The 239245-nt window shown below is 42.7% G+C and overlaps 17 protein-coding genes and 3 long non-coding RNA genes across 30 annotated transcripts in view; 9 read left to right on the top strand and 11 right to left on the bottom strand.

Moving 5' to 3' along the window:
• The first annotated feature begins 4573 nt into the window (after window positions 1-4573).
• LOC115576712 (uncharacterized) lies at window positions 4574-5860 on the top strand. Its single transcript, XR_003982920.1, has 3 exons — window positions 4574-4845; window positions 4952-5452; window positions 5719-5860. It is a non-coding gene; the product is annotated as an uncharacterized LOC115576712 (long non-coding RNA).
• Window positions 5861-39101: 33241 nt separating this feature from the next.
• On the bottom strand, window positions 39102-42795 carry LOC115576703 (uncharacterized). 3 transcript variants are annotated; one of them, XR_003982911.1, is made up of 3 exons: window positions 41545-42795; window positions 41391-41461; window positions 39102-40094 (listed from the first exon to the last, which is right to left on the bottom strand). It is a non-coding gene; the product is annotated as an uncharacterized LOC115576703 (long non-coding RNA). The 3 variants fall into 3 exon arrangements; XR_003982912.1 differs by having other exon boundaries at window positions 39102-40085; XR_003982910.1 differs by having other exon boundaries at window positions 41391-42795.
• Window positions 42796-42976: 181 nt separating this feature from the next.
• LOC115576965 (NACHT, LRR and PYD domains-containing protein 3-like) lies at window positions 42977-104560 on the top strand. The gene is made up of 21 exons (XM_030409688.1): window positions 42977-43006; window positions 45327-45418; window positions 45590-45878; window positions 47666-47712; window positions 48302-49620; window positions 49699-50172; window positions 52295-52460; window positions 62815-62981; window positions 66476-66563; window positions 66726-66837; window positions 66996-68793; window positions 68891-69064; window positions 69469-69532; window positions 69741-69747; window positions 69835-69985; window positions 75545-75718; window positions 95935-96108; window positions 96489-96662; window positions 97274-97447; window positions 102796-102842; window positions 104547-104560. The coding sequence occupies exons 2-21, from the start codon at window positions 45374-45376 to the stop codon at window positions 104558-104560; spliced, it is 5658 nt and encodes a 1885-aa protein (XP_030265548.1). The 5' UTR covers window positions 42977-43006; window positions 45327-45373.
• Window positions 104561-107556: 2996 nt separating this feature from the next.
• On the top strand, window positions 107557-117990 carry LOC115576607 (NACHT, LRR and PYD domains-containing protein 3-like). Its single transcript, XM_030409139.1, has 10 exons — window positions 107557-107691; window positions 107810-107896; window positions 108727-108805; window positions 108960-109188; window positions 112786-114571; window positions 114685-114858; window positions 115373-115546; window positions 115698-115871; window positions 116305-116351; window positions 116489-117990. Exons 1-10 carry the CDS (start codon window positions 107687-107689, stop codon window positions 117025-117027), a joined length of 3294 nt encoding a protein of 1097 aa, XP_030264999.1. The 5' UTR covers window positions 107557-107686; the 3' UTR covers window positions 117028-117990.
• A 297-nt stretch (window positions 117991-118287) lies between these two features.
• Window positions 118288-121976, bottom strand: LOC115576717 (uncharacterized). The gene is made up of 3 exons (XR_003982925.1): window positions 121729-121976; window positions 119150-119228; window positions 118288-118516 (listed from the first exon to the last, which is right to left on the bottom strand). It is a non-coding gene; the product is annotated as an uncharacterized LOC115576717 (long non-coding RNA).
• Window positions 121977-122924: 948 nt separating this feature from the next.
• On the bottom strand, window positions 122925-129386 carry LOC115576646 (gastrula zinc finger protein XlCGF57.1-like). Of its 2 annotated transcripts, XR_003982902.1 has the most exons (3): window positions 128761-129386; window positions 123359-125632; window positions 122925-123259 (listed from the first exon to the last, which is right to left on the bottom strand). XR_003982902.1 is itself a non-coding variant. In XM_030409213.1 (2 exons), the coding sequence occupies exons 1-2, from the start codon at window positions 128930-128932 to the stop codon at window positions 124296-124298; spliced, it is 1509 nt and encodes a 502-aa protein (XP_030265073.1). In that variant the 5' UTR covers window positions 128933-129386; the 3' UTR covers window positions 122925-124295. The 2 variants fall into 2 exon arrangements, 1 of the variants encoding a protein (XP_030265073.1); XM_030409213.1 differs by having other exon boundaries at window positions 122925-125632.
• A 614-nt stretch (window positions 129387-130000) lies between these two features.
• Window positions 130001-132550, bottom strand: LOC115576650 (zinc finger protein OZF-like). Its single transcript, XM_030409217.1, has 2 exons — window positions 131974-132550; window positions 130001-131592 (listed from the first exon to the last, which is right to left on the bottom strand). The coding sequence occupies exons 1-2, from the start codon at window positions 132143-132145 to the stop codon at window positions 130379-130381; spliced, it is 1386 nt and encodes a 461-aa protein (XP_030265077.1). The 5' UTR covers window positions 132146-132550; the 3' UTR covers window positions 130001-130378.
• A 231-nt stretch (window positions 132551-132781) lies between these two features.
• LOC115576636 (gastrula zinc finger protein XlCGF57.1-like) lies at window positions 132782-138695 on the bottom strand. The gene is made up of 2 exons (XM_030409202.1): window positions 138276-138695; window positions 132782-136375 (listed from the first exon to the last, which is right to left on the bottom strand). Exons 1-2 carry the CDS (start codon window positions 138445-138447, stop codon window positions 134880-134882), a joined length of 1668 nt encoding a protein of 555 aa, XP_030265062.1. The 5' UTR covers window positions 138448-138695; the 3' UTR covers window positions 132782-134879.
• A 633-nt stretch (window positions 138696-139328) lies between these two features.
• Window positions 139329-141824, bottom strand: LOC115576663 (oocyte zinc finger protein XlCOF26-like). The gene is made up of 2 exons (XM_030409237.1): window positions 141325-141824; window positions 139329-140924 (listed from the first exon to the last, which is right to left on the bottom strand). Exons 1-2 carry the CDS (start codon window positions 141380-141382, stop codon window positions 139819-139821), a joined length of 1164 nt encoding a protein of 387 aa, XP_030265097.1. The 5' UTR covers window positions 141383-141824; the 3' UTR covers window positions 139329-139818.
• Window positions 141825-165563: 23739 nt separating this feature from the next.
• LOC115576681 (pro-opiomelanocortin) lies at window positions 165564-168193 on the top strand. The gene is made up of 3 exons (XM_030409269.1): window positions 165564-165687; window positions 166753-166873; window positions 167429-168193. Exons 2-3 carry the CDS (start codon window positions 166757-166759, stop codon window positions 168008-168010), a joined length of 699 nt encoding a protein of 232 aa, XP_030265129.1. The 5' UTR covers window positions 165564-165687; window positions 166753-166756; the 3' UTR covers window positions 168011-168193.
• Window positions 168194-168448: 255 nt separating this feature from the next.
• On the bottom strand, window positions 168449-180370 carry LOC115576616 (protein EFR3 homolog B-like). 2 transcript variants are annotated; one of them, XM_030409155.1, is made up of 22 exons: window positions 179751-180370; window positions 175611-175687; window positions 174763-174890; window positions 174535-174685; window positions 173697-173818; window positions 173171-173320; window positions 172836-172931; window positions 172669-172747; window positions 172370-172505; window positions 172142-172294; window positions 171953-172064; window positions 171807-171858; window positions 171237-171409; window positions 171011-171086; window positions 170679-170840; window positions 170183-170314; window positions 170009-170076; window positions 169748-169881; window positions 169546-169637; window positions 169396-169444; window positions 169119-169225; window positions 168449-168808 (listed from the first exon to the last, which is right to left on the bottom strand). In XM_030409155.1, exons 1-22 carry the CDS (start codon window positions 180100-180102, stop codon window positions 168674-168676), a joined length of 2736 nt encoding a protein of 911 aa, XP_030265015.1. In that variant the 5' UTR covers window positions 180103-180370; the 3' UTR covers window positions 168449-168673. The 2 variants fall into 2 exon arrangements, with proteins under 2 accessions (XP_030265015.1, XP_030265016.1); XM_030409156.1 differs by lacking the exon at window positions 179751-180370 and adding an exon at window positions 175825-175839.
• A 5031-nt stretch (window positions 180371-185401) lies between these two features.
• On the bottom strand, window positions 185402-189801 carry creg1 (cellular repressor of E1A-stimulated genes 1). The gene is made up of 4 exons (XM_030409274.1): window positions 189411-189801; window positions 187121-187240; window positions 186904-187017; window positions 185402-186740 (listed from the first exon to the last, which is right to left on the bottom strand). The coding sequence occupies exons 1-4, from the start codon at window positions 189705-189707 to the stop codon at window positions 186654-186656; spliced, it is 618 nt and encodes a 205-aa protein (XP_030265134.1). The 5' UTR covers window positions 189708-189801; the 3' UTR covers window positions 185402-186653.
• Window positions 189802-190363: 562 nt separating this feature from the next.
• On the bottom strand, window positions 190364-194937 carry setdb2 (SET domain bifurcated histone lysine methyltransferase 2). The gene is made up of 11 exons (XM_030409192.1): window positions 194319-194937; window positions 193878-193991; window positions 193692-193787; window positions 193292-193440; window positions 192946-193209; window positions 192491-192819; window positions 192199-192368; window positions 191889-192118; window positions 191393-191626; window positions 190739-190827; window positions 190364-190656 (listed from the first exon to the last, which is right to left on the bottom strand). Exons 1-11 carry the CDS (start codon window positions 194359-194361, stop codon window positions 190497-190499), a joined length of 1878 nt encoding a protein of 625 aa, XP_030265052.1. The 5' UTR covers window positions 194362-194937; the 3' UTR covers window positions 190364-190496.
• Window positions 194938-195005: 68 nt separating this feature from the next.
• LOC115576659 (uncharacterized) lies at window positions 195006-198286 on the top strand. 6 transcript variants are annotated; one of them, XM_030409227.1, is made up of 9 exons: window positions 195006-195327; window positions 195892-196104; window positions 196193-196315; window positions 196407-196639; window positions 196718-196855; window positions 196974-197161; window positions 197278-197357; window positions 197452-197535; window positions 197790-198286. In XM_030409227.1, the coding sequence occupies exons 1-9, from the start codon at window positions 195321-195323 to the stop codon at window positions 197933-197935; spliced, it is 1212 nt and encodes a 403-aa protein (XP_030265087.1). In that variant the 5' UTR covers window positions 195006-195320; the 3' UTR covers window positions 197936-198286. The 6 variants fall into 6 exon arrangements, with proteins under 6 accessions (XP_030265087.1, XP_030265092.1, XP_030265091.1 ...); XM_030409232.1 differs by having other exon boundaries at window positions 195023-195215; window positions 195916-196104; XM_030409231.1 differs by having other exon boundaries at window positions 195023-195215; window positions 195913-196104.
• Window positions 198287-198318: 32 nt separating this feature from the next.
• Window positions 198319-201424, top strand: f7l (coagulation factor VII, like). The gene is made up of 8 exons (XM_030409224.1): window positions 198319-198469; window positions 199200-199363; window positions 199444-199468; window positions 199603-199716; window positions 199791-199931; window positions 200107-200195; window positions 200268-200385; window positions 200559-201424. Exons 1-8 carry the CDS (start codon window positions 198382-198384, stop codon window positions 201104-201106), a joined length of 1287 nt encoding a protein of 428 aa, XP_030265084.1. The 5' UTR covers window positions 198319-198381; the 3' UTR covers window positions 201107-201424.
• A 374-nt stretch (window positions 201425-201798) lies between these two features.
• f7 (coagulation factor VII) lies at window positions 201799-206450 on the top strand. The gene is made up of 8 exons (XM_030409221.1): window positions 201799-201917; window positions 202761-202924; window positions 203023-203047; window positions 203506-203619; window positions 204313-204453; window positions 204845-204963; window positions 205270-205390; window positions 205473-206450. Exons 1-8 carry the CDS (start codon window positions 201857-201859, stop codon window positions 206063-206065), a joined length of 1338 nt encoding a protein of 445 aa, XP_030265081.1. The 5' UTR covers window positions 201799-201856; the 3' UTR covers window positions 206066-206450.
• Window positions 206451-206765: 315 nt separating this feature from the next.
• On the top strand, window positions 206766-218418 carry LOC115576963 (uncharacterized). The gene is made up of 18 exons (XM_030409687.1): window positions 206766-206834; window positions 207029-207192; window positions 207740-207764; window positions 208658-208768; window positions 208872-209009; window positions 209133-209245; window positions 209445-209562; window positions 209669-210294; window positions 210388-210394; window positions 213294-213542; window positions 214096-214256; window positions 214619-214643; window positions 215076-215189; window positions 215654-215785; window positions 215877-216151; window positions 216396-216513; window positions 217134-217321; window positions 217866-218418. Exons 1-18 carry the CDS (start codon window positions 206774-206776, stop codon window positions 218283-218285), a joined length of 3045 nt encoding a protein of 1014 aa, XP_030265547.1. The 5' UTR covers window positions 206766-206773; the 3' UTR covers window positions 218286-218418.
• On the top strand, window positions 218369-225641 carry prozb (protein Z, vitamin K-dependent plasma glycoprotein b). 2 transcript variants are annotated; one of them, XM_030409204.1, is made up of 9 exons: window positions 218369-220264; window positions 220555-220663; window positions 222673-222833; window positions 222967-222991; window positions 223176-223349; window positions 223517-223639; window positions 223724-223803; window positions 223978-224116; window positions 224203-225641. In XM_030409204.1, the coding sequence occupies exons 2-9, from the start codon at window positions 220570-220572 to the stop codon at window positions 224964-224966; spliced, it is 1560 nt and encodes a 519-aa protein (XP_030265064.1). In that variant the 5' UTR covers window positions 218369-220264; window positions 220555-220569; the 3' UTR covers window positions 224967-225641. The 2 variants fall into 2 exon arrangements, with proteins under 2 accessions (XP_030265064.1, XP_030265063.1); XM_030409203.1 differs by having other exon boundaries at window positions 218369-220663.
• A 221-nt stretch (window positions 225642-225862) lies between these two features.
• pcid2 (PCI domain containing 2) lies at window positions 225863-229806 on the bottom strand. The gene is made up of 15 exons (XM_030409233.1): window positions 229679-229806; window positions 228836-228901; window positions 228640-228729; window positions 228449-228522; window positions 228288-228353; window positions 228165-228206; window positions 227899-227953; window positions 227707-227810; window positions 227536-227611; window positions 227309-227450; window positions 226758-226858; window positions 226587-226660; window positions 226379-226504; window positions 226172-226295; window positions 225863-226084 (listed from the first exon to the last, which is right to left on the bottom strand). The coding sequence occupies exons 2-15, from the start codon at window positions 228869-228871 to the stop codon at window positions 225995-225997; spliced, it is 1200 nt and encodes a 399-aa protein (XP_030265093.1). The 5' UTR covers window positions 228872-228901; window positions 229679-229806; the 3' UTR covers window positions 225863-225994.
• Window positions 229807-230241: 435 nt separating this feature from the next.
• tbx19 (T-box transcription factor 19) overlaps window positions 230242-239245 on the bottom strand; it is a 9407-nt gene continuing 403 nt past the window's right edge. Inside the window, exons 2-9 of the mRNA XM_030409686.1 lie at window positions 239110-239240; window positions 235587-235863; window positions 233414-233548; window positions 233244-233305; window positions 232677-232735; window positions 231877-232035; window positions 231406-231556; window positions 230242-231301 (exon numbers count right to left, since the gene is read on the bottom strand). Of these exons, the coding sequence (XP_030265546.1) occupies window positions 231136-231301; window positions 231406-231556; window positions 231877-232035; window positions 232677-232735; window positions 233244-233305; window positions 233414-233548; window positions 235587-235863; window positions 239110-239240 (1140 nt within the window). The 3' untranslated portion in view covers window positions 230242-231135. The remainder of the gene's footprint in view (window positions 231302-231405; window positions 231557-231876; window positions 232036-232676; window positions 232736-233243; window positions 233306-233413; window positions 233549-235586; window positions 235864-239109; window positions 239241-239245) is intronic.

The following is a 239245-nucleotide window of genomic DNA, read 5'->3' as shown; positions in this document are numbered from 1 at the left end:
GGGGGGGGGGTGGAGGACCTCGGACCCGGACCTCGGTATTTCAAAAATCCTGGCTACGGCCCTGATTCTAAGGGTTGTCTGTTGTCCTCTGCAGTGTGTTTGAGTTTAGAAAGCTTCAAATCAAAGAGTGAAAGCTGCTGAGTGTTTATAAACCTGCAGTTACTGAGACTATCCTCACATTAAAACGCTTTGTGTGAAAATAACCTGCTCAACACGCTGCCTGTCTGTCAATGCTTGTTTAGTCAATAAAGCTCCTTTGAATCGAGTCGAGCCCGTTTGCCCAATCAGAGGTCGAGACGTCACACTTCCGGTCTGCTCAGCTAGCAGCTCTGTGTGTGTCCGCCAACATTCTGACGGTTAAACGCTTCATGTGAGCAGCAGATAAATAAAGTCAGTGCTTCATGTTTTCACCGGCTGTCTGGATCCAGCGACAGTAACCAGCTAACACTGCTGTCCGGGAGCTAACTGACAGCTAGCTAGCATTAGCTTGTTAGCTCAGCTGTCTTGTGCCGTCAACAAACCGTTTCAGTGAAGAATGATGCACTCGGAGTGAAATGAAGCTTTTACTGCACATTTGGACTCACATCATGTTAAACTGAGCGGCAAGAACGCTTCAAATCAAGACATCTGACGAGCCTGTTCCCTGCTAGCTTAGCAACGCTAGCTAATGAGCACTGATTGAAAGTAAGTGAGTGCAGCTGTGCAGCCAGTCTGCATTTACTCAGGGACAAATTAAACTCTTTGTGTCAGAATCTCAAACAGCCAGTGAGGAAATAAAGCAGGTTTGATTGACTCCAGGACTTTGTTAGGAACCATATTCTGCTGCTTTATAGTTCCACTCTGCTGTTTGAAATGAAAAGTGTTAACATGTGCTCGACCCTAACAACACTCTGCTGCTACATCTGATTTAAACACAAAGAACTAAACTAACACACACATCAGTAGAGAAGAGACGACTGGAAGCTTCTGATTGGACAGTTGATTTCATCACTACGTGCTTTGTGAGGATGGAGTTTGTGCTGCTGTTAGAAATAATTATTCTGATCCCAGAAATCTACATTTCACTGACATGTTGAACCTCTTCAGTTATTTCTCTGTAAACTGAATCAACCAGCTGTTTGTCTGAACTCGTGTTCCTGCTGCTGCTGCTTTATGACTGGTGGCGGTTCTAGACCAGTTTTAATAGGGGGGCCAGGTTGGGGCCGGCTTTTTTGTTAGGGGGCACATACAACCCGGAAAAAAGAAATAAAAAGATAAATTCCTCATTCTGACAAAACAGTGTTTACAATTTCAACATTTTTGATTGGGTAGTAAACTGCTGAGACACTTTCCCCTCAAAACAAAATCATTGCAAGAAATCTGTCATTGTATTATTGATGCAGACTCCCTGTCGGGGGGGCCACAGGGGGGTCCAGACTCAGAGGTACGGGGGCACTGGCCCCTGTTGGCCCCCCCCCTAGAACCACCCCTGCTGGACATGTAACAGTTTTAGTCATTGTTAGTTAACCAGCTGATTATAATTGTGTGTAAATGCTCATTTTGTACCTTTTGTAAGAAAAAAATCATCACCTTCCTTGTTGATTTGCCTCAAACATGAATGGAATTTCAACGAGCTCAGCCATGTTTGGTCACGTCTACGGGTAGTACAGAGGGTCAAACTTCACAGCAGCGCCCTGCAGTCCAGCAGAGCTCAGCTGGATTCAACCTGAAGCCTCCTGGCTGCAGCACGCAGATCGGGGAGTGGCTCGCTGTGCTAACTGTTTGACTCCGCCCACTGCGCAGGCGCCCTCTGGTGGCGGACACCAGGCAGCACATCAGACGTCACTGCAGCGCCTCCCTCCGGACAGAGTGACGTATTGATGGCATGTAGAATAAGGATCCAAGTCCAACTTGAGCTGTTAGCTGGAGTTGATCACAACACACAGAGAGCTGATGATCAGTTCAATGTTTCAGGTGTTTGATCATCTGTGTGCTGATATGTTACGTCTCTGCTTCAGCTTCTAGTTCAATAAACAGCTTTTATATGGAGCTGCTTTCATCATCATTTCTATCAGCATCAGGTCTGCTGCAACATGTTTCTGTTGGTCAACACCAGCCCACATGATAACAGTGAGAATACATCATATGGAAATACATTCTGCTCTCATCTTGTGAATAAAATAATGATGTTTCCATGTTGATGAGCCCTCACAGCTGCACACACACCTTCTGTCTGAGGTTCAGTGTGTAACTGGAACAGTGACGTCAGCTCAACACTTCATACTGTATTAAACACACGCAGCTATGAAAAAGCTTCATGCATTTGATAGACTTTCCTGTTTTGAACTCTTTCTGACTGTGAGTCCATGATTGTGTCATGCTGCCACACACACACACACACACACACACACACACACACACACTGTGGTCCACTCAGTTCTATCAGCTGCAGGAAGCAGATCAGAGACTGAAGTGATGTCTGAGCCACTGACACCAGAACACTTTATTCCTTTCTGTCACTTCTGTCAGAAGCAGAAAACAGCTGCATCTGCCTCGTGTCCATCATTTCTTTACTGAATGCTTCATAATCTTCCTGCAGACTAAAAAGGAACATGAAGGCTTCCCTCAGTTCCTCCGTCTGCTCTTCATCCAGGCCATCAGACACACGCAGCATCTTCCTCGTCCGTGGTGATGATGACTCGGGGACGGGAAGTTTCCCTCAATGTTTCTGTGCCACTAAGCAGAGCGTCCTCCTGATGAAACATACAGACAACAATGATGGAAATAAAGGCTGGAGAAAGAAGGCAGAAAACAGTGGAAGAAGAAGAAGAAAAGCCCTCAGCAGCAGCAGCAGCAACATGCTCCACTTCTTCCTCCACAAAGGAACCAGATTGTGCTTCTTAAAGGCACAATAACAATGCAGGATGTGAAAAAGATCAGCAGCTGCTTTAATGAAACAGCAACATCCCTCCTCTAGCAGCTTGATGGATGTGAGGACAATAATACTGCTGTGAACACCAGCTGATGCTTCAGAGACACATTGTGAAGGCCTGGACTGTTCTGGAGCCACTTCAGATCCTGAATCAGTGGAGGGATGAAGCTTCAGTCTGCAGGACCAATGAACCACACCACCTCTCACCTGTCCTCACCTTTTTCTCTCCTGCAGTCTGTCTTCTTCACACCTTGGTGATTTCATGACAGCAGACATGAAGTCAGTATGAAAACATGCATGTTGTCTGTTGACAGAGTGAAACAGCTTATTTAAAGGATCTGATTCAACAGGGTGATGTTGAGGGCATGAAGTTCTGCAGGAGAACCAGACAAAAGCAGCTCCTGATCTGCAGCATGTTTCCCTCTGAAGAAGGAAATGCAGGAAGATTCAAATATGTTCAGAAAAATAATACCTCCTATATTAAATGTGTCACAATGCACACATTACAATGTACAGAGCGGACTGTGAGTCCAGAGGTTCATGTCATGCAGATTCCCCCAGGATACAATTTCTCAACACAAATCATGTGATTTGAAAGCAGCAGAAACAGAAACTGAACTGCTGCACTCAAATAAGATCCAGACTTCTGTTTCCATCTGTCTGATGAATGTAAATAGTTCACGTATGGAATATTTGAGCTCCAATAAAAACAGATATAGCATTGATTCAAACAAACAGGAAAGGACACGTGGTTTAAAAGAGAACTACTGTCCAGACAGAACGATGCAAGCTGCCTCCAAACCTGAACAGACGGTTCTACTGTCACCTCTGCAGCCGCTGCACACACGGATCTGTTCAAGGTCCACATTCAGTCAGAACCAGAGACACTGAGCTCCATCATTCCTTCAAGTTCCTTCATGTTCTCATCCTCATCCAGGTTCCTCCTTTCATTTACACACTCGCTAATCATGGCTGTTTAAGGGATCCAGCTCTGTGTGTGTGTGTGTGTGTGTGTGTGTGAATCCTGACTGAACAAACTCACCTGCACAGGTACAGTAGTTGAGTAAAAGTACTCAGTTCCTCTCCAGGTTCCAAACAGTGATCAGTGATGATGATGTAATGTTCCTCTTTTCTCTTCCTTCGTACTTCCTCTCTTCATTAACGACTTCAGTTACTGTGCAGACGACAGGAGAGACGTGACGTCACAGCTGCTTCTGACTGTTTCACTGCTGCAGAACCTGCTGCTGACTTCCTGTTCTGCTGCTGCTGGACTCAGACTCCCATCATGCACCTCTCCTGTTCTGCTCCTCATTTCTGAGCGGCTCAAACAAAGAAAGAGAAGCTTGAAGTCAACACAGTACAAACATCCAGCTGTGAAATAAAACTACTTCATGTGACGGCCAGTGAAAAGTATGAAAGGTGTTATTTTCAGAACATCAGTGAAGGAAGAGTTTGGACCTGCAGCACAGATTTCTATGGAAGAAGTAGATAGCAGAAGCAAAGATGGCCCCATTAAACCCAGTGAGAGTGGAGCTGCAGCAGCTGAGTTCAGACAGTGAGAGCAGACAATGGTCAGTCATATACACACTGTATACCTGAACTCTCATATGAATGACATGTGGAGGACTCTTCCTGTCAGCTCACCTTGTAGGAGCACCAGCAGGTGAAGTCCACCCCCCAGTCGTGCAGCTTCAGCTGGGCGTTTCCTGCAGCGTGGGCGCAGTGGAACCCCACGTAACAACCCTGACCCTGCACAACAAGGAAAACATTCTATCTTTATCTGCCTTCTTCAATAATGTCACTGACTGCAAGTTTAAAGGAGCACAACGTGGAAATGTTCCAGTACAAGAACCTCAACGTTGTTGGACTTTAGTGGAGTTAATGACAGTTAAGACATGAAATATATTGTAGGAATGAAAAGAGTTGATATTTCTGTAAGTCTGAGCGATGGATGGATCAAATAAATGCTTTAAATAGTTTCTATTCTTCCTGAAAAACACATCAGATTCACAGTTTTGTATCTTTGCCTTTGATATTCAGGTTTCTGAAGAACTTTCCAGAACCGACTCCATAAAAGACCCGACACAGCAAAGTTTGAGATGTGGACAAAGTGAAAGACTTTTTACAACACTGAGACTTTCATAATGTCAACCAGCAAGCTTTAAGCACAGGGTTGAGCACTAGGACCCAGCAGGCATCAGGGCGTGTACACAGAGGCTGTGCCCAAATTCAGGGGCAGCATCCTTCGCCGCCAGCAAAGGCAGGGTCCTTCAGAGAGACCTGCAGGCCTCGTCAGCCTGCTGTGAAATTGGACAGTCTACCCTTCGCAGCATTTCCTGGTTGCGTCACCAGATGTTCCCGCCCCGACCCGCACGTCACTATTTCTGCAGCTCAGGTCCGCGAAAGTAACAAGAAGAGTAAAGTTTGACTGTCAGATCTGTTTGAGCTTCAGGAATTCCTGATTCTTTTTTAATCCTCGTGCTTGTGGAGGAAGAGTAGAAGCGGCTCTGGTTTATCTCCTGCTGAGAGGACCGTGGAGAGGTAAACCTGTTATTGATCCCACATAATGTTATCAATATTATCATTATTAGCTAACTAACAGTTTGGGCTCATTAACATACAGATACATGACGTTAATGCTCACATATAAACTGCTGATCGCCACATATGGTTTTATTTAGATTTTAAAGGCGTTGTATTTAAAATGTTTGGTAGATAGCTTAGTTTGCTGTAATTTATTACGATTATTATTATTATAATTAGAGTATGAAATTATAATTCTTGCCTCTTTCTTAAAACATTCTCAGTGACCAGTGACCAACCGTGGATGGAGTCAGAACTGCAGACCCAGTAGATGGAGGATGTGGTGGACAGAGGAGACTGGACCCCCAAACACCCTGAGTACCGACCCAGATGATGTCCCACTGACACCATCCAGCCCAGCAGCACATCAGCCTGTTACTGTACATCATCTCTAACTGTTTTAATATTGTTTTTAATCATAATTGTTTTTGTTAATAGTGAATAATAAATTGTAATTAGTTATTTATGCTGTAATTTTGTAAATAGTTGTAAATGTTAAGACCTTAATAATAAAAGAAAACATTCAATCCCTTGTTGTCCCTGAAAAGTAGCACTTGATGCCGTTTGCTGTTATAAATTGTACTTATGCTGTGAATACTGAATGGAATAGACAACGTGTAACAATAGAACAATATTTTATTTCATGAATTATATAAAATGAACAATTATGAACAAATAATTTAAAAAATAACTCATAAATTAACTAAATTACCGAAATAATGTCAGGATTGTTGTCTGGAGCAGAGAAGAGCCTCTCCATCCTCTCTGCAGCCTCGTGTCCTTCTTCATCCTCCTCCTCCTCCTCGAAGCAAGAGAAAAGATAAACTCAAGATCACATTAACACAGGGATGCAAAGATTTACAAAAAGTGACATCAGGACTGACAAATCGGCTATTTATTATTTATTATTTATTATTATATATTATAGCCATACTCCCAAATGTTGTTCTGACCTCGGAGAGTGACAAAGCTTCTCTGTTTGCTCCCTAAAACACGATGAAATGTGAAACACACCAAAGAGTTCTAATACAGCAAAAAATATAATCATCATAAGGATAATAATCATAAACTAGCTCTTTATTCAAACGTTTAACTAGACTTTACACGGATCACAGCCTGATCTGAATCTGTTCATCTTGGTCCATTTATGTACATGAAGTAAAACGAGTCTATAACATCTCCACAGTCACAATAAGATATAAGATATGAGAGATATGTGAGAGCTCACCTGGGCTCCTCCTCCTGTGATGAAGCTCACCTGAGAGACCGTCAGCAGCTGAGGACGGACTGTGTTTACTCTCAGCTGCTGCTGTCAGTCCTTTAAAGGTAAGATATGATTTAACTTTACAATAACATTCAGCTAACCAGCTAACATTCAGCTAACCAGCTAACATTCAGCTAACCAGCTAACATCCAGCTAACAGGCTAACATCCAGCTAACCAGCTAACATCCAGCTAACAGGCTAACATCCAGCTAACAGGCTAACATCCAGCTAACCAGCTAACATCCAGCTAACAGGCTAACATCCAGCTAACCAGCTAACATTCAGCTAACAGGCTAACATCCAACTAACCAGCTAACATCCAGCTAACAGGCTAACATCCAGCTAACCAGCTAACATTCAGCTAACAGGCTAACATCCAGCTAACCAGCTAACATTCAGCTAACAGGCTAACATTCAGCTAACAGGCTAACATCCAGCTAACCAGCTAACATCCAGCTAACAGGCTAACATCCAGCTAACAGGCTAACATCCAGCTAACCAGCTAACATCCAGCTAACAGGCTAACATCCAGCTAACCAGCTAACATTCAGCTAACAGGCTAACATCCAGCTAACCAGCTAACATTCAGTTAACAGGCTAACATTCTGAGCAGAGTGAAAGAACAACAGTCCTGTCTTTGAGATAAGGGGAGTGAAATTAGCAGATACAAGGCTCGATAAAGAACGAGTCACGTTAATACCTCAGTATTTAAACCCAGATGGAATAAATTGAAAAGGTGAATCTGACTGTTGAAGATGACGTGCTGCAGTATTAATGGGAAAACACTCACTTTTCCCCAAATTTAATTTTTAACCTGAAAAGGTGCCGAAGTTCTGCAGAATACTTAAAAGAAATACTTAAAGCTGAGGCTTCACACAAATATATGATTTTTACTACAATAAACTTTATTTATACAGCAGCTTTAAACACAGAGTTTACAAAGTGCTCTGACAATCAAGCAGAATCAAGAACATTACAGAATAAACACTGAACAGAAAAAGGTAATGCAAATAAAGAGATGAATAAAAGAATGAAATCAATAAAGGACGATAAGACGACGACATCACATCACAGAAATGAAGAGCAGATTCAAAGATTCAGAGCAGTGTTGGGACCAGCAGATGAAGTCGTTCATTGTGGATTTCAAAATGGACTCTAATACACACATAAAGGAGTTGTTAAGGCTTTGGGTCAGAACGTCTTTCCCCACCACAGTCGTTGAGCCGATGTGATTCTGGTTCCTCTGGTTCACACTCCTCCCTTGATGGAAGGTTAACTCCCTCTCCACTCAGACCATGTGAACACTTCCTGACTGACCTCCTTAGTCCTTGGGAATGAAGTCAGCTCCTCAACCTCCATCCAGACACAGAGATAAGTTACATGACTTCCATCTTTCTGAAACACACAGTGAGGTCACAGGTAGTTTTTCCCCAGAAGATATTCTAGCCACTGTTCCCAGTCTCTGATGCATGACACCTTCATCAGTGCCCATCCCTCTGAAAGGGAGACCAGATCAGTCCAGGAGTGCCCCGCCTCCTCTCTGCACCTCCATGACAGTGATAACAGCTGTCCTGCCCCTGACACATTTGTGACGCCCTTCAGCAGCAAAACCTGCCTGAAGGACCAAATTTAAAATCTGCCAAAATAAGTCTGACTACCACTTAATGAGCATTGTAATCCAAGGAGTGAACACAAACACTGTTGGACACTCCAGAAATGACTCTATCATTGTAGGTGCCACTCTCTGCATCTCACCCTAACAAACTGATATCACTAACTTTCCTGTTCTCACTAACCCAGAGATTAACTGAGAAACAGGTATTTAGTGAGTTCAGTGTCATAATTATAGTGTTTATCTGGGTTTTCCTTTTCTTTGTGTAACTTCTGATCTTGATGTTCTGTTCATGATTCTTGCTGAGCCAAGATGGAGACTAAGCCGATGCCCAGCTGGTTACTGAACTGCCCAGATGTTACCAATATTAATGAACTGACAGATGAACTCCTTAAAACTCTGGATTATACAAGTAGATGTGTGCTCTCAGGATCACATGTGAAGCAACATCCTGACACCTAAGGGGGGATTTGTGGATTTAAAAAATGTGACTGACCAGGTCGTCAAAACTCAGAGAACTTCTCCTCACAGCAGCGATGCGAGATCCTGCTAGTATTCCAGATCAGTCAGCGGCAGAGCTGCGACGCAGAGCTGACCAGCTAACTACACAATCCAAAGAACAAGTTAGCACCGAGCTGCTATCCCTGCAAAGGAAAGGACGGCCAGTTTCCTCCACCTGTTGATTTTCATCAGACTGCTGCTTTATCTTCACTGTTTCACTTCAGTTTCAGCACAAATGAACAATACATGATAAATATTATATATATGACAACATGAAGTTACTTTAAGGCCTGTACTGCTTTCACACACAAACATCAGCTGGGAAACTGCCTGGTCTTTGAGCCAAGATGGCTGCCTGTATGAGCAGGCAGAGAGAAGCTGTGGTTTGTCCTGGTGCTTTGAATGATGACACTGATAAGAAGGTGAGTTCAGTCTGATCTGAGGTCTGATGTGTTTCACAACAGTCAGGACTGTTATTGATGTGGAGGGGAAGGCAGCACAGGGTTGAGCACTAGGAACCAGCAGGCATCAGGGCGTGTACACAGAGTGTGAGAGCTCACCTGGGCTCCTCCTCCTGTGATGAAGCTCACCTTAGAGACCGTCAGCAGCTGAGGACGGACTGTGTTTACTCTCAGCTGCTGCTTTCAGTCCTTTAAAGGTAAGATATGATTTAACTTTACAGTAACATTCAGCTAACCAGCTAACATTCAGCTAACAAGCTAACATTCAGCTAACCAGCTAACATTCAGCTAACCGGCTAACATTCAGCTAACCAGCTAACATTCAGCTAACCAGCTAACATTCTGAGCAGAGTGAAGAACAGCAGTGTTGACGTCCTGTCAAAGACGTCTCTGTGTGTCCGTCCTGTCTCCTAACAGCACTCTGTAGCTCAGAGGTGACAGTCTGACAGCCTGTAGCTTCAGCTGGAGATGGAAAAGCAGCCAGTTCACTACTGAGTCTAATAAGTCAACAACATAAACTCATAATTGTCAGGAAAATAAGTATTTTTACTCCTGTTTTCATTATAAACAGAAAAATCCAACCCTCTGAACTCAAGTTTGTGTCTCTGACTGAACAAATGTACAAATATTTTTATTAGATACCTTCAAAATGTTAAAAGAACATTCATTCTGGTAGATTTCTAGTTAAAAACTTCCTGACTCACAAAGTATTTACAGTGCAGCTGAAGGCTTTTACACGGTCCATCAGTTTAATACTAGTTTTAGTTGTATTTTCTTTTCCTGAAAATCCGAGAAACAAATGAAGAAAGGACAGTGTTGTTTTTGAGTCTTTGAGTCGACCGTCACTGTGAAAACAACTAAAGTGAGAAGTGAATTTGTGCCAACAAACCAAGTCGACCTGTTTGTTATCTTGTCATCAGATGTGGAGGGCAGAGAACATGAAACTATTCCAGCCTCTCTTTGTTTAAACACTTCCTGAAACTGTCACTCAAACACTAACTGAGAACAGGTCGCCATTTTGTTTGAACTCCACAAAAGTTCTTTCTCATGAAAACTGATTCTTTCCATCAAACTTTCCACACAGCTGTCATATAAATATGTGACAGCATCATTTAGACTCTGATGTGATGGATTTAAACAGCAACATCTAAATACTTGTGTCTTCATGAGGTCATCATGTCACATATTCACCTGTATAAAACCTGAGCTGCTGTTTTATTGTCACAGTCACTGTAGGTTTGTTGTGTCTCTGAATAGGTTTAACTGTGATGGTACGTACAGTATAAAGACTGTTGTCATGTTGTTGTACAGTAACACAACACTGTGAATAGATCAGAGATGATCACTGCACTGACACAATCATTGAACCAGAGCAGGATTGATGCACATCTGTTTGTCCAGTTAGACTCCAGCTCACTCCGCCTGTCTGCTGTCACCTGGTTCTGACCCGTCTCCATTTGGACCTAAAGAACTGGTGCCAACAAACCAAGTGGACCTGTTTGTTCACATGAAGGTTTGTTATCTTGTCCTCAGTAGGATAGACTGATGATCTGAGATTAGTTGGTCGGTGTGTGAACACAGAGTGGTTGTCACTGTGTAGCTCCACTTACTGATGACTGAAGGCAGCTTCTCCTGCCTGAATCAGCCTGTGGAGGAGGCCGAGACGAGCCGCCGCTCTCCCGCTGTCTGACGCACTAAACGCGGCTGCAGAGCAGCTGTTGGTGTCGGTGAATAATCTGTGGTTGTATTTACAGTCCAGGACTGATGAGGAGGCAGTAAGAGGACATCCAGGAGTCTGAAGCTTTATTTAATGAATACAAATATAACTTCATCACTGAGCAGCAGTCAGCAGGAACACGTCGGCTCTCAGTGTCAGTACTTAAAGTGCCCGTTACGTTACTTGAGTACTTCTGCTCCTGATTACTTCTCAGAGGAAGAGATTCTCATTTTGACTTTGCAGATAAATGTTTTAAATAAACAACAGATGACCAGATTGACTCTTTTAGATTAAAAGATATCAGAGAAACGTGTGTGTTGACTCCACCACAGCGTCATGACGTCATCTAGTGGACTGATCCAAGTCCAGCAGCTGATGTTCTGACAGGAGACGTGACGTCAGTGAGAGACGTCATAACCTCTACAGACAAAACCCACCTGAACACACCTGAGACTTTCATATTTTATAATAACACAACAGGTTATTAGAACAATTTCTGCCTCTTGGTTAAATCAACTTGTCAGTATTTGTGTTTAATCAGTTATTTAACACTCCAAGCTCCACAGAAAGTCTCCACAGTCATGTACAGAAGGACAGGGACTGTTTTTATACCCTTTAAAATGTCATAATGTTCACTTAGAAATAAATATTATAAAACATATGATGAGAGATCGTCCTCTGGAGTCACTGGTGTTACTGTGTGACAGAAGTCTTTTATTTTGAAATAAACCTCAGACTGATGACATCACTGTCCTTCCTGCAGATCAGTGAAGACAGGTCCTGGATCAGTCCACTGTCTCTTTTCTGTCAGAAGACATTTTCACATTTGTCTCCAGATTTCACGTCACTGCTGTGAGCGACTTTATTAGTAGAGAACAGTAAAAAACAGAATACAAATGATTTAATGACATGATTTGGTTTTGGTTTGATGTCCTGCAGCAGCCATTTAGTGAAATATGTATTAATAGAGTCAGTGAGTTGTGGAATAATGTGCTCTGAGTTTAAATGTTAGAAGAGGAAGTCGACTTTCAGACATTTTGTCCTTCAAGAGTGTTTCTGACCCAAAGGCTGATTTCAGTTGATGTGCAGATGAATGATTTGTGTTTCCTCTCCAGATGAAAGTGTGTGTGAGATGAGCAGCATGAATCAGTGTGAGGACAGAGAGGAGGGAGGCCCTCCCTCTAAAACCACTGGACCTGGACCTGGACCTGGACCTGAACATGGACCTGGACCTGGACCTGGACCTGGACCTGGACCAGGACCAGGACCAGGACCTGAGCCTGGACCAGGACCTGGACTTGCACCTGAGCCCAGCTGTGTGTCCTTCAAGAGTGACGACTCAATGGGTCGTGGCATTGTTTTTAAAGATCAACCAGCTCCTGCTGTAAAGAGGTGAGCTGTTAATAACATTAATATGTGACTGATTCATGTTTTAACTGTGGAGAAAGATGTTTTTTGGAACCTGATGTTTATTTTCAGCTTCGTTCTTCTTCACTTAAATGTATCTTCTCACTTTAGAAAGCTGCCCAATAGAACCAGTCTTCAACTCTTCATTTCACTTTATTGAATTAGTTTGGTCCAATATTCTCTGAAGGTTTATTCCTGATGTTGTTACCTATATTATCAAGAGTGATCAGTCAAAGGATGAGATCATTAGTTTCAAACAAGCACATGTGTCAGCAGTGTTGTGGAGTAACGAATTACATGTAACAACGTTACGTAATTTAATTACAACATTAACGTAATTGTAATCTGTTACATTACTGGGAGAAAATATGTAATTAAATTATAGTTGCTTTTGGAAATTTCAATGATTACAACTTAAGTTACATTTGAAAAAGCTCAGATTTATCAAATAGTTTTTCGCCCCCCTGGATTCATGTTTGTTTTTAGTTTTTTTCATATCAACATCCTCCTTCCAAAACTGACGCTTGTGATTGGCTCTGTCTGGTCATGTGCCATTCGACTCAACCAACAAACCGTACGGTGGCAGTCAGACTCAGCAGCAACAATGTCGGCGGCACACAAGATGTTCCTGGGCTGGAAATACAAAAAACACTTCATACAGACAGAAGCCAGGCTCCCCTGTATGACCAGGTTCTGTTCAGAGTTTAATCATAAAATCAACTGTTTCACTATTTAACTCATTTACAGCTGGCGTCACCTTTACTTTGAAAGTCCAGTGGAGCTGGATCAGAACATTTGTACGGAGGGAGAGATCGCGCTGATCCGCTGCTGGTTACTTTCTCTCTGAGCGTCTCTACAGATGTTCAGCTGAGGGGAAACGCTGCTCAGCTGATGATCCGACTCGCGTCAGGAGGTCATTTATTAGGCTATAGCCTGTTTACTTTATATACAGTCAGTCACCACTGAAAGAAGTTGTGCGCTCGCAGCAGGACAGATAATTTAACTTAATGTGGCCATGAATAAATTAATTGTTTCGCCTGTTATGTGTTGCCCAAACGCAAATCTTGAGTAGGTCTTCTCTGTTTTCTCACATTTAAAAAGGTCTTTGTACAGAGACAACATGAGATTTGCTTGTAGCTACAGCACCTAAAAAACCCACTGTAACCTATTTTCATACGCACACCAGCCTCGCTTTCAATAAAACACACACTGGCATTTTATAATTGCGATCAGTGAAATATATGAAAACAATATAAAACACAGTTTAAAACAACAGTTGTTGTTACTCTAAAGCTTCATATTTAAAAGCAGCTCAATGTAGAGCTGTCAGAAATTAAAATCAGCCTCCTCTTGTCATATTTGCAGCAACACTGTTGCTTCAGGCTGTGATCAGGCTTTTTTGTATCGCTCATACTCTCTCCATTAAAACAACCTGCTCCTCTTGGCTGAAATCAGCCCGTTGTCGCTCCATTTAGTGAGGAAGTGATCCTCCTTCAGTACAGGCCGAAGGTCAGACTCATAATATATGGTTAAACCTTTGAACTGAAAGGCTTATCACACTATAGGTCTTAAAATGTGAAAATGGTTAACAGTTGAGAGATTTCATTCAAAATTAAGAAAAGTAATCATAATGTAATCAAATGTAATTAGTTACATTACTTTGAGAAAGTAATTGAAATAGTTACTCTACTATTACATATTCAACAGGGTAACTTGTAATTGTCACCAACTACATTTCCAAAGTAATCTTCCCAACAACATGTGTCAGACAGACAGTAAGTTGTTGTCCTGTCTCTCTCTGTTGATGTCTGTCCTCATTAAATCCAGTCTGACCAGTTGTCCTGATGGTCTTCATGTTCTCAGAGTGATGATGGAGGTCAGAGCAGGATTAGTATTAAAGGACAGGTTCACATTTCTTCATGTCCGTCCCTAAACAACTCTGACAGGACAGTGTTCCTCCTGTGGACAAACAGCAGTGACTCACCTCCTGCTGAAATCTGACCCTGCTGCTGAGGAGAGGAAGGGCTGTGTGTTATATCTGACGTTACAAGGGCCCGACCCATCCGGACCTCATGGGGCCGGTACCCAAACCCATATGAAGAGTAAAAACTCTGATAACTGATATATCGGCTGATTAGATATAAAATATATAAAAATAAAGAATTTATTTTCTGGTCTCTTAAATATATTTCAAACACTTGAGACAAAGATATGAACTGAAGGCAGAACATTTTACTGTTTTACAATATTTATTAAATATGCAACAAATAATAAAGTGTTACAAATACGTCTAAAGTTACGTGGAGCATTTTGAGACTCAGACTTTCAGTATTTCAAGTCATGTCTACATGAATATTATGGAAGCGATTTTGTACCATAATTCAAATTAAAATGCATTTACATAAATGCTTTTTCATTTTAAGAATGTAGCTGCATTTTTTGACTCATAAATAAAATTTGTAATAAATCATCCAAATTGCATTTTCATTTTCTTCTTCAAGACTGCTTGTTATGTAACTTAATTCAAATGTTACGGAAAAGGACATTTAAGATATAATTTTCAAAAGATGGCCCAGCAAATAGGTACCAAAATTCAATTGAAATGTCAAACTTGAAAATTAAAATGCATTAGCCGAAATGCTTTCTCATTTCAAAGTCAGAGCTGCATTTTTGACTCATAAATAAAATTAGTAATAAATCATCCAGATTGCATTTTCATTTTCTTCTTCAAAACTGCTCATTTTGTTACACAAAGACAAAGAAAACCGCTTTTTCGTTTTAAAGCCCTCCCCCCGCAAAAAAAGGTCCAAAATTCAATTTGAATTCGCAATCCCAAGCGTCGCAGGAGAGTGACGTCAGCGGCCTCTCTTCTTCTTCAGCCCCCAGTCTGACCGACCGTGCTACGCATCTACGTTAGGGGGCAGCGGTGTGCTTATTCGACACTGGAGCAAGAGAAGGGACAAGAGGAGAGTGTGAAGGCTGTGTTGGTAGCATAGACTGTGGTACATGTTTTCAGAAACAGTGGGGAAATCACCACCATGTCCAGTTCTGTACTGCGGTCAAGCCAGCCATGGTTCGCGTTTGCTTGGTTAAATCAGCCGCACATTTTTTTTCCAGTGCGAAATTCTCTAACATTTACGGTGATCTTAATGAAGCTGCTCTGAAGAGCTGCTGGCAGTGACGGTGGGTCAGACTGCAGACTCACAGTCAGACCCGTGAAACACACACGGTACTTTACAGTCAGTATTCCCGGTAATAAACTGAAGGTATCAGCTGGACCGTACGTCGACGTCGCCCCCATATTGGATGTGGCAGCTCAGCCCCGTGAACTAATACAAGTCAATGGAGTGAACTTTATAAAGCTTCTTCTACAAAGTGCTATAGGCTAATGTCTCTCTCTCTCCCACACCCACTCACCTGCAGCGGGTCACAAAATCACCGGCCGCTTTATAGCCTGGAGCCCCGCCTTTCCGAAACCCTGCTGTTCCGAACATAGACTTCAATTCATCGTAATGGCGGGGTTTCTCTTTTTTTCAAAGACCCCGCTATTCCGAAAAGTCTATTGGGGAAACCCTCCATTCCGAAACCCCCCACTCTGAACGGACTCAATCAGAAAGGAAACGGAGGCTGCACATTTATCCTTTTTTATTTTGTGGGTTAAAACGGATCATGTGGCTGATTACCCGCAAAACAAGCCTACTTCATCTTATTGACATAACGCTCATTAGGCTTCAGCTGGACAAATGACTATGTTGAATTGAAATTATTTTATCATGCTAAATATCCGAAATTGTATGAAAATTGCTCCAATGCGTTATACCAATCTTCGTGCATATTCAGACACAGCCTGATATGGGTTCTGAGCAAAGGAATGTCTGTTTTCTCCCCCGGTCTGTTGTCAGCAGGAGCGGGGGCTGCAGGCTCGCACCTGGGTGAAGTGGGTTCAGGCCAGAGTTCAGCCGAGAGAGAAAATTTGTGTATTTCTTTTGCTCTGTGGGAGATCTCCCACAACAGAGTGGATGAGAAAGCAAGGGGGACAGATCTGCCCAGCAAACATCAGAATGCAGAGTGCAGCCTTTGTCTGTCACCTGGTTCAGCACCCTGGACAGCTGCCTGCGTAACTGGATATGGGAATTTGATGCATTTGAAGCCGCGACATTTGGTCAGAAACGTCATATATAATAACATTGTTTCGAGTCGTAAACAGTTCTGTAAGTGGAAGAAATAAGAATCAATTAGGCTATTAGTGTTAGTCCTTCTTCATATAAAGTTGTGTTACAGTCGCACAGCTGGAGACCGCTAACAAAGTTAGAGACAAGAGACAATGAATGAGCGGTCAATATGACCGCTCATGGCTGAAATAGGTAAAACAAATCACATTTTCTTTTCCTTTTGTGTAATTTATATAAAAAACTATTCTCAATTAAAATACAGACACTTTTAGAAAATGGTTAGAAGTCTGTAATGTTTGCATTTTCTTCACATCGCAGATTGATAACTTAATTGTGATAATGTTCAAAGTTATTATTATTATTATTATTATTATTTCACATAAACACACACACAGCAAGTATAATGGTACTGTGCTAGGTATTCTTTTCGTGGTTCTTGGTGCTTGGAGCAATGTTGTTGTTGTGGCATTCATGCCAATAAAGCGAATTTGAAATGAATTGAATTAATAAACCTTTAGATTCTTGCCTATAGACTGATAAGTGTTGTGTTTACAAATGAGCAATACATCCAGATTTCTTGAGATTTGTATTGTCAATGGGAATTTAAATTTAAATGTCAGGCGATGTTTTCTTCATGGAAATTATTTTTCGGGCAAACAATTATAAGAGAGAGAGGGAGCGCGGACGGGGGCTCCGTTGTGTGACAGCGGAGCGGAGGGTCAGCAACTGGATTTTGCACGCACGGTCAGTATTATTAGTAGGTGTTTGAGGTTTATGACGTTTGCGGACATTATTACATTCAATATGATAAAAAATGCAGCCACATTCTTAAAATGAAAAAGCATTTATGTAAATGCATTTTAATTTGAATTATGGTACAAAATCGCTTCCATAGAATATAGCTTATATTTACAAATGATGAATTCATTATCATCTTTATATTTAGGCCATTGTGTCGTTAATCACACGAAAGCAAAACACAAAAAAGTCAATAAAAACTTTCAGATCACAAATCAGACAAATTAAATATCAAAATCAAGTTTATACGAAAAACAAACCAGTAATTCAATCGTTTGGTGTCAGATTCGAATTTATTGTAGAAATAATATAAACAAAAAGACATAATTAATAATGTTTTCATTCTCCAATGTTGCAATCTGATTTGAATACAAGTTTATTGAGACTCTTCACCAGTTTGCACTGGACAGTTAGCATCCAGCTAGCTTGTGTTAGCTGTGTGTTGCTGTCCACAGTATTAAACGGGTCAATAAGAGCTGGAGGGACTAAACCAGACAAGCTGCTGAACCAACCCAGTAAACTGACTGACTGTTGATTCACAGTGGGATCAGCAGTACGACCAACACTGTGATGTCAGAGGAAACCATCTGATTCAATGATGTCATCAACACTTTAACTCAAAGGACCTTCAGCTTGTGTTTGTCTCTGAGTGGACAGACACAATGTGACTGATTCTTCATGATTCCTCCACAGAGTCGACCAGGAGAGCTCAGAGGTTCCCAGAGGTCCGTCTGTCCAGCAACACCAGACACACCTGGACTCCATATTTATGGTCTGTACATGAACAACAACTACTTTTACATTCAGTCTGTTCACAATAATCTCCATGCTGCACTTTACAGACCAGTGGTGAATCTGTCCAACATGGATCTGATGTTTGGCTCCATGATGTTAAATGTTGTCATTCACATAATATTCTGTTTCAGCTGCTGGAGGAGAACATTGTGACTTTTGTGAAGAACGAGCTGAAGAAGGTCCAGAAGGTTCTGAGTTCAGATTACCCAGAATGCTCAGACAGTCAGAGGGAGGATGAGGAGGTTGTGGACAGTGAGGATGAAGAGCAGAGGAGGACCAGCAGAGAGGCATTTCTGAAGATCACACTTCACTTCCTGAAGAGAATGAAGCAGGAGGAGCTGGCTGACTGTCTGCAGAGCAGTAAGAGGATTTCTCTAAAGATTTAACATGTTGGATCAATGAGACGTTTACTGAAGCCTGATGATGATGAATCTGTTTATATATACAATCTTTAGGGGAAGGAAATTGTGTTATTGTCTTTAAAAATAACTTGATGATCTTTTTTGTTGTGTGTTTATTTAGAAAGTCATTCTGCAGTTTCACAGCGTAAACTCAAATCTAACCTTCAGAAGAAGTTCCAGTGTGTGTTTGAGGGGATCGCTAAAGCAGGAAACCCAACCCTTCTGAATCAGATCTACACAGAGCTCTACATCACAGAGGGAGCGACTGCAGAGGTCAATGATGAACATGAGGTCAGACAGATTGAAACAGCATCCAGGGAACCACACAGTCCAGAAAAAACAGTCAGACAAGAAGACATCTTTAAAGCCTCACCTGGAAGAGACATACCAATCAGAACAGTGATGACAAAAGGAGTGGCTGGCATCGGGAAAACAGTCTTAACACAGAAGTTCACTCTGGACTGGGCTGAAGACAAAGCCAACCAGGAAATACAGTTCACATTTCCATTCACTTTCAGAGAGCTGAATATGCTGAAAGAGAAAAAGTTCAGCTTGGTGGAACTTGTTCATCACTTCTTCACTGAAACCAAAGAAATCTGCAGCTTTGAAGAGTTCCAGGTTGTGTTCATCTTTGATGGTCTGGATGAGTGTCGACTTCCTCTGGACTTCCACAACACTAAAATCCTGACTGATGTTAGAGAGTCCACCTCAGTGGATGTGCTGCTGACAAACCTCATCAGGGGGACACTGCTTCCCTCTGCTCGCCTCTGGATAACCACACGACCTGCAGCAGCCAATCAGATCCCTCCTGGGTGTGTTGACATGGTGACAGAGGTCAGAGGGTTCACTGACCCACAGAAGGAGGAGTACTTCTGGAAGAGATTCAGAGATGAGGAGCAGGCCAGCAGCATCATCTCCCACATCAAGACATCACGAAGCCTCCACATCATGTGTCACATCCCAGTCTTCTGCTGGATCACTGCTACAGTCCTGGAGGATGTGTTGAAGACCAGAGAGGGAGGAGAGCTGCCCAAGACCCTGACTGAGATGTACATCCAATTCTTGGTGGTTCAGTCCAAAGTGAAGAATGTCAAGTATGATGGAGGAGCTGAGACAGATCCACACTGGACTCCAGAGAGCAGGAAGATGATTGAGTCTCTGGAAAAACTGGCTTTTGATCAGCTGCAGAAAGGAAACCTGATCTTCTATGAATCAGACCTGACAGAGTGTGACATCGATATCAGAGCAGCCTCAGTGTACTCAGGAGTTTTCACACAGATCTTTAAAGAGGAGAGTGGACTGTACCAGGACAAGGTGTTCTGTTTCATTCATCTGAGTGTTCAGGAGTTTCTGGCTGCTCTTCATGTTCATCTGACATTCATCAACTCTGGTGTCAATCTGCTGGTAGAAGAAAAAACAGCAGACTGTCAATCTGCAGAGAAACGTCTCTACCTAGAAGAAAAGCAGTCAACATCCTGGTGGTCTAAACTATTCAGAGACAAACCAACACATCTCATCAACTCCCAGGAGTCTGTAGCAAGTAAAATTGAAGTTGCAATGACACAGTACCTCCAGAGTGCTGTGGACCAGGCCTTACAGAGTCCAAATGGACATCTGGACTTGTTCCTGCGCTTCCTGCTGGGACTTTCACTGCAGACCAATCAGACTCTCCTGCAAGGTCTGCAGACACAGACAGGAAGTATCTCACAGACAAATCAGGCAACAGTCCAGTACATCAAGAAACAGATCAGTGAGACTCTGTGTGCAGAGAGAAGCATCAATCTGTTCCACTGTCTGAATGAACTGAACGATCATTCTCTAGTGGAGGAGATCCAACAGTCCCTGAGTTCAGGAAGTCTCTCCACAGATAAACTGTCTCCTGCTCAGTGGTCAGCTCTGGTCTTCATCTTACTGTCATCAGAAAAAGATCTGGATGTGTTTGACCTGAAGAAATACTCTGCTTCAGAGGAGGGTCTTCTGAGGCTGCTGCCAGTGGTCAAAGCTTCTAACAAAGCTCTGTAAGTGTGGAGAAGTGTCTTCAGGATGCACTAAATGTGCTGTTATTGACCCTAAGAAAAATATTATTCTCTTGTTCTGCTCATTATTCTTTATCCAGACTGAGTGGCTGTAACCTCTCAGAGAGAAGCTGTGAAGCTCTGTCCTCAGTTCTCAGCTCCCAGTCCTCCAGTCTGAGAGAGCTGGACCTGAGTAACAACAACCTGCAGGATTCAGGAGTGAAGAAACTTTCCGTTGAACTGAAGAGTCCACACTGTGTCCTTGAAACTCTCAGGTCAGGATTCATTATTTATTTCAAACTAAGATGATGAATATAATAAATGTTAAACCCTTAAAAACAGATATGCACTTGTGGCGGGCGGTTAGGAGATTTTGACCAGGAAACTGGTATAAGTACGGAGCCAACAACGCCACCTTGGGAGGACACCAAGGAATAATACACCTCAGACTAAACACATGTTCAAAGACACACAGGTTCGTGATACTTATGAGGCTAGAGACGTGGTTCCATTTCACAGTAAGTCATTATTTTATTTTACACAAACACCACAATAATAAAAGGCCAAAAACGAAACAGCACTTATGGAGGGGGGAGGAATAGCCGAAGCTGAGGCTTACCAGTGGGAGGATGGGTCACCAGGAGTGAGGTATCCAAGGGAGAGTCACCCCAATCACACGTGCACACACCTCCACGCACACACACACGGGGAGGATTACACCAGGGGTCGACACACAGCACACAAGAATGGACACCACCACCGAGGGGCACCAACCACCGCAACCTTTAGGCTCCCAGCTTCTGCATAGAAAGGGGACAAAAACAATTAGCGGGACATCACTTGGACAAATAAACAAAACACTGGGTCACGCCAGCCAAAATACTGCAAGACAATGGAATACAATTTATATAACAGCACAAACTAAACAGATTATTGCTCAATTCTACGCAGCCAGGTGGAGTAAATAAGAAATCAACAACAAAACAAAATAGGATAAAGAAAATAAGCAGAAACAACTCCAACGATAATGGCAGCAAGCCGGGTAAGAGAGAATAAGAGATTAACAAAAAAAACAGAATAGGCTAAAGAAATAAACAGAATCAACTCTACTGGCAGCAAGCCAGCTGGGAATTTGACAGTCAAAAATGAAGAGTTAAGTCACCAGTCATCATCAGTTAAGTCTGATCGCACCCAGGCACTAAAATGGCCAACACTGAAATAGATGGCAAAGCCACAGTGGACAAAGACAATAGGCGAAACAAGGGTAGGCAAAGCAGCAGCGTAGGGACGGATGGGCCAGACAGGTGTAGCTGTTAGGGCACTAGCTGCCGAATGCTAGAGGCACAGATGCACAGACACGCAGTCCCGATCCGGCCGTGCCTATGAGCTCGCAGAGGGGAACAGACGAGTGTCTAGGAAGCTTAGTTTGTCAGGTGAGCCAATTCCAGCATTGACTGAGGCGATCGTCAGGTCTGAGGAGACGAGGGTCCAAGACAGGCATCTGCTGTAGCGGACGTTGGCGCACCGGAAATGACGTGCGGTCTCGGCAACAGAGAGAGGGAGAGCATAGGACCCCTACCTGTCTTTATAGGTTGCCTGTCTGCAATGATTGGCTGTCAATCACCGAGTCAACATACGGGACCACAGAACTGGAGCAGAATATACTGCAGCCCCATTCTGCTACACACTGAATCATCAGGACCCTCAGCTGATGTGTGTTGTTTTGTGTGTCTGCAGGCTGTCAGGCTGTCTGATCACAGAGGAAGGCTGTACTTCTCTGGCCTCAGCTCTGGACTCCAACCCCTCCCATCTGAGAGAGCTGGACCTGAGTAACAACAACCTGCAGGATTCAGGAGTGAAGCGACTTTCTGCTGAACTGAAGAGTCCACACTGTGCCCTTGAAACTCTCAGGTCAGGATTCATTATTTATTTCAAACTAAGATGATGAATATAATAAATGTTAAACCCTTAAAAACAGATATGCACTGAGTCATCAGGACCCTCAGCTGATGTGTGTTGTTTTGTGTGTCTTCAGGCTGTCAGGTTGTCTGATCACAGAGGAGGGCTGTAATTCTCTGGCCTCAGCTCTGGACTTCAACCCCTCCCATCTGAGAGAGCTGGACCTGAGCTACAATCGTCCAGGAGACTCAGGAGTGAAGCACCTGTCTGCTCAGTTGAAGGATTCAGGTTGGAGACTGGACACTCTCAGGTATGAAGAGTCCTGCTGCAGCCACAGTCAGTCAGTGTGAGACTCTGTATCTGGATTGTAGATGGTTCAGTGTTGGGAGGTCTACTTCGTTTACTCCACCTCCAGTTGTTCAGTTCAGTTCAGTTCAGTTAAGGAGTAAATGCAGCATGGCACTAAGCCAAGAGTTACGAGTGAAGAGAGGAAGATAAGAAGAAGAGATGAAGATCAGCAACCAGGCACAAACACTAAAGTTACACCTCTTTTTTTCAGACTAGATTAATGCCTTTTCAAAATGTGCCTGTCTGATTTCTTGGCTTCTGGTTTTGCTGCTTCATAAACAGCTCGTCCAAAACTTCACACTCCACACTGACTGCAGAGGGTTATCAAAACATTAACATTAAATCTAATTTCCACCACGTTACTGCTGTGTTATGATATTAATAATAACAATCGACCCTCTGTGTCAGATGTCTCATCAGAAAATACTGAACCTCAAATTCAAAAGATTTCTGTGACACATAGAATAGACAGCAAGAATCAGTTTACCTTCAAATATCTTTCAAATCAAATCAGTTTTATTTATATAGCCCAAAATCACAATCACATTGCCTCAATGGGCTTTACAATCTGTACAATGAACAACATTCTCTGTCTTTAGATCCTCGATTCAAGTGAGGAAAAACTTCACATGTTGATGAAAAAAAAAAACTTTTAACAGGGTATAAAAAATGATGGAAGAAACCTCAGGAAGAGCCACAGAGGAGGATCCCTCTTCCAGGACGGACAGACATGCAATAGATGTTGCGTGTACAGAAAAGAGCAACAAATCACAGTTTACAAGTTACATTAACAGAAAGTCTGATACAAGTTATATGTAGAGTGAGTGGATCCAGGAGACGACTGAGCAGGACGAGGCATCACCAAGTGGTGCCCGAGCCAGATGACCTCCTGTCCACCATGATGACCTGGAAGAGGGCAGGCCACACAAGATCATTAGTAATAGACAGATAGAGGCATCAAGATTAACAGAACATCTTTGAACATGGACGGATACGCTGGCTTTACCATTAATTACAAAGGGGACTACATATAAGTCAAAAACATTAAAAGTATTTATTTATAATTGTTTAAAGTAGGTTTTTTTAATTTCCCACTTCTCATAGTATCGTTGCTTTGAGCTTTTTGAGTATTTATTTAATCTATTTCTTTTTTAAATTTTATAATCTTATTTATTTTGTCATCGTTGAGAAACTTTGTGTGTTCTTTCTGTGTTCTCCTCAAGTCCTCTTCTAATTTGTTGAATTTTTGTTCTCTAATTTTCTGATCATATGAGGAGATGGCTATTATTTTGTCCCTAATCACCGCTTTTAATGCATCCCAGAGAATGGATGGGGTCAATTCTTCATTATCGTTATTTTCCAAATTCAATTTAATTAAATTTTTCAATTTATCTTTAATAACTGGGTTGTTCAGGATGTTTGAGTTCAGTCACCAGAGAGTGGACTTCTTATATTATTCAGATGGACTGACATATAGATGGGACCATGATCTGAAATAGTACTGGGTCCTATTTCACGGTTATCCACTGTGAGGGACCGAGTAAAAGCCGTTTCACACCAAGTGCGAATTTCCGTGTGGATTATTCGCACGGAAATGTATAAAAAATGATTTCATGGGTTATAATGGGAGCTTGCACACCAGGGCTGGACTTTCGTGCGGCAAAAAAAAAAAAATGGAACCACTTTGTCGTCTGCGGAATTCCGTCTGCGAAACTACACACTTGACCAATGAAATCGTTTGCGTTGTAGACCGGAAGTGACATCATACAAAGCAAACGATTTATCTGATAAAATGAGCGAAAGTTTAATCATTCTGGTGTCCCAGCTAGAGCTTAGATCGGGCTCAAAAAATCAAGCCTGACCCGACTAGAGCCTGTGCACATTGTATCCGAGCCCGGCCGACACATTAACTGTACTTATGAGCCCGAGCCCGATTTAAACCCAACATTATTTTAATACATGGGCTGTTATAACTGATGTTCTCAACTTTAATTCCATGTTGTTTGAACTGCAGAAATCTGTTTAGAACTATCTTAATGAATAACGCAACAAGTGCCGCACGTAATGCACTCGACAAAGACGCATATATTATCACTGCCCACGATTTGTTTAAAATGGTTCCATACTTCTTTCCTCTAAACTTGCTCAAAGTTAATTCTCCTGTTTTTATTTTTTTTTCTTAACATTTTCAAGCTCCATGTTGCACTTAAGCCACACAATCAGTGATGCCGATAACGCGTCACTCTAATCTGACCACTTTTTGCAGTAACAAGTAATCTAACACGTTAATATTTCCAAACCAGTAATCGGATTAAAGTTATTTATTCAAGTCACTGTGCGTGACTATTATTTTTTGTCATTTTCCTTAGTAAAAATATATATTTTCGCTTTCTTCTTGCGTCTCGGGGAGTATTGTCACGTGCGACAAGTCAGCTTTTCAGCATGAGGAAAACTCCAGTGTACACCATGCAGCCACACAAACACAAACAACAATGGAGGGAGGAGAGATGCACGTTTTGTAGCTGGAAATACAGTCATTATTTTGAGTTATTAAAAAAAACACACAAATGCTTGATCAAGGGCCCAGCCAATTGCAGGTGCTGAAGAGCTTGAGTACTCCTGCCAGATAATGAACCGTGACTTTTTTCCGCAAATCCATGCCTCATTTTTGTTTCGCACCGGTGTGAAACTGCTTTAAGTCGGCAATGAGGACAACAGGTAGTTTTTACCCAAAGCACAAGGTAACAGAATCTATCCAATGAAAATAATAAAGGACGGGGCCCATAAAAGAGGTCAAATTAACAGAACAGTACAAAAGTCAACTGAACAAACTAACAGAAGACAAAACAGACTTAAACAGACCTTCTAATAAACATAAGAGGAAAACTTATATACTGGGTGATCAACCCATATTAACACAAGAGATGTTAACTCAAACACTGAACACAAAAGACAACAGCTAACTTACAAACAAAGCTGATCAGGAAAATTAACTCCTTAGAATAAACAATCTATACCTAACAAAACTAAATGAAATTACTAATTGTCCAAGGAAATTAATAAACATAACTAAAGCATTAAATCTCCCCCCCATGGTGCACCGGCCTTTGGGTTGGCCCAATTAGCAATGCCTGCTATAGAATGAGCATCACCAACAGCACCGGTAACTCTAACAAAAAAAAGAAATTCGAAAACAATACTGGGGACTTCCGGTATGAGGTGTGCGTAGTAGACGTGCCGCAGCTTGCTCCCATGACTGAACTTTTACTTTACCTTTTAAACTTCTCCTTTCATTTTTTTTTTTGTTTTGTGTGCAATAGACTAAGTGTTAGTGCTGACTATTTTTTACATGCATTTAAGTCTAAAACAAAGGGCAAGCAAGATAAAGCCGGATCTTCTTCGTCATCTGCTGGCATCACCATGCCAGAGCTTAGCGCTCTATTGGAGGAGCATAGGATCTGCTCATCCGTGAGGCTCGCAGACGGGGTGACCTGTTCTACAAGGAGCACAAGATCCGACTCTACGACGATTACAGTCCCGACGTGCTGAAGCGGCGAGCAGAGTATAAAAACTCCATGTACTGTACAAGCGCGACTACAAGCTGGCTCTGCTGTATCCATCCAAGCTCCGTATCACCCTCCCCAACGGCGAGAAGACGTGGATCCAGGCTGCTTCAGAGGCTGAGAAGTTTGTCCAGGACTTGAACAAAGACACGTAAGCCAGTATCGTTAATGCACTTGATGTGTGCCCGAAGGCGAAGTGTGCTCTTCCAGTTGAGTGTTGTTTTCTCATAATGTGCGCTAGCGCTTGTGCTGGGTGCAGCTAAATGTTATGTTAGCTGTCAGGAGTTGTTTGCACTGCAGACACCTTTCCAAACGTGATCTCTATATTGTTAATGGGCTTTCTACAGTAGCCTTTTGTTAAGTTGTTCATGTTCCACTGTTTAATGATATTTTCAACAGGTATAGCAGACCGTGCGTTCAAAATAATATCTGAAAATGCCTATTGCACTTAAGTTGGTGTTCCTCTTGAGGTTTTTTAAGATGCAATGTTTTTCTTGAAATGTATTGAGCTGTGGGATCAGTGCGATAGATTTGAGGATTTATCAGGTTATGCTGATCAGTGAATCAGTGAGTTTCATGCTGCTGCTGTTTCTTGCAGCAACAACAGGGTTTAGGGTGGGGGGGTAGGTTGTGTTGGGGGAAGGTGGTGTGTTTTTGTCACTGTTTTCTAAGTTTTGCTTTATTGTGCATCTTGTCAGTGTATTTTTATATTATCAGTTATGTGCTACTGCTATAAGTTACAGTATTAAACCCAGACAGATGCTTCATTCCCTCTCTCTGATGCTGAGTAACAGTGGGGGTTGGGCAGGGGCGTTCATGGAGGCGACATTTCCACTCACACCATCAGTCCCATTGTATAATGGCTAGCACAGTCTCACTACCTGCACCAATGGTGCTGTGAGGTTCACTAGTTGGAATGTTAAAGGCCTGAACTCTCTTGTTCAGCGCAACAAAGTGTTTAACCATCTTAAATCCTTCAACACTAAAATAGCCTTTTTACAAGAGACTCACCTGAAGCCATTAGATCACGTTAAACTTCGCAGAGGTTGGGTGGGCCAACTATTCCACTCCTCATTCTCAAGTAAGGCTCGTGGGGCGACAATTCTTATTCACAAATCTGTCCCTTCAGTGTCCACTGTCATCTCAGACCCTAATGGAAATTTTATAATTATTACAGGTAAAATTGGAGGCAATAATCTGGTGTTGGCAAATGTGTATGGCCCAAATTGGGATAATGAGAACTTTTTTAAGAATTTTTTTTCTCTCTCTCTGACCTAAATTCTCACCAGCTCATCCTTGGTGGTGACTTCAACTGCTGTCTTGATCCCTCCCTTGATCGCTCATCTCACAGGCCTTGTGTTCCCTCTAAATTAGGGCTGGGACAACGCTAAATTACATTATTACATAATTGCCATCAGTAAATAGGTCGCTGCGTGACTCTGTCACTTGCGGGGACGGAGGCTGTTTTCTGGGGAAAAGTTCACTTAAGTCTCGGTCGGGAGGGCTGACCATCGCAGTGATTTATATCAACACAACCACTTGAGTGAGTTCAGGGTTTTTGCCGGTGACAGACGCTGTTTTTCGGGCAGAAATGTGAGGAAGAGTCGGTAGGACAGGTGGGAGGACAGACGCTGCTCCGCCTACAACTGCGGTATTTTTTCCTCATATAATTTACCCAGGACAGTTACAGTTACTAGTTACTTTTGTTTGGTCATGTGACGTTAAATTAATCATGAGTCAACTAATCGAAAAAATTATCGCTAGATTAATCATTAGAAAAATAAATAATCGTTCTGGACAGCTCTAATCTAAATCATCAAAAGTCATCCAGCTCTTCATGGAACAATACGCAGTCTCAGACGCCTGGCGCTTTTTTAATCCTAGCACCAAGCAGTTCTCATTCTTTGCCCCACCCTTGCTCCCTTCTGGACGTGCGTTTTTGATTTCCTGTCAGCCATCACATCTGCCAACATCCAACCCTCACCATTACTTGCCCTGTTTGGTGTTCAACCCATTGGCGTCTCACTGCTGTCCTATTTTATTGAGCTTGTTGCCTTTCTCACACTACTAGCAAGACGCGCCATTCTGTTGCGATGGAGGAGCCCCTCCCCCCCTCTCACTCTCAATGGATAAAGGACGCTCTTCACTTTATGAGATTGGAAAAAATTAAATACTCCCTTCGTTTCTCAGAACAAAAATTCCGTAAAATCTGGCAACCCGTCCTCGATCATGTCAGATCTCTCTAGATAGACATTGACCTCAACAGGTCACCACCTCTTCACATAACTATGTTCCTCCCATGAGCAATAGCTTGTAGCACACTAGCTGTTTTTTTTTCCTTATGTTTTAATTGTTTTATTTAATTTTTCTTTAGTGTTGTCAGTATTGTTTTATTATTCTTTTGTTTGTGTGTTTGTAAGCGTGTGAGCATGCATGACATGTATGTAGGAATGTCTATGTATATGCCTGGGCATGCATGCTCAGTATGACTACCATTGCCAGCGCTATTTGTATCAAAACCTTTTGTACCCTGTTTCATTGCTACCTCTCTGTAAGGGGAGGAAGTGGGTGGGGTAAACTGTCTCTTTCTTAGTGCCGTGTTCACAGACTGAATCTTTGTATTAATCACACTTCATGTATGAGGTTTATTATACAGGTGATATGCTCAAAATCCCATAAATAAATCATACAAAAAAATAAATAATAAAGTGTGTTGTATGAAATCAAAAACCTGTGTGTGATTTATTTCAATACTCAATGTTAAACTAATATAAACCAACTTAATTGAATATATAATGTGCATAAACAAAATACAGCTAACTTAGTTATAGAAACAAATAGTGTGATAGTGTGGGTGCAGAGGGTTACCACTGTGTCATGGCTGTGTGGCCATCACATCCACCCTAAAAAGATCTCCTCTAAGCATAAAAAAGTAATCGATGCGCGAGTAGACATTGTGAGTGGACGAGTAATGTGAGTATCCTCAGCTTGATGGGTTTATCTCCCCACACGTCTACAATCCCAACTTCACGCATCCACGTATTTAATCTTCTGCCAATGTTTTTAAAATCTCCTTGTCCTTATGTTCTGATATATGTTAGTAATTTACAGCACTGGATATCAGAGTTGCCACTCCTCTCCGCCTCCCCGACCCATGGGAAGAAAAGTAAACATGGTTAAATCCTGATATATTCAATTTAGCATGTTCAGAGTGGTTGAGGTGTGACTCCTGTAGGAAAGCTACTTGGATTTTATCTTTCTTTAAATTTGATAGGATTTTCCCCCTCTTAACTGGATTGAGTATTCCATTTATATTAAATGATGCTATTTTTAAAGACATGTTTTGTGATATGTGATTCCCCCTCCATCCACTCAAAGACATGGTGTGCTTCCCCCTCCCCGCGAGAACTGGCAGGGAATGAACAACTTACATGTTAATAAACATCAAACTGAACACAGTTTGTCCGTTTGACTTCCTATGTAGGGTTCTGTTAGCCTGACCCTGTTGAGCCTCCCAAGGCGGCTCGATGGGAAAAGTCTTCCTCAGTCTGGAGGGAGAGGCCCTTAACTGCAACAGTCGCATGGCAGAAAACAAAATCAAAAGTGAAAAACGAACCAATAGTGGATCTCCACCACTAATTGCAGTCATAGTACAGTACAAGAGATTTCACAATTAGCTCTGCCGTCCTCGAGCTGTGGGTTCGGTCCTTTAGGTCCCGGAGGGGGCCGGCGATGATCTCCTGAAGGCTCGGAGCTTCTCCTTGTACCTTGAATCCCGCCCTGTTGTGCCCTTCGTTGCTCGTCTGTCCACTCTCCTCCAGGACAGCCGCTGCACCTGCTCCATGAGCGTCTCTTAAAGTCTGATGGATGTCACGGTGTAGCCTCTTCTCAGCAGGTCCTCTCATGCCTCCTCTATAGTATCAGAGGTTTTAGTTCCATCGTCATGTCTCACGCGCAGCCTGGCAGGGAAGAGGGTCTGAAACTGAACTTTATTTTCCTTCAGCACTTTGTGGATCTCTGTGTATTCTCTTTGTTTTTTGAGGATAAGAGGTGGATAGTCGTGGTCCAGGTTTATGTGGTTTTCTTGCCAGGTAAACGTCTTCCTCTGCCATGCCCTGCAGAGTAATGTCTCTTTTGTTTTAAAACTTAAAAACTTAATTATAATCCACCGGCGACTGCAGTCCCACTGAATGGTGTGCTCTTTCAATCTGCAGGTCGGGCATGTCCTCAGTTAGCTCGAGTCCCTCGCGGAGTAAATTTTCCACAAATGAGACCATGGTTGTTGATGGATCCTCTCTTCTGCTTTCTCCATTCGCTGTTAGAATTTCTTCTTTTATTGTTTCTAATTGTTCTTTTATTTTCTTGGCGAAAGCGTGTTAGTTCTCACAAAATCAATTCCATGTCGGCCATTTCAATGCACTGCACTGCGTTAGATGCTAATTGTTGCTGCGCCCCGTCTTTCTCACCAACCTGTCTTCGGACAACATTTACTGCTCAGAGTGGTGATATGGCTCTTATCCCCTTTCTCTTCACTTGTTGCAGAATGATTTACTTGGTTTGTTTGGGGGAATTTCTCTAATTGCTCTGGTTCAACCGGGAGTTCTCTCGCTATGCGGCCATCTTAACAGTGTTCCAACCGGAAGTCCCCGATTAAGTGATTCAAAATAAAAATAATTTGGCTGTAAGGGAAAAGCTTGTTTTGTTTGTACAGTTGTCTAACAGTCTGAGTGGGTTTTTACAGACAGCAACTGTGATGATGAAACCAAAGACAGTTACGGTTACTATGTTACTTTTGTTTTGTCATGTAACATTAAATTAATCGTTAGATTAGTCGACTAATCGAAAAAATAATCGCGAGATTAATCGTTTGGGACAGCTCTATTTTGATGAAGTGATTTGAAATAAAAATAATTTGGCTGTAATAGAAAAGCTTGTTTTGTCCTCACAGTGCAGTTGTGTAACAGTTTGAGTACCTGTGATTATGAAACCCTGCACTCTGAGACAAAGAGTGATGAGGAGGAGTTAGAGTCACAGACAGCTGCTGCATCACTCATGATGTGTGTGTTTATGTGGAGCAGCAGTTTCACACATAAATAAATGTGATTAAATGTTATCTAGCAAGTGTTGGTCGGTTAATGTACCAGTTACAATTCTGTCCCTCCAGTCTTGACATGATGTCGTGTTGCATTTGCTCATCAGCGGTGAAGTGAGATCCAAGTGTTCTGTCAGACACATTTTACTGTGAACAGACGAGCTGAGAGCTTCCACTGGTCATCTGATCACAAAGTAATCAATAAGGTGATAATAGCAGCTGACAGAGCCTCTGAGACACATGTTGCAGACCGCAGACCGCCCCGACAACACTTAAAGATACAACATGTTTTTAACAGGCGCCCACTCACGGATAGTCGCGGGGCGGTCCCAGACTATCTGCTGCTCTAGGAGAGCTTTCCTCATAGCGCCCCATCCCCACGAGAAGAGACCACAGACCATGTCCAGTAAACAATGATAATCCAAACAATATAACAGGATGTGCAAATGAACAAACCTGTCCAATAATAAATACAAAAAAAGGACAAATGAAATCAGCCGGTCCATGATACGGACCTCTCAGAACCAACTCTGTCCTCATGAGGTCAGTCAGCAGCATCAGCTGGAGCTGAAGAGCCAGAGTTTGCTGCATGTAGAGGGAACATGAAGCACACTTTCTCACCTTGTGTTCAAGACAACTGACCACACACACACACACACACACACACACACACAGATATAGAATAAATATAATGTTCATGTTATTGTGTGACTGCAGCATAAAGCAGAACCTGATATGTTTTAACATCCTTAAGCCAACTTAGATGAATAAAACAGGACAGTTAAGTTATTGCTGAACTTCTTTACATTCATCAGACACACAAACACCTGAGACACACCAAGTGTGGAATCAGAGGTGGAGTCAAGGTGAGCAGCTTGCACTCACCTGAACATCCAGGCTCAGTGGTTAGAGGCAGGTGAGGTTGCTCCTGTAGTGTCTCCTCTGGAGAACAGACAACATCAATGTATTAGAGGTGATGAAATGTCTCCATTATAAGATGCATCAGGATGCAGAGACAGAGCAGAATCAAGAGTCTGCAGCTCATGTTGATGGTTGATTGTTCGTCCTCAGCTGGACGATAGAGTTTCATCAGGACGTTGCTCCCATGCTTTGAACTGTGGGAGGACTTCTGACTGATGTTACTGATGTAGGAGGATGTTGGAGGGAGGCAGAGATCATCTGAGAGGGATTAAAACACAGTGTTTCTTTAAACAGACATCTGGAGACACATGTCAGATGTTAGGAACTTGCTGTGAAGCTCCAACTGGACGAGACTTCTGCCTCACAACAATCACTGATCACGTTGGTCATTTTCTCCTGAAGCTAACGTCTGCAGCCATCAATAATAACTGTTACAGCAGCTAATCAGCCCAGATCTGAGGAGCTGCTGTCCAACTCTGAGAGAGGTGTGTGCAGCAGAGTCAGTAAATGTTGGATCTTAAAGCTGCCATGTGAAAACTACATTATTGTAGACAAACGTGAAAGACGCTGCAGATGGAGACAGCTTTTATTTTGTAGCCTGCTGCAGTGTGATTATTGGAAGGACTTTCAGAATAAAAGGGGAATGTAAATGATGAACAGTAGCCGTGTGCAGTGATATAGATCACTGAGGATGACAAACACTGAGATGCATCGAGAATCGTCGACAGCTGAATCGTAATGGAATCGTGAGGCCGCTGAAGATTCACACCTCTAAAATGTTTGTTACATGAAGAATGCAAAAGTCAAATGTAGTTTGTTTTCTAAAGTGCACATAGCACTCCTTCATCCTCCACCATTGATAGTGGCCTCATGTGTGTTAGCAGCATACTGAGGATGCCATCAGTCAGAACAGCTGCTGGCTGTGGTGTCATGGGGCGTCCTTCCTCACAACGTAGTCACCATGTTGACTTGTTTCTGTGTCAGGTGACACACACAATATTATATCATATCAGTTTGCATAGTAGCACAATTGACATGAAGCTCAGTGAACTCAGTACACGCCTTGTTGTTTTAGTTCATATCTGCTGATGTAAAGAGCAAATACAGATCAGGCCTGTACAATAAAACACAACAACAACAGAGCAGCACTTCCTCACAACATGTGAACAGTAGAAACATATCAGAGAAACACATGTTCAACATGGAATAGATTACATGTTCAACATGTAATAGATTACAAAGGCTTTGTTGAGCCAGTAGATGCAGAAACATGAACAGTCCTACTAGGGGAGAACCCAAAGAGCTGTGATCCAGCAGCAGTCTATGTTCTGCTGCCACAAACTGAGGGACAGTGAGTGACAGTCAGCTGACAGTTGTTCATCTTATATGTGATGACACTTATTATTTAGTGTTGTGCTGTTATTGTCAGCTTTGGTTACACTTATATCTATGTTGTGTTTTCATCTACTGCACTAGTCTTTACACTACAATCTTCTTCTTCTTTTCTTGCTTTGGCCACATGTTTGTGTCACATCGTGCCAATAAAGACATTTTGAATTTAGAAAGTAAATAAAAAGATAAATGTACATTGTGAATGCAGCCTGAGCCATGCACTGAGAACAAAAAGGACATGTAATATATATTTTAACACAACAGATGTGCTCAAGTTTCTCTGTGAAGAAATAAAGACTTGACTTCAGACGATCTCTGACTACGACATGAAATATTGTAAAACCTCCTCTGATGTCCTCCAGTGTCTCTGAGCGTACTTCAGCTAATTACCCACCAGGGGGCGACACTGATCCATCACAGACCTGAGAGCGTTGTCTTAAACGTTGGTTGTTACATTGAAACCTGTAATGTAGCCGGGCCCTAATCTTGTGTTTGCAGGAACAACAGGTTTACTAATGGATGAAGTGGATCAGGTCCAAAAGTTCATCCTGTCCAAGTCAGAAGTTATGCTTGGCAAGGAAGTGCCAAGCTAGCTAACGCTAACGAACATTAGCTGATGCTATCGCTAACTTGAATCATATTCTAAGCATAGTTCCTGCTAGCTAATGCAAGCTAGCGTTAGCCAACGTTAGCTAACGCTAGCTAACATTAGCTAGTGTTGGCTATCTGTCAGTCCTTTGCCAAAAAAACCTAATGCTAGCTAACATCAGCTAACGCAAGCTAACAAAAGCTATATTCTAAGTCTAGTTACTTCAAGCTAACGCAAGCTAACGTTAGCTAGGATTAGCTAACATCACCTACATCATTTACAACTTGCTTTGAATTACGTCCTAAGATGAGTTTCTGCTAGCTTATGTTAGATAACGCTAGCAGTAACCAGTCCTAGGATATCATTCAAATCAAGTTGGAAATGATGTTTGGCAAGGAAATGCCAAGCTAGCTGAAATTAGCTAACGCTAGCTAGCAAGAGGAGCTAATGTTAGCTAACGCAAGCTAACACCAACTAATGGTAGCTAACGCTAATGCTAACTTCTATCATATTCAAAGACTAGTAACTGCTAGCTAACGCAAGTTAACATTAGCTAACGCTGGCTTACGTTAGCTAGTGTTAGCTATCTTTCATTCCTCTGCCAAAAATAGCTAATGCTAGCTAACATAGTAAATCACTTCCTTGCCAAACATCATTTCCAACTTGATTCGAATCATATCCTATGCTAGTTGTCTGTATTGGCACGATGTGACACATTAAGTAAGGTTAGCTAGCAGAAACAAGTCGTAGAATATGAGCGTTAGCTAACGTTGGCTAGCAGTAACTCATCTTTGAATATGATTCAAATCAAGTTTGAAATGATGTTTGGCAAGGAAATGATTGCTATTTTAGCTTGCGTTAGCCAGTGTTAGCTAGCATTAGCTATTTTTTGCACAGGAATGACAGATAGCTTACACTAGCTAGCGTTAGCTAGCGTTTTATAACGTTAGCTTGGCACTAGCTTGGCACTTCCTTGCCAAACATAACTTCGTACTTGGTACATTAGTAAACGCAAGCAGTAACTGACTTACGCTAAGCGTTAGCTTGCATTAGCTAGCAGTAACTACTATAGAATATTATAGAATAATATTCGAATCAAGTTGGAAATGAATTTGGCAAGGAATTGTCATCTAGCTAATGTTAGCTAACGCTAGCGAGCGAGAGGAGCTAATGTTGGCTAACGTGAGCTAACACCAACTAATGTTAGCTAACGATAACTTGTGTTAGCTTGTGTTAGCTAGCTGCCAAAAATAACTAATGCTAGTTAACATTAGCTAATGCAAGCTAACATACTAAATTATTTCCTTGCCAAACATCATTTCCAACTTGATTTGAATCATATTCTATACTAGTTACTGCTAGCTAACGCAAGCTAACACTAACCCTTATTTGTATCATATCCTAAGTCGAGCTACTGCTAGCTAACGCAAATTAATGTTAACTAACCCTGGCTAACGTTTGCTAGTGTTAGCTAATGGTAACTTGTATCCTATTCAAAGTCTAGTTACTGCTAGCTAACGCAATTTAATGTTAGCTAACCCTGGCTAACGTTTTCTAGTGTTAGCTAACGCTAACGGTAACTTGTATCCTATTCTAAGTCTAGTTACTGCCTGCTAACGCAAGTTAATGTTAGCTAACCCTGCCTAACGTTTGCTAGTGTTAGCTAGCTGTCATTCCTGTGCCAAAAATAACTAATGCTAGCTAACGCAAGTTCATGTTAACTAACCCTGGCTAACGTTTGCTAGTGTTAGCTAATGGTAACTTGTATCCTATTCTAAGTCTACTTACTGCTAGCTAACAGAAGTTAATGTTAGCTAATCCTGGCCAACGTTTGCTAGTGTTAGCTAGCTGTCATTCCTGTGCCAAAAATAACTAATGCTAGCAAACATTAGCTGATGCAAGCTAACATAGTAAATTATTTCTAGAGTTACTGCTAGCTAATGCAAGTTAATGTTAGCTAACCCTGGCTAACATTTGCTAGTGTTAGCAAGCTGTCATTCCTGTGGTTCCACTTGGTTCTGTGGCAGAGGTCGGGAACCAACGTCCAATGTTTTCTGATTGATTTATTAGGTATAAATTGTATTTGTTTCTTTGCACAGTAAAACAAAGCAGCAGAAACACAGCAAGAACAAAAAGCAGACTGTGCAGCTGAGATTCAGAAAAGCCCTCCAAGCTTCAAACAGGAATCGGACCTCAAAAGTTCTGACGTCCAAATCCAAAAGTCCTCTAATATAGAAACCTGGTCACAAGTTGACATTGGATCAAACAGCAAGCGTAAGGTGGCCCACAGGAAACAGCAACAACATCCAATAAAATAAAGATGAAGTGATAAATCCAACAAGAGGTTTGTGTGTGTTCTCAGATGTTGTGGTCCTCTTTCACACACACCAACATCCTGTGGCTCACTCTCAGTGTGTGAGGAGAGTGGCAGAGGTGAAGAGGTTCAGGGAGAACAGGGAGAAGCAGCCTGATGGACAGATTGTGTTTCTGTGTATGAGAGTCATGTCATGTCCATGTTTGCATGCTGAAAGAGGATGTGCTGCTCTGACCCCCCTCCTCCTTTCAGGGTGGAGCCTGCTGGAGTCCGATGGTTGACACCAGGTCTGAGGAAGTGTGAGTGTCTTTTTACTGTCATTCATCAAAACACTGTGACATCACTCATTCACATCTGTGATGTCATCATCACACTGATGACACATTAATAACTGCAGCTGTGTTGTGTCTTTTTCTCTCCATCAGATTCCTGTGAGCTCACAGTCGACACAAACACAGTCGACAGATTCATCAAACTGTCTGACAACAACAGGAAGATGACACATGTGGAGGAGTATCAGTCATATCCTGATCATCCAGAGAGGTTTGAGTGGTTGTATCCTCAGCTGCTGTGTAGAACTGGTCTGACTGGTCGCTGTTACTGGGAGGTCGAGTGGAGAGGAAGAGTTTCTATATCAGTGAGTTACAGAAGAATCAGAAGGAGAGGAGGCAGTAAAGACTGTGGGTTTGGAGAGAATGATCAGTCCTGGAGTCTGTGGTGCTTTGATGATGGTCGTTACTTTGTCTGTCACAATAACAGACACACAAACATCTCCTCCTCCTCCTCCCCCTCCTCCTCCTCCTCCTCCTCCTCCTCCTCTGGTAGAGTAGCAGTGTATGTGGACTGTCCTGCTGGCACTCTGTCCTTCTACAGAGTCTCCTCTGACTCACTGATCCACCTCCACACCTTCAACACCACATTCACTGAACCTCTTTATCCTGGATTTGGGTTCTTCAGGTCCAGTTCTGGTTCCTCAGTGCGTCTGTGTGGTGTTTAGTGTGCAGAGTCTCCTCCTGTCACAGAAACATTGTCAGTGCTGAACAGTTGAGTCTGTACAGGATCACAGTCACATCAATCTTTCAGCTTCTAGGAATAAATTCATCAGTCAACTTTGTACAAAATGATTCAAAGTGATTGAAAAGATTCTTCATTTCCATTTGAAACTTCTTCTTCCATTAAATTGTGGATTAAATTGCGTTGACTTGTACTTTCTGTCATGTGTTGTTTTGAATTCTGGCTCTTGTTCCAATAAAATCCACAACTATTAGTGAAATGTAAGAAAGAGAAAACATTGAGTCGTCTGCAGCTTTAATTGTAAAGAATCATTGTGAACAAAGTTGTAAATGGACAGTAAAATCTGATCAAATGTACTCGACACTCCACCTGAAACACTCTGACTTGTTTCATGTGTTTCTAATGATGAAACTAAAAGTTTGATGGTGTTGGTTAACACATGTAATTCTGTCCGTAGTGACAGAGTCAGAAACTGCACAACATCTCTTCATTTCTGTCTGATTATTCTATGAGAAGAAAACACATTTGAATGACAATCATTGTGTTTCTCTCAGTGTTTTGTGGCTGTTGAAGTCCGGCTGTATTTTCAGGACGTTTGTTGGATTTGAATCTGGTCCGTCAAACTAAACAGCTGTGAGAAAAGTCTTTCTCTGTCTGAGCCGGTTGGCTGAAGATGTTTGGAAGTCTGAGAGCCGGATGAAATACTGAAACACTTTCACACATCACAAACTAAACTAACAAACTTTCTAACGTAGTGAAACTGTGTGTGTGACAGATTGTAAGTCATTGTGTCCTTGTTGTAAATTCAGCATTAAATCTTTCAGCTGAAGTTGTTTGTCTCCTTGTAAAAAGTGTCAGTTTGTGGCAGCATGTCTGTACCAGCCTGTCTGCTTCTGTGTCTAAAGTGCTAAAGTCTTACCTGCCAACATTGATCAGCTGTTTGAACACACTGTTTACACTGATGTCACCATTTACACTCCATTTATGAAAGAAGAAACATGTTATTGATCTAAACATGTCACATGTTACAAAGACACTAAACAGGAACAATATAGGCTCCTTCTTTGTCCCCGTGGAGAAAGTCCCCAGACTCCCTTAACAAATGTGTCAGTTTAGTGAGTTGTTGAGTTAGAGACACTTTCTAAAGTGTGTGAAACTCTGTCTCTGACTCATTCTGCATTATTTGGACCTTGTTGATAATTCAGCAGATGTTCTACATGAAGAATGTTTTCCTGTGTGTCCGAGTGATGTTGGTGTTCAGCAGGAGGTGACAGATGTTGACACCGGGTCTGAGCCGCCTCTCGCTCCTTTCATTACAAACCAAGCCGCCATTTCTACAAACTCTCCACTTTTATTCACGTCTTCCTTTAATTCATCTCAACACTTCTATTCAATACTTCACTTTCTCACAAGATCCCAGAAACACACACCAAGATTTTTCTCCTTGATGCAGTTTAAACAGAACAAATGTGTGATAACACAACTGTGACGTCAACACACACACACACACACACGTGAACACATTCCAGTGTGTCCTCTTCCTCCATCTTCTTCTTCTTCGTTGGTGTCCATGCTGTCTCTCTGCAGAGCACCAACAGACCCAACACATATCTGCAGGGGCAGAGCGCCCTCTGGTGGCTGCACACACACACTGCATCTCTGTGTGGAGAGTCACAAAGCCCTCTGGTTTCTATCACAGCAGCTAAATCACACAGACAAATATATTGTGTCTACAAGCACAATGTGACTGACAGCTTGACACACCTGCAGCAGGTAGCTCAGTGTGCTGGAGGACTGGCAGGAAGTTGTGACACTGTGACTTCAGTCCTGGAGTCAGTCTGAGCTTTGAACACAGCTCTTCAAATAAAAGAGGCAGAAGCTCAAAGCAGGACGTTCAGCTCTCTGATGAGCTGCTCTGGAGGTTGTGGGTTTGAATCCTGACTCTTTATAAAGCTGCTGCTCAGAAGAAGGAGTGAAAACCTCCGAGAGACTCTTTGCTCTCGTCCTCCTGTTAGCTCAGCAGGAGAAACCAGCGCTGGAAGAAGCAAAAAGCATCTGTCAGATCCAGTAGTTCAGGCTGATAGAGGCCCGGTCAGCAGTCCTGAGGTTGTGGGTTCAAGTCATGTTTGGGTTTGATTCTTATAAAACTCAGTGAAGTTTGAGGTACGGAATGAAAAGTGCCCAGAGAAAAGCTTCCTGTGCCCGGGGGCTCGACAGTGCAGTGGGTTGTTGTGCTGGTTGCAAAGGTGCTGCCAAAGGTTTGACACCGGCCGGCCCGTCCAGATCCAGAGCCAACAGAGGGGCCGTGTCCCCTCCTGAGGTTTCTCAGAGATGGAAGCAGGGGAAAAAAGTTTTGAAGATGTACTCATTAATTTAGATTCATTTTCATCTTTAAAGTCCGTCTCAACATCTTTCAACTAATCAATCACAGTACTCTTTACTTTTTCTAAACACCTGAAAAGAAACTACGAAAAAAACTCAGACATTTCAATGAATCGATCTTCATTTGTTCATTTCATGATCAACAAACACCTCATGACACTTTTCAGACCGAGCAGAGGTCCGTTTCACAAAGCAGGTTTAGTGAAAACTCTGAGTCTGTTAACCCTGAAATGAGGGAAACTCTGAGTTTTCCGTTTCACAAAGGGAGGTAACTCAAACCAGAGAAAGAGGGGTAACTCCAGCCTGTTTCACAGAGAGGTAACTTAAGCTCTCGGTCAGTTACCATGGTAACATACTCTCTGAACCTAACCTGGTCGGGACCAGGTTTTTCTAAACAAACCTGGAGTTTCTCTCTGTCTCCGCCCTCTTTCAGCCACACACGGTATTTGATTTCCTCATTCATTCAGTCAGCAGGCGAGTTTTGGCGTAGTCTAGTTCTCATTGATCAATGCAAAAATCAATCAGTGGGCCTACATTAAAAGTTATATTAGGTGGCGACTATTTTCACTACCATGGCATGTCCTTTTGATAATGATCCCGTGGATGAAGGTGCAGCATTACTGCACAGAGAATTAAATATTTGTCGGGAGATGATTATAAGACCGCGCATAGATGTTCTTGCATTTCCAATTATCTTTTTGAGCGGTACCATTTCACGTCACAGTCCATCATTTACATACACAACCTAATCCGTCCTTACATTTCCAACATTACCAACCAAAGTCATGCTCTCACATCCCAGCAGATATTGTGTGTTGCGCTGCGTTTTTTTTTTTTTTGCAAATGGGAGTTTTTTATACAACGGTGGAGATGCAGAGCACTTGAGCAAGACAACTGTATGCAGAGCGGTCAGAAAAGTGTGCCTCGCCCTGAAACGGCTATTACCCATTTTTATCATTTTCAGCTCCTCTGCCTCCGTTAGAGGTGGCGGTGCTGGGCCACCACCCGTTTTACGGGCATCTGCTTTCTTTCTGTTGGCTGAGTAGAAGTCTGTGTTAGTTTTAATAGGCTTAATTATTTAACAGCATATGATATAAATGAGAAGACATTTGTGTGTGAAAACAGCATTATGTTGGGGATAAAACAACTGCACAGTCAAACAGGCACTTAATATTTACCTTACAATGTAAAACATGATCAAAATGAGGTACCCCCATGAGATTATGCCGAGGTCTTACCTGTTTGAACAATGTTTTTATGTTTCATCTTCAGCTGCTGCCAAGTACGCTTCTCCCCAGCAGGATTGCACCTAAATGAAATAAATTAATAAACTACCACTCAAGTTTCCCTCGTAATATTATTGTGATTGCAAAGGACTGCATTTAAACTTACGCATTGACCCGAGCAGCAATGTTCTCCCACGCCGTCTCCCTCTCTTTTGCTGTTGCAGCGGTTTTACACTTCCTTCTTAAAAACGTGTGCAAAAACTCACCGTATGACCGCATTAATATTTCTAATTCCAGTGGATTGAAAAATGTAACCCACCTCTTCCCCGTTGCCATGGTGACTTGTCGAATCGGGGCTCCATTGATGCTGTCTTTTTATACTTGTGGTGCACGTGCTTAACTCCAGGTCAAACTACTCCGAGTTGATCAAACTAACTCAAATCAGCTGTTCTGGAACTGAAAACTCAGAGTTTCCTATCTGAGAGTAGATCAACTCAGAGTTCAGGGTTAGACTCAGAGTTTGTTGAACCTGCTTTGTGAAACGGACCCCAGGACTAAACCAAACTGCTTGATTTCATCTCCAGAGAGCAACATTTCCCTCCTGAGCAGAAGCTGGTGGCAGAGGAGAGAAGAAACAACGAGCACGCTGTCGTTAGTTCAGGTGACTAGGTGATGATGTGGACTGTGGTCTGGGTCTCCACGTCCCTCTGAATCCAGAAGGAGAAGAACAGGACAAGAACATTTCTGTAAAGTGTTTCACAGTCAAACAAACCACTAACAACAATTATTATCAATTTAATCTGACTTCATCTGGCGGTCCTGACCCCCAGTTGTAATTCCCAGATTTATAAATGAACACATAAAGAAGTTCAGCAGCTATCAAAACTATGTAGAGAGTGAGTTATTACGCTGGAGGAAATTTGTTCTCCTTTTCTAACATGTCGTCTGTATATTCAGACAAGGGGGCAAGAATATCAGCAACTTATTATATAAACACACACACACAAACACAAACCTAGATCACTTTTACAGCCATGATCAGTGAGTGTGTAGAAGATTGTGTGGGTAAAAATTAACCCTCTTGCAACATTCATGTTTACAAAACTTGAAATTATCGAGTCAGTGTTTTTAATGAGAAAATTGTATTCACGTTCGGCCCCGTCTACTTCCTGCTGAGTTAGCTTGATTAGCCTCGCGGGACAGCAGGAGATGATTCAGATGTTAAACAGGATGAATAAAGTCAACAGCAGCACAGAGTCCACTCGGACAGGACGTGTCTGTATCCGAGTGAAGCACAAGAAACTTTACTTCCAGCGTAGTTTACATCTTTACCAACACCAGTGACAGTTTGGCGTTAGCATTGTGGCTTCAGTTCAGATAAACAGGCGCACTGTACTATTATCAGCTTATTCCGGGTACCGCGACGTCACGCAACGTCAGTACGTTAGTTTGCTGGCTACCGTAGTAACTGGAGTTTGAGTCTGCGCACAACTTTTTTCTCTCCTATTCAAATCGAGGACCTTTGCGGAGACAGTTTTAACCGGAGACAGGGCGGCTGAATCGGGGACTGTTCCGGGAGATCGGGGACGTCTGGTCACCTAAACTTTACATTCTCCTTAAACACACAAGTCATCAGATTCCACACATGATTCATGCTTAACAGTCATCCCACTCTTTCACTTCCTGACTTTAACTTCCTGTTTAAAGTTTAGTGTCAGCTCCTCTGATGGTTGTGGAGCAGACAGTCGTATCCGTGTGAACCTCCAGATGAAGGTAATTAACACATTTAAAATGACTGACTCGTTAACACAAGCTGTCGTTAGAAACAGCAACAGTCTGCCGCTCCATCGTTCATTTCTACAAACTCACAGCTGTGAGTTCAAACAGCCGCCCGCCGGTACAAACATCATCCTCCATGTTGAGAGGAGCAGAGGTGGAGTTAGTCGTTTACATTTACATTTACATTCAGGACATTTAGCAGACGCTTTTGTAAAAAGCAACTTACAATAAGTAGGCTACATTTGTCATAAGAGAGAAACCACAACATCACCGTCCATGGAGAAGAAAGAAAAATAGAGTCAGTTATCAAGGACCAAGGTTCGTTTTAACCGTTTATTTTATTGGTATAATTGACACATTCAGAAACCAGAAAGGTCCGTTGGTCCGTGTATCTTTTGGTCATTCGATTTTCCTTTCAGAAACAGGTATTAAAAAACAAAAAACTGCTGGTTATTTGCTTTTCGTTTTGAAATACAAAAACTAGAGTTTTTGGTCAAAAAGGAGAGCGAAAGAGGGAGACGTCTAGTTTACTTTCGGTTTTCAAAATAAAGGTATCATGAAACGTAAGCTATAATTTGAACCTACATTTAAAATAAAATATGTTACATTAAATTATATTTGAGCTACTGCGAAAGCACTGTGCTCAATAATTCCTGGCCACTGATGGTATATTTGACTTTTACACATCTAAGACTACACCTGTACTTGATAGCACGCATTTTTACTGCACCAGTGTGGAGAAATTAAACAATAAAAGTCCCATATTGGTACCTGAAGATTGCATATTTGAGCTACTGTAAGAACACTTGTGTAGAAGTCAGATATATCACCCATAGCCAGGAATTATGTAGCAAAACGTTTCTACATTACGTAAAATATATGAAAATATGAATCTGCAGGTATAAATACAGGATTTTTTTATCGTTGAATTTCTCCACATTAGACATAATTCACACGATGGGAAGACATGTTGCCTCATTTCTGGGGCCCATCACAACTAGAATAGGCAGAATGCAGCACGGTTATAGGATCCAAGATGTTTTCAACACAGAACTTACTTGTGTCCTCCTCCCTGGTCCATCAGGCCAGTCAATCTAGCCCAATACCAAAGGAAAAATGAATTGCAAGTTTTTGAGATTTTACGTTCATATATGCAAATGAGGCATTTCTTCATAAAATGTACCATAATTTGCATATATAACAAAACACAAAATCTGAAAATTGGATGAAGCCAGATTAAAAATGCATTGTTCATTGTTGACACATCAGCAAAAAGACAAAATTAAAGAAAGGACTGTGGCTATGTTTCTCTAATATTCCATTAGAAAATAGTATTTAGATTCATCAAAAAATCTCTTATGATTTATAGATTTGACTCTGTGGCAACAACAAAAGAAATTAAATCCATGCTCTCATCCAAGTTTGCCGACATATTTGCACGTACGCCTCTGCACTCTGTGCAAGCTAGGGAGCCGTCAAGGCCTTGACTACGGCAGTTGCAGCACATGCAGTATCCTTCTGTTACACTACTATCGGCAAGAAGAGCTGTACTTCATAGCCGAAGTCATCACCTTTACAAAGTCAACAAAAGCAGCAACATTTTATTCGGACGTCATACTTGGTTGTAATACAACATCCAGAGTGTTTGGAGTTGAGAAAGGGGTATCTCTGCGTCTGGTTCAAGAAAGCAACACATTGAGAGCTGACAGGAAAAAAGAACGGCATTAAACATTTCTAATTGCACTCGGTAATCAACGCTTCTGGGTGGAACAGGAAGCTGTTGTAGGAGAGTGGTGAGTTGTGTTCGCTTTACAATTGCAATCCAGCTAAGCCAGCGGGTGTTTGATGCCCCGGACTATGTGCTGAGACCCTATTTGTACTGTTGCTGAAGTTTGGTGCTGTTCTTAGCATTATTTGTAGCTTTTTGATGGAGGTTTCTTGTTGGAGGCGTCTACTGCAATGTATTGTTGTCATGTGGACATTTCAGAGGTTGCTAAAACTGCGTAAGCTAGCCATCTGCAAACTTGATCTCTTGAGGGGGTCTCACTCGATGTCACGGTGTGTTAGACCATGGATTAAACTTACACCGGAATATCCCTTTAGCTATCTTCACTTTTATTTGTGTTGATGTTAAAGTTGTGGTTTCATGTTTTCATCTTTCTTGTACAGTGTTCATTTCAGGAAGTAACAGCTGGTGGAACAGAAGCTGATGGAAAATGGAACAGACTGTCAGCTGTTCACATCTGGAGACAGAAGGACGTGTAAGCAGAGCATCACTTCAGTTACTTTCAGTCCGGCCCACGCAGCAGCAGCAGGAGCTCTAACTGGCCAGACTCTACTGCTGTGTCGACCAATCAGAGCTCCTGTTGATGCTCTGATATGTTCCTGTCACAGTTTTCTGTCAGGTTGATAATACTGACTTTTATTAACAGGGAGCCAAACGGAAGAAGGTGGACCTCTTGGATATTCTTGATGATTTAAAAATCAAAGAATTTAAGAAGTTCAAATGGTATCTGATGGATCGTGACTTCATGAAAAACTACAATTACAAATCCATCAAAGAGTCAAAACTGGAGGATGCAGACACGTTGAAAACAGTGGACCTGATGGTGAAAAACTATGAACTTCATGGAGCTGTGAAGGTGACCAAGGAGGTTCTGAAGGAGATACCCAGGATGGACCTGCTGCAGAACCTGTCAGACAGCAGCTCAGAATCAGAAGGTCAGTCAGTTTAATATCTCTATATTTCCTGAGAAAAGACAGCCGGTGGAAGCTGGTGACACAATACTTGTGATGGAGCAGAGTCTCAGTAGAGAAGCTCAGTGAATTCAACTGATCCCTGATTTATTCTCTGTACGTTACTCTTTGGTTTAAGACTCTTCTGTCACCGACTCATGTGGATGGTTTTATTATTAGTGTGGTATTTTATCAATTCCTTAAATAACCAATAAGATATTGTGATGTTAGTCTGTTTGTTCAGGAGCAGTTAAACCAGTATGATATGCTTCATGGACACAAAATCAAACAAGAATCATCACTGTGATAATCTAGAACATTAATAATTACTGAATTTTAGGACTCCCAGCATGTGAGCTGGAGATGCTGTTTGACTGCAGTAACAACAGGACTGCTCTCTGCAGGGACATCAGGAGTCTTTCCTTCTTTAAATATCTTACATTTTCTTCATTAACATGACATAATGTAGATTTTTCAAACAAATCTATGTTCAACAACCAAATTTAAGACCACCTCCAGTTGTTAGAAGCCCGTCTCAGAGGCTCTAAAAAAGTTTACTATAAGATCTTATGATTATATATTTAGTCTGAAACACAAAATCAGTTTCAGACAGTTTGTGAAACTACTGTAATAACCCCTTCAGTAAGCATCATGTTCACAGGGTGCATAAAGTTAATGTATGTATTGGGAACATTATTAGTAGAGTCTGTTTCAAAGTAACACAACGTGCTTCACACAATGAGAATAATTAAAACAATATCACAATTCCCTCATCAAGAGCCGATGTGATGCCACAGAACGCTCGGCCCCATAGCCTCAAAGCTCTCCTGCAAAGGTCCCAAATGTCTTTCAAGGTGGCAGCAACAACTTCCTGGTGGATGCTGCAGTGGCGTCAAGATAATAATATCTTGACGCCACTGCATAATCTGTCGACCTCTAATCAAAGGTATCTTTACTGTTCAGAGGGCATCTCTCTGTACTCCAGCTGTTTTATAATCACACAGCTGATCTTTACAAAAGTCTTCTTCGATAAACAGGTTGTTGCTTTTTCTTCAACGATGAGGTTAAAAAGTCCACAGACTTGTGTGATGATTAACAAGGAGGAGCTTTTCTGCTTCCTGTGTGTCTGTGTCTGCTCATCTGAGGAATAAATGCGTAAAAACACAATTACAAGCAGCAGTGAAAGTCCACTGACGACTCTATTAGATGATCATGTGTTTACTGGACAGATTCGCTTACAACATGCAGGACAAATAGAGGAGACATAAACTATCGCTGCAGATTGCAGCTGGCTGTGCCCTGTGCCTGGTACAACACTTGCTCTCTGAACAGACAAAACATGGAACTATAGTAGATCATTAGCAGACTGATGCCTACACATGACGACCAACTGTGAGGAGTAACTGTATGTCAGTAAACTTAACTCTATGTTAAAGTGCAGTAGATGTTCTTTTCTGATTGGTCACATTTCAGTGATTTATCAATAGGAGTTGAAATTTTACTGTGCTACAGATCTACTCACTTGTCTTTATAGTTTATCTCAGTCTTTTTAGTTTCATAGTTTGAATGATTTTATTCACAGACTTTTTTAACAACCACAGTCCAAAATAATTGTATCCAAAAATGAAGATTAATTGGTGGAGATCACACTCTAACTTATCATCTGTCCAAGAATAAACTATGTAATCTACAGTATGTAACACAGGCACATTTGAGAAACAAATATGAAGTCAAATTGAAACAATAACACATGGTGTCTCTTTCCCTCTCAGTGTCAGTGGATGTTGAAGATGCTGGAGGAGCTCCAGAGAACAGAGGAGCATCCTCCTCTCAGACTGAAGGTAAAGCTGCTGTTGTTGAGGGGGTGCTAGTCTAGAGACTCACGGTGCATTCAGGTGCACGTCTTAAACTCTCAATTCTACAGCACTTTGTGAGGCAAAGGTAATGTCCGTGGACTGGGACTTCAGGGTGCGTTCAAGTGCACCTCATAAAAATATAAATGACAGCTGTCAGGGCATCAAAGTCTGAGTCTGACAATATCACAGCTGTGAGTGCTGATAAAATGTTTAATTTGGATTTCCAGTCAGGACAGGATCAAGAAAACAGAGTTCATTGACAAATGATTGAATACCATTTTTATTTACCCTTCTATCAGCATCCCAACCTTTAAGAATCAAGCACATAATACATTATCTGATATTCTACAGGTCTGAATTTGTTTTTCGTAATGAATGCTGCAGATACTTTGAGTATGTGAAGGATCAGAGGCAGCAGCCTTCTTTGCTGGCACAAGTCTGTTCAGATAAAACAAACATAAATACAAAACTGGATCATCCCGACACATGAACTGCCAACCCTGATGATCTTTGTTGTGTGTTCATTCAGGAAGTCATTCTGCAGTTTGTCAGCGTAAACTTAAATCTAACCTTCAGAAGAAGTTCCAGTGTGTGTTTGAGGGGATCGCTAAAGCAGGAAACCCAACCCTTCTGAATCAGATCTACACAGAGCTCTACATCACAGAGGGAGGGACTGCAGAGGTCAATAAAGAACATGAGGTCAGACAGATTGAAACAGCAACCTGGAAACCAAACAGACCAGAAAAAACAATCAGACAAGAAGACATCTTTAAAGCCTCACCTGGAAGAGATGAACCAATCAGAACATTGATGACACAGGGAGTGGCTGGCATCGGGAAAACAGTCTTAACACAGAAGTTCACTCTGGACTGGGCTGAAGACAAAGCCAACCAGGACATACAGTTCACATTTCCATTCACTTTCAGAGAGCTGAATGTGCTGAAAGAGAAAAAGTTCAGCTTGGTGGAACTTGTTCATTACTTCTTCACTGAAACCAAAGAAATCTGCAGCTTTGAAGAGTTCCAAGTTGTGTTAATCTTTGACGGTCTGGATGAGTGTCGACTTCCTCTGGACTTCCACAACACTGAGATCCTGACTGATGTTACAGAGTCCACCTCAGTGGATGTGCTGCTGACAAACCTCATCAGGGGGAAACTGCTTCCCTCTGCTCGCCTCTGGATAACCACAAGACCTGCAGCAGCTAATCAGATCCCTCCTGAGTGTGTTGACTTGGTGACAGAGATCAGAGGGTTCACTGACCCACAGAAGGAGGAGTACTTCAGGAAGAGATTCAGAGAGGAGGAGCAGGCCAGTAGAATCATCTCCCACATCAATACATCACGAAGCCTCCACATCATGTGCCACATCCCAGTCTTCTGCTGGATCACTGCTACAGTTCTGGAGGATGTGTTGAAGACCATAGAGGGAGGAGAACTGCCCAAGACCCTGACTGAGATGTACATCCACTTCCTGGTGGTTCAGGCCAAACGGAAGAATGTCAAGTATGATGGAGGAGCTGAGACAGATCCACACTGGACTCCAAAGAGCAGGAAGATGATTGAGTCTCTGGGAAAACTGGCTTTTGAGCAGCTGCAGAAAGGAAACCTGATCTTCTATCAATCAGACCTGACAGAATGTGGCATTGATATCAGAGATGCTTCAGTGTACTCGGGAGTGTTCACACAGATCTTTAAAGTGGAGAGAGGACTGTACCAGGACAAGGTGTTCTGCTTCATCCATCTGAGTGTTCAGGAGTTTCTGGCTGCTCTTCATGTCCATCTGACTTTCATCAACTCTGCAGTCAATCTGCTGGCAGAAAAGCAAACAGACCGTCAATCTGCAGAGACACATCTCTACCTAGAAGAAAAACAGTCAATATCCTGGTGGTCTAAACTATTCAGAGACAACCCAGCACATCTCATCAACTCTCAGGAGTCTGTAGCAAGAAGAAACAAAGTTGCATTGACACAGTACGTCCAGAGTGCTGTGGACGAGGCCATACAGAGTCCAAATGGACACCTGGACTTGTTCCTCCGCTTCCTCCTGGGTCTTTCACTTCAGACTAATCAGACTCTCCTGCGAGGTCTGCAGATACAGACAGGAAGTGGCCGATCAGCCAATCGGGAGGCAGTCGAGTACATCAGGATGAAGCTTGAAGAGACTCTGTCTCCAGAGAGAAGCATCAATTTGTTCCACTGTCTGAATGAGCTGAATGATCGTTCTCTAGTGAGGGAGATCCAACAGTACTTGAGATCAGGACGTCTCTCCACATATAAACTGTCTCCTGCTCAGTGGTCAGCTCTGGTCTTCATCTTACTGACATCAGAAAAAGATCTGGATGTGTTTGACCTGAAGAAATACCTTGACTCAGAGGAGGCTCTTCTGAGGCTGCTGCCAGTGGTCAAAGCCTCCAACAAAGCTCTGTAAGTGTGGAGAAGTTTCTTCAGAATGCATTGAATGTGCTGTTGACTGTGTTGCTGTGACCCAAATAGAAATAATGTTCTTGTTCTGCTCATTTTTCTGTATCTAGACTGAGTGGCTGTAACCTCTCAGAGAGAAGCTGTGAAGCTCTGTCCTCAGTTCTCAGCTCCCAGTCCTCTAGTCTGAGAGAGCTGGACCTGAGTAACAACAACCTGCGGGATCCAGGAGTGAAGCTACTTTCTGCTGAACTGAAGAGTCCACACTGTGCCCTTGAAACTCTCAGGTAAGGATTCATTATTTTATTTTATTATTTCATGTAACTTCAACATTGGAGCAGGTCTTGATTATATTCTTAATATAATTCAATTTATTTAAGAGACCCAACATTTCCTGCATGAGCAATCACTTGTCACAGGGGCAAAAAGGGAGAAACCTCGAGCAGAACCAGACTTAGTGGTGGGCCAACATCTGTCTCCACTGGTTGGGTTAAGACGGAGAGACACAGACGCCCTATTCACGCTGCCCTTTCAAGGCAGGAATTTTGGGTTGATATACCTCCTCAATGTAGGTGTGAAATTTAAAAAGGCGGAATGTTGGGACTGTTTCATTCCTCTCATCCTCCAACAGAGGTAGTAACAGAGCCACAACAGAGGTGAGACAAGATCTGTGTGGACAGAAGTGTGATGTTCTGATAGTGTTCCCAGTCTGACAACTTAACAGATCCTTCACTCATCAAAGTAACAATATAAAACAAATGACACCATGGATCTATTGCACCTGCGTCTGACTGGGAATTTGTTTGCATGATGCAGAGAGTGGAGAGGCAGGGTGCTCATATTTCTGTTGACCGCTGAAACTTGTTACCAACGTATAGTCCATCCTCAAACTGTATGTACAAAAGTACTTTTCATTGAAAGGATAAATAAACACCCACAAACTGCAGTGACGGCTTCACGTTTCCTTTTTGGATAAAGCGCGTTGGACAGAACCCTGTGTTCCCCTCTCAGTGACTTATTTGGTTTTTGATAGTCACGATATAGTCAGTCTGTTCTGACTTGCATATCTCAACAACCATTGGATGGGTTGTCATGCGGATTTTGACATCCATGCCTCCCTCAGGATGAACTGTCATTACTTTGGTGATCCTTTGACTTTTCATCTGATGCCATCATCAGGTAATTGTTTTAATCTGTACAATATGTTGATTCATGCACAAATATTTGCAAAGCAAATGGCATTTCCATCAGCTTTGCTTATATTCTGTGTTTAGTGAGTAGTAAATTAGTGAAAATTAAGATGATGAATATAATAGATGTTAAACCCTTGAACACAGATGTAGGGCTGGGACAACGCGTCGACATAGTCGACGTAATCGACGACATAAATTCGTCGACATGTTTAATTTGCGTTGGCGCGTCGTCCCAAACAGGAAGTGGTAGTACCTGCGGAGGCTGAGAATAGCCTCTCTCACACAGAGACGCTGCATTAACGTTGCAGCGGCGGTTCGTCAATTCTCCGCCGTTGGTAATTCACACAGTGCGAAGCACCGCTGGAATAAAGACGAACCGCCATGTAATTCACACAGAAAGCTGCGCTGCCGCTCCTAAAGAGACGTGACGGTACACGTCATGATGATGACGTCGGGGTGTTTCCCAGGTGTCTCCCCTGTCACTCCAAACCCGCGGACCGTTTATAATGTGTAGTGATTGAGAACCCAGCCCCCTAAACATCCTGGAAGGTTAAGAGTTACGTTGTTCGCGCTAAATTATATTATGTGAATTATATCAACACAACCATTTGAGTGAGTTAAGGGTTTTTGCCAGTGAAAGACACTGTTTTTCGAGCAGAAATGTGAAGAAGAGTTGGTAGGACAGGCTGGAGGACAGGCGCTGCTCCGCCTACAACTGCGGTATTTTTTCCTCATATAAGTTACCATTACAGTTACTACGTTACTTTTGTTTGATCATCATGTAACATAAAATTAATCGTTAGATTAGTCGACTAATCGAAAAAATAATCGCTAGATTAATCGTTTGAAAAATAATCGTTTTGGACAGCTCTACACAGATGTGAACTGAATCATCAGGACCCTCAGCTGATGTGTGTTGTTTTGTGTGTCTGCAGGCTGTCAGGCTGTCTGATCACAGAGGAAGGCTGTACTTCTCTGGCCTCAGCTCTGGACTCTAACCCCTCAAATCTGAGAGAGCTGGACCTGAGCTACAATCATCCAGGAGACTCAGGAGTGAAGCAGCTGTCTGATCGACTGGAGGATCCAGGCTGCAGACTGGACACTCTCAGGTAGGAAGAGTCCTGCTGCAGCCACAGACAGTCATGGCCAATTTCTACAGGATACGTGTCTGCTGCGTTACGTCTCTGCCATGCCAGCAGAGCAGATACGTTTCACTTTGCTCTATGCGTTAATCCCCACCAGGTCCGCTGTGCTGCATATCTGCTTCGTCCCAGCTTCGGCAGCCCGGAGCCCTCCGGCAAACTTATATTTCAGGCGGATGCCGGAGCACGATGCAACAATTTAGCTGAATTTAGCACAGAGCAGACAGGGAGTCAAGCGCCGAAATAACAAACAACATCCGGTTACTTTTCAAAATAAAACACTCTGCGTTGACACCAGCACACAAATCTCAAAAAAGAGACAAAGCTCTTATGCTAATCCTTCGGTCGGGAACATTTTGTGTTGTTTTTTTTTAATAACACAGACCTATAATGGCGGTTGTGTGATCTTGTGATTATCGCGGGAACTCCTCAGCCTCGCAACGCCAGCTGTCCACCGTACTGCGCAGTAGCGGACTCAAACCGCAACTGGTTGGGATTGCCGGACGGTGGTTGGTGGAGTAAAACCGGATCGGAGCCGCAACACAGCGGACACGTATCCAGTGGAAATTGGGGGTCAGTGTGAGACTCTGTATCTCGATTGTAGATGGTTCAGTGCAGTGACGGACTGGGAACAAAAAACAGCCCTGGCATTATCACCCACCAGCGGCCCACGGAAGAGGGGTGCGCATGTGTGTCGGCGCGCACAATTTTTGACGCATGTAAAGAACAGGCGCTTTTGATAGTCCCGGTGATGGTAAACGTAAAATTCCAAGCTATAAACAACTACACCCCAATACATAAAACACATTAATAAATCATCAGAGCTAGCCGCTCCATCATACAAACGTGTCTTACCGTCACGCAGTTATCCATGTCTACCTCTTCATCCTCCTCTTGCTCATATTCCTCACTGTCCTGTCTTTCTCCCTGGCGTGCTGGCTCAGCTGTGTTGCTAACATTAGTGCTAGCAGTATTAGTGCTAGTGCTAGCTGAAGCTGCACTTGATTTTAAAAACAAATCAGTCGGTTTGCAGCATTTTTCACCGTCAACCAACAGTCCTCTCTGAGATTTCTCTCTGCTCTCCGCTCCCCCCTTGTGTTGCTTGATACGTCGATTTATTTTTTGCTAGCTTAAACTCAGACAGCTTCCAACTTCCAACAACCACACTCAGACGGTCCAGTCAATTTAACCTCAAAATTCCCAGAAGGCATTGCTTCATTTTAACTTTTGCAAACAACTATTCAAATAAAAAAATGCAGGTAGATTTGTTTTATTTCAAACCATGTAGGTTTTTGAACATCTGAATAGGACATTTTGCTACAAAACAATGCAGAGTGATATAAAAGTTTGTGACTGTAGAGGGTAGCCATGACTGTGATATAGAGACTCGTATGTGGCATATAGATAGTGAATAGATCGTGACACTATTTAGTGCATAGGTTTAGGTGAAATTTTGCTTCCCGTTGGCTTAAAAACTTTATTGACGCTTGAAACGGCCAGAAGAAACAAGCTTGGGGCCGCTCTGTGATTGGTCGGCCGGCCCGAATGGCCCACAAGGGCCGCTGGCCCCTCTGGCATCTGCCCAAAATCATCTGTTTCCAAACAAAAGTGTGGAGAGGATGAACTATGCTGCCTTTTCTCCTGAACTGAACTGAACAACTGGAGGTGGGGTAATGGAAGCAGACCTCCTGACACTGAATCAGTGACGGACTGATTAAAAAACCCTCCAAGCTTCAAACAGGAATCGGACCTCAAAGTTCTAAAGTCCAAATCCAAAAGTCCTATAATATAGAAACATGGTCACAAGTTGACATTGCATCAAACAGCAAACGTAAGGTCGCCCACAGAAAACAGCAACAACATCCAATAAAATAAAGATGAAGTGATAAATCCAACAAGAGGTTTGTGTGTGTTCTCAGATGTTGTGGTCCTCTTTCACACACACCAACATCCTGTGGCTCACTCTCAGTGTGTGAGGAGAGTGGCAGAGGTGAAGAAATTCAGGGAGAACAGGGAGAAGCAGCCTGATGGACAGATTGTGTTTCTGTGTATGAGAGTCATGTCATGTCCATGTTTGCATGCTGAAAGAGGATGTGCTGCTCTGACCCCCCTCCTCCTTTCAGGGTGGAGCCTGCTGGAGTCCGATGGTTGACACCAGGTCTGAGGAAGTGTGAGTGTCTTTTTACTGTCATTCATCAAAACACTGTGACATCACTCATTCACATCTGTGATATCATCATCACACTGATGACACATTAATAACTGCAGCTGTGTTGTGTCTTTTTCTCTCCATCAGATTCCTGTGAGCTCACAGTCGACACAAACACAGTCAGCAGAAACATTAAACTGTCTGACAACAACAGGAAGTTGACATATGTGAAGGAGGAGGATCAGTCATATCCTGATCATCCAGAGAGGTTTAACTGGTGGCCTCAGCTGCTGTGTAGAACTGGTCTGACTGGTTGCTGTTACTGGGAGGTCGAGTGGAGAGGATGGGTTTCTATATCAGTGAGTTACAGAAGAATCAGAAGGAAAGGAGACAGTAATGACTGTATGTTTGGAGGGAATGATCAGTCCTGGAGTCTGGACTGCTATAATGATGGTCATTACTCTGTCTGTCACAATAACAGACAAACACCCATCCCCTCCTCCTCCTCCTCCTCCTCCCCCTCCTCCTCCTCCTCTGGTAGAGTAGCAGTGTATGTGGACTGTCCTGCTGGCACTCTGTCCTTCTACAGAGTCTCCTCTGACTCACTGATCCACCTCCACACCTTCAACACTACATTCACTGAACCTCTTTATGCTGGATTTGGAATCTACAGGTCCACGTCTGGTTCCTCCTCAGTGAGTCTGTGTGGTGTTTAGTGTGCAGAGTCTCCTCCTGTCACAGAAACATTGTCAGTGCTGAACAGTTGAGTCTGTACAGGATCACAGTCACAACAATCTTTCATCAGTCAACTTTGTACAAAATGATTCAAACTGATTGTAAAGCTTAATTATTTACATGGTAAACTGGAAGACCACTTACCCTTTAAAGATGGAAGTTTTCATGGCAGACCTTCCTAACATTTAACTTCTCTTAACTTAATCCGTCTCCCATTAAGTTTACAGATATATATTTTTGGCCTGTTGTTAATACATTGTGAAGTAATTTTGTCTGGTCAAAAGAACAGTTAGAGATATTTAATGAATCACAGTTGCCGTTCTGCTGTCTGACTTCCTGTCTAGCTCATTCTGGTTTGCACATTAATGGCAAAAGTCACGTCATTAGGCCGAGAAAAGAATGCCTTGGATATCTGAAATGTACTTTTCGACTAGGAATATTTAAATTGTGGATATCTGTAATACATATCCGGTCTTTTAAAAAGGCTTGCCATAAAGCTTTTGTCTCTTGTTAAATTATAATCAAGAAATATTTGTAAAATGTGTTGATTTATCATTTGGAAAAGAGTGTAGATAAAACATTTATGTGTGTGGATCATCTGTAGTTTTAATTGTAAATAATCAATAACCCTTGTGAACAAAGTTGTAAATGGACAGTAAAATCTGATCAAATGTACTCGACACTCCACCTGAAACACTCTGACTTGTTTCATGTGTTTCTAATGATGAAACTAAAAGTTTGATGGTGTTGGTTAACACATGTAATTCTGTCCGTAGTGACAGAGTCAGAAACTGCACAACATCTCTTCATTTCTGTCTGATTATTCTATGAGAAGAAAACACATTTGAATGACAATCATTGTGTTTCTCTCAGTGTTTTGTGGCTGTTGAAGTCCGGCTGTATTTTCAGGACGTTTGTTGGATTTGAATCTGGTCCGTCAAACTAAACAGCTGTGAGAAAAGTCTTTCTCTGTCTGAGCCGGTTGGCTGAAGATGTTTGGAAGTCTGAGAGCCGGATGAAATACTGAAACACTTTCACACATCACAAACTAAACTGTCCTCATGAAGTTTTGAAACAAGTGCTGAAGTGATTTGAGAATGGGAATGGAACAAGCACATGTCAAAAGGTTCCATTGGAATCACTCCCATTTGTGACTGAAAAGATATGGAAGGAATCTCAGATTGGCAATCACTGGATAAGGGGAACAATGAAGACCCAGACTGTTTACCATCTAATATGGACGCAGGGTTTAATACGTGGACAAATAAAGGGTTCATATACATAGCACAAGTGTTTAATGGTCCAATCATGATGTTTGTTGAACAATTGGCACAGGAATTCAATCTACCAACCCATGACTTGTATAAATGTTTACATTTCAGATACTGCCTTCAGAGACATAAGGAATGGGAACATATCTGTAAAGAACCAACTAAACAGGAGGAATTGTTAATGTCTTGAACAGTCAAGAAAAAAGAGGAGATCTAAAATCTATAAAGCACGATAACATGAATTCAACAGTCCATCGTGGAGGGAGTTTGATTGGAAGGTAAAATGCAGAACTTTGTCACTCCATGTATCAGCGCTAAACACAGCAACAGCACTGAGATGTGTTGGAAGGGCTGTGGACTGGTGGGGGAGTTAATGCTGATATTTTGAAGCGTGCAAAGATCCAAGATTCAACAGAAATCAAACAGGTTCTGGGTATTGATTCTGGTTTCGATCCGGCCCGCTGTATACTGGGTATACTTCCTAACAAAAGGATGGGTGGAGATGTGACCTACTTATTGAGAATTATGCCTTTAATAGCAAAAAAAATCATTACAGTTTTTTTGGTTGAGGCCTCAGCCCCCTAACATGATGCAATGGAGGGATGGAGTAAAACAGTTCTTTACCATGGAGACAATTACAGCTAGATTACAGCTGAATGTACAGAGGTTTACTAAAACATGGTGGCCATTAATACAAGCATAACATGGAAATGTTCAAGTACAAGAACACAGGGGCGCTAATTTATGTTTCTGCTGGTGGAGCACACAGTGCTTGCTTGACTTGTTGCTATTTTGACATGTGCGCACATTCATCTCACAGTAAAACACACATTAAATCAACAGCAGCGGCCGCAATGAACATAAATACGCTCTTTGCGCACGCACGCTCTCTTTCACAAACACACCGTCTACACACTGGTGATGCATATGAGGAGTTAATATCAAAACAACCTAACGCAAAAGGCTCCGATGAAGAAAAAGGAAAAACAAAATCCACAATCTAACACCACAGCCTGGATTGAATAGCATACCGTTACCGTTTAGGCCTGTAAGTGTGAATGGAACTGTCCACTGAGCTGAAAGTCAGTATGGGTAAACCACAACAACCTAGGCTACTTCACTCATTCATCACAATCTGATATTAATTATACTGTCAATGATCACAACTGGCTTTTAATGAGACAAATATAGTTGTAGATTAAATCAAAACAACACACACCAGGAAAGACATCATCATGACCACCAAAACTCTTGCAAAAAGGCTCAAATAAAAGCAGATCATAGACCAAATCCACAATTCAAAACCATTCCAACACATCCTTTAAAACACAGTACCACGGTAGGCTATAACAAATATTTAATTTGTTGTTTTGTCACTCACCATTCTTGTTAATTCTTTTTTTGGCCTTTTATGGCTTTATTGACAGTGAAATAGCTTTATGACAGGAAACAGGGAGAGAGAGAGGGGGTGACACGCAGGAAAGGGAACCGGGCCGGGAGTCAAACCCAGGTCAGGGTTATTAATTCACGAATGAGAGTCATAAAGTTGCGACATGCAGGGATGTTTTGGGCAACATCACGCACAACCAAATTCACCAGATGTGCTGTGCAGTGCACATTCTGTGCTCGGGGCTCATGTTCCAGCACGCGCGCTTGCAAACCAGCTTTAATGCCCGACATATTTGACGCACCGTCATAGCATTGGCCTCTGCATTTCTGAAGTGGCAGCGAGAATCTCATAAAACATCATTCAGCAGCTGAAACAGCGCATTTGCTGTGGTTGTTGATGTCTCATAAAATCCAACAAAATGTTCCTCTGGCTCCAGATTTTCAGCCACCACACGAAAACTAATTGACACCTGCTCTCTGACTGAAATGTCGGCGGTGACTTGATTTCTTTAACCAGTGTTCTCAGTACGTTATGGGCCATGATTTCTGTCATCTTGTTTAAAATATCATGTGAGAGCCACTTGTTCAACTTATGTGCAAGCCATGACTGTAATCCCGGGATGTCTTGAGCACGTAAATGCAGTAACTGGGTCAAGCTGGACTCCTCATCCGTGCTTCCTCGGATGGCCAAACCCTGACATGAAAGATATTGGATTGAGGATAGAATAGCCAACAAAGCTGTTCTTACATCTGACATCTGCTTGTATTTACCAGCAGAAATTGATGCGGCAACATTTACACCCGCATTAGTAGCAGCAACAGTGCTAACTGCAGCTCTATGCAGGTTTGACTTTTCATGAGTTCGAAATCTCTCCAGTGCTTTGGCCCAGCTGAAAAACCATCCCGTACAAAAGCTCTCAAAGACTCTTGGTCATGTGTTGTGGATGGGAGAGGGGCGCCCATGTGTTTGGCCGCAGTGCAAACCTCACCAAATACCTTGTTTTCTGCAGCATCGTCGTCTGTAGGCCTACTGCTACTGTCCTCAGTCGTTGACACGGTGGAGTCCTCACTGGAAGACAGTGTCGGGTCGGTAGACATTTTTGGTGTTTTTACCACAATTTTGTCCATTTTGTTGGCTAAATGAACCACTGTTTCATCAACAAGTTGCCGTCCAGCCTTTTCGGCAGTTTATCTGACATCCCAGTAATGCAATGCGTTGCTAGGTTGCAGGGGAGTCAGCAAATGAATGACAAGTGTAGGTTGGCACACGTAGGTGCTGGCAATCTCTGTGGGTGCTCGGACCCCGAAGCACCCACAGAATCTGCGCCTATGCAAGAACCCCAACATTGGACTTTAGTGGAGTTAATGACAGTTAAGACATGAAATATATTGTAGGAATGAAAAGAGTTGATATTTCTGTAAGTCTGAGCGATGGATGGATCAAATAAATGCTTTAAATAGTTTACAAAGCTGCTGTTGAACAAAAGGAATATAGAGGTTTAGAAACAGCTGCTGGTGACGATCCAGAACCAGGAAGTGAAACACTGACGGCTTATTTCATCATTTGTTTCTCAACACAAAAACACAAAGAAGTCTGTTTTCCTTCCTTCTGATTGGACGCTCACATCACAAAGAGGGAGTTCCAGAACCGGGCCACGGGCTGAACCTGATGTGGACTTTGAGTGTGTGTGACTGATTGTGTGTGTGTTGAGTCACACAGTAGGTGTGGATCATAAACTGCTCTGTTTGCTGCAGTTTGTCACTTTAACACAGAACTTCCATCCACATTAATATGAAGCATGAAGGTTTGTATTGAACTCATCACTGTTGGGATCAATGTGCTGAACAACACTCATCAATACACTTTAAATAACTAGATTTACGTCTTTGCGTCATCAAGCCCCGCCCCCTGCTGTTTCCGGTTTACAGTTAACTTTCACTTTCACTGATCCTCTGACGCAGCAGCTTCTTCTCTCCGTTTAAAGGTAATTTAACGGACATTTGAAATGTTTTACACTTTAATGACTCGGTGTAATGAGAGTAGAAGTGGAGTGAGTTGGTCAGTGTGTGAACACAGAGTGGTTGTCACTGTGTAGCTCCACTTACTGATGACTGAAGGCAGCTTCTCCTGCCTGAATCAGCCTGTGGAGGAGGCCGAGACGAGCCGCCGCTCTCCCGCTGTCTGACGCACTAAACGCGGCTGGAGAGCAGCTGTTCGCCTGGATGCGGGAGCTGGAGGTGCTGAGGGGGCTGCAGCACCCCCTAAAACGAGGCTGTAACATAGGCCGAATTTACAAGAAGGCCCGAATCATTAAGAATGTGTCATTAACAGCGTTTCACACAGTTTATAAAGGTTCTCTTAACTCAACAACTCACTAAATGGAGAGATTTCTGAAGGGAGTCTGGGAACGTCCTGTCCATCCTCCTCTCCCTGCTGCTGTTGACTATAGCAGATGTGACTTATAACATGTTGGTTTTCAGGTTTTTGTTCATAATCATCAGACAGATGTTCTCCTGGAAATTCAAATGAGTCCAAACACATGAATGTGGCCCACCATTTACTATGACGTCATCATTTAGACTAAGCCCTCTGCACCAACTGCATAAAGTAGAAAAATGTATTTTGTCTTGATCATCTGAATGTTTAAATAAACAAAAGATACATGTCAAGTAAAGTTATAATGTTGCACGAAGTTGGAATACATGACTGTAGTACCTTAAAATTGTAGTTCCTTATAGTACTTGAGTAAATGTACTTTCCTCTACTGTTACTGGTGTTTCTAGAACAGTGATCCCAGTCGTGTCTCGCTGGATAAGCAGTTTTACCAACATCCTGTCCTCAGCCATCCTGGGGGAGGTGGCTGAGGACAGGATGCTGGCAAAACTGCTGGTGATCATGGACAGTGTCTCTCATCCCCTCCACAAAACCCTGGACAAGCTTAAGAGCAGCTTCAGCAACAGACTCATTCAACCTCGCTGGTTTAAAGAACGGCACAGGAAATCTTTCCTGCATGGTGCCATCAGACTTTACAACGCTTCACAACAACGCCCAGGAAATACACTCACCCAATTTAAAGCCCCTGTACAGACTTTTCATTTAGTGTTGATTTTGGCGGCCCCGCTGGACGAAAGCGGTGGTGTTTTGCCGGAATGAAGACTGCATTTCCCATGAGCCCTAGCGCCTACTGTCGTGAAGACGTTTGTCTGGCCGGCGCATGTAGATTTGTTTTGGAAACGTCGGAGAGAAGACTGGACTTGCTTTGAAAACTTTTTTTTTTAGCAGCTATCTGCAGCGTGCATATGGATGAGGTAATGTGTCTATTTGTATTTCTATGTAATATAATATGCCGCCGGTGAAACAAAGTAATGTTAAAACTTGTATCTAAGTTCTGTCTATGTAATTGGATCATGCCTTTGACCTGGACAAATGAGAATTTACACAGACATACATCTAAGTTCGTAACAGTAAGCCTACAAAAACTGCAGTAGCATTGCCAACATAATACGTTACGTTGTAAGCTAACTGTATTACCGTGATGTCTGTGACATAGGCTAAACATGCAAAGACACAGACACTATTGTCACTGTGTGTAATGCTGCTGTTGCACTGCAATTTCCCCACTATATATATTACCCACAGTGCTACAGAGCTAGCGTTACAGCAAAGTCACAGTGATTGTGATGGATGTTTTGTTCTAAGTAAGAAACTGAATCATTTATAATGACAGAGAATATTACCGATGCATCGTTGCAGGTCGGCTGGGCTGATACACACAGCTGAAATGGATGCGTGATCTAAGACGTTTGTTGTCGTTTTTACGAGTGTAGTATCAAGAGCTAATCTAGTGGTAACGTTAGCCAGCTTTGTTGTGACAACATAAATTCATGTATTGCTGTAAACTACGTCCCGCAATACATTTCTTAAATGAAATACTATTTACATACCTGTCTAGGAGGAATCGGGCAAATTCTGGATGTGACTTGAATCCCTTCAAGCCCCGCAACTCTCTCCATCTCTGGAAGGAATCGCCAATGTTTATCCATGTTTAGCCCTAGCTCGACCGGATTCCCTCTCGGCCTTTCGTTGGTCTTCGGTTCGAATTATTTTTATTTTAATTGTCTCATTATCAGCCATGACAAAAGTTTTAGCTCAGTTAGCACTGGCTAGCGTAGCAACAAAACAGATATGCTGAATGTCGTCAGTTCCGGTCTGACTGCCGTAAATCGTTTCGTCAGTGGTCCGACCCGACCAAGGCCTTTCAGAGGTATAGAATTAGACTACTTAGAAAAAGCGTATCTTCACACTGATGGGCTCATTTGCTGTTGTAGGTAACAGAGACACATCAGCAGAAACCAGAGACTTTTATATATCCAGTTAAAAACTCCGTACAGGGGCTTTAAGTGACTTATTACTTAAATCTTACCACTGTAATTAAAAATGCACCTTTCTCTCTTTATCTTGCACCTTCAAATCCACTAAGTTTCATTTTGCTCAGTATTTAATATTATTTAATATTTATCTGGAACTGCGAATCTGGTGTTTAGAGCAGATGACTAACTTCCAGTCTGATGCTCCATGACACCATCTAGTGGACTGACAGTAGAAGTGCAGCATTCATTTGACACTGATATGAAGCAGCCAATCAGAGGAGGAGCAGCTGATGTTCTGACAGGAGACATGATGGAAAGGCTGATTTCAGTTGATGTGCAGATGAATGATTTGTGTTTCCTCTCCAGATGAAAGTGTGTGTGAGTTGAGCAGCATGAATCAGTGTGAGGACAGAGAAGAGGGAGGCCCTCCCTCTAAAACCACTGGACCCGGACCTGGACCTGCACCTGGACCTGGACCTGAGCCCAGCTGTGTGTCCTTCAAGAGTGACGAGTCAAAGGATCCTCCTATTAATTTTAAAGGACAACAACCTCCTAATGTAAAGAGGTGAGCTGTTAATAACATTAAAATATCATTGATTTATGATTTTTACACCAAATCCTGCTTGTCCCAGTCAAAGGACATTGTTACTGATTTTAAACAACAGCACTTGTCAGAGAGACAGTAAGTTGTTGTCCTGTTGCTCTCTGTTGATGTATGTCCTCATTAAATCCAGTCTGACCAGTTGTCCTGATGGTCTTCATGTTCTCAGAGTGATGATGGAGGTCAGAGCAGGATTAGTATTAAAGGACAGGTTCACATTTCTTCATGTCCATCCCTAAACAACTCTGACAGGACAGTGTTCCTCCTGTGGACAAACAGCAGTGACTCACCTCCTGCTGAAATCTGACCCTGCTGCTGAGGAGAGGAAGGGCTGTGTGTTATATCTGACGTTACAAGGGCCCGACCCATCCGGACTTCATGGGGCTGGTACCGAAACACATATGAAGAGTAAAAAACTCTGATAACTGATATACGTATATGCAGATTAGATATAATATATATAAAACAAATAATTTATTTTCTGAGTTCTTAAAGGAGTCATCACCTGGTGTTTTACGTATCCAGTCCCCCTTGGATTGCTTTGGATCAATTCTTAAAACTTATTAGAAAATAATAAATAAATAAAAAAATCAAACAGAGCAGTTTCTTACGCGAGATTATGCACGAGGTTTTGACCGGTCCGGATGTGCATTGTATTAATATGAAATGAGGCGTGCGTTGATTGGCTGCAGGAAGGACAGAGCTGGAATGGGGGGCTAGCCTGCATGCACACAGACTCCAAAACATAAAGAGCCCCCTGTCATGGCCAGTGTTGTGGGTAACACATTACAAAGTAACGCGTTAGAGTACTCTAATTACTTTTTCGTGTAACGTAACGCGTTAGTTTCGTGCGTCAAGCAATCAGTAACTTCGTTATTTTTTTTTTAAAAGTAATCCGTTTTAATCCCCGACTGCAGCCTGGGTGCATTTTAAGGAGGCTGTGTGTGTGTGTCAGTTAAGTTGCAGCATGTGCGAGGTGCTGCACACGGCTTTTAATCTTTGGTAACGTATGAGTACTCTGACGCGTTTTATTCATAGGTAACGCTGTAACGTAACTGATTACTTTTAATTGATGGTCACGTTGTAACCTAATTAACTACTTTCCAAATTAACTATACCCAACACTGGTCATGGCGCACACACTAAATGACGAACCTTACAGAATTCAGGCATTTATGTACAAGCCGGAGTTGGAACCTGAACGGGAGAATGAAGAGGCAGAGACGGTGAAGAGACACGATTACAGCAGGATGTCTCTGAATGGTAAATTCTTTGTTTTTTCCTTCTTAGTTTTCACACTCCAGCTTTTCAGGCAAGTATCAACTGAGGTCCAACACCAATATTCATGTTTTAACAAGAGAAATTGCGATTTCCGGGTGATGACTCCTTTAAATATAGTCGAAAACAAAAAGACATAATGAATAATTTTTTCATTCTCCAATGTTGCAATCTCAATTGAATACAAGTTTATTGAGACTCTTCACCAATTTGCACTGGCCATTTAACATCCAGCTAGCTTGTGTTAGCTGTGTGTTGCTGTCCACAGTATTAAACTGGTCAATAACAGCTGGAGGGACTAAACCAGACAAGCTGCTGAACCAACCAGTAAACTGACTGACTGTTGATTCACAGTGGGATCAGCAGTACGACCAACACTTTGATGTCAGAGGAAACATCTGATTCAATTATAGCTGCTGCGCAGTGATGGGTTGTGTCCGGGCTATTTTTTGCCAAATTTAGGCAATTCTGAGCAACAACCAGGTGAATAGGAAGACAAGACAATTGACAACAATATTCATTTTGGACAACTTGGGGCTTGAACTCACATTTTTGGGAACCAAAGACTGTCATCTATCGCTCTGAGCTAATTGGCAAGTGGCAATACAACAGTGGCTTCACAAATTGAGTAAGCCATTCACTGTTGTGCAGGCAGATTTGAAACCACTGTAAAAAATTCAGTTATCAAGACAAAAATATGAAAATACACATATTGCAGCATGGAGATGTTGGTAATTTGTTTTTAAAAATGATTGATTTGCTCCATAAGTGAATAACTGATGTTTTAAAATGCTGCTTGCATTGAGTGCAATTATTCACATGAGAGCAGAATTCAAAATGTTCTCTAAATATTGTTCAATTTTTTCATGAACATTGAAGTTTTATTTATCAGTTTGCAGGTATATGTTTACAGTAGTGTTCACCGTCAAACATTTTCATGCACTGTAGGCAAAAATTGTGGGAGGAGATAGTTTTTTATAAGTTTTACAAAAAAAAACAGAGTGATGGACTTCATAATTTTTAATAGGTTTAAATGTACAAAAGTGTCTTTAGTATTAGGGCTAGAGTTTGATGAAAGTGTGAAGTTCTAGCAGGTTGATTTGTTAAGAATTTTCAAAGTTTTTAATTTGGCACTTGCTGTAGAGTAACCATCTGGACTATTTGCTTGGGTTTACAGTTGAGGTAATCTGGCATGAGACTGGACCTTTGTGCAAAATTTGGTTAGCTTTCACCCATGGTCCGGTCCAAGCTATTTGTTTTTATTTAATTTAGAGGCTTGCTGTGATGCCACAATCATCAGGAAAATTGTCTTGTGTTTCATGTTGAGGACATCTGACATTTTGATCTGTCATCATCATTATCATCCTTGCTAGGTCTCAAACCCACAAACCCTGACACGAAGAACCAGCTCCTAACTCACTTAGCTAATTGGCTGAAAGCGAGACCTGCTGTGTAGCTTCATTTGTCGACTCAGGGAGTCACTGTCTGGGCAGCTGTTGTCAAGGCAGATTTCAAAAATGGTCAAAATGTCAGAAATTCTGTTACCTGAACAAATAAATAAATTGCATCTTGACAGCATGGAAATGTTGGTGATTTGTTTTTATTCTAAGTGTTTTGCTTCATAAGAGAAAATCTGCTGTTTAAAAAATATCACTCTTACATTGACTCCAGTTGTTCTCATGAGAGCAGAATTCAAAATGTTCTCAAAAATTCAGTTTTTGAGATAAAATTTTGATATTTGCCATGACTCCAAAATATTCTCATTTTTTTCAGGAAGATTGAAATTGTGTTTAGCAAGAATTTGATAGTATATGTGTACAGTACTGTTTACAGTCAAACATTTTTATAGTATATGTTTACAGTACTGTTTACAGTCAAACATTTTTATGCACTGTAGGCTTAATTTTTCATAAATCAAAAATCCGAGAAACAAGTTTTGTGGAGGACGGTCTGAAGATGCTCTTCAGCAAGTTTGGTGGCAATTGAGCAAAAATTGTGGGAGGAGAGGAAGTTTTGGGTTTTACAAGTGATGGACTTCATAATTTGTGATGAGTTTAAGTGGACTAAAGTTTCAGCAGTATTGGGGCGACAGTATGGTGAAAGTTTCAAAACTGTAGCATGTACTGTTGATTTTGTAGGTATTTTTAAAGTTTTTAAATGTACGCTTATTGTGCCCTCAGAGTCCACAGAGTCAACCAGGAGAGCTCAGAGGTTCCCAGAGGTCCATCTGTCCAGCAGCATGAGACACACCTGGACTCCATTTTTATGGTCTGTACATGAACAACAACTACTTTTACATCCAGTCTGTTCACAATAATCTCCATGCTGCACTTTACAGACCAGTGGTGAATCTGTCCAACATGGACCTGATGTTTGTGTCCATGATGTCAAATGTTGTTATTTAAATAACATTCTGTTCTCTTCTGTGAGGATGGTGAGGATGAAGAGCAGAGGAGGAGCAGCAGAGAGGCATCTCTGAGGATCACACTTGACTTCAAGAAGAGAATGAAGCAGGAGGAACTGGCTGACTGTTGGCAGAGCAGTAAGAGGATTTCTCTCAAGATTTGACATGTTGGATAAATGAAACATTTCCTGATGTCTGATGATGATAAATCTGTTTATATATACAATCGTTAGGGGAAATTGTCATATTTTCTTTATGAATAACTTGCTGAACTTTTTTGTTGTGTGTTATTTCAGGAAGTAATTCTGAAGTTTGTCTGCATAAACTTAAATCTAACCTTCAGAAGAAGTTCCAGTGTGTGTTTGAGGGGATAACTAAAGCAGGAAACCCAACACTTCTGAATCAGATCTACACAGAGCTCTACATCACAGAGGGAGGGACTGAAGAGGTCAATGATGAACATGAGGTCAGACAAATTGAAACAGCATCCAGGAAACCACACAGACCAGAAACAACAATAAAACAAGATGACATCTTTAAAGCCTCACCTGAAAGAGATGAACCAATCAGAACAGTGATGACAAAGGGAGTGGCTGGCATCGGGAAAACAGTATTAACACAGAAGTTCACTCTGGACTGGGCGGAAGACAAAGTCAACCAGGACATACAGTTCATATTTCCATTCACTTTCAGAGAGCTGAATGTGCTGAAAGAGAAAAAGTTCAGCTTGCTGGAACTTGTTCATTACTTCTTCACTGAAACCAAAGAAATCTGCAGCTTTGAAGAGTTCCAGGTTGTGTTCATCTTTGACGGCCTGGACGAGTGTCGACTTTCTCTGGACTTCCACAACACTGGGTTTCTGACTAATGTTACAGAGTCCACCTCAGTGGATGTGCTGCTGATAAACCTCATCAGGGGGAAACTGCTTCCCTCTGCTCATCTCTGGATAACCACACGACCTGCAGCAGCCAATCAGATCCCTCCTGGGTGTGTTAACATGGTGACAGAGGTCAGAGGGTTCACTGACCCACAGAAGGAGGAGTACTTCAGGAAGAGATTCAGAGACAAGAAGCAGGCCGACAGAATCATCTCTCACATCAAGACATCCCGAAGCCTCCACATCATGTGCCACATCCCAGTCTTCTGCTGGATCACTGCTACAGTTCTAGAGGAAATGTTTAAGACCAGAAGGGGAGGAGAGTTGCCCAAGACCCTGACTGAGATGTACATCCACTTCCTTGTGGTTCAGGCCAAACTGAAAAACGTCAAGTATGATGGAGGAGCTGAGACGGATTCACACTGGACTCCAGGAAGCAGGAAGATGATTGAGTCTCTGGGAAAACTGGCTTTGCAGCAGCTGCAGAGTGGCAACCTGATCTTCTATGAATCCGACCTGACAGAGTGTGGCATCGATATCAGAGCAGCCTCAGTGTACTCAGGAGTGTTCACACAGATCTTTAAAGTGGAGAGAGGACTGTACCAGGACAAGGTGTTCTGCTTCATCCACCTGAGTGTTCAGGAGTTTCTGGCTGCTCTTCATGTCCATCTGACATTCATCAACTCTGGAGTCAATCTGCTGGCAGAAGGAAAACACACCTTCCGTCGGTCAAAACTATTCAGAGACAATCCTGAACAAACATATCTCTACCAGAGTGCTGTGGATGAGGCGTTACAGAGTCCAAATGGACACCTGGACTTGTTCCTCCGCTTCCTTCTGGGTCTTTCACTGCAGACCAATCAGATTCACCTACAAGGTCTGCAGACACAGACAGGAAGTAACTCCCCAACCAATCAGGAAACAGTCAAGTACATGAAGAAGAAGATCAGTGAGAATCTGTCTCCAGAAAGAAGCATCAATCTGTTCCACTGTCTGAATGAACTGAATGATGGTTCTCTAGTGGAGGAGATCCAACAGTACCTGAGTTCAGGAAGACTTGCCACAGATAAACTGTCTCCTGCTCAGTGGTCAGCTCTGGTTTTCATCTTACTGTCATCAGAAAAAGATCTGGAAGTGTTTGACCTAAAGAAATACTCTGCTTCTGAGGAGGCTCTTCTGAGGCTGCTGCCAGTGGTCAAAGCCTCCAAGAAAGCTCTGTAAGTGTGGAGAAGTTTTTTCAGAATACAGTAAATGTGCTGTTATTGACCCCAAATGACAACATTTAACTTGTTCTGCTCATTTTTCTTTATCCAGACTAAGTGGCTGCGACCTCTCAGAGAGAAGCTGTGAAGCTCTGTCCTCAGTCTTAAGCTCCCAATCCTCTAGTCTGAGAGAGCTGGACTTGAGTAACAACAACCTACAGGATTCAGGAGTGAAGCAGCTGTCAACTGGACTGGAGAGTCCACACTGCAGTCTGGAAAGTTTGAGGTCAGATCAACGTTTGTTGTAAAATCTTTTATATATTTCTTTAAACTCATCCATACATTTTAAACAGCTTTTCTACTATGAGTTTTGCTGTCAAAAATATTTTCTTTCAATGTACATTTCATTATTTCAGATCCTGCACAACATGAACAATGAGGAAGGAGAGGATTTTATTTGGGTGGCCAAATTAATTAACAGATTTTCTTTGATGTATTTGACACATACATGCTTTTGGTAAACACAGTAGTTATTTAATAAGTTATTTCTTTGAAATGGCTGGTGTATTCAATACAATATAAGAGGATGTGGAAATAACAGTTAAACTAGTCGGAATCTTAATTTATGCACAGATTTGCTCTTGCTCTTTTCAAATTTTACCATGTTCCTATTTATTATTTCCTGTTCAGAATGAGTGGCTGTGACCTCTCAGAGAGAAGCTGTGAAGCTCTGTCCTCAGTTCTCAGCTCCCAGTCCTCTAGTCTGAGAGAGCTGGACCTGAGTAACAACAACCTGCAGGATTCAGGAGTGAAGCATCTGTCTGATGATCTGAAGAGTCCACACTGTGCCCTTGAAACACTCAGGTCAGATAGTTTATAGTTTGTCTCAAATTATTTTGGTTATTTCTTTAACTTTTGAATTCAGTTCTCTCTCTCTTATGTCAGAACTCTTTTGTTTTCAGGAAGCAAGTTCACATGTGCCACAATGATATTATAAATAATGTAAATGTCTTTTTTATTGTTCACGCTCCAGCCTGAGTGTCTGTGACCTCTCAGAGAGAAGCTGTGAAGCGCTGTCCTCAATTCTCAGCTCCCAGTCCTCTAGTCTAAGAGAGGTGGACCTGAGTAACAACAACCTGCAGGATTCAGGAGTGAAGCATCTGTCTGCTGAACTGAAGTGTCCACACTGTGCCCTTGAAACGCTCAGGTCAGGATTCATCATTTTATTTCATAATTTCATGTAACTTTACAATTGGAGCCGGGCCTGATTGTATTCCTAATATAATTCAATTTATTTAAGAGACCCAACATTTCCCCCATGAGCAAGCACTTGACACAGTGGCGAGAAAAAAACTGCCTTTTAAGAGGCAGAAACCTCCAGCAGAACCAGACTGTGGTGGGCTGCCATCTTTCTCAAGTGGTTGGGTTGAGAAAGAGAGAGACGGAGACAGAAGCCTCATTCACACTGCCTATTCAAGGCAGAAATCTTGCGTCGATATGCCACTTTACTGTAGGTGTAAAAGTTACAAAGGTGGAATCGGGGGACAGCTTCATTCCACCTCTGATCCTCCAACAGAGGTAGTAACAGAGCAACAACAGAGGTGAGACAACATCTGTGTGGACAGGAGTGTGATGTTCTGATAGTGTTCACAGTCTGATCCTTCACTCATCTAAGTTAAAATACAAAACCAATGACACCCCTAATCTATACATATATATATATATATATATATATATATATATATATATATATATATATATATATATATATATATATAAAGAGAGAGAGAGAGAGAGAGAGAGAGAGAGAGAGAGGGCTGCTATATTCCCCTTCAGGCTGGACTGCAACCTAGCATAATGGCCACAGCACACACTACGCTTCGCAGCAGGCCTCACTCCTCTGACAGGTGTATGTGTTTAGGCCACCTGATTAAGGGAGAGGGAAGGAGAACAAAGGGGAAAAGAGGGTAGAGAGCAGCTGTGCTTGCAGATGGAATTGCGACAGCGGCAAGGAAGGTGCTTTCAGGGAAATGCATATATATATATATATATATATATAGTTTGAGGGTTCTGCGCAGTATCTTGGCTGTTCCTAGGACTGCACTCTTCTGGAATGAGGCTTCAGATGTTGTTCCTGGCATCTGTTGGAGCCACTCTCCCAGTTTGGGGGTTACTGCCCCGAGTGCCCCCACTACCACGGGGACCACCCTAGCCTTGACCTTCCACATCCGTTCCAGCTGCTCTTTCAGCCCTTGGTACTAAGTTGGTACTAACTAAGTTTCTCGTGTTCCTTCTTCCTGATGTTGGTGTCAGCTGGGATTGCCACATCTATCACCACCACCCTCTTCTGCTCTTTGTCCACCACCACTATGTCCGGTTGGTTAGCCAGGAGCTGTTTGTCAGTCTGGAAGCTGAAGTCCCACAGAACCTTGGCCCTGTTGTTCTCAGCCACCTTCTGTGGTATGGCCCATTGGGATTTGGATACTTCTATTCCATACTGGTTGCAGATGTTCCTGTATACTATCCCAGCCACTTGGTTGTGCCTCTCCATGTACGCTGATCCAGCTAGCATCTTATACCCTGCTACTATGTGCTGGACTGTCTCAGGGGCTTCTTTGCACAGTCTGGCTCTTGGGTCTGATCTACTCTGGTAGATCCTGGCCTCTATGGCTCTTGTGCTTATGGCCTGTTCTTGTGCTGCCACAATTAGTGCCTCTGTGCTGTCTGTCAGTCCTGCATTTTCCAGCCATTGGTAGGATTTCTTGATATCAGCCACTTCCTCTATCTGACAGTGGTACATGCCATGTAGGGGCTTGTCCCTCCAGGTTGTCTGCTCCTCCTCTTCCTCTGCACTCTCATCAGGGCTCTGCTGCCTGAGACATTCACTTAGCAGTTCATCTTTCAGGGCCATTTTTTCGGTGTATTCTCAGATTTTCAATGTTTCATCCTGGACTGTGGCCTTGACGCTCACTAGCCCTCGGCCTCCCTCTTTCCGCTTAGTGTACAGCCTCAAGGCTGGAACCCTCCGTGCATGGTGAGGAGCTTTCTAGTCTTGATATCTGTGGCTTCTATCTCCTCCTTTGGCCAGCTTATGATACCAGCTGGGTATCTGATGACTGGTAGTGCGTACATGTTGATGGCCCGGATCTTGTTCTTACCATTCAGCTGACTTTTCAGTACCTGCCTTACTCTCTGGAGGTATTTGGCTGTGGTTGACTTCCTTGAGGCCTCTTCATGGTTTCCATTAGCCTGTGGGATGCCCAGGTACTTGTAGCTGTCTTGGATATCACCTATGTTGCCCTCTGGTAGGTCAATCCCCTCAGTCCTGATCATCTTGCCTCTCTTTGAGACCATCTGGCCACACTTGTCCAATCAGAATGACATCCCTATGTCATCGCTGTAGATCCTGGTGGTGTGGATCAGTGAGTCTATTTCTCGCTCGCTCCTGGCATACAGCTTGATGTCATCCATGTAGAGCAGGTGGCTGATTGTTGCCCCACTGCGGAATCGGTACCCATAGCCGCTCTTCGTGATGATCTGGCTGAGGGGGTTGAGGCCTATGCAGAACAGCAGTGGTGATAGTGCATCCCCTTGGTATATGCCACATTTGATGTTGACTTGAGCAATCGGCTTTGAATTGGCCTCTAGAGTTGTCTCCCACATTTCCATCGAGTTCTGGATGAAGGTCCTTAGGTTCCTGTTGATCTTATACAGTTCTAGACATTCCATTATCCATGTGTGCGGCATTGAGTTGTAGGCTTTCTTGTAGTCAATCCAGGCAGTGCACAGGTTGGTCTGTCTCTTCTTACAGTCTCGGGGACTGTTCTATCAACCAGTAGCTGGTGCTTGGCTCCTCTGGTGTTACTGCCAATTCCTTTCTGTGCCTCGCTCATGTATTGAGCCACATGCTTACTCATTTTTGCCGCAATGATGCCTGACAGGGCCTTCCATGTTGTGCAGAGGCAGGTAATTGGCCGGTAGTTGGATGGGATGGGTCCCTTCTGGGGGTCCTTCGTGATTAGGACTGTCCTCCCTGGGTTAGCCACTCTGGGTGGGTTCCATCCCTCAGCAGCTTGGATGTCTGCCATTGAGATGGTTACTGGTTCTTGTTCTGGGATGTTGTTGTGGTCAGCTCTCAGGTCCACTAACCATTGGGCATCGGTGTTGTGTGATGCCTTTCTTTCCCATATGTCTTTCCAGTATTTTTCCATCTCAGCTCTTGGTGGGTCTGGCTGATTGTTGTTTCCCTGCCACTGAGAGTACACCTTGGCTGGTTCAGTGGAGAACAACTTTTTTATTCTCCTGGCCTCTCCCTCCTTGGTGTATCTCCTCAACCGGGTGGCCAGAGCTGTTAGTCGTTGTTTGGCAGTTTCGAGTGCCTCTGGTATGGAGACTGAGTTGCACTTCCTGGGTGCCCCTTTTTTTTCCCATGTTTCCTTTCTGTAGTTCAGCTAGCTGGCTAACTTCTCTCCGTGTTGCCTTTATCTTGGCCTCTAACCGTCTCTTCCATGGTGGACTGTTTGTTATGTCCCGACCCCACCTTATACCCAAGCATCTCCATGATTACTGTTGCTGTACTGTGTATCAGCTTGTTGGTCTCAGTGATGGTTCCTGTGGGGATTGTCTTCATATATATATATATATATCAGAGGTGGATATATATATATATACATATATATATATATATATATATGTATATATATATATATATATATGTATATATATATATATATATATATATATATATATATATATAATATATATATATATATATATAATATATAGGCACACATGATATCATCAAAGACGTGAATGAATTTATTGGGGTAAGGAAAATGCCAGGAAGGTGCTGTTTATTCAAAGAAAGAGCTTTATTAACACTAACACACCATAACTATGTACAAAGCATAATCTGCCCACACAACAACAGGAAGCTCACTAGAAGCCCAAAATCCTACAGCACCATGAAGTGTGTGTTTGCCGCCTCGGAGCTGTAGGTAACTGGCGACATTCTTTTTGAATTCGGGCCATATTGCAAACGTCTTTGGTGTACTGCCCTGTACTTCGGAATCACCTCTAATCACGACTGCAGCGTGGCACAGAGCTTGGTGAGCTCCTGGCTGTGAAAGGACAGAGGTTGCACAATCCATCCAGACACCCCGCCGTTCTCCTCCTCAGACATCAGGTCCATGGTGGCGCACTTCCGAAGGTCCACCTCATCCTCAGCTAGCACTCTGTCTCACTTCCAGCAGCTGTAAAAACAATCAATAAAGACGATCAGTGCTGCACGATGCACTGTATATGGACACAACACATCTATTAATGGACCCGAATAATAGTCACATTAGCCAAGCCAAGCTAGGCTAGCTCCTGCTAGCCTAGCTTAACTCCGGCTAACTAGCTTAGTCGAACTCGCTTTGCTTCCAATAAAACACTTCGACTGCGATGAAGAGCACACACAGTCCACTGTTAGCTGCTCGACGGCAATAACTCTCTCTTCTTCCTCGTCAACCCGGAACTGGTCAACCCGGAAGTGTAAAAACTCTTACAGGTTATGAACTCTCACACGTATAAGAATTACTTTTCAACTTCTTTTAAAACATTCAGAACCCATGAAATTATATTTTAATGTCACACATTTTAAACAGAAATTATTTACAATATCTTATTTGTCTCAATATATGTCATGCAAATTTTTATTTCTTAGCTGGCATTTTATCTTTAACTTGTTCCCAGGAGAGAGAAAAAAAGAATAAAAAATCCTTTTTACATAACATTGCTAAGGACATACACAGGAATTAATCTAGCAAACTTTCATTAAACAAAACAATTCAAGCTAAAATTTACGGGTTTATAATTAGGCTATACTGAGCCTCATCTATTTATACCAGAGATTTTCTTAAAATGAGGTTAATACCTTTTAGAAAAAGGTCAAAACTCCCCCTGCTACCCTGATTTGCATTTGTATAGCTCACAACATTTTCATTTACATGTTAAAGCCTCCCCTAGAATCAGGGGGAGGGGGGTCATGGGGGGACAACTGCCAAGCAAGGCCCATGTAAACACAATTTACTGCAGTTTTCGGTGTTGCCTGCAAATTGCAGTGAATTGTCGCAAACCTGAAATTCCACCACAATCTACAGTGCCACATACTGACAAAAATCCCACTTTTCATGCAGTGACGGACACTTTTTGTTGGAAACTTGTTGGGGTGAAGGAGGAGTTGAAGGGCCCTCCCCCTCCTTTGGGAGGTGTTTTCAGTTGGACCTTCTATGTGGAAGAATAAACCGTCTGCATTGATTCTTCTGGCTTTGGCTTGTTTTTTCAGTTTTTACACTGCTCCAGCCTTACCTGTCTGGATTACCTCTCATGACCTCACAATATTTAAAATGTGGGTCAGTCAGTCTGTTCTGTTTAGTCCTGACTTACATATCTCAACAACCATTGGATGAATAGTCATGTGGGTTTTTGACATTCATGGTCCCCTCAGGATGAACTGTCATCACTTGTGATCCTCTGACTTTTCATTTGGTGCCATCAACAGGTCAACATTTTAATCCATATAATATGTTGGTTCTTGACCAAATATTTGCAAAACTAATGGCATTTGCATTAGCTTCTGCTATACTCTGTGTTTAGTGCTGATTAGTAAATAAGTAAAACTAAGACGATGAATATAATAAACATTATACCCTTGAACACAGATGTGCACTGAATTATCAGGACCCTCAGCTGATGCGATGTGTGTTGTTTTGTGTGTCTGTAGGTTGTCAGGCTGTCTGATCACAGAAGAAGGCTGTACTTCTCTGGTCTCAACTCTAGACTCCAACCCCTCCCATCTGAGAGAGCTGGACCTAAGCTACAATCATCCAGGAGACTCAGTAGTGAAGCAGCTGTCAGCTCAACTGAAGGATCCAGGCTGGAGACTTGAGACTCTCAGGTATGAAGAGTCCTGCTGCAGCCACACACAGTCAGTAGCTTTTTTCACAGTGCCATTTGCATGCATGGATCCTGCGCCAAATCTCCGCACCCTCCTTTGTGTGAAAGTTTCAGATGCAGAGAGAGGGGTAAATTTTGCTCCGGCGCTGATCCGCCTCTGGAGGTAGTATCAGGGCTGCATTATTGGTGAGCCTTCCCAATGTGAACAGATAATCCAGAGGCGCGGAGCAAGGGCGTGCCGGTCTGACAGTCTGATAACTACACAGGTCCTTCACTCAACTAAATACAGCGAAATGTACCACAAAGCAACGATACAGGACCAAACAAAAGTAACGTAGTAACTAGTGCTGTCAGGCGATTAAAAAAATGTATCTAATTATTACTGGATTTGTAATTAATTAATCTAATTATTCACATTTTAATCTCATATCTGCTAAAGGTACCCCAATAAAGAATTCGAATTCTAGGACATTGTATTACATGACTTATCAATTGAATACACTAAGAAGAGAAAATCTGAAATCCACATTTTTATTCGTGAAGTGCGTATCATAAATGAAAATTAAAAGAAAATGGTCAAGCACATCCCAGCAAACCAATTAGGCCAGGTGCATTTTTCAAAATGCAATACAAATACACTTATCTAAATAAAATTCAGAAATAAATTAAGGCTGAATCTCAAATAGGCACTTAAGCAGCCTCTTAATCCTGACGTGTTTAGTGTTTAACAAGTTCCTCGGTGCTACCATCGTCGACATATGAGAGTTTAGATTCCCTGTAGATCCCCGCGCACGAGACTTCACTCCTCGAGACGCAAGAAGAAAGCAAAATGTATATTTTTACTAAGGATAATGACAAAAACTGATAGTAATGCACAGTGACTTGAATTAGTAACTTTAATCTGATTACTGGTTTGGAAATATTCCTGCATTAGGAAAAAGTGGTCAAATTAGAGTAATGCATTACCGGTGTCACTGATTGTAAGTGCAACAAGGAGCTTGAGAACGTCAGTTATAACAACCCACGTATTAAAAAAATGTCGGGTTTAAATCGGGCTCGGGCTCATCATTACAGTTAATATGTCGGGCTGGGCCGGGTTTGGACACAACGTGCATGGGCTCGTGTCGGGTCGGGCTTGATATTTTGGGCCCGATCTAAGCTCTAAGACATATATGGCTACCGTAACGTGCCACTGCCAAGTAGCCTACAGATCATTCAATGGGCCAAATTTAAAATGCTTGTGCATTGAATTGCCACTTAGAATCTCAGAATTAATTGCGTTAATTTTCATAACGCGTTAATTTGCTGTGTAATTGATTAATCTAATTAACGTGTTAAACTGACAGCCCTAGTAGTAACTCTAACTGTCTTTGGCAACTTATATGAGGAAAACAAATATTACATCTGTACTTAGAGAAGCGCCTGTCCTCCCGCCTGTCCTCCCGACTCTTCCTCACATTTCTGCTCAAAAAACAGCATCTGTCACCTGCAAAAAGTTTAACTCCCTGAGTGTTTGTAATGAAAATAAACCACCCCACCGAGACTTTCCCCCAGAAACAGCCTCCGTCTCCGCGAGTGAGGGAGTCAGACAGCATCCTGTGTACTTATGGTGATTATGTATAATTATGTAATTTAGCGCGTAAATCTTAACTCCGTCACTTTCCAGGATGTTTGGTGGATCAGGATCTCAATCACTACACATTATAACAGAGTCCATATGACAATAAACTGTCCGCTGGTTTGGATTAACAAGGGGAACACCTGGGGAAACACTGACGTCATCAACCTGACATGACGTTTAGGAGCTGCATTTCTGTGTGAATTACACACGTGAAGGCGGAGATGCTTCGCTCTGTGTGAATTGCCATCGGCGGAGAATTGGCAAACCACCACTCCGGAGATAATGCGGAGAGGCTGTATAAAAAGGGCTAGTGTGAGACTCTGTATCTCAATTGTAGATGGGTCAGTGTCGGAAGGTCTGCTTTGTTTAATCCACCTCCAGTTGTTCAGTTCAGTTCAGGAGAAAAGGCAGCATGGTAGGGCTGGGCCAAAAATCTGTAAAATCGATTAATTCGAGTTTTTGGTTTGGTTCATTTTTTTTTATTTAACTTGCTCCGCCGCTGCTCCTCGTTGGCTCCCATAGTTCATAGTGGGTTCCGCCCTCCCTGCATTGACTTTCCACAGAGAAACAAACACAGCATGCAGCGAGCAAAGAGTTTGTCAATAAAAAGGCACTGTCTCGGGCACGCAGGTGGTTGAGTGGTTAGAGCACATGCCATGTACACAGCCGACCCCGATTCAATTCCGGCCGGAGGTCCTTTGCTTCATGTCACATCCCCCTCTCTCTTCCATATTTCCTATCTGTCTACTGCTTGATAAAGGTGTCTATGCCGAAAAAAGGCACTGTCTTGTTAGTAGCTTGGTTCTGTAGCGTCAGACCTCGAACAAACCACCGTCTGATGCAAAGTTTGTTCAAAGGCTGTTGCAACTAAAGGCAGCCGACCCAACCATTTATTTCAGCATGTCAAACAGACGCCTGGATCACAGTGGGACACTTGTTCACTACAAGATGTACAGACCGCGGCAGCCCACACGTATCCGCTATAAAGCAGCCAACATTAGCGGAATCATTTAATCATTGTGTCCTGTATGAGAAGAAAGGGTCCCGGTGGACAGCTGTTACAGATGCAGTCATGTTGCATATTGCTAAAGATATGCTTCTCATATTTACAGTCATCCACATGCAGAAAATGTTCGACCCCAGACTTGTGTTACGAAGCCATAACGGGGCATCGATGTCTCAAGCCAGAGGAAGCAGACAGGCTCGTCTTCCTATCTTCCCGATTTTTAATTTAGATTACATATCTTCAGGGATATAAAATTGTACGGAAGAGGATTAGGGCCACATGTGAATTTTTTTAGTTCTGAGAAAAAAGTCAGAATTCTGAGATTAAAGTCAAAATTCTGAGAAAAAAGTCAGAATTCTGAGATTAAAGTCAGAATTCTGACTTTTTTCTCAGAATTCTGACTTTTTTCTCAGAATTCTGAGAATAAAGTTAGAAGTCTGCACATGTAAATTTTTTTTGAGTTCTGACTTTAATCTCAGAATTCTGACTTTAATCTCAGAATTCTGAGAAAAAAGTCAGAATTCTGAGAAAAAAGTCAGAATTCTGAGATTAAAGTCAGAATTCTGACTTTTTTCTCAGAATTCTGACTTTAAAGTCAGAACAAAAAAAAAAATTCACATGTGGCCCTAATCCTCTTCCGTAAAATTGTAAACAAAGGCACCAAAATAAAGGATTTAATGAAAGCTATCTTAACACTTTATCAATACCAATATGGAAACGTATCTGTTTTTATAATAGCAAGCAATCTGACATGTTAAATTTATGTTTACAAAAGCATTTTATCAAAAAGTTACACAGTCTTTTCAAAAGGATGCACTTTTTATGTGAGTTTGAAGCTGCACTGTTTACAATGGCAGGGCAAATTTGTTGTAAAACATAGCATTAAAATAAAAGCAATGCTTTTAATCATTTCTTTGTAATTTGAAGTTTGTTCTTGAGAAGAGAAAAAGAAATCGATTAAAATCATAAATAGAGTTTGGTGTGAAAAAAAGCGTAGATTCAATTTTTAAGCCATATCGCCAAGCGCTACAGGATGGCACTAAGCCAAGAGTTACCAAGCAGAAGATAAGAAGAAGAGATGAAGATCAGCGACCAAGAGAGTTTTGTCACAAACACTTAGGTAACACCCCTCTTCTCAGACTAGTTTAGTTCCTGTTCAAAACGTGCCTGTCTGATTTCTTGGCTTCTGGTTTTGTTGCTTGATGAACCGCTCATCCTAACTACTTACCACTCCACACTGATTGCAGAGGGTTATCAAAACATTAACATTCAATCTAATTTCCACCACATCACTGCTGTTATATTGATAATACCAATAGACACTCTCTGTCAGATGTCTGATCAGAAAATACTGAACCTCAAATTAAAAAGATTTCTGTGACACATAAATTAATTTAATCATACAAACATATAAACTCTTTGCCTGACCTGGAGAATCAGTGATTTTGCCAAAGTGCTTGACTTTGAACTTAAAATGGTTCTGACATGGATCTTTATCAAGACTGGAGTAATTACATTCTAGATCATCACTGACAGTGTCTTTGTGCCTCAGTGTGAAACCTTTTACAGACTGTAACCACTGTCTGTGGCATCAGTTTAAAGTGAACAGAAGATATAAAACAGTCCAGTAACAACGTTAGATGACATGAGGTGGAACCTTCCTGTCACATTACCATAACAGCAGCAGTGCATAGATTTATTTAAGATCAGTGGTGACTCCTGTCATGAGGAAACTGCTGCTCCAGCTGAGTTTGGGCTGTTTTGGGTAGTTATCATCATAACAGTCTGCAGTGGCAGGAACGTTTCAGTGTTTTGCACAACCAACAAATATAATGACAAAAGAAAAGAAAATATTCAATGATCCATCACCTGTTCCATTGATTAACATGATATGTGACCTGTGCAGAGCTGCAGCTCTCTACATTAGTTGGTTGACCTCTGGTTTAATGCTTTTGTAATTAAAACAACGTCATATTCATCTTTAGACATGTCCTTTAACAGAGTGAACCACTTTTCAGTTTTTGAACACAAAACAAAACAGACAGAATATGGCGTGTCTTGAGTTTTTCCAAAGATTCCTGTGAGCTCACAGATGTGCTGCTCTGACCCCCCTCCTCCTTTCAGGGTGGAGCCTGCTGGAGTCCGATGGTTGACACCAGGTCTGAGGAAGTGTGAGTGTCTTTTTACTGTCATTCATCAAAACACTGTGACATCACTCATTCACATCTGTGATGTCATCATCACACTGATGACACATTAATAACTGCAGCTGTGTTGTGTCTTTTTCTCTCCATCAGATTCCTGTGAGCTCACAGTCGACACAAACACAGTCAGCAGAAGGATCAAACTGTCTGACAACAACAGGAAGATGACATATGTGTTAAAGGATCAGTCATATCCTGATCATCCAGACAGGTTTGACCCATGGACTCAGCTGCTGTGTAGAACTGGTCTTACTGGTCGCTGTTACTGGGAGGTCGAGTGGAGAGGAAAAGTTTATGTATCGGTGAGTTACAGAAGAATCAGAAGGAAAGGAGACAAAGAAAACTGTTTGTTTGGACTGAATGATCAGTCCTGGAGTCTGAGGTGCTTTGACGGTTACTCTGTCTGGCACAATAAGAGACTAACAGTCCTCTCCTCCTCCTCCTCCTCCTCCTCTGGTAGAGTAGCAGTGTATGTGGACTGTCCTGCTGGCACTCTGTCCTTCTACAGAGTCTCCTCTGGCTCACTGATCCACCTCCACACCTTCAACACTACATTCACTGAACCTCTTTATCCTGGATTTGGGTTCTTCTGGTCTAGGGTTCTTTACCTGACAAGTGTAGGTTCCTCAGTGCGTCTGTGTGGTGTTTAGTGTGCAGAGTCTCCTCCTGTCACAGAAACATTGTCAGTGCTGAACAGTTGAGTCTGTACAGGATCACAGTCACATCAATCTTTCAGCTTCTTGGAATAAATTCATCAGTCAACTTTGTACAAAATGATTCAAACTGATTGAAAAGATTCTTCATTTCCATTTGAAACTTCTTCTTCCATTAAATTGTGGATTAAATTGCGTTGACTTGTACTTTCTGTTATGTGTTGTATTGAATTCTGGCTCTTGTTCCAATAAAATCCACAACTATTAGTGAAATGTAAGAAAGAGAAAACATTGAGTCGTCTGCAGCTTTAATTGTAAAGAATCATTGTGAACAAAGTTGTAAATGGACAGTAAAATCTGATCAAATGTACTCGACACTCCACCTGAAACACTCTGACTTGTTTCATGTGTTTCTAATGATGAAACTAAAAGTTTGATGGTGTTGGTTAACACATGTAATTCTGTCCGTAGTGACAGAGTCAGAAACTGCACAACATCTCTTCATTTCTGTCTGATTATTCTATGAGAAGAAAACACATTTGAATGACAATCATTGTGTTTCTCTCAGTGTTTTGTGGCTGTTGAAGTCCGGCTGTATTTTCAGGATGTTTGTTGGATTTGAATCTGGTCCATCAAACTAAACAGCTGTGAGAAAAGTCTTTCTCTGTCTGACCTGGTGGCTCCACTTGTCACAGACTAGTTTTAAAGTCCAACTGCAGGTGACCGAAAGAGCCGGAGACCAAATAGTCCACAGCGAAATAACAAGATGCCGACTCGCCGATTCAGTGAGCTGAAGAAGTTCTGTGAAATTCTGAGGCCGTGGGTTCAAGCCTGAGGACGTCGCTTCCGCTGTTAAAGTTTCGAGTTCAAATCCTCAAGGTTTTATTATTTATTTGTTATCATTTTTTCCTCAAAAGAAGTGAAATGCTCAAAGAAAGTGATTCATTTAAGACTGATTCATCAGCTCAGGATGGTGAAGTGATGCTGTGAAGTCTGGAGGTTGTGGGTTCAATCCCTGGGTAGTTCAGGTGATTTTGAACCTGATGTCCACAGAAATAAAAGGGGGACAAACTTATTCAGGCCCACATCTGTTTGTTAAGAATAAACAGTGGTAGAAATACCCACAATCCTTTGTTGCAGTAAATAAAGAGCTGCCACACAGTTAAAGTAGTCAGTACAACAGCACAACTTCAGCAAACCTGTTTCTTCAACACATGAATGTATTGATTTGTTATTGGATCAGCACACACATGAGATCAGATCAGATGATTAAAACATAACAGATGTGTCAGGAGAGGTTGTGGCAGGAAGTGCATCATTGCATTTCCTCCCCAGAGGTAAGGGGAGGGGTTACAGAAAATTAACAACACCTGGGAGATGGGGGAAGGGTAATGCCATTTTACACCAAGACAGCATGGAGGAGATCAGGAGGAAGCGAGGCGGAATAGGAGAAAACACCACACAGAGTCTGTAAAGGAGTATACAAGCTGGAAAGGACCAAAGCAACCCCGGAGTGTGTGCAAAGGCAGGCGGATGTCTCGAGGCGCGGCACTTGGAAGCAAAAACTGGTCTGGGCTGAAAACTTCTACAGATAAGTGGTCGCTGCCTGTGGCTCTCCAGGCTTCTTCCTCCCTCTCAAGTCACTGTCTTCACCTTCTCTCAGGGAAAGGGCAAAGCTACCAAACCCCTCACCCTGTTCCCTGTCTCCATCGGCCCCATCAACTCCGACCCCCCCATCCATATACACTTGCATACATATCACACACACGCTTACATACTTCTGGATGACCAGAATGAACTGAACTTAATTGAACTCCACCTATAACCATTCACTCGGTTATGGTGAATGCGATTTTTGTTCTTTTATATGAACTGTGGACTTTGGGACTTATATTTTGCTCTCATGTGGATATTGGCATTTAAGATATGTTGATTTATTGCTTGATGGACCTTCTCATTTCCTGAATTGATTTAAGTGTTTGGATTCTTGGTTTGTTTGTGCCTGATCATTAATTGATTAACACTTCATTTCAGACGCTATGGTGATAAGTGTTTTATTTGATGTACCTGTCTTTTGTAGCTAGGGCAGTAGGCTAGCGGGATTCTGACGTTGTTAATTAACAGATACTTTCAGATTTATATAATTGTTTCTTTTCACGTTTAAAGAAAAGACCGACAGGTAGAATTTTCCCCTGTCTGGCGCCCAACTTAGGACTTACGAGTATCTGTTTCCAGCCCCTACGCTACAAGGTGAAGAACCACAGACCTCCCCTCCATCACACACACACACACACACTCAAACTATTCACATCATATAATTTGGGGAAATGCAACAAACCACAAATAAAAACAGAAACACACAATAAACAGAACAACTAATGAATCAATAGACAATAATCCAATAAAAACATGGACGACATCAAAACATCACAGTAACATATTAATGTGTGGAAATATGAATCATCACTGACGTCCATTTGTTTGAGACGGTTAATTGCATCATTAGTTGAAGCTCACTGGTGTAATAATAATAATTACAAACTTTATTCATACAGCAGTTTTCACAGTTAAAAGGGCTTTACGAGGTTGAAACTTGATTAAAACATGGCAGAGTTGGGGCCAATAACTGCATATATATATAAATAATACAATAAAGAGCAATGTGGATGATAATAAAACAGACGAGACATGTTGAAATAAAACAGCGTGGTGGCCGCATTAATAAAAGACTTCCTGCTGATTTAAAAGATGTCGGTGATTGTGAACACCACTGAACATTTCCCTCATTTGATTCCAGGACGACAAACAGTGAAGTCTGTGCAGTGAGATGTAACAGACTGAGATATATACAGACTGAACAGTGATTGCTGTTAGTTAGTGATGAACTGTGATATGAGCTCACTGGAGACACAACAGCTGTGGCTTCTTTTCACCAGCAGAGGGCGGCAACGTCCTCCAATTCCAGCAGAATAATGCTGAACAGAAAAGAGCCAGAGAAAACTCAGAAAGTGCTGAGAAATACTTAAAGCTGAGGCTTCACACTAATATATGATTTTGAAGGTGAAGGTGAGTTCAGTCTGATCTGAGGTCTGATGTGTTTCACAACAGTCAAGACTGTTATTGATGTGGAGGGGAAGGCAGCACAGGGTTGAGCACTAGGACCCAGCAGGCATCAGGGCGTGTACACAGAGTGTGAGAGCTCACCTGGGCTCCTCCTCCTGTGATGAAGCTCACCTGAGAGACCGTCAGCAGCTGAGGACGGACTGTGTTCACTCTCACCTGCTGCTTTCAGTCCTTTAAAGGTAAGATATGATTTAACTTTACAATAACATTCAGCTAACCAGCTAAATGTCAAGAAAGGAAATATTTTCATCATGAACAGAAAAATACAACCATCCACAGTCTGAACTGAAGTTTGTGTCTCTGACTGAACTGAGATCAGTTTAATCTGCTCGTTAACTCATCGTCGAACTCACTTCATTCAAACTGGACCTGAACTGAATCACAGTCACAAACACTAACATGTAACTTTACTGTGTGTTTGACGAGGTTCTAGTTAAAAACTCACAAAGTATCTGCAGCACAGCTGAAGGATTTTATAACACAAGTTGTTACCTGAATGTTTCTTCATGACAACTTGTGAGTTGTGTGTGAGTTGTTGTGTAGTGACCTCATAGAATCTAACAGTCAGTTCAAGTGATGTTGCTCTGTAAAAGTCACTAAAGCTGCTTTGTTGAACCAAAGTAACAACAACTAAACATGTATTTGACCTTTACACTCTCATTAAACACACAAGTCATCTGATTTCACTGACAAACACATATAATTCATATGATGTGATTAATGTGTAACTCTAACAGCCTCTTCAGCAGCGCCGGTCCAAAGTCTCATTCACTGTGATGGTTGTGGTGCAGACAGTCGTGTCCGTGTGAACCTCCAGCTGAAGGTAATGTAACACATTTAAAATGTCTGACTCGTTAACACAAGCTGTTGTTTGCTTAGCGACACTAGAAACAGCAACAATCTGCCGCTCCATTGTTCATTTCTACAGACTCACAGCTGTGAGTTCAAACAGCCGCCATTAAAAACCTCATCCTCCATGTTGAGAGGAGAACGGTGGAGGAAGAGCAGAGGTGGAGTTAGTTGGTGGTCAGTAGTTGATGTGGAGACAGCAGGAAGCAGCATTCAGAGGACGGTGAGCTGATGAAAGCTTTTATTTTGTAATGAAAGAATCAAAATGTAAGTGTGTCACTAAATGAGCTGTCAGAGCTGTGAACACTCCTCCAACAGGAAGTGTCGCCTCTTTCTGTCTCTGTCCACTGAAATGTGATCAATAATCAGATCAAACACATTTACTCTACATCGTCTGTTTTACATTAACTGAAAAAGTATTTGCAGTGCAACTATAGGATTTTACACCGTCCATCAGTTTAATATTAGTTTTAACTTGTATAAGTTGAGAAAAAGCTGAATATTTGCCTTCAAAATGTGGAAGAATAAAGTTGCAGTGCAGGACAGACGGATCAGGAGCTGCAGTGTCCGGCTCAGCAGGATAGACTGACGAGAGAGAAGCTGCAGGCTGGAACATGAACTAATGTTTACTGCTCACTGTCATGGTGCTTCTTCCTCTTCTGGTGACCAGATGTTCCTGATGAGATCAGAGGACGAAGCAAAACCTCCATCAGAGTTTGAAACAGTCACACCTGCATTCACACGAGGGGAAGACGTGGTACATCATTTCTGGGCCCAACACAACTTAGAATAGTCAGAATGCAGCAACGTTATAGGATCGCTGTGGGAATGTAGCCAGAGAAATGAGAGTAGATGTGGAGTGAGTTGGTCAGTGTGTGAACACAGAGTGGTTGTCACTGTGTAGCTCCACTTACTGATGACTGAAGGCAGCTTCTCCTGCCTGAATCAGCCTGTGGAGGAGGCCGAGACGAGCCGCCGCTCTCCCGCTGTCTGACGCACTAAACGCGGCTGGAGGGCAGCTGTTCGCCTGGATGCGGGAGCTGGAGGTGCTGAGGGGGCTGCAGCACCCCCTAAAACGAGGCTGTAACATAGGCCGAATTTACAAGAAGGCCCGAATCATTAAGAATCTGTCATTAACAGCGTTTCACACAGTTAATAAAGGTTCTCTTAACTCAACAGCTCACTAAATGGAGAGATTTCTGAAGGGAGTCTGGGGACTTCCTGTCCCTCCTCCTCTCCCTGCTGCTGTTGACTGTAGCTGATGTGACTTATAATATGTTGGTGTTCAGGTTCTTGTTCAGAATCATCAGAGACATGTCATCCTGGAAAGTCAAATGGTCCAAACACCTGAATGTGGCCCATCATTTACTATGATGTCATCATATAGACTGAGCCCTCAGCTCCAACTGTGACTGACTTCCTGGTGTGGAGACGCTCCACCAACAGTCTCTTCTTTATGTCACTTTGACCCGAAATGTGATCAATAGTCAAACTCATTGCCCTTGAATTCGTTTTTTTTGTGTTTTCTGGAAGCTTTATCCAGAGGAGCCTTCTTATTTTGGAAGGATCTGACGCTCTTTGAAAGTAACTGAGTATAATTATCCCAGTACTGCGCAGAAATACAACCTGGAAGTACTTGTAAGTAGAGTCAGTAGAGTTACTTGAGTGTTTGTGCTCTTTCACACTTATACTGAGCTAAATCTCAGCCCTCTGAGGTACTGTACTTTTAATTTCTTTACATGTTGTTGTGAATATGAAAGAGAATCCTGTGTGACAGCGCCCCCATGAAGTAACAGTCGCTTGTTTTGGGAATAAAAAACATTAATTCAGATTTTACGGACCTGAATGTGAAATAATGTTTGTATTGTGCTGAGGAGCTGAAACAAATATTTAGACACAGAGAACAAGATGACATCATCGAGCCTGCAGCCAATCAAACATCACAAGCTGTGATTTGAAGATTCCAGCAGTGGATGAAAAAGAGGCTCAACAGGTTTCACACACAGAGAGAGAAACCCTTTAAGATAACACAGAACAAGCCTGTGAAATAAAAGCAGTGAATGTGATATTACAGCCAGTGAAACGTCATCAATAACTCAATAAATGATGGAGTGATGCAACATTTGAACGCTTTCATCTAAAACAGAGTGAAGCAGATGAAAATAGTGGTTGTGTGCACATGAACTTCAGGCTGCTTTTTGAGCAGCATGTGACTCAAATCTTCCTCTGCTTGTCTTTAGAAGCCGTGTGGCGCCACCTGGTGGTGCAGAAGTAAACTGCAGGATGTCAGTTGTATTAACACAGATGGTTCACATGGAATAAAAACTCCAACATTAATGACTTTATATATCATCTACAATAATACATCACAATGTGTTCATGATATTGTGTCTCAATCATCTGAATGTTTAAATAAACTAAAGATATGTAACAAGTAAAGTTATAAAGTAACACGAAGTGGAAATACGTGACTGAAGTACCTCAGAATTGTAGTTCCTTAAAGTACGCGAGTAACTGTACTTTCCTCCACTGTTACTGGTGTTTCTAGAACAGTGGTTCCAGTCGTGTCTCGCTGGTTAAACTGGTGTTCAGAGCAGACGACTCACTTCCAGTCTGATGATGTGCAGATGAATGATTTGTGTTTCCTCTCCAGATGAAAGTGTGTGTGAGTTGAGCAGCATGAATCAGTGTGAGGACAGAGAGGAGGGAGGCCCTCCCTCTAAAACCACTGGACCTGAACCTGGACCTGGACCTGGACCTGAACCTGGACCCAGCTGTGTGTCCTTTAAGAGTGACCGGTCAAAGGATTTTTTAATTGACTTTAAAAAAAGCAGTGAAAAAAGGCAAGTTATTAGTATTTAATTAGTCATAATTATACATTTTATCAGATGTATAGTTTTCTGTGTTTATATGTTTTATATTCCATGCAGGGAGACATTAACTGAAAATAGAGAAACACTCAAAAGTTTGTTTCTCACTGAGAAATATACTACATTCAGGTGTACAAAGGAACATTTTCTGCAACCATGTGGCCCCACTCACACTGACCATTGAATGCAGTGGTCATGTGACAAATCTCTGCATCCTCCTCTGTGTGAAAGTCTCAGATGTGGCGAGGGGTGAAATTTCGCTTCGCCTCTGGAGATAGTATCAGAGGTAGCATCAGAGCCACGGCAGAGGCAAACCGAACCTGTGTGGATGGACAACCCGGCGGCGTGGAGCGAGGACTGATGGTTCACAGCCTGAAAGCTAAACAGATCCTTCACAACATTGTAACTGTCCTTGGCAACCTATGAGGAAAATAATGTGTTGTATGTCGCGAGGCGTCGGCCCTCATGTCTGCCATCCTGTCCTTCTTACTAACTCTTTCTGCCCAAATAACAGTGTATGTCCCCGGCAGAAAACTTTTACTCACCAAGTGTTTGTCTCCTTCCACTATTGTGTTGTTGTAGTTACTGTAGTCACGGTGACGCTCAGCCCTCCAGTCCAAGACTTCAGTGAACTTTCCCCCAGAAAACAGCCTCCCTCACTCCTGCAGGTGGCAGAGTCAGACAGTGTTCAGTTTTCTGATGGCAATTACGTAATTTAGAGAAAAACCTTGAAAGTGACTCTTTGTCACTTTCAAGGATGTTTAGTGCATCAGGATCTCAATCACAACACATTATAACAGCATCCATATGTTCATAAGCAGTCCTTTTGCAGTTCTGTCAGCACAGTGAAAATGATTAGATTGACAGGAGGACACCTGGGAAACACCTTGAAAGAAACACACAGGCATCATCATCATGACGTGTACCTCCATGATAGTTTTGGATCCGCAGCGCCGGCTTGCTGTATGAATTGACAAACTCAGTGCGTTTACATGACACTCAAGATAACCGAATTACTGGGTTAGTCCGACTTTGAACGGATCTTTAAGATGCATATATACATTTTAGTCTGACTAAAATTGGACCGATCGGATTTCTCATAGTAGAATTAAAGCACCCAGATTATTCGATTGATAGTCGCATTACTCCTGCATGTATACGTTCCATCAGATCAGATCGGATTTTGCGTTCTATGGAGGCGCACGATTTTTAGAAGTAGACGGACGGTGGCATCTTTCCTCCGAATTCACGGCAAGAAAGAGCGCCATTGTGCACCTAGTTTGTGTAATTATCATGTACACCATACGAAATGTAGAAAGATGTAGCTTCGTCTCGCTCTTCGCACGCCATCTTTCTTGAATGCTGTGGCAGCTGGTGACGTAAAGAGGTCAGCCGGAGGTGTTTCTGTTACCACTAGTTGAAATGGGCACAGCGCCACCTAGCGTACCGGGTATGACATGCTCCGGCCCAATAATCAGATTTTCTCACCGGCATGTATACTCGGATAATTGCAGTTTTCTGGTTGAATAGCATAGTCAAACTATGGCTGTAATCTGACTAAGCTGTGCATGTAAACGCACTGACTGGTGTGGCTTTATGCAAGAGCTGCTTGGTTCTGTGTGAACAAACAAATGCGGAGAATTTGCGAACCTCCGCTGCAGAGATAATGCAGAGTCTCTGTGTGAAAAGGCTGTTGTTAGCTAATCCAACTTTGTTGAGTCAAAAGTCTAATTGATCAGAGGGAAATCATTTGCAGTTCTGTCAGAACAGTGAGAAACTCTAAAACTGCTAATTATTGAAACAATAAAATTGGCCTTCCTTTGGCTAGTTCGGTGTTGGGAGCACCACCATGGAGGGTTTGATTACAGTCTTAAAAAAAATAACTTTCTCCTGAAATTGATCAGTCTGATCTTGTGCTGAGAAATTAAAGCTAATAAAGATAGTTCAAATAATTGTTGTTATAGAAAAACATTATTATTTCTAATATTGTCAATGTCCTGACTATATTTTTTATTCCTCGCAGACTCCATCAGAGACCAGACTCTCCTGGACCTGAACCTGAACCCAGCTGTGTGTCCTTCAAGAGTCAAGATTTTTTGATTGATTTTAAACAAAGCCGAGGAAAAAGGTAAGCTATCAGACTTTCATTATTCATAATAATACATTGTATCAGATGTATTGTTTTGTCTGTCTAATATTTCATATTTTGTGCAGGGACACTAACTGAACATACAGTAACACTTAAAGGTTTGACTTAACTGACTTCAATTTACTTATCTGTGTACAGAGCACCATTTTCAGCCTTCTATGGTCCAATGGCACATTGTGTTAGCTATTCCAAGATTGTCGTGTTAAAAGATTGCTGATTATTGAAACAATACAATTGTCCTGTCTTCGGCTAGTTGTGTGCCTGGAGCATCAGCATTTGGGGGTTTGATTATAGTCTGGATTATTAATATAGGGATTATTTGATTATATAGATTATAGTAGACAGGAAAAGGACAAATTTTCCTCTAAAATTTGTCAGTCTGTCCTTTTTCTGACAAACGAAGACTGATTTCAAGCAAGAATTTGTAAAGAGAACTTAAGATCTCATACAACAGTGTGTACTATTCCCTTGAAATGACAGTGCAATATGGCTTTAACCAAAGAAGAAAGAGAATTGGGTGCAAGAGGACACCAGAGTGTCTGGTTTAAGAAATGGACATCTCACAGGTCTTAAACGTGCGGTTTTTTTTAAGTGGTACCAGTTAAACCCCAATCTGAATGTCAACAGTGAAGAAGAGCCTCCATGATGCTGGCCTTCTAGGCAGATTATCAAGAAAAAGACTGGCTAATGAAAGGAAAAGATTAAGATAGGCAAAAGTTTACAGACATTGGTCAGAGTAACTGGAAAAGAGTGTTCTGTACAAACAAATCGAAGTTTGAGGTGTTTGGATCACATAGATCCTGGCCTGGGCCATAAAATGATAGAAATATGTATCGAGGCGCGCAGGTAGTCGAGTGGTTAGAGCGCATGCCATAAACGCAGCCGACCCCGGTTCGATTCCGCCCGGAGGTCCTTTGCTGCATGACACATCCCCCCTCTCTCCCATATTTCCTATCTGTCTACTGCTTAATAAAGGTGTCTATGCCAAAAAAATCTTTAAAAAAATAATAAATATGTATCGCAATGGACATGTCATTGATAGTAGTAAGGAAATAGTTTCATGTGTATGCAATAAATGCAAACCAACATGAAAGTCATGAATCAGCTTTAAGAAATCTAAGGTCATTAAAATGATCAGTAATTATCACCATTGAGCGATATGAAACTTTCACATCGTGATAGACTTTTCAGCCTTACTGCCCAGACGCAGAATAAATGAAAAGATCCTGGAAAACAAAGAGCAAATACTTTTATCAGATGTATTGACAATACACAGTTTCAGATTGTTCAGGCTGCAGTGTAGATTATTTGCTGTTTTATGTGATTCAATCAGGAGGAAGATGGAAAAACAAGAACCCAGCAGTGTGTCCATGAAGAGGACCTGGGCGATGGATCACCCTATGATCTTCCCACAGGGACGTCATGCTATTGATAAAAGGTATTTAAAACTAATTTGAAAAATAAAACTATGCCCCAATCTGAAAATGTTTTTCACCAGACCACCATGATGTCAATAAATCAGTCAATAAAAGCAAAAGAGGCTCAGAGGTAAACAGATGGAAGATCAGTGTTTGGTGGGGAGCATGTAAGTCCAGCCCAGTGTAGGAGAATCTGATGTTTTTGGCTTCGTAGACCTGCTGCCTCTCCAGGGTCAGTATAGTTTTTCTGCCTTTTTTGCCAGTACCTTAGAAAGTGACCGTACCCATTTGAATATGTGATAGTATGCATCCTTGATGTTGATGGAGGATTGTCCAGTCAATTCCCACCAGAGGCAGTGTTGTTTAGACACAACAACCAACTTTGACAATATTGTGTGGGTCACTAAGGTGTAGGGTGTTAATGGGTAATGGATACAACACAATGTTGATTTTCTACATGCTGTCATTTCAAATGTATGCTGTGTTGCAGACAACATCAAAGGTCGGAATATTTTAGAAACTTTCAACTTCTGTCCTTAAAGTGTTCCAGGTGCAAAATACCAAAAGTAAACACAAAACTTCTCTGACGTTAACAAAAAGAAGTCTCTTTGGCAAGTGTACACACAAGTGAACATTCAGCAGTGCTTGTATTACAAAAATCATAGCAGGAAAACTACACGTGAAATAACAGATCCATTTTACATTTTCTCTTACTCTCATGCTTGGAAACATATCTATATATTTTGCTCACTAACCTTTAACAAATAATGTAGTTCACAAATACAACCTACCCTGTGCCAATGGGTGCTGCCATTGTTGTGCAAAATGAGACAACTTCTACATAAATGTGCCCAGAGTTCAGACTTTGAGTGGCATTCCAGTGCACTTCTCCTAGTACTTGCATTATATTGTCTTCTTCTGTATTCTTTTTATATCTCTTACACTCCAACAGTGGATGGGATCAAAATACTGAGCAAGACAGTGTCCTCTACTGGTATTATGCCTGTATAGCACCAGGTTCTACATGTAGCATCTATTTAAAACATATTTAAAACACGATAGGAATTGATTGACAAGGTTTGCTGTTGGAGCCCAAGCTTCTCAAGTGCAAATTCTTAAATTCAATAACTGCAAGAAATCAGCAATCACACTGTCATTTTTTCCAGGATTTCCTCATGCTGTTTGTTATTCAAATTCTGTACTTTTTTTTGTCACATTTCAATACATGCATGCTTTCAACTATTGAAACCATTCAAATATCAACATGTTCAGCTATTTCATGAAAGGTGTTCCTACTGTGCTTTTTTTAATGTTAAACTTTTTCAACAAAATTTTGCTACAGACAATGAATAGGAGGCACAGCATACTCATAATATTAGTCACACTTAAACAACAACTATTCACTCTACATGGGCATAACAACAGAAATATCAGGTGAATATAATAAGTGAATTGCACAGAAATAATAGCCAACAGAATGCAGTCACAGCAACAAAAGTCACACAAACTATTAACAATTATCATCTTGCTTTAAAACACATTCTTCTAACAGAATCAACAGAAAGAACTAACTGTACAAAATACACCCCTGGCTTCATGCAATAACTAAACAGCCTATAACATTAAATAAGAGAATAATTCAATTACATTCTCATCGACGCACATACATGCAAACGAACTGTTCATCAGATATCACCTTGGTCTTTACAGGTGAAGTCCAGTCGTCATCTGCAGTCTCACTTGGTACACAGGCAGCGCAATCATGCTGCTTTCACAGAGCAGTAGCAGACAATCAGAGAGTGGCAGGAGATCTTTCTTTTTACTGCATGCATTTTCAAAGTCTTCATGATTTCTCCAGAGTGGACCAGGAGAGCTCAGAGGTTCCCAGAGGTCCGTCTGTCAAGCAGCATCAAACACACCTGGACTCCATATTTACGGTCAGTACATGAACAATGACTAAACTCCATGTTGCACTTTACAGACCAGTGGATTGTCCGTTTGTCCAACATGGATCTGATGTTTGGTTTAAATTGTCTCATTCACATAATATTCGGTTTCAGCTGCTGGAGGAGACCATTGTTATTTTTGTGAAGAACGAGCTGAAGAAGGTCCAGAAGGTTCTGAGTTCGGATTACCCAGAAGTCTTAGAAAGTCAGAGGGAGGATGAGGAGGTGTTGGATGGTGATGATGAAGAGCAGAGGAGGAGCAGCAGAGAGGCATTTCTGAAGATCACACTTCACTTCCTGAGGAGAATGAAGCAGGAGGAGCTGGCTGACCGTCTGCAGAGCAGTAAGAGGATTTCTCTAAAGATTGAATATCCTGGATGAGATTAGATTTTTACTGAAGTCTGATGATGATAAATGTGTTCATATATACAATCTTTAGGAGGAAGGAAATTTCGATATTTTCTTTATAAATAACTTCATGATCTTTTTTGTTGTGTCCTCATTTAGAACATCTTGCTGCAGTTTGTCGGCATGAACTTAAATCAAACCTGCAGAGGAAGTTCCAGTGTGTGTTTGAGGGAATTGCTAAAGCAGGAAAGCCAACCCCTCTGAATCAGATCTACACAGAGCTCTACATCACAGAGGGAGGGACTGCAGAGGTCAATGATGAACATGAGGTCAGACAGATTGAAGCAACATCCAGGAAGCCACACAGACCAGAAACAACAGTCAGACAAGAAGACATCTTCAAAGCCTCACCTGGAAGAGACGAACCAATCAGAACAGTGATGACAAAGGGAGTGGCTGGCATCGGGAAAACAGTCTTAACACAGAAGTTCACTTTGTACTGGGCTGAAGACAAAGCCAACCAGGACATACAGTTCACATTTCCATTCACTTTCAGAGAGCTGAATGTGCTGAAAGAGAAAAAGTTCAGCTTGGTGGAACTTGTTCATCACTTCTTCACTGAAACCAAAGCAATCTGCAGCTTTGAAGAGTTCCAGGTTGTGTTCATCTTTGACGGTCTGGATGAGTGTCGACTTCCTCTGGACTTCCACAACACTGAGATCCTGACTGATGTTAGAGAGTCCACCTCAGTGGATGTGCTGCTGACAAACCTCATCAGGGGGAAACTGCTTCCCTCTGCTCGCCTCTGGATAACCACACGACCTGCAGCAGCCAATCAGATCCCTCCTGGGTGTGTTGACATGGTGACAGAGGTCAGAGGGTTCACTGACCCACAGAAGGAGGAGTACTTGAGGAAGAGATTCAGAGATGAGAAGCAGGCCAGCAGAATCATCTCCCACATCAAGACATCACGAAGCCTCCACATCATGTGCCACATCCCAGTCTTCTGCTGGATCACTGCCACAGTTCTGGAGGATGTGTTGAAGACCAGAGAGAGAGGAGAGCTGCCCAAGACCCTGACTGAGATGTACATCCACTTCTTGGTGGTTCAGTCCAAACTGAAGAATGTCAAGTATGATGGAGGAGCTGAGACAGATCCACACTGGACTCCAGAGAGCAGGAAGATGATTGAGTCTCTGGGAAAACTGGCCTTTGATCAGCTGCAGAAAGGAAACTTGATGTTCTATGAATCCGACCTGACAGAGTGTGGCATCGATATCAGAGCAGCCTCAGTGTACTCAGGAGTGTTCACACAGATCTTTAAAGAGGAGAGTGGACTGTACCAGGACAAGGTGTTCTGCTTCATCCATCTGAGTGTTCAGGAGTTTCTGGCTGCTCTTCATGTCCATCTGACGTTCATCAACTCTGGAGTGAATCTCATGTCCAAAGAACAGTCATTCTGCCATGAATTTGCACTGAAACAGTACCTCCAGAGTGCTGTGGACCAGGCCTTACAGAGTCCCAATGGACACCTGGACTTGTTCCTCCGCTTCCTCCTGGGTCTTTCACTGCAGACCAATCAGACACTCCTACAAGGTCTGCAGACACAGACAGGACGTGGCCGATCAGCCAATCAGGAGGCAGTCGAGTACATCAGGATGAAGCTTGAGGAGACTCTGTCTGCAGGGAGAAGCATCAATCTTTTCCACTGTCTGAATGAACTGAATGATGATTCTCTTGTGGAGGAGATCCAACAGTACCTGAGTTCAGGATTTATGGCCACATATAAACTGTCTCCTGCTCAGTGGTCAGCTCTGGTCTTCATCTTACTGTCATCAGAAAAAGATCTGGATGTGTTTGAACTGAAGAAATACTCTGCTTCAGAGGAGGCTTTTCTGATGCTGCTGCCAGTGGTTAAAACCTCCAAGAAAGCTCTGTAAGTGGGAGATGTTATTAATATACTGCCATCTTTCAACTGGAGATAAGAAATAAATGACTTGATACCTGTTAACTTCCTGTTGTCTCTCCAGACTGAGCGGCTGTGACCTCTCAGATAGCAGCTGTGAAGCTCTGTCCTCAGTTCTCAGCTCCCAGTCCTCCAGTCTGAGAGAGCTGGACCTGAGTCACAACAACCTGCAGGATTCAGGAGTGAAGCTGCTGGTTCTTGGACTGAAGAGTCCACACTGTAAACTGGAAAGTCTGAAGTAAGATTCAGTCATATTTTGTCTCAATCTGTTGAAATGATTTATATATATTTTTTTCTGTCAAACAGCAACTCCTCTTACACCATTTCAAATTTAGCCATACAGGAAAATTTTCCAGCATGTTTGGTTCAAATGCATATTCACATATTGTCCATACAAAATAAGGACTCTAAATATGAGATTGAAAACCTCATAATTTGCTATCATGCCTCTTAACATTCATTTCTGTTTAATACTGATTCATGTCGCCAACTACTCAGAGTAGAACAGCAAGGACTTAAACATGTCCTAAAAAGAGATTATATATATACTTAATCACCAAAACTCAAGACTCCAAACTTTAACGCCGTAATTTATTATCTTGTTTTTTTCCTCTCCAGACTGGGCAACTGTAACCTCTCAGAGAGAAGCTGTGAAGCTCTGTCCTCAGTTCTCAGCTCCCAGTCCTCTAGTCTGAGAGAGCTGGACCTGAGTAACAACAACCTGCAGGATTCAGGAGTGAAGCTGCTGTGTCTTGGACTGGAAAGTAAACACTGTTTACTGGAAAATATCAGGTCAGGATTCATTAAACATTTAAACTAATGACATTTTGTGGATGAGTAGCCGACCTGTGTAGGATTGTGTATGCCAATTTGATTTGTGAAAGGACTTTTAAATAATCTTTGACAGCAGTTCATACTGAGACAAATTACTCTTCATAAGAATTTACAATCATTTTCCCTTGTTTTTGTTTTGATGTTGAGTTATTAAGTACAAAACCCTGCAAAGTGGAGTTCTTCCTCTGTGTGTACTTGATCACATTGACTTTGTGAGTGCACACAGTGCTCATGGCTTTATTCTCTCTTTTTGATAACAGCTTCATTCTTTTAAGCACATTGTTAGGCCATGATAGCAGCTTGGTTTTATGGATGGTAAGATTGGTCCATTAGTCAGTCCTCCACTTTGTTCCAAATTTTGACCAATGGCATTTGAATATGATAATTTTCATGGTTTGGTTTATGACCAAAATACCTGCAAAACTAATGACATTACCATCGTTCTTGCTGTACTTTGTATGTCCGTGCTTAGCGAACATTAAGATGATGAACATGATAAAGATCATACTCTCTAAATGCGATCATGCAATACCACCAGATGTTCTTCCATGTGTTTTGTGTATTAACAGGCTGTCAGGCTGTTTAGTCACAGAGGAAGGCTGTACTTCTCTGGCCTCAGCTCTGAACTTCAACCCCTCCCATCTGAGAGAGCTGGACCTGACCTACAATCATCCAGGAGACTCCGGAGTGAAGCTGCTGTCTGCTCAACTGGAGGATCCAGACAGGAGACTGGAAACTCTCAGGTAAGATGAGTTCTGCTGCAGCCACAGACAGTCAGTGTGATAGAGGAGGAAGAGCTGGAATGTAGTATGACATGTATCCACTTTATGCACTGCACATCCTTTTGTTATCGGCCCCAACTGTTTACACTGACCGAACAGAACATTAAAACCACTGACAAGTGAGAGGGTTCTTCAAGATGGTGGATGTGCACTTGACCAGCTCCCTCGAGTCAGCAGGAAAAATATGTATAATATATGTAACTCGACAGCCAAAGGCAAGATATGAATAAGGCAACATTACTAAGAAGGCAAAAGAGTAGAAACAAACAAGAGGAAAAAATCTGAAATGGACCCCGAGCAAGTTAGAAACGTCAACACAGATGAAGAAGCTAACAAGAAAACTGAAATGGCGAAGTACACGGAGGAGCTCAGAGCTGGGCTAACTGCTATCAAGGACGAAATAAAAGAGCTCAGAAGTGAGTTCCGCTGTGACCTGGCCACATTCAAGGGAGAGATAAAGGGTGAGATAAGCGCAATGCGAGTAGAGATCGACCACAAATGCTCGGAAAACCAAAAAGAGCTGCAGGTTCAGGCAGCTAGCACAGACACGCATAGCGGAACTTGCGGAGTGGCAGGCAGACTCGGGCACACTGATGGGGGAGAAGTTAACAGACTTAGAAGGCAGATCACGGAGTAATAACCTCTGTATTTATGAAGTCCCGGAAGACACAGAAAAGGACTTTGAGTCGTTGAGCAAATATGTGGAGGACTTGTTGACTACTGAACTCGGGCTGCCAGAAGGAACTGAGCTCCACATTCAGCGCTGTCACTGAGCCCTCGTGAAAAATCCTGGCCCAGACGGGACTCCCAGATCAATAGTCACCAACTTTCTGCAATATGACTCTAAAGAAATAATCCTGCAAAAGGTATGGGGCAAAGAGAAGAAAACGATAAAGATAGCAAACAACCAAGTTTCTTTGATCATGACTGTGCGACCGAAGTCATCCAGAAGCAAAAAACATATGGAAGTATCAAAAAAAGACTGAAACAAGAAGGAATCCGGTTTCAGACTCCGCTTGCTAAAATAGGAATATACTGGGACAACGGAGTGAAAATATATGAAGATGCCAGAGAGGCAGCACTTGATATGAGAGCGATGGGCTTTACAATGGAAGATCCAGGTGGGGAGAGAGAAGCACTGGTACCGAGGAGGAGCAACAGCGCACCGGCTCTGGAGCGAGACTCGACTCAACCCCGAGGAGCTGATGGAGCAGCGGGTGCAACAAGGTGGCAGCGAGCTGGCAGCAGGAGAGACCGACTGCAGACAGCAAGGCGAATAAAGGAGAGACTGCAAGAGTTTAAAAGAATATAAGACTCTCAGAATAAGAGGTAAAACTGTGGACTACTTGAAATCCAGGAAGAATGTTAAGTTAGAATAAGAGCGGAGGAAACATTTTGTAAAATGAGAAAATGCGAAGGGCTATTTTCCTCCTTTTTAATCCACAGTGGGTCCAGTGTTAATATTTCAAACCATTTGGAATAGTCAAAGGCAACAGTGGCCGTCATAAGGGGAGGATGGGTTAATTGGGCAGTTCAGCCGTATACCTAGACCAAATAGGCAATATAGCGTCAGGTCTAGGGAGAGGCCCTCTTACCAGAGGACTTCCTCTCCACCCAGCAACAGGGGTGCTGGGACACAAGGAAAACTGCCCCGGAGTTTGAGGGCTGTAGTGTCAGACCATAACTCACTATATTTAAAAATTGGCCTTAGTAATAGAAAATGGCGAACAGCATGGAGGTTAAATACGAGCCTACAGAGAAAGGAAAGGATTAGTAAGGAAATAAACACATATATTGAGGAAAACGACAATGGTGAAGTTGACCCAACAATACTTTGGGACGCCATAAAGGTGGTTATTAGGGAAAAATTGATAGCAGAAACAGCACTATTAAAAAAGAATAGACTAGAAACATACAAGAAATACACAAAAAATGTAAGAGTACTAGAGAGAAACTTTCAGAGTACAAAAGACCAAAATATATACAGAGAAATTAAGGCTTTAAAGACAAAAATAAATGACATTTTAACAGACGAAGTATAGAAAAGAAATAGGTTTCTGAAACAGAATTGTTATGAAATAGGACCAAGAGCTACTAAATTATTGGCAAAGCGCATAAAAAAGCAGCAAACAAATAATAGCATCCATAAAATAAGAGACCCCCACACAAGAGCTGTTTTGCACACCAGAAGATATAGAGAAGGTCTTCTGGGAGTTTTATGGTAAACTGTATACCCAACCTATATCAGCAGGAGATGATGAAATGGAGGAATTTCTGAATACTTTGGACTTGTCTTCAATTGGCTCCTCACAAAATGAAATATTAACAACTGAAATTACAATAGAGGAGGTGACAGATGCAATTAAAAAGTTGAAAAATAAAAAGAGCCCGGGCAATGACGGTTATCCTGCTGAATGTTATAAAAGGTACCCGTTACTTTTGGCATCATTCAATTGGACACTTAAGGAAAACAAAATACCTCCCTCGTGGGATGAAGCAATAATTTCTATACTCCCAAAACCTGGGAAGGATAAAGAGCAATGTGAATATTATAGACCAATCTCACTATTGAACGTAGATTATAAGATATACACATCAATTATGTCAAACAGAATCCAAACGAATATGACAGGGGATTCAAAACATGGTTAACTAAGGGAATCAAGGCATGGTGCACTTTAGAGAAGAAAAGGGAGCTGGAGAGTTTTCAAAATATGAAGGATAAATACGATCTGGGGAAACATGACTTTCATAGAAATCTACAACTAAGGGACTATCACAAGAAGAAAATCAGAAGAGATCCCTCCATGGAAGTGTGGGGTGTAACTCAACTTCTAATCAAATCATACGCAGGAACTTCTTTTAGAATTATACCTGCATTATACAAAGCATTGACAGTAAATAAAAATTCAACCAAATATGTAAAAGAAAAATGGGAATTGGAACTCAGCATAGACATTACGGATTAACAATAGCAAGAGATGTGGAAAACACATCAAACCACCACCAGCTCACAGTCATGGAGGGAATTCTCGTGAAAAAACCTGATACGATTCTTTATTACGCCTAAAATAAAAAATAAATATTTAAAAACCAATGACTTGTGTTGGAGAGAATGTGACGAATTAAAAGCAGGTCATGCTCATATTTTTTGGAAATGTAATAAAATTGTTAGGTTTTGGGGAATGGTACACAATGTCATGCAGAAGATACTGGGATATAATATCCCCATGAACTGTGGGACTCTGTACATGTGTAACCTGAATGAAGGACATATACATATTGGAGATAGATATTTGGTAAAGATACTATTGATTGCGAGTAAGAAAGCTATAACTAGAAATTGGTGTAAGGTAGACCCACCTAAACAGGATTAGTGGATGGCAATTGTCGAGCAAATATACATAATGGAGAAGATGACATTTCGCATGAGACTACAAGAGGTGCAGGGTGAACAAAAATGGGAGAAATGGACTACATACAAGAACTCAAACAGTGATAGACACGAGGACCTGGGAAACGAAGACTGAAATATTCAAGAAAGTGACTCCCTTTACTGTTTTTTTTTTTTTTTTTGGGGGGGGGGGGGGGATTATTGTCAGTGTTGTTCCTTCAATGTTTGTAAATGAAAACAACATTAAAAACTGAAGTGAAAAAAAAAAAACACTGACAAGTGATCACAATGATCATCTCTCAATGCAACGTTCTGCTGGGAAACCTTTGGTCCTGGCAATTGTGTAAGGGATAATGGCCGACGAGGTGTTCATTAACAGAAATGAATCGGACGACGCAGAGTCCGATTCATTTCTGTTAATGAACACCTCGAAGGGCATCATCCCGCTTATACCATGGTCACTTGCCAAAGAAAAGAAATTCGGACCATTAATTTACATTTTCATGCGTTTTACAATCAAAATATAAAGTTTTTCACAAGCCATAACTTAGTTTCCCTGGTAACGCCTGAGGGTTTGACTAATACCTGGAACAATCATTACTCTCCCGTAAGATTCTTATGCAACGGAAACGTTGTTCACTCTTCCAGTAAATAGGACGGATCATAGATACGACTTGGCAACGGGAGATATTCTAGTCCGCTCAGCGATGAGCCAGAAAGCTAACGCTATGCTAGCAAGATTCAAATTCAATAACATTGCATACGGTTGACAAACAGTAAATATAATTTGACAGTATGCTAGCTAACATGAATAGCTAGCTAACCAGTCATGTCATTGTCCCCAAATCAATAGCAAGATTTCCACAAACAAATGACCGGCCGTGTGTAACGTAACTGTGGCCGCAGCCTGAAGCAGAGAGCTGAACAGCGAACGGGATGTGAGATTATTTGCATATCAGCAAATTTAGAGGGGAAGTGAACTTTCTGCAGCTTGTGTGTTACAGTCGCCACCCTGTGGTGTTCAGAGGATAAGACACTGAAGGACTGACAGTCAGACTGCACTCAGTGCTGGAAATAAAATATTCAGATTTGATACGCCAGCTAGCGCATTGATTTACAGCGGTGAACAGTCAATTTGACTGGAACTACTTAGTAGGTGTCCGTATATCACTTTTTAACCGACACCCTCAAGCCAATCAGAATCGAGTATTCACCCAGACCATGGTATAAATCATGTTAATAGTTTACTGTTCGTTTTTGTATATAGTGTTATTAACTGTTTAAATGAACAGTGAAAAGTGAAGTATTTTCACAAAGTTATGGATGAAAATCGCTGAGATAATTCTAGATGTATACTGTACAGGTGGAACATGAAGCAGAAGGACATGCAGTTTGTAAAGTGGATAACCATCCAGCTACAAGTGTAGACCTGTTGCAGTTTGAACAGTTCTCTGCATGTTAATGAACTGTTTATCATTTTGTGAAATGTCCTTCTATGCCCTCTTGCCTGGGATTGAATCAGTTTCATCTTCGTACAGACACAGGTCCAGAACATTTTTAGACTTGCTTAGCACAAAGCCTGGAAGCAAGGGGAAACTGCTAGCTGAGCTCCACTGGAAGAGAAATATAAACCTTCCAGTAACTCCAAAGTGGTCATATTTATTCAAAACTGTGCTCAAACCTGATAACCACAGGACAGGACTTTGAAGACGCTACACTCATTACATACATTTAGTTTTTAATTAAAATATAATTTCACAGATATTAAATTAAATGTATTTAATATTTAAATAAAACATCATGCTTGATGATTGTATTGCAATCATCCTTTCTGTCAGGATGAGGTTTGATTCACTTCCTTGCAGTTTAATTCAAAGCCTTCTGTATTAAAGAAGTGTTGCTTTTACCCTTTCAGGGTGGAGCCTCGTGGAGCTTATTGGTTGACACCAGGTCTGAGGAAATGTGAGTGTGGTTTTACTTTGATCATGAAAACAAAGCAGCTTCACACTATAACAACACTCATTCACATCTGTGATGTCATCATCACACTGATGACACATTAGTAACTGCAGCTGTGTTGTGTCTTTTTCTCTCCATCAGATTCCTGTGAGCTCACAGTCGACACAAACACAGTCAGCAGAAACATCAAACTGTCTGACAACAACAGGAAGATGACAAGTGTGGAGGCGGATCAGTCATATCCTGATCATCCAGAGAGGTTTGAGTCCTCCTGGTGGCCTCAGCTGCTGTGTAGAACTGGTCTGACTGGTCGCTGTTACTGGGAGGTCGAGTGGAGAGGAGATGTTCGTATATCAGTGAGTTACAGAAGAATCAGAAGGAGAGGAGTCAGTGATGACTGTTGGTTTGGACGGAATGATCAGTCCTGGAGTCTGTGGTGCTCTGATGATGGTCGTTACTCTGTCTGGCACAATAACAGACGAACACTCATCTCCTCCTCCTCCTCCTCCTCCTCCTCTGGTAGAGTAGCAGTGTATGTGGACTGTCCTGCTGGCACTCTGTCCTTCTACAGAGTCTCCTCTGACTCACTGATCCACCTCCACACCTTCAACACCACATTCACTGAACCTCTTTATCCTGGATTTGGGTTCTGGTCCAGTTCTGGTTCCTCAGTGCGTCTGTGTGGTGTTTAGTGTGCAGAGTCTCCTCCTGTCACAGAAACATTGTCAGTGCTGAACAGTTGAGTCTGTACAGGATCACAGTCACATCAATCTTTCAGCTTCTTGGAATAAATTCATCAGTCAACTTTGTACAAAATGATTCAAAGTGATTGAAAAGATTCTTCATTTCCATTTGAAACTTCTTCCATTAAATTGTGGATTAAATTGCGTTGACTTGTACTTTCTGTCATGTGTTGTTTTGAATTCTGGCTCTTGTTCCAATAAAATCCACAACTATTAGTGAAATGTAAGAAAGAGAAAACATTGAGTCGTCTGCAGCTTTAATTGTAAAGAATCATTGTGAACAAAGTTGTAAATGGACAGTAAAATCTGATCAAATGTACTCGACACTCCACCTGAAACACTCTGACTTGTTTCATGTGTTTCTAATGATGAAACTAAAAGTTTGATGGTGTTGGTTAACACATGTAATTCTGTCCGTAGTGACAGAGTCAGAAACTGCACAACATCTCTTCATTTCTGTCTGATTATTCTATGAGAAGAAAACACATTTGAATGACAATCATTGTGTTTCTCTCAGTGTTTTGTGGCTGTTGAAGTCCGGCTGTATTTTCAGGACGTTTGTTGGATTTGAATCTGGTCCGTCAAACTAAACAGCTGTGAGAAAAGTCTTTCTCTGTCTGAGCCGGTTGGCTGAAGATGTTTGGAAGTCTGAGAGCCGGATGAAATACTGAAACACTTTCACACATCACAAACTAAACTGTCCTCGTGAAGTTTTGAAACAAGTGCTGAAGAGATTTGAGCTCATGTTTGATGCTTCTGAACGTTGATGTTCAGAGCAAAGAGTCCAAAACTTGTACAAATGATTCCCTTTAGTTTCAATCTGACTTTGTTTGTGAAACGATCAGCTGACGAGTTTATAATCAGACTGAAAGATGTCGCACAGCATCACTGAAATGTTTCTCCTCTGCTAAAGCAGCTGAATATAAAAGTCTACTTGTATCCTCATGTTGTTTTTCTGTTTCAGTAAATGTAAAATAGTTGAGATATCTTCACATTGATGCAGTTTAAATGTAACAAGTATATTAAAATAAAACAAACACAAACACATAAATCTGATTTCTCTCTTGTCCCTCCTCGTCTTCCTCATATTATTCTCCCTTGGTTTGTGCTGTCTGGCAACAGAAAGATAAATATTGTAAAATATTTAGTATTTGTGTTTAATTTATATCATCAACAGTATCAGTATCACTATAATCATCAATACCTCGGCACAGTTCAGCTCCCTCACAACGTAGCGTGACAGTTTGTGGTTCTGGTAGCTGGATGATCTGTTGCTGTGTGTTGTTTATCCTCATTCTTTTTACTATATGTTGATATGTTTGTGTTGCATGTGTCGTATAAGACACTGGATGTCTATATGTCCCTCGGGATCAATACTTTATCTGTCTCTTCAGTCACGACCAGACAAACACTGTCATTGGTGGTTCAACGGAAGTTGAGTCCTTACGGCTCTCTCATGTTGCCTGTTCAAACTTTAGTTTCACTTTCATGAAGGTTGTGACGCAGCTCGTGTCCTGCTGCTGAGCTCCCAGCTGATGGTAAGATGACAAGTTTAACACGTTTATACTCGTTAATAGAAGCAATAGAATATTCTCCGCTTTACTTCTACACAAAACTCTGCGTTTGATCAGGAGGACGGAGGGAAACTGCTGTTAAGGATATCCGCCATTTTGTGTCGATACCTGCAGAGTGTAAACAGAGGGATACGAGTTGAAGTGGAGTGAGTTGGTTAGTGTAGTGAGTGGTTGTCACTGTGTAGCTCCACTTACTGATGACTGAAGGCAGCTTCTCCTGCCTGAATCAGCCTGTGGAGGAGGCCGAGACGAGCCGCCGCTCTCCCGCTGTCTGACGCACTAAACGCGGCTGGAGAGCAGCTGTTCGCCTGGATGCGGGAGCTGGAGGTGCTGAGGGGGCCGCAGCACCCCCTAAAACGAGGCTGTAACATAGGCCGAATTTACAAGAAGGCCCGAATCATTAAGAACTTGTCATCGACAGCGTTCCACACAGTTTATAAAGGTTCTCTTAACTCAACAACTCACTAAATGGAGCGATTTCTGAAGGGAGTCTGGGGACTTCCTGCCCCTCCTCCTCTCCCTCCTGCTGTTGCCTGTCGCTGATGTGACTAACACTACTCACAATAAGTTAGGGATATTGTTATTTACATGAGTGCTTTTCCTATTTGGTCTGAATTTTAATGAAATAAGTAAAAGTTCCCTTTGATATTACTAATAATGAATGAGAAGAAACACCATTTTCATTAGTTTAATATTTATTACCCCAAAAATTTAGACAATAACAGGGATAGCCCCAAATAACAAAAATTGACAATGTCAGTAGCGGGTGTTTCCACCATTTGCCGCAATGACAGCTTGACAGTGACGTCTCATGCTCCTCACTGGCCTCATGATGTTGTTCTGAGGCAATGCATTCCACTCCTCCACAAGTGCTACACGCAGTTCTGCCAGGTCACGTGGGGGTGGGGTACGATCATCCAGTCTCTGCTTCAGCTGGTCCCAGACGTGCTCTATGGGGTTCAGGTCAGGGGACATTGCTGGCCATACCATATGAGGCACTCCCACTTCCTGAAGTCGAGCTGTGACAATTCTGGCACGATGTGGTGGAGAATTATCATCCATGAACAGAAAGTTGGGGGTGTGCTGGCGGAATTGGGGGATGACGATGGGTTCTATGATGTCTCTGAGGTAAGAACGTGCAGTGACTGAGCCATCTACAATAACCAAATCTGTTTTGCGCTGACTGGTGATGCCTGCCCAGACTGTTGCACCTCCTCCACCAAAGGGAACCCTGGGGACCATGTTGACCTCGGCGTATCGCTCACCTCGCTTTCTCCAGCAACGCTGATGACCATCATTTCTGTGCAAGGTGACCCGACACTCATCAGTGAACAGGACGGTAGACCACTGCTGCATTGTCCAGGTCACATGGTCTTGTGCCCACTGCAAACGTTCACGGCGGTGTCTTGGTGTCAGTGGAGTCACCTGCAACGGTTGTCTGGCATTCAAGCCAAAGCGGTGGCGTCGGTTTCGAATGGTTTGTCTGGAAACCCTAGTACCCCTCACATCTCGTAACTGGGCCTGCAGCTGTGTGGCAGTTGCATAACGATGTCTGAGTGCATAGGTCCTTAGGTACTGGTCATCGTTGTGGTCTGTCACTCGTGGGGCTCCACCCCTGGGTCTGTCACGAACTCTGCCAGTAGTTCTGTGTCTTGATGCAAGTCTGCTGATGACACTTTGAGACACGCCAAGTTCACGAGCAACATCTGACTGCCTGCCACCGACCCGAAGGCGCGCTATGGCCAGGTGGCGCTGCTCGTCCGTTAAGTGACGTTGTGTGTTCATGGCTGTTTGAATGATGAACTTGGAATGACTTACTGACAATACCAGCTTTTTATACCCACAGAATGTTGAAATTGATGCCACATTGAAAAGGGTTGTCTTTTAGTTTTTTGGTATTGGCCCCATTATGTAAGGCACACTGTACACAGTGAGACCATTATGTGGAAAACACAAAATGAGTTGTGTCTATCACCCCAATACAATTGCCTCCCTATCCCAAAACTCTCTGAAGAGAAACAAACACTGTATGTATGAAATCCACTGAGTCTCTCACAATATCCCTAGCTTATTGTGAGTAGTGTATAATATGTTGGTGTTCAAGTTCTTGTTCATAATCATCAGATACTTGTTGGTACATGTCTCCATGACACCATCTAGTGGACTGACAGTAGAAGTGCAGCATTCATGTGTCACTGATATAAGCAGCCAATCAGAGGAGGAGCAGCTGATGTTCTGACAGGAGACATGATGGAAAGGCTGATTTCAGTTGATGTGCAGATGAATGATTTGTGTTTCCTCTCCAGATGAAAGTGTGTGTGAGTTGAGCAGCATGAATCAGTGTGAGGACAGAGAGGAGGGAGGCCCTCCCTCTAAAACCACTGGACCTGGACCTGGACCTGAACCTGGACCTGGACCTGAACCTGGAACTGGACCTGGACCTGAACCTGGACCTGGACCTGGACCTGAGCCCAGCTGTGTCTCATTCAAGAGTGACAAGTCAAAGGATTTTATTGTTGGTTTTACTGAAATGAAGTAAGTTCTTATAAGCACTTAATTGTGAATAATCACATATATTTTAAATTCTTATAACTTAATGTAAAGACATATTTACGAAACATACAAAGCCTCAATTGATTTGTTTTTATTCCAGGATCCACCAGAGACCAGATCCTCCTGGACCTGAAACTGAACCCAGCTGTGTGTCTTTCTCAAGTGAACAACCTTCTGTTGAAGAGAGGTAGAGTTAAAACATGAAAATATCACAGATTCATGGTTTGACTGGAATTTAACTAGCTATGTGTTTTGTTTTTTACCTTTATGTTTATTTTGGTCTTCGCTCTTCTTCTCTTATCTTTGTATTCTCACATTGGAAAGTTGCCCAGTCTTCCAGTGTAGACTGTAGACACACATTCTGATTACTACATAAGTATAAAGGTATTGTAAGCTTCCATCCCCCTTGGTTGATAGATAATATAACACATTTGTGATCCATAATTAGATGTGGAAAAAAAAAAGTTCAAGACATGAGTCAACGATTTAAGAAGAGAAGATACAAACTAAACTTCATATCGACAAAAAACAAATCATTAAAGGAAACTAGGACATATTAAAAAGTGACAGCTGAAAGGCCTCTACTCTCAGAGACAAACTTGTGAAGGGTTATTTTTCTCCTGTACAACAAAAAACTTGGTTATGCGCCAGAGCAGGCAACTGTAAGTGTGACTCCAGGTGTGGGATTGAAGCAAATTTGCATCCATTTGCTTCTTTGCATTACTTTGTAATTTGCTTTGCTCTCAGTCTGAGCACACTATTAGTATTGCGAAGTTAAATGAAGCTGGGGGTACTAGAGTGGATGACCTGGTGAACCAAAGCATTGAACTGAAAGCTGCACTGAAATACAGACTGGACTGTTGCAGTGGGATCAGCAGTACGACCAACACTGTGATGTCAGAGGAAACCATCTGATTCAACGATGTCATCAACACTTTAACTTACAGGACCTTCAGCTTGTGTTTGTCTCTGAGTGGACAGACACAATGTGACTGATTCTTCATGATTCCTCCACAGAGTCGACCAGGAGAGCTCAGAGGTTCCCAGAGGTCCGTCTGTCCAGCAGCAACAGACACAGCTGGACTCCATATTTATGGTCTGTACATGAACAACAACTACTTTTACATCCAGTCTGTTCACAATAATCTCCATGCTGCACTTTACAGACCAGTGGTGAATCTGTCCAACATGGATCTGATGTTTGGCTCCATGATGTTAAATGTTGTCATTCACATAATATTCTGTTTCAGCTGCTGGAGGAGAACATTGTGACTTTTGTGAAGAACGAGTTGAAGAAGGTCCAGAAGGTTCTGAGTTCAGATCGCTCAGAGTGCTTTGAGAGTCAGAGGGAGGATGAGGAGGTGTTGGATGGTGAGGAGGAAGAGCAGAGGAGGAGCAGCAGAGAGGCATTTCTGAAGATCACACTTCACTTCCTGAGGAGAATGAAGCAGGAGGAGCTGGCTGACCGTCTGCAGAGCAGTAAGAGGATTTTTCTAAAGATTTAACATGATGGATCAATTAAAGGCTGTCATATTTCGTGGCTATTACTGGTATAGTAAATACAGGTAAAAAGACTAAGCCCTAATTTTGCATTTCACAAAGTTGAGAACACACGTCTACAATTATCCAGTCCATCAAAGGTAACTGTGACAAGCCCTGTTTTTGTTTCTCACAACAACAGTTCAGTTTAACTTGTCTTCTTCTGATCAAAATTATGAATAAGATCAGACATCAACTGAGTGAAACTGGAGAAGTCACGTATGTGAACCTTGCAAGTAAAAGCATTTTCCACAACACCTTCTTGATAATGTTTCACAATAAAAGGTTTGTTAAGAAGTGAAATCGGAACTGCAAACAAGGTAGGTTATGGCTCTTGCTATTATGAATTTTTGATACATGGAGATTTAAGATTTGTATAACTTTCAATAGAAAAAGGCGATTTAAAAAAATCTGACGTCAACACAAAGACATCATCATAAAGTCTGTGGCCGGGGCTGTCGTTGGAAACTCTGCTGTGAATATTCAGTTGGCTGCATTACCAGGAAGTAAACACAAGAGCCAGAAAACATTTGGTGTGTGCGCTAGGTGAGCTATTCTCATTGGTTTTAACTAGTGCATTGCCCGTAGGAAGCATGTATTCCTATTGAAAAGTGGGAGGGTAAGTAGCTTTTTCATGGATGGCCAAATGAGGTTGTGTTTGAAGGTGCGACGTCAGGGATATAATTGGCTGTTTTTGACTACTTTTGATTATACCATTATATTTCACCGCTAAAAAGCGTGGCAGACATTATTTACCCTAAATCCGGTTTTGGACGTGCCGTGCGTCCGGTCCGTCGGCTCGGGAGGTGGGCCGTGTAGCGGCTAGCAGCTAGCTACACACGAACATCCACAGATTCCTATTCCAGTTTGTTGTCCGCGCGTCTCCGGATCTCCTCAGACATGAACAGACTCGGTCCGGACTCATTTAGTCTCATTGATCCACAACAGTCAGTTTAGATGCACAGAACAGGACCGAACTGCTGGCAAAATCCCAGTCCAGTTCGCGCCACTGCAGGTATAAATCTGCTTGTTTCTTAAGGTGTGTTGTGGGCTTGAGCTCTGCAGTCATTGGCTCTGGTGCGCACATGGCTATGGTGTGCAGTGATTGGCTCTGGTGCGCACGAAGCTATGGTGGCTATGGTTGACAATGCTTGCGGAATTCGTAAAGCATTTATTAAATAATTTATTAACGGTATCATTGTAGTCCAAACAAATGCAACATTGCACACCCTTGAACCACACAGCAGCCATGTTGAAACTCTCAGGTCAGTCTGATACTGATCCGCAGAGATATTTGAGGCGCACATACACACACAGACAGACAGAGATTCCTTGCTTTTATAGAGACTAGTGCATTGCCCGTAGGAAATATGTATTCCTATAGAAAAGTGGGAGATTCAGTAGCTTTTTCATGGATGGCCAAATGAGGTTGTGTTTGAAGGTGGGACATCAGGGATATAATTGGCTGTTTTGACTACTTTTGATTATACCATTATATTTCACCTTAAAGACTATTTACCTTGCCTTGTTTGGTGTCATTATTTTCAGCACAACCTCACATGTGTGACTGTACAGTTATTTTTTCATTTTGACATATTATATTAACACTATGGAGCTAAAATCACAAAATAACATAACATCAGAGTAGGAAAAAGTTTTTTTACTGTGAAAACCACAAACAGTTTAATGAACCAATTGCATTAGTTATAATGCAAATATAAATTGTTGTTTGCTAAATTTGTGCATAAGTTTTTGAAATTTACAAAGTTATATGTAACTATTTACATTTAAATGCAGGCAATGCCTCAGGCTCAGGGCTCAGCTCATTCCTGCCTGCTCCACATTCAGCCGTCTCCTGAAAAAACGACACACTAAAACACACCACACCAAACACTGCATTACACACTAACTATACACTCCAAACACGCTATATGTCACAAATCTCTCAACTCTCAAAACTCGCTCTCTCTGTCACTGTCTGCATCACCGCCTCCGTCCTTCACACAACTTCCTGTTCCTCAACAACCAAACTTGCTGCTTGGACACTTTCGTGACAAAAGCCCGTTTTTACCGTTTCTTCCTGCACCAGACACAAAGCAAACGTGACGGCAATGTTCGCGAAAAAGCTTGGCGGACATTATTTACCCTAAGTCCGGTTTTGGACGTGCCGGTGGGTCCGGTCCGTCGCCTCGGTAGGTGGGCCGTGTAGCGGCTAGCCGCTAGCTACACATGAACATCCACAGATTCCGATTCCACTTTGTTGTCCGCGTGTCTCCGGATCTCCTCAGACCCGAACAGACTCGGTCCGGACTCTTTTAGTCTCATTAATCCACAACAGTCAGTTTAGATGCACAGAACAGAACGGGACCGAACCGCCGGCAAAATCCCGGTCCAGCTCGCGCCGCTGCAGGTATAAATCCGCTTGTTTCTTAAGGTGGGGGGCGCGGTGGGCTCTGCAGTGATTGGCTCTGGTGCGCACGTGACTGTGGTGGCTCGGTGGACAATGCTTGTGAATTTGTAAAGCATTTATGAAATAATTTATTAATGGTGTCATTGCAGTCCAAACAAATGCGAAGTCGCACACCCTTGAAACACGCAGCAGCCATGTTGTAAGTCTCAGGTCAGTGTGATCCTGATCCGCAGAGATATTTGATAAACACACACACATACACACACACACACACAGAGATTCCTTGCTTTTATAGAGAGATGAGTGCCATCTTTACATCTGGTATCTAGCTCTTCCATATAAATCCGCATTGTAGGTGCATAGTGGTGTATCCCAGAGCCAGACAACAATTACTGGAATTGGTCCACTTAGTAGAATCACATTTTCTTGCTTCTCTAGTGGTGATGCTATTACAGGGAATTGTCCCTTTCCCCAGTAAACATAACAACCCTTTCAGCTGTTGCAGTCCCTCCTGAACAGCTGGGTGCTGCCCTTCTTGCATTATACTTCACCCCTGCAGCCACTTTTCACTGCTGGGGTCTCTCTGAGTGAGAGAGAGCGAACAGGCTGCATGTCGGTCAATACGAAGGAGTTGTGTGTTTTTAAAGGAAAAGAATTGCTGTCAAACCGCTCTACACCATCACTAACACAGACAAGCCATCGCGCATGTATGAATGTTCACAAACCAAGTTCAGTTCATTCAACTAAATGTCTATTTTTCTAATCCTTTTTGATTACACAATCAGTCCAGTCAATAGAAAACTAAGTCTAAGATTGCACTTCGACATTCTGCAAAGAATATTTGGATATGGAAGAAATCAAGTAGGTAGATATGGTAATGCTTTTTCCACTTGCTGTATATAATATTTTAATTCAGCCTAATTTTGGACATTTATTTACTCAAGTGGCTTTTTGTTGCAAAGCAGTGGGTAGCAAGACATTTTCGAAACTCAAGGAGATGACAAATCTTGAAAGAACAGTATTTATGGCCGACAATGAATACTTATGTATTTGCTCTTCCTGTTCAGAAAAAGTAGGATTTATATTTCTAATGTATGTATGTTTATTGATGTCACTTGTTTTTTCAGAATCTCTTGGAATGTGCCAACTTAATCTGAAATCTAATCTGAAGAAGAAGTTCCAGTGTGTGTTTGAGGGGATCACTAAATCAGGAAACTCAACGCTTCTGAATCAGATCTACACAGAGCTCTACATCACAGAGGGAGGGACTGCAGAGGTCAATGATGAACATGAGGTCAGACAGATTGAAACAGCATCCAGAAAACCACACAGACCAGAAACAACAGTCAGACAAGAAGACATCTTAAAACCCTCACCTGGAAGAGATGTCAGGAGAGTGTTGACGAAGGGAGTGGCTGGCATCGGGAAAACAGTCTTAACACAGAAGTTCACTCTGGACTGGGCTGAAGACAAAGCCAACCAGGACATACAGTTCACATTTCCATTCACCTTCAGAGAGCTGAATGTGCTGAAAGAGAAAAAGTTCAGCTTGGTGGAACTTGTTCATCACTTCTTCACTGAAACCAAACAAGCAGGAATCTGCAGGTTTGAAGAGTTCCAGGTTGTGTTCATCTTTGACGGTCTGGATGAGTGTCGACTTCCTCTAGACTTCCACAACACTGAGATCCTGACTGATGTTAGAGAGTCCACCTCAGTGGATGTGCTGCTGACAAACCTCATCAGGGGAAACCTGCTTCCCTCTGCTCGCCTCTGGATAACCACACGACCTGCAGCAGCCGAGAAGATCCCTCCTGAGTGTGTTGACATGGTGACAGAGGTCAGAGGGTTCACTGACCCACAGAAGGAGGAGTACTTCAGGAAGAGATTCAGAGATGAGGAGCAGGCCAGCAGAATCATCTCCCACATCAAGACATCACGAAGCCTCCACATCATGTGCCACATCCCAGTCTTCTGCTGGATCACTGCTACAGTTCTGGAGGATGTGTTGAAGACCAGAAGGGCAGGAGAGCTGCCCAAGACCCTGACTGAGATGTACATCCACTTCCTGGTGGTTCAGGCCAAAGTGAAGAACGTCAAGTATGATGGAGGAGCTGAGACAGATTCACACTGGACTCCAGAGAGCAGGAAGATGATTGAGTCTCTGGGAAAACTGGCTTTTGAGCAGCTACAGAAAGGAAACCTGATCTTCTATGAATCAGACCTGACAGAGTGTGGCATCGATATCAGAGCAGCCTCAGTGTACTCAGGTGTGTTCACACAGATCTTTAAAGAGGAGAGAGGACTGTACCAGAACAAGGTGTTCTGCTTCATCCATCTGAGCGTTCAGGAGTTTCTGGCTGCTCTTCATGTCCATCTCACGTTCATCAACTCTGGAGTCAATCTGCTGGTAGAGGATGCAACATTGTGGTGGCCTGAAGTGTTCCAAGACAAATCAACACTCTTCTACCAGAGTGCTGTGGACCAGGCCTTACAGAGTCCCAATGGACATCTGGACTTGTTCCTCCGCTTCCTCCTGGGTCTTTCACTGCAGATCAATCAGAATCTCCTACAAGGGCTGCTGACACAGACAGGAAGGAGCTCACAGACAGATCAGAAAACTATCAACTACATCAAGAAAAGAATTGAAGAGACACTGTGTCCTGAAAGAAGCATCAATCTGTTCCACTGCCTGAATGAACTGAACGATCATTCTCTTGTCGAGGAGATCCAACAGTACCTGCGTTCAGGAAGACTTTCCAGAGAGAAACTGTCTCCAGCTCAGTGGTCAGGTCTGGTCTTCATCTTACTGTCATCAGAAAAAGATCTGGATGTTTTTGACCTGAAGAAATACTCTGCTTCAGAGGAAGCACTTCTGAGGCTCCTGCCTGTGGTCAAAGCCTCTAAGAAAGCTCTGTAAGTACATGGATATTTGCATATGCTGAAAATACTTTAAATACACAAAAACCTTTTAAGGAGGAGATAATGATGCTTACTATTTGCATTTCAACTTTTCATTGTCTCTCCAGGCTTAGCAGTTGTAACCTCTCAAACAGATGCTGTGAAGCTCTGTCCTCAGTCCTCTGCTCTGATTCCTCCGGTCTGAGAGAGCTGGACCTGAGTAACAACAACCTGCAGGATTCTGGAGTAAAGCTGCTGGCTTTTGGACTGCAGAGTCCACATTGTAAACTGGGAACTCTCAGGTAATATCAAGTTATTATATGTTGTTATTGATTTGTAATATTTCTTAATCAGTTGTATGCAGTTAAATCAACCTTACTCAGTTCAGTACTTCTATCAGTTCTTATCAAAGTACCTTATACCCCTACTTCCAAGTCACGTTCTCTCTTTCTGGGGGAGTCTGAGGCATTCCAAGATGTTATTCCTTTACAGTGTTCAGGATCTTTGTGAAAGTCTACATCCAGTTTAATATGCATTACCTCTGTAAGGAGGCATCAGAACTGGATAAGTAAACCATCTAAGCTGACTGCTTTTAACTTGAAACAGCACCATGTTTACTCGATGCTCCTACTGTTGGAGATAATTCATTTTTGACTGCTTGTATGATCTCATTCTTGGGATTAATACTTCAAGTGTCTGACCATAGATGAAATTTGAGAAGTAGTTGACCCTGCACATCATATTTGCCTCTAGACTGTACTTTACAGGTTGAGAAGTAATGAAATGTTCGTCTTCTTGTTTATTTTTCCCCTTCAGACTTAGTGGCTGTAACATCTCAGAGGGAAGCTGTGAAGATCTGTCCTTAGTTCTAAACACCCAGTCCTGTAGTCTGAGAGAACTGGACCTGAGCAATAATGACCTGCAGGATACAGGAGTGAAGCGACTGTCTGGTGGACTTAAGAGTAAAGAATGTACTCTGATAACTCTAAGGTCAGATTAAATTACTGATTTTCTTTGCTTACTTGAGGCATTTCCCTAAACTACCGTCTCCACATGACTTAAACAGAATTTATCCAGATCTTAAGTGTTCTAAACCCAAACCATTGTCCTCTGCGATTTGTGTTTTTTTCTTTATCTGCAGGCTGTCAGGCTGCCTGATCACTGAGGAAGGCTGTGCGTCTCTGGCCTCAGCACTGGACTCCAACCCCTCCCATCTGAGAGAGTTAGACCTGACCTACAATCATCCAGGAGACTCTGGAGTAAAGCTGCTGTCGGCTGGAGAGCAGAATAAACTCTGGAAACTGGACACTCTCAGGTATGAAGAGAGCTGCAGCAGAAGAATTGGGTGGGGGAGGTAAAGCCGGAAACATGTCAGTCTGTCAGGTTGGCCTAGACAACCCAGACAAGCCAACCAGGGCAGACTGTCTGGTCCATCCTTTGTGTGTTGACTCACAACACAAAACCTTCTAAATAATCTTGTCATATGCTCAGAATTGGAATTGGATAATATAATAGGCCCTCTCAGATTTTTTGTTAAATACATTCATTTGGAAATATTGCAGAACATTTTCCAGTTTGACAAATGCATCAGGAAAATTATATTCTCTTCTGTGCTTATTTGTACTTGGATACAAGTAATATACCTAAAATATAACCGTACACAGAAATATTTTTCAACTGTTGCCAATTTTTTTTAAAAGTATGAGAATGATGTCATGTCCTGAAAGAAAATGTGCTCCTCCTTTCAGGGTGGAGCCTCGTGGAGCTCGATGGTTGACACCAGGTCTGAGGAAGTGTGAGTGTGGTTTTACTTTGATTCATGAAAACAAAGCAGCTTCACACTGACATCACTCATTCACATCTGTGATGTCATCATCACACTGATGACACATTAATAACTGCAGCTGTGTTGTGTCTTTTTCTCTCCATCAGATTCCTGTGAGCTCACAGTCGACCCAAACTCAGTCAACAGATACATCAAACTTTCTGACAACAACAGGAAGATGACACGTGTGGAGGAGGATCAGTCATATCCTGATCATCCAGAGAGGTTTGACCTCTATCCTCAGCTGCTGTGTAGAACTGGTCTGACTGGTCGCTGTTACTGGGAGGTCGAGTTGACTGGAGAAACTCATATATCAGTGAGTTACAGAGGAATCAGGAGAAGAGGAAACAAAGAAGACTGTTTGTTTGGAGGGAACTATCATTCTTGGAGTCTGGAGTGCTATGACGGTGGTTTCTATGCTGTCTGGCACAACAGCAGTGTAACATCCATCACATCTTCCATCTTTAACAGAGTAGCAGTGTATGTGGACTATCCTGCTGGCACTCTGTCCTTCTATAGAGTCTCCTCTGACTCACTGATCCACCTCCACACCTTCAACACCACATTCACTGAACCTCTTTATCCTGGATTTGGGTTTGAGTTGATGTTCAGACCTGGTTGTTCATTGTCTCTGTGTTCTGTGTAGGAGAGAGAGTCTCCTCCCAACAGAGATATTGTACACTCTCATTACTGAACATCAGTGAAATAACTAATGTCAAGATACAAATACTATGTAAGATTATAATCACTGACAGGTAAAGTGAACAACAATGACTTTCTCGTTACACTGACACCTGTCAGTGGGGGGTGAGAACAAGAGAACATTTTGTCTTCAAAGTTGATGTGTTGGAAGTGGGTAAAATGGGCAAGCCAAACCTCACTTACTTTCCCCCACACCAGCTCCTTTTTTGTCCTGTCTCAGTGCGAGTGTGTTATCGTAAAGTTCTGATTGTCCGCAAACGGCCACGATTATTATTATCCTCTCCTTTGCATCAGTTACACTGCCTGGCACAAATACACAGAAATTCTGAACTTTTTGCAAACGATTTGGATTCAAGCAGCTTTGACTAGAACCATATTGTGATGGATAGACAACTGGGTCAGAGTTTCTCCAAAACTGCAGGTCTTGTTGGTCTTGTCAAAAGTGGTCGAAGTAAGGACAAATGCTCAACCAGCGCCATGGTCATGGGCTCTGTAAAGATGTGGTGGAGACAGGTCTGTGTAAAGATGTGAGATGGGTCTAAAGATGTGGTCCTATTTTGTCCATTTACTTCCTATGACCAGGCATTAAACCAAGCTGGATCAGCATGGTCTTGATGGTCCTGACTCCAAGTCCATAACACCTGTTTTCTTCTGCTTTCTGTAGAATTATGGTTGAATATAAAGGCAAGAAAGATTTGTGGTACTTTAATTATTATGTTGATTTATCATTTGGAAAACCATGTAGTTAAAGAGGCAAAATATTTACTCATGTATTGCTCATCTGTCACCTTAATTGTAAATACTTTTGTAAACTTTGCCACTGTAAAGTAACGTACTCAACATTGTACCTAAGACGATACATTTTCTGTTTGTAACAATGAATTAAAAAGGTTGTTGCCTACCATGATCATGTTCATAAACTAATGTCATTGTGTCTGCAGTGAAACTGAACAACGTTTGTTTGTGTGATTATTTTCTAAGCAGCTTAAGAAAAGTTTAATCTGATACAAATGCAATCCATTCATCTTGAAAGGAAACCTAAACTGTTCTGAGAACTGCTTTGTCTGACCAAGTTGTTAGAGGTGTTTGGGTCGGGCAACGATCTGATGGAGACACAGACTGACAAACTGAGACGGCCAGGACACAAACTAAAGTTGAGCTTGACACACCTGCAGCAGGTAGCTCAGTGTGCTGGAGGACTGGCAGGAAGTTGTGACACTGTGACTTCAGTCCTGGAGTCAGTCTGAGCTTTGAACACAGCTCTTCAAATAAAAGAGGCAGAAGCTCAAAGCAGGACATTCAGCTCTCTGATGAGCTGGTCTGGAGGTTGTGGGTTCTTTGATCTTGTCCTCCTGTTAGCTCAGCAGGAGAAACCAGCGCTGGAAGTTTTGAGGACATAGGTTCGATTCTTGATTGAGTGTTGAGGTTCAAAACTGTGAAATGTGAAAGAAACGAAGAGCATCAGTCAGAACCAGTAGCTCAGAACTCTATCTCCAACTCTCCGTGTCCCCTCCCCCGGTTTCTCAGCAATGTAGGCAGGGGGTTATGTTACGATGAACCATCAGCAACAGTAATTTTATTATGAAGAAACTAGCAGTAATCATAAAGTCAATCAGAGAACAGGTCCAAAAGATCCTCATCTGACGTGAAGAATCTGAGTCCAGGAGGAGAAGTGGAACACGGGAAGTGTTTCACCATCAACAGATGAAGATAAGAGCACTTTAAATATACAGTCAATAGTTTGTAAATCATCTGATGAGTGTTTTCCTCTTTACATACGCAGTCTTGATTTTCCGAGTGAGTGAATAAAGACAAAGCTGGATACCCCTTCATAAAATCTGAACAAAGTTGTGGGTCACTCTGTTTAGGAGGGAGCATATCCAGCTTATTATAAAGTTCCTTACACGTTTTTTTATATTATTTAAAAACTTTATTTGAGGTTCCAAAAGTAGTGACTTGCAAAGTTAATGGAAGCTTGTCCATAATCATACCAAACATGAAAATAAATGGAGGGAGCAGGTCAAGACATTAGTTCACAAATCCACCATCCTGTTTAAAATAAGTACCTCGTTCAGAATTTGTAGTGTGGTCCAGCAGCTGCACAGCGATCACTATCAGCACATATGTAGCTCAGCTGACTGTCACCTGAGAATGAGGTACAAAATAAACAGTTTGAAGGTTTGTGTCAGGTTCTGGTTCAGCAGAAACACAGCCCTGCACGATGAGAAGAGGGGCGGACCAGGAACTTTAAAACCAGCTGACGAGGCCCGAAGGACTCGCTGGTGAAAAGGTAGCAGGTGAGAACAGGTGAAGCGTTTGAAAACTGTCCTGTATTGAGGAACTAAGTTTATCTGTCAGATTCTTGTTGCCAACAGGAAACTTTAACTTTGTTTCTTCTTCCAGTGGGGCTGTTAAGCTCTTAAAATATGGACAATCTTGTTTTTTGTGAAAGAAGTATGAAACTTTCAGGGTTTGTTCTTGATGACTTAAGATGTGGAGGCATCCTAAGTTTGACCCCTGAGGTCAGCTAGAGGTCTTTGACCTCTGTAATAGGACATTTTCATGCACAAAATTGTAAATGTGTGTATTTTAGGATCTACATGTGATAGAAATGTAAACCAAATATGTATTTCTAAACTTCTGGGCATGAGGAACTAATTTCTGCCATTGATAGCACTCTAAGAGGTCAACATCATTAAGTGCAGTGAAGGTTACTAGGAATGTGAGTGACTTAAGGCGAGATACTAAAGGTGAATAGGTAAAAAAAATAAGTTTTTTGTATTTTAATGTTTGAATATGCAAATGAGGCATTATCTCGATAAAAATGCCCCTTCGTGTAAACAGGATCTTATTTTCCCACAGTTCTGCGGTACAGGGTGGTTTCAGAAGTTCAGGCACTTGGAAACCTAAAAGGTTGTGTGCTGATCTCCCTCTCTCTCACTTTCTCTTTTGACTGTCCAACAGTACAGAGTGATAAACAGCAGGCTAGTCATACCTCATTGGTGTCCAACTGACACAAACCACAAAGATGCCAATTCATTTGTGATTTAGGGTTTCTTGGTCATAGGACATTTGTCTAAATCTACTAGCACATGGTGTTTAGCCATGATTACTACCTCAACACTACAGGCTACAGCACATAACTCACACTCTAGCTAACACACAGCTCATGCTCCAAGAAAGAAAGCTTAGCAGATGATTTTTTAGTTGAGGTTAGCAAATGTATTTTGAATGGGCATCAAGAAAAGATTCAATGGCACAATTATACTACTGAGGCTGCTGTTTACAGGCTACAACACACACCTCACACTCTAGCCGTATCACACATGTAACATACATACTGTGGGAAAATAAGATCCTGTTTACACGAAGTGAAAATGCAGATATTTCTACGTGGTTCGGCCTCTCATTTACACTAAAACCCTGATTTTATTGCGGAAAATGATTATTTCTAAAAACTCTGGCTATTGACAGTGTTTACAGGATAACAGAAGATGTCCATAAACCCCTCTGTAATTATCTTCCCATCTAATATGACAACGAAATGTAAAAAACATTTTAGCCTGGCTTTATCACACGATCTGATTTTGTTTTTTAAAAGGTATGCAAATTGGCGCATTTTTATCGAGATAATGCCTCATTTGCATATTCAAACATTTAAATACAAAAAACATGCATGCAATGCACATGCATTAACATGAGTAATCAACTGAGAAAGTGTCATGGTGATGTCTATTATTATTTTTTTTTTACCTATTCACCTTTAGTATCTCGCCTTAAGTCACTCACATTCCTAGTAACCTTCACTGCACTTAATGATGTTGACCTCTTAGAGTGCTATCAATGGCAGAAATGAGTTCCTCATGCCCAGAAGTTTAGAAATATATATTTGGTTTACATTTCTATCACATGTAGATCCTAAAATACACACATTTACAATTTTGTGCATGAAAATGTCATATTACAGAGGTCAACGACCTCAGGGGTCAAACTGAGAACGCCTCCACATCTTAAATTAAAGCTTAGGTCATCAAGAACAAACCCTGAAAGTTTCATACTTCTTTCACAAAAAACAAGATGATTGAGCTTAACAGCTCCACTATCCATACTTATTAAACAAATTAACAATTACACATGCTTGAAAAATGTAAGAATATGTTATTCTGAATGCTTCAGTCATAAAGCAGCAGCAGGAACACGAGTTCAGACAAACAGCTGGTTGATTCAGTTGACAGAGAAATAAGTGAAGAGGTTCAACATGTCAGTGAAATGTAGATTTCTGGGATCAGAATAATTATTTCTAACAGCAGCACAAACTCCATCCTCACAAAGCACGTAGTGATGAATCAACTGTCCAATCAGAAGCTTCCAGTCGTCTCTTCTCTACTGATGTGTGTGTTAGTTTAGTTTCTTTGTGTTTAAATCAGATGTAGCAGCAGAGTGTTGTTAGGGTGGAGCACATGTTAACACTTTTCATTTCAAACAGCAGAGTGGAACTATAAAGCAGCAGAATATGGTTCCTAACAAAGTCCTGGAGTCAATCAAACCTGCTTTATTTCCTCACTGGCTGTTTGAGATTCTGACACAAAGAGTTTAATTTGTCCCTGAGTAAATGCAGACTGGCTGCACAGCTGCACTCACTTACTTTCAATCAGTGCTCATTAGCTAGCGTTGCTAAGCTAGCAGGGAACAGGCTCGTCAGATGTCTTGATTTGAAGCGTTCTTGCCGCTCAGTTTAACATGATGTGAGTCCAAATGTGCAGTAAAAGCTTCATTTCACTCCGAGTGCATCATTCTTCACTGAAACGGTCGCTGGAGGACGTTCAGGTCTCTGGTGAGCTGGTCTGGAGGTTGTGGGGTTGAATCCTCCAACTCAACTCAACTCCGAACTCCTCCTGAGGTGACAGAGGAGAGAGGTAGTTCGCACTTACAGGTGGAACAAGAGGTGAGGACAGTGGGCGGAGTCTGCACCTGCCAGGTGATGATGCAGATTGTGTTCATGTCTCTGTGCAACAACACTTACAATCTGCTGCTGTTCTGGCTGATAACAGGTCAGCTGTCCTGATTCTTTAAATAAAGCCTCATCTCTGACAATAACTGTCTTTTCACCTTGTTTTGGTCACTAGACAGCTTTTATCTTGACTGACTGTATTTCAGTCACACAGTAGTGAGCATAAAGCCTTCAGTACAAATATAACTATGTTCACCTCAGAAAATAATAAACGTAATGCAAAACTATACATCAGACTTTCTTTGATCGTAGCATTCAGAATAACATATTCTTAAAACATTTCCAGCATCATGAACTTAGTATTTAAGAAAATAACGTGAATAACTCACGATATGAACTGAAGCATGAAACCCTCTTTATAGTTCGATATGCATCTCTGAAGAGTTTTTAACCTATTACATTTTGTTTATTATATTAAGAGAGAGAAAAATTACAGTTCTTTGCATTAAATATTTAGCAAAATAAATCTATAATCCTCAGATTTAAAAACTCCACATGACACACAGATGAACACTGTGACTGAAACAGTCGTAGTGTCGAGTCCCTGGTGTCACCTGGACACAGATCTCTCTGGTTCTGGTTCTGGATGCTGTCCCTCCTTCCTCATCAGCGGTACCAGTCTGTGGGCCGAGTCCACCGTGTTCTGAACAGACTGGGCGAGACCAGGTGAAACACGGGAGATGCATGATGGGAAGCTGAGTCCAGGACGAGCAGAACAGGAAGTGGAAGTTTCCACCATTACGAGCAGGTTAACATGTACATTTAGCCAATAATACTTCCAGGACTTGTACTTGTGGTGGAGTATTAATGCTCTGACTGAAGCAAACAACTTGTTTTTACATCCATCTGTTTATTATGTCACTGTGGATACAATCAGATGAATTTATGAAATGATCATAGGTTGTTTTTTTTTTTTCTCCTCATCATTATAAAAACACATAAAACAAGCAGAAACATCAACATGTGAGTGACACACATCTTGTTAAATAAAGCTTCAGAGTCGTTTGATTTTACGTCCTGAATGTTTTTCAGCTCAAAGTGTTGAAATATAAAAAGTGAATGTTTCCATCATTTAACATTTTAAAAAAATGTTTCACCGGCTGTAATATTAAACGTGGTGGTTTTACTTCCTCCGTTTGTTGACTTTTCTAACTTAGTGTGAAACCTGTCGAGTCTGTTCTTCATTTAGTTCAGGAAATAAGCAGGTTAAAAAAAGGTGATGTTGTCCTGTTCTCTGTGTCTGGATACACAATCTGAGCATTACGTCACAATTTCAAAGTTTTAATAAGTCATTTTTGACCAGCTCAATTGGTATCAAACAAAGAAAGAGATGCTTGAAGTCAACAAAGTACAAATATCCTGAAATTTAGTTAAGAGAGTCAAAGTTAAAAAGTATTTGGAGTTCAGCTTTAGGACACATATTGAAGAATTGAAAATATTTCATGATAAATTAAAGCGTTTAACAACAGGAATCAACAGAAAATGAACGACTGAATCTGAGCTTAAACAAATGAGTCACATACAGATTGATCAGAGTCGTCAGTACAGAACAAAAGAAAACATGTTTAGAATATTAAAGAATAAAGAATATTAAAGAATAAAGAATATTAAAAATCTGTTTTAAAAAAACACTTCTTTTATCCTGAAACGAGTCAAAAAAAATAAAAAATAGGCGAGTTTAAGTTGTGGTCGCTGTGCTGCAATCACGCTTTATACGGTTTTGCGTTGTTTATATGTGGCGGACCCTGCCACCTCTCTAACTTCAAACTGTGTTCTGTTAACTACAGATGCAGGAGCGATCTGACAGACTGATGGAGGTCAAGTCATTTCCATGTTGCTGTACAGGAGACAACTTTAAAACAAGGCAGACGACCCACAATCGAGTCCGGTTCTGCTCGAGGTTTCTTCCTGTTCAGGACAGTTTTTTCTCTCCACTGTCACCAGGTTCTGCTCATAAGGGAAAAGTTGGGTCTCTGTAAATAAATGAATCAAGGAGTTTGGTTTGGACCTGCTCAGTTTGGAAAGTGTCATGAGATGACTTCTGTTGTGAATTGATTGAATAAACCTGTAACTTGATTTTGTCGCCGACTTATCTATTTTAAATCAACGACTAAATAGTATAGAAAAGCACAAGTCTCAGACAACGTCAACAGTTATGTAGACAAACATTTACAAAATAACATGATCACGTGACGCCTGACTTAGCTTGGACTCTGTATGTCAGTGTTTAACTGATCCGTGTTGCCCTCAGAACTTAAATCCTGCTGGAACTGACTTCCACTGTTCTCACCAACACACTTGTGTTTCTTAGCATAAGCAAGGCGAGTGAATCTTTCACCGCAAACACTGCAGGAAAATGTTTTCTCCGTGTGGACGGTCAAATGTCGCCTCAGATCTCCAGTTTGTGCGAACGTTTTACCACAAACAGAACAGCTGAACGGTTTCTCCCCGGTGTGGACTCTCATGTGTTTGGACAACACGCTTCTGTCGCTGAAAGTTTTTTTACAAACTGAGCAGGTGAACGGTTTCTCCCCCGTGTGAATTCTGAAGTGTCTGGGCAAACTTGACTCGGCGGCAAATCTTCTGCCGCAGACAGAACAACTGAAGGGTTTCTCTCCTGTGTGGATTCTCATGTGCGTCACAAGATTTCCTCTCCACTGAAATGACTTCTTACAAACAGAGCAGCTGAAACATTTCTCTTCTGAATGAATTCTCGCGTGACCCTGCTGATCCCCCTCGTGGCCGCTGCTCGTACCACATCCAGGATTCAAGTTCCTGACTGGTTCTGGTCCTCCACAGTCCCCTCCAGCAGCTCCGGTTTGTCTTTGGTGAAGCTGTGACGACCGACAACCGGCCCACTGATGGTTTTTGAGCTGAGAATGCCAAATGAATCTTTTTCCACAAACGCTGCAGCTGTAACGTGTTTCGCCCGTGTGCAGCGCCATGTGACGCGTCAGATGAATCTTCTGGTTGAACCTCTTACTGCACACGGAGCAACTGAACGGTTTCTCTCCCGTGTGAGTTATCATGTGTTTCTTCAGCTGCGAGTTGAAGCTGAATTTTTTATCACACTCAGAGCAGCTGATTGATTTCTCTCCAGTGTTGCGTCCACTGTTTTTCAGACAGTGTAAACCTGATGGAGGTCCACTGCTCGTCCTCAAGTCGTCGCTGGTGAAGGAGTCGGGTTCAGATGAGTCCGAGGTCTTGTCTTGAGTAAATGGTTCTAAAAGACCCTCTGGATTAAAGTTCCAGGCTGGTTCTGCTCCTCCACAGTCCTCTACATCTGCCTCTGTTGGTCCCTGATGAAGCTGTGAGGACGGAGGTTTCTCTTCGTCGTCTTCTTCACTCTTCACAGTGAAGTTGATGATATCAGCCTCCTCCAGCGCTTGAAGCTGTTCTGCATCCTGACGGGTCCAGAGTTCCTCCTGTTCTTCTTTAATGTGTGGTACCTCTGGTGGGTCCTCCTGGTCCAGACCGGAGCTCCAGTCCTGCTGCTCGGAAGGATCCTCTTCTTTTCTCACCAACAGCTGCTGGACTTCTGCGGCGAATAAAGAAATACAGACACATGTTTATAGAAAGCATTTTCCTAAATGTTCCTTCTTCAGACCGAACGTTCAGACAAAACGCTTTAATTCTAGTTTACTGGTTATTGAACAGGCTTTCTTTCAGATCAAATGTGGTACTTCATAAAATTGTGATAAAAGCCATTTTAATTCATCTAAAATCGAGGTTGTATAACAAGAACTTAAAGTTGTGGTTTCATGTAACTGGTAGGGGTGCACTGATCCGATATTAAGATCGGCCGATCCAGTTTTTTTTTTCTCTGTCGCAGCACATCCTACGTCATTCTTCAGCGTCAGTGTGTCGCATGCTGGAAGAGCGCAAGTTCTTGTTTGACCAACTCTTGATTAGTTTATTCTCAGGTTCAGCTGCTATGTTTAATTTTGTATCCCTGTGTGCAGGACGTTACACTTACTCACGTCACATTTCTCCGCTGATTAGCTAGTAGCACCGCTATAAGTTGTTAGCCTCACCGATCAGCTGTTAGCCTAGCAACGCTAACTTTCAAACCGACGTACTCAATACTCTGTGGGCTGTCCATCGTTGGTCCTCCCTCCACCACCACCTCAGGGTTATTCACTGCCAGGCTGCTTTGTCTCCTCCTCTGCTGCTGCGGTCTCCCCGGCTCGCAGCATGCTGGATGGTCGCCCCCCGCTGTGTGCACGGAGCCTCCAGACGCTAGTTTGTTTACGGACGGTGCTGCTGACTTCGGTGCTAGTTTTCCCTCCGTGCTGACTGACAGGCCAGTGTCCAACATAAAAAAAATTTCTTACTGGCCCGCTTGGCCAGTAGATTCGAGTTTGACTGGCCCCATGTGTAATTTTAGTGGCCCAGCCACGAAAAATGAAAATAACTGTTTTGGTTTTTTTAAAAATTTAAAAAAAAGACTTGTTTATTTATTGAAATTGTTTAGAGAGTCTGTCCCTGAAAAATCTGGATGATCTGGCAATGGTGGCAAAAAGTAATAGGGGTTTGCGTAATATCAAGCATTAAAATTTCAAAATTGAAATTACAACATATTTAATATTTTGAGATGTATCATTTCTCTCACTCCTATAATTCTGTTATCATTTTTCAGGTGATTGATGTTGTGAAAGCACTGTACAAACAGTACCATTATTTCTCCCGAAGTGGAGGGATCAGTATACCGACGGCATATGTAACGCTGTTACTGTGATGATAAATGACACTTAGATATTGAATCTGTGTCTATAATGTGACATCTGTCTTGATTCATTTAATTTAACTTAAAATATGGACAACTGACTGCATAATACATGAATCAGAAACAGAAATGCTTTACAGCAGCTCCCATTCAAAGTCAAGAATATGCAGAAAAATAGTAATAATAATAATAATAAACTATTTATATGCTGCATATTTATAATAGAAGCCTACTGCAACTGTACTTTTTTTACCATTAAATGTTATTTTATACATGATCATATTTTATAATGTTCTGTCATGGAGTACATCACTTCACTGCTAACAGAAAAGAAAGCAGCTCACTGCCAGTTGCAGCTTCTTATCGTGATCTGCAGTCTTTGTTAATTTTTTGTCATGATTGTTATTATTAGTATTTAGATTATCAAAAATCACAGTTACATGTCAGGATGTGGTTATTATAGACATATTCAATATTTAACTGTCATGTGTCATCACAGTAACAGCGTTACATACATTAGCAGCTGTAAACACATGAAAACATTATAAAACACATCATGTGGTCCCCTTTAAACGCTGGGTGCAGGTGTATATTTTGGTAAATAACCGCCGGTTCCAAATAAATGCCGAGTCTAATTATTTTGAAAAAACATCAAGGAAGAAGACGTGACCACTGACACTGCACGTTTTTCTTCTTTGCCTTTTTCACGTGTTGTGCCCAGAAGGATGCCATAGAATTCACAGAGAAGCTGGCAAAGTTTTTGACATTTTCATCCCGGATTTTTGTGAGGAGGGAATTAAACGCCTTAAACGAGGGAATTAAACAAATAAACGCTCGGCTATTATTTGGTATTTTACGGTAGTTCCCGCCTCGTCAGCACGAGCTGAACAATAAATCTAACACAGCAAGAGAGGCGGGACTTAAGGCAAAACAGCCAGTCATCAGCCGGTCAGACCCAAAGCCGGTGTCATGTCTGAAGCAGCAACAGGAGAGAGAGGAGAGAGGAGGCAGCTGCAGCGAGAGCAGACACAGAGCGGCCAGAGAAACTGAGCGGCTGTCGTGAGGCGTTTGTGCAAAACTGCGGATAAACGGCAGAAAAAGTGTGGGTGTTGAACCCTCTAACCGGGAAAAGTGTGGTAAAACACCCACATCCCCCACGGCCGCGACGCCCCTGACCGCGGTCAGCCTTCGCCGGAAACTGCCGACATACTTCACAATACATTACGCCGCCGCGGTGGTTCAGCCAGGTATACTGATCCCTCCACCTCGGGAGAAATCCCCTTTTCCTCCACTCGGACTCGTTGCACTCCTTCGCCTGCCGTCACTCTAAGCATTTCCTGCATGCATTCTAGCAAATACGGGCAGTGACTGGCCAATCAGTGTAATCAGCGATTCCAGGCCAGTAACTGACCAATCGACATGCCCTGCACCTACTTTTACTGGCCCCGGGCCATCGGGCCATGGGTTATGTCGAACCCTGCAGGCGCTACATTCATTCTTTGTTTTGTTTGTTCCACTTTGTTACGTGTGTCCTTGGGTACCCTGACAGGCGCTATATAAATTAAATGTATTATTATTATTATTATTATTGTTATTATTATTATTATTATTAATGTTACACATGTTTACAATGTTCGGTAACTGATCATTTTGTCTTAGTTAGGAAAGTCTGGTGCCTTTAGTCCCTTTCACATGGTGGAAGGTATACAGTTTATTATTAATTCAACAACGGTATCGGATCGGTATCGGCTATCAGCCGATACGCTCAGTCCAGGTATCGGTATCAGGACTGGATCGGAAAAAACTGGATCGGTGCATCTCGAGTAACTGGACTTTAAATAATTAAGGAGTAAGTTAAGTTTTAAGTGGTTCTGTTGTTTTTCTCTATTGTCTTTAAAAGCACGAACAGAACATCACATCAACATTATGTCAGAACCGACCTGCTCTGTGTAACTGGACCTGAGGCTGTAAAACAGCGTCCAGTAGTTTCCGGTGTCGACACAGTTCCTCCTCGTACTCTGCTATCGTTCTTTCAAACAGCTCGAATATCTCTTCAGCAGCCGCAGTTAGTCGCTGCTTCATAAAAACTCTCAGCGTTTGGACTTTAGACATTTTCACTGAGTCACTGCAGAACTTCTCCTCCACAGACGTCCGGCTCCGTCTACTTCCCGCGGAGAGCTAAGTTAGCCTCATTAGCTTGGCGGGACACCAGGAGATCATTCAGATGTTCAACATGCTGAATAAAGTTACAGCTCAGAGTCCACTCGGACACAGGACGTGTCTACCTGGACGTGTTGTCTCCGTGAGAAACAGTTTGATCTCTAACGAAACTGCTCCGATTAGCACTTCCGGCTCCGTCTACTTCCTGCTCCTCAGCTACGATAGCTTCCTTTAGCATTCTGTGCTAACAGGAGACGAGCCTGCGGTGAAACATCCGGACGGTTTGAGTCAAGTCGGTCCGAACCTGCAGACTCCGCTGCTTCACTCAGTTAATCTCGTCTGTACGTGACACGTAACAGGAACAGTTAGCTTGTTAGCGACAGGAAGTACGCGATTTTCCGGTGCCCGTTCTTCGCTGATTTTCAAAATAAAAGTGAGATTTTCTTCTTCTTCTTGTCTGTTTCACTGACGTCACTGAAGTTGTGTGTCGCCGCCTGCTGTACCGGCGTGAACATACAAAAACACGATGTTTGGAATATTACAGTGTTTTATTCATGTTTAAAGAGGCACTCTGTCGTTTTGGGAAAAACAAAAATGCAATTCATTTATTTTCTATATACTTTTCTTAAACTGACTGATGAACACAATGTGTATATTACACCTGTGGGTGCAGTAATCATGTGTATCTGTCCTCTGTGGTCTCATATGTAAGTAAAACAGTTCTTCATCTTCAACCTGTCAGTGTCAGCAGCTACTGATAGTGATTATGTGATGATGTCAGAGTCACAATGCATTGTGGGTCAGGATCTCCATCACAACAGCATTAATTATGATAACAAACAGTTTGCTGAGACATTTTTAGATAGACACACTTGTGCCGGCGTCTTTTGCAAACCAGCCCAAATAAAAAATATGAGTCTATCTGATCAACTCACACAATGTGTTTTATAAAAAGACATTTCAAAACTACTACACCTTGTGATTTCCCATGTTTTTCAAACAGAACTGACCAACAAAGAATTGAGGAATAAAATGAAGTTTAATTTTTGCTTCATCAGACAGCAGAGACAGCAGCAAGCCCAAAGAATCAACTACACGAGATTGAGAGACAAATCTGAACGTGTCCTCCAACAAATTTAATCAAATCTCAAATAAATGAACACATGTAGAGTTTAACAGTGCAGTTGCCAGACATAATAAAATAACTGAGACACAAATAAAAACAGAATCTAAATGGACACCAGGCTTCATCATCGGCTGTTTTTGGAGTCTGTATCATTAGTTTTTTTACCAGTCCTGGTCTCAGTGCTTCAGTCCTGCTGGATTAAATGTGCTCAACTAGGATCTCCACTGATGTTTTCATGAAGCTCATGGATTCTTCTATCACAGACGCCGCAATTAAATGGTGTCTCCCGTGTGGATTCTCATGTGTCGTCTCAGATTTCCATACAACGCGATGCTTTTACCGCAAACGGAACAAGTGAATGGTTTCTCTCTGGTGTGAATTCTCAGGTGTCGGGACAAAGTGCTTCTGTCGCAGAATCTCACATTACAAACGGAGCACGTGAAAGGTTTCTCTCTGGTGTGGACTCTGATGTGTGCGGTCAGATTTGAGCCTGTTGTAAATCCTCTCCCACAGATGGAACAACTGAAGGGTTTCTCCCCCGTGTGGATCCTCATGTGTGTCACAACATTTCCTCTCCATGGAAACGTCTTTTTACACACCGAGCAGCTGAATCCGTTTCCTTCTGAATGGATTCTCATGTGATCTGTTAAAGATTTCTTCCTGGGGTATTTTTTACCACAAACTGAGCAGCTGAAAGACCTCAGTCCAGTTTGGACTCTGTTGTGTTTCTGCAGCTGTCCATCGTGGCTAAAGCTTGTAGCACGTTCAGGATAAAGGCTCTTGGCTGGTTCTAATCCTCCACAGTCTTCTCCATCAGCTTCCATCTTCAAATGCTCTTGGCTCAGATGAATGTGTGACGACTGACGACCGACACACTGATGTTTTTTGAGCTGATAATGCCAAGTGAATCTGTTGCCACAAGCGCTGCAGCTGTGTCGTTTCTCCCCCGTGTGCAGCGCCAGGTGGCGGACCAGATGTATCTTCTGTATAAATCTCTTGCTGCAAAATGAGCAACTAAATGGTTTCTCTCCTCTGTGAATTCTCATGTGTGTCTTCAGATTTGCGTTTTGGCTGAATGTTTTACCGCAGTCCAAGCACGGAAATGATTTCTCACCAGTGGTAACTCGTCGGTAGTTGTTCGGGAGCTTTAAACCGGACTGAGGTTCCCTGGTCTCATCCAGAACCCAACCTCCTACAGAAACATCTGGATTCTTGTCATGTGTAACTGGTTGTAAATGAGTATCAAGCTTAAAGTTCCTGACTGGTTCTGGTCCTCCACAGTTTATTCCATCATCTACTTCACTCTTCACAGTGACAGGAGTGAATGTGACCTCAGTGACATCATCCTCCTCCTGATTGGTCCAGATTTCCTGCTGTTCCTCTTTAATGTGGGGCGGCTCTGGTGGTTCCTTCTGGTCCGGCCCAGAGCTCCAGTCCTGCTGCTCAGAAGGAACCTCTTCTTTACTCACTGACAGCAGCTGGACGTCTGTGGAGAATAAAGAAATACTGACACATATTTTAGAAAACTTATTTCCTCTTCACATTAAACCCACTGACACCACTTCCAACTTCAGCCAACCAATGCTGTAATTAGGCTAACTAATGCTAACGGGTCTCTAGCTAACATATAACAAAGACGCTGCAGATGGATACTTGTTTTGTTTGATGATTGATAAGATGCAGCTTTTATTTTGTAGACTGCTGCAGTCTGATTACTGGGAGGACTTTCAGAATAAAAGGGGGGTTTAAATGATGTGAAGTATCCGTGTGCAGCGATACAGATCATTGAGGATTCACACTTTATCTGAGGCTTTAATAAAAAGGACAGAGTCCAAACGTTTCTAGTGAGAATACGAACAGAACCGACCTGTTTTGTGTAACTGGACCTGAGGCTGTAAAACAGCGTCCAGTAGTTTCCGGTGTCGACACAGTTCCTCCTCGTACTCTGCTATCGTTCTTTCAAACAGCTCGAATATCTCTTCAGCAGCCGCAGTTAGTCGCTGCTTCACAAAAACTCTCAGCGTTTGGACTTTAGACATTTTCACTGAGTCACTGCAGAACTTCTCCACAGACAACACGTCCGGCTCCGTCTACTTCCCGCGGAGAGCTAAGTTAGCCTCATTAGCTTCGCGAGACACCAGGAGATCATTCAGATGTCAAACATGTTAAATACATTAAACATCACAGAGTCCACTCGGACACAGGACGTGTTGTCTCCGTGACAAACAGTCTGTTCTCTATCGAAGCTGCTCCGACTACTTCCGGCTCCGTATATTTCCTGCTACGTATGCTACGCTAGCTTACTTTAGCTTTGGTGCCTGAGACAATAAAATCCAGAATATGTTCATAAAGCCAATTTAAACATATCCATCCAAACATACAGATTCTGCTGCGTTCCAGTCGACACGTTGATACGTAAACAGTTAGCATGTTAGCCACCGGAAAAAACGAGAACCGCTTCATCACGGATTTTCAAAATAAACGTGGCGGAACTTGGTGGAGATAAACAGACCCTTCACAGTAAAGTCAAAGTAAACAGTAAATGTCCTTTTGACTCAGAGACGAGCAGACAGGATCACAGTCTATATAATGAGACATGAATATACATTTTTAATTGTATGCTCAGTCATATGAAACACAACAGACTTTCCATAAGGACACGACAAGACAAACAATCTTCTTCTCTGCCTTTTTATTTCAGTCCACAAAACAAGGAATGTTTAGACATCTGTCATTCAAGACTCAGTCACAAAGACACTGAACACAGAACTTATCGGCCCGGCTGTATTAAACACACAGAGCCTATATTAATATGGTCATGTTAGTGTGGATGAAACAACAAAAAATGCTTCGGTAATACAGACTGTAACGTGTTACATGACATGACACATTTTTTAACCATAAGAAGCTCTTTATACATCAGGAGAGTTGAAAAGAGTTGAAAAGAAATTTGGCCTCAAAACAACTTTCACTCTGGCTCTTCACTGAACGTCTTTCCAATGTCTGCAGAGATGTTAAAAAGACATCATGCGGAGATGTGAAAAAACATACACGAGAGTCCTGAAACGAAGATACTCAGCTGAAGGAACGTTGCACAACAAGGATGATGGGGTGACAAATATAACTAAACACATGGATCAACAAGTGACCAATAACTTTAAAACATGATATTCAGCGGAAACGATGCGAACACCCTCCCTCCAAATAGAGGCAGTAAAGTTACCAGCATCAGTACGCACATACATTCAGCACACGAGCTGCTGAAAGGCTCTACGGCAGTATCAACTTCGCTTTCATGCTTTCTACTGCCAGTCGAGGCAGACGGCTGCCAATTTCTAATTCTGGTTCTGCTCAGGGTTTCTGCCTGTTCTCGTCACTGCTGCAAAGTGTTCACGGTGGAAAGCGTTGGGTCTGTTAGCTGCGTCACATCAGCAGCTGCAGCAGAGAGCAGAACAAAAACACAACAACAAACACAAATAGCACATAACGTTATAGGCAACTCGGTCAATGCAACACATCAGCCGACAAACTGTGTAAAAAAATCTGAGTTTCTCTCCAGATTTAATGAGAAATTTAATTCAAACAAGGACGGTTCATTATATCACACATAATTTCTGTTACTGGAAGATAATTTAAGTTAACAAAACAAAAACATGTTGACAATCGAGCTGTGAAGGTGACACAGTAGGATTTATATTTAGATATTTTGAAATCACAACACTTTAAATGAAATACCTCTATATTAATATTGTGACCGTGTTGTAAGGATTACTATTGGTACTTTCACAAAGTAACAACACAAGACTCTTGATCAATAATCATCAATAATGTGGATATAATGACAAAGAGCATCAAGGTGAGTTTTAGAACAAGGAGAACAGTTTCATCATTTAACTGTGATGCAGCTTTTAAACCAGGACAGACAACACGACATCGTCTGTGTCAAGATATATCGATATCCAAAATCCAAGATGATATATAGTCTCATAATGCAACAACTATATAACAGATATATTGTCCAGAACTATATTCAAATTAATTTAAATACAGAGAATACATATAAGTTAAAAGGCACAGTTTTCCAGAAATCAACAGAATCATGTTGACACAAATAAAACCAGAACTGACACAAAGACAAGCAGACGAGGAGCGACTTATTTTGGAGTCTGTATCAGTTGATGAAGTGGTTGGTGCCGAGCCCGGTCCAGCCGTCAGTACTTCAGTCCTGCTGGAAGAGATTGACTCAACAAGAATCTTCACAACTGCTCTAACCAATACACCTGTGCAACTCCGGTCCAGGAGATAAAACAGAAGCAATATGTATCGCCGAAAGACCCGCCGTCGATAATAATATGAAAATATTTTCATAAAATGTTCTTTAGTTTCACGTGTCTGCATTTAATGCAAACCAGCTTAAAAGCACATAGTGAAAACTGTTATCCCTTTAACAGAACAATATGAGCCAAAAACAGCCAATCATTTTAGAGGTGTGTAGTTTGGTTACACAGTAGTGATGTCTACTTTTCCTTAGGTCTGACACAGCGGACTACGAGTGGAACACACCGACATCGTCAGCCTCCGTCAGGGTCGTCTGTCTCACCGTCACTTATATTCCAGAGCTGATCGACACTGTCAGAGTGTTTCCGGGCTCGTCAGGCAGAGCGGACAGGCCGGTTCTGCCTGACGAGCCCGGAGACACTGCAGTTCTCACAGTGCAACTACAACTCATAATCCACCGAAGCAGCTCCGCCACATCGCCCAGGGCTCCTTCAGCTAAACGTTCTCTCCCATGTGGACAGTTGAGTGTTGTCGTAGAATTCCCCTTCCTCCAAATATTTTACCACAAGCTGAGCAGTTTGGTAGTTTCTCCCGGGTGTGAATTCTCATGTGTTTGGAGAAGTTGCTTCTGTCGCTGAAACTCGCTTTACAAACGGAGCATGTGAAAGGTTTTTCTCCCGTGTGAACTCTGACGTGTCGGGTCAGATTTGAGTCTGTTGTGAATCCTCTGCCACAGACGGAACAACAGAAGGGTTTCTCCCCGGTGTGGATCCTCATGTGCTCGCCGAGAGTTTCCTTCCGTGCAAAGCGAGTGCCGCAGACGGCGCAGCTGAAGGGTCTCTCCCCCGTGTGGATCTTCATGTGCCTCACAACATCTGCTCTCCGCTGAAAGGTCTTTTTACAAACCGAGCAGCTGAAACATTTTCCTTCTGAATGAAGTCTCACGTGAGCCATTAAGGATTTCTTCCGGGAGAATCTTTTACCACAAACTGAGCAACTAAATGGTTTCACTCCCGTTTGGACTCCATCGTGTTTCTGCCGACCTCCTTTGTGGTCAGAGCTTGTAGAACACTCAGAGAGAACTGATGTTTTTTCAGTATTACATTCATCATCACTTACAGGCACGTCGTTGTTCTGAGGGTTTAAACTCAACCTGGTCTCCTCCCAGTCACAGATGTTATTATTCTCAGGCTCAGAGGAAGTCTTGTCATGAGTAGCTGGTGGTAGATTATTATCTGGATTCAAGTTCCTGGCTGGTTCTGCTCCCCCACAGTCCTCCCCATCAGTTTTTAGATGCTCTGTATCTCTGTTCTCGGTTTGTCTCTGATGAAGCTGTGACGACTGACGGCCGACACATTGGTGGTTTTTGAGCTGATAATGCCACGTGAATCTGTCGCCACAAGCGCTGCAGCTGTAGCGTTTCTCCCCCGTGTGCAGCGCCAGGTGTTGCTTCAGAGTTACCTTCTGTGTAAATCTCTTACTGCAGAACGAGCAACTGAATGGTTTCTCTCCCGTGTGAATTCTCATGTGCGTTCTCAGGTTTGAGTTCAGGGTGAATTGTTTCCCACAGTCAGAGCAGCTGTATGATTTCTCACCAGCGTTAGGTCCACTGATATCGTTCAGGTTTAAACTCGACTTTAAATCCTCACTGTCATTGTTCTCAAGTTCAGATAAATCTAGAGTCGTGTCGTGAGTGTCTGGATGTAAATCTGGTTCTGGTCCTCCACAGTCCTCTTCATCAGCTGCTTCCATGTGTTCAGTTCGTCGTTGATGAAGCTGTGAGGACTGAGGTTCCTCTTCATCATCTTCTTCACTCTTCACAGGGACAGGAGTGAACGTGAACTTGATGACATCATCCTCCTCCTGACTGATCTCCTTCTGCTGTTCCTCTTTAATGTGGGGCGGCTCTGGTGGTTCCTCCTGGTCCAGACTGGAGCTCCGGTCCTGCTGCTCAGGAACCTTTTCTTCACTCACCAACAGCAGCTGGACGTCTGCGGAGAATATCAAAATTCATAAACACATTTTAGATAAATCACAATACAGATCCTTCAACCTGTGTTCAATTAAAAATAGGATAAAGATATTCAAAGTTAACACTGAAAACCTTTATTGTTCTTGTTAAAATACACTCATTCTGAATTTGATGCCTGAGACACTTATTGAACAAGTTGGACTGGTGCAAGGAACGACAGAGAAACATGAGGAATGCTCCAGAAACACCTGCGTGGGATCCACAAGTCCACACAGGTGAACATGTAACAGTATCACACTTGGAACAACCCGACTTCAAACTCAATGACTCATATCTGGACCCTCTGATTGGCCGTCATGGTTTCCCAGGGTGCTTTTGATGGACCAATCTGAATGTTCCGATGTTTTTTTTCGGACCACACAGTTTGGACTCTACGAAAACTGGTTTCAAAGCCCAGAGCATGATGGGTAACTTCCGCATCTGCAATGGCCCCATGAATGCTGAAAGGTGCGTACAGTTTTTACAACATGTGGTGCCATCAGACGAGGAGGAGCGTTCAGAATGAGTCCATGTTGACACAAAACAAGAAAGTTGATCAGTTTTATCATTAAATATCTCGTCTTTGTTCTGCAGTCCTTTGAATATAGGCTGAAAAAGGAAGAACAAATCTTTGTGATTTTCTTTTAACGTTCTACACGGCGTCCCAACTTTTTAGAACTGGTGTTTTAAATCAATCAATCAATCAATCAATCCATCATCATTATTTGTACAGCGTCAATAAACAACAAAAGTCATCTCATGAGTCTTCCCAAACTGAGCAGGTCTAAACCAAACTCACTGATTAATTTATTTACAGAGACCCAACATTTCCCAGGTGAGCAGCACCTGGTGACAGCGGTGTTAACAGGAGGAACCCTCGAACAGAACCGGACTCAGTGTCTTAATGTGGAGAAATGTTTCATTTTAGTGGAACATATTCAGAAGTCACTAAAACTCAAACTACAAGCAAATCGTGCATTTAAATAAACCACTCAGCTGATTAAGTTCATAACACCAGAACCAACATGGAGCCAGCTGGGTCAGAAAAGGTCATAAAGAAGATAAACATCACAACAAACTGCAGTTCTGTGAGAGGAGAGCTGGTTCTGGTTCAGTTCTGTGAACTACTGATCTACAGGAGCAGTCGGCTGCGTCGTCTTTATAATGACGTGTTCTCAGTCTGATGTTTCATTAGCTTGATGACAAACATCGTATACTGACACAGTTCAGACAGGATCAATACTGTATCTGTCTACCAGACAAACATTTGATCAATAAGGTCAAATACATTTCAATCAGTCATGTTTAGAAGGAAAGTTAAATATTCTGAGATCAAAATAATGTTTTTCCACCAGTTCAACGGCAAAAGGTAAAACCAGAAATGACATAATTACATATGTGATGTGTTGTATTTCATTTTAACAGCATTATGTGTTAATGTCATTCTGATTACAGCTTTAATGAACTCATAATCGTTGTTCGTGTGCAGTTTTCACTTCCTGCAATAATAATGTTGTTGTTTTGTGGCTTCGCTTTGTCCCAACAAACGTTTATATTTGGGTCAAAGAAGGATTTCTCCAACACGTGACTTAAGTTACTGAACGTTTGTTGAAGCACAAACTGGACCAGACTTCTGCCTCACAACAATCAATAATTCTCCTGAAGTTAACATCTGCAGCCATCAATAACAATACCGAGCTTTTATTTTGTAGACTGCTGCAGTCTGATTACTGGGAGGACTTTCAGAATAAAAGGGGGATTTAAATGATGTGAAGTATCCGTGTGCAGCGATACAGATCATTGAGGAGTCACACTTTATCTGAGGCTTTAATAAAAAGGACAGACTCTAATCTTCTAGTGAGAATACGAACAGAACCGACCTGCTCTGTGTAACTGGACCTGAGGCTGTAAAACAGCGTCCAGTAGTTTCCGGTGTCGACACAGTTCCTCCTCGTACTCTGCTATCGTTCTTTCAAACAGCTCGAATATCTCTTCAGCAGCCGCAGTTAGTCGCTGCTTCATAAAAACTCTCAGCGTTTGGACTTTAGACATTTTCACTGAGTCACAGCAGAACTTCTCCTCCACAGCAGCACGTCCGGCTCCGTCTACTTCCTGCTACAAGCTAAGTTAGCCTCATTAGCTTGGCGGGACACCAAGAGATCATTCAGATGTTCAACATGTTGATTAAAGTCACAGCACAGAGTCTGGACCGGCGGTTCTGTCTGTGTCGGACATGAAAAACAGTTTGTTTTCTACCGAATCTGCTCCGGTGTCAATGCCCGATGAGACATGCGCATGCGCAGTACGTCCGCAATCTTTGACAGCTAGGTACGGCAACACGACTCGGACAAACTACCTGCAGCACGGCGGTAAAAGCGGTAATTTATTATTTTAGTTTATTCATCGAGTAATTTGGTGATTTTATAAGATCAGATAGAACAAGAACGAAATCTAAGACCTCAGAGGTACTTTGGAAAACCCTGGCTAATAAATAAAGGTCATGTTTTTATTTTTATATGTCCACATTTAGCAGAAACGTCCACCATTGAAGGGCTAAATGTCCTAAAACTGACTTTCTTCAGTGTTGTTCTGATACATGGTCCTTATTCTGGATCTGTCCTGTCTTTGCTTCACTTTGTATGTAGATTTTTTTGTGCCTAGTGAATAAGATATTAGCTCAAAGGTTGGAATTGTAAGAAAAGTAGATCTTTGACTCATTATTTGATGAGCTGGGAATGTGACTGAAAAGGCACCTTCAACTTTAATTATTTTTATATAAATCCTGCCTCTTGTATTAGATTTTAACTTATTCTCATCCCAGTTGAGTTTACTCAGTCTGATACTGTTTGCATATCCTCCGTGGGATCTTATATGTTTGGTAGATTTCCAGTTGTTCAATATAAACAAAGAAAGAGACAGTGGACTGAACCTGCTTCAGGAAGTGATGTCATCAGTGTGATTTTTATTCCAAAATAAGAGACTTTGCTCACATGGTAACACCAGAGGACAATTGTCGCTATATCTTATAGTATAAACGTTAGAAAAACATGGATTTGAACATACGACACTTTCCTTCTGTACATGACTGTGGGAACACGTAGTTCTGTGGATTGTTAAGTAACTGATTCAACAACAGATATTGACAGATGGATGACCCGGGAGCAGTAATCGTTCAAACAACCCGTTGTTTTATTAGAAACATGAAAAGAAAATGAAGTCTCAAGTGTTTTTCAGGTGTTCTTTCAATTGAATCACCCATTTACTTATTTTTGTTCTGTTTGTTTCATGCATAAATGAGCTGGAAACATTTTCAATATGATTATTGAACATGCCGATAAGTTCATATGAAACCGTTTCTGCCTCTACTGGTTCTGAACTGATCAACGATGAAGAAAAATTGACTCAATAAGCGTCTCTGCAGCTTCATTTACTTCTGCTGCTCTCGACGACGCACTTGTGTTTTTTCAGAAACGAGAGCTGACTGAATCTTTTATCACAAACACCACAAATGAATCTCTTCTCTCCTGTGTGGACGGTCAAGTGTCGCCTCAGAGTTCCCTTCTGAGCAAATTTCTTACCGCAAACCGAACAACTGAAGGGTTTCTCTGCCGTGTGGACATTCAAGTGTCGTGTCAGAGTTCCCTTGTGTGCAAAGGTTTTATCACAAAATGAACAAGTGAATGGTTTCTCCCCCGTGTGCATCCTCATGTGCTGGGACAAAGTGCTTTTGACGTTGAAACTGGCTTTACAAACTGAGCAGGTGAACGGTTTCTCTCCTGTGTGAACTCTTTCGTGTGAAGTCAGGGCTGAGCTCTGTGTGAAGCTTTTACCGCAGACGTGACAACAGAAGGGTTTCTCTCCGGTGTGGATCCTCATGTGCATCACAACATGAGCTCTCCACTGGAATTTCTTCTTACAAACTGAGCAGCTGAAACATTTTTCTTCAGAGTGAATTCTCATGTGAGTCGTCAAAGATTTCTTCCGAGGGTATTTTTTACCACAAACTGAGCAGCTAAATTCTTTCGCTCCTGTTTGGACTCGGTTGTGTTTCTGCTGATCTCCCCTGTGGTCCGACCCAGAACTACACTCAGAGCTAACTGATGCTGTCCCAGAATTACAATCCACTTCACCTACAGGTACTTCATTGTTCTGCAGAGACTTTAAACCTGACTGCGGTTCCCTGGACTCACAATCACAACTGTGATAAGAATCAGGTTCAGAGTCGGTCTCAGGTTGTAAACGACTCTCTGGATCAAAGTTCCCGTCTGGTTCTGGTCCTTCACAGTCGTCTCCATCAGCTGTTTCCACCTGTTCAGTTTGTCTCTGATGAAGCTGTGAGGACTCTTCATCATGTTCTTCACTCTTCACAGTGACGTTGATGACATCAGCCTCCTCCTGATTGGTCCAGAGTTCCTCCTGTTCCTCTTTAATGTGTGGCAGCTCTGGCGGGTCCTCATGGTCCAGCCCGGAGCTCCACTCCTGCTGCTCAGGAGGATCCTCTTCTTTACTCACTGACAGCTGCTGGACGTCTGTGGAGAATAAAGAAATACAGACACATGTTTCAGAAATTGTCCTGTTGTTGCTGAATGTTTACAATCATCAGAAAACGTCATTTTCAAAAATCTCCACGGGATTTCATTTTTCTTGACTTCAAGGTTTTTATATCTTTGTGTGATACACATTGAGTTGGTTTCTCGTGATTTCATCTTGTTCCCTGTGTCGTCATAAACAATGTCAGTTTCTTAATTCAATACACAAGGATTATGTCGCATTTTCTAACTTTTATGAACTCATTTGTGACTCAATTGGTATCAAACAAAGACTGAAAACCTTTATTTAGTTATTTAGAAAAGAAGAAAACTGTATTATAGAACTCCAATAATTAATACAATTGTTTTCAAATCAGACAAACATGTAAAGTTTCCGGACCTGCTGTGAGTATCTGATGCTCAGGCTTCAGAACCGCGTCCAGAACTGTGTTGGACATTTTCACTGACTCACAGCAGCGACATCACATCCGGCTCCGTCTACTTCCTGCGGGAGCTAAGTTAGCTTCATTAGTTCCGCGAGACACCAGGAGATCATTCAGATGTCAAACATGTTGAATAAAGTCACAGCACAGAGTCCACTCGGACACAGGACGTGTCTATCTGGACGTGTTGTCTCCGTGAGAAACACAGTTTATTCTCAAAGCACAAAGCTGCTCCGATTAGTACTTCCGGCTCCGTCTACTTCCTGCTCCTCTGCTACGCTAGCTTCCTTTAGCATTCTGTGCTAACAGGAGACGAGCCTGAGGTGAAACATCCAGACGGTTCGAAACAAATCGGTCCGAACCTGCAGACTCCGCTGCTTCACTCAGTTTATCTCGTGGTGACGCAAATGATACGCGACGGTTAGGAAAAGTTAGCATGTTAGCCACCGGAAGTACAACTCAGTACGACCTCCGTGTGGAGTTTCAAAATAAAGGTCAGCAAACTTTTCTGCCTCCTCGAAAGCAGCTTCCTACTACTACTACTACTACTACTACTAATAATAATAATAATAATAATAATAATAATAATAATAACAAATAAAACTTTAAGTAGCAATGAACGGGCCCTTGCTCCACGCACGTCCATCCCTTGGAAGGATGTTTTTTCCCCTTTAGCACAAGAATATGGTTTGGCGTGAAGGACTCAAGGTCACTTGGCTCATCAGAGACATTCGTGCGTCTGTTGTTCAGAATTGCCTCCACCTCACAAAACAGTGTCTGCAAGCCCTCGTCATCCAATACTTTTGCTAAAGGGAAAACCCGTCCTTCCACCAGGACTCTTTGAATAGAGTGCTTGCACATCCGAGGAAAATGGAAGCAAGTACAGTGTATGGCAGAACTCTTTTGGGAAAAGATGGACATCTGAATACTTACGTGTGATGCAGGAAAGACAGAAATGGACTCAGCCAAGAAGAAGCTTCTCTTCAGAAGACATCGTCCTCATTGCTGATGCTACAGCTTCAAGAGGATCATGGCTGATGGGTCGAGTTCTGAGTACAAAGTCTGGCTCCCAAGGATTGGTCCAAACTAAGACCAGCATCTTGGACGGACCAATAACAAAGATCTGCCTGCTCCTGGAGGCCACAGTCCAGGATTATAACTATTTATTCTGTCTTGTCTTTTTCTATTCTGTCTTCTTTCATCAGGAGAAGAGTGATAAATCTATAGAATGTTGTTAGGGACAGATAAACAATAGCTTGCGAGACACAAAAGTAATTGTGGTTTACACTTTTCACAATGAGTGAAACTTTTCCTCCTCCTCCTCCTCCTAAAATATTTGATTCAGGCAGCCAGAACTTGACAGCACCATCATCTATGGTATAAGAGGAGTTGTGTGTCTCTGAATATTGGTTGTGTGCGGGACAATCTGACGAGGTTCTGTAGGTCCACATCTCAAATCAACACACTATTTGTCACTTCATGTGTTCTGGTTCCTTTAATATAGCATGAACAAAATATGAATTATTTACAGTTTCCCCTGGACACACTGACAGACAACATGATGAGGACACAAGTAGACTTTTATATTCAGCTACCTTAGCAGAGGAGAAACATTTCAGTGATGCTGTGCGACATCTTTCAGTCTGATTATAAACTCGTCAGCTGATGGTTTCACAAACAAAGTCAGATTGAAACTAAAGGGAATCATTTGTACAAGTTTTGGACTCTTTGCTCTGAACATCAACGTTCAGAAGCATCAAACATGAGCTCAAATCTCTTCAGCACTTGTTTCAAAACTTCATGAGGACAGTTTAGTTTGTGATGTGTGAAAGTGTTTCAGTATTTCATCCGGCTCTCAGACTTCCAAACATCTTCAGCCAACCGGCTCAGACAGAGAAAGACTTTTCTCACAGCTGTTTAGTTTGACGGACCAGATTCAAATCCAACAAATGTCCTGAAAATACAGCCGGACTTCAACAGCCACAAAACACTGAGAGAAACACAATGATTGTCATTCAAATGTGTTTTCTTCTCATAGAATAATCAGACAGAAATGAAGAGATGTTGTGCAGTTTCTGACTCTGTCACTACGGACAGAATTACATGTGTTAACCAACACCATCAAACTTTTAGTTTCATCATTAGAAACACATGAAACAAGTCAGAGTGTTTCAGGTGGAGTGTCGAGTACATTTGATCAGATTTTACTGTCCATTTACAACTTTGTTCACAATGATTCTTTACAATTAAAGCTGCAGACGACTCAATGTTTTCTCTCTCTTACATTTCACTAATAGTTGTGGATTTTATTGGAACAAGAGCCAGAATTCAAAACAACACATGACAGAAAGTACAAGTCAACGCAATTTAATCCACAATTTAATGGAAGAAGTTGTTTCAAATGTAAATGAAGAATCTTTTCAATCACTTTGAATCATTTTGTACAAAGTTGACTGATGAATTTATTCCAAGAAGCTGAAAGATTGATGTGACTGTGATCCTGTACAGACTCAACTGTTCAGCACTGACAATGTTTCTGTGACAGGAGGAGACTCTGCACACTAAACACCACACAGACGCACTGAGGAACCAGGACTGGACCTGAAGAACCCAAATCCAGGATAAAGAGGTTCAGTGAATGTGGTGTTGAAGGTGTGGAGGTGGATCAGTGAGTCAGAGGAGACTCTGTAGAAGGACAGAGTGCCAGCAGGACAGTCCACATACACTGCTACTCTACCAGAGGAGGAGGAGGAGGAGGAGAAGGAGGAGGAGGAGGAGGAAGAGGAGGAGGAGGATGTTTCTCTCATATTGTGCCAGACTGAATAACGACCACCATCAGAGCACTTCAGACTGCAGGACTGGTCATTCCATCCAAACACACAGTCATTACTGTCTCCTTTCCTGCTGATTGTTCTGTAACTCACTGATATTTCAATTCTTCCTCTCCACTCGACCTCCCAGTAACAGCGACCAGTCAGACCAGTTCTACACAGCAGCTGATACCACTGGTCAAACCTCTCTGGATGATCAGGATATGACTGATCCTCTTTCACAAGTGTCATCTTCCTGTTGTTGTCAGACAGTTTGATGTATCTGCTGACTGTGTTTGTGTCGACTGTGAGCTCACAGGAATCTGATGGAGAGAAAAAGACACAACACAGCTGCAGTTATTAATGTGTCATCAGTGTGATGATGACATCACAGATGTGAATGAGTGATGTCACAGTGTTTTGATGAATGACAGTAACAAGACACTCACACTTCCTCAGACCTGGTGTCAACCATCGGACTCCAGCAGGCTCCACCCTGAAAGGAGGAGGGGGGTCAGAGCAGCACATCCTCTTTCAGCATGCAAACATGGACATGACATGACTCTCATACACAGAAACACAATCTGTCCATCAGGCTGCTTCTCCCTGTTCTCCATGAACCTCTTCACCTCTGCCACTCTCCTCACACACTGAGAGTGAGCCACAGGATGTTGGTGTGTGTGAAAGAGGACCACAACATCTGAGAACACACACAAACCTCTTGTTGGATTTATCACTTCATCTTTATTTTATTGGATTTTGTTGCTGTTTCCTGTGGGCGACCATACGCTTGCTGTTTGATCCAATGTCAACTTGTGACAATGTTTCTATATTATAGGACTTTTGGATTTGGAGGTCAGAACTTTTGAGGTCCAGTTCCTGTTTGAAGCTTCGAGGGTTTTTCTGAATCTCAGCTGCACAGTCTAAGAAATCACATAGTTTTCCTGTCTGTGATTAATGTGCTGTAAAGACAGGAGCAGGATGTGAGAGGAGGAGGGGAGAATGCCATATTGCTTGAGGTGTCATTTAGCCACAGGTGGGGCACATCCTCTACCTGGGAGGATACAGAAATGCAGATAAGATAGCATTTACTGCCTTATCTAAAACATTAAAGGCCCACTGTTCTGGGAAAGACAGGATACACCCAAACATCAAAGACTCATTGTTATGGAAAGAAAATCATTTATGTCTGTTGTAAATGAAGGTAACCTCCTCTCCGTTTCTGTTGGTTTGGATTTCGCAATGCTCTATCACGTGCCCAAGGTGTGATCAGTTTTTTGACACCTCCTCTTGGCCTCAGCTCAATCCAGTTTATTTACTGATTTAACATTTCCGTCATTAAATTTCATTTCTAAACATCAATACATTTAGATCAATCATGGTTACACATTACACAGCTTTTTACCACACTCATAGCAAGTTAATGTTAATGCTAAACCCTTTCATGTTTAAGATCACAATCAAAAATGACCCTCTCCCCCCTGCCAGAGCCTTGAGTGTAGCATTTCCCCTTTTTTCTTATCATACAGTGCGATCACTCTTTCTTGGCCTTTCTTTCATTAACCTTCTAAACTTTCATAAATGTATGTCAATCTCACACAATGCAGCAGGCAGAGCTTTCATATATTTCAGAATCATTTGTGGACTATGTATGATGTCCATTTCTTGTATTTGTGTCTGGCAGGAGTGTATGGATCTCAACTTTTCTGACACCTTCCAATAATCAGACTACAGCAGTCTACAAAATAAAAGCTGCATCTTTTCAATCATCAAACAAAACCTGTATCCATCTGCAGCGTCTTTCACGTTTGCTTCACAGCAAGTTCATAAAATCTGACATGTGTCTCGAGATGTCCATCTAAAAAAATATTCCGTTTTAATCCCTCTCAGATGACCTCTGCCTCCCTCCAACATCCCTCCTACATCAGTGACAACGGTTTGCTGCCACAGAAGAGAAATTAAAAGTCCATTCATGCAATGTTGTCACACAATCATCCTGCATTTAGCACTTCCTATAAATCCTTCACAATAAATTTTTATGTAGTTATTTGAAAGCTTTTACCTTGAAGCAGCAACATCAGGAAACATTGGATTTCCAGCAGCAGAACCTTAACGCGACTCCAGAACAACTGAGAGTGAAACTGAGTCAGCAGCAACGAGCCAGGCTCAAGTAAATTACAACAGCATTAAACCAGAGATCCACCAACTACTGTAGAGAGCTGCAGCTCTGTACATGTCACATATCATGTTAATCAGTGGAGCAGATGATTGATCACTGAATGTTTTCTTTTGTCAATTGATTTTGCTGGCGGTGCAGAACACTGAAACTTTCCTGCCCCTGCAGGCTGTTATAATGATAACTACCCAAAACAGCCCAGACTCAGCTGGAGCAGCAGTTTCCTCATGACAGGAGCCAAGACGGCACCATTGAGCCCATCTTAAATTAATCTATGCACTGCTGCTGTTATGGTAAAATGATGGAAATGTTCCATCTCGTGTCATCTAACGTTGTTATTGGACTGTTTTATATTTTCTTTTCACTTTAAACCGATGCCACAGACAGTTGTTACAGTCTGTAAATCGTTTCACACTGAGGCACAAACACACTGTCAGTGATGACATAGAATGTAATTACTACAGTGTTGATAAAAATCCATGTCAGAACAACTTTGAGTTCAAAGTCAAGCAATTCTGCAAAAACTCTGATTCTCCAGTTCAGGGAAAGAGTTTCTGTGTCACTCAGTGATTAAATTCATTTATGTGTCACAGAATTCTTTTGAATTTGATTTCCAATATTTTCTGATCAGATATCTGACACAGAGGGTTTATTGTTATTATTAATATCATAACACAGCAGTGACGTGGTTGAAATTAGATTTAATGTTAATGTTTTGCTAATCCTCTGCAGTCAGTGTGGAGTGTAAAGTAGTTTGGATGAGGCGGTTCAAGCAGCAAAACCAGAGGCCAAGACATCAGACAGACGCATTTTGAACAGACACCAAACTAGTCTGAAAAAAGTGGTGTCAACTGTAGTGTTAGTGTTAACTAAACTGAACTGAACTGAACAACTGGAGGTAGAGTAAACAAAGCTGACCTCCCGACACTGAACCATCTACAATCGAGACGCAGAGTCTCAAACCGACTGTTTGTGGCTGCAGCAGGACTCTTCATACCTGAGAGTGTCCAGTCTCCAGCCTGGATCCTCCAGTCGAGCAGACAGCTGCTTCACTCCTGAGTCTCCAGGATGATTGTAGCTCAGGTCCAGCTCTCTAAGATGGGAGGGGTTAGATTCCAGAGCTGAGGCCAGAGAAGTACAGCCTTCTTCTGTGATCAGACAGCCTGACAGCCTGCATATACATACACACACACACACACACATATATACATATATACATATATATACACACACACATATATTTATATACATATATACATATATATATCCAACTGAACAGGAGTACTTGTTAGATGAAATAATGAAATAAAGTAATGAATGCTGACCAGAGAATTTCAAGGGCACAGTGTGGACTCTTCAGTTCAACAGAAAGGCGCTTCACTCCTGAATCCTGCAGGTCATTGTTACTCAGGTCCAGTTCTTTCAGACTAGAGGACTGAGAGCTGAGAACTGAGGACAGGACTTCACAGCTTCTCTCTGAGAGGTTACAGCCATTCAGTCTGAACAGGAAATAATACATAAGAACATGGTAAAATGTTGAGTTTTAGTGAGACAGTATCAGTGTTTCAAACATTCCAAACTATTTTCAGTGTCATTTTCACATCTCCTCATATTGTCTTGAAAACATCAGCCATTTCAAAGGGATAATTCATTAAATAACTACTGTGTTAGCCAAAAACATATATATGTGTGTCAAACACATTAAAATTGTGAACAAATAAATGCACTTTTCAAAGAGAGACAGAGAGGTCAGGTCACTCAGTGTCTCCTGAAGCTGAGTCTTTTGTATGACACAAACTATGTTGTCAAACTAGGTGATGTGGTTTAATGCTTCTTAGTGTCTAAATACCTTTGGCACATGATCTCTGTAAGTCTTACAAGCAAGAGGAAGTTTCTGCTTTGAATCAGTGAAATAATGAACTCAATCAGGATGTGTGTCTAAGTGTGATGCTGGCCATCTGACTGAAATGGAGCAGAGATCGACTGATAGATAGATGGAACATTTCACTTCACAGGGTTTCTTGGCCTGCTGCTTTTCGTGGTTGTAAATAAATCACTAGGCCTAAATTCCATTTCTCCCAACCGTTGTAGCAGTCCACAGGAAGGACCCACTGGAGGAGGACTTTCTCTATGCTCGAGACTTCCTGATTTACAAATCAAGCACTGGATACCAACAAGTTCCCCATGTTGCTAAAAGGTGAACTGCAGATAGAAATCTTAAATCAAAGACTATGAAAGAAAGTCTGCTAATTTATGTGGCGTCCCAAACAAAATCCTCTGACCCAGTCTCTGAGAATGACTGGTATATACAATTCCTTGACTGACTGAATCGAGAACAAACATCCAGGTATCAAAGTCATATGGTATCAAACATAAATGAGGTTCTTCATCCTCATTGTTCATGTTGTGCACGAGATGAATAAATGAAAGTTACATTGAAAGAAAACTATTTTGAGAACAAAAGAATCTGCAATTTAAAAACTCATATTAGAGAAGCTGTTTAAAGTGTGTGGATGTCTGAGTTTATAGAAATATATAAATGATTTCACAACAAACAGTGATCTGACCTCAAACTTTCCAGATTGCAGTGTGGACTCTCCAGTCCAGGAAACAGCAGCTTCACTCCTGAATCCTGCAAGTTGTTGTAGCTCAGGTCCACCTCTCTCAGACTAGATGACTGGGAGCTGAGAACTGAGGACAGAGCTTCACAGCTTCTATCTGAGAGGTTACAGTAACTCATTCTGGATAAAGAATAATGAGCAGAACAAGAAAATAATATTTCTATTTGGGTCAATAACAGCATATTTACTAAATTCTGAAGAAACTTGTCCACACTTACAAAGCTTTGTTGGAGGCTTTGACCACTAGCAGCAGGCTCAGAAGAGCCTCCTCTGAAGCAGAGTATTTCTTCAGGTCAAACACATCCAGATCTTTTTCTGATGACAGTAAGATGAAGACCAGAGCTGACCACTGAGCAGGAGACAGTTTATCTGTGGAGAGACGTCCTAATCTCAGGGACCACTGGATCTCCTTCACTAGAGAACCATCATTCAGTTCATTTAGACAGTGGAACAGATTGATGCTTCTCTCTGCAGACAGTGTCTGTTCAAATTTATTCTTGATGTACTTGACTGTTTCCTTATTTGTCTGTGAGATACTTTGTGTCTGTGTCTGCAGACCTCGGAGAAGATTCTGATTGGTCTGCAGTGAAAGACCCAGGAGGAAGCGAAGGAACAAGTCCAGGTGTCCATTTGGACTCTGTAAGGCCTGGTCCACAGCACTCGGGTAGAGACGTGTCTCTGCAGATTGATGGTCTGCTGTTTTTTCTTCTGACATCACATTGACACCAGAGTTGATGAACTTCAGATGGACATGAAGAGCAGCCAGAAACTCCTGAACACTCAGATGGACGAAGCAGAACACCTTGTCCTGGTACAGTCCACTCTCCTCTTTAAAGATCTGTGTGAACACTCCTGAGTACACTGAGGCTGCTCTGATATCGATGCCACACTCTGTCAGGTCTGATTCATAGAAGATCAGGTTTCCTTTCTGCAGCTGATCAAAAGCCAGTTTTCCGAGAGACTGAACCATCTTCCTGCTCTCTGGAGTCCAGTGTGAATCTGTCTCAGCTCCTCCATCATACTTGACATTCTTCCGTTTGGCCTGAACCACCAGGAAGTGGATGTACATCTCAGTCAGGGTCTTGGGCAGCTTTCCTCTCTTTCTGGTCTTCAACAAATTCTCCAGAACTGTAGCAGTGATCCAGCAGAAGACTGGGATGTGGCACATGATGTGGAGGCTTTGTGATGTCTTGATGTGAGAGATGATTCTGCTGGCCTGCTTCTCATCTCTGAATCTCTTCCTGAAGTACTCCTCCTTCTGTGGGTCAGTGAACCCTCTGACTTCTGTCACCACATCAACACACTCTGGAGGGATCTGATTGGCTGCTGCAGGTCGTGTGGTTATCCAGAGGTGAGCAGAGGGAAGCAGTTTCCCCCTGATGAGGTTTGTCAGCAGCACATCCACTGAGGTGGACTCTGTAACATCAGTCAGGATCTCAGTGTTGTGGAAGTCCAGAGGAAGTCGACACTCATCCAGACCGTCAAAGATGAACACAACCTGGAACTCTTCAAACCTGCAGATTTCTTTGGTTTCAGTGAAGAAGTGATGAACAAGTTCCACCAAGCTGAACTTTTTCTCTTTCAGCACATTTAGCTCTCTAAAAGTGAATGGAAATGTGAACTGTATGTCCTGGTTGGCTTTGTCTTCAGCCCAGTCCAGAGTGAACTTCTGTGTTAAGACTGTTTTCCCGATGCCAGCCACTCCCTGTGTCATCACTGTTCTGACTGGTTCATCTCTTCCAGGTGAGGCTTTAAAGATGTCTTCTTGTTTGATTGTTATTTCTGGTCTGTGTGGTTTCCTGGATGCTGTTTCAATCTTTCTGACCTCATGTTCATCATTGACCTCTGCAGTCCCTCCCTCTGTGATGTAGAGCTCTGTGTATATCTGATTCAGAAGGGTTCGGTTTCCTGCTTTAGCGATCCCCTCAAACACACACCTGAACTTCTTCTGAAGGTCAGATTTAAGTTTACGCTGACAAACTGCAGAATGACTTTCTAAATAAACACACAACAAAGATCATCATGGTTGGTTCATGTGTCGTGATGAGCTAGTTTTGTATTTATATTTGTTTTATCTGAACAAACTTCTGCCAGCAGTGAAGGCTGCTTCCTCTGATTCTTCACATACTCAGAGTATCTGCAGCGTTTATTACGAAAAACAAATGATCACCTTTAGAATATCAGATAAATTATTACAAGCTTGATTCTTGATTGAAGGTTGGGATGCTGATAAAAGTGTAAAGAAAAACAGTATTTAATCATTTGTAAACAAACTGTGTACTACTACAACTACTAATTTTCCATTCAAACATTTTATCAGCACTCACGGCTGTGATATTGTCAGACTTAGACTTTTATGCCCTGACAGCTGTTATTTATATTCTCATGAGGGTAAGGGCAACAGATTTCAGATTTTAAGACGTGCACCTGAATGCACCATGAGTCTCTAGACTATCACTCTCGCAACAACAGCAGCTTTACCTTCAGTCTGAGAGGAAGACGCTCCTCTGTTCTCTGGAGCTCCTCCAGCATCTTTAACAACCACTGACACAAAGAGAGAAAGAGATTATGTATTATATTAATCATATGAACATTATATCTAATATTAATCTGACCATAAAAGGGCCTTACTCAGGAGAAGTTACATTGATAATGTTTCATGATGTCCTCTAGCTGTCTTTGAGGTTCTACTACCCCAAAATCCTTCTTTTTTTTTTTTTTTTTGGTTATTCTGTTGTGTCATCTGGATATACAGTTGTGTATGTTAGACACTAGAGGGGGCTCTAAGCTAAGGATTACCTGGGCTGCAATGTATGTTGGGAGTTGGACTATGCTTTGGCTGACCAACCAGCAAAGTATATTAACTTCAGCTCTCTGCAGTCACGTCTTTATTCACTACCTTAAAAAGCAACCAACGTGTCATATTCACATCTCAATTGTAAAGAATCTATGATGTCATTAGTCGTTATAACTTGACTGGTATGTTTGGGAACACAGTGCAAGGTAAACAAAGAGTTGAGCATCTCTACTCTCATTATATTATTTGTAAATTTGACCGAACGTTTCCGGCCTGTAGATCCTTTAAATAATTGTAACTCAGAGGTTTTTAAAGTCTCAGTCTCTGGGCCTCCCTTCACACAAAGCCTGGACAACCCTGCTTAGTTTGACTTAATTCCTGGATGTCTATGACATCATTGTATTATTCAATCCAAGAGACATTCAACAGTTGAGCAAAAATATCCTGTTATTATTTATTCTGTCTGACTTAAATTCAAACATCACCAAATAGACAGCTAAGTGAGAAAACAGTAACTGATTCCCCCAAACGACTGTAACTCTGAACACTTTGAACCAAATCACAGATTTATCATATTCTTTGTGAAGTGTCTTGATAACTAAGACAATAACTGATGTCATATATTTCACCTCCATTCAGTGAGCCTCTCCTCAAACTGTTCAGAGCCTCTCTGAGAAGATCTACCTCTCACTTTGAAACCTCTGCAGTAGCTCATATGATCGTCCGTCTTTAGTCCCATTGTGTTCTCTATTATTAACTACTCTCTCAGTTCTGGTTCAATAACCATCTATTCTGAAAAGGCCTGTGTTCAGACATCTTTAAAGAAAAGTGTTGACCAGCCCTTTCACACAATTATAGACCGATGTCAAAGCCAACCCTTTCTTCAAAACCCTGGGAAAACAATGTTACAGACCAAATCCTGAAGTTGGTTGATGAAGTTTTTCTCTCTTTGCTTTCACTCAGTTATAATTGAGTCAAACTACACTTGGTCTTTCAGGGCTTACATACAAACCAGAGACAACAGCAGCTTTACCTTCAGTCTGAGAAGAGGATGCTCCTCTGTTCTCTGAAGCTCCTCCAGCACCTTCACCATCCACAGACACTGAGAGAGAAAGAGACATTATGAATTATTGTTTCAGTTTGACTTTATATTTGTTTGTTTTTTTAAATGTGCCTGTGTTACATACTGTAGGTTACATAGTTAATTCCTGGACAGTTGATTAGTGAGAATGTGATCTCCACAATTCATCTTCATTTTTAGATACAATTATTCTGGACTGTGGTTGTTAAAAAAGTCTGAATAAAATCATTCAAACTATGAAACTACAAAGACTGAGATCAACTATAGAGACGAGTGAGTAGATCTGTAGCACAGTAACATTTCAACTCCTGTTGATAAATCACTGAATTGTGACCAATCAGAAACATCTACTGCACTTTTACATAGAGTTAAGTTTACTGACATACAGTTACTCCTCAAAAGTCGGTCATTAGTTTGTAAGCATCACTCTGCTAATTATCTAACACAGTTCTTTGGTCTCACTTGATGTCCCGCCTACAACAACGTCTGATTGGCTGTTACTCGTGTGCAGAGTAACCAATCACCACTGAAGGCTTGGTGCCACTGCACAGAGGAGCAGCTCTGCAGACTGGAGCAGGGGTGAGACAGCAGGTATTTACAAAGTTAGAAACATCTCAATCCTCTACACTCAGTATTCCCACACTGGGGTACGCGTACCCACAGGGGGAGACGGAGTGACGTAAGGGGTACATGAAAACAAAAGTGTATGATTACAATTCAAATGTGTGGACATTCGTGTGCAAGTAGTCGAGTGGTTAGAGCGCATGCCATGTACGCAATGGACCCCAGTTTGAATCCGGCCGGAGAACCTGTTCTGCATGTAACACTCCCCATCTCTCTCCCCTTTCCTATCTATCCACTGTCAAATAAAAGTGTCTATGCCTCAAAAAATCTACAAAAAAAAATAAAAAATCTCCTCGTCTGAACCACCACCTTCCTGTGGTGGAGGGGGTTGAGTATCCAAATAATGTCGTCCGGGGCTTAATGTCCAAACAGCAAACAGGTCCTAGGTGACGGGTCAGACTAAGAGCGGTTCCAATGCCCCTGATGATATAAAAACAAGGAAGTGCGCGTTGCCCGGTCGTGGGCGGGGGCCCCGACAACCCAATCCTCAGATGGTGACTCTGGCCATGGGGACATGGAATGTCAACTCACTGGGGGGAAAGAGCCTGAACTAGTGCGGGAGGTTGAGCGGTACCCACTAGAGATAGTCGGGCTCACCTCCACGCACAGTCTGGGCTCTGGAGCCCAACTCTTTGAGAGGAGCTGGACTCTCTTCCACTCTGGAGTTGCCCGCGGTGAGAGGCGGCGAGCTGGTGTGGGCTTGCTTATAGCTCCCCAGCACAGCCGCCATGTGTTGGAGTTTTCCCCGGTGAACGAGAGGGTCGTTTCCCTGCGCCTTCGGGTCTGGGATAGGTCTCTCACTGTTGTTTTGGCTTAATGGGCTGAATGGCAGTGCAGAGTACCCTGGGAGGGGTACTGGAGAGTGCTCCAACCAGGGACTCCGTCGCTCTACAGGGGGACCTCAACGCTCACGTGGGCAGCGACAGTGTTACCTGGAGGGGTGTAATAGGGAGGAACGGCCTCCCCGATCTCAACCCAAGTGGTGTTTTGTTACTGGACTTCTGTACTAGTCACAGTTTGTCCATAACAAACACCATGTATAAGCATAAGGGTGTCCATCAGTGCACGTGGCACCAGGACACCCTAGGCCAGAGGTCAATGATGTCTTTGAAAAGTTCGGGGAGGCCATGGAGGAGGACTACCGGTCAGCCTCAAGGAAACTCTGGCAAACCATCCGGCACCTCAGGAGGGGGAAGCAGCCCTCCACCAACACTGTTAACGGTGGAGGTGGGGAGCTGATGACCTCGACTGGGGATATCGTCGGGCGGTGGAAGGAATAGTTTGAGGATCTCCTCAATCCCACTGACACGCCTTCCATAGAGGAAGCAGAGGCTGGGGACTCAGAGGTGGGTTCATTCATCACCCAAGCTGAAGTCACTGAGGTAGTTGGGAAGCTCCTCAGTGGCAAAGCACCGGGATGGATGAGATCCGCCCTGAGTACCTCAAGTCACTGGATGTTGTGGGGCTGTCTTGGCTGACAATTCTCTGCAGCATCGCGTGGCAGTCGGGGACAGTGCCTCTGGACTGGCAGACCGGGGTGGTGGTCCCTCTATATAAAAAGGAGGACCGGAGGATGTGTTCCAACTATCGGGGGATAACACTTCTCAGCCTCCCTGGGAAAGTCTACTACAGGGTACTGGAGAGGAGAATTTGGCCGATAGTCGAACCTCAGATTCAGGAGGAACAATGTGGTTTTCCTCCTGGCCGTGGAACACTGGACCAGCTCTATACCCTCCGCAGGGTGCTCGAGGGCTCATGGGAGTTTGCCCAACCAGTCCACATGTGTTTCGTGGACTTGGAGAAGGCATTCGACTGTGTCCCTCGTGGCATTCTGTGGGAGGTGTTCCGGGAGTACGGGGTCGGAGGCCCTCTGCTAAGGGTTGTACGGTCCCTGTACAACCAGAGCAGGAGCTTGGTTCGCATTTCCAGCAGTAAGTCAGACCTGTTCCCCGTGCATGTTGGACTGCGGCAGGGCTGCCCTTTGTCACCGGTACTGTTCAATATTTTTATGGACAGAATTTCTAGGTGCAGTCAGGGGCCAGAGGGGGTCTGGTTCGGGAGCCACTGGATTCCATCTCTGCTTTTGCGGACAATGTTGTCTTGATGGCTCCGTTGAGCCAGGACCTCCAGCATGTCCTGGGGCGGTTTGCAGCCGAGTGTGAAGCAGCTGGGATGAAAATCAGCACCACCAAGTCTGAAGCCATGGTTCCTGACCGGAAAAATGTGGCTTGCTCCCTCCGGGTTGGGGGAGAGTTCTTGCCTCAAGTGGAGGAGTTTAAGTATCTTGGGGTCTTGTTCACGAGTGAGGGAAGGATGGAGCGTCAGATTGACAGGCGGATCGGTGCAGCGGCCACAGTAATGCGGTCATTGTATCGGTCTGTCATGGTGAAGAGAGAGCAGAGCCGAAAGGCGAAGCTCTCGATTTACCGGTCAATCTACGTTATACCCTCACATATGGTCATGAACTTTGGGTCGTGACCGAAAGAATAAGATCCCGGATACAAGCGGCCGAAATGAGTTTCCTCCGCAGGGTGGCGGGTGAGGATAGGGTGAGGAGCTCTGTCACCCGGGAGGAGCTCGGGGTAGAGCTGCTGTTCCTCCACATCGAGAGGAGCCAGCTGAGGTGGCTCAGGCATCTATATCAGATGCCCCCAGGACGTCTTCCTCGGGAGACCCAGGACACACTGGAGTAACTATGTCAGTCGGCTGGCCTGGGAACACCTTGGGATCCTCCCGGAGGAGCAAGAGGAAGTGTCCGGGGTGAGGGAAGTCTGGGTGTCCCTGCTCAGACAGCTGCCCCCGCGACCCGGCCCCGGATAAGCAGAAGAAAATGGATGGATGGATGGAAAAAAAAAATAAATAATAAAAATGTGTGGTCGTCTGTAATGTGTGGCGTATGATGGGGAAACACGGAGTGGTCCCGTGCTTCCAGGCGGCTGCTCCTGACGCCACTGTAGCATCCACCAGGAAGTTGTTGCTGCCACCTTGAAGGAAGTTTGGGACCTTTGCATGAGTGCATGGGGGCTGCGGGGCCGAGTGCTCTGTGGCATCACATCGTCTCTTGATGTGGGAATTGTGATATTGTTTTAATTATTCTCATTGTGTGAAGCACTTTGTGTTACTTTGAGACAGACACTACTAATAATGTTCTCAACACATACATTAACTTTATGCAACCTGTGAACATGGTGTTTACTGAAGAGATTGTTACAGTAGTTTCACAAACTGTATCTGAAACTGATTTTGTATTTCAGACTAAACATATAATCATAAGATCGTATAGTAAACTATTCAGAGCCTCTGAGACGGCCTTCTCACAACTGGAGGTGGTCTTAACTTTGGTTGCTGAACATAGATTTGTTTGAAAAATCTACATTATGTCATGTTAAATAAAGAAAATGTAAGATATTTAAAGAAAGAAAGACTCCTGATGTCCCTGCAGAGAGCAGTCCTGTTGTTACTGCAGTCAAACAGCATCTCCAGCTCACATACTGGGAGTCCTAAAATTCAGTAATTATAATGTTCTAGATGATCACAGTGATGATTCTTGTTGATTTTGTGTCCATGAAGCATCACATACTGGTTTAACTGCTCCTGAACAAACAGGTTAACATCATAACATCTCATTGGTTATTTAAGAAATTGATAAAATACCACACTAATAATAAAACCATCCACATGAGTCAGTGACAGAAACCAAAGAGTAACGTAAAGAGAATAAATCAGGGAGCTCCATCATGTCTCTGTCCTCTTAGTAAAGAACAATGATTGATCACTTCAACCTTTTCTCATAAAAACAAATTGTGGCCTTTAATTTCATCCTCTGTCTGTTCAATGAGCTTCTCTACTGAGACTCTGCTCCTTCACAAGTATTGTGTCACCAGTTTCCACCGGCTGTCTTTTCTCTGGAAATACAGAGATATAAAACTGACTGACCTTCTGATTCTGAGCTGCTGGCTGACAGGTTCTGCAGCAGGTCCATCCTGGGTATCTCCTTCAGAACCTCCTTGGTCACCTTCACAGCTCCATGAAGTTCATAGGTTTTCACCATCAGGTCCACTGTTTTCATCCTGTCTGCATTCTCCAGGTTGGCAGTTGCGATGGATTTGTAGTTGTAGTTTTTCATGAAGTCACGATCCATCAGAAACCATTTGAACTTCTGAAATTCTTTGATTTTTAAATCATCAAGAGTATCCAAGAGATCCATCTTCAGTGTGGCTCCCTGCTAATAAGAGTCAGTATTATCAACCTGACAGAAAACTGTGACAGGAACATATCAGAGCACCAACAGGAGCTCTGATTGGCTGACACAGCAGTAGAGTCTGGCCAGTTAGAGCTCCTGCTGCTGCTGCGTGGGCCGGACTGAAAGTAACTGAAGTGATGCTCTGCTTACACGTCCTTCTGTCTCCAGATGTGAAGTGCTGATAGTCTGTTCCATTTTCCATCAGCTTCTGTTCCACCAGCTGTTACTTCTTCAAATGAAGCTGTCGTCTCAGGACACCAAACACCACTGAACAAGAAAGATGAAAACATGAAACCACAACTTTAACTCTGCCCTTCACATCTGATGACAAGTTAACAAACCTGCTTCTGAAGTTGGCTTGGTTTGTTGGCACAACTTCATTTCTTACTTGAGGTGTTTTAATAGTGACGGTCGACTCAAAGACTCAATAACAACACTTCTTCACTTGTTTTTGGGATTTTCATGAAAAAGGAATAAAGTATAATAAAATAAAACCTAGTACTAAACAGATGGACCTTGTAAAATCCTACAGATGGGCTGCAGATACTTTGGGAGTTGATGTTAAACAGACTGATGTAGAGTAAATGTGTTTGATCTGATTATTGATCACATTTCAGTGGACAGAGACAGAAAGAGGCGACACTTCCTGTTGGAGGATTGTTTACAGCTCTGACAGCTCATTTAGTGACACACTTACATTTAATTCTTTCGTTACAAAATAAAAGCTTTCATCTGCTCACCGTCCTCTGAATGCTGCTACTACTGACGACCAACTAACTCCACCTCTGCTCTTCCTCCACCGTTCTCCTCTCAACTTGGAGGATGATGTTTGTTAACGAGTCAGACATTTTAAATTAAAATTTTAAATTACATTACCTTCAGCTGGAGGTTCACACGGACACGACTGTCTGCACCACAACCATCACAGTGAATGAGACTTTGGACCAGCGCCGCCCCAAAGAGGCTGTTAGAGTTACAAATTAATCACATCGTATGAATCATATCAGTGAAATCTGATGACTTGTGTGTTTAATGAGAGTATGAAGGTCAAATACATGTTCAGTTGTTACTTTGGTTCAACAAAGCAGCTTTAGTGACTTTTACAGACCAACATCACTTTAACTGACTGTTACTTTCTATGAGGTCACTACACAACAACTCACACACAACTCACAAGTTGTCATGAAGAAACATTCAGGCAACAACTTGTGTTATAAAATCCTTCAGCTGTGCTGCAGATACTTTGTGAGTTTTTAACTAGAACCTCGTCAAACACACAGTAAAGTTACATGTTAGTGTTTGTGACTGTGATTCAGTTCAGGTCCAGTTTGAATGAAGTGAGTTTGACGACGAGTTAACGAGCAGATTAAACTGATCTCAGTTCAGTCAGAGACACAAACTTCAGTTCAGACGGTTGTATGTTTCTGTTTAAAATGAAAATAGGAGTCAAAATATTTCCTTTCTTGACATTTAGTGAGTTTGTGTTGTTGACTTATTAGCTCGTTAGCTGAATGTTACTGTAAAGATAAATCATATCTTACCTTTAAAGGACTGAAAGCAGCAGGTGAGAGCAAACACAGTCCGTCCTCAGCTGCTGAAGGTCTCTCAGGTGTGCTTCATCACAGGAGGAGGAGCTCCCAGGTGAGCTCTCACACTCTGTTTACACGCCCTGATGCCTGCTGGGTCCTAGTGCTCAACCCTGTGCTTAAAGCTTGCTGGTTGATGTTGTGAAAGTCTTAGTGTTGTAAAAAGTCTTTCACTTTGTCCACATCTCAAACTTTGCTGTGTCGGGTCTTTTATGGACTCGGTTCGGGAAAGTTCTTCAGAAACCTGAATATCAAAGGCAAAGATACAAACTGTGAATCTGATGTGTTTTTCAGGACTTTTAGGAAGAACAGAAATTATTTAAACCTTTTGTTTATCCATCCATCGCTCAGACTTACAGAAATATCAACTCTTTTCATTCCTACAATATATTTCATGTCTTAACTGTCATTAACTCCACTAAAGTCCAACAACGTTGAGGTTCTTGTACTGGAACATTTCCACGTTGTGCTCCTTTAAACTTGCAGTCAGTGACATTATTGAAGAAGGCAGATAAAGATAGAATGTTTTCCTTGTTGTGCAGGGTCAGGGTTGTTACGTGGGGTTCCACTGCGCCCACGCTGCAGGAAACGCCCAGCTGAAGCTGCACAACTGGGGGGTGGACTTCACCTGCTGGTGCTCCTACAAGGTGAGCTGACAGGAAGAGTCCTCCACATGTCATTCATATGAGAGTTCAGGTATACAGTGTGTATATGACTGACCATTGTCTGCTCTCACTATCTGAACTCAGCTGCTGCAGCTCCACTCTCACTGGGTTTAATGGGGCCATCTTTGCTTCTGCTATCTACTTCTTCCATAGAAATCTGTGCTGCAGGTCCAAACTCTTCCTTCACTGATGTTCTGAAAATAACACCTTTCATACTTTTCACTGGCCGTCACATGAAGTAGTTTTATTTCACAGCTGGATGTTTGTACTGTGTTGACTTCAAGCTTCTCTTTCTTTGTTTGAGCCGCTCAGAAACGACTTGTTAAAGTTTGAAACTGTGACATAATACTCAGATTATATATCGCCCACCCAATTTTAACAAGAACTTTCTCCAAGAGTTCTCTGAGTTCTTGTCTGATTTTATTCCAAAGTTTGATAAACTATTGATTTGTGGGGACTTTAATATTCATGTTTGCTGTGCAGCAAATCAACTGGCAAATGAGTTTAAAGGCCTTTTGGATTCGTTTGGCCTTACTCAATCTGTTAATGCACCAACACATGAACATGGGCACACTCTTGACCTTGTCATTTCTCATGGGCTTTCAGTTTCCCTTAGAGAAATAGTGGACACTGCAATCTCGGATCACCTCCCTATTGTTTTTGATTTTGCTGCCCTCCCACCTGCCAATAAGCATGTTCCCCCGGCCCGCAGACACCGTATCTTTACTCCATCAACGGCCAGAGAGTTTGCTGTCGCCTTTGGGGACTCTCAGCTGCATGCCTGACAGTGGACTGGTTCCTCCCCTTTGTCCAGACACCTTACTCTCCACTTTCCACTCTACATGCTCTGCAATTCTGGATTCTGTTGCCCCTTTTCGGCAAAAAAGCACCAAAACCGAGGCCGATCCCTGGTTGAACGACCACACCCGTCTGCTCAGACAACAATGCAGACAGGCTGAGCGGCGGTGGAAAAAGGACAAACTGCATGTATCACTGGGTTGGTTAAGGGACAGTTTGGCTGCTTATCAGAGAGCTGTGAAGGAGGCAAAGTCAGAATATTTGTCCTCTGTTATAGCCAACAGCTCTAATCATCCGAGAGTGCTATTTAAAACCATTGACTCTGTTATAAACCCATGCTCTACTGTCCTGTCCGATGCCTCCACCACAACCTGTGAAGAGTTTGTCTCTTTTTTTATAGACAAAGTGGCATCAGTCAGGCAGAATATCAGTAATGTGCTTATGTCCCCTGATGATGATGATGTGTGTGTTCCTCCTGCACAATCTGCTGTTTTCGAGCAGTTTGAGACTATTTCTCTTTCATCTCTCACTAAGGTGGTTAGTGGCCTAAAACCCACAAACTGTCCCTTAGACATGATTCCAGCCAAGTTTCTGAAGGAGGTTTTTAGTTCTGTTGGATCAAGTTTGCTGGTTTTTATAAACACCTGTCTTAGCTCAGGGTCTGTCCCAGCTGCCTTCAAACACGCTGTGGTTAGGCCCCTCCTCAAAAAACCACATCTTGACCCCTCTGTGCTGTCCAATTTTAGGCATGTCCCCCACTTGCCTTTTCTTTCTAAGGTATTGGAAAAAGTTGTTTTTATTCAATTACAAACTTTTTTAGAGATTAATTCTGTCCTGGATAAATTTCAGTCTGGCTTCAGATCCCGGCATAGCACCGAGTCAGCACTGTTAAAGGTGCATAATGATATTGCCTTGTCCGTGGATGCTGGGAACCCCGCTGTGCTGGTACTGCTGGACCTCACAGCGGCTTTCGATACAGTCGACCATGCTATCCTTGTATCTCGCCTAGAGCAGTATGCAGGCATCCGTGGCACCGCCCTCCAATGGTTTAGGTCATACCTGGCAAATAGGAGTTTCTCTGTAACGATTGGTGACCTCTGCTCCTCACAGGCATCCCTCTCTTGTGGGGTGCCTCAAGGCTCTATTCTTGGCCCTATTCTGTTTTCATTGTATATGCTACCTCTGGGATCAATTATAAAAAAACACAATCTGTCTTTTCATTTTTATGCTGATGATTTACAGTTATATTTGCCCATGAGACCCAATGAAAACACTGTACCTACTCAGTTACTGGACTGTATCACTGATATAAAACAGTGGCTGGCTCTGAACTTTTTGCACTTGAATGACAGCAAAACCGAATGCATTTTGTTTGGCACGCCATCTATGTCAAATGTTTTAATTACAAGCTCTGGGACTCTGGCGCCCTTTTTTAAACCACATGTAAAGAATCTTGGGATAACATTTGACAGCGGGCTCAGATTCGATAAACAGATTAGGTCTGTTGTCAGCACAAGTTTTTTTCAGCTGCGTCTCCCGGCCAAAGTGAAGCCTTTTTTAAGTCGGCAGGACCTCGAGAAGGCGATCCACACTTTCATCAGTTCAAGACTGGACTATTGCAATGCACTTTATGTCGGCCTCAGCTGGTCTTTAATCTCGCGTCTCCAACTTGTCCAGAACGCTGCTGCACGATTTTTAACAGGCACGTCCAGGCGTGAACACATTACCCCTGTGCTGTCGTCACTCCACTGGCTTCCAGTTCGTTTTAGAATTGATTTTAAACTTTTATTGTTTGCTTTTTATGCCATTAATGGCCTGGCTCCCTCCTACCTGTCAGAGATTTTAACTGTCCGTGATCATGGCAGGGCCCTCCGTTCTTCCGGCCAGCTCCTGTTAGAGGTCCCAAGGTCAAGACTTAAACAGTGGGGCGATCGTTCTTTTGCTGTCACAGCTCCCAGGCTGTGGAACAGACTGCCCCCTGACATTCACACCACTACTGACCTCAGCCTTTTTAAATCAAAGCTGAAGACACACTTTTCTAAATTGGCATTTAACTCTGACTAGGGTAGTCCTGCTTTTAGGTGTACTTATTTTGCCTGTTTTTATTTTATGCACTTTTAGAGGGCCTTTAACACCCTGCAGCACTAGTAGCACTTTCTTGTGTTTTCTTGCAGCACTGTAGCACTTTCTTGTGTTTTTATGTACTATTTTATTGCTTTGATGTAAAGCACTTTGGGTACCGTCCGGATATTGTAAAGGGCTATACAAATAAAATTTGATTGATTGATTGATTGATATCACCTACATGCAACAAGTCATGAGGAGTTTTAACCTGCTGACGTCCTGAACTGAATGAAAAACACACTCAACAGGTTTCACACCAAGTTAAAAAACCTTCAAGTCAACAAACAGAGGAAGTAAAACTGAAGCTCTTCATGTGTTAAAAACAGTTAGCGGTTGCTATCGAGTGTCTGAATGAGACTACAGAGGTTGTCGGGGACATTAAACGTCCTCACAGCGAACACAGAGACTCAGCTACTCACTAGTCCGTCTTTACAGGCCCACTTTAGTTACACACTGTTCTAACTCTGACGTTACAACTTGTACATTGATCAGTTTATAGAAAACCTGGATAGTAATTGTGCAGTAAGACTCTTAGTGGTGGTGACGTTTCAGTCATGTGACCGTGATGTCGTCTGTTTGTAGCCTAACATTAGCTTCTTACTGCTACACAGTTGATTTAGCTTCACACATCACAGAGTGGAGTTCATCTGTGGAGTTATCTGGATACTGCGATAATCCAAAAAATCTCGTAGGCTTTCCGTTGAGGGAGTAAATCTTACTTAGGTTTTGCTTCCATGAATCATTATTGTCTCTACATACATAAATAAAATGCTGTTTTGTTTTTTTTTTTTTAGATTAAACATCTGCAGCTCATTGTTGTTCAGTTTCCTCCATCAGACGTTATCTGTCAGTGATCTTGTCATTTTTAAAAAAAAAAAATAGTTCATACATAATAATAAAATATGACCAGTACAAAAGAGGAACATCAGAGCAGCTGAAGAACACATAGAATTTAATGACTGCAGCTGGTGAATGAAGTGCTTAAATGTGTCTTTACCTTGAGTCCTGCCTCGTCATGTCATTACCTCTTTCCTCCTGAACGTGTGTGTGTGTGTGTGTGTGTGTGTGTGTGTTTGTGTGTTTGTTTGTTTGTGAAATGGCTTGAATGGAAGCTCAAGGCTGTCAGAGAGGTCTAATGGCTTTATATTTACCTGCCTGCTCAATTTGTTCCATTAGACAAAAAAAGAGCTCTTCAGAGAAATGACTTTACTACGACATGACATGAAGCGTTCAGCTCACTGAGGAAACGTCTCTTTAGATGATCGGTTCACCCGCAGCACTGTCGATCAATCCCAATAATGTGAAAGCAGGACCGGAGTGCAGACTGAAGGGAACTCAGACTCACATACTACAATAAACATTTATATCTAATTAAGTTCTACATGAAGTATATAAGTTAATGCAAACGTCTATCATGTCAAGATGAATAAATTCAATATCTGCTGAAATTAAGTTAATGCACTTTTTTAAGTATCAGTGTGTGATTGAAGAACAAGAAGTCAGAAGTTAGACATGTTGTGATTGGACAATATGTTGACGATACAGAAATATTTTGAAAATAATAACAGCACTAAGTCTAAAGTTGTAGAAGTACTTTACAGAAAAGATTTACATACAGCCTCCTAGTTGACATAGAGCCCTTAAAAAGAGCCTCCCAGTGGAAACAGAACCTTAAAAAGAGCCTCCCAGTGGAAATAGAACCTTTAAAAGAGCCTCCTAGTGGATATAAAGCCTTTAAAAAGAGCCTCCCAGTGTACATAGAGCCCTTAAAAAGAGCCTCCCAGTGGAAACAGAACCTTAAAAAGAGCCTCCCAGTGGAAATAGAACCTTTAAAAGAGCCTCCTCGTGGATATAAAGCCTTTAAAAGGAGCCTGCCAGTGTACATAGAGCCTTAAAAAGAGTCTCCCAGCGGACATAAAGCCTCCTAGTGAATGAAGAGCTTTGGAGATGACTTTTTGTTGGACCAATAGCCTTTAAGAAAAGGTCTTAGTGGACACAGACCCTTACAGAGGTTCCAGGTGGATGTAATCTTCATCCCATTTCCTCAGCGACCCGTTAAATGAGATAAACCCTGTGTGGACTCATCATTAGAGACGCTGAGAGCTCAGACAAAGGCCCGCTGCTGCAGCAGGTGTGTGTCACTGTACACTCTCACCTGCAGGTGAATCCCGTCTTCTCTCCGATGACGACATGACGCTTCAGTGTTAATCTGCCAAATCTGCCCGCTGACATTTAACACAGCAGCAGCACTGAGGCGGTGAACGGACATTTACACGGTGTGTGTTCGATGTGACGCTTTCATCGAGAGGAAATGTCTCATCTCCAGGTTTTGATGGTTATTTCCTGTATTTTTGATTTGTAGTTTTCAGTGCAGTTGGAGGACGACGCTGTTCTGTCGGCCACAAAAATCTTTAAAGAAAACAGAAGCAAAAAGTCAAAGTGAAAGTGCATGAATGGATGTGTATGGTGTGTGTGTGTGTGTGTGTGTGTGTGTGTGTGTGTGTGTGGAAAGAGGAGGGGGATGATATTTAATTGATTGTCCATTTTCATGCAGCAGTGTGTGTTGACGAGCATGAATGAATGTTGGTGATGACATCCTTGACTGTGTGTGTGTGTGTGCGTGTGTGTGTGTGCGTGTGTGTGTGTGTGTGTGTGTGTCCTTGGCTGACAGACTATAAAAGTCGTCCGGACCTTCGGACCGACAGATGAGGAGAGAAACGACAGAAATCTCCATCCAACGGCCGAACGACAGGAAAACACCAGCAATAAGAGAAAGAAGACGAGAGGAAGAAGCGGTGAGAATCTGCATGATAATAAATATCATAAATATTATTATTGTTATTATCTATGTATTAATTTTAAAATGATAAAATATGTTTCAAATCCAAACAGTTCTTTGAGTTATAAAATATTCTTTACCAACTAATAACACGACCAGCAAGTTATTTTAAAAGATATGATAAAGTAACAATGTGCACATTAATATTGATTTAAGAAAAGTAGTCAAAAGAAAATGTTAAAGTATGAAATTAAAGATATTTGTGAACTGAATACATCATAAACATTACATATTATAATGTAAAATAAATATATAAATACATTTTATAACATTTAAAAAGTTTGCTAACTATATGTGCAAAAGTAATAATGAATACAATGTAGTGGTTGGCAATAATATTAACATTATACAAAATATATGGATGACAATATGAAATAAATACATTTTACTATATATTTTTTTAAAATGTGTAGTTTATACATTTTAAACTTAAAAGAGTTTTTAAAAATAAATAAAAAATATATTATATTGGCTGTAATAATATCAGTGTTATAAATAAATCTATTCTCTCCATAATTAAAAATAATTTTACTCATATTTTAACTTTTAATAGAAAAATATATAAAACATTGAAAGAAAAAAGGGAATTTAAAAAATAAACTTAAATCAAACATAACTTTTATAAAGAATATTTTTTATATTATTTTATGGTGTTTGTATACAAAATATATTAATAACACACAACTCCACTATCGGCTCAATAATGGTTTGTATATTGTATTTGTTGATAAAGTATTGAATGTAAAATGATTCATGTGACATAAATAATATAAAAACTACTAAATAAAATCAAAGATGACGTTAAAAAAATTAAAATTAAAATCTTGAATCAAAGATAAATTTAAAAAAATCAAACCTGGAATATTGTTTTTAAATTATAATATTTATAATCAGTATATTAATGTGAATTAATCACATATGTTTATTTCATTGCATTTGTCATTACATGATAAATAATGTGACGTTATCCGTCCTAATGCGTGTCATATCTTTTGTGTCCTTGTCTCTGATTGGCCATCAGGAGAATGTGTCCTGTGTGGCTATTGGTGGCTGTGGTGGTTGTGGGCGTGGCCAAAGGAGCTGCCAGTCAGTGCTGGGAGCATCCGAGCTGTCAGGAGCTCAACTCTGAGAGCAGCGTGATGGTAACTTTTATTATCATTATTCTTCTTTGGTGGTTTAACGCTGCTAATATTTATGTTTATATTCATCATGTTGTATCTTTGGTGGCTACAGAAAATGTTTGTCTCTTCTTCCTGTCAGGAAGCATCATCACTTTTGCATGTGACGCTCTGAAATAATAACAGATGTAGAGTATAATTAACAGCACTGCCGTGTTAACTTATTAAGGAGCCTCGGAGCAAAAAAAAATGCTGTTGGGCCCCTAATGCCCCCCGAAAATAAATGTTTCGGACATTGCAGCGTTTTTAGTGTAAAATGACTGAAAAAAGTGAATACATTGTACAAATAAGCATGAAATTATATTCTTGAATTCTCACTCGAACTCCACTTGCTTGCTACAAAGCGTTCGATTCTTTCTTGCGTCTTTTAAACTTTGACGAAAGCGTTCAACACACAAACATCCAAACATTTAGTGGACGAGGTTCTCAGATCTCTGTGTGGCTTCATGTTGTGTTTTACGACTACATTCATATTTGTGCTGTCCCCATGTCTCCTTTACGCCTCGTCTTCTCCTGCAGGAGTGCATCCAGCTTTGTCACTCCGACCTCACCGCGGAGACCCCCGTCATCCCAGGCAATGCCCACCTCCAACCTCCGCCTCCATCAGACCCCTCCTCCTTCACCCTCCCTTCCTCGTCCTCCTCTCCTCAGGCCAAACGCTCCTACTCCATGGAGCACTTCCGCTGGGGGAAGCCAGTCGGCCGAAAACGTCGCCCGGTCAAAGTCTACACCTCCAACGGCGTGGAGGAGGAGTCCGCCGAGGTCTTCCCTGGAGAGATCAGGAGGCGTGAGCTCGCCAGTGAGCTGTTGGCAGCAGCAGCTGTGGCGCAGGAGGAGGAGGAGAAGGCGGTGCAGGAAGTGATGCAGGAGGAGAAGGCGCAGGAGGTGATGGAGGAGGCGGAGGAGGAGCAGCAGCAGCTTCTGGGAGACATCCAGGAGAAGAAAGATGGTTTGTACAAGATGAAGCACTTCCGCTGGAGCGGCCCGCCCGCCAGCAAACGCTACGGCGGCTTCATGAAGAGCTGGGACGAGCGCAGCCAGAGACCGCTGCTCACGCTGTTCAAGAACGTCATCAACAAAGACGGACAGCAGCAGCAGTGAGAGGACGAGGATGGAGAGGCAGGAGACGCTCTCATTGGTTACTCGTTAGCAGACCAATAAAAAGCTTTGAAATCATGATTCTGAGTGACTGAGAGAGATGAAGAGAGAGTGTTTTGATATTTATTGATTTATGTAAATAACTGTAAATGATATGAAAGCATAAAGAGTTATTTGCAAGCAAAAGAAAAGGAGTTTTATTTTGTTTATCACTTTGTGTGTTTTCCAGTTACACAACATTTTCTCATTAAATCAAGTCGAATTCCACAAACAGATCTCAGCTGATATTCACCATCTTCAGCTGACATGAGTCCTCATGATGAAGGACTTCAAGTGGAGACTTTAAACACTTTAAGATTGTTAAAATGTAGGCTACACAATATCAGTTAATTTAATTTTATAGTTATTGAAACTCATAAATGAACGAAAGAAAACAATAAATCATGAGCATAAGTTAATTGTTTTATTAGTGCAGTCCAAATCTACAGGATGTGTTCAGATTTACATCAGATCTGAAAGTGAAGGATCAATGATTCCTGACAGACATTTAAACAGAAACACTGAAGGACAACATGTTGAACGATAATTGGTCAGAAAAATAGAATCTGTTTCCATAAATGTGAATTGATGACATGAAGTAAGGAAAGCTTTAACGTCTCTGTGGGTCTAATAGACACACAGGTCGGGAAACTTCATCTCGTAGAGCGGCGTCGAGCGCGGCGGCGAGTTTCCGGACGGAGACGGAGGAGGACGTATGATCAGATCAAAGACCTGGTCCAGTTTAGTCTGAAGCAGAGACGTCTGCAGAGAGATGATCAGAAAACTGTCACAGTTCTACAAGACACACATATGTGATTAGTCGAGGAATCAATTAGTGGATGAACTGTCTCATTGGCTCCAGGGAGGGCATAACAAGGTGTCAATCAAACGGTCAGAGGATGATGTAGACGTTAGCTTCAGCCTCGATCCTTTGTCATTTATTGATTGTGATAAAATTGTGTGAAATATCTTTTGTTTCTCATAATGCTTGGAACAGAGATAAAATGACTCATTCAACACACTGTGATGAGAGGTCGGAGGTCAGAGGTCAGCTGTCAGCTGTCAGACTCACCCTGGCTCCACAGTGAGCGGCGATCTCCTCGAATGGAGCTGTCTGAAACTTCTCCACCAGCAGCATCCTCTTCCTCCTCTCCTCTTCCTCGACTCCCCCTCTGTCTTCTGCAGAACGCATTTTCAAAATAAAATTGGCGTCACTTCAACACCTATTTAGCTCAATTAAGTTTGTGTTATACTTGGTTGTTTCTTTTCCCCGTGCCTGTGCTACTGAATCTATTTTAGTCTTATTGGTCTGATTTTAGCTCGTTTAACTTCTTGTTTGGAACACTTACCGATGGCGTTCTTCAGCGTCTCAAAGGTGATCTGTTCTGTCTGAGGCTTCTAGAGGAGACAGAGAGACATCAGACAGACAGAAAAAAGGACAGACTGCTAAGACAGACAGACAGACAGGCAGACAGACAGTCAGGTAGACAGTCAGGTACCTGCTGTGCATCAGGACAGTACTGTGTGTCCATGTCTATCTGCAGAGAGATGACGTCTCCAATACTTTTCCTCTTAGACAGACGATCCTCATCTGAAACACACAGTAACACTCTGAATACACTCTGCGGACAGGAAGTGTGTGTGTGTGTGTGTGTGTGTGTGTGTGTGTGTGTGTGTGTGTGTGTGTGTGTGTGTGTGTACCTGTCAGCTGAGGTGTGTATGGCGTGTTGAAGCGTTCGCTGTGTGCGCTGTAGCTGCTTCCTGTCAGAGCGTCGCAGATCTTTGATTGGACGAACAGACAGGACTCGTCTACCTGCAGCTCACCTGCTGGTAGTCTGACACACACACACACACACACACACACAAACATTCAGTATTTAAATGTGTTTGTCACAGTCCTGATTAATAATCTCAGTGAGATTCTTGTTTTTTCTGAAATATAAACTCTCTCTGTGTGTCTACCTGGGTTTGTCACAGAAGACGTCCTCAGGCAGCAGGTGAGGAGCGTCTCTCTGTCGAGTCTCTATAACCTGCACACAAACACAACACACATCAACTACATCTGATCTTGTGCATATACACACCTTCATCACACACACACACACACACACACACACACACACTCCATCTCCTCACCTGTGTGACGTGTTGGTGGAGCGGTGGAGGCGGACCGAGCTGCGACAACAGGTTGATGAAGGCGGCGCAGACGGCGTGAACGCCACAGCGGTTAAACACCGACAGACACTCCTGACTGGACAACGCCAGCTCCTGACCGGCCAATGAAAACAGAGAGAAGAAGAAGCCATGTCAGTTTGATTTGTGGCTCAGTTGGCTGCGCTGTTGGGTCGCTGGTTGGTCCATTAACTGTTGGTGTGGGTCCAGATAAACTGACAGAACCAGTGATTGTACTGATGCTCTTCAACACTGTGAGATGGTGTTTTTTGGTGAAATTCTCAGATAATAATTCACAGATCTTGATGAAAAGAATCAGTTGTATTTATGTGTCTGGTATCTCTGAGTGAATCCAGCAGATGTAAATATATTTTATTTGATATCGTATTAGTCAGGGTTAGGGTCTTTGCGGAGGTATACACTCTACTCTTAATATCATTACGATAGACGCTCTCTGTACCTGCAGAGCGAGGACAAGTCGGATCAGGTCCACCACCACCTCCTCATTGGCCAGTTCCACACTGAGTACAGCCAATAGGGTGATGAGGGCCTGGTAGTGGCCCCGCCCACTGCTTTCCTCCTTACAGGTGAGGTAGACGTGCCTGTAGAGACGCTGAGCATGCTGCACACACACACACACACACACACACACACACACACACACACACACACACACACGACACAATGTACTAAATAATGTTTGTCTCGCTCAAACCTCTGATGCGACAATCAAACAGTGAATCTGTCAGGTTCAGTTCTGGTTTGGAGAATGTGGTGAATGTTTTCCGTCACCTTCCTGATGAACAAGTTGTCCTGTCGAGAGCATCTGTCCTCCTTCAGTTCCAGCACAGAGACGTCAAACATCACACTGTGGACACGCAGGAAGACTCTGTCACAATCAATCACTCAGAAACATACATATAATTATCATTAAAAGGTGAAGATTTCCCTGCTGTGAATAACTCCTCAGTTAAAAGCTAAAAAGTGTTGTTGTGTGTTGTGTCTGTTGAGTCGTGACCTGACAGCGGCGAGTCTGGCAGCGTTGTGGCATCTGTCGATGAGCGAGGTGAGGATGGAGAGAACGAGGAGACGGATCTCTGGATCCTCCATCAGAGTGAAGGACAGCAGAGGCTCCAGGAAGGACGAGGGCAGCGCCGTCAGCAGGTTACTGCTCTCATAACGCTCCGACACCTGACGGAGGGCGAGAGAGAGCGACCACGCAACAAGTAGTTTGGTTGGTGGGTTGGTAGTTCAGTCAACAACTATTTAAGTAGTTTGGTACGTCAGTAGGTGTAGGAAGCAGTTTGATAGGTCAGTAGATAGTTTGGTGGTTTAGTAGCAGTTGCAATAAGCAGCCAGGTGATCTGGTAGCTCATTAAGTAGTTTTCTGGGTGTGAAGGTCATTAGGTTACTGTGTGTACAGAAATTCAGTACAAAGTTCTGCAGTTATTTCAGCAGGATGATTGGTAGTTACATAGATCATAGGGGGAAAATAAACCCTATAATCTTTGAAGAATTCACACTGTGCTCCTTTAAACTGAAGGTAAGCTGAAGCAGCACACTGACAACAACACTGAGCTGAATTCACCTGGAGGAGAGACTTCAACAGCATCACCTGGATCATTCTGCTGCCCTCAAACCTGAGACAGACACACACGTAACGACATGAAACACACGTATCTGTGGTATTCTTAATGTTTAAAACATGTAGAGTTGAGCAGGTGTGAGTGGTACCCGGCGTTGGGCGACCCCAGGGCGGGGTAGATACCAGGAACAGGGATCTTCCCCATGATGAACAGCATGACCTCTGACCTCTGGTAGATGGGAAGCGTGTTGGCAAAAGATCCTGGACAGAAAACAGGAGTTCAGACGAGGTGATGACTTCAGAACAAAGACAACAGGAAGATAAACCCTGAGCCTGACCGATGGTTTTGATGACGGCGTCCTGCAGAGTTTTCTCTTCCCTTGAGGTGGTTCTGCGTTTCCCGGCATTGTCGTAGTAACCGGTCAGCTGGTAGTCGACACTCTGCCTGAGCTGTCGCAGCAACGTGTTGAACACCTCAAGTACTGTTGGACCTGCAGCACACACAGAGCGTATTAATACCTCATGAAGAGAAGCACAGGAGGCAGGCGTACGTTAATCTGACTGACCAACAGATCCAGTGGCTTCTATAACAGCAGCTTCAGACAGAACTTCTACGATCCCGGCCCGGACCGAAGCTGGACTCCTGCTGTTAGCGTCCAGGTGACCCAACAGCTGCTGGATCACCAGGTGTGAATGCTGCGACTGAGGCGAGGAGAGTTCAGTTAACACAGGTTAAATACTGTTAATTAAAAAGGATCAAAGATGTGCAGTTCAGTGAGTGACTTCATGTTTCAGCTCAGACGAATCACATGAAGTTAAACACGACATATTATCATAAACAGCAGCTGTAACAGTTCTCACTCACCTGGATGGAGTACATGATGATCTGGAAACACTGAACAGCAAAGCTCCGCCCCTCCCAAAGTCTGTGACTGTCCAGGTGCCTGAAACACACACAGGTACACCTGACATACATCTGCTAATAATAATAATACTGCTGCTGCTGCTGTAGACGAGCTGAGCGTCTCTTACATCAGCACGGGTCTGATGGCGTTGTTAATGTGTCCGTAAGCAGCTCGACCCAACAGCTCCCTGAAACACACCTCAGTCTGCTCTGCTGGAGACTCACTGCACACACACACGCACACGCACACACACACACACGCACACACACACACAGTTATAATACCAACACCTGTGAATCCACTCACCTGAGAAATGTTAGTTTAGCCTCCAACTAAACGATGAACAAATTCTTCTCGAGTATTTATTAAAACCACATAATGTCACATTTACTCATCGATTAAACTGTTAAATTAGATGTATTTTTTACATATATTAGTGTGTGTGTGTGTGTGTGTGTGTACCTGTCGGCGTGTGTGTGCTGCTGCAGGTTGACCAGCAGGGCGGGGACAATCTGCTCCATGTGACGAGGCTCCCAGATGTTCACCTGCAGCTCGTCGTCCACCGTCTTCCTGACTACACCCTGAAGACCTCGGATCCCCGACACACGGATCCTGAACACACACACACACACACACACACACACACACACAGACACACACACACACACACACACACACACACACACACACACACACACACCCCTTCAGTTTCTGGGGTTGTGACTCAACAGTCAGCTATCTTTCAACAGGAAGTTATGTTTATAATTTAAAAATTAAAAGTAAAAATATATTGTTGTAGTCAAACTCCAGAGGTCGTGTTTTTGGTCTTGTGCGTCACACAGTTCACCACAGTTTGTGGTTTTAAAGATGATTCAGTGAAGCACAAGCTAACTCAAACAGAGGCTGTTGTTGAATGTTCCCTTGCGACTGATGACTGATCCTGATCAGGAATCAAAGCGTATCGTCAGTAAGAAGCAGACAGACGGACCTGTTCTGGACGTCCAGGTCTTCGTGTTCAGAGTGACACATCTCACTGAAGCGAGACACGAAGAAGTCGTAGCTGCGATGATACGACGGCGTGTCCTCCTCGATGTTCGCAAACTTCACAAACTGAACAAAGAGAAAAGGACCTTTTGTCACAGAGCAGCTGATCTCTCTGTCTCTCTCCACAAACACACCAGACTCCATTCACAAAAACACACATTTAACTGGAGGAACAAACTCCTGCAGTCATTTCAGATTCTGCTCCCTCGTGTACTGACGGGAGGAGAGCTCACAGATTACTGTGGAACTTTTGGGAGTTTTCCTGCTTCTGTTTATCAGTCTGACTGCAGCACACTGTAAAAAATAAATACTGTAATGTTACAGCAAACCTCTGGCTGATAACTGCAGTAAATTCACAGAAGTATACTGTATTAAATGTATAGTGATATAAATGAAAAGTAGAGACACATTGAATTTACAGTATTATTGCAGTAATGTACTGTGCTAGCCTGTTGTGAGCATGTTAGCCTGTTAGCATGCTAGCATTCGTACCATGTTGTACAACTACTAGTTAGTAACTGCACGCTGCTGTGTCCTAATTACAGTATTTGCCTGTAATGTACCATCTTTACTTTGTTTTACTTTTGCTTCAGTTTGCCGCTCAAATTCAAATTCACAGCAGCTCACAGTAATAATCCAGATAATCACCCATCATGCATTGCAAAGTGTGAGAATTGACTGTGCTGCTTGTTTCCGGTGCAGTGACACCTGCAGGTGAATGTAACATCGATGTGGAGCTTCATTTTAAAGACTAAAGGTCACATTGTGGTCACAGGACGAACCGAGTTGGTGGCGAGGATGTGCAGGTGAGGTTTGTCGGCCTCCAGCAGCAGACGCAGCGTGCTGAGGAAACTCTCCACCAGCAGGTTGATGCTCTGACAGTGACACGCCAGCAGCAGCTGCTCCATCGCCTCCATCGCTATGCACACATACCTGCAGGACAAACACACTCAGGTCACACCTGTGTTAAGTGTGTGTGTTGTTGCTGTCGTGGCATGGTGTGCACTGACCCGTAGCGGTGGCGGTTCAGCTCTCTGGTCAGGCGCTCTGACAGGTACGCAGCGATGCGGTCCAGTTTCTCCGGAGCCGACAGAGCGAAGAACGTCAGCTTCTCCATGTTGGCTTTGACCAGCCCGTCCTGAACACACACACACACACACACACACACACACACACACACACACACACACACACACACGTTTAATTTTACTCTCCTAGTTTCAACTCAAGCTCGACTTCTTGACATTTTCAGCTCTTTCAAACACATCGAGGTCACAGATAAATGTTGTTGCTCAGCTCAGGTGTTACAGGACGTTTTGTAAATTTAAAGTTACATTTTTTTTCCAGAGGTAAAGTTGATTTTACAGAATCAACATCAACATGTCGTCTCCCTGGATAATCTACTACTCAGCAGGTTTCATGGAGCAGCTTCCATTTCACAGTTAAATAAACCTCCAATCTCTGCATGGATAGAAACTCTACGATGGGCCGAATGGGCCAAAATCAAAAACAAATAAATAAATGATCGACTCGATAAGTAACTATACAATTAAATGCATCAGAAATATGATTAAAAAGAAATCTTGAAAGGCATCAATTCATTTATAAAATGTGCATAAAGTGATATTTCTAATTATATTTGATTCCTGATTATTTTACTGTAAATTACAAGATTTATCTACTTTAATTTATCAACATTGTGTTTCCACAGAGGAATAAATTAAATGTAAATAAAAGCAGAAATATAATTAAAATGAATAAATGATGGCATGTTTATTTGTGTATTGGATTTCCGCAGTGTGTGCGTGTGTGTTGTGTATGTGTGTGTGTGTGTGTGTGTGTGCGTGTGCGTGTGTACCTCCGGGTCTTCTGGGAAAATATTATCGACCAGCCGCTTGTAGCGAGGACGTAGCGCCCAGCAGCAGCCACACAGACCTGAACATTAAGAGATTAAAAGGAGATTTATGAGAAAATACACTTTCAACCTTCAAAATAAAAGCCTGTAATGAGTCTTTGGCCCTGCAGGGGGCGACAGAGAGTCGACGTTTGACCGTCTCTTCTCGAGGTTTTACCTCAGTTTTCATCTCTCTCCATGTTCAGTGTGACAGGTTTTTGGAGATTAGAGGAGACAAGAGATCCACACACACACACACACACACACACACACACACACACTACAATGCAGCAGCAGTAATACTACGTCTTAAGCATTAATCCTGCGGTGGCTTGTTGTTACATAATGTGTTTATATTGTTGTTCATAGTTAGTGAGCTTAAAGAGTCGACTGCAGCTGCAGCGACGCAGGTTCAATCCCCCCAAACACACATGTGACCTGCGGGGGGCCACTGAGCAAGGCACCGAGCTGACACCTGAGTCCAAGGTTCTGTCAAACACAACATCTTTAAGTAATACATCCTCATGTGAAGTATGAATTCATAAGTACAGCAGTAAAGAGTAGCTCCAACAAGATATCCAGCTATGGAAGTAAAATTCTGCCAAAAACAAATCAAATTAATAACGAACGAAAGGTGTTTTTTTTAAACTAATCTCTTGATTTTGACTCGATTAAAATCTCACAGTTTCTTATTAAGCAAGTCAAACGTTTGGCTCATAATTTGGATTTTAATTCTGAGTCGTCTCTTGGCTCTCCTCCCGTCGGTCGACGTCTCCGGATCAGATCAGAACCTGATGAGACTTTAGGAGTTTAAATGTCTTTTGTTTTGTTTTGTTGGAGACCTGAACCGGCAGACGTCACATATCATGTGTCACAATTTGTTTAGTTTACTTTTAACTTCTATGAGCAGATAAATAAAAATACATCTTTTTAAAAATCCTTGTTTTATCTTGTAATTTCACTACTTTTCATTCGTTTCTAATTCTTTTGTGATTTAAACCTGTTCAGATAAACTCAGACAGGAAGTTCAGTGTTAAACTGTCGCTGTCTGCTTCACACTCCGGTCCAGCAGGTGGCGCTCACACCGATTATAGGAAATCACTTTGACTTTAAATGTCATAATTTTCACGTAACATCTTGTAAATTTTGACATCAGTTACTCACTACATGTACTTCAATCTATTAAGAAATACCTTAAACATTAAACTGAGCATAAAAACCATTAAAATCTATTCATATAATACAGTTAATGAGATTGTCCTTTATTCATTCTGTTAAAAATAGCAAAGCACGGTAATGAGTCAAATTAAAGACTTCAGGATCTTTTAGTTGTACACTATGTCACAGACGTTTTATTATAACTCTGTTTATATATTTAATTTTAAAGCTCTTTACTTTTTGTCACCTTTAACATCGAGCAGCTGCAAACACATCATCACAACACGCAGATAACTGAAAAAAAATGTGAAATAAATGTTCAAATTTCTCACCGTACATGAAGACGACTCCGTCAGCTCACATCCACACCGTCACTCCCATCACACACACACACACACACACACGTTTACAGTTAATCCTCTACACACACACACACACACACACACACACACACACACACACACACACATTAAACCCACCTCCTTTAATTCACCGTCAGTTCAGAACCTCGTTCCTCCACATTCAGAGGACGATATTAAAATCTGAGGTTTCATGTTAACAACCTGATTGTTGTTGTTCAAACTGATTTATTACAGATTATAATTAATAATCTCAGCATCTGAAAGATTCCTCTGTGTGTGTGTGTGTGTGTGTGTGTGTGTGTGTGTGTGTGTGTGTGTGTGTGTGTGTGAGATCCGGGCCATGTGCAGCAGCTCAGCGCTCTATAATCTGCTCTGGATTTATTTATCATTCCAGCCGAAACAGAAAAAAAAAAAAGAAAAACATATCAGAAACCTGCAGAACTGCAGCAGCTTCAGTTGTCTCCACAGCAGTGAAACTACTCTGTGTTTACTGCGAACAGGAGAACACAGAAGCACAAATACTTCAGTGAACAGCTGCTGGATTAAAATACTATATTCACTTCATGATTATGGATCCAATAACTTTGTGATGTCCAATTTAGAGCTGCAACAAGAAGTCGATCAATCGATTATAGACAGAAATGAATAAGCAGCTACGATGATAATCAATAAAGTCGACCAGAACATACTGAATACTTACTGGTTCGCTTTTTGTCTTCTGGATCTTAAACTGAAAATATCGTGGTTTTGAAAATGAAATAAAACATCTGAAGACTTCACGTCATCTTTTGATTTTCCCGGTTCATTCCATGGATTTTTAGCTTCAGGAAATGTGGAGGTTATAGCTCAGTTTGTTGCATTTTAGATCACCCAATGAAAAACAGGCTCAACAGGTATCGCACAAAGATAAGAAACCTTGAAGTCAACACAGAACAAACATCTACCTACTTAATCAGATATAACATTCAGTGAAAAGTAGGAAAAATATACTTAAAAGAGGTCAGAAACAAGTTATTCATCACTCAGCGTCTCTGCAGGACCAATAACTGTGACAGAACGACATTAAAACTCCTCAGAAACTACGTTTGGTTCAACACAGTGAGAACTAGGTGAGATATTAACTATGTTCTAGATGACTCTTAAGGTTTCTTGGATGTTCGGGACAAATTTCAACTCAATCCAGTGAAAAATGGCATGACCAAAAATGTAAACAAAAAAAAAACAAAAATCAAACAATAGATTAAAATGATACTTTGGCTGTTTTTTTCTTTCATAGATGTTTCTACTGTGTCGACTTCAAGCTCTTCTGTCTCTGTGTGACACCCACTGAGCCTGTTGCTCAATAGGTATAACAAAAAGATTTGTTTTAAGAACAATACAATTTGGAAAACTGCAAATTTCCTGAACCCTGAGTTAACAGCTGTCAGTGAACTTCTACCAAAACATTATGTGATCACCTCAAGGGCCGAATACCTGCATGAGCCATGATCTCAATACATCTCTTAATTGTGTTTGTTATATTTTAACTGTGTTATTTATGCTTTTCAAAAGGCAGCAAAAAAATCCAGCAGAGCAATGTTGTAGGGACAAAATACGTAATCGTGAAACTGTGAAAACAGGACGTTTCCTCAAACTATAGTCAAATCATCAACATCAATGATCATGATTGTACTAGTACCAGAATATCAGAATATCAGAAGTATCAGGATATCAGAAGTATCAGAAGTATCAGGATATCAGAAGTATCAGAATATCAGAAGTATCAGAAGTATCAGAATATCAGAAGTATCAGAAGTATCAGAATATCAGAATATCAGAAGTATCAGAATATCAGAAGTATCAGAATATCAGAATATCAGAAGTATCAGAATATCAGAAGTATCAGAATATCAGAATATCAGAAGTATCAGGATATCAGAAGTATCAGAATATCAGAAGTATCAGGATATCAGAAGTATCAGAAGTATCAGGATATCAGAAGTATCAGGATATAGTTCAGAAGATCAGGATTATCAGAAGTATCAGAATATCAGAAGTATCAGGATATCAGAAGTATCAGGATATCAGAAGTATCAGAATATCAGAAGTATCAGGATATCAGAAGTATCAGAAGTATCAGAATATCAGAAGTATCAGGATATCAGAAGTATCAGAAGTATCAGGATATCAGAAGGATCAGGATATCAGAAGTATCAGGATATCAGAAGTATCAGGATATCAGAAGTATCAGGATATCAGAAGTATCAGAATATCAGAAGTATCAGAAGTATCAGAAGTATCAGAAGTATCCGGATATCAGAAGTATCAGAATATCAGAAGTATCAGAAGTATCAGGATATCAGAAGTATCCGGATATCAGAAGTATCAGAAGTATCAGGATATCAGAAGTATCAGGATATCAGAAGTATCAGGATATCAGAATATCAGGATATCAGAAGTATCAGAATATCAGAAGTATCAGAAGTATCGGGATATCAGAAGTATCAGGATATCAGAAGTATCAGGATATCAGAAGTATCAGGATATCAGAATATCAGGATATCAGAAGTATCAGGATATCAGAATATCAGGATATCAGAAGTACCTCCGGGTGTCTGATGGTCCAGCACAGAGCAGCAGTCCTGCAGCAGCCTCCGAGGAGCCTGGGACACGGCAGACATGTCGACGGGCCTCGGCAGCGACATCCCCCTGGGCAGGCTGGGTATGTTCATCCCCCTGGGCAGGCTGGGTATGTTCATCCCCCTGGGCAGGCTGGGTATGTTCATCCCCCTGGGCAGACTGGGTATGTTCATACCTCGGGGCATGCTGGGTAAACTGGGCATAGTGGGCAGACTGGGCATCGTGATGCCTCTGGGTAAACTGGGAGGGTTGATGCCTCTGGGCAGGGAGCTGAGAACGGAAGGCATGGTGGGAAACCTGGGAAGAGTCCCCGGCATCTCCGCGGTGACCTGGCTGATGGAGTCGTCTGAGGAAGAGGAGAATGAAGCGGTGGGATGAAGGAGGAACTCTGAGGAGGAGTAGAGGTGGAGACCGTCAGAGGAGGTGAATGAAAATATGTAAAGCAGGATTGAAGTGAAAAACCTTTTCCCTCCTCCTCCTCCTGCCTCCACACATTCCTCTGAGCCTTAACCCCTTCAGTTCAACTCGTCCTCCGCTCAACATGTTAATAAAGTTTATTCAAACAGACGACATCAGTGAAAAGCCTTCAGCACGAATTTTATCAACCCAAACTAAAACTAAAGTAAGTAGAGAAAAAAAATCATTGTTAACGAGCGTTAAAGGAGAAGTTCACCCAAATATGTCAATATATAACTTTATATCATCAGGAGGAGGAGAGGAGGACTTTATATCATCAGGAGGAGGAGAGGAGGACTTTATATCATCAGGAGGAGGAGAGGAGGACTTTATATCATCGGGAGGAGGAGAGGAGAACTTTATATCATCAGGAGGAGAGGAGGACTTTATATCATCAGGAGGAGAGGAGGACTTTATATCATCAGGAGGAGGAGAGGAGGACTTTATATCATCAGGAGGAGGAGAGGAGGACTTTATATCCTCAGGAGGAGGAGAGGAGGACTTTATATCATCAGGAGGAGAGGAGGATATATCATCAGGAGGAGGAGAGGAGGACTTTATATCATCAGGAGGAGGAGAGGAGGGACTTTATATCATCAGGAGGAGAGAGAGGGAGACTTTATATCATCAGGGTCAGGAGATGGAGAACTCTATATCATCAGGAGGAGGAGAGGAGGACTTTACTCATCAGGAGGAGTAGAGGAGGACTTAATATCAGGAGGAGGAGACGGAGGACTTTATATCCTCAAGGAGGAGGAGGGGAGGACTTTATATCTATCAGGAGGAGAGGAGGACTTTATATCATCAGGAGGAGGAGAGGAGGACTTTATATCATCAGGAGGAGAGGAGGACTCTTATATCATCAGGGGAGGAGAGGCGGACTTTATATCATCAGGAGGAGAGGAGGACTTATATCATCAGGAGGAGGAGAGGAGGACTTTATATCATCAGGAGGAGGAGAGGAGGACTTTATATCATCAGGAGGAGGAGAGGAGAACTTTATATCATCAGAAGGAGGAGAGGAGGACTTTATATCATCAGGAGGAGGAGAGGAGGACTTTATATCATCAGGAGGAGGAGAGGAGGACTTTATATCATCAGGAGGAGGAGAGGAGAACTTTATATCGTCATCAGGAGGAGAAGGAGGACTTTATATCATCAGCAGGAGGAGAGGAGGACTTTATATCATCAGGAGGAGGAGAGGAGGACTTTATATCATCAGGAGGAGGAGAGGAGGACTTTATATCATCAGGAGGAGGAGAGGAGGACTTTATACCATCAGGAGGAGGAGAAGAGGACTTTATATCATCAGGAGGAGGAGAGGATGACTTTATATCATCAGGAGGAGGAGAAGGAGGACTTTATATCATCAGGAGGAGGAGAGGAGGACTTTATATCATCAGGAGGAGGAGAGGAGGACTTTATATCATCAGGAGGAGGAGAGGAGGACTTTATATCATCAGGAGGAGGAGAGGAGGACTTTATGTCATCAGGAGGAGGAGAGGATGACTTTATATCATCAGGAGGAGGAGAAGGAGGACTTTATATCATCAGGAGGAGGAGAGGATGACTTTATATCATCAGGAGGAGGAGAAGGAGGACTTTATATCATCGGAGGAGGAGGAGAGGATGACTTTATATCATCAGGAGGAGAGGAGGACTTTATATCATCAGGAGAGGGGCTATCATAAGGAGGAGAGGAGGACTTTATATCATCAGGAGGAGGAGAGGAGGACTTTATGTCATCAGGAGGAGGAGAGGATGACTTTATATCATCAGGAGGAGGAGAAGGAGGACTTTATATCATCAGGAGGAGGAGAGGATGACTTTATATCATCAGGAGGAGGAGAAGGAGGACTTTATATCATCAGGAGGAGGAGAGGATGACTTTATATCATCAGGAGGAGAGGAGGACTTTATATCATCAGGAGGAGGAGAGGAGGACTTTATATCATCAGGAGGAGGAGAGGAGGACTTTATATCATCAGGAGGAGGAGAAGGAGGACTTTATATCATCAGGAGGAGGAGAGGAGGACTTTATATCATCAGGAGGAGGAGAGGATGACTTTATATCATCAGGAGGAGGAGAGGAGGACTTTATATCATCAGGATGAGGAGAGGAGGACTTTATATCATTCAGGAGGAGGAGAGAAGGACTTTCTATCATCAGGAGGAGAGGAGGACTTTATATCATCAGGAGGAGAGGAGGACTTTATATCCTCAGGAGGAGAGAGGAGGACTTTATATCATCAGGAGGAGGAGAGGAGGACTTTATATCATCAGGAGGAGGAGAGGAGGACTTTATATCATCAGGAGGAGGAGAGGAGGACTTTATATCATCAGGAGGAGAGAGGAGGACTTTATATCATCAGGAGGAGGAGAGGAGGACTTTATATCATCAGGAGGAGGAGAGGAGGACTTTATATCATCAGGAGGAGGAGAGGAGGACTTTATATCATCAGGAGGAGAGGAGGACTTTATATCATCAGGAGGAGGAGAGGAGGACTTTATATCATCAGGAGGAGGAGGAGGACTTTATATCATCAGGAGGAGGAGAGGATGACTTTATATCATCAGGAGGAGGAGAGGAGGACTTTATATCATCAGGAGGAGGAGAGGAGGACTTTATCTCATCAGGAGGAGAGGAGGACTTTATATCATCAGGAGGAGAGGAGGACTTTATATCCTCAGGAGGAGGAGAGGAGGACTTCATATCATCAGGAGGAGGAGAGGAGGACTTTATATCATCAGGAGGAGAGGAGGACTTTATATCATCAGGAGGAGGAGAGGAGAACTTTATATCATCATGAGGAGAGGAGGACTTTATATCATCAGGAGGAGAGGAGGACTTTATATCATCAGGAGGAGGAGAGGAGGACTTTATATCATCAGGAGGAGGGAGGACTTTATATCATCAGGAGGAGAGGAGGACTTATATCATCAGGAGGAGGAGAGGAGGACTTTATATCCTCAGGAGGAGGAGAGGAGGACTTTATATCATCAGGAGGAGGAGAGGAGGACTTTATATCATCGGGAGGAGGAGAGGAGGACTTTATATCATCGGGAGGAGGAGAGGAGGACTTTATATCATCAGGAGGAGAGGAGGACTTTATATCATCGGGAGGAGGAGAGGAGGACTTTATATCCTCAGGAGGAGGAGAGGAGAACTTTATATCATCAGGAGGAGAGGAGGACTTTATATCATCGGGAGGAGGAGAGGAGGACTTTATATCCTCAGGAGGAGGAGAGGAGGACTTTATATCATCAGGAGGAGAGGAGGACTTTATATCATCAGGAGGAGAGGAGGACTTTATATCATCAGGAGGAGGAGAGGAGGACTTTATATCATCAGGAGGAGAGGAGGACTTTATATCATCAGGAGGAGAGGAGGACTTTATATCATCAGGAGGAGGAGAGGAGGACTTTATCATCATCAGGAGGAGAGGAGGACTTTATATCATCAGGAGGAGGAGAGGAGGAGAGGAGGACTTTATATCATCAGGAGGAGGAGAGGAGGACTTTATATCATCAGGAGGAGAGGAGGACTTTATATCATCAGGAGGAGGAGAGGAGGACTTTATATCATCAGGAGGAGAGGAGGACTTTATATCATCAGGAGGAGGAGAGGAGGACTTTATATCATCAGGAGGAGGAGAGGAGGACTTTATATCATCAGGAGGAGGAGAGGAGGATTGAGTTTACATTAATAAGTTAAAATGACAGAACAATTTGTATAAATTGATTTCTGTTTTTGAAGAACAAATACAAATATTTGAAGTCGAAGCATTTAACAGCAGAAAAACATAATATCAGAACTGAGATTTAAGAGTTTAGTCATTTAAAGCGTTGCATTAATGTGAACGCAGCATTTTTATATTCAGCTTATATAAGATGTTTACAGATGCATCAGATTTATTTTAAAGGAAAATGTTCTGTGTTTTGGATCAATATCCGCTGAATATTTGCCTTTAAAATGTGTTTAAAGTAGCTCAGGATGCAAATACTCGAGTACAGTAAAAGTACCTCGACGGTGTGGTGAAAGTACTTCAGAGCTCCTACCTGCTCGACTCCAGCGCTGCTCTCTTACAGCTGTTCCCTCTGACAGACACAAACATCTGCTTATGTAACGTCAGCTGAGCCTCTACTGGCTGGCAGCTCAGATCAATAATCGATAGGCGTGATCGATCATGAGCTCTGCGTGCTGAGCCACCTCTGACATCACAGCAACAACTTTCCTGCACATCAGAGTCATCGTCCTGCTTCATATGTGGAGGGAAACTTAACATGACAGACAGATGTCTGATATTCACAACAACACGTCTGAGGATATAAAACATGTTGGACACATTCTGATGTTTATGTTCTGCAGGAGGAGAGAAGAGTTCCCATCATGCCGCTGTGTGACGGAGCAGTGCCGCCTGGTGGCTGAAGCTGCTTCCTGCCGTCTGTTAATACTTCTGTTACATCACTGCTGGAACATCTTTTACTGTTTATCAATTACAAAGAGGAAGAAACACTAAAATCCAATTTAACAACAAGAGCTGTGTGTTAGTGATGCAGAGGGTCACATGACCTGGAAGCTACTGAATAAAACAGCAATAAAACAGAATATCGTTTTTTTTAAAAATGCAGATTTTTCGATTAGGAATATTAATTAATTAAAGAAATTCCACTGAAAGCCAATAAAAGAGGTGCGTCACATTCAGGAAGACACGTCAGCGCTGCCTCTGAGTCAGAGAGCTGGAGGATGACCTCACAGTGAGACACACACAGAAGAAGAGGAGACAGTTTGTTCGTTCACACAAACTTTATTTATATAAATCATTCATCAATATTTTCTCCAAAAATAAATCTTCACAGCAAAGTCAGAATATCACGGCAGCGTTCAGGAGCAGAAAGCCGAGTACGAGACAACATCTCAAATGTTGATCAGTTATTGATTTTATATCACGCTGACAAGAAATAAGAAAAATACACGCACATCCACTACAAGCCCCGCCCCCATGGCACGCCCCGCCCCCACACCAAGCCCCGCCCCTCCCACGTGTGATTTCTGTACTGTTTCAAAACACTCTTCAGTTATCTGTCCACATTTGAGGTTAAATGAGTTTCTCGTTTTAACTCAACACTCTACAGCTCCTGTCAGGTTTTGACAATTTGCCAGCAGCTAAGACTCATGGGAGATGTAGTTAAAGATGAATCGATTGTGATGACACAGAGTGATCCTGTGGGTTTTTCTTTAATAACAATCTGTTTCAGTAGAAACAATAAAAACTACTTTGTTTAATCAGTTTAGTCGCGTGCAGATCAACCTGCTCCTGTAACGTCTGAATCTTTACTGTTGTTTACTTTGCTCATCTCATAAAGTTATAAAGTGCAGTTTGTTGTTAGTTTCAGGATCACACACGTTAAATCGTAGTTTTAGTGAATGGAGTTTGGTGTGTTGAGCCACAAAAAGGCAAGAACATAGAAAAAGGCACTTTATATTTAAATGTCTTAATAATTCCACTTTTATATTTGTAATGCAACATAACTCAATATAAAGTAAATTAAGGTGAGAAATTAAAGATGTGAATTATTCTGTTATGAACAGTTTCATGTTGAACTCAGCAGCTCCCTCGTGTGGTCACATGACAGAAGTTCACTGTTGGATTTCTGTGTTTGAAAATATTTTATTCTCCAAACTGAAACCAAAATGTTGATCAGCTGATTGTTGATCATTCTGACCATGATGAGGATTATCAGAGCTGATTGAAAGGTTCTGAACATTTTTATCTCCAATTATTCCATAAAATGTCTAATAACTCCTAAAGTGTTATTTTCCTGACACAGAGGACAATTAAAGATATCTGAGCTTCAACTTAACACAAAACTGAGGTCTTTTTGGAGCAAACTAAATATTTTTTTGAAGATAAGAAATCAGTTTTTCTTATTGTGTTCGTCCTTGTTGCAGATTGACACTAAACATTAAGAAAAGCAGCTCCTGAGGAAGTTTTCATGTTGATCGAGTGTCTCATAGAGAGCCGACGGGACTCAAACCAGCAACCAGGTCACAGGTTCGATCCCCGGGCTTCACACCATCGACCTCCCGAACTGACAAACACAACCAGCGAACATGACGCCTGAACAAGAAGCTTGTGTTTGCAGATTTTACATCGTGAAAAGAAAGTTTAAAAATAAAATCAAACAAACTCACAGTAAGTTTCAGTTACTCAAAATTATGAGGCAGCAAGTTTTAACTTCCTGCTACATGATTTTGACATTTTGCATGTTTCATTTCCTTATTCATGTTCTGAAGTTTTACACATTTGATCTCGTTGGCAGAACGACTCAGTGCCGAAAGGTATCTTGTGATGTCCTAGTTGTAGTCCACATGAACAAACAGAACTACAAATCCCAGCAGCTCTGACCGTTAGTGGTGCTTCCTGTGCGGCTCTGCCTGGAAGTATTCCTCTGGAGTGACGGTCTTCACCCCGCCAAAATAATCCAACACCCACACCTGAAATATGGAGGAACACACAGATACACCGTCAGCACACTAACATCTGGTTAAATGTTCCAGAAAATGAATGGAGTTTGGTTTGTCAGAGCGTGTTCACAGAGTACTGCAGTAGTAGTTCTGGTGTTCAGGTGTTCAGGTGTTCAGGTGTTCTGGTGCGTACCTGTGTGATGTTGAACTTGGCGAAGAACCAGTTGTGATCAGACGGCCAGTCGATCATCTCGGGATGTCGGCTGAACAGAGCTCTCTTTGCAAAGTCGGCCTCCGTCCCGTTCACCTGGAGCAGAGGAGGCAGGTGAGTGAAGGTCAGCTGACTGTTCATTATCACCTGGATACACAGCTGAGTGTGTGTGTGTGTGTGTGTGTGTGTGTGTGTGTACCTCCACCACAGATCCAGACAGGATGATGTGAGCGCAGAGAGGACTCTGAGGGTCGTAGCCCTGCTGTCTGCAGTAATCAGTCTGAGCCAGAGACATGGACAGAGACGCCTGAGAGTTCACCTGCAGGACAGACGTCACAGGTCAGCCTCAGCGTTTTACTACAGTCCACGTTTTCCTTACGTACTTCTGAACATTGCTCATGTCATTTAATGGTTTTTACTGGATTTCAATGTTTTTAAATGCACTTTTGTACACTGCTGACTGTTTATAGACCCTGTTGGTGTATAAAGAATGATTCAGTTCTGACTTTAAAACTTTCTTTTAGGCAGTTTGTGTTTTTGTTAAGCAGTTAAGTTCAGTAGTATGAAGCTTTTAAAGTCGACCATTTTGAACACTAACAACATTAAATGCAATTATAGTTAACAACCGCAGATAATGTAAAGTTAGCCTCACTAAAATCCATGTTTTTCAAAGGGAGTTCTGAACACTGGAGACTGACGACAATCTCCAGATGGAACAGTACAGATGTGACACCCAACAGGAGCCCCGATGAGTTTTTTATTAAATTCAATGTTTTTCTTATGTAGTTCTGTACACGGCTGAAATTTGAAATAAGGGTTATACTATGGGATATTGTTTCTGAACCCTCTTCTCTGTCTGAAGAAGGTTTAGAACCACAGACGCAGATAAACGTCCTCGTTAGTTCGACATTAACAGGCTGATAAAATCTTCCTCTGCATGTCGTCTACGTTTCTGCTGCGTTCATCGCGCTCTGTGGTTTCTCGTCACATGACTTCAGCTCTGACATGTGACTTTAACTGCTGAGTCACTCTGTGAAGGAACCGCTGAGTCACGGTGGAGGAAGAACTGTTGCATAAATGCTGAACTGCATGTTTTCATAACTTTTACTAAACGGGACTTCTGGATATTTTGCAAGTTTGCAAGTAAGTTTTTAGAGAATGAAAAATAATAAAACTAATTATCTAAAAATTTAATTTAGTGAGGTAATAAATTAGATTTCTTGACAACATTTTAAAGAGGAAGAAAAAACATAATTTGAATATTACAGAAAACAAATGTTTTACACAAAGATCCCATAGACATCACAGACACAGTCAACAAACCAAATACACTAATAATAAAGTTACATTAACAGAAATGTGACATGTTTGTGACTTTTGTAAAGTTAAACTACTACCATTGGAGATATTTTAATGTACTCAGTGTAAAGTTGTGCCTCTATATTATAAAATAACATCGTAAAATTCTCACATTTTAAAATGTTAAATCAATGGAGAAATGCATGTTTCTTAAAATGCTATAAATCCTTATGGAAGTATTGAATGGTACAGTAACACTTAACTCCCACGGGAACATTTTAGAAATATCATAGAAGAGTTATTTAAAGTTTGCACAAAGTCTTAATATAATAGTTTTAAGTAGCTTGTGTGATACTTCATTTTGGATGAATGTTTGTCTAAATACTTGATATAGTGTCCAGGAAAACAGGAATCTTAGAGAGAAAACATTTAAGATGTATTGTTAGTCTTAAACAATGCATGTTACAAGAGAAATGTTATAAGACTACAATAAAAGGTAATAAATTAACAGCAGAATTGATGTTTTTTTCAGTTAATTTAACTCTCTGATGGAATCTCAGGACACAATAAATAAAATACTGGAATTTTGGTTGTTCTTGCTTAAAGTCGATGATATTTCAAATGTAGTTCTGAACACTGCACATTCAGCGTTTTTACTTTTAAACGTGGTTTCATTCACAGCTGACTGAAGCAGAATATAAATTATCATTAAGTTGAAACTTGACAGCTTTCTTTCTGGTAGGTTTAAAGTTCATAATACTTCTGTGAAACTGCAGACTTCTGTTCAATCACAGTAAACTACATCTACCTCACTAAATTCAGTCATTTTTCAATGGAGTTCTGAACACTGCAGACTCGTTACAAGCTCCACAGAAAACATCTGGCAACTTCAATTTGTTAAATTCATTTTTCTGTCGTGTTTAGTACATTGCTGACTCAGCCGATTGGAAAATAAACAGTTTTTTTCTGATAGTAATTGAATTGTATTGAACACTGCAGACACAATAATGTAAAATATAATGGCAGCTTCACTAAATTCACTGTTTTCCTTATGCAGTTCTGAACACTACAGACTCGAGCTCTAATAGAAATGTGACACAATCAGGAACTAAAACAAAGTTTACAGGAAGTTTTGTCGTATTTAAACACTCCAACAGTAACGCGGACTGCAACAGTAACGTGCACGTTACCTCCAGGTCCTGCACGGAGATCTCCATGCGGGTCAGGTACATGTAGGGCACCCCGGACCCGGAGCCCTCCGTCCCGTCGCTGACGGAGAACGCGTTGGAGAACGGCTGTCCGGCCACCGGCTTGTGTGTGGAGATGGTGGCCATGGAGGCCCAGTCACACTGGTGGGCGACGAAGCGGGCCACCCGGGCCACCTGGTCGTGAGGCGGGATCTGGAACCGGCAGCAGGAGGCCGGGGAGAAGGAGGCCCCGAGGAGGCCGAGGAGGAGCGCACACGCAGCCGGGAGAAGAGCGCTCATGGTCGGGTTCGATGTTTGGAGGACAGTCGGTGAGACGAACCAGAGGACGACATATAAACAACACGCGGAGATCCGGCGTGGAGTTTCAAAATAAAAGCTACGTAGCGGAAGCCCTCTCTCAATTACCTTTTCAAATTTCAAAATAAAAGCCGGAAGACGACCCCGAAACGAAACACAAATATAAATGTATAAAACAAACGAATAAAAACAGAATAAAACAAAGTGCTTAAATATATAACGAATAAACAATTATGTTATAAATACTTATACTCGATTAAATGACTTATTACTTAATATATAATTACTAATTATTAATTTAAATAAATGAATAAATAAATAAAATAAACAGTTATATAAACTAATGCTCAATAAATATATAAGTTACAATTAAATGCTTAAAGAAATGTTTCTTTATGGTGACAATTGAGCTTTAAATCATAATTATTTATGTATTAAACCACAGATTAAATATAAAGTTAAATTCATTTGAGTACTTACTCATTCATTTGATTAAGCCTTTAAATTATAGAATGACATTAAATGATTTATTTGCATTGAAGTTGCAACTGATGCAAACAGACACACACACACACACACACGCACGCACACACAGACACACACACCAGGGACCCCATCTTTCAAAATAAAGCGATTTGTCAGATCAAGCTCATTTATTTATAAAAACAATAACAAGTACAGAAGTTTTCAAACCGTTTTCTTACATCAGTATCAAAAATAGATATTTCTGTGGCTTCATGTTCAGTGTGAGTGTGTGAACCTGCTGATGCGTCACCGTGTTTCACTGTCCACCTCGCACGTGTCACACAGGTTCTCCTCAACGCTAAACTGTCCCTGGCAGCCGCCGCTGCCGCAGAGACAGGTCACTTCCTGTTTGCCCCGCACGTCAGCAGAGTAATTCCAGGTGAGCTCGGTGCCGGCCTTCACGACCCTGAGAGAGAGACAATCACATCAGTTATCTTCAGGAATCTACGATCAGTAACCACCAGTGTCGTCTTCTTCATCCTCCTCACCTGTTGGTGAAGAAGGCGATGACGGGGAAGGCGGGGTCGTGGGAGTCGGTGAAGACGTTCTGGATGAACAGGTTTGGCTGGCAGCTGTGCTGTAGGGCGCAGAGACGAGGTCAAAGGTCAAAGTATGTTCACCTTCCATCACTTCACCAGAAACCACCCAACATGTTCCCTTTAACAAATCTGACGCCATTTAAACCTAAAATCTTTTTGTTCCTACTTTAAAAAAAAGAAGTCACGTTAAATTATAGTTAAGAGGTTAAATACTGATAATTTTCACAAATGATTTTGTATTGTAAAATGTATTTTGTAGATTTTTAGAGGTTTCAGTAAATGTAAATTGATGATAAAAACAAATATCATTAATATATCACAGGGCACAATAAATAAAGTGATGGAAGCCTTCAATAGTTTTAAGTAAAATCTACAACATTTCAAACATTGTGTTGTTTCTAAATGTGATGTTTCCTCAGTGTAGTTCTGTAAACTGCCGACTGGTACATAAATTATTTATAAAACTTTAAACACTGCAGTCACCATAAGAAGTAATAAAATGGCAGTTTCACTAACTTCACTTTCCTTTTTTAAATGTAGTTTTGAACATAAAAAGTGTTTTTATTAATTACATTACATTAATTATTCTTTAAATCGTCTCACGTTAATGAAGCGGCCCACGTTTCCCTCTTTGCTGGCATCCAGGAAGTTCACGTCCTCCACCTTCATCGACCGCTTTAAACTCTTCTGGCTCTTTGTCTCGGTACCATTAACGCCGTGGACCGCCTCCTCAGGGTTGGTTGTTGTCATGGCTACAGTCTCCTCCTGAGCTGGAGACTGGTCACCTGACCCGCCAGCTGAAGGAGACGGAGGTGCTGGACCTCCAACCAACACCGTCTGAAGGACAGAAAAACAGGACAACTGCTCAGTTTTTGTCTTCTGGTCAGAAAAAGTAAAAATAACGAATCAAATAAGTAATTAATCCAAGTAATTTAAAGACTAACACACAAAATTTTTAATAAAGATTAAATTCAAACAACAAAGATAATCGTCTCTGCAGTTAACATCATGAAGAGTCAATGCTGCTGACTCACTGTGGGACTTGAGCTAAATGCTAGCATAATAATATAATAATAATAATATAAGCTCATTAGCAGACCTGCTCCCTGTCCTGTGCGGTGCTGCTCGTGTTGGAGTCGGCAGGTCTCTGGATCACGGGGACGTGAAGAGGGGGCGACGTGGGTTCCAGTCGGTTGCTCCGCCCCTCCACCGCGGGCAGGGCGAGCCACTCGGTGACCACCTCCACCTCGTCGTCTGAGGGGAGCTCCGCCCTCGGCAGCTTGGGGGAGGGGGGCTTTGAGGGACTCCGGGCCCGCCGCAGGATCACACCTGCAGACATTTTGTTTCAGCTCGATCACATGATCAAAGACGGATCCTCTGACTCCTCCTCCAGGTCGACGCTGTCTCACCTGCGTATATGCACACGAATGTGCCGCAGTCCAGGTCGTCACGGCAACGCACACCCCAGCCGCGGTCTTCAGTCTGAAAGACCTGGAGGCGGATTCTGATCCCTCTCTGGACCAGCCGGTTCTGACAGCGAGCCCGGTCACAACCGCACCATGGACCACACTCATACACCCTGCACACACACACACACACACACACACACACACACACACACACACACACACAGAGAATGCATCATGGTAAACACAGTCACTTGATTCATCTGATTTATTTGCGGCTCTTCTTCTGGCTCACCCTGACGGTACCGGCTCGTCCAGCCTGTAATGGCTGTAGTGGCGCCCTCCTCTGGTCGTGGCGACGCAGGCGCAGCGCTGTGGGTCGCTGCAGCCGTCGGTGCAGTCGCAGCAGACGTTGAACAGCGTTGGGCCGCGACTCAGGAAGCAGCCGTGTGGCCAGCGCTCCTTCCTGTAGCGGAAGTCGGGGGGCCGGGCGCCACCGTCTCCGACGCACAGCTCCACAGGCGTGGGCTCTACGCCACGACTCAGGTCCTGCTCAGGACGCCGGGGGCCTGCCGTGGGGGGCGTGTCCAGCCGCACAGACGGGTTAAAGGTGAAGAAGTCCACCTGAAAGACACAACGAGATAGATTCAATTCTTCCTACACAACTGCATGATTTATGACACCATGATGTCGTCACAGCAGCCATTTTGTTTTCCTGCAGTACAGATCACCTCTGTTGTCAGATCGTACCTGCAGGAGGTCGTAGCTGTCTGTGGCCAACAGGAAACGCAGCACATCGTCATAGTTACGGAGGCTACGTCCGCACGGCGCTTTGTAAAGGACGTCCCACTCCTCCGTGTCCTCCGGCCCCTCGCCATCACTCATCACTCCTGATGACATCAGCGGCACTGCTGTCAGCCTCTTAAAGCCGCAGAGCAGCGGCACCTTCAGAGGGTTCTGACCCCAGAACAGAGGCGTGGACTGAGGCATGCTGGGTACACCGGACAGGCAGGCCTGCAGGGAGACAGGATGTTTAAATACACACACACATAGTGTTTATAGTGTGTGTGTGTGTGCGTGTGTGTGTGTGTGTGACCTGGCAGCAGGTGTGCAGTGTGTACTGCAGCTGGACGGGGGTCAGAGGAGGCAGCAGCTCCTCCCGGCCTGCAGGGGGCCCGTTAGGGGGAGGCAGGGGGGAGGAGGGGGAGGAGCTGTGGGGAGAGAAGTCAGCTGGCAGCACCCCACCTGGACAGGAAGACACCACCAAAATAAGACTCCACAAACATACTCGTAGAGTTTAGGTTCAAAGCACACTTTGGATATTTTTCTTCTTACATGATCTGATCACTTTCTCCACAATGTGATCGATTGATTCTGAAGTTTAATTCAGTCATCAAAGCTCTTCAGTATAATAGTCATAAGATTTTCAAAATAAAAGTAAAAACAGTGCTTTCTATCTGCTGGTTCAGTTGTTCAGAATAAAAGTTTGCGTTTACCTGAGCCGATGACCACCTGAACCACGGAGGAGTCCTGAGCCAAGACCGGACGAGAGAAGTCCAGAACCTCGAGCAGCTTCAGGCCCTGAACATATTCTGATGGACACACAACAGGATGTCAACACAACAAGAAGCGTGAGGTCACTTCCTGTTTATTGCAATCAAAGAAGAGATGAATTAACAGACCTTTATCTGTGGCTGTGTTCTTCTGCAGGACTCTCTTCAGGTGATCCAGGTAGTCAAAGACATCAGTGAAGACCTGATCCACATCCTCGCCGGCCCAGAAGGTTTTGGCCCGTTCTGAGAAAACAAACACAAAGCACATCAGAACTGGTCCAGCTTAAAAAGTACTACAGGTACTTAAAGGTGTAGACAGAAAAACAAGATTATTTCAAAAATTGTTTTCCAAAAACTTGAACTCAAAGACTCCTGAAACTCATTAAAACACTTCACAGATGAGTGGCGTCTTTATTGTATGTGTGATAAGTGAAATAAAGGATGATTTCACAGTTCTCTGTTGTACTTGTATCAAACGTGTGTTAGCTGGCTCCACACACTGTTACAGACTGTGAGCTTCATACGTGAAGTTATCAGTCAGCAAATAATAATGAAAACACTTCTTCTTACCAGCATCTTGAGGATCTACTGAATCCTCCTCCTCCTCCTCCATCACACACTCGTTAGCCTGCTAGCACTGTTAGCTTAGCTCGCTCAGCCGGGCTGACACAAAACAGCAGCAGGTGAAAAGTCTCAGACTGAACTTAAACTCACAGTGAGGTCACAGTGGTGATATTCACACAGCCTGATAATTAAATCTAACTCGCGTTTAAAGGGGAATTAAACGCAGTTAGCTCCGTCTGTATTCATGTTAGCATAAAAGTTTTGACTCATATAGCTGCTTCGGACCGTTAGCTGTTAGCCTCTCGAGGGGCTAACGATGCTAAAAGTGCCGCGACAAGATTAAAGTTATAAACCGTGAGTTTAATCAAAGTTAAAGTGTAATTCAAAAACACTGTCTGCTTCTCCTCATATTCGCATGTAAGCGCGTTTACGTCTCGTCATTATCGATGCTCAACGGCCGCCGTAGAAATATTGAGTTATTTTTCGCCCCGATTTTTGTTTTCAAGGTGGGTTTTCGTCTCTGAACGTTAATGTGTGCTCATCTTACAACAACAAACCACGTTCTCTTTGTTTGTTTGTACGTTAACTGAATTATTAACCATTATTCACTGATATTAGTTTGCTTATTCTAACCGCTGCCTGCCTGGAAGCCTCAGCGCAGGTTTTAAAAATACCCTTTAACGTCGGTTTCCTCGAATTGACCCACGCCGACCACCGTACAACATCGCCGGTTAGAAGTGTATTTATAAACACACTAACTCCTACAGAACTGCGGTCAACTCTTTATAATAAATACATGTGAGCTTAATAAACCTGCATGTGAACGGACACATTTTAATGTTCTGATATGACGGGACCGGAGCGTCGCGAGCTGTTTGTGTTAGCATGAAGCTGCTAACAGAGGTTAGCCACTCCCTGTGTAGTTTTGTAACTGATAATGATGGAACTTATGTAAGTTAAAATGCGGAGTCATTCCGATCAGAGAGCTGCTGCAGGTCCACAGGCTTCATGACAGGTGAGCGGAGACTAAAACTCACCTAGAGCACGTGAACTAAAGGTGTTACAGGACTTTAAACGTTAATCACGTGACGTAATGTGGGTTTGGTTTGGTTCGGCACAGAGCAGGTCCAAACAGATGTGTGTTCTGTAACGGAGAACATGTTCAGCAATCAGAGGTGACATCTTGATTATATTCTCCAGGACAGAATCACTGAAGACACCAGGACTCACTGTCCATGAGCCGGGTTCTGACAGGTCCAGGTGTTTTTAGCCTAGCTTAGCACAAAGACTGTAAGCAGGGGGAAACTGCTAGCGTAACTTCCAGCGTCAGACAGACCTGAGAGCTTGTGCTAAATGTAAAGTAAACACTGGTGAAGTAACATTTAAAGGTGCAATATGTGAGAATCTGAATCTATAACCTAAAAAAACAACTGATATTATCACCTGAATGTGAAGAAAGTTTGTTCGAGCTCCCAGTCTGTACCGCTAGCTGCATGGCTAACCGAGCTAACCAGCTAATGGCAGCTACAGTTAGCAGAAGCTAGCATAAACTCTGTACACTTACCTACTCTAACATCAGTGTGTGGACACGCCTCCTCAGCAGAGATGGCTCAGGTGCGGCGGTCCGTCAGCGAGGCGTTCTGGGCGATGTGTGCGGCCGACTCCATGTCGATGCCGGTCCACTGGTACTACGATATCGACGACATCAGGAGGGACTTCGGCGGCTGGATTTCCGGCTTCAAGTCACCCAGAAGCAGACACCCGTCCAGTATCCTCAGCCTCTCCAACACCAGTAGGAAACTCTTTCATGGAGTCCAGGAAATGAGCCCAGGTTCATCTTGTGTCATGTTTGCTCTCATCTTCCTGTTTGTTTGTTACAGCCGGCAGCGGTCGGACCGCCTGGTCTTCCGGCAGCAAGCGGCCTGACGTGGTCGGTAACGTGATCCTCCACAATAAACTGGACCTGTGGAAATCTTCCAAGGGAGTGGTCCACTATCATCAAGGTACTGAACTGACAAATGTGTCCCCGACACAATTAAGAGCTTTGTTGTGAAAATTCGTCTTGAAAATTGGACTCTTGTTGGGATGTTTCAGGTATTCAGTCTGGTGAAAACACCCTGAACGTTCTCTGTTCTCTACGAGCGGCTCGTTCACTCGTCTCCGGTCGTTTCACGGACGTCTCTCAGCCGGACGCTCGAGCCGCCGTGCTGTCAGACTACGTCCACTTCCTGACCACGCCCGGCTCGCACAACGACACCTACGCCGAGTCCTTCCACCGCTCGTTCTTCGCCGACTGGCAGGACACCAGGCCGACGTCACCCAGTCAGGTAAAACAAACGCAGCCCGGTGGAACTGTCGCCTCATCGGGTTTCTGTTCTGACTGGTTTTCCTCACTGTCTTTTTAGGTTCTGTCATTTGCAGAAAAACGCTCCAGACAGATGTTGAGCTCCTCGTTCGCTGACGGCCAGCTGGACGCCATCGGCTGCCTTCCCATGACCCTCCCCTTCATCCTGCTGTCTGCTTCAGCCAATGAGGAGCGAGCAGTGAGTGAATTGCATTGACTGTCTTACTTTTCACTCTGTTCAAGTACCTTAAATCTTGCAGTACTCGAGTAAATGTACTCAGTTACCTGTCTCTGACCATTGACCTCTTGTGTCTCAGCTCTCAGCAGCAGTGGAGTTTGTGAAGCTCACCCACCCTCACCCCAAGGTGCCTGAGTACGTGTCGATCTACAGCCGGGCGCTGCACGCCGTGCTGGGCGGAGCCAGCGTTCAGCAGCAGGCGGAGCACGCTCTGAGGCGGCTGGGCACCTGGGACACCTGCCAGAGCTACAGCCGCAAGGCTGCCAGGTGCGAGTCACACCTGGTGTGAATATTTCACTTCATGTACTGACTAAAGGTTTCAGCGTGCAGGAACAGAACAAAGTTCATAAAAGAATAAAGTGAATTATTATTGTGTGTTTGAGGTTCGCGGCGTCCTCGCAGGAGCGGCTGAAGGTCCATCAGAGCGCGGTGAACTACCTCGGGCTCGCCTGCTACACTAAAGGTTCACTTCACTCTGCATCCAGAAACATAAAGATCTCTACTGACAGAGAATAAATCCTGTAATCACACCTTTACCTGTCCATGTTGATCCACAGGAGCTCTGTCCAGCCTCTTCTATCTGGCTCACGAGTTCCACGACGACCCCAGAGGAGGAATCCTCGCCAACACCAACTGTGGAGGTTCGTACAGGAAGTTTGTCAACAGAGAAAAGTTCACTTGATCAAAAATGACTTTAAATGAGCTGTAGTCTGATGCTAGCGTTAGCATTTAGCTCAAATCAACACTGTGACCCATTAAGGATCTTACAGAGCTACTAGCATTAGCAATGCTAGCATGACCGCAAGCTGAAATATCAAACAAACATTCAGTCTGATGAGGTTTGGTTGTTGTTGTTGTTGTTGTTGTTGTTGTTGATGTTGTGTTTGTGTTCCAGGTGAGAACTGTAACCGTGGCGCGGCGTTGGGAGCCCTGCTGGGGGCGGCGGGGGCGCACAGCGGCGCCACCATCCCGCAAGAGTGGAAGGACGAACTGAGGGACGGCCAGGAGTTCATCCCCGACATCCTGAAGGAGCTGCAGTGAGAGCAGCGTCGCCCCCGGAGGACTGTAGCGGAACTGCAGCTGTAAACGTTCAAATAAATCTTTGACTTCCTGTCTAAACGCACAACAATGAAAATATACTCTTTGTTTTCATTATGAGTATTTAATTTTCATATAAATCTCATCTTTTTCACAATCAAGTTTTGTTTACATATTTTATTTGTGGTTGTAAAATATGAATAAATTAACAGCATATTACTCTGATGTATTTAAAAACAGATAAACTCTCAGATGTCTATTAAGTTTTTTTTTGTCTTATTCTGAAATCTTTGGATGAACAAGTCGACATGTTCTTTGTGCTCACATGAAATAAATCCTGAGTAGAAACCAGAACTGTGTGTGTTTGAGTTGAATGTGTGTTTGTCAGTGAGAGGTTTGTGTGTTTTTTGGCTGTTTCTGACCTTTGATCAGTCCTGGAAAAAAAAGAAATGGCGTCAGTCCACGGAGAAACGAAGTGTCTCTTCTTCCTACGACTCCTCATTGTGTCTATCCCAGCATGCACTGGGTTTCCTGGAGGTCAGTCCCCAGTTTCTTCAACTTATTCTCATCTTCTTTTTCTTCTTCTGCTGGAAAATTAGAGCGACAGTCGGTCATGTCGCTGCTCTGTGACGATCCCTGCTGCAATCTGCTGTGTGTTCTCCCCTGATGACAGTTAGCATGCTAAAGCTACGTTAGCATGTTAAAACATCAGAGGGATTTGTTATTTTTGATATAAAAAAGATTGCATGTTGTTTTCATTGAAGTTGTGTGTTCGATACTATTGTTAGCTTAGCACAAGTACGACTGAGATTGATGAAGAAGTTTCCCTGCAGACTTCTGAATCGCTGCACACACTTACATATTTATAATTTAAATCTTAATATCAATGTATTTTTTGGATTGTTGTGACACTTTTCAGGCAACATGTGGGACAACGTACGGAGCACATCCGAAACAGAACACTGTAATCATAATAACTACTTCATGTTAGTATGCTAACACGCCAGACTGAGGTTGTCCCGTGATCCCTCGCTAGCTCGAAGAAAAATGTCGACAATTTATTGTGTATCAGTGACTATTTATTGATGACTCTTACCTAACTGTTTAAACTGTTTATTAAACCATATATCATAACAAAGTTAGACTTTGTAAACTCTTCATCCATTACTTTAATGATTAAACAACCCATTTTTGATGACTTCTCATTGGACAACCAGAACATTTGCACTGAACGTTTTTCCTTCGTCTTCTGTATTTTAATTTGAAGGGGTGTTTGTGAGCAGACCGGAGGCCAGCGTCTTCCTGCGTCGCAGTCGTCGGGCGAACTTCCTGTTGGAGGAGCTGAAGAGAGGAAACCTGGAGCGAGAGTGTCTGGAGGAGAAATGCTCGTACGAGGAGGCCAAAGAGATCTTCGCCCTGCCGCAGCAGCTGGTCGGTTCAGTCGACAATCCGAATGTGGATTAAAGTCGTCAATGTTTTTGTCTTTTAATTGTGTTTCTTCTTCTGCTCAGGAAGCCTTCTGGAGGATGTACACAGGTACCTGGGATTCACCTGGGGAAGTATTCAGATCCGACTGAAGTGTTGACGCCACACTGTAAACATACTGAAAGTGATGCTCATAAAAATGTAATAAAATGCTTCGTTAAGTTTGTCAAACTTCCTGTTTGCAGCGGTGGATCACTGCCTGTCGTCTCCCTGTAAGAACGGAGCCACCTGCACTCGCCTCGTTGACACCTACGTCTGCAAATGTTCACCTGGTTTCCATGGATACAACTGTGACAAAGGTACATCGGCAACTGAAAGGTTTCTGTTGTTGAAGAAGTTTGTGTTTCTGATCTGTTCTCGCGCCTCTTCGCAGCACGTACGACGTCACACGGCTGTCGCTACAGAAACGGAGGATGCGAACAGTTCTGCAGAGATCTGCCGGATCGTTCCCGGGTCTGTTTCTGTGCTCCGGGTTACCGTCTGGACCGGGACAACAGCACCTGCCTGCCTCAAGGTCCGACACGTTTAAATCAATACAAAGGACATTGAGACATCATAGACGACGAGAAGAATGATGCTCAGATTGTCTCAATGTTAGCAAACAGTCCTGGGTTAAGCTTTCTTAAATATGTACACGTTTTAAAATTCTGGTGTAATAAACGTCCCTTCTGATGGTCTCTCTGGTCCAGATAGGGTCGCCTGTGGAAGACCTCTCATGTACTTCACCCCGAGGGTTGTTAACGGGCAGACCTGCCCCAAAGGACACTGTCCATGGCAGGTATGGTTCTGGACTAATTATAGGATGTAACAGTCAGTAACAGGATGTGATGGTAACGCTGCCTGTCCTCAGGCTCTGCTGCTGACCGCTAACAACTCGTGTGGAGCCATCGTCCTGTCAGATCAGTGGATTCTAACTGCAGCTCACTGTGTCTGGAGAAGATCTGTTGCCGACCTCCAAGTTGTTGTGGGTACGTTTACGATGCGGTCTGACTTCATGTGTCTTGTGTTTGATGTCGTCTGCTACCTTCAGTTTTTCCATTCATAATTCAGAAATGAGTAGAAATGAATGTGTTTTGGGGGGATGAGAAACAGAAATGCTCATTGTGTTATTAATCTGATAAGAAACGTTGACCCTGTGAAGGTGAACATGACCTCATGGTGGAAGAGAAGACTGAGCAGAAGCGACGCGTGGTCCAAATGGTGGTTCACCAGAACTACAACCAGTCCAGCTCCGACACCGACCTGGCCATGCTGAAGCTCCACCACCCCATCAAACTCGGCCTGTTTGTGGTTCCCATCTGCCTTCCCGCCCAGAACAGCACCTTCATCCGAACTCTGGCGACCGTCCGTCAGTCCACCGTGTCCGGTTGGGGCCGCCTGTCCCGACACGGTATTCAGTCCAGAGTCCTCCAGCGGCTGGTTCTGCCGAGGGTCCCGCTGCAGGAGTGTCGCCTCCACACCAAGCTCAACATCACCAGGAACATGCTCTGCGCCGGTTTTAAGACCGGCGGCAAGGACGCCTGCCAGGGTGACAGCGGCGGACCTCTGGTGACGCGCTACAAGAAAACCTGGTTCCTGACGGGTGTGGTGAGCTGGGGAAAAGGGTGCGCCAACGAAAACCTGTACGGCGTCTACGCCAGAGTCAGCAACTTCCTGGGCTGGATCAACAATATCATGTCCACTGGCTGAATCCAAGGTCGACACTGGGATGAGGCGGTTTTACACCGCAGTGAAGATCAAGTTATTAAGTTAGAGCAGAATAAAAACATTGTGTAGCATAAAACAATATTAGAAACATAACAGAGTTGTGATTTAATCGCTCTCGTCGAGCAACAGTGTTCAAATTCTGGTGATTTTGTAACTTGTATTCTTTCGTTTTGTCGAATCTCCAGATTCATCGTAAAGTTGAAAGACCCGCAGGGATGATTTTAATCTGTGAGATGTTGATTCTGTCATTTGTTCTTGTCAAACAAAATAAAATAAAAGACAAAGTCAAATGTTCTGAAAGTTTACGCTATACTCTTTATGCTAACGTGTTATTATTATTTCTGTAAGTTTACTTATAACAACCTGAACAGCTGTTTGGACCAAATACAGCACCGTTACATTTTGGTTGAAGGAACAACGATTGTGAACACGAGGCATCAGTGTTGGAACTCTGGTTCAGGGTTCAACAATAAATCAGATGAATGGTGCCGCTGCTGAAGAGGTGCTTAAAACAGCAACACTGTCATGAAGTCTTTCGTTAGCTGTAACTGATCAGTCACATCAGCTAACGTCCGTCTGTGGCCTGAACCAGCAGCTGTCAGTGTGTTCAGGTCACAGTTTGTCAGTATTTCTGTTGGGAACATGTGATCGAAGGCGGAGGGGAGGAGGAGGATCAGACTTTGTACCTTCGGGTCCACAAAGAAGCAGCACAGCAGCCAACTGTCAGCTGAAATGTGGCTGAGAGTCTTCGTCACCTTCGTCTTCAGCTTCTCCAGCTGCCGGATGGCGTCAGGTGAGGAAAGACAAAATTTCTGACTGCAGAAGAAGAAAAATACAAATTGTTTATCTTTACAGATTTAGTCTTGTAGGATGAAGACAAAATAAAGAGTCTATGGTCACGCTGGCAGCTCTGTGAGGCTCAGACACAATGGTGAAAGACATGCTAACGTTAGCATGTGTACACGTTTACAGTGACAATGCTAACATGTTGACAGGCGTAATGTTTACCATGAAATTTGTGATTGATGAGATTCCTGGAGATATAACGGGACAGTAAACTAACAGAAATGCCTGATTAACATGTTTGCTACGTGGTTTTTTTACATTTGCTTTCTTAAACCAGCGAGCTAAGATTAACTCTCTCTGACCTGCTGGGACATGTGTCAGCGGTTAGTCTGCTAAATTCAGTAAGCTGTTTTTAATTGAGTTGTCTTAAAAAGACAGAAATAAACAACTTTGATAATTGACGCGATCGGACAAACGGAAAACAAAATGCCATTATGAACGTACTTCTGTCTAAAAAGGCGCTACATTGTGTGCTTTGTCCTAACGTTAGCTGCTGAACGAGTCTGTTCTTTGGAGCTGCTGCATTAACTAGCTGCTGAACGACAGGTCCAGAGGCTAAATATGCTAACTTACCATTTTCAAGTCAACACCTATCATATTAAGCATTAACAAGGGGCATGGCTAGTGTTGGCACTCAGCAATGCTAATGACGAGCTTTCTAAAAGTTACTTTCCAGAAGTTGAGATGCTTTCCTGAGATGAAAGTTCAGAGGATCACCAGTCAAAGGTCCAAATTTCTTGATCCAATATTTTATCAATCTAAAGTTCCCTCCGTCTGTTTTTTCTGGTAGTGTTTCTGGATCCAGATAAAGCCCATGGCGTACTGGTCCGGACTCGGAGGTATAACTCGGGCTGGTTCGAGGAGCTCCAGATGGGAGATCTGAAGCGAGAGTGTCTGGAGGAGAAATGCTCGTACGAAGAAGCTCGCGAGGTGTTCGAACACACGGAGACGACGGTCGGACTGTTTTCTCTCTTTGACTGTACACCTGATAACATGTCTCGTGTTCTGGGGCAGAATAATAAAGTGTCTGTTTGACTCTTCTGTTTCCTCAGGATGAATTCTGGAAAACATACAACCGTAAGTTTACAGTGGAAGAATCAGCCGTGCTAGCTGCTAACCAAAGCTAACGATAGCGCCAACACCTGATCCAGACGCTTGAGATGATTGAGTTGTTCAGTGGCTCATAAAATAACATAAAACACAAATGACCTGACAGAGAAACATGGAACACTATTGTTCTGTAGTCAGACTTCATTTCTTTACCATTTATTTCTAGTTTTCTTCTTTTCATGTTAGTAATGTTAGTTTTAAAGCTTTTGACCTGCTCTCATTGGATCAACTGGATTAAAGGCGATACAGTCAGGATGTGGATGATCTGGATTATAGTTATAGAGTTGGAGCACGTGTTCCAAGATAATCCATTATTGATGAATGTTTATTGACCCAGTTCTATGGTCCTCAGTCCTCAAACAGCAGATATCTGTATTCTGTGATCTGTTCTGATTAAACATAACGACTGTGCTGTCGTCCTCCAGTCCCGGACAGCTGTAAGTCGAACCCCTGCCTGAACGGCGGCAGCTGCTCCACCCAGGCTTCGTCCTACGCCTGCCTCTGCCTACCTCAGTTCACTGGACTCAACTGTGAGCTCGGTGAGCAAAACACACTCATGTACTGAAACCAGGCGGGTCAGGAGGTTCTGGTCCATACATGAGGAGACCTGTTAACATTATGAGATGTTTTAAAGCATCATTTCTCTGTTGTGCTGCTTCTGCTGCTGATGTTTAAACATGTACGTACACTTCTATGCAGACGACTCACAGCTCTACTCGTCTCTTCAACGTGATGATTTCAGTAAATTGAACAGAATGTCACAAATTAAATGACAATAAAAACTAATCTAATCTAATCTTCACATTTAGGAATGCTCAATAACCATGCAGTGTTTTATAGAAGCAAATTTTCTTTGCAGAATTCTGACGTTAATCTCAAAATACTGAGAAAAAAGTCAGAACTGCCGCCCCCTAAAAAAACATCTTCCGTGGCGCTCGTCCTCTTCTGTTTATTTTTACTGTGTGAAACCTAAAAATGAGACTTTAAAACATAAAAGTAAAAGTTCATTATTCTGTGATCTACATGTTTATACCTTCAGATAATATTTATTCTATAATCTATTAGATTTTTAAAAAAAAGTGTCAAAATATCAATATCAATGGATATTTTTCTGGATTTTCAGTTGTTCAGGTTCAGGATCAATATTGAAATGTAACGAGTTAACTCATATTTCCTTTGTAGTGACATAAACAATTAAAATATGTCAAATGTCAGCGTGTTGTTGGTTCTAGAGACGCTGACCGTCCCCGACACCTGCCTGCTGGAGAACGGAGGATGTGATCATTACTGTGACGAAGGATGGCGAGGACTCAACTGCTCGTGTGCAGACGGATACTCCCTGGATGTCGACGGGCGGAGCTGCGTAGCAAAAGGTGGAGGAGGATTTAACGGTCGTGGATCTCAAACCTGCACATCGATCCGCGTCTGTAACGTTTGTTTGACTTGAAACCTGATTAAAAAAACATTTCTGCCACATAAATATATGAAATGTTACATATGAGAATAATCCAAAACATCTTCGTCTGGCTTTGTAAATCTAACGCTGAGTCTCTTTTCCCAAAATTAGTCGACAAATCTTTTGACTCTCTGCTTCACTTTCCTTTGATGAACCACATCAGACCTTAAGATTGGAGAAAACAGTTCAAATACAGAACAAAACAGACTGAACACGTCTTCAGCTGCTTCAGTTGAACATTAAACTTGATGTTTATATTATAATAATGAAGATAATGTTAATAAAATGATGTATTTGTGTGTTTGCAGAGTCGTTAGCATGTGGAATGGTTCCCGTCCTGCAGGGAGAAAACAAGAACAATCAGCTGGACCCTCGAGCTCGAATCGTCGGGGGAACAGAATGCCCCAAAGGTGAATGCCCCTGGCAGGTATGCTCACATTAAAGGGACAGTTGACACTTTTATTCACATTGTTGTTTTCACTCCTGATGACAATCAGAAGTCCTGAAGGTACTTTCCCAGACTTTAACCTCTGACAGCAGATTCTGAGGAAATCCTAAACTTTCCAAAGATAACAACTATGTTTGCTTTGGATGAAAGTTTTACAGGAAGCGTGTTTGTTAATGAAGAAGCTCTGTCAGTGAATATTTAGTTGAGTTGCTCGTTTTATAATAAAAACAACATTTCCATCAGTATGACCGCTTTAAAATACAAATGTTTCTATGTTCTCTCGAGGTTCTGCTGGTGTACAAAGGCAAAGGTTTCTGTGGAGGAGTGATTTATAAACCCACGTGGATCCTCACAGCGTCTCACTGTCTGGATGACTACGAAGCTCAGCACCTGACGGTGGTCGCAGGTAAGAATCCCCCCGTTACCAAGCAGAACAAACAGTCTCTGTCTTCTTAAATTGATGTAGATGACTCGCTCTTTGTCACCAGGTGAGCACGACACGGAGGTGACGGAGGGCACGGAGCAGTTCATCCAGGTCGCTGAGATCATCATGCACCAGAACTACGTGAAACTCACTGCCGACAACGACATCGCCCTTCTTCGCCTGGCGTCGCCCATCGTCTACACGAAGTACGCCGTCCCGGCCTGCCTGCCGACGCGCTTGTTGGCGGACCTCGACCTCTGGGCCGTCAGCCTGCACACGGTGAGCGGCTGGGGGAGGAGGGGGGAGAATGGACCCACCTCACACATCCTGCGGCGGCTGCAGGTCCCTCGGATCCGGTCGCAGCAGTGTGTGCAGGACAGTGGCGTGGTGCTCACCGAGAACATGTTCTGCGCCGGATACATCGAGGGCCGGCAGGACTCGTGTAAAGGCGACAGCGGCGGACCTCTGGTGACCAAGTACAAGCAGACGGTGTTCCTGCTGGGCATCGTGAGCTGGGGGAAGGGCTGCGCCCGACCCGGCAACTACGGCATCTACACCCGAGTGTCCAACTACCTGGAGTGGATCCACAACCGGACAGCGACGCCGAGTCAGCCGACGAACAACACGGAAGCTTCGTTACACAACCTGACAACCTGAACCCGACAACAGATTCTGTCGGGTTCAGGTTCAGAATGGCCGCCATTTTGTGGACTCATAACAGGAAACACTTTTAGTCAAGTAGTTTTACTTTTTGTGAAATGATTCATTTGTAAGAAGTTAACTTCAACGAGCTGTGAGACATCAGAGGACTGTGAATGGTTACGTCTTCATCCCCATCATAAAGCTGAATGTAATAGATTACTTTGCTTGATTACTGTTGTCAGCGTCATGTTTGATCTAATGCTGTAAAATGTGTCAATGAAACAGCTGCAACAGATGTTTTCTCCAGCTTCCTCACACTTTCTCAGGCATTTCATGGGAAATGAATCAAAGAATAAATCTGTGAAGATCGTGTGGTGAATAAAAGTGTTGTGTAAAAGTACTTTTACTTTGTTACTTTACTTGATCTAAGAACAAATTTGAGGTTCTTACTTGTATGAAAATGTACATTTTACTAGTAAAATGAAAACTGGATAAGAAAGTAAGATGATATCAGTGATGGAGGACGTTTTCCTGCAGTACTTCTACAACATGACGGTGCTGAGCTGCAGATAATCTGCGGGGCACTAGGACCCAACATGCAGAGACGTGTTTACTGACCTGGTTACAAACTGACCTCAAGGGTCGGAGGCTCAGTGGGCGTGGCCTAAAAACACTGACCCCTCTTAAAAACTCTCCGTCCTCATTTAACTGAGAACCTCCGACATGTTGCTGAGGAGCTGCTGCACTGTCTGGATTCTGCTGTCGGGCATCGCTGCTGCTGCAGGTCTGTGCATTTCAATATAAAACTAAGTTAGCATGATGCTAAAGTCTATTTGTCAAAGATAAATGACATCAAACAAAGTTTAAAGAAACTGAAGAAAAGATTAAAGAGAGGACTGAGCTTCTTCTTGCCACCGTCCTGTCGTGTTTCCTCACATTTCTCTGGATAATAAGTGAAGGTGTTGCATCGTGTTTCAGTGTTTGTGGAGAGGAAGGAGGCGAACACGGTGCTGCAGAGATGGCGCCGAGCAAACAGTGGCTTCCTGGAGGAGATGCAGCAAGGAAACCTGGAGAGGGAGTGCCTCGAGGAGACCTGCAGCTACGAGGAGGCGCGAGAAGTCTTCGAAGACGTCACACTGACGGTCAGTTTGTTCGTCAGCTCCACCAAAATGTTACGTTACGCAAAGAAAGACAGAATAACTTTGAGCATTCTGTGTTTTACCTGAAAGTCTATGTATGTATATTAATATATGGATCATTGTATTTGGACTTATTAGTACGAGATGAAAACAAATTTCAGTCATTACACAAACAAAGAAGAACAAATCTGTGGTAGAACTTTTACTGTTGTTGGACAAAATGGGAGCACAAACGTTAAATGTTAGCTAACTTTATGCTAAAAGCGTATTATGTTAACGAAGGTGTCTTTTTAAAATCAAAGTGCATACTGCTATCTCTCAGCTAACGTTGCTATCGTCGTTATCTTACAATATTTTGAGGCTCTTTTTAATATGTGAATATAAATTTGATCCTCATGTGTTGAGAGAAATGATTCTGTCAGGGTTTTGGGTTAGCATGTTAGCTTGTTAGCATCCCAGAGTCGTATTGGAGAGATGAAACCTGATTAAAATAAAGAAATAAGACAGAAACATGTAATGAAATAACTGTTTACTTGTTTGTTCTCCGCAGGAAGCATTCTGGCGTAAATATACACGTGAGTAAAACTTATTTAACGTCGTATGATGAATTTTACAAAAGTAGTTCGACCACGCTGAAGAATCACTGCAGTTTTATTCTGTCACTAATGTTTAGCATCTTCACTCTTTTAGTTTAGCTTGTCGGCATTAGCTGATTGATAAGCATGCTAATGCTACATCTGAAGACTGATATAATAGACTATTGTTAGCTTACTCTATATAACAAAGCTACAGCTCAATGCTTCTGAGTCATTGAAGTGTTTGAGCTCATAGCTAACGTGCTAATGTTTACCATGTTCTCTGTCTAAGTCTTTAATGTGGTAGAATGCTAATCTATACACTGATGCTAAAAGATGCTAATGCTACATATAACAGACTACTGTTAGCATGTTTTAGAAGCACTCATATATCATGCTAACACAACAAAGGATTATTGCTCCTGTTACTCCTGTTGGAGCTTAATGCTAACATGCTAATGATTAGCAAGTATGTTAACTATGCTCACCCTCTTAGTTTAGTGTGTTAACAGCTAATTAGCAGGCTTCAGCATGGAGATATGCTAACACTGAGGGTCAAGTGGTGCTGGAGCTAAATGCTAACAGTTTGATGTGGTCGAGGGTTTAAATAATTTTTATATTTACATTTTTGAAAGATAAATAATATAATTGTGAGCAGAGAATATATTTTTCTAGGCCCGGAGGTTAAAAGTGAAATGTAATGAAGTGAATGGGTTTTAAACATGTTGACTCTATCTGAGTGCTGTTGACTCAACCTTTAATCAGTGTATTGATTTGCACAGTCAATACTTATTGATCCTCATTCTTCTGTCGCCGAGCATCAAATCTGATCCAAAGAGATAAAACGTTGTGTTTTTGTAAAGAATGTGACGATTCTTTCTTCCTGTACTCAGATGTTGACGTCTGCGAGGCCAACTGTCAGAACAACGGCACCTGTGTCAACAATGGAACCACCGACTACTGTGTCTGTCCCGAGGGCTTCGGTGGAGAACTCTGTCAGACAGGTGAGAGATAATCAATAAAAAAACAAAAAAATGTTACCATATCACTGTTAACTAACAGTTCTGTATATTATATTTAAAATAACGTTACCTTCACTCTCCTCAGTGGTAGAAGAACTGCTGAAGTGCCTTTACAGGAACGGACGGTGTGAACATTTCTGTGACGGATCAGGACAACATGTCAAATGTTCCTGTGCTGACGGATACAAACTGGGTCTGGACGGACGACAGTGCGTCCCTAAGGGTACAAATACCACCTGAACACTGCGTCTCTGAAGCACTGACGTACCTGCAGGTTATATTAAGTGTTTGTGTTCGGCTCAAATACGTTGATATTTTGCTGTAATGTGTGTTTTCTGTGTCGCAGTGGATTATCCATGTGGTCGGCTGCCTCCACAGGAAACCACAAACCAGAGTGTTGTGGGTCAGACCCGGCTGGTGGGAGCTAACCACTGCCCCAAAGGAGAGTGTCTATGGCAGGTAAACACCGCTGCAGCACTGCGGCCAGTAACATGTGGAGGGTTCGTCCTCTGGGGAGCAGGAGATCTGACCACTAATGTCTCCTTCTCTGTGGTTTTTATATCTCTGGTCAGATAAATGTAAACATGGCCTGAAGGTGAAAGCACAAAGTTGCTGATCTGGTTAAAACGCTGTTTTCATCATCTGTTGTGTTGATCAGGTTCTGATTCAGAGAAATGGACGCAGTCACTGTGGAGGTGTTTTAATCAGACCGGACTGGGTCGTCACCGCCGCCCACTGTGTCACCGGGGGAATCTCAGAGTTCACCGTGGTGGCAGGTAACCAGTCAACTTTTTACATCAAAGATAAATTACTTTGTATCCTGGAGTTTGTCTCGTCTGAAGATGTCTGAAGTTGTTGAATGAGTTTCTGTTCTGCCACCAGGTGAACACAACCTGGACGTGGATGAGAGGTCAGAACAGAAGATGGGTGTTGTAGCATTGAAGGTCCATGAACACTACGACTCAGAGACGGGTGACAGCGACGTGGCCTTGCTGAAGCTGAATCGACCCGTCACCTTGAACCGCCACGTCGTCCCCGTTTGCCTGCCGTCCAAAGAATTTGCGGAGAAGGAGCTGCTGCTGGTCCGCTACCACACCGTGTCCGGCTGGGGCAAGAGGACCATCGGGGGCAACGTGGAGCGTGGCGCCGTGCACGTTGTCCCGGTCTCCCCCATACTTCGAAGATTCTCCATCCCCATCCTCCAGAACTCCCAGTGCTCCCAGAAATCCCAGTTCAACTTCACCAGCAACATGCTGTGTGCAGGGTACCTGGGGGGTACTCAGCAGAGTTGCCGTGGAGATGACGGGAGTCCGCTGGTCACGCTTTACGGCTCCACCCACTTCCTGACGGGCGTGGTGGGCTGGGGGCGGGGCTGTCCGAAGCCCGGGTATTATGGGGTGTTCGCCAACATGGCCAACTTCGTGGAGTGGGTGGAGGCATCAACAGTGGAAATTGACAAATTGATTCTTTCATTGGATGCAGCTCCTGAGATGTTAGAACAGGAACGAGTTTAATGAAGTGCTGAAGTTAATTTCTGTTTAAGATTTAATTCTTTAAGTCACAAACATTATCACGACTGTCTGAGCGCTCTAACTGTCCAGTTTCCTTGTCGGGTTTGTCCAGTTTTCACGTGTTGGCGTCAGCGTCGTGTGATGTTTTGGCTGTTTTTCGAGATGTTAATAAATGTTCCTGATTGATGAGAGTTGGATCTTTATTGATCGATCAGGTCTTTCTCTTACATTATCATATTTACAGTTTTGTCTTTGGCATGAAGAAACTGTTGAACAGCCTCCATCATCCAGATCCTGTGATGGCCGCCGTTTGATTGACAGCTCATTTGAGCAGATATGTGCTTATATGCCCGCCCTAAAACCTTCAACAGCCAATAAGATTTCAGATCCAGTAATACATTATATCATATCAAATCAGTTTTAAAGCAATAAACTTGCAGACGATGAAAGTTCATGTAGTTTTATTTGTTTTTCTTCTTTTCACATTATCTGCATACCTTCTGTTGCATTGTGGGACGACATCCAGCTGAGTTTGTGTTCATGGAGCAGTTAGCTCCAGGTTACAGGAGCAGTTAGTGCCAGGTTACAGGAGCAGTAAGCGCCAGGTTAAAGGAGCAGTTAGCGTCAGGTTACAGGAGCAGTTAGCTCCAGGTTACAGGAGCAGTTAGCGTCAGGTTACAGGAGCAGTTAGCGCCAGGTTAAAGGAGCAGTTAGCGCCAGGCTAAAGGAGCAGTTAGCTTCAGGTTAAAGGAGCAGTTAGTGCCAGGTTACAGGAGCAGTTAGCGCCAGGTTACAGGAGCAGTAAGCGCCAGGTTACAGGAGCAGTAAGCGCCAGGTTAAAGGAGCAGTTAGCTTCAGGTTAAAGGAGCAGTTAGCGCCAGGTTAAAGGAGCAGTAAGCGCCAGGTTAAAGGAGCAGTTAGCTTCAGGTGAAAGGAGCAGTTAGCTTCAGGTTAAAGGAGCAGTTAGCGCCAGGTTAAAGGAGCAGTTAGCGTCAGGTTACAGGAGCAGTTAGCTCCAGGTTACAGGAGCAGTGAGTGCCAGGTTACAGGAGCAGTAAGCGCCAGGTTAAAGGAGCAGTTAGCTTCAGGTTACAGGAGCAGTTAGCACCAGGTTAAAGGAGCAGTTAGCTCCAGGTTAAAGGAGCAGTTAGCTTCAGGTTAAAGGAGCAGTTAGCACCAGGTTAAAGGAGCAGTTAGCGTCAGGTTACAGGAGCAGTTAGCGTCAGGTTAAAGGAGCAGTTAGCTTCAGGTTAAAGGAGCAGTTAGCTTCAGGTTACAGGAGCAGTAAGCGCCAGGTTAAAGGAGCAGTTAGCGCCAGGTTAAAGGAGCAGTTAGCTTCAGGTTACAGGAGCAGTTAGTGCCAGGTTACAGGAGCAGTTAGCGCCAGGTTAAAGGAGCAGTTAGCTCCAGGTTACAGGAGCAGTCAGTGCCAGGTTACAGGAGCAGTAAGCGCCAGGTTAAAGGAGCAGTTAGCGTCAGGTTACAGGAGCAGTTAGCTCCAGGTTACAGGAGCAGTTAGCGTCAGGTTACAGGAGCAGTTAGCGCCAGGTTAAAGGAGCAGTTAGCGCCAGGCTAAAGGAGCAGTTAGCTTCAGGTTAAAGGAGCAGTTAGTGCCAGGTTACAGGAGCAGTTAGCGCCAGGTTACAGGAGCAGTAAGCGCCAGGTTACAGGAGCAGTAAGCGCCAGGTTAAAGGAGCAGTTAGCTTCAGGTTAAAGGAGCAGTTAGCGCCAGGTTAAAGGAGCAGTAAGCGCCAGGTTAAAGGAGCAGTTAGCTTCAGGTTAAAGGAGCAGTTAGCGCCAGGTTAAAGGAGCAGTTAGCGTCAGGTTACAGGAGCAGTTAGCTCCAGGTTACAGGAGCAGTTAGTGCCAGGTTACAGGAGCAGTAAGCGCCAGGTTAAAGGAGCAGTTAGCTTCAGGTTACAGGAGCAGTTAGTGCCAGGTTACAGGAGCAGTTAGCGCCAGGTTAAAGGAGCAGTTAGCGTCAGGTTAAAGGAGCAGTTAAAGGAGCAGTTAGCGTCAGGTTAAAGGAGCAGTTAGCGCCAGGTTAAAGGAGCAGTTAAAGGAGCAGTTAGCGCCAGGTTAAAGGAGCAGTTAGCGTCAGGTTAAAGGAGCAGTTAGCGTCAGGTTAAAGGAGCAGTTAGTGCCAGGTTACAGGAGCAGTTAGCGCCAGGTTAAAGGAGCAGTTAGCGTCAGGTTAAAGGAGCAGTTAAAGGAGCAGTTAGCGTCAGGTTAAAGGAGCAGTTAGCGCCAGGTTAAAGGAGCAGTTAAAGGAGCAGTTAGCGCCAGGTTAAAGGAGCAGTTAGCGTCAGGTTAAAGGAGCAGTTAGCGTCAGGTTAAAGGAGCAGTTAAAGGAGCAGTTAGCGTCAGGTTAAAGGAGCTGTAATAATTCTGTGCATGAAAAGGAGCTACGTTAGCACAGGGTCAGCTGTTAGCCCAGAGTTAAGGATAGCTCCGGTGACAATACTTGAGTCATTTCCAGTGCAGTACTTTCACTTTACAGAGTACCTTTAAGTTGTTGTATTTCTGCTCTTAGTGAAGTAAAATGTCTGAATACCTCCTTCACTAGTGGAGGTGCAGTTTGAGGCTGATCAGCTGATTGGTGGAAGCCTACAGAGTAAATATTGATCAGCTTGGATCCTCCACCCGGCCCCCTCATCTGATTGGCTGAAGCACAGGCAGCAGTGGACAACAGGAGGCGACCTGGACGACCTCAACGTTGAGTCAGTGTTTGTAAATCCTCATTTCCTGTAAACGCCTCCTCCCCTTAACTCTATGCAGCATGTAATCTATAAAGTAACTAGTAACTAGAGTAACTAAATAAATGTAGCAGAGGAAAACAAACAGTGTGTGTCTTCAGAGTGGACTGGAAGTATAAAGGAGTAGAAATACTCGCAGTGCACTCTGGGACTTGTAGTTGACACGCGTCGTTACCATGGTGACAGTCTTTATATCTTCAGCTCAACAGGAAGTGTGAATCCTAGGCCCCGCCCCCTCAGACAGCGCCCTCCCTCCCTCTCTCTCTCTTCATACAGGTCATTGGCCTCTCGACCGCCCCTCCTGCTCTCTCTCCAGGCTCAGACTCCATTACGTCTCTCAGCACTCTGAGGTTCCTCCACCGAGCTCACCACCGCCACATCTTCATCACCTTCATCACCACCATCATCATCAGCCTCCAGGGGTCATGTCGTGGCTTCACCGCCTGTCCCTCGGCCTCCTGCTGCTCCACCTGGCTGCCGTTCACGCAGGTACGTTCACCAACATGAACTCTGAGGAGGAACATGGAGGGAAGAGTGTGTGTGTGTATGTGTTGATTGACCCTTGACCTCGTCTGGTTGTGTGTGTTTGGCGTGTTGTCTGACTGTCGGCTCTCTCCTTGAAACCATTCTGAAGTCTCATTGGACGAACAGACCACCAGCTGGGCTCATGACATAATGGTTCCTCTAATGGTTCCTCAGGGTTCTACTCTCGGTCCTGTTTATGTTCTGTTTGGTCTCCAGAAGCTCCGAGATCACAGATCGATTTGAAAAAATGTCACTATAAATGCTAGGCTAAAAGTGTTAGCATCTCCTCATATCAGCTATCCCAGTTGAAAACTCATTATTACGATTATGCCGACATCAGCTTAACACAGCGCTTCTCTGAGCTAAATGCTAACATCAGCATGCTAACATTAACAGAATAATGTTTTCACCAACTTAGTTTAGCATGTTAGCATGTGACTCTCACTTTCACCTGAGTGATCTTTTCAGTGATTTTGAACGTGTTACTGGTTGTCCAACACTTTCTGTTCCCTCTCAGTCTTCCTGGACGGCAGGGAAGCCAGTCAGGTTCTGACCCGACGGAGACGAGCTAACAGCTTTTGGGAGGAGATGAAACAAGGCAACATGGAGAGGGAGTGTCGGGAGGAGCGCTGTGACTGGGAGGAGGCCCGAGAGATCTTTGAAAACAAAGAGAGAACTGTACGAACCTGCTACACACAGAAACACTGAACACAATCCAAGCTAGCTTAGCATAACTCATGCTCATGTAGCACGGGCTAGCTTAGCTCCATTTAAAAATCCCCCTTCAACAACCTCAGTGTTGACGGATCTACATTGAGATAGAAATGTGACAACAGGGTATTTTAGGGACAGTTAGCATCGGAGCTATTTCTTCTTTGTGACCTGATTGCAAACAAGATGATTTTAAATCTCCAGGTTCAGGTTTCAGATCCAAACACTCAGACATTAACCTGGACCAACCGGTGTTCACGGACATTTACTGATTACATTTGAACTCTTGAAGTATTTCACTCTCTGATTGTTTTGTTTTTTCCCCGCAGAATGAATTCTGGGCCAAATACGTTGGTAAGACAACTGCTTCTGGTTTTTAAAATGTGCTTCAAGTAAATGTAGATAGTTTGGGTTGATAAGCCCCAGCAACAAGAAACAAACAAACAAACAAACAGGTTTTGCCAACAAATTCTGTCTTCCCTTATTCCAAAATGTCCACTGGATCCTTCACAGCATTCATCAATTAAAAACTACAATCCTGGACGTTTATCATGCTTTTAACTGTCAACAACTTCACCATTGAAAGTAAATACCATTAAACATCACCACAGATTCACCTAAGATGACCTCTGGCCTTCAAACTATTGATTGACACCTCGTTAGTCCAGTTCGGAGCTTCTATGCCTGCCCTGTGGCCTGCAACAGCCAACGAGGTGTTAAGTGTTGATTTAAAGTGATGTCAGACTGACTTCTGCCTCATCAGACTCCTCTTCTTGAATCCTGTAGATGGCGACGCATGCGAGTCGATGCCCTGCGTACACAACGGAGTTTGCAAAGATGGAATTGGTAGCTATGACTGCTACTGCCAGGTCGGGTACCAGGGCTACAACTGTGAAATCGGTACAGAACCACAAAGACTGGCCACTTTTTTGTGTTCATACTTCAAACAAATAGAGCGCAGCACATCAATAGAGTCACCGCTAACAGCTGCTAACTGTAGCTGCCATTAGTTGGTTTGTTTGTTAGCCGTACAGCTTGCGGTCCAGACTGGGAGCTCAGAGATCAGGGTAGAGTTGGTGTTTACACCACTGGCACAAGACCTTTGGAGCTGGGTGGGCTGTGGCTAGCTGGTTAGCATGCTAACATAGATGTCACAACGTCAAAACATTAAGTTGATAATTTAAGTACTTTTTGTGTTTTCAGGTTAAATTTTGTACCTTCAGGGAGGAGCTGCTGCTCTACATTTAGCTGAAAAAAAAACCTCAATTTGAAACAAATAACATGTTGAATTTTAAAAACACTGAGGTAATGTACTCCAGGTGTGCAGAATCTTGTTGTTCACAGTGCTTCCTGTGTCTTTGCAGTTGTTCCCGAGCTTTGTGAGAACAGGAACGGTGGTTGCGACCACTTTTGCAAAGTGGTGCAGGGAAGGGTTGAGTGCTCCTGCGCTGACGGATATTTCCTGGCGTCAGATGACAAATCCTGCAACTCCAACGGTGAGAGGGACTCACAAGTCCACATGTTTCAGACTCAGGCTGATTCTTAGGGTGATTAACTGACCACTTAACCTTACATGAACTCTTGCAGCAACCTTCAAATGTGGCGCCATCGTCACTGGAAACACCCGGACTGTTTTCAGGTACGAGCGAAACAACACGATGGTGGCAAACGATATGGATTTGAATGAGACAGACCACAACATCAACTCCACCGATCAGGATTACGCGATGGACAACAGCAGCGCCACCGGCAAAATCTTACCAGTGAACCTGGTCCTGGAACAAATAATCACTGCTCAAATGGCCAGCATGACCCGCATCGTCGGCGGAGAGGACTGTCCACCGGGAGAATGTCCATGGCAGGTAGAGACGCTTTGTTTCTCAGAATAAAGAACACAACTAAAGAGGAAAGAAACAACCAGGTCAAGACTCTTTGAGGTCCATTCCTCTGTTGACACTCTGTGGTGTTTATTATATTCTCTATGTGGACGCCGATGAATCAGTTCCTGTCCAGAAGTCAGTATGTATCTTCCTGTGGACGCCTTAAGTCCATAATTGCAGAGTTTGTTTAATATTTTCCTTCCCTGTCTCTTCTCGTCGTCTTCAGGCTCTCCTCCTGAATGAAGAGGACCGAGGGTTCTGTGGAGGAACCATCCTCAACGAATACGTCATCCTGACCGCCGCCCACTGCATGAACCAATCACGCTACATCTACATCAAGCTCGGTAATTCCTACTAACCAATCAGCATCAGCTGAGTCACTCAACGGATCATGTGTTAACATATATATTTATTTATTTATTTATTTATGTTGTTTATTTATTTATGTTGTTTATTTCGGGCATGTCAATTCATAAACATCACATTTCATCATTGTTCAAATAATACAATACACATGGCCGAAAGGGAAAAGCGGGAGAAGCCAAAGCTTATCAAGTCCCGCCCCCATTACCCACAGGATAAAATCTTCATCCTGATCTTTTCTTGTCTTTTGCATTTTACATTTTCTTTTCTCTTTTTTTTTTTTTATTTTCAACTTATTTTGTTATGACCTTTGACAAAACATATTACAGCAGTAGTATACAGTATCAACTTATTGTTTGGGTACAAATGGTATTTGTTATGCTCACATGCCGCCTCAACACAGTGTCTGCACAGTGTCTGTTGATTCGTGCCTCTGACCTTTATCAACCCTCCTGTATTGATCTGTACTGATCAACGATTGAATGTACATACTTTTTACAAGATTACAGATATTTAATGAGAGTTTTCATGATGATAAGATGTGGATCAACTGGTAGTTTCAGATTGTTTTACACCTGGACTCTTGTTTCTGTGCCTTCAGGTGAGTTCGACGTGTTGGTGGATCACGGTAATGAAGCCACTCACAATGTGGAAACTATAATCACCCACAATAATTACAAGCCTAAAACCTACCACAATGACATCGCACTCATCAAGTTGGCCACGCCCATCAAGTTCAGCAGGTACATCCTGCCGGCCTGCATACCTGAGCCAGACTTCGCTGAAAAGGTGAAGCTTTAAACTTGTCACTTTCACAGCTTCAGACATGTTTTCATAAACTCAATGAACCCCTTTTACATTTTGGATTCCACTCTCATGTACGTATCGGAAACATTAAGCCACAGCTGGTTAGTCTAGCTTAGCATAAAGAATAGAAACTTTGGAAACTGTTCGCCTGGCTCTGTCCCAAGAAATACTATCTTACATTTCTGATTAATCGCACACATTTTCTTTGACAAACTGCTGACGATTGTCGGTCCTCTGTTTTACCGTTAACACTTACAAACATAATTTTGAATCTTATATGAAGTTTCTGCCAGTAGAGCCTTCTAAATCCTACAGACTGGAACTAAAAGAGTGAAGTTTAGGGGTGCTGGTGGATGATTATTTTCCCATTGGACAAAGACAAGCTAGCTGTTTGCTAGTTTCCAGATTTCATGCTTGGCTAATGTTTCAGGCTTCTCATATTTACATACAAACATGAGAGTGGAATCAATCTTCTCATTAAAACAGTCGACACTCTACTGGGGAAATCTGTGACGTCCTCTTGCAGGTTCTAATGCGGCAGCCAGACGGCATGGTCAGTGGTTTCGGCCGTATTGCTGAGGGTCGGCAACCGTCCACCATCTTGCAGCGCCTCACCGTCCCCTACGTGGATCGGGCAACCTGCATTGAATCCACCCAACTGCGCATCTCTCACCGCATGTTCTGTGCTGGCTACGACGAAACAGCCAAAGACGCCTGCCAAGGCGACAGCGGCGGACCGCACGTCACGCACTACCGAGGCACCTATTTTATCACCGGCATTGTAAGCTGGGGCGAAGGCTGTGCACGCAAAGGCAAATATGGCATCTACACCCAGGTGTCCAAGTACATCCACTGGATCCGTGAAGGCATCAAGAAGCTGATGCCCAAAGAGAGGAGCGACAGGAAGAAGAGGCACCACGGCCCAATCAACAGATTGGTTCTGTAATCGTTCAGCCTCACTTTGTGCCTCACATGTAATCAAAATCTAAATAATGTTTATGACTCCTGAACAGGCACATATCACAATATTTACCACAAGACAATATAAAAAATCTTAATGCTGCATTAATTCACTGTTAGTCCACTTGGGAGCAGCAAAACAAGCTAAAGTAATTTTAGTAATTTTAACATGTTAGCAAACAGCTGCATCACAACCTATAGAAAGTGACTTGTGGAGTTCCTCAGGGTTCAATTCTAGGTCCTGAATATTTTCTGTTTGGTTAAACTGCAGTATTAAAGTATTTGGTCCACTTGGAGGCAACAGAACAAACTATAAACACAACTTCTATCAGCTACTAACGTAGTAGTGGCTATCGTGTTAGCAAACATCAACATGCCATCACATCCTGCATTTGAGTCACGTTTGTGTTGAACTGATAAAAGTCTTTAAGCTCTGTTTTGGCCTCTTGAGCTGCTCGCTGCTCGCTGCTCTCACGCTAGTCTTTCTTCTGTTTGGTGATCTTTTAGTGCAAAAGTCTCAAATGTGAAGTGCAAAACTGTCGTTAACCTGCAATGTTAATTTAAAATGACTTCATATATCTAAGCTTGATTTAACAATTTGCTTTCAGTTTGATTCAAACATCTGGAGGAGGAAGCTGAAAAAGAATAATCTGCTGACATGCTCTGTTCTTTTGTTTTTAGCTTTTTGAGCAGAATTTGATGCAAATAAAAGAAATACAAGTCTGCTACATTTGCTTATTGTGCGATTCAAATATTCTACATTTTATGTGCAATTTTCCAATGCATGTGAATTGAAGTGTGTATCTGAGGAGTTGGATCAAACTTTGAATCCAATTTTACATTGTTGTGGCATTTTTACAATTTAAAAGGTGAGTACTTATAACTGATCAGATTTTATACCTTCATCACAGCGGAAGATATTTTTAGTAGAGGTTCATATATGTATAAGAAAGAAATGTATTTTTTGAATGTTAACAATTAAAATTGTAGTTTTATACCCAATTCTAATTCATTTATGAGGTTAAGTCTTAGAAGTCCAAGTATATCAGAGCTGAACAATCAGTTATTGATATGTCGAGGGTAATTTTTTAATCACATATTCCAGCTGAACACTGAATATCTTTGGATTTTGTTCAGACCTGAAAAAGTACGTTGAACACATCACATTGAGCTCCTAAAATGTATATTTTTTTTATTATATACACTCATGAAATTACATAACAAGACATTGGAAGAAGTCCTCTGATTGGACGATGTTCACTAATGAATTCCAGGAGAAAGGTTGTGATTCGATCTTAGATCAGGATTATTTTATCAAACTTGGTGTTTTCTGTATATGGATACAACTTCGCAGTAGCTTTCCCAGTACCATGCTAGCCATGCTAGTATAGCGTGGCTGTAGGTTTGTGACCCTGTAATCGACTGCCTCAGCCTCAGATTGACTGTGTTTACTGCTTATTTGCTAATGTTGGCATGCTAACATGCTGAAATAAGATGGTGGAACTGGTAAACATTATAACTGCTAAACATAAGGATGTTAGCATCATCTCTGTGAGCATGTTAGAATTCCAATGTTAACATTTAGCTCAGCATTACAGAGCTGCTAGCATAGCTGCAGAGTATTAGCCCTGTTAAGAACTACTCAGTTACTGCTCCCAAGATTAATTATGGGATTGTGGGAGCAGAAAATAAAACTTAAAAAAAGCAGTCATCTTTCATTTTCTCCATGTTCTGTCCATGATTTGATTGGGATCAGGAAACAGCCCCGAATAATCTTGAATTATGATGAAACTGCTCGTTATTTACCTCAAATAAACAAACCTACTGAATATTGAAGTTCTAGAGGTCACAGCTGCTGCTTGTTTGTGTGGGTTGAGGACAGGCCAGAGTCCAATGCAGGACCACAACGTTTACCGAGAGCTCCACACTTTTAACACTCTATATGAGCAGAATTGAGCCGTGCAGGTGAAAATCAGACTCTAGAAGACTTTCAAAGACAGTTTTTTGTAAAACAAGTATATTCGTAGCACAACTTAGCTTGTAAGCTAACTGACGTCTCAATTTGATGTTTGATACAATTTTTATTGGGGTTTTGTTGAAACTTTTCAAACAATGAGACATTTTAGATTTTCATAATTGCTGTAAAAAGACTCAAGACTTAAATAAACATCATGTTTGTGGGGTTTAATGAATCGGCCGTGACTCATCAGTGTGTATTTGTGTGTGTGTGTGTGTGTGTGTGTGTGAGTGTTCAGAGTGGAGTCAGTGTCATGGCGGTCAGCATCATGTCAGCTTGTTGTCGAGCGCCTGTTCTGTCTCTTTTACTTCTTGGCTGCTACCTTCAGGTCCTCATCCAAGGACAAGGTAAGACTTCTGACCTCTGACTATTAGCAATGTTTGGGCTCAGTTACAGGTTATTTATCGTCTGATTTTTATTGATGAAATCTTATTTTGAGCAAATCTTCACTGATATATGAGGCAGGAAACAGTTAACAGCTGACATAAGAAGTCTAACCTTTTGATGTTTAAATTCAACTGAAAATGTATGGTGGTCTATTTGTGCCAAAAAGAACATGTCTTTCTGATGCAGAAGTCTCATGGTATTACACACAGTTTGTCGTAATAAGGACTGTATTCCAATAAACAATCATTATGTTTGGTCTACACTGATATAGTTAAAAGATTCATGATTCAGTTTAACTCGTTATCATACAACCCAGCTTGTACAGTGAAATTACAGTTACAGTCTCCTGGTATTACTCACAAAGAAACATATGATAAATAATAAAACATAAAAATGGAGTGTGGGGGATGAGTTGAGGAAAGAAGCTGGTTGTTCTGTGTTACAGCAGCCGATACTTCTGTGTCTCTCTTGGCAGACGGCAGTAGTTACCATTTTGTAAAATAACATTTTGTTTGTTTTGTGGGAAAAGTTTTGACAATTATGACAATATGTCACAAATAATTATGATGTAGTAAATTACAATAATGACTGTCTGAATCTCAAGTGAGTATATTATGAGTTATAATTGATACAGAAACACGACTCAGTGTTGTTTAATTAAAACTGTTATCAGTTTCTGATTTCTTATTTATTTGTCATCACAGCGATATATATTATATATAGTGAAGAATTGGATTGCAGAGGTAGTATGATCATAACAACACAGTTTGACTTAACATTTGTCCTCACAGTATTTCCCTTGTCCTCGCAGTGTTTCCCATGTCCTCGCAGTGTTTCCCAAGTCCTTGCAGTGTTTCCCTTGTCCTCGCAGTGTTTCCCATGTCCTCAGAGTGTTTCCAATGTCCTCGCAGTGTTTCCCTTGTCCTCACAGTGTTTCCCATGTCCTCGCAGTGTTTACCTTGTCCTTGCAGTGTTTCCCTTGTCCTCAGAGTGTGTCCAATGTCCTTGCAGTGTTTCCCATGTCCTTGCAGTGTTTCCCATGTCCTCAGAGTGTTTCCAATGTCCTCGCAGTGTTTCCCTTGTCCTCGCAGTGTTTCCCTTGTCCTCGCAGTGTTTCCCTTGTCCTCGCAGTGTTTCCCATGTCCTCAGAGTGTTTCCAATGTCCTTGCAGTGTTTCCCATGTCCTCAGTGTTTCCAGTGTCCTCGCAGTGTTTCCCTTGTCCTCGCAGTGTTTCCCTTGTCCTCGCAGTGTTTCCCTTGTCCTCACAGTGTTTCCCATGTCCTCAGAGTGTTTCCCATGTCCTCGCAGTTTTTACCTTGTCCTTGCAGTGTTTCCCTTGTCCTCGCAGTGTTTACCTTGCCCTCGCAGTGTTTCCCATGTCCTTGCAGTGTTTACCTTGTCCTCGCAGTGTTTCCCTTGCCCTCGCAGTGTTTCCCATGTCCTTGCAGTGTTTACCTTGTCCTCGCAGTGTTTACCTTGTCCTCGCAGTGTTTACCTTGTCCTCGCAGTGTTTCCCATGTCCTTGCAGTGTTTCCCTTGTCCTCGCAGTGTTTCCCATGTCCTGGCAGTGTTTACCTTGTCCTCGCAGTGTTTCCCATGTCCTCCCAGTGTTTCCCATGTCATCGCAGTGTTTTCCATGTCCTCGCAGTGTTTCCCATGTCATTGCAGTGTTTCCCATGTCATCGCAGTGTTTCCAATGTCCTCGCAGTGTTTACCTTGTCCTCGCAGTGTTTACCTTGTCCTTGCAGTGTTTCCCATGTCCTGGCAGTGTTTCCCTTGTCCTCGCAGTGTTTCCCATGTCCTGGCAGTGTTTACCTTGTCCTCGCAGTGTTTCCCATGTCCTCCCTGTGTTTCCCATGTCATCGCAGTGTTTCCCATGTCCTCGCAGTGTTTCCCATGTCATCGCAGTGTTTCCCATCTCACCGTAGTGTTTCCCATGTCATCGCAGTGCTTCTATTGTACTTGCAGTTTTCCAGGCTCCACAGACCCACAATGTGTTCCTGAGGTCCAAACGGGCCAACCAGTTCTTAGTGGAAGAGATCCTGCAGGGGAACCTGGAGCGGGAGTGTCACGAGGAGCTGTGCAACTACGAGGAGGCACGCGAGTACTTCGAGAACGATGCCAAGACGGTCAGACTCCCATCACTAACAATATCTGATATGAGAATTGAAAACATTTGTCTGGGTACAGGCTGACTTCCTCTCAGTTTACCTTTGAACTCAAAATTAGTTATAAAAAAAAGTTATATTTGTTTCTTTACAGATGGCCTTCTGGACGGTTTACTTAGGTGAGTTTTCTTTCACAGCAACTGCAAAGAGTTGTGTGCTTACATTATTCTAAATGTCTTTGGTTTTCACAGCTGAAACAACCTGAATATTCTGTCATGTTAAAACACTGCTTCTTTCACTTCAGTTACTTCAATTGCTCCTTTTCTTATCACTGTAATTTATCAGCTCTCTGCCTCTTATCAGATGGGGACCAGTGTAAGCCGAATCCCTGCCTCAATGGAGGCAACTGCACAGACAAAGTGGGCGAGTTCCAGTGCTCCTGCTCCGCCCCCTACTATGGACCAGTCTGTGAACTAGGAGCACTGGTAGAGAAAGAAAACAATGGGTGGCCATTGTCTGTGCCACAAATCATCCTAGGTTAGACCACACCCACTGCTGAATTGGCCCCGCCTCCATGTAGGCGCGTGGTAAATAATCACTCAGTCTTAAGAGATTTTACGTCCTGTGATGTAACTAGTTTTGTGAATGATTAATGTGATTTTGTCACTTGCTTTCATCTCATTATTTTGTGTCATCATACTCAGAGTGTCCGACTGAAGGCCCGACAGCTTGTCACCAGCTGTGCATGGTCTCCTACTTCACCTTCACCTGCTCCTGCATGTCTGGATTCAAACTACAGGCCGACGGACGGAGCTGTGTGCCTGAAGGTCTGAACTGCACCTAAAATAAAACTACCAAAAGTTCACCAAACAAGTTCAAACTGGTTATACAAACAGTCTTTGTGTCCTCAGTGGAGTTTCCCTGTGGAAGACTTCCTGACCACTTCAACACGACTGCGTCAATGTGTCGACATGGAAACTGTCCCTGGCAGGTAAGATGGAGTTTTCAATATTTGTTTATTTGTCGACCATTTCCTCAATTTTTTATTTTGTAAAATGTCCCAACAGTGACACATGTGTTCAGTAAGTTTATGGATGAAAACAAGACTGTCATGTTTTATAAATTGCAGCTTAGCTCCTGCTGTGGGTTTGTTTTCGGTCTCCAGGTGTCCCTACTGAACAGCAGAGGGGTGGAGCTGTGTGGTGGCGTGATACTGGGTCGATTCTCTGTCCTGACAGCCGCCCGCTGTCTCTTCCTGGACTCAAGATCTGATCTCCGACCTTCCAACTTCTATGTGGTCGCTGGTACTGAATAATTACGCTCAGCTGTCATTTTTAAACATTAAAATTGAATTGAATTGTGTTCTGATGTCTCGTCTCTTGTCTCCCAGGTGACAAGTCGATGCCCGTCCCTGTCCGGGCCCTGTACGTCCACCACCGTTTCCAACCTGATCGGCACGACAACAACCTTGCCCTCCTGGAGCTAGCCCGCCCCCTGCACTTTAACCCCGCTCTCATCCACCTCTGCCTGCCCACTAAGGACTTCAGCGAAAACATCCTGATGCATTCTGGGAGAGCAGGTATCTCAGGGAGACGGGGGGTCCGTCGGACCCAGAAACTGGTCTACATGACACTGGACGAGTGTCGCAGTCAGCTGAACGTCTCACATCCACTCAGCAACAAAATGTTCTGCATGAGGAGGCAGAATGGGGCTTTAGGGAACCAAAATAGATTCAAGAGAAGCCTGAATGGACCTTCAGGGAACCAAAATGGCACCCAAGGGAGCCCAAATCAACCTTTAGAGAATCGAAATGGAACCCAGGAGAAGCTGAATGAACAAACAGTGAACCAGAACCAAAGCCAAAAAAGACAAAATGGAGCAGAAAACAGTGCAAGTTCAAAGGGTCATGGCAGTGCGAGGTCAGAAGTCAGCGGTGGGAAATGTGGTGGTCTGTTGCAGGGGACGCCTGTTGCCTCAGTGGAGCAAGGGACAGCGTTTCTGACTGGGCTGTTCATCTCATCAACCGCTGACTGTGAAGGTGGCGGCCTGGTGTTCATCAAACTTTCCCGCTACCTGAGCTGGATCAAACCGAGGCTGGAGGCCGCCGAGGATCACATGACGACTCAAGTTCTTCAGTATCCTGAGAATCGTTAGCGACTCGCCTGACGGCTCCATCTTTGAAACTGCTTTTGTCATTAAACGTCCTGTTCTCTACAAAATGTATTCAATGGACCAAAATGGTGGTTTCATGTGTTTTAGCTCCTAAACTAGAAAATATTTTCCAAATCCTGATGAATTCCTCTTCGGTTCAGAGCCGACTCACTTCCCACCAGATGAGTCTGTCGATCTGTTGTTTGTGATTCCTCTGCTACTCACAAAAACTACACAGACTAATGACAACATGAGTCCACGCTGAATAATCTGAATGAGCAAAGTAACTAAATGTATCAAATAAACGTGGTGGAGAGGAAATGTAGAGAAGCAGGAAATGGAACTACTGAAGTAAAATGTACTGTTCCTGAAGATACAGAAAACTTGACTATTGTAAAAACACAACGTCATTTTCAGGAAAAACTACTAGATTTAAAAAAAACACATTTCAAAAAGCATTTCCAAAACCAGCTTAAACTTAAGTACAAAACTGAGTTATATTCCTCTGCTGGTTTTTCATATTTTGACACCAAGATTTGTATTGTTTCTGGTTCAAATATCAGTTTTCGTTCTCCTTGATTGACAACAATCGATATCATAGCATGCAATGTCAGGAGGCAGGAAGCGATTTAACCAGCCTGTTATTGCGACATAAACACGTTTTACAGTGAAATCCTATTTTACAATTGAGTGTCTGAACTGTTTGTTGAGAGTTTTAATCATGTACTTTTGATTCAGATGCACGAACATCCATCGCTCCTGTTCATTGTCAGCAGTTTGTATTTAAACAGTGCACATTTAAACTCGTCATGTCATCTGTGAAAACAGACTCCAGTACCCACAATGCACTGTGCAAAGCCTCCAATGAACACAGACTGGTTCAATAATCAATCTGATACTCGCTGTACAAACCAGCATCTGTTTTATTCAACAACATTTTTAGAGTACAAAATAAAAAAATATGAATTGAATGAAAAAGAAAAGGTCTCCTTTGGAGCATCACAGCCAGAGGGGATTGTGGGTAAAATAGTCTAGGAGATGGCGGAGAGAGGAGGGAACGGGTTCTGTTTACTGACCACGAGCTTCTGGTGCTGGTGGGAGATGTAACCTTTGATGTGACCCTGAGAGACAGAAACCACAAAAAAGAGCTCAGTGTTGGTCTGCGTACAAAGACAGGTGTGTGTGTGTGTGTGTGTGTGTATGCTCACCATGTAGATGAGGTTGGCGAGGATACACTGCACCTCGTCGATATCGACATCCTCCAGCTGCATCATCCTCAGAGCCACCAGGAAGGCGTCCAGAGGCAGCTGGTGCGTCCTCAGCAGCAGATACCTGCAGAGACGAGGCAGCTGAGGTCATCACGCCGTCGCCGTGACAACATGTCGCAATGAAACTACAGGTGCAGCCAAACTCACACTTTCTTGAAGAGGTTCCTGTAGGTGATGATCTTGAGCTTCTCCAGGATGAGGAAGATGCCACAGCGGATGAAGAAGGTCTCGTGTTTGGACAAGGCCTCGTTCAGCAGCAGCAGGTTCCCTTCACTGACACACGCACAAACACCTGTGAGATCACCTGGCAGCATGATGTCACTTCCTGTGTTACCTCCTCCACCCCTCCACTCACCTCACAGCTTTAGTGACGTCGGCAAACTGCATGAGGTCGTACTTCCTCAGGAGCTGGTGAGTCGGCATGTGGCCCTGAAACAACAACAACGACAACAAGCTGCGTCACACTGGGAGCACTGGGAGCTACACTGGTCTGAAGCAACTGGTCTGAACGTGAGGAGTCTGTCACCAGCAGCATCTTGACGGGCAGCAGGTAGATGAGAATCATCCTCTTGTTCTTCTGACTGGAGCGATGACAGTGGTGGAAGGCGTAAGACAGAAACTCCTCCGCTGCAGAGACACAATCAGAGACGACGTTTTGTTGTTTGTTTCTGTGAAACTCAACTATTCCACTTCAACTTAATTTAATTATTTCTACATCACTTCCCCCCCCCCAGACAGACTTAGACTTTTCTTTATTGATACTTTTGGGATGACTACCGCAAGGAAATTGAATTTCCAGCAGCTTACAAGTAGAAAAAAGAGAGGTATAAAGATACAGTATAAATGCACAATAAACTCTTAGACAGTATATCAGCGACTTTTCACGTGTCTGGAGTGACTTTCCTGTGTCGAACTCTTTTATCAGGTCGAGTTACGTTCAACAGTCGTCTCTTTAAGAGAAATGTCTTGTGGTTACAGTCAGCTAAAGGTTATTTACACCACGTCTCTGTGACTTTCAGTGAACCGAGCAGAAGCAGGCTGTGCTGCTGCTGCAGCGACAGGACAGGTGAGTGGTACCTGGTTTGAAGTCGCTGTCAAACATGGCTTTGCGGCCCACGTAGTATTTGTAGGTGACTTTCTGAGCCGGACTGTAGTCGTTCTTCAGGTTGGAGCTGTCGATGGCTCTGATCAGAGGCTTACACAGGTGCAGCTTATTGATCTGAGCATCACAAAAGAAAACAATCAGTAACGGATGACGGCAGCGATGCCGTGTGTCGCTCAGACTCTCGCTCAGTGTGTCAGACCTTGAAGTAGATCTTGAAGAGCTGGTTGCTCAGAAACATCATCCCCCACTTCTTCGAGTCCTCGATCCCCGCGCGACTGACGAGGAAACATCGGGATGAGATTTACACATATTGTAAACACAAGGAATCATGGGAAAGTGTGTGTCCGTGTGTGTGTGTGTATGTACTGACTTGTCGCTGGCACACACTCTGAAGCAGCTCATCAGCTGCTCTGCTGCTTTCTCCAACATCTCCCCCGGCTGACCTTTACTCTTCTTCTGCAACTGCTGCTCTGCCTGCACACACACACACAGCTCGTCATCATCATCATCATCATCATGGTTCAGTATGATCAGCAGTGGATCAGTCTCTCCTGTTTCTTACATTGTTGGCGAATATCCTGAGATCCAGAGTGACAGCAAACATCACAGGCAGAGCCCTGAAACAGTCAAAGTACTTAGTTACATTTTCTGCAGAGAGAAGGAGTGTGTGGTGTGAAGTTAGGAGACGGCGCTGTGAGGCCGAGCTGACGCATGTAGTGATCACTGCAGCTAACAGTTTCCCTTCACTTCCAGTGTTTGTGCTAAGCTAAGCTAATGCACGTGTGTGTGTGTGTGTGTGTGTGTGTGTGTGTGTGTGTGTGCACTCACCAGTTCTCCTCTTTGTGGGACTGGAAGGCTCTCAGGAAGGACGTTAGAGGTTAAAGAAAGACACTGATCGATTATTGATTAAAGCTGCGTCGTGTGTGTGTGTGTGTGTGTGATGAAGGATATTGGACGGCGAGCGTCTGGAACTTGTAGGCTTCAACAAAGTCGTGATTGGCCACTGCGTACGTACACCTGTAACACACGTACCCGCAGGGTTGTTACTATGGTTACCTGCAGTTTAAAGGAACAGTTCACCAATAAATCACTAATTGATCTGGCGGTCTTACCTGAGATGAGCTGCCACCATCTCATCGTACGGCGGCTCCAGAAGCTGCTGACATTTCTCCTCTGGACTGGCCAGCTGAAACACACACACACGCACGCACGCACACACACACACACACACACACACATACACACAGGTGAGTCAGTATCCTTGCAACGTTGTGAGCGTCCACCTGAGTGGGCGGGGCCTCACCTGGAGCCGGGGGTTGGCGACGTGTGGGTGTTTAAAGGAGAGCAGCTCAGCGCAGAACGAACCCTCGTGGTTATCGATGGCCTCGTAAACCTGTGGGAGTAAAACACCAACGAGGAAGAGTAAGTACGGCACTGTGGCGCCCCCTGCAGGTCAGAAGGTGGAACAACACCAGCATGGAGCGGTGTGTTAGAGTTACCTGCTGCAGGTACTGGTTGATGGTGATGTGGGCCATGACGTCCTGCTGCTGCTGCAGAACTTCAACCTGAGAACAGAACCAGATCCGTTTATACTTCCTGTCCTGCTGTCACACCAGAGTGTCCTGGTTCTACATGTTGTTCGGGTCGCTTCACGCCTCCTCGCCCACAATTCAGAACTTTTCTCGGTTCACATCAGATGTTGACACTTCGGTCAGATTCACGACCTTCTACAGCTGAACTCTAAAGGCTTTAGAGTTTTAAAGTTCGACTCATTTCAAGCTGCGTCTTTGAAATGTCCTGCAGCTGTTGCAAAACAGACACAATGACGCCATTTTGTGTCAGTTATTAAAAACATGTCTGATCCGTTTGTTCTTTTTTTTCTGAAGAGTCTCACAGGACGTGTGTATTTGAGAAAAAGGAAACAGTTTAAATGTGAAATAAAGCAAATAAACATCTTTCTGTCATGTATTATATTTCAATTATATTATTATACATTATATATTCGTTATATTTCACTGACAGTTTTTTAATATCCAGGCTGCAGAATTTCGTCACATTACACATGAATCACGATAATATTCTGCATTCAATAATATATTTAAAAGTCACCCGATTATTAAAACTGCTGCTGATGGGACAGTTTTTAATTAAAAGCGGATTAATTCATTTTTATCCTCCCGTCCCTCAAACTTAACCCACCGACAGCTAATGCTAGCATGCTAACTGATCGTTGCTTCTTCATCTTTAGGAGAAAACCGGAAGTTAAATCGCTGTTTTCAGACGTCAAACCGAAAAACTAAAAGTCTCCAAACGAAATCAAACGAAATCAAACAACAACGTACCTGTCAAATAAATCTTTAATCCAGAATAAGACCGTCCGGAGGCAAATCGTTCAATGTTAACCCGGACTGTTAGCGGTGATGCACCACATCCGGGTTAGCAAGGTCGGCTTCCGGTGCTAATTCAGAATAAGAGCTCACAGATATCAAAATAAAAGTCTGGATAGATTACAAACCAGTGAGTTTTAGAGTTTAAGAAAACAACCTATATAATTAATGAGTCCATAATTAATCACACATTATATATCTACATTTAAATATTTATAGTTTGACTATTAAGTCAATAAAATAATAATCAGCATTTTGTTTCATGCAGACTTGAAATACAAATAAATAAATAATAATAAAAACAATATGAAAATTGGATGTTAAAAAGCTGTAAAATGGGGAATAGATGACACATTTATTTTATAATAAATATGCTCAGTATTAAAAAAGTTAAGCCAAACTGTTAGGAGAACATATTACTGAAGTGATTTGACTTAAAGTCCTACACAGAAGTTAAAGTTCAATAAAACAACAAACTTTTTATGTCAAAATCATGTCTGAAATTAAAAGTTCCCTCATTTATTAACTGTTGTCTTTATTCATACATACGGAAAAATATACAGATATTCACATCAATACACAGTTTACATACACAACATGTCATTTATTTCTCATTAAAGACTGTTTATCATCGTTTTGACCTAAATAAGGCAAATTTCGACATTTTAATTTTTTTCATGAATCACTTTTCGTTTGGTGACATTTCCTGTTGCATCGTAACACTCGGGAGAAGGATGTGTTTTATTCAAAGCGCACCTTTGGGGTTAAAACCAAATGAATAAATATAAAAAAGTAAAATATTACAAGTAAACTTTCATTCAAACCTTTATTGACACAGAGAAGAATGACAGTAACCTGTCTCACTTTCTGTCTCACCCAACAACAAGGAGCAGAAGAAGAACTCAGTCCTCCAGCCAACAGAGACATCAAACTGAAGAACTCAGTTTATTGTGTAGCTTGTTTTACTTTAGTTAAACATTTTGTTTCTGCTGTTCAGCAACAATCAGAAGTCCAGAAACAACAACGACACAGAAGCAACATGCAGCTGAAATAATCACATTATTGATCAGACATCCTGCTCTGTGCTGACGGACTGTACACATATATACATGTTGGAGTACAGACGACTGGAACATCAGCGCAGGATGACTCAACAGCAGAGGGCGCCGTCACAACAACAACAACCAGCACGCACAGCAGGGAGTCTCTACAGAGGGATGACGTCATCAGAGCAGAAAAATGTTGGTCGCAGTTCAAATCTGAAACTTAAATCATGAGAATTATTTAAAGTTCATCTTAACAAGCCAACAGGAGCAGCTAGCAGCTAGCAGCTAGCAGCGCCCGCTGGACGTTTCCACCAATCACCAGCACATTCCACCTGGAAATCCAACAACAACCAATCAAATGCCTCCTCAGAAGTTGTGGGTGGGGCCAGGATGCCATCCAGTTCCGCCCACTCGGCCGTTACTGGGTGGCTGCATGAGGCCCTCGCTGCTGATTGGTCCGTGGAGAGCGGTGCATGGGGAATGGGAGGGGCTTAGCTCGCTGCATCCAACCGTCCAAAGACAGGGATACTGACTGAACACACACACACACACACACACACACACAGATCAAATTCACACACTGTGTGTTTCACAGCAGCTGAGGGAAACCATATAAGGCCGTGGGCGGGGCTTCACCTGGAGTTGTGAGGAGGAGGCTGTGAGGAAGGAGCGCCGCTCGCCAGGGGGAGGGAGGTGGAGGAGGACAGCGAGGAGGAGGAGGAGGCGGGACGAGGAGAGGAGCTGCTCCATCCGTCTGACAACACCTGGACTCCTTCAGACAGACACACTGACACACACACACACACACACACACAAATGTAGATTAATATATTTGTATATAAATGTATATTATTCATATTTACATACAAATGTTTACAATACTATACATACAGTTAATTAAAGTTAGTATATAAATGAAAGTAAAAGTTGTATTTATATTGTACACAGGATGTATACATATACATATGTGTGTGTGTGTGTGTGTGTGTATCTGTACTTGTATTTTCTTTTTGGAAAACATCCTCATTCTTTATATTTCATATATATTTCCATTATATCTGAGACACACACACACACACACACACACACACACACACACAGAGTCACCTGAGGAGTGTGAGCGGTGTGGCAGGTAGGCGGTGGGGTAAGGTGTGTGTCGCCCCGGGTAACCGTGGTGTTTGTAACCGTGGTGATGATGTGATGTCAGCGGGAGGCTGCTGCCGTAAGGAAAAGCTCCGCCTCCTCCTGCCGAGCACAGCGACCAACCTTTCTCACACACACACACACACACACAGAACAATACATACATGGATCTAATATTGATCTGATTGATTATGTGGAGCTTTCAGAGCTGACAGCCGTTTGGGGTTTTGAGGTAAAGACCGAAACATTTCAGAGTTTGATTTATTGTTCTGCTCACGGGACGTGAAGATGTGACGACATGTTGATACTTTAATATTAAAGTGGCTCCAAATCAAACTGTTAAAATAAACATGTTAACAATATTAAACATGAAACAGCTGCTTTACAACCAATATATGTTTTCAATAGATAAACTGTAATTCTGACAGACACAGAAGTTTCATCTTAAAAACATTTAAAATCTGACAAGAACATATTAAAACAATTATGAAGAATAATTCAACATTTTGTTCAATATAAATATTGTAATTATATTAATTAATTAAAGGATGTTTAAGGTTTGACTGCTACACACAATGAACACACAATATATAAAAACACACACATAAAAATAATGTTTATAAACACTAAACTAAGTTAAATAGCAACAACAACAACAACAGATATTTTACACAACACTAACGTTGTGTAGAATTGTGTCATGAAGATAAAACGTAGATGTTTTCTGAACATGAAATCAGACGTGATGAAGCGTTCTGACTCACAGGGTTGAATCCCGGCTCGACTCTCCAACGACTCTGGTAAACTCCGTCCGCCCGGGTTCCTGAGGAGGATAAATCAAGCCGCATCAGGACAAGACCTGTGTGTGTGTGTGTGTGTGTGTGTGTGTGTGTGTGTGTGTGTGTGTGGTTTCTGTATCTCTCTCACTTGACACCATCGCTCCAAGCGAGTGAGGTGCTGAAGCTCCGACAGCTGATAATAACTCTCTAATCACCTGCTAATGCTAACTTCCTCTGGTGTCCTGGTGAGAAATGCTAGGCGCTAAGTGACACCTGACTGCTCGACACACTGCTCTCGTTCACTCAAAGACTGATACAAATACAGGAAGTACCCAGATCCTTAACTGGTCACTCAGGTACTGTGCTTGAGTAAATTTACTTAGTTACGTTCCACAAATGTAATCGTTTGGATATTAAAGCAGCCTGTGACTAAATACCTGTGAGGTGTTTAAAGATCTACGTCTTCAGGCAGAACCAAAGGAGCTCAGAGCCACAGACAGGAAGTGAGACAGTATTGATGAACGGACCGACTGAACATGAACAAGATCAAACCTCTCTTTAGCGTCCAGGAAGGCTTTAGCAAACGGGTTGTACTTGATCTTCAGAGCCGTGATCTGCACACAGAACATCACAAAGTGTCTCAACACACAGTCAAACTATTACATAATATACATACGTGTGTGTGTGTGTGTGTGTGTGTGTGTGCGTGTGTGTGCATGCACCTCTTCATTCTGATAGGCCGTGACGGCTATGAACTGAGTCTCTTTGAAGGAAACATTTGAAACCAGGCGATGACGAGAGCCGACGCACACGATGTGGAGCTGAGGCTCGTACTTATGGAGAGAGTTCAACATGATCTGAGGACACACAGAGAAACACCTTCACACTTGTTCACACACCTGTTCACACCTTCACACCTGTTCACACACCATTCACACACCTGTTCACACACCTGTTCACACCTTCACACCTGTTCACACACCATTCACACCTGTTTACACACCTGTTTACACACCTGTTCACACACCATTCACACCTGTTTACACACCTGTTTATACACTAGTCACACACCATTCACACCTGTTTACACACCTGTTTATACACTAGTCACACACCATTCACACCTGTTCACACACCTGTTTATACACCAGTCACACACCATTCACACCTTCTCACACACCATTCACACCTTCTCACACACCATTCACACCTGTTTATACACCAGTCACACACCATTCACACCTGTTTATACACCAGTCACACACCATTCACACCTGTTCACACACCTGTTTATACACCAGTCACACACCATTCACACCTGTTTATACACCAGTCACACACCATTCACACCTTCTCACACACCATTCACACCTGTTTATACACCAGTCACACACCATTCACACCTGTTTATACACCAGTCACACACCATTCACACCTGTTCACACACCTGTTTATACACCAGTCACACACCATTCACACCTGTTTATACAACAGTCACACACCATTCACACCTTCTCACACACCATTCACACCTGTTTATACACCAGTCACACACCATTCACACCTGTTTATACACCAGTCACACACCATTCACACCTGCTCACACACCATTCACACCTGTTTATACACCATTCACACCTGTTCACGCACCTGTTTATACACCATTCACACCTGTTCACACACCAGTCACACCTGTTGTTAAAGGTCATTAAAACAATCCACTCAGCGCTCCCTGGCGTCCTGATAGAACCTGATGTGTGACCCTGGTTCCGGTCTGCAGGCTGCAGGTTTGGACCCAGTGGTTCAGAGTGGAAACTGGTTTGTAAACTGCCTCTTAATACTCATGTAAAATACCTCAACAGAACCTCCTGGTATCCATCAGGACTATGTGGAACGGTCCGGTCTGGAGAGATCCGGTCTGGACAGTAAAAGTTTGAGAAGTGGTTCGTACTTCTGATGAATGGAAAACAAACAGCAGGTCCAGGTGTAGTTTTTGTCCGTCAGTCAGGAGAGTTTATGGAGTGGAGCCATCTTTGTCTTTTGGCCCAAACACTCTTTTATCCATCTGCCGTCCATCTCTCCATCAACCCCTCCACCTCCTCCACCTCCTCCACCTCCTCCTCCTCTTCCCCCTCACTAACGAGGCCCAATTAACCAATCCGAGCTCTCCAGGCGGACACACAAAAACAAACTGTTTTCTATTCAGATTGAGAGGCTGGCTTCACATCTGACCCCGACTCACTGTGCGTGTGTGTGTGTGTGTGTTTACCCTGGCAGTGCCCACATTAGCTGGAGTGTGTGTGTTTGAATATAGTTTACCTCTCTCTCTCGCTCGTCCATCTGAAGCATGATGGGTAAATTAATTTCCCAGTAAAAAACATAATTACCATAATGTACAAATAAGCTGAGCAATTATTTCATTATGGCCGAGCTCTCTGTTCCAACTCTGCATTACTGCCCGCCGTGTGTGTGTTTTTATGTGTGTGTGTGTGTGTGTGTGTGTGTGTGTGTGTGCGTGTGCGTGTGTGTGTTTGGACAAGGATAATGGGGTAAATATAAACAACATTATTGCCAATTTTGTAGTGCTGGACGTGTGTGTGTGTGTGTGTGAAGGCCTCTCTGAGTGGTGAACGGCTCTCGACAGGAAGTGCATTAAACTGCCGCCGGCCAATTAAGAGCTGTTTATCCCGTTCCCGTGGTTACGAGGGGGCGAGCAGGTGAAGTGAGCGAGGAGAGGGGCTGAAGTGGCTAATTAGAGGCGGTAGTCTCTCGCCCACTCCAATACAATACGGGGAGGAGAGAGAGAGAGACGCTCTTGACATGGAGAGGCCGATAATGGACAGAAGAAGAAGAAGAAAAGTAAAGAAGAGAGAGAAGCAGGAGAAGAGTCCTCACCTGTCCTCCTCCGTTCACCTTGTTGGTGAGTTTGACTTTGTTGAACGTCACCGCCGCCTTCATCCAGTGAGCGCCAAAGTTCGGTGAGTCAGGGTGGATGTAGATGCCGCCGTGGCCCCGCCCCTCACTGCGGCCCTCCGCCCGGCCGGCCGCCACCCACTCCCCGTTCACGAACTTCCATCTGCAGCCGTCAGCCGGAACGAAGTCCAGCAGGAAGGAGTACATGGAGCTGGGGTCCAGGCCCGACACGCTGACCTTCAGGACCGGGAACATCCGGCTGCACGAACATCAAACATAAACATGTTTCATATTTAATTCACTTTTCAAACAATCAAACTCAGTGTTTGTCTCTGTTTGGTTCCTTTGACTTTTAACTGTTTGATGTTGAGATGTCAGAGGCTTCTACATCACAAGTGACTGATACATAAAGAAACATCATCACTCATGTATTAAATCATGAATTACACTTTTAAACCTTCTCATATTTTCACCTGTTTGTGTCTCTGGTTACAACCAACTGATGCAGAAACTCCAGTTCACTCACTTGATCGTCCTGAAACAGACGTTCTTATCTGGTTAGTTCTTCTGTTTAACATCTATAAAAACAAGTCAATCTACGTTACATTAAAGAAAATATCAATACTGTGATATTAAATGTACAACATGTTTTTTCTACTTCACTTCGAGGTCTCTTAATCCTCGATGTGTCGTGTGCAAAAACAAAATGTATATCTTTTAATAAGTGATTTTCTTTTAATCCTCTGTTCAAGACTCTGCTGTCCACTTACATCTGAAGAAGACAATTCATTCCTGTTAGGACAACAATGTGAACATCATGTCCAGATAGGACACGCAGCTTAGCAACCATTCACACCTGGGCTCACCTTGCCCTAGCAACCCACATGAATGACGGTTGGGTCAACGACCCACAAGTGTCCTGACGACTCTGAAAATCAGAGCTCAGCTTCCTTAATGACTGTAAAGCAGGGCTGGGCGATACGGCTGAAAAATGTATCACGATATAAGTGTTTCATATCAGTCGATATCGATAATTATTGGGTTTTTTTACCCATTTGAAATAAGAAAAATTTGACAAATAACCCTTTAAATTGTGACTACAGGTGAGATTTAAAAAAAAAAAAGAATCATTTTCAAGATTTCAGAATCAGAATGTAAGACATGAGATAAAATAGTGAAGATGCTGACACTGCTGTTTGACAATATGTTAATGGATAGTTTGGGTCTTTTGAAGTGGGGTCATATAAAGTACATATCTATAGTCGGTCTGTTGGCACTTTTGGCACTACATTTTCTCAACCATAGAACCTCCGTATCCCTACACATTAGCGCAACTGGGCGGTTGCGCTAATGCGTAGGGATACGGAGGTTCTACGGTCTGTGTCTGTGTCTGAAATTGTTAAGTTTCATTTTGATCGAAAGTAAACAGAGTTTACGTGCATAAACCTTTCATCCAGCAACTGGGCCTCACTGCTCGCAGATCACCTGTTTCTAACAGAGTTCAGTGAAATTATCGAACATATTTTCTATTGATATTGATCATGTGTCTATTACAATAGATATCGTTATTGTTTTATCGCCCAGCCCTACTATAAAGACACTCTCACACTCTGTAAGACACGCCCATATTATCCAAGTGCACGCCCGTACCCTGTAAGGACACTCCCACATTCTGTAAGGACACGCCCATGTTCCATAAGGACACTCCCGTACCCTGTAAGGACAATCTCACACTGTGTAAGGACACTCCTATACTCTATAAGGACACTCACACACTCTGTAAGGACACTCACACACTCTGTAAGGACACTCCTATACTCTATAAGGACAATCTCACACTGTGTAAGGACACTCCAACACTCTGTAAGGACACTCACACACTCTGTAAGGACACTCCTATACTCTATAAGGACAATCTCACACTGTGTAAGGACACTCCCACACTCTGTAAGGACACTCCTATACTCTATAAGGACAATCTCACACTGTGTAAGGACACTCCCACACTCTGTAAGGACACTCCTATACTCTATAAGGACAATCTCACACTGTGTAAGGACACTCCCACACTCTGTAAGGACACTCACACACTCTGTAAGGACACTCCTATACTCTATAAGGACAATCTCACACTCTGTAAGGACACTCCCACACTCTGTAAGGACACTCCCACACTATGTAAGGACACTCACACACTCTGTAAGGGCACTCCTATACTCTATAAGGACACTCCCACACACCATGTAAGGACATTCCCACACACCATGTAAGGACACTCCCACGCTCTGTAAGGAGGCCGTCGTTCACAACAACAATCACCCAAAAAGGCTGAAACATGACATCACAAACTGATTTATAAACTTTAAACTATTGGATGCTTTTAGAAATCATTTAAACTCTTTTCTTTCTTTTATAATGTTTCATATTTCAAAGGTTGTTCATGTATATTGTTGAGGTACAAAGTAAAAAGTCCAGTATTTCCCTCTTAGGTTTGGTGCAGTAGAAGTAGATATTTCCCTCTTAGGTTTGGTGCAGTAGAAGTAGAAAGTGTCAGAAAATGGAAATACTCGAGTAAAGTACAAGTATGTTTGGTTAAAATATTCTAGTTCCATCCTCTGGAAGTTTTCACGCGTCTAACGCTGCATTCAGACAAACAGGCGGCTCTCCAGCAGTAATAGCAGTTGAAGTGGCGTTCTGCAGGTGTAAATGGAGTGTTTTCCCACCGCAGGGCGCGACTGGTCAACACGCCTCGGCTCGGCAGAAAAAACACACAGCCGGGCGACGCTGACGGCTGCTATCGAGACTAATGAATAACCCCGGTTAACAGGAGCGCTGATCTGGAGTCAGCTCCAAACACACACACAGAGTCACAGAGACGAACACTCGGCTGATTCCTGAGAGAAAATATTCAATAAGCTGAAATGATGTTGGTGTAAAAGACTCAACGGGAGATGAAGATTCAGAGCCCACGATGATTTCATCATCATTGCCATAAAATGTGATTCTCTTCACTGAGAGGAAACTCTGTAATCATGAACGGCTGCCCAACGAAACTCTCTCCAATATCTAAAAGATCTTATGTAATTATTCATCCATTCATTTATATTTTCTGTGTTTATCTTCATGATGGTCCAACTGTTGTTTCATAGCTTTGTCATGTGGGAAAAACTTAATCCTTCGACCACGTCAACCTGGACTGAACACACCGTCAACATCTAAACTCCTGACAGAGTCTAAAGTTTGCAGAAGTCTGACAGGTGAACGTTTGACTCTGTCACCAGCTGATCCGACTCAGTGACCAGCCACTCAGATCAGACCTTTATTATTTATTGGTTCAATGAAAAGTCCAATTTAACCGACCTGCTACTTTCAGGAGGCGGTTCTGTTCAGGTCATTTGTTTGTTTGTGACCGACACAACATGAACACTGACGTAGGAGGATTCTCCGACTTTAATGGAACATTCTCACATTTAGAGAAACATGTTCAGATGCTCGTCATGGTTACCGTCCGTTCTTGGTGACGATCATCTCGTTGGTGATGTGCTCGAACTTCCTCCACAGCTCGGCGTCCTCCAGCGTCACCCTCAGCTCCTTCTCAGTCGGGTCGCCCTTCTCGCGGCCGGCCTGCAGCTCACTCTCCA

Source organism: Sparus aurata, chromosome 24 (genome assembly GCF_900880675.1).
Source record: "Sparus aurata chromosome 24, fSpaAur1.1, whole genome shotgun sequence".
Taxonomy (NCBI): Eukaryota; Metazoa; Chordata; class Actinopteri; order Spariformes; family Sparidae; genus Sparus; species Sparus aurata.
This window is presented reverse-complemented; position numbering and strand designations above follow the sequence as displayed.

Bases quoted from the DNA above. Each gene is read 5' to 3' on its own strand.
- LOC115576965 (XM_030409688.1), top strand. From the start codon at position 45,374: ATGGAACAGACTGTCAGCTGTTCACATCTGGAGACAGAAGGACGT. The intron at 96,663-97,273 runs GTCAGGATTCAT...GTGTATTAACAG, and splicing joins TGTTTACTGGAAAATATCAG to GCTGTCAGGCTGTTTAGTCA. The intron at 97,448-102,795 runs GTAAGATGAGTT...TTACCCTTTCAG, and splicing joins AGGAGACTGGAAACTCTCAG to GGTGGAGCCTCGTGGAGCTT.
- LOC115576607 (XM_030409139.1), top strand. The intron at 115,872-116,304 runs GTATGAAGAGAG...TCCTCCTTTCAG, and splicing joins TGGAAACTGGACACTCTCAG to GGTGGAGCCTCGTGGAGCTC. The intron at 116,352-116,488 runs GTGAGTGTGGTT...TCTCTCCATCAG, and splicing joins GACACCAGGTCTGAGGAAGT to ATTCCTGTGAGCTCACAGTC.
- LOC115576646 (XM_030409213.1), bottom strand. From the start codon at position 128,932: ATGTCTAAAGTCCAAACGCTGAGAGTTTTTATGAAGCAGCGACTAACT. The intron at 125,633-128,760 runs GTCGGTTCTGAC...TATTCGCCGCAG, and splicing joins GGTCCAGTTACACAGAGCAG to AAGTCCAGCAGCTGTTGGTG.
- LOC115576650 (XM_030409217.1), bottom strand. From the start codon at position 132,145: ATGTCTAAAGTCCAAACGCTGAGAGTTTTTGTGAAGCAGCGACTAACT. The intron at 131,593-131,973 runs GTCGGTTCTGTT...TATTCTCCACAG, and splicing joins GGTCCAGTTACACAAAACAG to ACGTCCAGCTGCTGTCAGTG.
- LOC115576636 (XM_030409202.1), bottom strand. From the start codon at position 138,447: ATGTCTAAAGTCCAAACGCTGAGAGTTTTTATGAAGCAGCGACTAACT. The intron at 136,376-138,275 runs GTCGGTTCTGTT...TATTCTCCGCAG, and splicing joins GGTCCAGTTACACAGAGCAG to ACGTCCAGCTGCTGTTGGTG.
- LOC115576663 (XM_030409237.1), bottom strand. From the start codon at position 141,382: ATGTCCAACACAGTTCTGGACGCGGTTCTGAAGCCTGAGCATCAGATA. The intron at 140,925-141,324 runs GTCCGGAAACTT...TATTCTCCACAG, and splicing joins GCATCAGATACTCACAGCAG to ACGTCCAGCAGCTGTCAGTG.
- LOC115576681 (XM_030409269.1), top strand. From the start codon at position 166,757: ATGTGTCCTGTGTGGCTATTGGTGGCTGTGGTGGTTGTGGGCGTGGCC. The intron at 166,874-167,428 runs GTAACTTTTATT...CTTCTCCTGCAG, and splicing joins ACTCTGAGAGCAGCGTGATG to GAGTGCATCCAGCTTTGTCA.
- LOC115576616 (XM_030409155.1), bottom strand. From the start codon at position 180,102: ATGCCGGGGACTCTTCCCAGGTTTCCCACCATGCCTTCCGTTCTCAGC. The intron at 171,410-171,806 runs GTGAATTCAGCT...GCCCTCCGTCAG, and splicing joins TGTTGAAGTCTCTCCTCCAG to GTGTCGGAGCGTTATGAGAG. The intron at 170,841-171,010 runs GTGACGGAAAAC...GTGTGTGTGCAG, and splicing joins ACAACTTGTTCATCAGGAAG to CATGCTCAGCGTCTCTACAG.
- creg1 (XM_030409274.1), bottom strand. From the start codon at position 189,707: ATGAGCGCTCTTCTCCCGGCTGCGTGTGCGCTCCTCCTCGGCCTCCTC. The intron at 187,241-189,410 runs GTAACGTGCACG...TCTGTCCTGCAG, and splicing joins TCTCCGTGCAGGACCTGGAG to GTGAACTCTCAGGCGTCTCT. The intron at 186,741-186,903 runs GTACGCACCAGA...TCCATATTTCAG, and splicing joins CCAAGTTCAACATCACACAG to GTGTGGGTGTTGGATTATTT.
- setdb2 (XM_030409192.1), bottom strand. From the start codon at position 194,361: ATGGAGGAGGAGGAGGAGGATTCAGTAGATCCTCAAGATGCTG. The intron at 193,992-194,318 runs GTAAGAAGAAGT...TTGTTTTCTCAG, and splicing joins AGTAGATCCTCAAGATGCTG to AACGGGCCAAAACCTTCTGG. The intron at 192,369-192,490 runs GTGAGCCAGAAG...GTGTGTGTGCAG, and splicing joins GACGAGCCGGTACCGTCAGG to GGTGTATGAGTGTGGTCCAT.
- LOC115576659 (XM_030409227.1), top strand. The intron at 196,640-196,717 runs GTAAAACAAACG...CTGTCTTTTTAG, and splicing joins GGCCGACGTCACCCAGTCAG to GTTCTGTCATTTGCAGAAAA. The intron at 197,358-197,451 runs GTTCACTTCACT...GTTGATCCACAG, and splicing joins GCTCGCCTGCTACACTAAAG to GAGCTCTGTCCAGCCTCTTC.
- f7l (XM_030409224.1), top strand. From the start codon at position 198,382: ATGGCGTCAGTCCACGGAGAAACGAAGTGTCTCTTCTTCCTACGACTC. The intron at 199,469-199,602 runs GTACCTGGGATT...TCCTGTTTGCAG, and splicing joins CTTCTGGAGGATGTACACAG to CGGTGGATCACTGCCTGTCG. The intron at 200,196-200,267 runs GTATGGTTCTGG...GCCTGTCCTCAG, and splicing joins AAGGACACTGTCCATGGCAG to GCTCTGCTGCTGACCGCTAA.
- f7 (XM_030409221.1), top strand. From the start codon at position 201,857: ATGTGGCTGAGAGTCTTCGTCACCTTCGTCTTCAGCTTCTCCAGCTGC. The intron at 202,925-203,022 runs GTCGGACTGTTT...CTGTTTCCTCAG, and splicing joins TCGAACACACGGAGACGACG to GATGAATTCTGGAAAACATA. The intron at 203,048-203,505 runs GTAAGTTTACAG...GTCGTCCTCCAG, and splicing joins ATTCTGGAAAACATACAACC to TCCCGGACAGCTGTAAGTCG.
- LOC115576963 (XM_030409687.1), top strand. From the start codon at position 206,774: ATGTTGCTGAGGAGCTGCTGCACTGTCTGGATTCTGCTGTCGGGCATC. The intron at 209,563-209,668 runs GTAACCAGTCAA...TTCTGCCACCAG, and splicing joins AGAGTTCACCGTGGTGGCAG to GTGAACACAACCTGGACGTG. The intron at 217,322-217,865 runs GTGAAGCTTTAA...GTCCTCTTGCAG, and splicing joins AGCCAGACTTCGCTGAAAAG to GTTCTAATGCGGCAGCCAGA.
- prozb (XM_030409203.1), top strand. From the start codon at position 220,471: ATGTTTGTGGGGTTTAATGAATCGGCCGTGACTCATCAGTGTGTATTT. The intron at 222,834-222,966 runs GTCAGACTCCCA...GTTTCTTTACAG, and splicing joins TCGAGAACGATGCCAAGACG to ATGGCCTTCTGGACGGTTTA. The intron at 223,804-223,977 runs GTAAGATGGAGT...TTCGGTCTCCAG, and splicing joins ATGGAAACTGTCCCTGGCAG to GTGTCCCTACTGAACAGCAG.
- pcid2 (XM_030409233.1), bottom strand. From the start codon at position 228,871: ATGGCCCACATCACCATCAACCAGTACCTGCAGCAG. The intron at 227,612-227,706 runs GTCAGTACATAC...TTTCCTCGTCAG, and splicing joins AGAGTGTGTGCCAGCGACAA to TCGCGCGGGGATCGAGGACT. The intron at 226,085-226,171 runs GTGAGCATACAC...TCTGTCTCTCAG, and splicing joins TCGCCAACCTCATCTACATG to GGTCACATCAAAGGTTACAT.